This window comes from Pan troglodytes, chromosome 23 (genome assembly GCF_028858775.2).
Source record: "Pan troglodytes isolate AG18354 chromosome 23, NHGRI_mPanTro3-v2.0_pri, whole genome shotgun sequence".
NCBI lineage: Eukaryota > Metazoa > Chordata > Mammalia > Primates > Hominidae > Pan > Pan troglodytes.
In genome coordinates, this window is record NC_086016.1 from 23023538 (window position 1) to 23292848 (window position 269311).

Below are 269311 nucleotides of genomic sequence, written 5' to 3' on the forward strand. Positions count from 1 at the left end.
ATAAAATCACTGACAAATACATTTCTCTTGAATAGTGTGCATGGAATAACTATAGGCAATATTCTGAAAAGTTGGCCGGGCATGGTGGCTCATGCTTGTAATCCTAACACTTTGGGAGGCCAAGGACAGCGGACTGCTTGAGCCCAGGAATTCGAGACCAGCCTGGGCAACACAGTGGGCCCTCATCTCTAATAGACTTAACCTCTGCCAGGCACAGTGGCTCATGCCTGTAATCCAGCACTTTTGGAGGCTGACGCAGGCAGATCATCTGAGGTCAGGAGTTCGAGACCAGCCTGGCCAACAGGGTGAAACGCTGTCTCTACTACAAATGCAAAAATTAGCCGGACGTGTTGGCACACACCTGTCATTCCAGCTGCTCGGGAAGCTGAGGCATGAGAGTCGCTTGAGCCTGGGAGGCAGAGGTTGCACTGAGCCAAGATCATGCCACTGCACTCCAGCCTGGGTGACAGAGTGAGACTCTGTCTCAAAAATAAATAGGCCGGGTGTGGTGGCTCACACCTGTAATCCCAGCACTTTGGGAGGCCGAGGCAGGCGGATCACCTGAGGTCAGGAGTTCAAGACCAGCCTGCCCAACATGGTGAAACCCAGTGTCTACAAAAATACAAAAATTAGCCATGCATGTTGGCGCGCGCCTGTAATCCCAGCTACTCAGGAGGCTGAGGCAGGAAAATCACTTGAACCCAGGAGGCAGAGGTTGCAGTGAGCCGAGATCATGCCATTGCACTCTAGCCTGGGCGACAGAGCGAGACTCCGTCTCAAAAAAACAAACAAACAATAACAAAATAAATAAATAAAAGACTTGAACTCAGACCAGATGTGATGACCAGCTGAATTTAAGCATATTAGTCAGCAGAGGAAAAGAAACTAACCAGGATTCCCTCAGTAATGGCAAGTGAACAGGTAAGAGCCCAGCACCAAATGCCTGCCTTGCAGAGTTTTTACATATATATATGTGTGTGTGTGTGTGTGTATGCATTATACATATAGATATTCTTTTTAAGTTGAGAAAACAATAATTCAGTATAACCCAAAGTGGAATCTGCTAAAATGTGTAACAAGTGATGGTGGTAATCATGTATGAAGCAGAAAAGGGCTTAGTTGAGCAAATTTATAAAGCCCTGGAAAATATAAAGTGTTTAGAGCCTATGGTTATTTATGACATTATTCATCTGAAACTAATCCATGATAAAAATATATATATATTTTTGAGACAGAGTCTCTCTCAGTCACCCAGGCTGGCGTGCAGTGGCGCAATCTCAGTTCACTGCAACCTCTGCCTCCCAGGTTCAAGTGATTCTCCTGCCTCAGCCCCCTGAGTAGCTGGGACTACAGGCGCACGCCACAATGCCTCGCTAATTTTTCTATTTTTAGTAGAGACGGGGTTTCACCACGCTGGTCTCAAACTCCTGACCTCAGGTGAGCTGCCTGCCTTGGCCTCCCAAAGTGCTGGGATTACAGGTGTGAGCCACCACACCCAGCCTTTTTTTTTTTTTTTTTTGAGACACAGTCTCACTGTGTCACCCAGGCTGGAATACAGTGGCATGATCTGGGGCTCACTGCAGCTTCAACCTCCTAGGCTCAAGCACTCCTCCTGACTCAGACTTCCAAAGTGTTGTGTTTACAGGCATGAGCCACCACACGTGGCAACTGTAGCTATTATTTTTTGATACGGAGTCTCACTCTGTCACCAAGGCAGAGTCTCACTCTGTCACCAAGGCTGGAGTGCATTGGTGCGATCTCGGCTCACTGCAACCTCCACCTCCTGGGCTCAAGCGATTCTCCTGCCTCAGCCTTCCCAGTAGCTGGGACTACAGGCATGTGCCACCATGCCTGGTCTTTAGTAGAGACGGGGTTTCACCATGTTGGCCAGGCTGGTCTTGAACTCCTGACCTCAGCTGATCTGCCCATCTCGGCCTCCCAAAGTGTTGGGATTACAGGCATGAGCCACCGCAGCTGGTCTGGCGATTGTAATTATTTTAGAAGACAAGAGTTTAAGTATAATACCATCTAGAAACCCTGGGAATATGCAAGCTAAGGAAGAATCAAAATCTATATGTTACAGCTTTTTTTTTTTTTTTTTTTTTTTTTGAGATGGAGTCTGGCTCTATCGCCCAGGCTGGAGTGCAGTGGTGCAATCTCGGCTCACTGCAAGCTCCGCCTCCCGGGTTCAAGCCATTCTCCTGCCTCAGCCTCCCGAGTAGCTGTGACTACAGGCGCCTGCCACCATGCCCGGCTAATTTTTTGTATTTTTAGTAGAGATGGGGTGTCACCATGTTAGCCAGGATAGTCTTGATCTCCTTACATCGTGATCCACCCGCCTCGGCCTCCAAAAGTGCTGGGATTACAGGCATGAGCCACTGCGCCCGGCCTGTTACAGCTTTTTTAATGGTTTCTTTCTGTTTCTCTACTCATTGCTGTTTTGCTATCTCAGCATTTAGTAACTTTTTTTGGAATGTTTTTGACAGGGTCTTGCTCTGTTGCCTAGGCTGAGGTGCAGTGGCACAATCAAGGCTTACTGCAGCCTCGACCTCCTGGGCTCAGATGATCCCCCAACCTCAGCCTCCTGAGTAGCTGGGACTTGAACACCTGGGCTCAAGTGATCTACCCACCTTGGCCTCCCAAAGTGCTGGGATTACAGGCATGAGCCAACATGCCCAGCCTGGAAAGTTTATTTTATGCTTGTCTCAACTGTGCTAAGGAAAAATAAAGGAAAGTATCTTTTACAAAAATTTTATTATGACAAATTCCAAACATACATAAAAGTATTATAGAATATAATTAACCCTACCCTCGCATCATGTCACCTGGTTTCAATAATTATCAATCTCACATGGCCATTCTTGTTTCACTTTTATCTAACCCACACCTTATTCCCCTCTGGAGTATTTAGAAGCAAAATGAGAGATATTTGGTTTTTTTTTTTTTTTTTTTTTGAGATGGTGTCTCACTCTGTCTCCCAGGCTGGAGGGTAGTGGCACAATCTCGGCTCACTGCAACCTCCGCCTCCCAGGTTCAAGCTATTCTCCCAGCCTCCTAAGTAGCTGGGACTACAGGTGAGCGCCACCATGCTCAGCTAATTTTGGTATTTTTAGTAGAGACAGGGTTTCACTATGTTGGCCAGACTGGTCTTGAACTCCTCACCTCAAGTAATCTGCCCACCTCAGCCTTGCAAAGTGCTGGGATTACAGGTGTGAACCACTGTGCCCGGACTTTACTTTTTTCTAAAAAGAGAGTTTATTTAAGGAAAATAGAGAGCAGAGAGTTTATTTATTTTTACAATGTTTTTACATTGACTGGGTGCCGTGGCTCACTCCTGTAATCCCAGCACTTTGGGAGGCCAAGGTGGGCGGGTTGCGAGGTCAGGAGTTCAAGACCAGCCTGGCCAATATGTTGAAACCCGGTCTCTACTAAAAAATAAAAAATTAGCCAGGTGTTGTGGCATGCGCCTGTAGTCCCAGCTACTCAGGAGGCTGAGGCAGGAAGAATCACTTGAACCAGGGAGGCGGAGGTTGCAGTGAGCCGAGATCACGCCACTGCACTCTAGCCTGAGCAACAGAGTGAGACTCTGTCTCGAAAAAAAGAATGTTTTTACTTTTTTTAAAATAGAGATGGGGTTTTGCAATGTTGTCCAGGCTGGTCTCTAACTCCTGGCCTCAAAGGATCCACCTGCTTCGCCTTCCCAAAATGCTGGGATTACAGGTGTAAGCCACTGCACCTGGCCAAGAGCAGATAGTTTATATAGACAGATAGTACACCCTGAAAAGATGAGACAAAGAGGGCTGAGGCAAAGAGGGCTGCTGAAAAGGGAGTGAGCCAGCAGCTAATGTTCAATTATCATTTTTCTCTGGCTTCCTCCCATCTTTATCCATCTACATTCAAAAACCATACATTAAGTATGTATCGGCTGGGCGTGGTGGCTCACATCTGTAATCCGAGCACTTTGGGAGGCCAAGGCGGGCAGATCATGAGGTCAGGAGTTCGAGACCAGCCTGGCTAACATGGTGAAACCCTATCTCTACTAAAAATACAAAAATTAGTCAGGCATGGTGGCGCGTGCCTGTAATCCCAACTACTCAGGAGGCTGAAGCAGGAGAATCACTTGAATCCAGAAGGCAGAGGTTGCAGTGAGCCGAGATTGCACCACTACACTCCAGCCTGGGCAGCAGAATGAGACCCCATCTCAAAAAAAAAAAAAGTATGTATTATGTGCTAGGTACTGGGAATAGAAAAAATAATATATAGCAGGCTGCCCTCAAGATGCTCAGATTGGGATGAGAAAAATATTTATGAACAATTACAATAGAATGTGATAAAAATTAATTTAAGCTGTGCCCACAGTGTATACATAGTAATCAGAGAGTATGGTCAGTTTTGGTTCTGCTTTTAGAATATGTGTTTGGAGTGACCAGAGATGTGACCCCTAAATGCTTCATGCTGATTATTAGCCTACTAAAGGAAAAACTATGGAGAGGTGAAGGACGCTCTGCATTTAGAGGGCAGAGAGCGGGTTGCTGTGGCTCACATCTGTAATCCTAGCTACTTTGGAGGCTGAGGCAGGAGGACTACTTGAGCCTAGGAATTTGAGACGAGAGTCAGCAACAGAGAGACATGTCTTTAAAAACAAAACAAAACCCAAAAAGCCTAATTCAGTCAAAGCATGGGTAGAAGCCAGATTAAGAAGGTTGAGCAGCTGGGTGGGTGGCTCACGTCTGTAATCCCAACACTTTGGGAGGCCAAGCTGGGAGGATTACCTGAGCCCAGCAGTTCCAGATCAGCTTGGGCAATACAGTGAGACCTCATCTCTACAAAAAATTTAAAAATTAAAAAATCACCACTAGGATTACAGGCGGTGGCTCACGCCTGTAATCCCAGCACTTTGGGAGGCTGAGGCAGGAGGATCATGAGGTCAGGAGTTCAAGACCAGCCTGGCGAACATGGTGAAACCCTGTCTCTACTAAAAATACAAAAATTAGCTGGGCATGGTGGTGCATGCCTGTAATCAATCCCACCTACTTGGCAGGCTGAGGCAGGAGAATTGCTTGAACCTGGACCTGGGAGGCAGAGGTTGCAGTGAGCTGAGATCACGCCACTGCACTCCTCCAGCCTGGGCTACAGAGCTAGAGTCCGTATCAGAATAAAAAAAAAAAAAAAAAAGGGCTGGGCAAGGAGCACGTGATTATGAAGTGGTAAATCTGACAGTGAAAAGTAGTTAGAAAAAAAAGTGGAGATTTTTCTCTCCACCCTCACCCACCCACTGAGGGTGTATGCTCAGGGTTTTAGGGTATAGAGGTAGAGGCTCAGGGAATGACTGAATAATAATAATGGAAGACTCATATGATGCTTACTATGTGCCAGGTACTATTCTAAGCACTTTGCATATATTAACTTGTTTCATACATAGCTGGGCGGGGTGGCTCACATCTTGGCTGAGGGGGAGGATTGTTTGAGCTCAAAAGTCTGAGACGAGCCTGGGCAACATGGTGAGATTTCGTCTCTATTAAAAATCAAAAAAATTAGCTGGGCATGGCAGCGCGAGCCTGTAGTCCCAACTACTCGGAAGGCTGAGGTGGGAGGATCCCTTGAGATGGGGAAATCAAGGCTGCAGTGAGCCATGATAGTTCCACTGCACTCCAGCCTGGGTGACAGAAGGAGAACCTGTCGCAAAAACAAAACAAAATAAAACAAACAGGCTGGGCACGGTGGCTCACGCCTGTAATCCTAGCACTTTGGGAAGCTGAGGCAGGCAGATCACCTGAGGTCAGGAGTTTGAGACCAGCCTGGCCAACATGGTGAAACCCCGTTTCTATTAAAAATACAAAAATTAGCAGGGCATGGCGGCGGACAGCTGTAATCCCAGCTACTCGGGAGGCTGAGGCAGGAGAATCGCTTGAACCCGGGAGGCGGAGGTTGCAGTGAGCCGAGATCGCGCCCCTGCACTCCAACCTGGTGACAGAGCAAGACTCCGTCGAAAGAAGGAAAGGAAAGGGAAAGGGAAAGGAAAGGAAGAGAGAGAGAGAGAGAGAAAGAAAAGAAAGAAAGGAAGGAAGAAAGAAAAAACAAAAACAAATAGGGATTAATAAATAGGCAGAAGCAGGCATAATCCGGGGCAGGGGAAGCCTCGGGGCCACGCCCGAGAGGCATTTGTATTTTACTTTCAGCAGTTCAGAGCCCATGATGGCCAGGTTACCCACTTGTGGACTTCCTTGACCACTTAATTGAGTCAATCTAACCCTCACCTTCTCTCTCTTCTCACTCCATTTAGCGGGTCACGTAGCCACTAGGGCTTCCTTAGCCTATCAGGCCACCTGGGGACTGAGTCATTCAGTCAGTCACCTATCTGGTGGTCACATCTGCCCCTGGGGTCATCCTTTTACTGGGCCACCTCGGCCCGTCGGGACCTGTCAGTCCTTGACCTCCCTCAGGCCCCTAGGCTGGCCAGGTCGCCTCAGTGCCACGCCTCCCTGGCCCGCGATTCAGCCTGCACGTTACGCTTTGTTCCCAGAAGCAGGTTTTCGAAACGCCGTTCCCTCTCGGCTCCAGCTGTTTTCCTGCCAGCGCTGGGAGACCCGGCAGCCGCAGCGCCCCCAGCGGCGCGCAGCGGCCCAGGAAGAGAGTGCCTACCGCCGGCGCCTCTTCAGCCTCCTCCTGGAACGCGGGAGCGGGCGCGACCAGCGCCCACCCTGATCGTCGCGACGGTGCTCCTGATTGGCTGCGCTGTGTGACGTAACGGGAGGGCCCCGGCGGCCGCCGGGAGCCGGGGCCCCGCGCGTGCGCAGACGGAGCGCGCTGAGCGGAGGGGGAGGTGGCTGCCGCTTCTCCCGCGTCCGCCATTTTGTTGCTGTGGCTATTGGGAACAAGCTGGGCAAAAGCACCCCGGAGGCGCGACGCTCCTTCGAGTTCGGTGCCTCGTGTGACGGCGGGGGTCGGTGAAGACCCGTCGAGCTGCGGCGCCGGCGCGTTCCAGGCCGGGAGTCACTGGAGGCACCCCTGGGACGCCGAGCAGCCCGAGAACCCCGGGGTGGCCTCCGCTGCGGCTCGGGTTTGCCTGCCCCGACCCCCCGGCTCTGCCGTGCATTCCCGGGCGGCTCTCTCCGTGTGGCGGCCCCGGAGCAGGCGGGCGGCGTCGGAGGATGCTGCGGGCCCGGAGCCGAGAGGAAAGTGCTGGCCCAGCCCTCTGAGCGCTCCTCGAGGTGTGCGAGAGGCCCTTCCTCGGCCCCAAAGCCGTCTGCCGGGCTAAGGCGTGCAGAGCAGGCGAGGACAGCCGCCGCCCCTACCGCCGCAGAGTCCCCGGTCCAACACCATGTCCTCCGCCAGGTTCGACTCCTCGGACCGCTCCGCCTGGTACATGGGGCCGGTGTCTCGCCAGGAGGCGCAGACCCGGCTCCAGGGCCAGCGCCACGGTATGTTCCTCGTCCGCGATTCTTCCACCTGCCCTGGGGACTATGTGCTGTCGGTGTCCGAGAACTCGCGGGTCTCCCACTACATCATCAACTCGCTGCCCAACCGCCGTTTTAAGATCGGGGACCAGGAATTTGACCATTTGCCGGCCCTGCTGGAGTTTTACAAGATCCACTACCTGGACACCACCACCCTCATCGAGCCTGCGCCCAGGTACGCGAGAGCCCTCCCCGACCGCGGAGGAAGGTCGAGAACCGGGTCTGTCGAAGAGTGTTTGTATAGGGGGGTGGGGCGCGCTTGAACCCATATTCCCCGCATTCTGAACCAAATTATTTTCCAGAAGGCCTTCCTAACAGAAAGCTAGTGTCAGGATCTGGGTCACTGGATAAGAGGATGCGTTTTTTTTTCCCCCCCTCACGAGGCTGTTTCTCAATGTGAAGAGGATGCGTTTTGAATGTTTAACGGTGGTTGCATAGTTAAAATGCACGCTTTTTGCCTTTCGTGACTTTCTCTGGGTGTAATACTGATGCAGGGATTTGTTGGTTTTTCTAAAAACCTCTTTTTTTTTTTTTTTTTTTTGAGACGGAGTCTCGCTGTGTCGCCAGGCTGGAGTGCAGTGGTGCGATCTCGGCTCACTGCAACCTCCGCCTCCCGGGTTCAAGCGATTCTCCTGCCTTAGCCTCCCGAGTAGCTGGGACTACTGGCGCACGCCACCACACCCAGCTAATTTTTGTATTTTTAGTAGAGACGGTGTTTCACCATGTTGGCCTGGATGGTCTCGATCTCTTGCCCTCGTGATCCGCCTGCCTCGGTCTCCCAAAATGCTGGGATTACAGGCGTGAGCCACCGCACCCGGCCAAAAACCGTTTTTAAGCCATAGACTTCTTTGAGAATCTGAAGATAGCCGAGCACTCACCACCCCACCCCCACCCCCACCCCTCCCCGCCAAAGGCACGTACACACAAGTTTGCACACCATCCCAGGTTCTTGTACTCCCTCCAGATCTCTGAACTCCAGGTTAAGAACTCCAGGACTGCAGCCTTTGGAACAGTCAAAAAAATGAAAATGCTTTAGCGTTTAGAAACAAAAAAACCTTTAACCAAAATATCAGAACTATATATTGATACTGTGGTGCCAAGTTTGAAGCAGGCCAGACACCACCACTTTTATAGTACGTTAATTACAAAGATAAGAGAAGGTGCATTGGCTTCAGCGAGGATATTTTTTGGAAAATTTATTGCATATTTTCTCCCCGAGGACCATTAGTAGGCCAGAGATCAGTCTGGTTAATTTCCAAGGTGGAATTAGGCTAGAATGTTATTAACGAAAATTTTTGAATGACACTTAGTTGTATCCTAGTTCAATTTCAGACATGCTTTTTGTGTTAAGTCTAATGATTTTGTATTTCTTATTTTAAAAATAACGCAAAGTGACCAAGCATTCTCTTTTCCAAGTGAAATACGTTATTTTAATTGATTAGTTGCTTTAATTTGCCTTAAGCGTTTTAGCAGAGATTTGCTTTTATTGTTGTGTTTGCCCTGTAACACTGATTTTATCAGAGGTTTCTTTTTAAATTATCCCAAATTTGAGTTGAAAAGTTGCCTAGAATTTTTAAAGTAACAAACTGGCCAGTTCGTTTCTTAAACATCTATTTTAAAAGGACTGGGTGTTGATACAGTTTTTCCAGGGTTAGATGTTTATTACTTTATGGATTTGTCGACCGGCTATTACTCTAAACTTTAAACATTAAAAGCTATTATAATTGAGGACACCAACTGTTTGCATAGTGGGATAGAGATAGAAAAAAAAAAAGCCATGACAGTATAATGACTACAAGATTAACTACTGAACTAAATGGACTTTAAAAGTGGGGAGAAAGTGATTATAAATCAAATACTGTATAACAAAGACCAGGACACCAAGAATCTGATTGGTGAAACCTGCGGTTCCTGGCAGATGCTGGTAGTTGCAGTCAACTTTGAGCACAATATAATTCCAATTTAAGGAGTTGAGATTCTTAGAACCCACTGTAGTGAGATTTGTAATATGACTGAATAAATTATTCCTCTCGTTTGTGAGAGTGAATTATATAATTAATATCAGGCATTCATTAAGCCATGCATATGCTTATGTTGAGGTCATGAGTACTAATAATACAGCTGTTTCAAAAAGCGAGTTAATGGGCGGGTGTGGTAGCTCACGCCAGTAATCCCAGCACTTTGGGAAGCCAAGCCGGGCGAATCACGAGGTCAGGAGTTCGAGACCATCTTGGCCAACATGGTGAAACCCCGTCTCTGCTAAAAATTAGCTGGGCGTAGTGGCGGGCGCCTGTAATCCCAGCTACTCCGGAGGCTGAGGCAGGAGAATCGCTCGAACCCGGGAGGCGGAGGTTGCAGTGAGCCAAGATCGCGCCACTGCACAGCCCGGGTGACAGAGTGAGACTCTGTCTCAAAAAAAAAAAAGGAAAAAGTTAATGACTTGAGTCTCCTTCTAGAGGAAGGAAAAGAAGTATGCCGCTTCTCTCTATCCACAGAATCGCCTCCAGATTTTCCGTACATGCATGCATCTTCTTAGAGAGCAAGCATGTAATTCTGTCTTTGCCCTCTTTCGTCCTTCCTTTACTGCAGCTGTACTAGGCTGCTCACTTATTCCCTGGTAGCCATCCTTCCTTACTCATACTTTTGTACCTTTGCACCTTTGCTCCAGCTGTTGGCTCTTCACTGACTGCCTTAACTACACCTCACTCTCCATCTGTTGAAATCCTACCTGTTCCAGTCCCCTCACAGATTATAGGGCCTTTCTCTGACCCTCCCCCTCACGTTCAGCTTTGTTTCTCCTTCTCTGTGCCCTCTGCCTCAGGCCTGTTGCTTTAATTTAGTTTTTCATTTTCCTAGGTATCTCTGAAGGAGATCACCGTGCTGGTTGAATTAGATCCTGACTGAGTTTACTTTGTTATACTGAATCTTCGAATTGCCACTCCCAAGCCTGGTTTTCATGGCTTAGGTTTAACATGTTATTAGCCTTTTATAGAAAGCTAGTGACTACTAGAGCCTGGGCCAAACGGAAAACTCAGTGTAATGCTTCTTCGCATCCCAAACAGGATACATTTAGTGGCTTAACTTTGCAGGCATCAAAACTGAGCTTTTAAAGCCAGAGTTTCATGCCTCTTGGCTAATATTTTGGTTTATCTTGCATAGCTAAAATTTGTAACAATAATGTCCTACTCGAAATTTAAGGACTGGTGACTTGTATTGTTATAGTCTTATCCTTTTCATTAGACTGCTTCATAATTTTTAATTTTATATTTTTATTCAAATGTTTATAAGAGAATTATAACCCAGTGTAACCCAGTGTAGGTACTGGGAAAGATGTGTGACAGACATACTTTCTTCCTGTGGAACTCCTACTGTAGTGGAGAAGACAGACTGAAAAGTAGAAAAATAAAGTACTAGTAAGATCAATATACAGGAGGGACCTGTATAACAGGAGGGACCTACCTGGGGTGGCGTGGTCAGAGAAAGCATGAAGCTAAGACCTAAGGGTAAAGAAGAACCCAGCCTAGGCAAGGCTTGGCCTGAGAGGAGAAGAGCCTTCCAGGTTTAGGGAAAAGCTTATGTAGATGTCCTGAGGTGAGAAAGTCCATTGTGTTGGGAGTGTGTTTCTTTTCTTTCTTTCTTTTTCTTTTTTTTTTTTTCTTGAGACGGAGTCTCGCTCTGTCGCCCAGGCTGGAGTGCGCGATCTCGGCTCACTGCAAGCTCCGCCTCCTGGGTTCACGCCATTCTCCTGCCTCAGCCTCTTGAGTTAGCTGGGACTACAGGTGCCCGCCACCATGCCCGGGTAGCTTTTTGTATTTTTAGTAGAGACGGGGTTTCACCGTGTTAGCCAGGATGGTCTCGATCTCCTGACCTCGTGAACCGCCCGCCTGGGCCTCCCAAAGTGCTGGGATTACAGTTATGAGCCACCGCGCCCGGCATTTTTTTTTTTTTTTTTTTTTTTTTTTTGAGGCAGAGTCTTGCTCTGTTGCCAGGCTGGAGTGCGGTGGTGCGATCTTGGCTCACTGCAACCTCCACCTCCTAGGTTCAAGTGATTCTCCTGCCTCAGCCTCCCAAGTAGCTGGGACTACAGGCGCACGCACTACCACACCTGGCTAATTTGTGTATTTTTAGTAGAGATGGAGTTTCACCATGTTGAGCAGGATGGTTTTCTGTCTCTTGACCTCAGGGGATCTGCTCGCCTCGGCCTCCCAAAGTGCTGGGATTACAGGCGTGAGTCACCGCGCCTGGCTACTAAAAAAAAAAAAAAATTTAAAGGTTGGCTGTGCTCGGTGGCTCATGCCTGTAATCCCAGCACTTCGGGAGGTTAAGGCAGGAGGATCGCTAGATCCCAGGAGTTTGAGACCAGCCCTGGCAAGATAGTGAGACCCCATTCCCACAAAAAATTAAAAAATTAGCTGAGCATGGTGTCATGCGCCTTTAAGTCCCAGCTACTTGGGAGGCTGAAATGGAAAGATTGCTTGAGCATGGGAGGTCGAGGCTACAGTGAGTTATGATCATGCCACTGCACTTCAGCCTGGGCAACAGAGCCAGACCTTGTCTCAAAAAATGAATGAATGAATGAATGTAAGTTGTATATATTTAATATATTTAATCTCCATGCATGGTGAAACAGCTGTGGGAGAACTGAGAAAGGGTGCTTAGTCTAACCTGAGAGCCCAGAAGAGGAGCCTCACACACCTGTGAAGTAGAAGCCAATCCCTGAAGGGACAGGAGGAAACAAGAAGCATGGTTGTGCCTCCTCTTTACATCCCCTGTTCTAATTATTTAAGAACTCAAATCTAGACTTCCATAATTTGGAATGGGGAAAGGATTGCCAGTAATTTTAATCAGCATAGAATTCAACACTGTGAATAAACCCCTTTGCGTTTCTCCTGACCAGTAGTTAAAATCATGTGAATTTGATTCAGAGAAAATACAAGAACATGGCCGGGTGCAGTGGCTCACGCCTGTAATCCCAGCACTTTGGGAGGCCAAGGTGGGTGGATTGCCTGAGTGCAGGAGTTTGAGACCAGCCTGGGCAACACGGTGAAACCCCGTCTCTACTAAAATACAAAAAATTAGTTGGGCATGGCGGCGTGTGCCTAAGAGGCTAAAGGCAGGAGAATCACTTGAACCTGGGGGGTGGAAGTTAAAGTGAGTCGAGGTCGTGCAGATGGACTCCATCCTGGGCGACAGAGTGAGACTCTCTCCAAAAAAACAACAAGAACACTGTCATGCTGAGAATGGAATCTTGTCCAATTAAGAGTTGTGTTCCCAGCCGGACGTGGTGGCTCACGCCTGTAATCCCAGCACTGTGGGAGGCTTAGGCGGGTGGATCATGAGGTCAGGAGATCAAGACCATCCTGGCCAACATAGTGAAACCCCGTCTCTACTAAAAATACAAAAACTAGCTGGGCATGGTGGCATGCATCTGTAGTCCCAGCTACTCCGGAGGTTGAGACAGGAGAATCGCTTGAACCTGGGAGGCAGAGGTTGCACTGAGCCAAGATGACACCACTGCACTCCAGCCTGCCAACAGAGCGAGACTCCGTCTCAAAAAAAAAAAAAAAAAAAGAGTTGTGTTCCCATGGAAAGTACTAGTAGCCATTCGATTTGTGACTTTTAAAACTCAAATCCACAGAATTGTGACCTAAATTTTTCCTTTTGATCTAAATGATTAGACTAGATTTCTGAGGGTCTTCAAGATTAAAATATTTTAATTCTGGGCCGGGCGTGGTGGCTCACGACTGTAATCCCAGCACTTTGGGAGGTCTGGCAGGTCGGGAGTTTGAGACTGAACCTGGGAGGCAGAGATGGCAGTGAGCCGAGATTGCGCCAGCGCCACTGCACTCCAGTCTGGTCAACAGAGCGAGACTTCGTCTCGGAAAACAAAAAACAAACAAACAACATTATTTTAATTCTTTCAGATAAGTAAAAGGGGGCACAGCCTATTAGTTGGGAGTTCAGATTAACTTGAGTTGAATCTGAGCTAAAATCATAACAAGTTGGGTGGGGCCACCAGGCACATAGCAACTCACCTGGAATGAACGTGACAAGAACAGTGGAAGAGGATGAGAAGAGGCTTTGAAGGTGTACACTCAACGGTATTCGAATTCTGTCACACCAGTTTTGTGACAGTATTAAACCAGAGTTAGGTAATTTGAATACCTGAGCTTTTGTGCTTTCAGAAACAAAAAAGGAGGGAAATAGGAAAGGGAAGTTCTTTAATATATAGAGGCCTACTATATACCAAAGCTCACTGCTAGACTCTTGGCATCTAATGGAAGTAAACCATGTTTTTGTTTTTGATTTTTGTCTTTGAGAAGCTTTGGTCTATTGAAAAAATTAGAATGCCATGACAGCTTAAAAGCAAAGGCGATCAACTGTACCTAAGAGGTGGGGAGAGGCTTGAAAGAGGAGATGCTCTTCAACTGATTCTTTAAGGATGAGAACAAGTATACGAGGTAGAAGAGGTGGTGGTAGAAGAGGTGGTGGCAGTGCTTGCTGGTAAAGACACAGTAATAATTAATGTAGATGATGGGCAGGAACCTAGGAAGGAAAGATAAAGCCAACTTGTAAAGGGCCTCCTCAGCCTTGTAAATGAGCTTAACAATGGGAGCCATCTAAAGTTTTTAAGAAGAGAACTGTCAGATTTTAAAAGGAGAACTGATGAGTTTTACTTTTGAGAAACTGCTCTGGGTGGGGAAAGATCTGAAGGACTAATTCTCTGTTACTGGAGAGGGACCCTGAGAAGCTGAGCCAAGATCAAATGCCATAGGAATGTAAAGTGGCACATAGAAGGTGAGGGGAGAGGTATGATGACTTCAGAGAGGATTGAGTGGTGCCTTTGAGACAAGAGAAAGGGATTAGGGTGGGGGCGTGATTCTTTTCAACAGGAAGAATCTTTCTTTGAGGTACCTGCTGGAAGCCAGGTGGTATTTAGCAATCTGATGGGTTTGTTATTGAGAAGAGAGGTAAGGGCCGAATACATATAGATTTGGGAATCTCAGCTTAGATGGGATCACCCAGAATGAGGAGGCAGAACAGGAATAAGTAGAGAAAGAGAAGCTGCGGAAGGAGAGGCAGCCACAAGCATAGGAGGAGGAGCCATTAGTGATGGCCTGAAAGCCCAGGGACAGAAGGGAGGGGACCTGGGCGTTAAATGCTGGTCAGTGATAAAGAATGGTGGTTACTGGCTGGACATGGTGCCTCACGCCTGTAATCCTAGCACCTTGGGAGGCGGAGGCAGGTGGATTGCCTGAGCTCATGCATTCGAGACCAGCCTGGCCAACACAGTGAAACCCCATCTCTACTGAAATATAAAAAATTAGCCGGGCATGGTGACGTGCGCCTGTAGTCCCAGCTACTCGGGAGGCTGAGGCAGGAGAATTGCTTGAACCTGGGAGGCAGAGATTGCAGTGAGCCAAGATCGCACCACTGCACTCCAGCTTGGGTGACAGAGCAAGACTCCGTCTCAAAAAAAAAAAAAAAGAATGGTGGTTAAAGCAGTTTCACTAGAGCAGTACTTAGCTCATCTTGGAATTGAATTTTTTTTTTTTTTTGAGACAGTGTCACTCTGTCACCCAGGCTGAAGTGCAGTGGCATGATCTCGGCTCACTGCAGTCTCCACCTCCCGGGTTCAAGTGATTCTCCTGCCTCAGTCTCCTGAGTAGCTGCGATTACAGGCGCCCACCACCATGCCCGGCTAATTTTTGTATTTTTAGTAGAGATGGGGTTTCACCATATTGGACCAGGCTGGTCTCGAACTCCTGACCTCAGGTGATCCAATTGCCTCGGCCCCCTAATGTGCTGGGATTACAGGCATGAGCCAGTCACCACGCCCAGCTGGAATTAAGTTTTCTACCGTTTTTTTTTTTTTTTAACTGTGAAATATTTCATACATAGAAAAGAGTAAGGGTGCCGTGGCTCACACCTGTAATCGCAGCACATTGGGAAGCCAAGACAGGTGGATCACTTGAGGTCAGGAGTTCGAGACCAGCCTGGCCAACGTGGTGAAACCCTGTCTCTACTAAAAAGACAAAAATTAGCCGGGCGTGGTGGTAGATGCCTGTAATCCCAGCTACTTGGGACGCTGAGGCAGGATAATTGTTTGAACCCGGGAGGTGGAGGTTGCAATGAGTTGAGATCGCACTATTGCACTCCAGTCTGGGTAACAGAGCAAGACTCTGTCTCAAAAAAAAAAAAAAAAAAAAAAAAAAGAAAAAGAGTAAGCCTGGGCACGTAGGCTCATGCCTGTAATCCCAGCACTTTGGGAGGCCGAGGGAGGCAGATCACTTGAGGTCAGGAGTTTAAGACCAGCCTGGCCAACATGTGAAACCCATCTCTGTTAAAAATACAAAATTAGCCCGGCAGTAGTGGGGCCCTGTAATCCCAGCTACTGGGGAGGCTTAGGCACAAGAATAGCTTGAACCCAGGAGGCAGAGGTTTTGGTGAGCTGAGATCACACCACTACACTCCAGCCTGGGCAATAGAGTGAGACTCTGTCTCAAAAAAAAAGTATATGTAAGCTGAGTGTGGTGGCATGCACCTGTAGTCCCAACTAGTGGGGAGGCTGAGGTAGGAGGATTGCTTGAGCCCAGGAGTTCAAGACCAGCCTGGGCAACATAAACCCCCATCTCTGCAAAAAATTAAACAAGGATTGGCTGGGCATGGTGGCTCATGCCTGTAGTCCCAGCTACATGGGAGGCTGAGGTGGGAGGATCACTTGAGCCTGGGAGGTCAAGGCTGTAGTGAGCCATGATCGTACTGCTGCACTCCAGCCTGGGCAATAGAGCAAGACGCTATCTCAAAAAAATTTAAAAAACAAGCCAAAAAAAACTATCATCTGTGTGCTCTCTTTAAAAAATAAATAAATAAAACATTGGCCAGGCGTGGTAGCCCAGACTGTAATCCCAGGACTTTGGGAGGCTGAGGTGGGAAGATTGCTTGAGCTCAGGAGTTCAAGACCAGCTTAGACAACATGGCAAGACCCTGTTTCTACCAAAAATACAAAAATTAATTGGATGTGGTGGCATGCACCTGTAGTCCCAGCTACACAGAAGGCTGAGGTGGGAGGATCGCTTGAGCCTTGGAGGTTGAGGCTGCAATGAGCCATGATTGTGCCTCTGCACTCTAGCCCGGGCAACAGAACGAGATCCCATCTCAAAAAAAAAAAAAAGGAATATTACCAGCACCTTTGAAACTTCCTTTTTCTAGAAGTTGATTGTATTGGTTCTTAGCATGCATAAGGAGATTTTAAGCTTAGAACATATTAACACTTGGTTTAAAGATGTTTTGTGTATGGTTTATACATGTAGAAACTGAGAACGCTTTTAACCAAAAGAGCTGAGAGATTCGTTATCATCAGAAAAGAAAAGTCAGTTACGAATTAGTTGTTAGGGGCTTTGCTGCTCAAAGTGTGTAGTGGACAATAGGCAAAAAGTGAGAAGCATGGTCAAGGGTGTTTGGATGGGCTTGAAAACCCTGTGCATTTTATTTTATTTTATTTTATTTTATTTATTTTTGAGTCGGAGTCTCACTCTGTTGCCCAGACTGGAGTGCAGTGGCGCGATCTCGGCTCACTGCAAGCTCTGCCTCCCGGGTTCACACCATTCTCCTGCCTCAGCCTCCCGAGTAGCTGGGACTACAGGCACCCGCCACCACGCTCAGCTAATTTTTTTGTATTTTTAGTAGAGATGGGGTTTCACTGTGTTAGCCAGGATGGTCTCGATCTCCTGACCTCTTGATCCGCCCGCCTTGGCCTCCCAAAGTGCTGGGATTAGAGGCGTGAGCCACCGCACCTGCCTTATCTATTTAATTTTTTGAGACGGAATCTCTGTCTGTCGCCCAGGCTGGAGTGCAGTGGCATGATCTCGGCTCACTGCAACCTCCGCCTCCCGGGTTCAAGCAATTCTCTTGCCTCAGCCTCCCAAGTAGCTGGGCCTACAGGCACACGCCACCACACCTGGCTAATTTTTGTATTTTAATAGTGAGAGGGTTTTGTCATGTTGGCCAGGTTGGTCTCAAACTCCTGACCTCATGATCCACCTGCCTCGGCCTTCCAAAGTGCTAGGATTGCAGGCATGAGCCACTGCGCCTGGGCAACACTTTATATTTTAAAGGGAAGTTGGGGGAGGGTGCTATTTTCAACCTTGCTCAAAGAACAAATAATTGGGAAGCAATAAATTTTCTGATGAATATGCTTCATATTTCTTTAGACAGTGGGGTCTAATGGAAAGGCTAAGATATCTGACATGGAGCAACATGTATTTATCTCTTCAGTGGAACTAATGTGTAATTTTCAGGGGAGTTTGATGAATAAATGAGTTTGAGAATATAGGGCAGAGGACTTGGAATTTATGTCAGAGTTATGGCTGGTGAGATTGATTTGGTGTCAAATTTATGAATATCTCTGCAGATACTAACACAGAAAATGAGCCCCAAGGTCACTATAGCAGTATAGTAGTGGAGGGAAATAGAAACTATCTTTATCAAATTTCTACACAGACATACCCCTCACCAGGGAAGCAAGGAAGTTGAAAAGCACACTTTGCCTCCCTAACCCAGGAATTGAGATGGGGGATCAGCAAACTGTTGAGTAAAGGGTCAGATGTTAAATATTTTCAGCTTTTCCATAGAGTCTCTGTCCAACTACTCAACTATGCCTTTGTAGTGAAAAACAGTCATAGACAATACGTAAATGAATGGGCTTGGCTATCTTCTTTTTTTTGTTTGTTTTTAAGATGGAGTCTTGCTCTGTCACCCAGGCTGGAGTGCAGTGGTGTGATCTCAGCTTACTGCAACCTCTGCCTCCCAGGTTCAAGCAATTCTCTTCCCTGGGCCTCCCAAGTAGCTGGGCCTACAGGCGCACACCACCACACCTGGCTAACTTTTGTATTTTTAGTAGTGACAGGGTTTTGTCATGTTGGCCAGGTTGGTCTTGAACTCCTGACCTCAAGTGATCCTCCCGCCTCGGCCTCCCAGTGTTGGGATTACAGGCGTGAGCCACCACACGCCTGGCTTTTTTTTTTTTTTTTTTTTTTTTTTTGAGATAGAGTCTTAACTGTTTCAGGCAGTGACGTGATCTTGGCTCACTGCAAGCTCCGCCTCCCGGGTTCACACCATTCTTCTGCCTCAGCCTCCTGAGTAGCTGGGACTACAGGCGTGTGCCACCACACCTGGCTAATTTTTTGTATTTTTAGTAGAGAGACAGGGTTTCACCGTGTTAGCCAGGATGGTCTCAATCTCCTGACCTTGTGATCCGTCCGCCTCAGCCTCCCAAAGTGCTGGGATTACAGGCGTGAGCCACCACGCACTGGCTAACTGCTTTTAACTATACAAATAATAAAATACTCTTGGATGGAGTCTAAGGTGGAACTGACTGTGCTCTTAATAGTGTCTGAAATTTATATGGTACTTACTGAACTGTTCACAGGCTCTCTGTGGCTCTTGAAATAGCAGGGGCTGGGTGTGATGGCTCACACCTGTAATCCCAACACTTTGGGAGGCCAAGGCGAGACAATTGCTTGAGGCTAGAAGTTCAAGACAAGCCCTGAAAACATAGTGAGACCCCCATCTCTACAGAAAATTTAAAAATTGGCTGTGTGTGATGGCAACTGCCTGTAGTCCCAGCTACTCAGGACGCTGAAGTGGGAGGATCACTTGAGCTTGGGAAGTGGAGGCTACAGTGAGCTGTGGTTGTGCCACTCTGCACTCCAGCCAGGATGACAGCAAGACCCTGTCTCAAAAAAAAGAGAAAGAAATAGAAGCAGGGATGTACTTGAAGGGGTATGTGTGTGTTCATGTGGGTACATTGGATGCTTGGTGCTGGTCGGTAATTTTGAATGCCTCACATGCATTATGCCATTAATTCTCATACACCTGACAGATGCAGGGTTCGTCCCTAAGGCTGATTAGCTCATTATGAGTGAAGAGTTTAGAACCAGACTCCCTGAGTGCAAGTCTAACCTCTTCTTTGGCTCCTCATTTGTAAAATGGGGATAATAACAGCATCTACCTCACAGACTATTAAATAATCCAATCTCTTCAAAGATCGTAAACCATGCCTAGCATAGATAATGAGTATGAGCTCTTTATTATTACTCTTGCTCCTACTACTCTTGCTAGCTATTTATTTTTATTTTTATTTTTATTTTATTTTATTTTTTTGAGATGGAGTCTCGCTCTGTCACCCAGGCTGGAGTGCAGTGGTGCAATCTTGGCTCACTGCAAGCTCCGCCTCCCGGGCTCACACCATTCTCCTGCCTCAGCCTCCTGAGTAAGTGGGACTACAGGCGCCCACCACCATGCCCAGCTAATTTTTTGTATTTTTAGTAGAGACGGGGTTTCACTGTGTTAGCCAGGATGGTCTTGATCTCCTGACCTCATGATCCGCCCACCTCAGCCTCCCAAAGTGCTGGGATTACAGGCATGAGCCACTGCACCGGCCTCTTATTTATTTATGTTTTGAGACAGTCTTGTTCTGTTGCCCAGGCTGGAGTGTAATGATGCAGTCATAGCTCACTGCAGCTTCTAACTCCTGGGCTCAAGTAATGCTCCTGCCTCAGCCTCTTGAGTATCTGGGACCGCAGGTGTGTGCCACTATGCCTGGCTAATTTTTTGTCTGTTTAGTAGAGACAGGGTTTTCATATGTTGGACAGGCAGGTCTCCAAGTCATCTGCCTGCCTTGGCCTCCCAAGGTGCTGGGATTACAGGTCTGAGCCACCACGCCTGGTGGATTTATTATTTTTAATTTGGCAAGTCTGTAAGCCCTTTTTTGTTCCTTTTTTTTTCAAGGGGCCAGAGGCAGAGGCCTTTGTCATTTTCTGTGTGTCCAGGGAAGTGTGCAGGATGTAAGCCATAGATTAGGACTGGGAGGAAGAGTGTGTGGTGGTTGTGACAAGGGTCCAAAGGAAGGCAGCTTCCAAACTTACTTGAGATTATAAAAATAAATTTAAACCAGGTATCTCTGTGTAATCAAAAGGTTTCTGTAAAACAGAGATGGAGTGTATGTGTGTGTGTATACTTGTAATTTGAAAAGACATTCAGAATAGTAACTTTTGGGACAGTACAGACTACAAGAATTAGAACATGATAGAACCTTCTTAACTACTAAGAATATAGAAAGGAAAATAAGGCCAGGCGTGGTGGCTCACACCTGTAATGACAGCACTTTGGGAGGCTGAGGCGGGTGGATCACATGAGGCCAGCAGGAGTTTGAGACCAGCCTGGCCAACATGCCAAATCCTGTCTCTACTAAAAATACAAAATTTAGCTGGGTATGGTGTTGCACATCTGTAATCTCAGCTACTCGGGAGGCTGAGGCAGAAAAATCACTTGAACACGGGAGGTAGAGGTTGCAGTAAACTGAAATTGCGCTACTGCACTCCAGCCTGGGTGACAGAGCAAGATTCTGTCTCCAAAAAAAAGGCTGGGCTCAGTGGCTCACACCTGTAATCCCAGCACTTTGGGAGGCCGAGGCAGGCAGATCACGAGGTCAGGAGATCGAGACCATCCTGGCTAACAAGGTGAAATTCCGTCTCTACTAAAAATAGAAAAAATTAGCGGGGCGTGGTGGCATGTGCCTGTAGTCCCAGCTACTCAGGAGGCTGAGGCAGGAGAATTGCTTGAACTTGGGATGCAGAGGTTGCAGTGAGCTGAGATCCTGCCACTGCACTCCAGCCTGGGCAACAGAGCAAGACTCCATCTCCAAAAAAAATGTAGGGGCCGGGCATGGTGGCTCATGCTTGTAATCCCAGCACATTGGGAGGCCGAGGTGCGTGGATCACCCGAGGTCAGGAGTTCAAGACCAGCCTGGCCAACATGGTGAAACCCCTTCTCTACTAAAAATAAAAAAAGTTACCTGGGCGTGGTAGTGGGCGCCTGTAATCCCAGCTACTCAGGAGGCTGAGGCAGGAGAATCACTTGAATCTGGGAGGCAGAGTTTGCAGTGAGCTAAGATCGCGCTGTTGCACTCCAGCCTGGGCGACAAGAGCAAAACTTGTCTCATAAAAAAGGAAAATAATTTATTATAGAGGAGAGTGGTATATTAAGAAGTTTGACAGGCACTGGCTTAGAGTAAGATTTTTCTCTTAGAGTAATTTTCTTTCTCTCTTAAGGTATCCAAGCCCACCAATGGGATCTGTCTCAGCACCCAACCTGCCTACAGCAGAAGATAACCTGGAATATGTACGGACTCTGTATGATTTTCCTGGGAATGATGCCGAAGACCTGCCCTTTAAAAAGGGTGAGATCCTAGTGATAATAGAGAAGCCTGAAGAACAGTGGTGGAGTGCCCGGAACAAGGATGGCCGGGTTGGGATGATTCCTGTCCCTTATGTCGAAAAGCTTGTGAGATCCTCACCACACGGAAAGCATGGAAATAGGAATTCCAACAGTTATGGGATCCCAGAACCTGCTCATGCATACGCTCAACCTCAGACCACAACTCCTCTACCTGCAGTTTCCGGTTCTCCTGGGGCAGCAATCACCCCTTTGCCATCCACACAGAATGGACCTGTCTTTGCGAAAGCAATCCAGAAAAGAGTACCCTGTGCTTATGACAAGACTGCCTTGGCATTAGAGGTAAAATCTGTTTAGATTAGCTTTTTGGGTCCTTTGACATTTGGTTTTAATTTTTAGTTTTAGTTTAGTTTCTGCTCATTTAAGCTTATATTCATGGAATTAGAGCACTGGATGATTTTGGAAGATACGCACTGTTAGCGTTTCATTTTAAAATTTTTTTATAGAGACGAGGTCTCTAATTTTAAAAGAGTTGTTTGCCCAGGCTGATTTCGAGGTCCTGGCCTCAAGCAATCCTCCTACCTCGACCTCCCAAAGTACTGGGATTACAGATGTGAGCCACCATGCCTGGCCCATTATTAGTGTTTCACAGCTTGTTTTGTTCTGTTCTATTCCTTGTTTGCCCCAAATTCTCAGCCTTCTTGCTCTTTTTTATTCCCAAAGCCTAACAGATTTAGTTTTGCAGTTGTTGGTTTTTCTTCCAGTAAGGAAAGATAATAATTAAGGAAGACCCATGACCTAGAGGCAAAATCAACACATATGGTTCTGTATTTCTAACATTGGAATCAGTTGAGAAATATGAAAATGTCTTAGAATTTCTCTTGAGCTTGGTAGAGGAATGAATTTTTTTTTTTTTTTTTTTTTTGAGATGGAGTCTCACTCTGTCGCCCAGGCTGGAGTTCAGTGGCTCAATCTCCGCTCACTGCAAGCTCCACCTCCTGGGTTCACACCATTCTCCTACCTCAGCCTCCCAAGTAGCTGGAACGACAGGCACCCGCCACCATGCCTGGCTAATTTTTTTGTATTTTTAGTGGAGACAGGGTTTCACCGTATTAGCCAGGATGGTGTCGATCTCCTGACCTCGTGATCTGCCTGTCTTGGCCTCCCAAAGTGCTGGGATTACAGGTGTGAGCCTGGCCCAGGAATGATTTTTTTTGAGATGGAGTCTTACTTTGTCACCCAGGCTCCAGCACAGTGGCATGATCTTGCCTCATTGCAACGTCTGCCTCCTGGGTTCAAATGATTATCCTGCCTCAGCCTCCTTAGTAGCTGGGATTACAGGTGCCTGCCACCATGCCCGTCGAATTTTTGTATTTTTAGTATAGATGGGGTTTCACCATGTTGGCCAGGCTGGTTTTGAACTCCTGACCTCAGGCGATCTGCCTGCCTTGGCCTCCCAAAGTGCTGGGATTACAGACATGTGCGACCACGCCCAGCCATAGAGGAATGATTTTAAAATACATCAGCCCTTGCTTGTTATGGATTTTGTAAATTAGAATAGCATGAAATAGAACTTGAACATTTTAATTACCAAGTCATTTTCTTTTCTTTTTTTTTTTTTTTGAGACAGAGTCTCGCTCTATTGCCTTGTTGCCTAAGCTGGAGTGCAGTGGCGTGATCTTGGCTCACTGCATCCTCCGCCTCCTGAGTTCAAGTGATTCTCCTGCCTCAGCCTCCCGAGTAGTGGGGCTACAGGCATGCACCACCCTGCCCGGCTAATTTTTGTATTTTTAGTAGAGACGGGGTTTCACCATGTTGGCCAGGCTGGTCTCGAACTCCTGACCTCAGGTGACCCACCCACCTTAGCCCCCAAGTGCTGGGGTTACAGGCATGATCCACTGCACTTGGCCAAGTCATTTTCTTCTAACTAAATATTACTTTTTAAAAAGACTCTCAGCTGGGCACAGTGGCTCATGCCTGTAATCCCAGCACTTTGGGAGGGCGAGGCTGGTGGATAACTTGAGGTCTGGAGTTTGAGACGTCTGGTCAACATGGTGAAACCCCATCTCTACCAAAAAATACAAAAATGAGCCAGACGTGGTGGGCATACACCTGTAGCCTCAGCTACTCAGGAGACTGAGGTGGAACAATTGCTTGAACCAGGTAATTAGAGGTTGCAGTGAGCCGAGATCATGCCACTGCATTTAAGCCTGGGCAATAGGGTGAGACCCTATCTCAAAAAAAGGGGGGAGAATGTTGAGAGAGACCCTAAGTGCATTTCAGAAGGATGAAGTAAGGGACCCTCTTGCTTCAAAAAAACCAAATCCTGACTCACCAAACAGCCTGCCCACAGATAAAAGTTAGCTAGAATTGGTTTCATGGGTATTTTTCCATAGGTTGTCCTCAGTGTTTTTTTGTTTTTGTTTTTGTTTTGTTTTGAGACGGATTTTCGCTCTTGTTGCCCAGGCTGGAGTGCAATGGCACGATCTCGGTTCACTGCAACCTCCGCCTCCTGGATTCAAGCCATTCTCCTGCCTCAGCCTCCGGAGTAGCTGGGATTCCAAGCATGTGCCACCATGCCCGGCTAATTTTTTTGTATTTTTAGTAGAGACGGGGTTTCTCCATGTTGGTGAGGCTGGTCTCGAACTGCTGACCTCAGGTGATCTGCCCGCCTTGGCCTCCCAAAGTGCTGGGATTACAGGCGTGAGCTACCATGCCTGGCCCTCAAGTTTTTCTTTGGACCAGTAGTAGTATCTGAATGAACTGCACCTGAAGGTTTGTTTTCAATGTTTGATTTTTTGCCTCCCTTTCATGTTGGCCATAAGGAAAAGGAGCATTTGAGGCTGTGGTGGGGGTCAGGGACTGAGAGGCTCCAGGTCTCAGGAGGCTGCCTCCACAGATAGGAGTGCTGGCTGAGCAGGCCTTCCAGCTTTCTTTCCTTTTTTTTTTTTTCGAGATGGAGTCTCATTTGTTGCCCAAGCTGGAGTGCAGTTGATAGAATCTCAGCTCACTGCAACCTCTGCCTCCTGGGCTCAAACGATTCTTCTGCCTCAGCCTCTCAAGTAGCTGGGATTACAGGTGCCCGCCACCATACCCAACTGTTTTTAGTAGAGACAGGGTTTCACTATGTTGGCCAGGCTGGTCTTGAACTCCTAGCCTCTGATCATCTGCCCGCCTCAGCCTCCCAAAGGGCTCGGATTACAGGCGTGAGCCACTGCACCTGGCCAGGCCTTCCAGCTTTCTCACCCACACACAGACCTGCCTAGGCACAGGTGCATGCCTCTGGCCTGGTCTACGCCTCAGCACCTTGGTGCTCTGGGCTGTTAATACCCTGTAGCATGCATTGTGTTTTCAGCCTTTTGAGGCATTTTCACGTCCATCATAGCATAGGATTGGGGAGCTAGGAGTCAGAGTGGGTGTGACTCGTGTGTGTTTGGCAGCTGCTCGTTGAGAACCTTGAAGGTCGAGGCTCCCAGTCAGAATTTTAGGTACCTGCCTGTTGACCTCTGGCTCTAGGATGTGTGTTTTAGAAACCTGTATCTAGTGTGCGTGCGTGTGTGCTCACTGGAGCGAGTACTAGGAGGTTGTAGGGAGGAACACCAGGTATTACAGAAGGGATCACTTAGAGCTTGGTGAGTGGGTGGATAAGTAGGTGCCTGAGAGAGGTCAGGAGTAGGAGGAAGGAAGCCTGGTTAATGATTGTGTATTTTAAGATAACCTACATACTTGGCCATACATAGTTCCTAGTCTCTCTGGCCCCAGAGAGAGGTTCTCCACACCTGAGCCTCATGACACTAACCCAGCCAGCTGAGCTTCAGCCAAGGGTTTGTTTGGTGCTTGACTGAGAGAGAATGTAAATGGGACCTGAGAAATAGACCTTTACCAAATTCCATTTAGTGGTATTTTGCTTTCTGAATATTTAAATGAAACTTTAGGTTATAGCATAAGTAAATTTTTTTTTTTTTTCGAGACTGAGTCTCTGTCACTCAGGCTGGAGTGCAGTGGCATGATCTCCGCTCGCTGCAACCTCCACCTCACGGGTTTAAGCGATTCTCATGCCTCAGCCTCCTGAGTAGCTGGGGTAAATGTTTTTATGATTGTTATCTTCTAAAACTATTATTAGGATAGTGGTGCCTGTCTGATCTTGTTAAAAACAACTCTTGGGACTTTTGCAATTAGGTTACTAGGAAAAGTATTAAAATTAAAATGAGAAACAGACAAGTAGGACAAAATGTGCTGATAATTGAAGCTTCGTTATTCCCCTAGATAGTATTACAGAGAATGATGATAGCTTAGGTGACTTTATTCCTTAAATTATTTTACAATTTTTTTTAATCTTGATTTTCAAAAGAGGATTCCTGTAAGTAAAGAGATATTTTAAAACCAGTTTGTGTTTAGCTATTTTCTTTTCTTGCTGACTTTTCTGCAAGGAAAGAGTTGATCCTGAGGTTTGATTTGAAGGGGAATACTTGGTATCTGTAAGGTGAGTAGAGCTTGTGTGATGAGACTAACGTCACTGAATAGCTGTAGATAGGTGAGCATGCTGGGCAAAGGGCAAAAGTGGCAAAAGACAGCCAGGGCAGTGGGCTGTTGCCATATCACAAAGGGCTGAGCTGAGGAGATTAACAATTTTCTTGCATTGCCTTCATTTGAGTCATGAAACAACCAGTTTCTCACAACTGACAAGGTCAGGTTTACAGGCAATTTCTTTTTATATATTAATTTTTAAATTTAGAGCAAATGCTTGACTGTCATGTAATAATATCATTCTCATTCATTTGCATTCCAGTATGCTTTTCTGACTAAAAGGGAAGAAATAGCAACTTTAGAATTGTACTTAACCCTGGGTACACACACCCATGACTATTTGTATGAAAATTTGTATTTAAGTGTCTAAATGCAGCCTTACCTGTGCTTTTCCCCCATGGTATGGCATAAGAAAACAATTGGTGACACAAGCTGGGGATCTGTGGGAATTGAAGTCAGTGGAACAGATCGTGTGGAGGAAAAATAGTTTCCCAGGCTTACAAGTGAGACTTAAAGTGATTTGGGATGGAATTGATATAAATCAAGCAGAAAGGTTGTATTGATACCTTAGGTCATTTAGTTCAATCATTTTCCCTGTGCTTTTAGCCCTCTTCAGAGTCTAACTCCATGGCCCTCCAGTCTCAACTTGGACACCTCCAAAAAAACATTCACTTCAACAAAAGTTTATTGAGTGCCTATTATGTGACAGGCTAGGAACTTGGGATACAGTAGTGAACAAAACAAAGATGTATTTCCTGTGGCACATCTGGAACATAAGTTGCTTTTTTTTTTTTTTTTTTTGAGACAGAGTCTTGCTCTGTCTCCCAGGCTGGAGTGCAGTGGCGCCATCTTGGCTCACTGCAAGCTCCGCCTCCCGGGTTCACGCCATTCTCCTGCCTCAGCCTCCGGAGTAGCTGGGACTACAGGCACCTGCCACCACGCCTGGCTAATTTTTTTTTGTATTTTTTAGTAGAGACAGGGTTTCACTGTGTTAGCCAGGATGGTCTCCATCTCCTGACCTCGTGATCCACCTGCCTAGGCCTCCCAAAATGCTGGGATTACAGGCGTGAGCCACCGCGCCTGGCCCATAACAGTTTCATGAGGTGGTCTGTCTCATGTTGTATGGCTGTGGTAGCTGACAAGTCTTGTGTTCTGGCTCTCCACCAGGGAGAAAGAAGCCACAGCCAAGTCCCCTTCTTGTGTTTGCCTAGCCCAGTGTGTGGACTTAAGTGCATGGCCCCATAGTTGTCCCTCTTGAGTTTTGTAGTTTTGTTGTTGGTTTGGTTTTTATTGGTCTTGTCATACGATCTGCGTACATCTCTGAATCCTTTTTTTTTTTTTTTTTTTTTTTGAGTTGAAGTCTCGCTCTTGTCGCCCAGGCTGGAGTGCAATGGCGTGATCTCGGCTCACTGCACCCTCTACCTCCCAGGTTCAAGTGATTCTCCTGCCTCAGCCTCCTGAGTAGCTGGGATTACAGGCACCTGCCAACCACGCCTGGCTAATTTTTTTATTTTTAGTAGAGAAAGGGTTTCACCATGTTGGCCAGGCTGGTCTCAAACTCCTAACCTCAGGCAATCCGCCCGCCTCAGCCTCCCAAAGTGCTGGGATTATAGGCATGAGCCACCACGCCCAGCCTCTGAATCTTTTAAAATCCTGGTTATGTCATCTAGAATATTCATTACCCTCCAGTTTCCTAACTGCAGGTTTTGTAAAAGCACCAACAGATCTTTGTACCAAAGTCCTTCTATGCAGCCTCTCCAGATCTGCCTCTTATATCTATAAAAAGACAGTGAGGTTGATCTGGCGTGACTTGTTCTTGGTGGGCTCATGCTGCTTCCAGATGCTCCACTTCCCATTCTAAATTCTCACAAACCATCTGTTAGCTGATCGCATCCAGAATTTTGTCTGGGTTTCATTTCAAGCTCACTGTTTTACATTTTATGGAATTTGCCATCTTTTGACAAAAAACAAGAGACTTGACCCTTCCTAAGTCTTCCAGTGTCCTAGGATGTAATTTCTCTATGACAGGAGACTAGTCTTGGACTCTTACTGCTGTTTGCCAGTGTGTTTGGTCAGCTCTTAAGAACACCCTTTCCTCATCTTTGGTGCTCCTTTTTTTTTTTTTTTTTTTGGCATTTTTTTCTTAGTGACACTCAGCGTTCTTTGAGCTCACCAGCATCCTCAACATTCTTGCTCTTCATTCCCATAATTGCTCTGTGTCATCTGTGATTGCGTTTTTATAATTTCTTCTTGGATTGTCTTTGCCCCATTTCAAAACCTGTAGTAATTTGGATTACATCTGGTCTCTGTGTCTTTTGAATTGGCCTTCCCAAGGGCCCATGGTACAACTTCCTTTACTGACTGACCTGGAATTATCAGATTCCCACTTTACCAATTGGTTTTGCTTCATTGCTTAGAATTAAATTTGTATTAGCATTTTCTTCATTGCTGCATCTGCTTGCTGAGGTGAAGTAATCTGCAAAGTAAGTTTAGGTTTCAGTAATACTGATTGGACTTTGTATTGGACTCATGATGAATCCCTAAGAGATCATCATGAGTTCCTCCTGCTGGGTGGCCTGCAGTGCTGTTGGGGCTGTATGTGTTCATCATGAAGCATCTGACTCAGCCCTGGGGGTCCATGTGGCAAGCTTACAGCCTCCCAGTGTAATGGGGCTTCTGTCCCTCACCTCACGTCACATTCTAGCAACGTGAAGCCTTCTTACCAAGGCTTCCCAGAAAGGCCCACAAGTTAGCATTCACCTTAAGCAAGAATCTCAGGTGTGTCCTTCCCATGCCGTGGTGGTGTGTGGATGTCTGGTGCCCGAGGAATCATTTCCACTTGCCTCCTTGGACCTTTCATCAGGACTGACCAGGATCCTCCTCCACCCTTCTGTCTTTGACATTGTGTCAGTTGTCCTTCACAGCATCTCAGCTTTATTTCTTTAGTACCAAAAGTGCTTTTTTTCCTTGACTATAATACCATGCAAATGTAGGAATCTTTAGAAAGTCCTTTAGGATTTTAGAAGATTCTCGTATTTAAAAATATATACATATGTGTGTTTGTGTATGTGTATATATATATATTTTATGTGTGTGTGTATATATATATATATATATTTTTTTTTTTTTTTTTTTTTTTTTTTTTGAGATAGAGTCTTGCTCTGTCACCCAGGCTGGAGTGCAGTGGCGTGATATCAGCTCACTGCAACCTCTGCCTCCCGGGTTCAAGCAGTTCTCTGCCTCAGCCTCCCGAGTAGCTGGGATTACAGGTGCCCGCCACCAGGCTGGGCTAATTTTTGTATTTCTAGTAGAGATGGGGTTTCACCACCTTGGCTAGGCTGGTCTTGAACTCCTGACAACGTGAGCCACTGCACCCGGCCCAGAAAAAAATATTTTTAAAAGGTTTTTGTTCCTCTTTCCTAATGTGTAAATTAAGTCAGAATGCCATGGAATTGGGGCCCTGGTGTGGTTCAGGCAGGGCCTGTCCCATCCTGGTCATTAGGCTGACCTCTGTTTTCTGTGATAGCTGTTCTCTGGTGATAGCTCTTGAGTGAGAAGAACCATCAGCTAGGGGTTCACAGAGAGAAGTTTATTCTCATGACTGCTCCCACACTAAGAGCTTGAGGTTTATATAATTTGCCAACTATCTACCTTCTGTCTATGAATTTACCTATTCTACCTACCTGATATAAGTAAAATGATACAATATTTGTCCTTTGGGTCTGAATTATTTCATTGGGTACAATGTTTTCAGAGTTCATCCAGATTGTAGCATATATCAAAACTTCATTCCTTGTCCCAGCATGGGGTGACTCACACCTGTAATCCCAGTGCTTTGAAAGGCCAAGGTGGGAAGATCACTTGAGGCAAGGAGTTTGAGACCAGCCTGGGCAACATAGTGAGACTCCATCTGTACAGGAAATTACGATAAAGACTTCATTCCTTTAGGGCTGAATAATATTCCATTGTTATGTATATATCACGTTTTGTTAATCCATTTATCTCTTGATGGATACTTGAGTTGTTTTCGTTATTTTGGCTATAGTGAATAATGCTGCAGTGGACATTGACACACAAATGTTTGAGTCCTTGCTTTCAGTTATTTTGGTTATATATCTCGGAGTGGATTTCTGGGTCAAATGGGTAATTCTGTGTTTAGCTTTTTTTTTTTTGAAACGGAGTTTTGCTCTGTTGCCCAGGCTGGAGTGCAGTGGCACCATCTCGGCTCACTGCAACCTCCATCTCCTGGGTTCAAGCGATTTCTCCTGCCTCAGCCTCCTGAGTAGCTGGGATTATAGGCGCGTGCCACCACACCTGGCTAATTTTTGTATTTTTTAGTAGAGACAGGGTTTTGCCATGTTAGCCAGGCTTTGAACTCCTGACCTCAACTGATCGCTCACCTCAGCCTCCCAAAGTGCTGGGATTATAGGCATGAGCCTCCTATGTTTAGCTTTTTGAGGAACTGTCAAACTATTTTCCATAGCAGCTGTACCATATTCCATTCCAACCAGCAGTATATAAGGGCTCCCTTCTTCACCGCCAAAAAAAAATTCTTCCACATCCTCATCAACACTTGTTATTTTCCATATTTTTTATTATAGCCATCCTAGTAGGTGTGAAGTGGTATGTCATTGTGGTTTTGATTTGCATGTTCCTAGTGACTGATGTTGAGCATCTTTTCATATTGGCTTTTGGCAAATCTTTGGATAAATATTTTCAAGTTCTTTGCCCATTTTTTAATTGGGTTATTTGAGCGTTTTTGTTTTTTATTTTGTTTTATATTTTTTGAGACAGAGTCTCACTCTGTCGCCCTGGCTGGAGTACAGTGGCACTCACGATCTCGACTCACTGCAACTTCTGCCTTGCAGATTCAAGCAATTCTCCTGCCTCAGCCTCCCAAGTAGCCAGGATTACAGGCACTCACCACCATACCCCGGTAATTTTTTGTATTTTTAGTAGAGATGGGGTTTTACCATGTTGGCCAGGCTTTTCTGGACTCCTAAAGTGAGGTGATCCACCTGCCTTGGTCTCCCAAAGTGCCGGGATTACAGGCGTGCGCCACCATGCCTGACCTTAGTTATTGTATTTAGGCTGTTGATCCATTTTAAATGACTTTTTGTGTATAGTGTGAGGTAAGGTTTCAGAGTCTTTCTTTTGCATGTGGAAATTGGTGCAGTTGTCCCAGCAAGGTTATTCTTTCCCTGTCGAATAGACTTGGCGCCCTAGTCAAAAATCAGTTGGCCAAGCTGGGTGTGGTGGTGCACACCTGTAATCCCAGGTACCCTGGAGACTGAGGTGGGAAGATTGCTTGAGCCTAGGAGTTGAAGATCAGCCTGGGCTACATAGTGAGACTCCCACATGTTTAAAAAAAAAAAAAATCACTTGATCATAAATGTGTGGGTTTATTTTTGAACTCTGAGTTCTATTCCATTGTTCTATATGTCTCTCCATATGCCAGCACCACACTGTTGATTACTATAGCTTTTTGTAGTAATTTTGAAGTCAAGGAAGTGTAAGTCCTCTAACTTTGATGCTTTTCAAGGTTGTTTTGGCTATTCAGGTTCCTTGCAATTCTATATGAATTTGAGGATTGGTTTTCCCATTGCTGCAAAAAAAAGGCTGTTAGAATTTTGATAGGGATTGTGTTGTATTTGTAGATCACTTTGGGTAGTATTAGCTTTTTTTTTTTTTTTTTTTAATTTCTTTTATGAGACAGGGTCTCACTATGTTGCCCAGACTGGTCTCAAACTCCTGGGCTCAAGTGATCCTCCTGTCTCAGCCTCCCAAAGTGCTGGAATTACAGGTGTGAGCCACTACACCTAGCCAATATTAATATCTTAATCATAAGTCTTTCCATCCATTAACACAAATGTTTTTGCATTTATTTAGGTCTTTAATAATTTTTGGTATGCAAGTGTTTCACCATGGTTAAATTATTCTCGTTTTGTTTTGTTTTGTTTAGACAGAGTCTTGGCTTTGTCACCAGGCTGGAGTGCAGTGGTACAATCTCGGCTCACTGCAACCTCCGCCTCCCCGGTTCAAGCAATTCTCCTGCCTCAGCCTCCCAAGTAGCTGGGACTACAGACATGCGCCACCATGCCCAGCTAATTTTTGTATTTTTAGTAGAGATGGGGTTTCACTATGTTGGCCAGGATGGTCTCGATCTCTTGACCTCGTGATCCACCTGCCTCGGCCTCCCAAAGTGCTGGGATTACAGGCATGAGCCACCGCACAGCCTATTCTTGGATATTTTTATTTTAGATGCTATTGTAAATGGAATCACTTTTTTTTTTTTTTTTCTTCTTGGAGACAGAGCCTCACTCCCACTCCATTGCCCAGGCTAGAGTGCAGTGGCACAATTCTTGTGCCTCAGCCTCCTGAGTAGCTGGGACTACAGGTGCCTGCCACCACGCCCAGCTAACTTTTTTTTGTATTTTAGTAGAATTGGGGTTTTACCATGTTGCCCAGGATGATCTTGGCCTCCCAAAGTGCTAGGATTCAGGCATGAGCTACCGTGCCCTACCTGGAATTAATTTCTTTCTTTCTTTTTTTTTTTTTTTTTTGAGATGGAGTTTCGCTCTATCACCCGGGCTGGAGTGCAGTGGTGTGATCTTGGCTCACTGCAAGCGCCGCCTCCCGGGTGCACACCATTCTCCTGACTCAGCCTCCCAAGTAGCTGGGACTACAGGCGCCTGCTACCACACCTGGCTAATTTTTTGTATTTTTAGTAGAGATGGGGTTTCACGGTGTTAGCCAGGATGGTCTCGATCTCCTGACCTCCTGATCTGCCTGCCTCGGCCTCCCAAAGTGCTGGGATTACAGGCGTGAGCCACCGCACCCGGCTTGGAATTACTTTCTTAATTATTCATTACCAATATATAAGACGCAACTGATATCTATGTGTTGATCTCGTACCCTGCGACTTTGCTGAATTTGTATCTTTTCTTATGGAATCTGTGAAGTTTTCTATATATATGATCATGTCTTGACTTCTTCTTTTCCAAAAGCCCACATACTCTTGTACCACAGCATACTGGCCTGTGATACCTTTAGCCCCGCCCCCTACCTTTCCCAAATAAAATCTCTGTGTTAACCAGTAAACAGCCCTCTTGAATCAAGTTACTACTCTGAAGGATAGTGGTAATTTTAAGAAAGAGACCAAGTCTTCAGTATTAAAACCCTATTAGATAGCATTCAGTTGTGGGTTTGAGTGTATGAGATTACTTGACTGCTAGCCAGGGCACACAGACAGGGAGCCTAGCCCTCTTAAAGCCTCTATCTCTCCGGCTACTCGGATTCAGGTGCAGGTGCACAGAGAACACAGGGGCAGGCAGTGGACCCATGCAGCTCCGTGAGGGCCAGGGGTGTTTGTCTCCTTTGTGTCCTCTGTTGTATCTCTTCACGGCCTACACATTGAATGACTGGAGGAATAAAAGCCACAGAGAGCAGGATGATACCTGTCTGGTGATTATAGTACATGGGCTTTGTTTTGTTTTAGATATTTTGGGGGCTATAAGCCCCTTTGAGAATCCAGTGAAAGTTGTGCAGTCTTCAGAAAAACAGCATACATTCATGCATTTGCATACAACTTCGCAGCATGTTCTTTGATCACTGAGACCCATTCACATCACTCAAGTTAGAATTTATGATTCCAGTGTCACCAGTGTACTCCTGATCTTACTTTATGTCACCTGAAAGCATACAATCTCAGCCTATCAGTACAGGGAGCGGAGACTGATTATGGAACCAAAAAACTGCTGTGACGACCAGTGCTTGGGCCCTCCAGTGCGTTGACTGCTCTTTGAATCAAGTGCCAGATGCCAGTCAGTAGAGTCATTTCCTGGACAACACTCTGGACAAGTAGGGCTGTAGGAAACTATTGCCAGCAGCAGGAGGTACCCTCTTGCCATTTAACTTTTGGTAGACATAAAAGGGCTGACTAGTGTCCCTGGCATATGTGTTTTAGAGTTAATGTGTCCACTCCCCAGGTGCTAAGTGCGGCCAGCCACAAAGATAGTATTTGACAGTTCTAATAATGATTAGGATTGGCCTGTTCCATAGAGTGAAAATTAATAAGGATGATGCATTAGGTATGTGCTTCCTCTTAATCTGTTGATAAGGTCAGCCACATCTCCCAGGTGTAGTTTGCCCCGTGAACTGAGTTGGTATCTACCCACATCAAGATTGATCTGCCCTCTAAGACTATACTTTCAGGGATCATTTCTATAGTTCATTACTAGAGAAGTTTCTCTGAAGGTGTAGAGCACCCCCCCCCCCAAAAAAAAAAACAGATTGATCTGCCCTCCAAAGTGAGTGCTTCTTTGAGCTGGATCCGTGTACCATGAACCCAGAGGAAGAGCACCACACCAGAATAGGGAGTGATGAGGGAAACGGCAAGATGGCTGCCAAGCTACCAGCCATTTTAGGATCTGAGCACAAGCACTGTTTGGTAGAGCCATGGAAGAAGCTGGTCCATAGCCAGGCCTGTAACTGGACAGCAGGCTGCATAACACCCAGGATATCTTTACTGTGTTGAGATAGAAAACAGCATGAAGAATGATGATGGTGTTTTAGCATGTGGAAACTCCTGCAAGGCCACAATGAGGCACTAATGGTCAAGGGGCCACCAGAAGTCTCTCAGCCATTCTCTTCCTAGGCTGCTCTTTGACCTACTTCTGCTGGTCCAGGTTCCCTCTGTCTAAGCAGTAGCTCCTTGATCCTGTGCTCTGCAGCATTGAGTTAATAGTGTTTTTCTGCCACTTGCTGCTTTTATGTGTTTTCTGTCTCTCTCTCTTTTTTTTTTTTTTTTTCAATAGAAGCTAGGTCTCACTATGTCACCCAGGCTGGTCTTGAACATGTGGCCTCAAGTGATCCTCCCACCTTGGCTTCCCAAAGTGCTGGGATTACAGGTGTGAGCCACTGCGCCCAGCTACACCAAGTGCAGTGACACGATTTTGGCTCACTGCAACCTCCACCTCCCAGGTTCAAGTGATTCTCCTGCGTCAGCCTCCCGAGTAGTTGGAATTTGGGATTACAGGCGTCTGCCACCACGCCTGGTGATTTTTGTATTTTTCAGTAGAGATGAGGTTTTGCCGTGTTGGCCATGCTGGTCTCGAACTCCTGACCTCAGGTGATCCATCTGCCTTGGCCTCCCAAAGTGTTGGGATTACAGATGTGAGCCACTGCGCCTAGGCTTCTTTTCTTTTCTTTTCTTTTTTCTTTTTCTTTTCTTTTCTTTTTTCTTTTTCTTTTTCTTTTTTTTTTTTTTTTGAGACAAGGTCTTGCTCTGTCACCCAGGCTGGAGTGCAGTAGTGTGATCACAGCTTACTGCACCCCTGCAACCTGTGCCTCCTGCGCTTAAACGATCTTCTCACCTCATTCTCCCAAGTAGCTGGGACTGCAGGTGCATGCCACCACGCCTGGCTCATTTTTGTATTTTAGAGACAGGGTTTCACTGTGTTGCCCAGGCTGGTCTTGAACTCCTGGGCTCAAGTGATCCACCCACTTCAGCCTCCCAAAGTGCTGGGATTACAGGTGTGAGCCACTGTGCCTGGCCACTTTGTGCTTTTTACACTATGTTATTATCTGACAAAGATTCATTGTGTATCCCACTCAAAAGACAAGTTTTTTAAGGATATGAACTGACCTGCCCATTTTCCATGGAGTAGATGTTCAGTAAATTTATTTAATTGATTAGGTAGGATCATGTAGAAAGTATCCTGTTGAAGACCGCCAGACTCACAAGTTAATTGGAAGGCGTGAGGTGTGAGTGTTCTTGGCAGCTTTCAATCCTTAGCCTCATCTTTAATCTTCCCTCAGTCTTCTTTGGCTGCTTAGTATCCATCACAGTAATTTATTAGACCCCGTTTTCAGCCTGTTCCTCATTGTTTTTGAGAGGACCCTTGTTGGTGACAAGGTTGGAAATCCTCTGATATATACAGTGTTGTGCTTCTCAGTGCTAATTCCAGCTCTTCACTTCGTGCATCCAAAGGGTATGATCATTAGAGGGGGCGTGGGGTTGGGGTATGGGTTCTATTCAGGAATCTCTACTCAAGTAACAATCATTTAATTACTGCAAGAACCTTTCAAAGTTGGAAGGAAACTGAGACTTGGAGAACTTAAGCAGTTTGCTATAGTCATGTAGTTTCTAAAAGTGGCAGAACCAGGACATTTGTTTGGTGTCCTGCATGCTCCAAAGTTCATGGCATGGACCACTGGACTGTGCCATAAAAACCTTGTGCCTGTTTTTATTTTGAGATGTAGTCTTGCTGCGTTGCGCCGGCTGGTCTCAAATTCCTGGGCTCAAGCAGTCCTCCCACCTCAGCCTGCCAAGGACCTGGAACTAGAGGCATGTACCACGATGCCTGGTTCTATATGTGTTTAAGCAGACAAAGGCTTATTTCTTATTGTCTTAGATCTTAGGTGGGTCTTATATTCAAGTAGCGTTTTTATGGACCTAAGTACACAATACAGAACCTTAGATTAGTGCTCTGCTGAACAGAGTAACACCCTGTCTACAATGACTACCACCTGAAGGTCTTTTTTAAAAATACACCTTTTTGTGTAATTTGACTTTAACCATTCTCAGAATCATGTGTTCATTTCTATCCTGTTGGGGTTAGTGGCCAAAATAGAAGGTTGGGGTGGGGTGGGGAGCTGCTTTGTGCTCAAAAGCTGTTTCTGTGTGTGTGTGTTTTGATTTTTGTTTTTTTGAGACAGGGTCTCACTCGGTTGCCCAGTCTGGGGTGCCGTGGCACTAGCACGGCTCACTGCAGCCTCAGCCTCATGGGCTCAAGCCATCCTCTCACTTCAGCCTCCTGAGTAGTTGGGACTGCAGTCATGTACCACCACACCCGGCTAATTTTTCTATTTTTTAGAAGAGATGAGGTTTCACCATGTTGCCCAGGCTGGTCTCGAACTCCTGACCTCAAGTAATCCCAGGAGTTCAAGGTTACAATGAGCTGTAATCGTGCCACTGCATTCCAGCCTGGGCGACAGACCCCGTCTATAAAAAATTAAAAAATAATGTGCATGGTGGTGCACGCCTGTAGTCACAGCTATTCAAGAGGTGGAGGTGGAAGGATCACTTGAGCACAGGCGTTAGAGGTTACATTGAGCAGGGATCTCACCACTACACTCCAGCATGGCTAACAGAGTGAGACCCTGTGTCTAAATAATAATGTATGGGCCCTTTGGATAAGGTAGTGTTTGTGATTTAATGTAAACTGTCTTTTTCTTGTTGCAGAGAAATGCTAACTTTGTCTTCTTCATCCATACAGGTTGGTGACATCGTGAAAGTCACAAGGATGAATATAAATGGCCAGTGGGAAGGCGAGGTGAACGGGCGCAAAGGGCTTTTCCCCTTTACGCACGTCAAAATCTTTGACCCTCAAAACCCAGATGAAAACGAGTGATTGCTGTTGCCCTGTTTCCTGCTGCTTTGTTGTTCTGCCTGTCCTAGTCTCCTTTGAAGTGGGAAAGCATTTTCTCTCATAGGCAAGTCACACTGCATTGCCGAAGTCCAGCTTTCTGCAGACTGGCAGTCGCACACACATTTGGAATGCACACAGCGGCTGCCTCCTGACGTTTGTATCATAGTCGTATTGTCAAAGAGTAGCCGATTTTAGAGTTCTTTTGGATCATAAACTGGAAATACTGATGGAAGCACACAAGTGGAGAGAAGTTGACGTGGAAAGGGTCTTCCTTCTCATTGCTGCCCGTTTGTACATGGGACTGATTCTGTCATGTTCACCAGAGAAAGCTTGAGGCCATGGCGAGATACTGCATGTTTGCTGTTCCACAAAGCAGTGGCTTAGCTGCCATCTTGCTTTTCTTTGGACAACAGGAAGTGAACCTTAAGGAAGAGAGAATTCTGTCCTAAAACTCCAAAATCTGGCTTTTTTTTTCCTTTTGTTTTGGTTTGGTTTTGGAAAACTAATTAATTAGACTTGTGTGGGGTTTTTTTTTGTTTTGTTTTGTTTGTTTTGTTTTGTTTTTTTGAGACGGTGTCTCGCTGCATCACCCAGGCTGGAGTGCAGTGGCGCAATCTCACCTTCCTGCAGTCTCCGCCTCCTGAGTTCAAGCGATTCTCCTGCCTCAGCCTCCCGAGTAGCTGGGACTACAGGCGCGCACACCACGCCCAGCTAATTTTTGTATTTTTAGTAGAGACGGGGTTTCATCATGTTGACCAGGCTGGTCTCAAACTCCTGACTTCAGGTGATCCACCCGCCTCAGCCTCCCAACGTGCTGGGATTACAGCCGTGAGCCGCCACGCCTGGCCTAGACTTGTGTGTTCTAAACAGGTTAAGTAGCAGGTTGGGTTTTTATGATAGTGCAAGGAATGACTCATGCCTCTGAGCTTCTAAACTGAAGCTGCTGTAACTAAAGGAATCTGAAAAGAACAACCCTGAAGCAGAGGCCTTTATTGTCTTGGTTGCCAGTAGTACCTTGTTTTGCCATGTAGCAGACAACACACAAAATAATGCAGTTATGGTGTGCCATGCTATGTGCACAGCCCCTTGGATTACTTTGTTTTAAAAAGCATCAGAGTTGGGGGTACTTTAGGGAAACCTTTGCTTACCTTGTTTTGCCAGTGATAAGAGCAGTGGGTTGGAGGGCACTTGGCCAGTTTTCTGTTTAGCTTTTCAGTGAATGTACCCCTTTAAGGTTAAGACTTAAACTTCCTTAAAAAGTGGGGTTGTTCATAGAATCGTTGGACTCATTAATGAATCGTTCAACTCCACTCACTGAAGCCCAGACGTCTGTGCCCAGGCCCAATCTCGTCAGGCTGCCAGAGAAAGTTGGTGCTGCTCATACTGGTCTCACAGTCTAAGTAAGTGTCTGTGATGCTCCCAAGCAAAGGAAATGCAAGCTCTGGAAATTCGTTAATGTATTTGATGTCTTAGTGTTTTAGTGACTAGGGAGACCATTAACTAGTTTATCATTAACCACTTATCAGTGTATTGATGTTAAAGCATTTCCCTGTTAGCTAAAAGAGGCCTGTTCATACAAGCCAACTGGTATATACGTGTGGTTCATCCATCATCTGCTGCACATAGCAGACTAGAATTCTGGGAACCCTGTGCAATTCAGTCTGCTCTCCCTTGTGGACCCTGGTAAAGAAAAGCCTCAGCTCATAGTGAACACAGCAGACCTAGAAATGTAGCAACAGCCTAATGAGTAGCTTTCATTTACTGAGCATCTGCTGTGACTGTGGCCCTGTCTGGAGGTTCCTAGGTTTTGAGATTTAGAGCAATGCATTCTGGAGACAGAACCAGCAGAACAGCCATTTTTCAATTTTTCTTTAAATCAGTATTCCATCAGGCAGATAACTGCTGTATTCATGAATCTTGAGAGTGTTCCTGAGACAGAATTAATGGTCATTTGGGAAAACTATCACCATGGCTTCCCATCTGTGGTTTTCCTCTAAAAGCCTTGGAGATCAGCCCTTCCTTGCCAGTGAGAACGGAGACCGCCTCCTGCTCTGCACGGTCTGCGGCAGTTGCCGCTTCTGGTTAGGTGTGTCAGGTTGGCTTATTTTGGGTTCAGGCCTGGCGTAGCACCCACAAGTGGCAGACATATCACAGAGTCCCCAGACTCTGCCTAGAAACAGTGTTTGCCCTTTGGCCAGTGACGTGGTTCATCCCTGCCCATGTTGAGCCATGAGTGGAGTTTCCAACAGAGGGAGGAATGTGTGCCTTGTTCAAGGAGGGCACAGACCCTTAGGCCTTTTTCAACCAGATTTAGCTGAAGGGCTTGACACCTTTGAATTACAGCAGTTGACTCAGAGTGCAAGAAGTCTGTGGCCATTTTGGAAAGCAAGGTTTCCTTTCAGCCCTGTCTACTGACCAATACCCCGACTCACCTTGTGTGGCGCACTTCAGAATCAGATATACCTAGAGTATACCTGTGGTTTGGTTTTATAATTAATCAGCTCATTACTTCAGCCCATGAAAATGGCATCCAGGGCTGCCAGGAGATTCAGAGCTCAAAACAAGGCGAGCTTGAGTTCTGCACTCCAGATATGTGCCAAAACTAGTAAAACTTAACTGACTTACAACCTTGTCAGTTTTTTTAATGAGGCAGGGATACTCTGTTTTTCACACTAAACATATGAATGCAGCACTGCTGCCTCAGCTCAGCTTCGTGCCTGGGTTCCCCACTGGTCTGGGAAGACTGTTGTGCTCCATAGAGCAGTGCACATCTGACCCAGAGGGTGGGTGTTCATAACTGCTACTTGCTCTGCTCTACCATGTTTAAAGAAATATTTGGATGTTAAATTAACTCACTATGGTTTTTCACCTGGGAAGGAAACAAATTACGTACTAGAGGGCATTGACTGGTTAAAAACTTGTGTATCCCGGGAAGGACCTGCGGTACAGGAGTCAGCCATGTCTGTGCTGTGTGGAACCACCTGACGACATGGTTAACGAGGAAGACGATGTGTTGACCGGCTGCCGTTTGAGGACTTTGGTCACCCAGACTAGACACCTTCTGTGCTCATGTTTGGAAAGCTGAAAGGGAAGGACAGCTGTGCCCTCCTGGGAGCTCATGTGTCCCTGGCGCTGTGCTAGCTTTCCTTTACAGCTGTTTACAGACAAGGCAGGCCTGAGGCAGATGGCCACTGCTCTTGTGATGTTTGCTCAGAGGAATATGAACATTTTATTTTTGAAAAGGGATGATGTGGTTTTTTGCCAGGTGTTTATAATTTAATCCTTTAATATTATGGTTATTAACCTCTTAAACATGAATGAATTCTTGATTGTTTTAACACAGTACCTAAGACTAATGCTTTCTGTGGACACCACTGAGCTCTGCCTCAACTCCACCCTCTGCGACCGGAGGACTATGCCCCTAGTAACTGCTGTAGGTGTGGACACTGTGCTGGTTCTGTTTTCTAAAGGAGCAGAAGGACAGGTCTCTGAGACAGGATCGTTGTCCCTACAGGAGGAACAGTGGCCTTGCTTCTTAGACGGTCTTCACTGTGTGTTTTAAAACAAAAACAACAACAACAACATAAAACTCTTTTGACCTGTAACTTAAAGATCATAAACTTCAGGCAATAATATTTTCTGTGTAAGCTTTTAAAATTATTTTTGGGGATCATAGCTTGTTTTATTTTGTGCTATAAAATTAACAGTATTAAATGACTTATATTCTTAGAATACATCGAGTGTCTTTTCTTAACAGATTAGTGCCTTTTTATTTTTGTATTCCGTTTTACGTTACTGGTCCCAGCATCAAAACCCTTGTTTCCATGGCCTGTTTGTATATTGTCTCAATAAAACTTGCATCAGCCGGTGGTGGCGGCAGCTTCGGTGTTTCAGTGTCTCCTCAGTCCACCCCCACTAGCCTCCTGGCAGTTCATCAGTGGTGAAATCTCTGATGCTTCTCAGAGACCCCTTAGTGCTGCTGCTGACCAAGAGCTAGAATGAAGTCTTGGCATCCGCCCATTCCAACACTCGGGCACCCAGAGGAGAGCACCTGGGGTCTCCCTCCAAAAGAGAAAAAATCTGCCTCCCAGAGTGTCTGTCTTGTAGGTACTGTATGGGAGCCTAGTGCTTGGCCTTCTGAGCATGAGGCAATAGTTCCCACAGGTTGCACCACCACAGAGAACTTGGATCTTTTTCCTTCTAGGCACCCATATCTGAGGCTTCTAGTAAATATTTCTTCAGCATGAGCTAACCAGGGTTGAATGGTATCAAGCAGAAGTCATGGGAAGTGAGCAGCCTCATTGCAGGTCAGGGCATGATATCTGTGCGGCTTTCTTGAATCCTTTTCTGTTCTTGGCTGTAGGTGGTTCTCCTGATGAACTTTAGGAGACCTCCAAGTGGATTGGCTTGAGGTGTTGGGAGGCCCACTGACACCCCCTCAGCCAGGGCCTTGTCTCTCCTACTCCCAGCTCTCAGTACATTTTATCTTTCACTTCACCTGTACTCTATTCCCATGCCTATTTGTGTATTTTGAGGTGCGTATTTTCTTGTAAAACCTCAGGAAGCCATTTTTTAAAATTATGGCTGGATGTGGTGGCTCATGCCTGTAATCTCAGCACTTTGGGAGGCCGAGATGGGCAGATCTGGAGTTCAGGACCAGCCTGGCCAACACGGTGAAATCTCATCTCGGCAAAAAATATAAAAATTAGCCAGGCATGGTGATGCAGGCCTGTAGTCCCAACTACTGTGCAGGGAGGGCCAAGGTGGGAAGATCTTTTGAGCTTGGGAGGCAGAGGTTGCAGTGAGCTGACATACCACTGCACTCCAGCCTGGGTGACAGAGGAAGATCCTTCTCACCGCCCTCCCCGCCCCCACCCCCACTAAGACAGTCTTGCTCTGTTGCCCAGAGCTGGAATGCAGTGGTGTGACCTCAGCTCATTGCAACCTCCACTTCCCGGGTTCAAGCAATTCTTCTGCCTCAGCCTCCCCTGAGTAGCTGGGATTACAGGTGTGTGCCACCACGTCCAGCTAACTTTTGTATTTTTTAGTAGAGATGGGGTTTCACCATGTTGGCCAGGCTGGTCTCAAACTCCTGACCTCAGGTGAGCCACCCACCTCAGCCTTCCAAAGTGTTGAGATTACAGGCATGAGCCACTGCGCCCAGCTGAGACCCTGTCTTAAAAATAAATTTACCAGCACTTTGGGAGGCTGAGGCACTTTGGATCACAAGGTCAGGAGTTCAAGACCAGCCTGGCCAAGATGGTGAAACCCCGTCTCTACTAAAAATAAAAAAATTAGCTGGGCATGGTGGCGGGCGCCTGTAATCCCAGCTACTCGGGAGGCTGAGGCAGGAGAATTGCTTGAACCCGGGAGGCAGAGGTTGCAGTGAGCCAAGATCACACCACTGCACTCCAGCCCCATGGGTGACAGAGTGAGACTCCATCTCAAAAAAAAAAAAAGTTAAAAATTTATTTAAGACAGTGTCTTGCTCAGGCTGGAGTGCAGTGGTAAGATGATAGCTCACTGTAGCCTCCAACTTCTGGGCCCAGGCAATCCTCCCACCTTGGCCTCCTCAGACCTGGGATTACAGGCATGACCCTCTGTGCCTGGCCCAGGATATATATATGGAACTATGAGGCTAAAATGTCCCTGGTTCCTACTTTCAGGTTTCTGCTGAATTTGAGAGAAGTCTGTCTTGAAATATCAAAACTGTCACATCATTCTGGAAGAAACAATACTCCAGAGACATCTTTGAAAACTACCTTTAGAGCCTGGTGCGGTGGTGCGTTCTTATAGTCCCAGCTACTCTGGAGGCTGAGGCTGGAGGATTGCTTGAGCCTAGGAGTTCCAGACTGCAGTGAGTTATGACTGTGCCTGCGAATAGCCACTGCACTCCAGCACGGTCGACATAGTGACACCTATTGAGACATAGTAGGATCTCAATTTTTTTTTTTTTTTTTTTTTTTTTTTTGAGACAGTGTCTTCTGCAGTGGTGTATTCTCGGCTCACTGCAACCTCCACCTCCCAGGTTTAAGCGATTCTCCTGCCTCAGCCTCCCCAGTAGCTGGGACTACAGGCTTGCGCCACCATGCCTAGCTACTTCTTGTGTTTTTAGTAGAGAGCAGGTTTCACCATGTTGACCAGGCTGCTCTTGAACTCCTGACCTCAGGGGATCCGCCCACCTTGGCCTCCCAAAGTGCTGGGATTACAGGCATGAGCCACCACCTGGCCAGCATCTCAATTTTTAATAAATAACTAAAAAATAACTTGTTTGAACAGGTGTATCTTGGCCAGCAATGCTGGACTGGGTTCCTTTGAGGTGAGGGAAACTCTTGGACATGGGACCTAGTGGGGGCTACCCCTCTGCTTGCCTCCCTGCTGGGTTAACAGTACAGCTGGCCCAGCCAGTCTTGAAACCTTACCCTGCAACAAAAACTTGACACCTCCAGGCCAGTCATTCTGGAGGTGTCTTCTCTGCCAAGTCGGTGACTCCCCAACCCGCTATTATGGCTGGACTCTGCTCTTGCAGTCTTAGTGTACACCCTGGTTCTTCAAGGGCAGCAAGCAGGACTATTCCGGTAGCAACCAGAGCTGCAGCTCAGGGCCCCGCGCTGGAAAGCTGGGGCAGCTTAGGTGGTAACTAGTGTGCTGAGCATGAGGGGCGCTATGGAGCCCAGGCGGGTTTAGGAAGCATTCCTGGCTTCCTGGAGGAGGGGAAATATGGTAATTCAGGCTGAAGGAGCTGGATGGGGCCAGGGGCAGTGACTCACGCCTGTAATCCCAGAACTTTGGAAGGCCTGAGACGGGAGGGTCGCTTGAGCCCAGAAGTTCGAGACCAGCCTGGGAGACATGGCAAGACCTCGTCTCAAAAAAGCCACGCGTGGTATGCGCCTGTGCTCCCAGCTGCTTGGGAGGCTGAGGCTGGAGGATCGCTTGAGCCCTGGAGGTCGAGACTGCTGTGAGCCGTGATCGCACCACTGGACTCCAGCCTTGGTGGCAGTGAGACCCTGTCCCCAAAGAACTGGGTGATCTCGACCCTCCACATCGCTGGCTCTCCACGGGCGCTGCACAGTGGAGACCCAGGATCTGATTGCATAGGACTGGGCACTGGAGTTTAAGTTCTCCAGGGGGGTTTAATATGCAACGAAGTTGGGAACCACTACCAGTGAACCCCTTCATTCTGTGCGGCTCCAGCTCCCGGAAGCCCTCGGACAAGGAACTGCAGCCCATGTACCGCGTGACGTGAGAGCGGAGCCCGGGTCTGCCCGGGCGCGGGCCCGCGGCCACGGCGTTTGGATCCCAGATCCCAGCCCCCGCGCTCAGTCCGGGCTTCCTGACCGGCGCTCTCCGCGTCCCTTCTCGCGCGCCCTTACCTGGGGTTGGGGAGGTGGGGACAGAGCCGGGCGCAGTCCGGGGCACAGCCCTGAGGCGGGGCTGAGGGCCAGGCCGCCACGTCCCTGGACCCTGAAAACGGGCTCGGACCCCCGCTGCAGCGTGGACTCCGGTGTGGCCGCGGGGCGTGCAACCCGGACCCTGGCCAGCTCCGTGTCCTCCAGACCTTTACTCATGGCCCCGCATCGCCAGGCCGAGCTGCACCTTCGGTCCCCGCCCGCGGCAGCCGAGGTAGGGCATTTCCAGCGCCGACTCCGGGGAAGGTGGACATCGCACGGAAGGGGGTGAAGGGCAGGGAGGATCCCAGCTTGGGATGGGGGTAGAGGGTGGCGGACCTTGGGCGGGGCGGGTGTGGAGGGCGGCCCAACTCTTGTGGCCCCTGGTGCTTCCGGGAGCTCCGTCCTCGCTCTCGGATCCCAAGGAAGAACTTGACCTTTCCCTGACATTCTCCAGTGCCCATGGCTTCTGGCGTCCACGGATGGCGGGGAGGGGAGGGGGGCGCATTCCGCGACTGCAGAGACTGGGGGCTGTGGGCCGGGGCAGCTGCGGGGCGGAGGGTGGCGTGTGGTGGGGTTGGGTGGCGTGGGGTTGCAGAAGGCGGGGCATGGGGCCCAACGGCCGGCTGCGCCGCCCTTCGTATGGCTCTTCGGAGCCGTTGCATTTGCCCTCTCAGGGCTTCCTGGGCTCTCGGCCCTAAGTAACCTGTGTCCCAGAGTCCCTGAGGGAGGCGCAGGATCACTGAGCTCTGCCCTCCCTAAGATGGAAGCAGGACCGTGTGGAGGAGGGACGGCCGCATGGGATGGCCAGGGTGGGGGCCCCAAGAGGACAGCCTCCGCCCGCTCGCCCGCCCGCCAAGGAAAGCCCTGGGGGAACACACTTTCAGGCTAAGGGGTCTGAGGAAGAGAAGACTAAAAAGGGGGAAGCCCTCGAGATGCCCAACAGTCAAGTCCGGGAAGGACGGAGTAGATAACCAGTAACTGCCTAGAGGGTGGGAGCCAAGAAGAGGAGGGGCCTGGACAGGGCTGCAAGGAGGAAGACACAGGCCCCCATGCCAGCCTTCTGGAAACAGCGGTTTGCAGACCACCTGAGCTCACCAAGACAGCTCTGAAGAATTTAGGGAATTATGCTTTGGCTTCTGGGTTGAAGGAAAAAAATATCTATAGGATGCAGCATTCAAAAGACCCGTAGGCAGGGCGCGGTGGCTCACACCTCTAACCCCAGCAATTTGGGAAGCTGAGGCGGAGAGGATCATGTGAGCCCCAGGGTTCAAGACCAGCCTGGGCAATATAGTGAGTCTACAAAAAAATAAAAATGAAAAAATTAGCTGGGCTTGGTGGCATACCTATAGTCCCAGCTACTCCACAGGCTGAGGTGGGAGGATGGTTTGAACCTGGGAGTTGGCCCAGGTGTGGTGGCTCATGCCTGTAACCCCATCACTTTGGGAGGCTGAGGCAGGTGAATTACTTGAGGTTAGGAGTTTGAGACCAGCCTGGCTAATCATGGTGAAACCCCATCTCTACTAAAAATACAAAAATTAGCTGGGTGTGGTGGCCCACGCCTATAATCCCAGCTACTCAGGAGGCTGAGGCCGGAGAATTGCTTTAACCTGGGAGGCGGAGGTTGCAGTGAGCTGAGATCGCACCATTGCACTCCAGCCTGGGCAACAAAGCAAGACTCAGTCTCAAAAAAGAAAGAAAGAAAGGCCAGGTGCGGTGGCTCATGCCTGTATTCCCAGCACTTTGGGAGGCCGAGGTGAGCGAATTGCTTGAGTCCAGGAGTTCAAGACCAGCCTGGGTAGCATGGCGAAAACCCGCCTCTATGAAAAAATTTTTAAAATTAGCCAGCCATGGTGGCACACTCCTGTAGTCCCAGCTACTCAGGAGAATGAGGTGGGAGGATCACCTGAGCCCGGGAAGTGAAGGTTGCAGTAAGCCGTAATCGCACCACTGCACTCCAGCCTGGGCAACGGAGTGAGACCCTGTCTCAAAAGAAAAAAAAGAAGAAAATATTTAAAATATTTAGGCCCAGCACGGTGGCTCATGCTTGTAATCCCAGCACTTTGGGAGGCTGAGGTGAGCGAACTGCTTGAGTCCAGGAGTTCAAGACCAGCCTGGGCAGCATGGCGAAAATCTGCCTCTACGAAAAAATTTTTAAAATTAGCCAGCCATGGTGGCACACTCCTGTAGTCCCAGCTACTCAGGAGAATGAGGTGGGAGGATCACCTGAGCCCGGGAAGTGAAGGTTGCAGTGAGCCGTAATAGCACCACTGCACTCCAGCCTGGGCAACAGAGCGAGACCCTGTCTCAAAAGAAAAAAAAAAAAGAAAATATTTAAAATATTTAGGCCCAGCATGGTGGCTCATGCTTGTAATCCCAGCACTTTGGGAGGCCAAGGCAGGTGGATTGCTTGAGCTCAGGAGTTCGAGATCAGCCTGGGCAACATGGTGAAACCCTGTCTCTACCAAGAAAATACAAAAATTAGCTAGGCATGGTGACAAATGCCTGTAGTCCCAGCTACTCGGGAGGCTGAGGTGGGAGGATCCCCTGAGCCTAGGAGGTGGAGGCTGCAGTGAGCTGTCATCACGCCACTGCACTCCAGTCTGTGCCACAGAGCAGGACCCTGTATCAAAAAAAAATATGTATTTTTAACACAATTACAAAACACTGTTTATAATTAAAAATAATAAAATGTTTGTAATAAAAAAACTTTTTCACGGCAGAATAATATTCCACTGTGTGGACTGAGACAGCTGGTTTTGTTTGTTTGTTTGTTTTTGTTTTTGTTTCATTTTGTTTTTTGTTTTTTTTAGACAGAGTCCCGCTCCTTCGCCCAGGCTGGAATGCAGTGGCGCGATCTCAGCTCACTGCAACCTCCACCTCCTGGGTTCAAGCAATTCTCCTGCCTCAGCCTCCCAAGTAGGTGGGATTACAGGTGCCCGCCACCATGCCCAGCTAATTTTTTTTTTTTTGCATTTTTAGTAGAGACGGGGTTTCGCCATGTTGGCCAACCTGGTCTCGAACTCCTAACCTCAGATGATCCACCTGCCTCGGCCTACTAAAGTGCTGGGATTACAGGCATGAGCCATCGCGCCTGGCCTGAGACAGCTCATACTAGCTCATCGGTCACTGGGAGTGTGGAGATTGTTGTCAATCATGTGTGTGTGTGTGTGTGTGTGTGTGTGTGTGCACGCATGCGCGAGTGCGTGTGTTTAGAGAGGGGGTTTTGTCATGTTGCCCAGGCTGGTCTTGAACTCCAGGGCTCCAGCAATCCTCCTGCCTTGGCCTCCCAAAGAACTGGGATTACAGGTGTGAGCCACGCTCCTGGCCTGTTGCCAAATTGATGATAGAAATTCCTCATGGGGTCTAATTAAGTGCCGCAGGGACAGGGCTACCCTGCAGCCCTGTGGGCTAGCTCTTGCCCAGCCCTCACTGTAGGAGTCCTCTGACCTCTTCCGCCTACCTCTTGCCTCCTTCCAGTCCAACACCAGTCTTAGATTTCTTTCCTGAAGACACATGTAACCGGGCACAGTGGCATATGCCTGTAGTCCCATCTACATGGGAGAATGAGGCAGGAGAATCCCTTGAGCCTAGGAGTTCAAGGCTGCAGTGAGCTATGATCGTACTCCTGAACTCCAGCCTGGGTGACAGAGAGAAACCCCATTTCGAAAACAAAACACATGTGATGAAGACTCCTTACCCAGCTCCCCCTGTTCCTCCAGACCAGCCAACCTCCATGCCAGGCCCCTGCCCAGAACTTCATGGCAAGCTGGACTGGACTGGCATATTCTGAGTTCTCCAGAATTTACCATCTTACCTCCTTGCCCACACTGTTTCTTCTGTGTGAATGCCCTTTTCCTCTCCTATGAACACCTACGGGCATCTGCCCTCAGCTCCTGCCACCTCCCTCCATGAGAACAGGGATTAAGACTGGCTATCCCTCACCAGGCGCGGTGGCTCATGCCTGTAATCCCGGCACTTTGGGAGGCCAAGGCAGGCAGATCACCTGGGGTCAGGAGTTCAAGACCAGCCTGACCAACATGGAGAAACCCTATCTCTACTAAAAATACAAAATTAGCCGGGCATGGTGGCACACGCCTGTAATCCCAGCTACTCGGGAGGCTGAGGCAGGAAAATTGCTTGAACCTGGGAGGCGGAGGTTACGGTGACCCCAAATCATGCCATTGCACTCCAGCCTGGGCAAAAAGAGTGAAACTCCATCTCAAAAAAAAAAAAAAGTCCGGGCACGGTGGCTCACACCTGTAATCCCAGCACTTTGGGAGGCCAAGGTGGGTGGATCACAAGGTCAGGAGATCGAGACCATCCTGGCTCACACGGGGAAACCCTGTCTTTATGAAAAATACCAAAAAAACAGCCCGGCATGGTGGCAGGCGCCTGTAGTCCCAGCTACTCGGGAGGCTGAGGCAGGAGAATGGCGTGAACCCAGGAGGCGGAGCTTGCAGTGAGCCAAGATCGCGCCACTGCACTCCAGCCTGGGAGACAGAGCAAGAGTCCGTCTCAAAATAAATAAATAAATAAATAAATAAAGACTGGCTATCCCAGAGCCTGGGGACAGGAGAGTGTGCGCTGCAAAGCCAGCCATTTGAGGAGGGCCTAGTCTGAACTGAACAGGTCAATGGGCTGGAGCTGACTTTGGACAGAGTTGAACAACCCCAAAGAATCCAGCGGGTGCTGGGCATACAGTCGTCAGGCCTGTGTAGACAGACCTGGGCTGAGAAGAAGCTGGGCTGCAGTAGCCAGGGCAAGGCAGAGGGGCAGGAACAGGCATGGGCGATGGGGTTGGGCCCCAGTTCTTTGACCTGGGGAATCCCCCAACCTATGCTTCCATATGAATGAATCACTGTGCATCTGTGGGCACCACTGCATCAGCTTGCCCCTCCACACAGCTGCCCTTGGCTCATGTTGGCTGTGCTGTATCAGTCCTTCAACGTTTCCTGGGGATCAGTTAATTAAGTTGAGGTCTCTGCGTCTGGAAATCCGCCTCAGCCTGCAGGGAAAAGGCCCCTAGTCTTGTTTCTGCCTTCAGAACCCTGAGACAGAACAAGGAGAATCCTGCTGATTCTCAGATTGGGCTCCAGGGGGCGACAGTGTCAATCACAATGTTAGATACTGAAGTTGGCTCAGTTCTTTTTTTTTTTTTCCTTCCCCTTCTCCCCTCCCGTCCCCTCCTTTCCTCTCCCTTCCCTTCCCCTCCCCTCCCCTTCCTCCCTTTTCTTTCTCTTTCTCTTTTTTTTTTGGCAGAGTCTCACTCTGCCATCTCACTCTGCAGTGGCGCAACCTCGGCTCACTGCAACCTCTGCCTCCTGGGTTCAAGCGATTCTCCTGCGTCAGCCTCCTGAGTAGCTGGGATTACAGGTGTGCGCCACCACACCCAGCTAATTTTTGTATTTTTAGTAGAGATGGGGTTTCACCTTTTTGGCCAGGCTGGTCTTGAACCCCTGACCTCAAGTAATCCTCCTACCTTGGTCTCCCAAAATACTGGGATTACAGGTGTGAGCCACTGCACTCGGCCTTTTTTTTTTTTTTCTTTTTTTGAGACAGGGTCTCACTTTGTCGCCCAGGCTGGATGTAGTGGCAGAATCATGGCTCACTGTAGCCTTGACTGCCCAGGCCCAAGCCATCCTCCCACCTCAGCCTCCCAAGTGGCTGGGACTACAGGCTTGCACCACCACACCAAGCTGAAGTGTTGTTTTGTTTGTTTTTTGTAGAGACAGTTTTGCCATGTTGCCCAGGCAGCGATCCTCCTGCTTCAGCCCCCCAAAGTGTTGGGATCACAGGCGTGAGCCGCTACGCCCGGCCACTTTCTTACCTAAAATACCTGCACACCCTACTTGGAGACCCTAGGGTGAGGGGAGTGGGGAACAGGAGAACCTGACAGTAGAGGGTACATGTAAGGAGGAGAGGGACAAGCTTGCTGTGTGGTGGGGTGCTCCAGGGCTGGGGGTGCCTAGGGATCCACCTCTCTCCCAGGCTGTGGAATTATCCTCCCCGTACTCACTGCTTCTCTAACCTTGGCTATCTCCTGCTGCCTTTGGGGTGTCTGATGGGCTTGAGGGACCTCCCAGCTGCTCTAGGTCATCTCACCGCAGCCATGTGCCCCATTTGGTACTGTCAAAGCTGCTGGAATATTATCGTCTTTCCAGAACTATCCTTGGGGCAAGATCAGGACCTCAGGCTGCCTGGGGCTCAGAGCCCTCCTGGGTCTTCCTGGGGCCCCTGGTCCACATGCATCTCCACTAAGCCTGAGGGCCCTTCGGGAGAGGCAGCACTTTTAGCCTGCCCTTGGTTTTAGCTTTTGCTCTACGAAGATCTTGTGATTTCTGCCCCACCATGGGGCAGCAGGAACCTCAAGCACAGTGCCTGGGGCAAAGGGAGCCACAATGGACTTGCCCCAGGTCAGGCCTGCACTTGCCTTGTGTCAGGGTATCTCCCCAAGTTGCTGGCCTCAGTCCCTACACTGACCTGTTTCCCCAGCTTTATCTCTGGCACCCCAAACTCAGCAGCCCCAACCCCACTTCCCAAGCACCCCCTGTGCCTGGCTCTGTGCCTGTCATGGTGTCCTGGCAGCAGTCTGGGAGAGTATTTCAGTTACCTGCGGTGTCCTGGGAAGGCTGGAGCAGAGGGGTCCACTCACTGATTGCCAAGGTCACAGAACAGGACTTGCATTGTGCACTGGAGGCCCTGTGGTCTTGCATGAGCCTGGTAGGCCTCTCCCCTCCTGCTTCCAGCCCTCCATCTGGGAGGCCAGCCTGCCCAGGGCTGCTCTGCCACTTAGCAGCTGTGTGGCCCTGGAGAGTCCCTAACCTCACTGAACCTCAGTTTCTCCGTTTGTGAAATGGAGATAATACAAAGAGAACCTTCCTTCTCAGGCTGTTGTGATGGGTAAGGAAATAAATGCATGCGAAATCACAGCCGTAGTTACTATGAGGCACACTGTCTTCCTGGCTAGAGGAGATTCTGAAGGTGGGTGGGGCAGCAAGATCACCACGTGTATGAAATGGGGGCAGGCTGGTTGGAGACTGAGGGCACCAGCCCCAAGCACTGCCATCTGCCCTGTGATGGGACTCTCCTGTGGCAGTGGCAACGGTCCCACTGTGGAAGCAACACATGAGCTGAGAGGACTTGCCTGAACTGAGCCACATGTGCCCTCTGGGCCTGGTCACCCCACCACCTGCCCCCAGGGTGACCCATGCAGGGCCTGTTCCTGACCCTGAACAAGACCAGGACTCCCTGGGCTGCATTTCCTATCTGTAAAATTGTAGGAGGGTGGTGGTGGTGGGGGCTCGAACTTGCCCCCTGGGTGGGGTGGGGCATAAATAGTCCCAGAGGATGGCCTGGGAAGGCTGGCTGGGCCTGGCACAGGGGACTTTACTGCTGTCATTATTGTCCTCCTTACAGGAGAGGAGAGCAAGGCCCAGACAGGGGAGGAACCCACACAGCCTCTGTGCTCCAGCCTGCTTGAAAGACAAGGTCTACCTACAACGCAGAGATGCACACATTAAGGACAATGAAACACCCAAGTGTTAGGAACCAGAATAATCAGCCCTAATAGAGGGGAGGCTGATCAGGGAGGGCCTCCTGGAGGAGGAGGCACAACATCAGGGTGCACTGTGATTTCTGGAGACCCAAGGAGTTCTGGTAAATGACAGGTGAGAAAAAGAAAATGTAATAAAATATAATTGAAAACAGACCCTGGTATGTGTGGAGAGAGGGCCGGGAGGAACCTAGGACACCGGCGAACCTGAACTCCCCCAACCAGTGAAGGGAGCTGTGGGCAGCAAGGTTTGATTGGGGTTTTCTTTCTTGTGGAGGTTTCTCAGAGTGATTCAAGTTCCCCCACCCCGCCCACAGATGGTTCTGAGACTTTGGAAAGAAAGAAAAGGAAAAAAGACCCTGCCCGCGCCCCAGCTGGGCATCCCTGGGAGGTCGCGAGGATCCCCGGAGACCCAGACTCGGGACGGGGCGCCCCCGGCCAGAGCGGCCCCTGGCTGCCTCCCTACGCCCCGCGACTCCGGTCCGGACGCCGAGGGCCTCGGCCTGCCCCTGTCCCCCGGCCGCCCCCCACCTGCTCCGGCCCGGCGGGGCGGTGCTGGGCGCCGCGGGCTCCCCGGCCGCAGTGCAGCCGCAGCGCCAGCCCCGCCCCGCCCGCGCCTCCCCGCCCCCCCCGCGCCTCCCCGCCCCCCCCCCGCGCCCGCGGCCCCAAGCGGTTCCCGAGCCCAGGCCCGCGCCGAGCCCAGGTGAGCGCCCGCCCCGGGGACCCTGGTCCCCGGAACCCCGGTCCCCGCCCGCCGCCCCGCCTCTTCGCCCCGGCGCCGGGGGCCAGCGCTTGCGCTCGCAAGTCTCGGACCCCGGCCCGGCACGTTAGGGGTTGGGGGTTGGCAAGCGGGGCCAGAGTCACTGGCCGGGGTCCGAAGCGCACGTCGTCCTTCTCTCGTCCCACAACGGCCCCTTCCCGGCTCGCCGCGGGGCCCCACTGTGTGCCAGTCCCCCTTCTCGGGCTGCAAGGTCTGGCGGGGGCAACGGGACGGAGCCGGCGAGGCTGCTGGCATCGGCTTCCCAGAGAGAGGGAACTGCACGTGCAGAGGCGGGGAGAGTGGACAGAGGCTTGCCCTGAGCTCCGTGGGGGAGGGGAGAGCGCGGAGCCCCCACACTCGAAGGCAGGACTGGGATCAGATGCCACCCCTAGGACGCCTGGAAGCCACTGGGAGTCCGATCTGGGCAGGAGCCCTTGGGATGAGGCAGTGGGGGCAGGTGGGCGAGAGGTGGAGGAGTGGGGAGAGGACCCTGCCCAGCCTGCACCCTGGGGGCGCCAGGAGCCCTGGGAGGGTCAGGTGGAGCAGGGGCCGCTCTGTGAGATGGGAGTAATCCAGTCCCGCCTCACAGGTCCTGGGGTCCCTGGGACAGACACAGACTCCTGCTGGGTGGTTAGCACTGGGCTCTGCTAGAACTTTTCTGCAGTGGGCAGCTCATGGGCAAGGAATAGCACTCGGGCGCTCTGCACTCTGGGGGTCCCTCCTGCCCTGCCCCTGGCAAGGACCTTGGCCTTTGCCTTTGAGTGGGGTGACTGGGCTCCAAGCCGATCTAGCACACAGTAGGCCGAAGGCACAGGGGCCCCACCCGGTCTCCTTCCTGGCCCAGGCCCTGGGGGATTCAGGTCCCTGGGTACTCGGGAAGGGATGGCACAGCCTGGGCAGGTCCCCAGTGGCAAGACCAGGTCTGACCTTTTCTGGGATCTGTGGCCCATCAGGTGAGGCCTGAGGTCAGCCAGGAAGGAAGTGGGCAGGGCTGAACCAGGGCTGAAACCAGGACCCAGGAAGGGACTGCCTAGTGCCCAGGGAAGGGGCAGGTGGGGCAGGTGGCAGTTGAGTTTTACAGACCTTCTTTGATGACAAGTGGGGGAAAGAGCCAAGGCACGCCCCAGTGGCTGTGGGAGCCACCCCCTCCTCCCCTGTAATGGGCACCTCGAGGACCGACAGGCGCAGGGGCCAGGCACCAATGGTCCCTCTCCAACCTGGCCTTTTGTTTCCACCCCTTGCTCTCAGGCACCCACCCACGGCCCTTCCTGGTATCTGGACCAGACCAGGTGGGTCTCAGCCCCACCTCAAGTGAGACTTCAGGAAGAACTTCCAGAGGAAACTGGAGGATGGCAGTGGGATGGACTGTGGGGAGGTCATTTGCAAACAAGGCAGCTATGCCTGTGCCCTGGGCCTTCCAAAGTCCACCTGTAGGCTGCATCTTCCGGAAGGCCCACCCTGTAGCCTGGAAGGCACCTGGCTACAGTGATCTCTCTGCTGTGCAGGTGTCCCCTCCCCCAGGGCACCTTGCAGGGCCTAGGGTGATATGGGGGCTTTCTGGGCCCCTGCCCACCTTAAAACTGATCAAGGTGGGAGGGTGGGGTGGGAGGCCACAGGGATACCCCTGCTGCTTGACCTTGATGGGACCTTGACCCCTTGCTTTCCCCATATGCTGTTGGGCATGACTGCCCACAGGCCTGGTGGGCATTTGTGAAGGGCTGGAGTCGGGGGTAGGGGGAGCTTATGGCTGCTGGGCACAGGCGTGGCAGGGCTGTGTGCCTGGCTTCCCTTTCCCCTAACCCCATCAGGCCCGGGCTGGCCGCCCACTTCTGTTCACCACAGAGCAGGGTTTCCCTGGGGACCAGTGGACTGGCCCAGCCCCACACCGCCCCCCAGCCCCTCCTGGCCACAGCTTGAGCTGGGAGGAGGGTAGAGGCTGGGCCGCCTCCTGGACCCCTGCCCTCCCTGCCCGGCCTTCCAAGGCCTGGCAGCCTCAGTCCACTGCTGGGCCTGGAACACAGAGCAGTGGCTGCCCTGCGAGGAGGTGGGTGTCCGGAGTGCTAGCCAGGGTGGGGCTGGGCTAGGGGGAGCCTGATGTCACCCCCATTGTAGGAGGGAGAAGACCAAGGATGAGAAGGGCTTTGGCTTGCCCAAGGTGACCCCCTCTTTGAGCCTAGGCATAGTGGTCTCCCGGGAGAATGGAGGGTCCCAGAGCTCTCAGGCTGTGGGATTTGGAGAGGGGAAGGGGGGCACGAGGAGGCAGTAGAAATTAGGGAGGATTTCCTGGGCAAGGCAGCCGTGGGGCTGGACGATGGGTGGCCGAGGTTCGGGCAGAGGAACTCCACTGGAGGAGTGAGGGAGCTGAGCTTGGAGGGCTTCAAAGGGGAGGTGACCTCCAGGGCCCCATGCTCTGGGATCAGGCTCACGCCATGGTTCCCAGCTCAAATGTAAGACTCTTTCCGAAGCTCCCACTGTCTCTCCCCATCCCTCTGTGTCTCTACCTGCCCACACGACCCCGTCCTGATGGCTCCAGTCTCCCCTGCAGGTCCTACAGCAGCTCCAGCAGGATGGCGGCTCCAGCGTCTCTAAGGCCTGCAGGGGGTCCAGCCCCATGGGGGGCGCCCTAGGCCTCCGACAGCTCCCCATCTGTGCTCCTGCCTGCCGGCCATCCTCAGGCCACTCGCCATGGGCGGCTGCTTCTCCAAACCCAAACCAGGTACCTCCTGTCTTCTTGTCTCCATCCTTTCTCCTCCCTCCCCGCCTCCTCCTCCCCCCTCTCCCCCCCTCCCCCTCTGCACTCGGCAGGCCTCCGAAGTAGGTCAGGCTAGGCAGGAGCCCGCTCGGAATGTTAATACGCTGCAGCCAGGAGGGGGTAGGGGGCCTGGAGCAGTTCCCCCAGCTGGCCCCTGCTCCAGTGGGTGCCCCTTTTTCTTTGGGGCTTTGAGTGTTGGTGGTGGGAATAACAGCAGGACCCTTCTTGGAAAAGGAAAGTCAGGGTTCCTCCTGTTGCAGGGTTGGGGAAGGGGCTATGCCCCCAGGGCCAGGGAAGGGGGGAACTGGGGACACGCTCAGCCACTCTGTGACCTAGGGCATGCAAGTTACCCCTCTGAGCCTCTGTTTTTCTCTCTGCAAAAGAGAGGGCCTGGCCACCCTGACCTCTTAGAGTTGCTGTGAGGGTATAGTGGGCAGATCCTGGCTCTCTTTGCCTCCTCTGATCCCCTGTGTGGTCTCGGGCTGCCTTCTTGGCCTTTCTGGGCACACTTCCCCATTTATACAGGAAATCACCACCCAACCTAGCCTGAGCTACTCCAGCCAGAAGTGGGAGTGTCCTGGGGTGCTGGGGGAGGCCTGGGTCTTTTCTCCACTAAAGACTCATGTCTGCGGAGCTCTCCCTCTGGCCCCCCACTTTCCCTCTTCTCTCCTCACAACACCTGGGGAGGCAGGAGTGTGCAGCTTTGTCACAGATGGAGAAACTGAGGCTTAGAGAGACCTCAAGAGCGCAGCCAGTGCTCCACTCACCCCGCCAGGCCACGCTGCCCCAGCCAGCTCACCCCAGCCAGCTCACCCCAGCTCCCCTTACCTGATACCCATCAGCTCCGTTACCTTGGAACTTGTGAGGCTTTTCTCCCTTTCCTGGGTCTAAGGGAGAACTTGGGGGAGGGAGGAGGGCTGTGATGACCCACCAGGCAGAGGGACCCACTTGCCTCTGCTCCAAGAAGCCACTCTTCCTCCCCCGCTCCTGTGCTGTGGACACCTAGGCCTGGGCTGGATCCCTCTCTGCCTCAAAATGTGCCTTGGGCAGATGACGTCCATTGTCTCCCCCTAGCAGTGGGTGGGATGATGCCAGCTGGCCTCATACCAGGCATCTGTGGCACCGCTGGGCTGGCAGGAGGCCCTGGCAGAAGATGCCACCTGCAGGTTCTTTTAAAGGACCCCAAATGGCTGGCCTGCCTGGGACCCATGGCCCCAGGACTTCCAGTGTCGGGGGTGGCCACTCTCACCAAAGGCAGTCCTAAGAACTTAGGCAAATCCAGCCCTGCCCCTTCCTGGCTGTGTGGCCTTGGGCAGGTGATTTCACCTCTCTGAGCCTCTGCATCCTCATTGTAAAGTGGGGTTGTTGTGCCTAGCATGAGGGCCTGGCACACCAGAAGCACTTGCGGAATTTTTTTTTTTTGAGACAGAGTCTCACTCCTTCTCCCATGCTGGAGTGCAGTGGCGTGATCTCGGCTCACTGCAAGCTCCGCCTCCCAGGTTCATGCCATTCTCCTGCCTCAGCCTCTCGAGTAGCTGGGACTACCGGCGCCCGCCACCACGCCCGGCTATTTTTTTGTATTTTTAGTAGAGACGGGGTTTCACCGTGTTAGCCAGGATGGTCTCTATCTCCTGACCTTGTGATCTGCCTGTCTCGGGCTCCCAAGGAATATTATTTGTTATCCCTTCTCTGAGCTGGGCTCTGTGCTGCCAGGCCTCCCCTGTGGGGCTGTAACCAGAGGCTCAGGCCCCAGGTGCCCATGCTGGGCAGGTCAGGCATGAGGCTCAGGGAATTTCCAGATATGGGAGTGACAGCATTTGGGGCGTGAGGGTTCAGCTGGGGTCTTAAGGGGCCACAAAGAGACTAGAGCAAGCAGAAGACCTCTGTGCAAATCCCTCACTTTCTATCTTGCTCCACTCGATTCTGTGGCTCCGTGTGCATCAGCACCTGCTTCCTGGGTTCCCTCTGTGCTCCTGTGCGTCCTGTCTGAGTAGTTGATAAGAAGGTATCAGACCAGTCCCTCACCTAGCTCAGAGCTAGGAGGAAGTGCAGCTCTCTTAGCATCTGTTCACCTGCCTTTTATTAGGCCATAACTGATACCTAAAGGCTTTCCATCCTCACCATGGCTGCTAGGAGGCTCAGAGCTAACTGGTAAAACACTGCTGCCCAACTCCATCTATTGAGCTTCTACTCTGGGTTACATACATTATTTCCTTCAGCATTCACTATCACCAACGAGGTAGGCATTTGCTGTTCTCTCTGTTTTATTTTCATTTTTTGAGATGGGGTCTCATTCTGTTGCCCAGGTTGGAGTAAAGTCGCATAATCATAGCTCGCAGCAACCTAGAACTCCTGGGCTCAAGTGATCCTCCCACCTCCTGAGTAACAGGGACTACACGCCTGCACCACCATGACTGGCAATTTTATTTATTTTTTTAACTTTTTTATTTTTTGAGAGACAGTCTCACTCCCTCACCCAGGCTGGAGTGCAATGGCTTGATCTTGGCTCACTGCAACCTCTGCCTCCCAGGTTCAAGCGATTCTCCTGCCTCAGGCTCCCAAGTAGCTGGGATTATAAGCGCATGCCATCATGCCTGGCTAATTTTTATATTTTTAATAGAGACTGGGTTTTGCCATGTTGGCCAGGCTGGTCTCGAACTCCTGACCTCAAGTGATCTGCCTGCCTTGGCCTCTCAAAGTGCTGGGATTACAGGCGTGAGCCATCATTCCCGGCCAACTGGCAAATTTTTAAATTTTTTGTAGAGACTGCATCTCACCCTGTTGCCCAGGCTGGTCTTGAACTCCTGGACTCAAGCGATCCTCCTGCCTTGGCCTCCCAAAGTGTTGGGATTACAGGCATGAGCCACCACACCTGGCCTTCTCTCCATTTTATAATAAAGGCATCTTAAGGCCCAAAGCGGCTAAGGCAGGTCTTATGGGCAGCCAGAAGTCACGGAGCTGGGGCTGATCCAGTTTTGTGGGTGAGCAGAGACGCCTCTCCCCTCTACCTTTCCAAAGGGCCCCTGACTTAATGGCTTCCATTAGACTGCATCAGTGAGCGGGCTTGGAGCCTTCTGGGAGGAGGTGGAGGATGAGAGCAGCCTGGCTTGGCGTTATCTGGCCCCCCTGCCAGGCTATTTGTGAGCTCCCACAGCTTCCACAGCTGGTGTCAGCTAAGTCCAAAGTATTTCTCTTTTTAATTCTTCCAAAAACATTCTAACACCATTACATAAGGTATAGAAAATGGAATGAAAGCCCCACCCATAACCCCCCACCTGATACAACGGCCTCAGTGTGGCTCTGTGCTCTGCATCCTCCCTGCTGGGTTGGGGTCAAGGAACTGACCTTTTCTTTGCCCCTGTGCCCTGCTATGCCTGGGCCTGAGCTGAGGGCTGGGACTTGGGGCTGGGGAGGGGACCTGGCCAGGGTGGAGGATTTAGCAGAGCATGAGATGATGGATATGCAGGGGCTGGGCAGCCAGGAGAGGCAACTCCTGAGCCTTGTCTGGGTAGATAGGAAGGATGGCAGCCCCAGTCCAGGGGACAGCTCAGGCAAAGGCCTGGAGGTGCATCTCGGCAGCCTCTCTGGGTTCTTGGTTTCTGGAGTGTCAGTTCTGAGGTGGAAGGGATGAGAGGTAAAACCCAGAGGTGCTGGTGCCTTGGGAAGTGAGAGCGGTACCTCCTGCTCCAGCATCGGGCCCATGCTGTGCCAGGGGCTTAGTGTCCATCACTCAGCTTCCTCCCTGCAGCAGCAGCCTGGGAGGCCAGATTATTGCTGCTAAAAATTCTGTTTATTGTTCCCTTCTAATTAGAAAAATATCCCAGGCACATCACAGGGAATTTGGAAAATGTGGAAAAGTATAAAGAAGAAAATGGCAATCTCTGGCTCACTCCCCGCTAGAGCTGGCCCCGTGGGCACGCTGGGGAAGTGGCTCTGTACGGAGGCTGTGGGGGGGGGGGGGGCTGTGCCCCCTCTGTGCCATCCACATGCATTCCCATGCTCAGGTTCACCCCCAGGGCACACGAGGACACTGAAAACCCAGCACCTGGTTAGTGATGAAGGATTCTCAAATTGGTGAGAAGAGCTATTTTGAGAAGTTGAAATCGGGCTGGGAGTGGTGGCCCACGCCTGTAATCCCAGCATTTTGGGAGGCCGAAGCGGGTGGATCACCTGAGGTCAGGAGTTTGAGACCAGCCTGACCAACATGGAGCCCTGTCTCTACTAAAAATACAAAAATTAGTCAGGTGTGGTGGCGCACGCCTGTAATCCCAGCTGCTCAAGAGGTTGAGGCAGGAGAATCGCTTGAACCTGGGAGGGGGAAGTTGCAGTGAGCCAAGATCGCACCATTGCACTCCAGCCTGGGCAACAACAGCGAAACTCCATCTCAAAAAAAAAAAAAAAAAAAAAAAAAAAAAAAAAAAAAAAAAAGAAGAAGTTGAAATTATGCTGTGTACATTTTTTTAATTTTTGAAAAAAATTCAAATATATGGGAAAGTTGTAAGACTAGAACAATGAACCCTTGACTTCCTGTCACCCAGATTCACTGGCTGGGAACTGAGCTGCTGCCACTTTTGAATTCCTGTATGTACATGAGTCATACCCTGAGATGTCAGGGACATTGTCATTGTCCATCAGAAGATGCAGGACTGTAGGGCCTCAGGGTTCTTTCTGCCACAGAGGTTTCTGCAGCCAGGAGAACTGCAGGGTCGAAGGAACTCAGCTCTGTGTCCCCCTCACTAACACTGTAATTGAAAAAGGAGGGGGGGTGTGGTGGCTCAAGCCTGTAATCCCAGCACTTTGGGAGGCTGAGGCGGGCAGATCACTTGAGGTCAGGAGTTTGAGACCAGCCTGGCCAACATGGCAAAACCCTGTCTCTACCAACCCTGTCACGCCACATCTCTGGCGTGGTGGTATGCACATGAAGTCCCAGCTACTGGGGAGGCTGAGATGGGAGAATCGCTTGAACCCAGGAGGCAGAGGCTGCAGTGAGCCGAGATTGCATGACTGCACTACAGCCTGGGCGACAGAGTGAGACCCTGTCTCAAAAAAAAAAAAGAAAAAGAAAAAAGAAAAAAGAGACATGCAGAAACGAATTCAAGCAGACCCGGGTGCACCCCCACCCATCCATGCCCCTCCGCTGCTTCGTGCCAGGTTTAAGGCTATTTGCTGGGCTGGTGGTGCAGAGGGAATTCTGGGGAGGTTGCCAGGCAGGGCTGAGCCTCCTGGCACCCTGAGGAGCTGGCCTCTGCACCCAGCTTGAGGGATGGGGGAGGAAGTTGGCTGAGGTGGGGGGCTCAAGGCGCTGCCTTGCCCACAGTGGAGCTCAAGATCGAGGTGGTGCTGCCTGAGAAGGAGCGAGGCAAGGAGGAGCTGTCGGCCAGTGGGAAGGGCAGCCCCCGGGCCTACCAGGGCAACGGCACGGCCCGCCACTTCCACACGGAGGAGCGCCTGTCCACCCCTCACCCCTACCCCAGCCCTCAGGATTGCGTGGAGGCTGCTGTCTGCCACGTCAAGGACCTCGAGAATGGCCAGTGGGTTCTGGGCCTGCCTGGGAGGGGGGATCAGGGGTCCCAAGGTGGGAGGGTGAGGGGGCCATAGCCGGGGGTCGGGGTTGGCCTGAAGGGGCTATGACCAGCTGCTGCCCTGGTCACTGCCTTTGTGGCTTCTACCGGTCTGGGCCTGCTCCCCAGAAGGCTGGACACTGGGAGGAGCTGCCAGGAGGTTGTGCCTGGTGTCTGGCCTGACCTCTGAGTGCTGTGGTTCCCCAGGATGCGGGAAGTGGAGCTGGGCTGGGGGAAGGTGTTGCTGGTGAAGGACAATGGGGAGTTCCACGCCCTGGGCCATAAGTGTCCGCACTACGGCGCACCCCTGGTGAAAGGTGAGCTGTCAGGTGGGAGGCGTGAGGGGGACCTTCCAGGCCCCATGCCAGCTTGGCTCCTCCCTGGACCCCAGGATCTTCATCTATTAGTGAAGTCTCCTGGGCTGTGGGGAGGGGCCCGCAGTTGCCGGGGCACTGAGATTCTTGGGAAGCAACCCCTGCTGGTGGGCCCAGCCTAACACCTCCCCTTCCCAGGCGTTCTGTCCCGTGGTCGGGTGCGCTGCCCCTGGCACGGCGCCTGCTTCAACATCAGCACTGGGGACCTGGAGGACTTCCCCGGCCTGGACAGTCTACACAAGTTCCAGGTGGGGCCAGGAGTGCGGTGGGGTGGGAACCTGGGGGTGTGGGGTTCGGGGCTGGTCCTGAACAATGCAGCCCTTGCAGGTGAAGATTGAGAAGGAGAAGGTGTACGTCCGGGCCAGCAAGCAGGTGAGGGGATAGCTCGGGGCTCAGGCAGAAGGGAGGAGCCGGGAGGGCATCTTGGCCCAGAGAATGCCATGTGCAAAGCCCTGTGGTGGGAGGAGCTTGGCACGTGTCACTGGAGCAGAGTGAGGGGTTGCGGTAGGGATGAGGCTGGGCTGGAGCGCCAGGACCTGCCTGCCAGGATGATGGCATGCAGAGGATGGCAGTGACCCTCCACCCTCCTGGCACCCACAGGCCCTACAGCTGCAGCGAAGGACCAAGGTGATGGCCAAGTGTATCTCTCCAAGTGCTGGGTACAGCAGTAGCACCAATGTGCTCATTGTGGGTGCAGGTTGGTAGTGGGGTCATGAAGGGCAGGGTGGGAGATGGGATTGGTGAGAAGTGGTTCCCGGCCCACGGGCCCCTCCCCTCAGGTGCAGCTGGCCTGGTGTGTGCAGAGACACTGCGGCAGGAGGGCTTCTCCGACCGGATCGTCCTGTGCACGCTAGACCGGCACCTTCCCTACGACCGTCCCAAGCTCAGCAAGGTACAGGGGGTGGGGCAAGTAGGGACCCTATCCCTCTGGGTCCCAGTTAAGCCCACTTCAAGCCTTGCTTGTCACCCCATTGGGGTCTGGCCAGCTGCCCTCCCTGCTTATGCCAGGCCTGTCCGTGGTACCCCCAAAAGATCTAGATTTGTCGTTGTTTTGAGACAGGGTCTCACTCTGTCGCCCAGGCTGGAATGCAGTGGCGCCTTCTCGGCTCACTGCAACTTCCACCTCCTGGGTTCAAGCGATTCTCATGCTTCAGCCTTCCAAGTAGCTGGGATTACAGGTGTGCACCACCACCATGCCTGGCTAATTTTTTGTATTTTTAGTAGAGATGGGGTTTCACCATGTTGCCCAGACCAGTCTTGAACTCCTGAGCTCAGCCCATCCGCCCACCTCAGCCTCCCAAGGTGCTAGGATTACAGGTGTGAGCCACTGCACCTGGCTTTTCTTTTTTTGAGACAGGGTCTTGCTCTGTCACTCAGGCTGGAGAGCAGTGCCTGTCTCACGGCTCACTGCAGCGTCGACCTCCACCTCCCGGGCTCAAACGATCCTCCCACCTCAGCCTCCCGGGTAGCTAGGACTACAGGCGCGCACCACCATGCCTGGCTAATATTTTGTATTTTTTGTAGAAATGAGGTTTTGTCATGTTGCCCAGGCTGGTCTTGAACTCCTGGTTCAAGCGATCCTCCTGTCTCAGCCTCCCAAAGTGTTGGGATTACAGGCATGAGTCACTGCGCCTGGCCAGATCTGGGTTTGCTGAGTTCTGTCCTGCAGCCCCTATGTGACTGGGGCTGGCCCCACCTTCCCTGGGCCCCAGTGTCTTCTGCTGTAAACTGGCTCCTCTCAAGCTGGCTCTCCCCTGCAGTCCCTGGACACACAGCCTGAGCAGCTGGCCCTGAGGCCCAAGGAGTTTTTCCGAGCCTATGGCATCGAGGTGCTCACCGAGGCTCAGGTACAGGGTCAAGGGTGGGAAACAGGCCCGAGGAGGGAAGGTGGGAACCGTGAGGTTGTGTGGGCCCCTGGGGTGGGGTCTTGGTGCTCTACCTTCCTGGCCCCACGGCCCAGGCACCTGGGAGGTGCTCCAGGCTTGGGAGACAGCAAGGAGCTTTTTCCTGATGGGTCATAGGCACACACAGAGCCCCACGGTGTGCGGAGATGAACGATCAGGGCTGGATAGGAGATACTGGTGGGACTTGGGAGGGTAAGGAGAGGTTTGAGGGGAAGGTGATGTCTGAAGCTTAAAGAATGAAGCCCAGGTGGCAGGATCTGTTTTAATGGGAGCTTCTCAGAGGCTGTGGCTGGGCTGTGGGTGTACTGCAGGACCAGGGAGTGGGCGGCGAGGCCCAGCCCCATGCCCAAGCTCATGCTCTGCCTGGTGGGGATTGCAGGTGGTCACATTGGACGTGAGAAATAAGAAGGTCGTGTTCAAGGATGGCTTCAAGCTGGAGTACAGCAAGCTGCTGCTGGCACCAGGGAGCAGGTGGGAGGGTCTCCTTTTTACCCATCGGACACTAGGCAGGGCACTGGCCTGGACGGGGCTGGGGCTGCGGGGAGGCCCTCACTGACACGGCCATGTCTCAGCCCCAAGACTCTGAGCTGCAAAGGCAAAGAAGTGGAGAATGTGTTCACCATCCGGACGCCAGAGGATGCCAATCGCGTGGTGAGGCTGGCCCGAGGCCGCAATGTGGTCGTCGTGGGAGCCGGCTTCCTGGGTGAGAGGTAGTGGGCAGTGGGGATGGTGGTCAGGTCGTCATGGCCAGTCCCAGGGAAGTTCTGGTCAAGGAAGGTGCAGGTGCCAGCCTGCCACCCCCTGCCCATCACCAGGGATGGAGGTGGCCGCTTACCTGACGGAGAAGGCCCACTCTGTGTCTGTGGTGGAGCTGGAGGAGACGCCCTTCAGGAGGTTCCTGGGGGAGCGCGTGGGTCGTGCCCTCATGAAGGTGAGCCCACCCCACCACCCAGTGCCTTGGAGCCCTGGGGCCCAGCCTGGCCCCTGGCTGGGCTCTCATCCACCGCCCACCTGCCCACTTGCCCTGACAGATGTTTGAGAACAACCGGGTGAAGTTCTACATGCAGACGGAGGTGTCTGAGCTGCGGGGCCAGGAGGGAAAGGTGGGCCCTTCTCCCTTCTCCCTGCTGCTTTCTGTCCTCTGTCCCCTGAGCCTGGGAGCTGGGTCCACCTGTTTACCCACCCACTCCCCACAGCTGAAGGAGGTTGTGCTGAAGAGCAGCAAGGTCGTGCGGGCTGACGTCTGCGTGGTGGGCATTGGTGAGTTGGTGTGTGGGCAGGCAGGCACAAAGCAGCCCAGCCATCTGCACATGCTCACATGTGACCTTGGGCTAGTCCCTTCCCCTCCCAGAGCCTCAGTTTCCACCACATCTGTCATATGGGGACCCCCAACCGCCCCCACTTTACGGAGCTGTTGGGGAAGGTATGTACCGGGCTCAGCCCAGGCCTGGCACAGTGGATGCTCCCAGTGCCTGCTGCCCAGTAACACTCATCTCCATGCCCTGCGAGAGTTGACATAGACGAGACTCGAACTGGCTCCTGCTCCAGCTGAGGTGCCAATTTGGGTAGGGGCCAAGATGGGAGGTGGTAGCACCTGCAGGGGCTGAGGAGGTATGGCATGCTGTCCCTCCACTTAAGGGCCTCATGGAGCACTTCTTGGAGAAGGTGATATCTGAGGTCTTGCGGGAGGCACCGGGTCTGTGGAAGCCCGGGTAGTGGGGACCAGGGTGCATGAAGGCCTCAGGTAGACAGCCCCTGGAGGATCAGTCTGGGGCTGGCACATCAAGCGCATGGTGTGGGGTGTGGAGAGTGACTACGCAGAAGGGAGGGACAGGGGAGTGGACACAGGCTTCCGTCCTGTCAGGTGCAGTGCCCGCCACAGGCTTCCTGAGGCAAAGCGGCATCGGTTTGGATTCCCGAGGCTTCATCCCTGTCAACAAGGTGGGGTGGATGGCACCGGGTGGGGAGGACCCGGTGCTGGGCTGGGAGTGGCAGGAGGTTCAGGTCAGGGCCCCTGTCACACCCATGGAGCTCTGGGCCCTCTCTCTACAGATGATGCAGACCAATGTCCCAGGCGTATTTGCAGCTGGCGACGCTGTCACCTTCCCCCTTGCCTGGAGGAACAACCGGAAAGTGAACATTCCACATTGGCAGATGGCTCATGCTCAGGGTATGGCCAGTCCCGAGGCACATGGAGGGGTGGGAGGGAGTCTCAGGGTCTCAGTGTCCCCATGCCCATGCCTCAGTTGCTGACCTTGGGTCCCGGACACTGTGTTAGGCATCAAAGCTCTGATGTGGATTCTCTGGGCAGCCTCATCCCGGCGATCCAGCCAACACAGAGCACGACACCCCACTGAGCCAGCCATAGCTCCTCAGTCTCAGTTTTCCTTCTGGTGGTCTCTCCCTTTTTTGTCTTCAAGGACATATATTCTGCAGAATTCCTGATTAACCTGTGCAGTTACCCTGGGGAGGGAGGGAGGGATTTAGTGGATCACCTTCCTATTTATGCCTCTGTTTCCCCTGGGCTACTCAAGTATCTCTGTGAACTCAGTTCAGCCTCATGCAGGTCCCCGAGGTGCCATCTGAGCCCAGAGACGTGGGCTCAGTGGAGGCACTGTGCTTTCTGAGGAATAGCTTTCCCCTCCTGATGTTTGCTGGCCACCAAGTCCCCCAAGCCTCATCCACTGTGCACATCTGGTCTGGGCCCCTAAGCTGCAGGTGCCATCACATTAGTTGCCTCACTGCCTCCGAGAGAGGACTGCCAGACTCCCAGCCTGGGACAAGGGACTTCTCTGCACCCATCTCCCCTTCCCTCTGCCTTTACACCTGAGGGTCTGCTGCTTGAAACCCCACTTCTGGTACCAATTTCTATTCAAGTCCAAAGTCGAAAGTTGTTGCTAGGTTGTAAGTAACCAAGGCTACTTATCAGCCAAGTATAATTAGGATTTAACTGAGAGAGTTTAGGGGACTTTGAAGTACATCCAACTACAGGGGTCTACTGGGGCCTCATAGGAACTGGGGAGCCATCCACACTGGTCTCTTTGGGGCCTTGTGTGTGGCTGTCATCTGTGCTTCCCTGTGTACTTGTGCCCCATTTTCCTCCCTCTTCAGACCTGATACGTCTGATTAGGTGTCTGTGTGCACAGCTGAAATGGTGGCGTACTCCCCCAACCCCAAGAAGCAGACCTTCCAGAGTCAGGGCACTTTATTCAGATTCTCTAAGGAAGCAATCAAGTGGCTAGCTTTGAGGCAGGTGTTCCCCTGCACCAGTCAGCTGCAGGTGCAAGTGAGCAGTGGGCTGAACAATGATGTCTCTTGACCTCTGGGGAGACCAGGAGGAGTAGCCACACGTGTCAGGGGTCCCCAGGGCATCAGGAGCAGGTAGTGTGGGAGTGGTAAGAGCGAGAGTCAGGGTTCTCATGGCCCTGGGTCCCGCAGGGCGCGTGGCAGCCCAGAACATGTTGGCGCAGGAGGCGGAGATGAGCACTGTGCCCTACCTCTGGACCGCCATGTTTGGCAAGAGCCTGCGCTACGCGGGTAACCCCGGGGCCTCGGATGGGGGCGGGGCCGAGGGCGTTTAGGGGCGGGGCTTGGGTGTGGGGCGGGGCTGGGAGCCTAGGGGCAGGGCTATGACCGCACTAGGAAGAGGCCGGTAAGAACTCGCTGGCGGCGAGGCTAGGAGCTACCTAAAAGGACGTATGGAGCAGGGCCTGGGCGGGGTTAGGAGGGGATCCTGTGACGTCTCGTTCCCTCCCCCGGCTCACGTGGGTGCCACCCACCTGCCCGGCCCACAGGCTACGGAGAAGGCTTCGACGACGTCATCATCCAGGGGGATCTGGAGGAGCTGAAGTTTGTGGCTTTTTACACTAAGTGAGAGCACCGGGGTGCAGCTTGGCGCGAAGCAGCGGGAGCTCAGTCGGGAAGGGGGATTCATCCCAGGCAAAATCGCAGAACAAGAGCCCAGCCCTGAGCCCCGCTGAGGAGTGCTGGAGCTTCCTTAGGAAAGCCCGAAGCTTGTGCACGGTCAAGCCGCGATGTGCAAAGCAGGGAGGGCTGGGTGCTCAGGCTATTCTTGTTGCCCTGGGGTAGGTCCTTCCCTGGGCCCCAGATGGACAGCAGTGCATCAGGGTTTTCAAAAAGGGGCTGCTGCCTCGCAGTCCTCAGGCTTGGCCATCCTCTCCTTGCAGAGGCGACGAGGTAATCGCCGTGGCCAGCATGAACTACGATCCCATTGTGTCCAAGGTCGCTGAGGTGCTGGCCTCAGGCCGTGCCATCCGGAAGCGGGAGGTGGAGTGAGTGTGGGTGTGGGAAGCCTGGGGGTGGGAGTAGTTCCCTGGAGGACTGGCTAAGGTGCCTATGACAGCCAGCCGCCCCCACAACCCTCCAGGGCCTTTCCCCTCTTGGTTTGCATCGCGTGAGGCTTACAGGACTACAGGGAGGTGTGGGGCAAGGATCATGGTTTGAGAGCAGGCTGGTTATGTGTTCATGGTGGATGGAAGGGATAGAGATGTGTGTCCCCAGGCAGGGCCAGTGCTGTGGGGAGGGGTCAGGGCCCAATGCATGGGCAATCACCAGGCGTGGGACACCTAACTGGACATGGTTGTGCTGAGCCTGGCAGAAGCTAGGTGGGAAATGCAGCTACTGATGCCCTGGGTATGCCCTCCACATAGATGGTGGGGGTGGTTCTAGGTTTCACTCAACACCAGCCAGTTCCCTTATCCTGGTGTGGTGTCAAAGAGATTCACCCTCTGGGAGAGAGCTCCCAGGGACTGGGGACAGCCTGGAGGCCACTGGGAGGCTATGAGACAGGGGCAGGCTTCAGGCTGGAAACAATGGAGGACCAGAAGGGGACATGATAAATGACATGCTCTCTCCTTGGCCTTCTCTGTTTCTCTCTTGCCTTCGTGAAGGCTGTTTGTGCTGCACAGCAAGTACGTGTGTCCTTCATGTTGACCGTTCTGAGCCTTTCCCATGTCAGCCCAGACCCTCCACCCAATGGTCTATCTCCATCTGTCCAAGTACCTCCCTGCTGGGCACTAGGGTCTGGCACAGAACAGACCCCCTGCTGTCCTCAAGGGCCAGCTGTTCAGGGTGCCCAGAGTGGAGAGCCTGTTTTCTTCTGTCTTGACCCCTCCTCCCCTCACTCCTGCAGGACTGGCGACATGTCCTGGCTTACGGGGAAAGGATCCTGAGCTCACATGCAGTAGACTTGGGCAGGCAAAGGGGGCACCAAGGGCATAGGCCAAGCCTTGGGGGCAGGTGCCAATCTCCAGTCCCAGGATCCCCCAGGGCAGGACCTGAGCCCTCCCAGTGCTTGCCTTCAGCCACCTGGCTCCCCTCTTGGGAGGCCTCTGCTGGATCCAGAAGATGCTCAACCCTCAAGGCCTCTGCTGCCACTGACAGCTGGCACTGGAGGCAGGACAAGCCCTGCCTCTTCTCCCTCTATTGGGACTGGTCCCCTGAAGAACCCTGCAACATGTTAGACATTACCGTAAAATTAAAACGCACAAATTTGCAGATCTGTATGACTCCCAGTGTAATTGGGCCAATAGGCACAGGACCAGACCACAGGGAAACAGGCACAATCACAGAATGCCAGGTGCCACACCAAGGAAATTTGGCCTGTGAACGCCCAGAGGAGGTAGCAACTAATTCTGCGCCCCAAGCCCTCCCACATCCCTCTCCCCCTCTGCGATCAGCGAACGCTTTTTGCTTTTGGCTCTGAATTTTGAAGGAAGGGTATTCCAGGTAGAAGGGACAACATGCCCAAAGGTCTTGAGATAGTAAATGCTCCTTCAGAGGTGGCTCATGCTTGACACTTTGGGGCATTTGCCCACTTAGGGCTGTGGGAGCTGTGTCCTGAGACAGACCCCATGCTTTTCATAGCCGGAGCATTCTCAATCCCCATGTCGGAGGTGAAGGAGCTGAGGCCCTGCTAAGTAGGAATGAGAATCCCGAGGCTCCTCGCCGGGCTGCCTCTCAGTCAGTAAGAAAGCCAAGGGGAGAGGGGAGTTGCTGGGGGTCAGGGCTGAGGGCGCTAGCAGGAAAGGGAGCGTTGAGCCGCCTGCAGCGGCCGCTGCGATCCCGGAACCCTCCATGGGGGAACCCGGCAGCGGCAGACGATCCAGGCCGGAGCCACGCGCAGACCCAGGGCATGCCGGGAACTGCGAGCCGGCCGCGGGTCTTCGGGCTGCGTGGGCCTGGGAGGCGCCGGGAAGAGCAGTCGCGACGGGGCTAGGGACGACACACTGCATTCACTGGAAGGGACAACGCAGCGCCAGTACATAGCCTGAAACGCTCCCCAGAAGGTCCCACGCTCGCCGCGCGGTCGACAACCGCATCCTGCGCTCGCCCGCGGTGTCTCGGCAAGCGCTAGGCTTGTCGGGAAGAGCTGGAGGGCGCAAGTGCGGCGCTGGCCGGACGTGCCGCACCGTCAGCGCAGGGCTCGCCGGGAAATGTGGTTGCTCCAGCCGGCCCGGGGCGGTGGCCGCAAGTTGGGCTTACAGCGCGGCCGATCCGGCGTGGACCCGGGATGGCTGGACCGGGCAGCACGGGGGGGCAGATCGGGGCTGCGGCCCTGGCAGGCGGCGCGCGGTCCAAGGTAGCCCCGAGCGTGGACTTCGACCATAGCTGCTCGGACAGTGTCGAGTACCTGACGCTCAACTTCGGGCCCTTCGAAACAGTGCATCGCTGGCGGCGCCTCCCGCCCTGCGACGAGTTCGTGGGTGCCCGGTACGGTGGGCTTCATGGGGTCCTGAGGACAGGAAGGGCGATCTGCGAGGGTCCCAGGGCGGGTCCAGGGGCGAAGCCGGGGGGTGGTGTCCTGGGGTGGGATCTGGTAATGAGGTGGATGGTGCTGTACAGGACGCTGTTCAGGGCAGGGGAGAGGGTTCCGAGGGAGTCCCACAGCCCGATGTCCCGGGACAGGGTACTGGAACTAAGTTGTGTTTGTGGATATTGGGCTGGGGTCCCAGGTGCTCTGAGGTGGGGTGAGGAGTCCAGAGAATCCTGGAGCCGTGTCAGGGGTCCTCACTTGCAGGATGATTGGTGTTATCTTAGAAGATGATGGATCTTAGCAGTTGAGAGGTGATACCTAACTTCCGTGGCAGCTCTCCTGCTTAGTCCCATTCCTTGGGTGCCCTCCAGGAGGGTCCTGTCCTTATCGCCCTCCACTCCTTTCTTTCCAGGCGCAGCAAGCACACAGTGGTGGCCTATAAAGATGCCATTTATGTATTTGGTGGAGACAATGGGTGAGTGAGTCTCAGCATCAGTGTTTGGACCAGGTAGGGAGAAGTACTGTGGTCAGGGACTGGGCCTGTCCAGCTCCATTACTGTCCTTTCAGATGCTAGCTGGTGCCTCTAAGCTTCAGTTTCCCCATCTGTGAGATTCCTTGCACTCACCTCCCTGGTCGTGGTGAGGATTAAATGAGATCCTGCACTCATGGTCCTCAGCACAGCTTCCAGTGGGTGGCACATGCTCAGTATGTGGAAATGTCCCTCTTCTGAGTAGACGCAGCCTTGAAAGAAACACAACCACCCTTGCGGCCAGCCCTGCCAGGCACTTTTCTTTCCCTGTGCCTCATCGGTATGGAGGACACAGTTTTATTTATTTCATGCATTTTTCACTTTTTGTGAGGGTTTTCCCAAATTGCTCCAAACATCAGGCAACAACGTGATGTTTTGTTGGTGGGCACACCTCCTTTCACATAAACTGTCTCCAGTTAAGTTGTGGCTGGTTTCCTTATGCAGAGGGTGGAGTATTTGCACATGACTAGTTGTGTCCATGTGTCCTAGCCCTGCCTCTCAGCCCCAGGAACTAGCATGAAGCCCTGGAAGGTCTGGCCTCTTACTGGCTCTGCAGCCTTGGTCCTGTAGGCCTCCTTGGGGGGCGGGCTTGAGGATGGTGGGGTAGTCTGGACCCCACCAGGATCTGCATACTGGGCAGAAGAGCCTCCTTGGGCATGGTCCCCTGGCTTCAAGCCTGTCTTCCTCCCACTCTCTTTCCCCAGGAGTAGCCGGTGGGGCCCATTTACAAAAGCAAGTCAGAGTATGCTCCTCCTTGGCTCATCCTCCTGTAATGCCTCCCTGCCTCTCTGAGTAAAAGCCCAAGTCCTCATGAGAGTCTGCTGCTCCTCTGCCCTCAGTCCCTCACTGCACTGGGGCGGCACGGGCTGCCTTGCTATGTTTGGATTGTACCAAGTGCCCCCCTGCTCAGGCCCTTCCACTGCCCATTCTCTCCTCTCACCTTCCTGCCCGTCCTCTGATGTTTCTTGTGACTGAGGCCTTACTTGGCCATCTGGACCAACTGGAGACCATTGCTTCCCCTCCATACCTCTTACCATCTTCATTTGTTCCTGAGGCACACAGATGTTGGTTATTATCCATCTCTTCAGTCAAGGCAGGGCCTGTGCTCCTTTTACCATTGTATCCTGGCATCTAGAAAACTCCATAAATGTTTGTCAAATGAAGGAATGAAATGAAGAAGAGATGCCTACCCACAAGCGTTTACTGCAGCCTTAATGAGAACCCTCCAAACCAGAAAAGGCTTTGGTGTCCAGTACAAGGCAGCAAGTGGGAAATGGGGGACCTTCATCCTCAAGAGTATCCTTAGCAGGTAGTTTGTGTGACAACTGTGTAGCAATAAGCAGAAACATTTTTGCTGCAGTATGACAAAGAGATAGGATACGAATTTGTCTCACACTAGTCTTAACTTTATGAAGACTGTCTGAGTACAAAGAAAGATGGCCTCCTGCGGCACGTGGGGCAAGTAAGGGAGGGAGGGGCGGTATCACAATCACCACCAGCTTCTAGGCTCCTGGCTTCCTGGCTGCATGGCCTCAGACACAGCCTTTGAGCCACTAGGCTTTGTTGCCATCTGTGAAATGGAGGTGAGAGAGCACCCACTGGTGCAGACTGAGACCGTTCAGGGGGCACCCAGCACAGGCTGGGCGTGACGGGGCGCTGGGCTCCTGTCAGTTTGCTCTTCTTCCCAAGGGCTGGGTAGTGATATGCCAGCTGGTAGTGTTAGGTGGTGCAATGGCCAGTGAATTTGTTTTCTATTTGATTGTATCTTTAACATGATGATTACATTGGCTTTTGCAACAAAGAAATGGCAGGGGCCAGGTGCAGTGGCTCACACCTGTAATCCCAGCACTTTGGGAGGCTGAGGTGGGAAGATCACTTGAGGCCAGGCATTCAAGATGAGCCTGGGCAGGAAAGCAAGACTTCGTTTCTTTTTTTTTTTTTTTTTTTTTTTTTTGAGATGGGGTCTTGCTCTGTCACCCAGGCTAGTGTTCAGTGGCGCCATCTTGGCTCACCGCAACCTCTGCCTCCCGGGTTCAAGCGATTCTGCTGCAGCTTCCCGAGTAGCTGGGATTACAGGCGCCTGCCACCATGCCAGGCTAATTTTTTTGTATTTTTAGTAGAGATGGGGTTTCACCATGTTGGCCACGCTGGTCTCAAACTCCTGACCTCAAGTGATCCACCCGCCTAGGCCTCCCAAAGTGCTGGGATTACAGGCATGAGCCACCGAGCCCAGCTCATTGTCTCTCTTTTTTTTTTAAGAAGTGGCAGGAAGATCAGAGAGAAGCAAAGGGCCTCCCCTGAGGCACGGGCAAGCACTTGCATTGCAGGGTACAGCCGCAGAGGAAGGGGACGTGTGAATAGGGGTTCTGGAGGCTAGGGTGAGGTGTGAGGGTGACTCTGGCCTTTGGGCCATTTCATGCCTTCATGTCAGCTGCTGGTTGGGCTCCTGGTGGCCACATTCATGCTTTGGTCCTGACCCCAGGCAAGCTGGTGGCTGCCTGTGTGGCAGCCCTGGTGCCCATATCAGTTGGGGAGCCTCCTTTGTGGTCACCACTCTTGTTCTTGGGCATCAGCTGGTTGCCTGGCTGTGTTAGTGACCCAGCCCACAACAGCCCCCTACTCTACCCTGGCTACATGCAGTGCCCATCTCTGGGGTCCCTGCAGAGCAGACCTGGCTAATGCCACCCTCTCTTCCGGCTGCCTTTCAGGAAGACCATGCTCAATGACCTCCTGCGGTTCGATGTGAAAGACTGCTCCTGGTGCAGGTGGGTGGCCCCGTGCTCCAGGGCCCTGCCTTTCCTCCTAGAACACAGTGGCACAGTGCTGGCTCCCAGTTGCTAGCAGAGTCTCTCTCATCATGGGAAGCTAGAAAGAAGCTTCCAGGAGGAGATAACCACGGCCTCAGGGATGCCACATCCAGAGCCACCCTGTCAGGCTGAGGGGATCAAGTAACCACCCCGCACCTGCAGCTGCCAAGCTGGGCACACAGGGCGGCACCCTTCTGGGCTGTCCACCTCTACCTCGAGCCTGATGCTAGTATGGGTACAGAAGTTGCTATGTCATTTCTCTCACACTTGATTTTGTAAGATGGCTAGTAGTTACAAATTAATTTAAAAAATCATTCTGAAGGCTTCACAATTATTTGTCAAAAATTGCTTAAGTATAAAACTCAGAAAAAAGCTAGGAGTTCAAGACCAGCTGGGCAACAAAGTGAGACCCTGTCTAGGAAGATAGATAGACAGATGATAGATAGATAGATAGATAGATAGATAGAAAAAAAGATAGATAGAGAGATGATAGAAAGAAAGACAAAGAGAGATGATAGATAGATAGATAGATAGATAGATAGATGATAGGTAGATTAGACAGATAGATGACAGATAGATAGTGGATAGATGATAGATGACAGATCGATAGATGATAGGTAGATGATAGGTAGGTAGATTAGATAGATGATGGGTAGATAGATGACAGACAATAGATGATAGATGATAGGTAGATGATAGATGACAGATAGATGATGGATAGATTATATAGGTAGATGATAGGTGGATAGATGATGGATATATAGATTATATAGATTAGATGATTGATAGATGATAGGTAGATAGATAGATGATGGTTAGATAGATAGGTATTAAATGAAATTGATGGACCCCGTGCTGTAAGATGCTGCACTGCTGCTGAGAGCAGGAGTGTGGATGGTCCTGGAGTAGCATGAGGACCTGGTCACATTCTGTGAGTGGAATAAGCAATTTACAAAATATCTGCCACTTGATTCCATTTTTAAAAATTTCATGGAAGCCTAAGTATGCGTAGGAGAGGTGTGCAGGGAAGACCTCAAGGTGTTGCCAGAGGTTTTCTGGTAATGGGAATTTGCATGAGCTTTAGTGCCTATTTTGTTTTTTCCTTATTGGTGATTTTTTTTTTTTTAAGTTTCTATGATGAGACAGGTATCACCTTCAAAATACAAAAGTGAAACGTAGCTGGGCGCGGTGGCTCACGCCTGTAATCCCAGCACTTTGGGAGGCTGAGGTGGGTGGATCACCTGAGGTCAGAACTTCAAGACCAGCCTGGCCAACATGGTGAAACCCCGTCTCTACAAAAATACAAAAAATTAGCTGGGCATGATAGTGGGTGCCTGTAATCCCAGCTACTCAGGAGGCTGAGGTAGGACAATCGCTTGAACCCAGGAGGTGGAGGTTGAGCCGGGATCGCGCCACTGCACTGCAGCCGGGACGACAGAGTGAGACTCCGTCTCAAAAAAAAGAAAAAAGAAAGGCAGCACAGGGATGCAGGGCCACCCTGTGGGGGTGTGGACCTCATGGGTGACCCCCGCTGACTCTCACCACCCCTGTGCCCACCCCAGGGCCTTTACCACTGGGACCCCACCGGCCCCCCGTTACCACCACTCGGCCGTCGTCTATGGGAGCAGCATGTTTGTCTTTGGTAAGCAGCCTCTTGCCTCCCAGGGGCTGTGTCGCCCCGAGGCCCACAGATACCCTGCCCTTCTGCAGGCCTGGGGCATTTGTGTTCGTGCTGTGTACAGCAGGGGCTCTCTCTCCACCCGTGGCTTTGTCTGCCAGTCTTCTGAATTCTGCGCTGGATCTGGGACCCCTTGCCCTAACGGCCCTGAGCTCACAGGGTTGGGTGTCTTTCTGTGTTACTGGGCTGTGGCTGGGAACAGTGTCCTGCTCATCTCTGTGTCCCCAGAGCCCAGCACAGAGGCAGACAGGCAGTAGGTCCTTCCGGGGCTTGTGGAGGGAGTCCTGGCTTATGCATTTTCAGGGGGGCCAGATTCTGCTCCACCTTCCAGGGTTTGAAATCTTCAAGACTGCCCTTTGGGTTTGACAGTTTCTCACTCTCTTTACTCAGGGGGTTACACTGGGGACATTTATTCCAATTCTAACTTGAAGAATAAAAATGACCTCTTTGAATACAAGTTTGCAACTGGCCAGTGGACGGAGTGGAAAATTGAAGGACGGTGAGAAACTTTGCAGAAACATTTGGGACAGGCTGGGTCCTGGGTGGCATTGGACCTGGGATCTGCCCCCTTTTGCCTCCCAGATGAGGACCCTGAGGGCACGCAATAGCACGGAGCTTGGGATTGGTGGAATATCCCCCGGTGCAGCTATGCATGGCCTGCTCCCAGCCCTTAGATTCCCTCCTTTCAGAAGAGACCCAAATGGACCAGGCGTGGTGGCGCATGCCTGTAGTCCTAGTACTTTGGGAAGCCGAGGTGGGAAGATCACTTGAGCCCATGACTTCAAGGCTGCAGTGAACCATGTGTGCCCCACTGCACTCCAGCCTGGGAGACAGAACAAGACCTTGTCACAAAAAAATTTTCAATACGATCCAATGTACTGCTGATGGCGCTTCTGGGGTCCTGCTTTTTGAGCACCCCCTTTGATATTTTGGGGGCACCTAGGAGAAGGTTCTGTGCCTCTGTGGCTGTCTGAATTCCTCTTCAAGCCACTAGTCGGCCTCTGGGGCTGTTGTTATTCCTAGTGCCTTGTGGAGTCCCTGAAGCCCCAGTGTCGGGTGGATGTAGCCATGCAGCCTGGCTGTGGCCCCTGCACTGACCACATGGGGCTGGGTGGCTCAGGTCTGTGCTGGGCGGCCTCACTCCCTCCCCTCTTCCCTCACACTCCAGGTTGCCAGTCGCTAGGTCAGCCCATGGGGCCACGGTGTACAGTGACAAGCTGTGGATCTTTGCTGGCTATGACGGCAACGCCAGGTGGGTGGTGGTCCGGCCTGTGCACCCCACCTCTGACAGCACTGAGACCCGGAGCAGGCCGTCCTGGCATTTGAGGGCTTAGGCTGGGAGGATTTTGAGTGCCTGGTGGATTTTGAGTGCCACTCTGTCTGGGGGTTTCTTGGGAGGGGGATGGGGAAAGAGGAGGATGGGCAGATGGAGGTGAGGGCCACTGGGTGGAGCCCCGTGGCTACCAGAGTAGCTTGGATGAGGATCCTCAGCCAGGAGTTGCCCTGCGGAGCTGAGTTGGTGGGCGGGTGGGCGGTGCCCAGGCTCAGGCCCAGCCCTGGTTCTTGCCCAGGCCAAAGGCCTTTTCCTCCTTATTTTAGAAAGTTGGCTTTGCTCTCTTTTTCTCATCACAAAAGTAGCATATGCTGGTTTCCCAAAACTTCAGCATCATAGAAACTCCTAACGATGCAGTGATGGTGGCATCTGGGATATCTGTGTCCTCTCCCCACCCAGGAGGGACACTGAGTGAGGAGCTGGCACTGCCACACTGCCCTGATGTCATGCATGAGAGTACTTGTTCTGTCTGGGCCGGGCAGGGGGCCTGGCACAGCAGGGATTTGAGGCAGTGGCTGCCACCCCACACAGAAGTTCCCGCCTCATGGCCGCACAAGTCTCCTACCCTGTGTGGGGGTGGGGCTCCTCCCTGCAGCCATCCCTTCCAGCCAGGACTAGGCCCACCCTGACCACCAGACCCAAGGGGTCCTCACTGGTCTGTCCTAATACAGGTTGAATGACATGTGGACAATTGGCCTCCAGGACCGAGAGCTCACCTGCTGGGAGGAGGTGAGGGGCGTGGGGAGCCAGGGTGCAGGTGGAGGAGGTGAGGGGCACGGGGAGCCAGGGCTCAGGTGGAGGAGGTGAGGGGCATGGGGAGACAGGGTGCAGGTGGAGGGAGGTGGGAGGCAGGGGGAGCCAGGCTGGGGGTCGAGGCTGCTTTCTTCCCCTTGCAAAGCCCAGCCTCGACCTGAGCCTCGCTCTCCTCCCTGGTGACCTGCGGGCCTTCATGACCAGTTCCTCACTGTGGCTGCACAGTGATTCGAGGCTTGGTGCTTTGGATGGGCAGAGCGCCACGTGTGTGAGGATGTGGTTTTGCTTTAATGCACCCTTTATTTCAGTGCAGTGAGGGCCGTCTGCTATCCAGTGTCCTGCTCCCTGGAGCTCCCCCTGGGCTTGCTTTCCCCTTTAGAAACATGGAATTTATTTATTTATTCATTAAAAAAAATTTTTTTTCAGTCTTCTGGGCATGAAAAACATGAGTTTAGCCCCTGATGATTTAACCCTGACGATTTTAACCCAGCTGTTCACAACTGGGCCCCGTGAAGTGGATGAGACAGGGCTATGAGCTGTTCCAAGACAAATGAATCTGTGAATCCTCATCTGGGGAAGTTTCAAGAATAAAAGCAGTCCCATCTCAGCAGTCTTGAGTGTGGTGAAATGTGAGCGGGCCCTGTGAGGCCGGGGCTGAGCTGTCCTCTTCCCCTGCAGGTGGCCCAGAGTGGGGAGATCCCCCCATCTTGCTGCAACTTCCCCGTGGCTGTGTGCCGGGACAAGATGTTTGTATTCTCTGGGCAAAGCGGAGCCAAAATAACCAACAACCTCTTCCAGTTTGAATTCAAGGACAAGACGTGAGTACTCTGGCCAGTGGGGTGGAGGGAGGACGGTCAGTTCCCTCGAATCCTTCTGAATATGAAGAACGCCCCTTGCACCTGGTGGCCATGGTAACCATCCTTCTGAGCTCTGCAAACAGCAGGAGGTTACAGCCCGGAGCAGGGATGTGCGGTGCCCCTGGCAGGTCCCCAGGATATGGCTACAGCTTAGCAAGATAAGGCCTGGCGAGGAGGCCCCTGGCTAGGCCTTCCTCTGAATGTGAAGGACGTCCCCTTCCTCATGAATAGCTTGGTCAGTGCCACCAGTAACAGATGTGGCCTGCATAGATCTCAAATAATGGCAGAAGACCAGAGGGGCCTGCAGGTCCTGAGAGGTCTGGCCCATGCTGCCCCGGGCTGCTGGCCAGCCCTTGATCCCTGCAATGGGGCTTCAGGAGAGGGCACAAGGAGTGTGAGCTGCAGGTACAGGGGGTTTGGGAAGGGACTTGGGAGCCTTCCTGGAGGCCACGGGTGCATGGGAGGAAGGGCAGGGAGCCCCAGGATGAGGGAAACTGTCGAGGGCCTGGGGCTCAGCATGGAGCCAGATGGCATAGCCCTGCCAGGCCAGGATCTGTTCTGAAGTCTTCAGCTAACTTAGCAAAAGAGAGGACTTGCTGGGAGGTACTGGGAAGCCTGGGAGGTGGAAGGTACTGGAGCAGCATCAGGATGTGGGGTACAGGCAGCTCCCAGGATGGGGACTCAGCTGTGGGGATGCTCTGACTGGGCAGCGTGAACACAGTGACCTGCAATGGTCTCTGCACAACTTTACTCCCCAGAGAGCAGGACTGCCTGGGCGAGTCAGATGCCACCCTCCTGCCCATCACTGCTGCCTGCTCCATGGGGAGAGGGGGGAGCTCTGGCAGGACCCTGCGGTGGGCCACATGGAGCCAGGCAGGGCTGGTGCCCGTGCTGGATGGGGTGAGGGGTGCTCAGCGCAGGTGTCTAGGCCCTCCCTCTGGACCCTGGGCTAGTCACTGTAAGGGATGCAAGGGGACCTCCCAGTGAAGGCCTGCTGTGGGGAGGCCCCGAGGGTGAGCAGGAGCCCCTGTCCCAACATTGATTCACTGTTGTGTACCCCCAGGTGGACACGCATCCCAACTGAACACCTGCTCCGGGGCTCCCCACCACCCCCGCAGCGGCGCTACGGGCATACCATGGTGGCCTTTGACCGCCACCTCTATGTGTTTGGGGGTGCGGCCGACAACACGCTGCCCAACGAGCTGCACTGCTATGACGTGGACTTCCAGACCTGGGAGGTCGTCCAGCCCAGCTCCGACAGCGAGGTGAGGGTGCCCAGGGGTGTCCTGACCTGCCAGCTGGACACCAGTAGCTCCTACCCTGCTCCCACCCAGCTCCTCACAGCTTTGGGGCCCCCTGGGGTTCCAGACAGCTACCAGGAGCAAGGCCAGGACACCTGGGCCTCAGCCCTGGACACCTGCCCCGGCCTCCAGCCCCAGCTTCACCCCACAGCCTGCAGGTAGTTAACGCTTCACACCCCATCATGGCTGCATGGGGCTGCTGTGCCGCAGACCTTTCCTGGGAAGCCCACGGCCACGCAGCTCTTCCTTCTTTCAGAACCCACTCTGAAGGCCAGGATGGTGGGGGTCTCTGGGCACCTACCTGGCCCTTGCCAACTGGTCTCATGCCCATGTGTCTCCCCTCTTCAGGTTGGTGGGGCTGAAGTGCCCGAGCGAGCCTGTGCTTCCGAGGAGGTGCCCACCCTGACTTATGAGGAGCGGGTTGGCTTCAAGAAGTCCCGAGATGTGTTCGGCCTGGACTTTGGCACCACCTCAGCCAAGCAGCCCACCCAGCCTGCCTCAGAGGTACAGGCTGGGATCCTCATTAAGACTCCATCACCCCCTGAAGCAGGTCCTGTGATCAACCCCTCTCACACATAGGGAGACTGAGGTCCTGAGAAATACTTGCTTGGGGTCACACCACAAAGGAGGTACAGGGCCAAGGGCCCTCACCCTGCTGGCCAGGCTGCAGCTTTCTGGGGTGGGTGCCACACACTGGCCCAAGTGCCCTGCCCACTCTGAGGGTCGCCATGGCCCATCATGCCCCACTCGCCTACATGGGTACCAGGTCCCCCCTGTGTCTGTACCCAGGGGCCCTCATCCCTTGGGGACCCTGCCCCCTGGCCCTTCATGGCCATGAGGTGCTGCATCCTTGCCTTACCTGGCTGCACCAGCTGCACTGTGGAGGCTCTGCCCCCCGGCCATTCCACCCTGCCTTCTTGTCCCCCAGCTGCCCAGCGGGAGGCTCTTCCACGCAGCTGCTGTCATCTCGGACGCCATGTACATCTTCGGGGGCACGGTGGACAACAACATCCGCAGCGGGGAGATGTACAGGTTCCAGGTGTGGGGCCTGTGGGCCTGTAGAGCTGGCTGGGTGGACGGATCCCCCGTGATGAGAAACTGAGGCCAAGTGGGGGGGCAGAGCTTATCCAGGCCATTGCCAGGGCCACACCTGGCAGGATGGAAGCCTTGGGAGGAGCCCTGTGGGCTGAGGGTGGGCTGAGGTGGCACTAAAGTGGGCAGCCTTCGTGTAGTGGGGCAGGCAGATGGTGCTGGGGCTCACGGCAGAGTCAGTGGAGGGAGCCGGGCCAAGCTGGGCTCAGCACCAGAGCCTCACAGGCATCATAGCCTGGCCCAGGGCAGAGCCAGGGCTGACAGTGGCTTGTGTTGACAGCCCCTTCCCAGGCCTGGAGGAGCAGGTGGTCAGGGCAGGGACTCACAGCTACAGTGAGGTCAGGGCCGGCTTCCTGGAGGAGGTTGGGATGTGCTGGTGGGGGCCACTGTGAGGACGCAGGTCCAGGCAGAGTGGAGACGGCAGAGCTCTGCTGAGGCCTGGGGCCCAGCCGAAGGCAAGAGAGGCAGGGGAGCCCTTTCCTGCTGTGGAGCTGGCCGTGGACAGTTGCCGGTGCTGAGGCTGGAGCCACGCTGTATTTTCAGGGTGGGGTGGCGGCTGCTTCCTCTCCTCAGCCAGGCCCACCTGCCTCCTGGGCCCTGAGGGTCAGCATGGGCCAGGTGGGGACCTCAGGGTCGGCCTGCGCAGCCACACTGGGGCCACCCTGCTGTCTGCAACATCTAGTCTCACTGGGCCTCTCTTGCAGTTCTCCTGTTATCCTAAATGCACGCTGCACGAGGACTATGGGCGGCTGTGGGAGAGCCGCCAGTTCTGCGACGTGGAGTTCGTGCTGGGTGAGGTGGGTGCCTGTCCTCGCGCCCTGCTCTGCCTGCTGTGCCCGGGCAGTGGGAACTTCGCCCCTCAGAAAAACAGCTGCTGGCCTGGTGGTGCTGACCTTGGCTGGCTGGGTCTCTGTTCTCTGGGGCGAGGGTCCTGTGCCCTCTGCCAGTGCATCATTCTTTGTGCAGAAGGAGGAGTGCGTGCAGGGCCACGTAGCCATTGTCACAGCGCGGAGCCGCTGGCTTCGCAGGAAGATCACGCAGGCGCGGGAGAGGCTGGCCCAGGTGAGGTGCCTAACCGCCCTGCCCTGACCTGGCAGCCATGCCTGATGTCCACTGGGGTGCCCTTGAGCTCCCTTCTCCCCACAGAAGCTGGAGCAGGAGGCCGCCCCAGTTCCCAGGGAGGCCCCCGGCATGGCTGCTGGTGGGGCCCGGCCGCCCCTGCTGCATGTGGCCATCCGGGAGGCCGAGGCCCGGCCCTTCGAGGTGCTCATGCAGTTCCTCTACACCGACAAGATCAAATACCCACGGAAAGGTCCGCCTGGGTGGGGGTGGAGCAGGGTTGGTGTGGGCTGGGGTGCGGGCAGCAGAGCCAAAAGGTGGGTGCTGCCAGCCCTGCCTTACTGATGGGCCCCCTGAGGCTCAGAGGCTGCAGGTCACCCTCATTACCCATGATCACTGCAGCTGGACGCCATCTGAGTCCCCCGAGGCCTTGTTCCTACCTAGTGGCCCCAGCCCACACTCTTCCATGGGGGGAGCCCTGCGCCCTGTGCCCTGCCCTCCCCTCTCCGGCTCCCTGAGATTCGGGGGCTCTGGGGCGCAGGCCATGTGGAGGATGTGCTGCTCATCATGGATGTGTACAAATTGGCACTGAGCTTCCAGTTGTGCCGCCTGGAGCAGCTGTGCCGCCAGTACATCGAGGCCTCCGTGGACCTGCAGAACGTGCTGGTCGTGTGCGAGAGTGCCGCCCGGCTGCAGCTGAGCCAACTCAAGGTGTGGGGTGGGGTCAGCGCGATCAGGGTTGGGTGGGGTGTGCTCAGGCTTAGGCCCCCTCCCTGCCCACCACTGTGAGCCCCTTACCCAGCCTGGGGCCCTGGCTTGACTCTGCCTGCCTGCCTGTGCCTGTCTGCCCCAGGAGCACTGCCTGAACTTCGTGGTAAAGGAGTCCCACTTCAACCAGGTGATCATGATGAAGGAGTTCGAGCGCCTCTCCTCTCCACTGATAGTGGAGATTGTGCGGCGGAAGCAGCAGCCGCCCCCTCGCACTCCCTTGGACCAGCCAGTGGACATTGGTAGGGAGCCCCGTTCCCCTTCCCTGGGGGCTGGGAGGGATGGTGTTCATCTGCGGCAGGAGATTGGGAGCCATGGAGAGCACCTGCCAGGCCCTTGGGGTGGGGGTGGGTGCCATGGGACCCCAGAGTGCTCTCCTGGGTACAGGGAGGAAACAGATGAAGGCAGAAGCCCCCAACCCATGGGGCTTGCCACAGTGGGCTGTGTCCTGGTGACCTGGGATTTCCTGAGCCAATTTCTGGGGGTGGACATGGGGCACCTCTTTCGGGCTAGGATGTCAGGTCTGATGGCCCAGGGTCACAGTGATCAGTCTCTGGACTTCTCTTTGCTTGTAATGTCACAGGCCCCTTCATTCCCCCAGCTCTCCCTGGGGCTCGTGCTGACCCCGGTTGCTGGCTCTTGGTGATGTCTGCAGGCACCAGAGGCCATGCAGTGGGCCTGGAGGGGGCTTGATCATGAGGTCAGCGAGGGGGTACAGCAAGCTGGGTGGAAGATGAGACGCTGGGTGGTGGGCTGTGCGTGGGGCATAGTGCTTGAGTCGGCCAGGGCGCCGAGGGAGGACAGAATGTGGCTGATGGTGCCTCAGGGCAAGTGAAGCCTTCTGCCTGGGTGAAGTTTTGTTCAGGGCAGCAACATGGGCAGATATGCAGGAAGGTAGTGCCGTAGGGCCCCAAGGCCAGAATCCCAGGCTGTACCTGCTCAGGGATCCTCCTACCCCCAGGCACATCTCTGATCCAGGACATGAAGGCATACCTGGAGGGAGCGGGCGCGGAATTCTGTGACATCACTCTGTTGCTTGACGGGCACCCACGGCCAGCCCACAAGGCTATCCTGGCCGCCCGCTCCAGGTGGGTGGGGGCTGGACAGGAGGGGAGGGTGGGCCTGGATGGTGTCTTCGTTCTGCTGACGGCCAGGTGCCTACCACTTGTTGTCTGCAGCTACTTTGAAGCCATGTTCCGGTCCTTCATGCCCGAGGACGGGCAGGTGAACATCTCCATCGGGGAGATGGTGCCCAGCAGGCAGGCCTTCGAGTCCATGCTGCGCTACATCTACTACGGCGAGGTCAACATGCCGCCCGAGGACTCGCTGCATCCTTACTCCCCAAGCAACTCCCAGGTCCCCACCAAGGGGTCCTGGCACCCACCTCGGGTGGCTTTGAGGCCTGCTCTCCTGCCCCAGCTAGGCGATGTGGGCCCAGCGCCTCCCTCCAGAGGGTTTGCTGGTGCCTGGGGCTGGGCCTGGTGCTCTCTGAAGCAGTTGGCAGCTGGCAGGGAGGGGTTTGCAGCCAGGAGGAACCAGTGGGTTCCTGACCCTCACAACTGCCCAGAGGACGGGGTGGGTCATTGCTTTGTGTGACAGTTGAGCACAGACATGGAGCTACTCCTTATGTCACTTCAGTAGGGGTCTGAACATGGAGGGTCAGGATGCCTGTTAGGCCTGCAAGGCCATGGAACAGCGCTACAGATGTGCAGACACTATTTTTCTGGGGAGGGGATTCATGGTTTTCTTTGGATCCTGAATGGGGCCTTTGACCCACTAAGTAGTTCAGAATCCATTTGGAGAGCATGCTGGCGTGGGGGCTTGGGGCTCCAGCTGCGCCCTTCCCTGTCCTTCTCTGGGAGGGTGCAGGCGGACCAGCTTCCTTTAGTCAGCTCCTTAACCAGGCCCCAGCTACTTGTTTGCGGCCCCCTACTACTACGGCTTCTACAACAACCGGCTGCAGGCGTACTGCAAGCAGAACCTGGAGATGAACGTGACGGTGCAGAACGTGCTGCAGGTAGCCCCCCAGCCCCGTGCACACGGCTGCAGCTCCCACTGAGTGGGTGAAAGGGGCAGCGCCTCAAGGTCCCTGCCATTGCAGATCCTGGAGGCAGCTGACAAAACGCAGGCGCTGGACATGAAGCGGCACTGCCTGCACATCATCGTGCACCAGTTCACCAAGGTCAGGGCTCTGGCCTCCCCTTCAGGACTCGCTTCCCCTTGGCAGTGGCCATGCCCAGGCAGGGAGGGTGCCCAGGCTCTGTGATCCCCTGCAGTGGTGGGCCCTGGGGGTGAGAGAAGCAGAGCAGCCTATCACTGGCCGCACCTTGCTTCATCCTTGGGACCAGCCTGAGCCCTGAGCAGGGTGGGCCCCACAGGGCTCCACTGCCCACCATGGCCCTTAGGTGGATCTTGTCCCATCTCCTTCCGGCCTGCTTGCCTTACAGGTCTCCAAGTTGCCCACGCTGCGGTCGCTGAGCCAGCAGCTGCTGCTGGACATCATAGACTCCCTGGCCTCCCACATCTCAGACAAGCAGTGCGCAGAGCTGGGCGCCGACATCTGAGGCCCTGTGGCGCCCGCCCATTGTGAAGAATCGCCATGCCTGCCTGCCCTGCCTACTGAGAAGACTACCGGCTATGCGCATGCCTATGGCAGTGGGTGCACCTGCCAGGCCAAGGGTTAGGGTGCCCAGAGCCTCCAAAGAGAGCTGAGGGGATGTGGGGCCCCAAACTCCTTAATTCACTGAAGACACAGGTCCCACAGGGAGCGGATGATGAAGCAGACCCCCTCCCCTGTCATCACCCTCTCCTGGTGTAGTGTGGATGCGAGGCCACGGCTCAGTGATGGGCTCACCACCCAGAAGTGGGGAGAGACCTTGGGCCTCCCACCCAGTGGGGCTTGGCCTGGCTCCTGTGGCCTGGGCGTGTTGTGGACTCAGGCACTGGGGCCTGTCACCAAGGCTCCTCCAACATGCGGGAGGCGGCTTAGCAGACTTGCGCTGCACCAGCGAATCTGCCTGGGCTGCTCCTGTTCCACCCACCCTCACTGAGATCCATGTAAGGGGCTCCTCTTCCCACCTGGAACTTGTGAGTGGGGACCCATGATGTATGGGTCTCACCTGACTTGAGGTGAATTTTGGAGTGAAGGGCCCTGAGGTCAGCTCCCAGGTCGGTCATGCTGGGCCAGGCCTGGTTTTCACAGGGGCTGAAGGATCCCAGTCCACCTGTGTGCATGTCAGGGCTCGGCCGGGAAGAAGCCAGCAAAGTCCCCCGTGTCCCTTGCTGAGTATTCTGTCACAGACAAGCCTCCATTAAAGCCACAGCAGTGCTACCCACCACACACACCTTGCTGGCCCGGCCACCACTGCTGGCTTCAGCCCCTTGAGTAGCCCATGGCTTAGCAGACCCCCAGATGTAGGTCAGGTGGCCTTACCTGTCTCTATCCATGCTGTCAACTCCTGCCCCCACCTGGGGTCACCCAGTCACATTGGGAAGGCTGTGAAGGCCTCCAGGCTGGCCCCGCCCAGGGGAATCCTGGAGGCCTGGGGTGGGCTCCTGCCCCTTCTGCCGTGCCTTGCCCCTGCACTATGCTCTTGGCTCCTGTGGAAGGAGGGCTGCCCTCTTGCCCTAGTGAGGGCCCCATGTGGATCCACTCTGGTGCTGGGAGCCAGCGCTCCCTTACTGGGAACAGGATTCCAGGACCCCTTTCTTGTTGTGGTTGCCATGAAGCCACAGCTCCTTGGGGAAGTGACCTGCTCTCCTTTGGTTGTATGCAGGTGTGTGGGGGGCCCTGAGTGGCAAGTTGCTTAGCTAACAGGAGATCCATAGGCAGCCTGCAGGCTAGGAAGTGGCCTAGTGCAAGATGAGCTGGGAAAAAGGGAGGAGAGAGCAGGAGCTGGGGCAGAGGCTGAGCCGGGAGGCCCTTGAGGTGAGGACACAGCAGGCCCAGGACCATGGCTGGGGAGGATATGTCAGCACCTGGAAGTGGAGTGCAGGCTGCGGCGGCCAGCCATGTGGGCCAGGTGCATTCACTCAAGAGTGGGGCCACACACCCACCTACCCAGTTTCCACAAGATGTGGCTCCTGCCACACCCACAAGGCAGCCTCCTCCAAATCCCTCCTGGAGGGGCCTACCCAGAAGCCTCCTTGAACCAGTCTGCAACCCTGCTCTATGCTGACCCTTGTCACTGAACCCTGATCTAGACTTATATGAATAAATGAAATTACATGCCAAGGGCCCTAAAAAGCAAATTTTACAAAATTGTGTGGCAGTTTCTGGGACTAGAATGAATTTCATTTGTGCTCCTCGGCAGGGAGAGGCCATACTTGCAGTGAGTCACCCCACAGACGGAGCTGTTTGAGAACTGCAGCTGCAGCAAGGCCTTCCAGGTTCCTGGGAGCTGAAGGAAAAGGATGCTGAGGCCAGGACCTGAGTGCTTGTCTCCATGTTCTGGCCACCTCTTCCTAGATTTCCAGGGACTAGCTTGTTGGGGCTTTACTACCTGCTGACATGCCCCAGGAGGTTGATGATTGTCATCATCAGCCCCGTTTTTCAAATAGAGATGATAGTGAAGGGGGCGGGGAGAGGGTTGTCCAGCTTACCCACCAGGCTGATGGGGCCTGTGGACAGAAGCCTGTCATGCTCCTGCTTGAGAACTGGATCTAGACTGGGTTTTAGAAGTGTTCTCAAAGGGGCTGGCTGGTTTAAGTCAGGGCTGTTTCAGATCCTATGGAAAGGGCACCTGGAGCTGTCTTCCTGGCCCCTACTCACACCATCCTGCCCCTTCAGAGAACCCTGTGGGGCACGGAGCTGCGCTAGCAGGGCTGACTGCCACCTGTCTACCAGTAGCTCTGAGGGGTGAGAGCCAGGCTCCCTGTTCTTGGCAAAGAGCTTGGACTGAGTGAGCCCTCTAGGACCTGCAGCCACTGTCTGGGGCAGCAAGCTTAGTACTCAGAGGGGCTCCAGCCCCCAGCTGAGCCAGACAGCAGGCCCTCCATCTAGAATCCGTTTTATTATGGCACCTGGTGGGTCTGGTGGGATCTGAGGAAGAGGCTACAGTCTTGCTGGGCAGCCCCTCGGTCAGTCCAGCAGCCCCTCAGGCCATGCTGCTGCTCAGCTGCATGGCAAAGTCCTGCACATGCTCCTTCAGAGTCTGGCGGGCATCTGCCTGTGCCCGCTTCTCCCGTGCCCGCTCCTGCTGCAGCTTGGTCAGTCTCAACCGCAGCCGCTGCTCCCGCCGCTTGCAGGCCTGCAGCTGGCGCTGGGCCTTGTCAAGGGCATCAAGGGCTGCCTCGGCTCGCCGCTTCCAGAGTAAGGCGCTGCCCACCTGGTAGCTGTGTTCGTTCTGGATGTAGGCTCCGGCGGGTGGGGGCAGGCGCAGCATATACGCTGAGGGGGAGACTGGCCGTGGTTCGAGAGGGGAGGGCTGCCGCTCTGGTGAAGGCTGGGCGCTGCAGCCTGCTTCATCTGCCTGGGCACCCAGGGGGCCCAGTAGGTCTGAAAAGGGGCTGCTAAGGCCAGGCTCCAGCCTCCCAGCTGGGGAGGCCGGCAAAGTGGCAGGTGCTGAGGCCTCTTCCACAGGAAAGCAGGTGACATCAGCAGGTGGAGGTGGAGAAAATGGAATTGTGGGCCCTCGGCCCTCGGAGCAGCTGGTAAGGGGGAAGAGAGAGACTGATGGGCTAGGCTGAGGGCTTGCCAGACCCCACTCCACCAGCCCACCTGATCCACCCTTAACACCCAAACCCGATCCACAGGTTCTGTGCAGCAAGAACCCTGTCCAGCGAGACTGCTGGCAGACACCCCTAGGGCCCAGTCCCTCAGCCTAGGGGTGGGAGTGGGGCATCCCCCACCCATATCACATACCGCTTCCTGCATCGTCTGAGCCGGCTGACTTCAGGGGGGCCAGGTGGATAACTGTGTCCTTTGGTCTTGGTTGTCCGGCGCAACTTGGAGAAAGACTCAAATATGGTGGGGACTGCCCCCTCCTTTAGCCTGTGATATCCGCTGTGGGGAAAAGCAACCCAGATGAGCTGGAGAGCAAGTGCTGCCTCCCCAGGCCAATCTGCCCCCAGCACCAGCGCCGTGGGAGGCTGGAAGGCATCGTGCAAACAATACGTCTGGGGAACGCCAAGTTACAGCTACACCAATCGCTTCCCTGCAGGACTCCTCAAAGTCCAGGTGTGCGGAAAGCCGAGCTGGGCTGACCAGCCAGAAAGAATTCTTTGATTTGTGGACTTGCTGGCAAGACTGGGGCTCTGAAAGATACTCTCTGGAAAGGCTCCTGTTTTCCCCTTGTGTCACAGGCACAGTGATCCTGGGGGTGGGTTTCACTGCGCAGAGCTGGGAACAGGAAACAGCCCCCTTGGACGCAGGCTGCTCAAGGGACTTCCAGGACCTGCAGCTGTCCCAGTCCGCCGGGAGCCCCACATCCTACCCCAGCGTCGGCCGGCAGGGAGGCCCACCTGATTCCCACCAGCTCAAAGCAGTTCTCCTCAAAGTGTTTGGAGCAGAAGTAGATGTACTCGGATGCCGGGTCCCACAGGCCCTGGCCGCTGGGGTCCAGCCGCTGGCAGTTGGCCAGCCACAAGCCTCGCCTCGGGTTGTCCTTCTTGGGAAGTCTGTGGAGCCACAAACCCGTGAGCACCAGGCTGTCCACAGCCCTGGGCTCATGCTGCCCAAGCTCCCCAGAGGGGAAACGCAGACCCAACACGCGCCGCCACGAGACCTCCCTGCGACCCCGCCGGGTAAGCACCACCGCCCGGGCACAGACGAGGCAACGGAGGCCTCGAGAAGAAAAGCAGTTTCCTCAGCGTCATCTGGCAGGTAACAGAGTGGGGCGGGTCCAAGCCGGCTAGACTTCCCGTCCTCCCCTTCCCGACTGCCTTCAGTCCCGCCGGGACCGTTCCGCTTCACCTCCCACCCACAGGTTCAAGCCTCCTCAGTATCCGAGAAAGGCGCGAAGCCTCTACGCAGTTGCGACCCGAGGCGAGCAACAACTAGCGCATGCGCACGTGAGCCCGCGGCGCACGCGCGCTGACCTGTGGAAGGAGATGCCGCGGTTGCGCGTCTCGCGCGTGTCCCGTGTGCAGCAGCCGGCGGCGGAGCAGTGACGCGGCATCTGGGAAAGAGGCGGGAGTTAAGTCGCAAGCGGCTCTCCGGGCATCCGGAGGAGCCTCGCGCCTCCAGCCGCCGCTCCTCCCCAAGGGGCTCTGGCCTGTCGGGTCCCCCCCGGCCCGTTGTCGCCCCAACCCCGTCCCAGCCGATTCTCTTGACTTCTGTCAGCGGCACTCACGGTCTGGCCATTGCTGCGCCGCCGAAGTCTCGCGAGGGGTAGCGCGCGCCGGAAGTTGGTACCATAGAGACTGGAGAGCCGGAGGTGCCCCGCCACCGGGGCGGGGCGGGGCGGGGCGGGGCGAGGTCCTAGCTAGCTGGGTTAGTAAGCGGCGTGAGTGTGCGAGTCTCTGTCGCGCCCGCGTCGTCCCAGCTCCCTGGACTACCAGTATTGTCGCCCACGTGGGCTTCTCTTTCGTCAGCTCAGGCCTCACTTTTCTCCGTAAACACCCCGGCACGATGGAGCGGCCCGGGAGCGGAAAGCGGCAGTGTCCTGGGAGCCTCGAAAGCCGCAGGGGCGGCAGCTCGCCTCGGAATGACCTCTGACGGAAGAAATAAAACGGGGCCTGGGACGCTTGCACGAAAGAACCCGACAAAAACCAGAGCCCGCACTCACTCTCGTACTGGGGAGGTGGACTTCAGGGAGGGTTATCTGGAGGAGGAATCTCTCAAAGTACAACACAGGAGAAAGACAGTATCGCAATACAGAAATTTTATTTTTTATTTTATTATTATTTTTTTGAGACCGGAGTCTCGCTCTGTCGCCCAGGCTGGAGTGCAGTGGCGCGATCTCGGCTCACTGCAAGCTCTGCCTCCCGGGTTCACGCCATTCGGCTGCCTCACCCTCCGCAGTAGCTGGGACTACAAGCGCCCGCCACCACGCCCGGCTAATTTGCAATACAGAAATTTTAATAGGTAATTAGCTCTCCTAGCGTTATGGTGGGGAATACAGAGTGATGGTTGCCTGCCGCACCCTCCCCTCACTATTCTTCGCCTTCTTCAGCCTCAGCTTCCACGGAATCCATGCCCACATCTTCATAATCCTCCAGAGCTGCCAGATCCTCGCGGGCCTCGGAGAATTCCCCCACTGCCATGCCCTCCCCCACGTACCAGTGCACTAAGGCGCACTTGGCCGAACTTATGGTCCAGGCAGGCCCAGGCCTCCGTGATGGCCGTGGTGTTGCTCAGCATGCACACCGCCCGCTGCACTTTGGCCAGGTCTCCCACAGGGACCACCGTGGGGGGCTGGTAGTTAATGCCCACCTGTCAGAGATGGGCCCACCTGTCAGAGATGGGCAGCATAGAATGAAGTTTATATTGGCCTCAGAAATGGGGGCTCATTAAAAATTAGAGCTGTGGACCAGTTCCAACACTGTGTTTTAAGAATTGCTTCTATATTTTTTGGCATTATCTGTTATCTATCGACAATTAATATCCTTTGACGACTTTTTTTTTCTTTTCTTCTCCTTCTTCCTCCTTCTCCTTCTTCTTTGTTGTTGTTGTTGTTGAGACAGGGTCTAGCTCTGTTGCCCAGGCTGGAATGCAGTGGTGCAATCTCGGCTCACTGCAACCTCTGTCTCCCAGGTTCAAGCAATTCTCCTACCTCAGCGTCCTGAGTAGCTGGGATTATGGGCATGTAAAATGGAGCCCGGAAGACGGAGATTTCAGTGAGCTGAGATTTCGCCACTGCACTCCAGCCTGGGCTACAGAGCGAGACTCTGTCTCAGAAAAAAAAAAAAAAATATTACCCATATTACCCATACAGTAAAACACATGAAAAAGAATGAGAACCCTGTCTTGGGATATAAATACATCCAAGGTATATTGTATACTTTGTAAAAAGAAAAGTGAGTTGAAGTCTATGTATTTATGTGTAAAAAAATCTATGTAATAACATACACAGGCTAGAGCCTTGGGCAGCTAGGGTAGCATCATGCCGGAGGAGGACAAACGCCTGCTGAGGTGGTGACCCTGCCTTGCCCTGCCAAGCACGTAGCAGTTAGCACCAACTAGATACAGACAGACTCCACAGGAGTTGGAAGGGGCAGAGAGAAGGGTTCGTACCCTGATCAGGGAGTGTCCTCCCACAACTCTAAGGCCAAGCCTATCAGCCCTTCCAAGTGGGAGTGCTGCCAGCTTTCTGTTTACTGTGACCACCTGTGTGCAGCAATTGGGTCTGTCACCTACATGAAAGGGACATACATATCTGCTGGCCACTGTCAACATCACCTGTATAACAAGAGATTAATATGCCTTGAATATGTACAGAATGTTTTTCAAAGGACAGAAGCAGCTCTGGGGAAGAAGAGGACTTCAGCTTTTCAGTCTTCTGCACTCTTTTAGTATTTTGCCACATATCAGGTTTTGTTTTGTTTTTGAGACAGGGTCTCACTGTCACCCAGCCTTGAGTGCAGTGGTGTGATCTTGGCTCACTGCAACCTCTGCCTCCCGGGTTCAAGTGATTTTCCCGCTTCAAGTGATCCGCCTGCATCAGCCTCCCAAAGTATTGGGATTACAGGTGTGAGCCACCACGCCCGGCCCATATCAAGTTTTTTTTTTTTTTTTTTTTTTTTGAGATGGAGTCTTGCTCTGTCATTCAGGCTGGAGTGCAGTGGCACAATCTCGGCTCACTGCAACCTCCACCTCCTGGGTTCAAGCAATTCTCCTGCCTCAGCCTCCAGAGTAGCTGGAATTACAGGCAACCGCCACCATGCCTGACTATTTTTTGTATTTTTAGTAGAGATAGGGTTTCACCATGTTGGCCAGGCTGGTCTTGAACTCCTGACCTCTGGTGATCCCCCTACCTTGGCCTCCCAAAATGCTGGGATTATAGGCGTGAGCCACTGACCGCACCCACCTTTTTTTTTTTTTTTTTTTTTTGAGATGGGTTTTGCTCTGTCGCCCAGGTTAGAGTGAAGTACAATGGTGCCATCTTGGCTCACTGCAGCCTCAACCTCCCGGGCTTAAGCAGTCCTCCTGTCTCAGCCTCCTGAGTAGCTAGCACTACAGGAAATGTGCCACCATGCCCAGCTAATTTTTTATTTTTTGTAGAGACAGGGTTTTGCCACGTTGCCCAGGCTGGTCTCAAAGTCCTGGGCTCAAGCCATCCACCCAATGGATTACAGGTGTGAGACACTGTGCCTGGCCAACATAAGTACTTTTATAATAAAAAACCCAAATGTTCGTACTTTTTTTTCTAAGGGTCTTGTTCTGTCACCCAGGCTGGAGTGCAGTGGCGCAATCATAGCTCACTGCAACATCTGCCTCCCAGTCTCAGGTGATCCTCCTACCTCAGCCTCCCAAGTAGCTGGAACTATAGGTGTGTGCCATCACACCCGGCTAATTTTTTGTATTTTGTGTAGAGATGGGGTTTCACCATGTTCCCCCAATGGATCCTGAACTCCTGGACTCAAGCTTTTTTTTTTTTTTTTTTTTTTTTTTTTGGTGAGAGAAGGTCTCACTTGGTCACCCAGCCTGGAGTGCAGTGGTGCAATCTTGGCTCACTGCAACCTCCGCCTCCTAGGCTCAAGTGATCCTCCCACCTCAGCCTTCCAAGTAGCTATAAGTGCGTGGCATCATGCCCGGCTAATTTTTTGTATTTTTGGTAGAGATGAGGTTTCACCATGTTGCCTAGGCTGGTCTCGAACTCCTAAGCTCAGGCGATCCACCGACCTCAGCCTCCCAAAGTGTTGGGATTACAGGCATGAGCCACTCGGTCCAGCCCCCAAATGTTTTTAAGCATGGAAAAGACTCTTCGAAAATAGCATATCCGAAGCTGGGTGCAGTGACTCACGCCTGTGATTCCAGCACTTCGGGAGGCCAAGGCGGTTGGATCACTTGAGTTCAGGAGCTCGAGACCAGCTTAGCCAACAGTGAAACCCTGTGTCTACCAAAAATACAAAAATTAGCCAGGCGTGGTGGCGCATGCCTGTAATTCCAGCTGCTTGAGAGGCTGAGACAGGAGAATTGCTTGAACCTGGGAGGCGGAGGTTGCAGTGTGTTCCATTGTACTCCAGCCTGGGTGACAGGGCGAGACTCCATCTCAAACAAACAAACAAACAAACAGCAAATGGTTGTTAAAGAATGTATGGTTGGCTGGGTGCGGTGGCTCACACCTGTAATCCCAGCATTTTGGGAGGCCAAGGCGGGTGGATCACCTGAGGTCAGGAGTTCAAGACCAGCCTGCCCAACACGGTGAAACCTCATCTCTACTAAAAATACAAAAAATTGGTCAGGCGTGGTGGCTCATGCCTGTAATCCCAGCACTTTGGGAGGCCGAGGCGGGCGGATCACTAGGTCAGGAGATCAAGACCATCCTGGCTAACACGGTGAAACCCCGGCTCTACTAAAAAATTAAAAAAAAAAAAAAAACAACGTTAGCCAGGCGCGATGGTGGGCACCTGTAGTCCCAGCTACTCGGGAGGCTGAAGCAGGAGAATGGCATGAACCCCGGAGGCGGAGCTTGCAGTGAGCTGAGATCGTGCCACTGCACTCCAGCCTGGGCGACAGAGCAAGACTCTGTCTCAAAAAAAAAAAAAAAAAAATAGCCAGGCATGGTGGCGGGCGCCTGTAATCCTAGCTACTCAGGAGGCTGAGTCAGGAGAATTGCTTGAACCGGGGAGGCAGAGGCTGCAGTGAGCCGAGATCACATCACTGCACTCCAGCCTGAGTGACAAGAGTGAAACTCCGTCTCAAAACAAACAAACAAACAAACAAACAAGAATGTATGGTAAATCACACTAAGACTGACAAAAAGGAACTTAAGAGCAAAGAGAATTCAACAAGGTCCATCTGAGGCTGGACTATCTTCTGGGGGGAGGAGAGGCTGTGACTTTATCTCCCCACAGACTAGCCTCCCTACTGTCTCACAAGACTTAGTTACAACAGGAAACCTCTGCACAGCATAGCATCTCCCACAGTGCCTGCCAGCTAAGGATGTCTTCACCTTCCAAATGTAACACTAATTGAAAGAAAAACTCCTCTACTCAAGTTGAGAGGCTTAATAATTAGACACAGAATGGAGGGTTTCACCTCCTACCTGTAACATCTAACATCTAAGGTCTGTAATCCTCCTATGTAACGTGTAATGAACATTCCAGGTTGGTGTAACTGTTGTAGATTTTACCCTTCTTTTTCCTCTTTTTTTTTTTTTTTTTTTTTTGAGACAGTCACGCTCTGTTGCCCAGGTTGGAGTACAGTGGTGATCTTGGCTCACTGCAATCTCTGCCTCCCTGTCTCAAGCGATCCTCCCACCTCCGCCTCCCCATTAGCTATGACTGCAGGCATGCACAACCACACCCGGATAATTTTTATATCTTTTGTAGAGACAGGGTCGCACTATGTTGCCCAGGCTGGTCTTGAACTCCTGGGTCCTGAACTCCTGGGTTCAAGCAATCTTCTCACCTGGGCTTCTCAAAGTGCTGGGATTACAGGCATGTGTCACTGAGCCTGGCCAATTTTACCCTGTTCTATGAATCACTTTAAATCTGTCAACTTAAAGATGATTTGCATCAACGTGAGATGAAAAAGAGAGATGATCTGTGTCAAGGTGTTGTAAAGTGGCTGAGAGAGGGCCAGACAGATTCAAGAAGTTGTGTGCGTTCAGAGGCAAGTTAATGGCCATTCCACATGGGAAAAAGAAGACACATACCTGTGACTTTCTCATATCATTTCAATCTGGAATGATCCTGGAACTTGCAACTCCTCAAACACCTTCAGAACTCATTGAGACTTATAAATGTGGGATCTATAGCTTTGCCTAATGTGGGAAACCACTGTAGACAGGGGCTCTTAACTAACCATAGGGCACAAAGTTGACCAACACAGGTGTGGTGAGGCATTTAGCCTAGTCATCACAACAGATCTTCGAGCCTGACATTCTGTTATTTGGCTTCCAAATACATGGTACTTTTCTTTTGGTAGACAACTGACTGTAAGCATAGCTAAAGGAGCACCAAATCATCAGTCTGATTGTGTGTGAGGCAGAAGTCTCTGCTTGGTTTGGAGAAAGGGCAAAGACCTGCCTTTGGTCTTCACAGTAAACACTGCACAATATATTTAAAAATCTTTACAGAAATATTAGTGTTGCCCAAAATTCAGTGACAACAGGTGACCATGATGATGTGAAGTGTAAAAACCACTATTTATAACACAAAAAATGATAACATAGAACCTGACAAATTACTAAAGTGAGCAGTGGAGTAATGTGGAGGACAGACCAGGACCTGCAGTCAGATAATCTCTGATTTCTCTCCGCATCACTTGCTGCCTGTGAGGCTCCAGACACCTAAAGCTATCTCAGCCTTTGTTTTCTTTTCTTTTTTCTTTTTCTTTCTTTCTTTCTTTTTTTTTTTTGAGATGTAGTCTCGCTCTGTTGCCCAGGCTGGAGTGCAGTGGTGCAATCTCGACTCACTGCAAGCTCTGCCTCCCGGGTTCACGCCATCCTCCTGCCTCAGCCTCCCGAATAGCTGGGACCACAGGTGTCTGCCACCACACCCAGCTAATTTTTTGTATTTTTTAGTAGAGCCGGGGTTTCACCGTGTTAGCCAGGATGGTCTCAATCTCCTGACCTCGTGATCTGCCTGCCTTGGCCTCCCAAAGTGCTGGGATTACAGGCATGAGCCACCGCGCCCAGCCTCAGCCTCTGTTTTCTAAAGTGTAAGATGCTGGTAATATTGCCCCATGAACTTTAAAGGGTAGTGGTTAAGGTATGAGGGAACATAAAGTATTTGGTAAAGTATAAGGCGGTAGGAAATAAATTACTAAAATTATTATCCTTGCAACCTAGCTGATGTGAAAAGGGGTTGTCTCCATAAAGGATGCGGGCCTTCAGGGGCAGCATTATTCTGCAGGTCTGCTGCTTCCTGATGGCACAAGGACTCCACATCACCCAGTCCTACCTTAAATCCAATCAGACACCAGTCCACAAACTGGTTGGTGTGCTTGCTCTTGATGGTGGCGACAGCCGCACTGACATCTTTCAGGACCACATCCCCTCTGTACAACATGCAGCAGGCCATGTACTTGCCATGGTGAGGGTCACACTTGACCATCTGATTGGCTGGCTCGAAGCGGGCACTGGCGATCTTGGCCATGGACAGCTGCTCATGGTAGGCCTTCTTGGCTGAGATGACCAGGGCGTAGGTGGCCAGGGGGAGGTGGATGTGGGGGTATGGTACCAGGTTGGTTTGGAATTCTGTCAAGTACACATTCAGGGCCCCATCGAATCACAGGGAGGCCGTGATGGAGGACACGATCTGCCCAGACGACTGAGGTTGGTGTACGTGGGACACTCGATGTCCAGGTTGTGCCGACATGTCATAGGTGGCTTTGCTGTCGACTATGAAGGCACAGTCAGAATGTTCCAGGGTCGTGTAGGTGGTCAGGATGGAGTTGCAGGGCTCCGTCATGGCCATGGATACCTGGGGGGCTGGGCAAATGGCAAACTCCAGCTTGGACTTCTTCCCGTAGTCCACCGAGAGCCACTTCATAAGCAGAGACACGAACCCAGAGCCAGTGCCGTCCCCAAAGCTGTGGAAGATGAGGAAGCCCTGCAGTCCCATGCACAGATCTGCCTGAGAGAAACCAGAAAACGTAAGCCAATGCCCGTGGGAGCCACACCACCAACCTCCACCAAGCCGGGGCCACTTCTCTTTGCCTCTGAGAGTTGATACGGATTCAGACCATCCATAATGAACACGCATCACACTTTGAAGCAGAGAAAAACAGACAATACAGATCTATGCACAAATCACCACGCACACTTCACAGTAAGACGTTGCAGAGGTCTAGGAAGGCTGGTTTGAAGAAATACACAGAAGAAAAACGGATGGACTAACCAGAGCGCTCAGCCAGCCTGCTGGACTGGCACCCGTGGCTACAGACACTCTTGTTTAGCACCATGGAGAGCTCCCTGCACAGAAGCAAGGACTCAGGGCATTGCCCCCTCTCTACCTGAGAACTAGACTCAGCACCCAGCACTGGATTTGATAATACAGGTACTCAAATACATGTACTTTCCTCTTTACTCAGACACTTCTAGGGCTGGCAGGGTCAGACAGTAATCCCCCACTTTGTGGGGAGGCCCTGTTTTTGCTGAACAGCTCAAGGGCAGGAAGATTCTTTCTTCCACACACCCCTGCAACTGCCAATGCTTGTTCTGTGTGACCCTTGCAGCCATCCTATGCGGTAGGTGCTACCATTGCCATGGATCAAGTGGGGACGCACAGATCCAAGTTCCTTCACCTCTCAAGGGAGTCGGGCCCTCCCACAGATCTCTTGGAGAAAAAAAAATGGCCTTGCTGGGCCTGTTGATTTCCAGTCCCCACCCACCTCCCTCATGTACATGTGTCTGTTTGTGAAACCTTCATAGCACCTTAGCTTCCAGGCCCTCCATCCCGGCTGCCTCTCTGGCACTTGCCCTTTTACTGTGCAGGTCCAAAGAGACACCTATATTCAGTTTGTCAAAGTCTGAAATAAGCCTGTCTTTTAATTTCACTGACTCCCAGTAGTAATTTTTTTAGAAGACAAACTGCTTCTCTGGCAGTTACACTCCAGGGCCAATTCTCAAAGGCCAAGTCTGGTGCCACCCCACTCCCTCTAAGCTGCTTGAGCCAGATGAGAGCTTCTGAAACGCTGCAGAAAAGAGCTCTCCTGGGGCATCCATTAAAATGCAGATTCACCGGCATTCCCCTAAGAGTTTGGTTCAGCAGGTCCAGGGTCAACATCTGCATGCCTAACCCAGGGTCACAGGTGATTGTTACTATTATTGGACCATTTGAGGAGAGGCAGGTAGAAGTGCAAATTCCTGGCAAAGCAAACACTCAGGGGCATGAGAGTGATGAGACCAAGGAATCCCAACCATGTCTTCTACCTCACCTGGAACAAAATCTATACCCTTTTTGCCACGGCCTACAGCCCTGCAGCCCTCTGCCCTCTCCACCCCACAGCCTGGCCACGCTTCCCTGGCTCCCTAGCCTAGGCACACTGCTGTCCGCCAGTCTGGGAAACAGGCCCGCATGCTCACTGTTCCTCTGCTTGAAATGCTCTCCCTCTGATCTTGCTATGGCTGACTCCTTCCCACCCTGCACATTTCAGCTTAAATGTCACCTCACAGAGGCCTCCCCAGCCACCTCTTTAAAGCAGGGGGTCCCCATTCTTCTCTAGAAGCATAAACTATTTGTTTCTTTTGCAGTGCCAATAATTACTCAGAATGATGTTGTTAACATTGTCCCTTGAGGTCAGGAACTTGGTTTTGTTCAAGGTGGATCCCTGGTGGCTAAGTCAGTGCCCAGCACATACAGCAGCGCGCAATGAGATATTGGTGGAAGGAATGAAGAGTTCCGTGTGGCTGGAGTGGAAGAGGAGTGGGGCAAGGTGGGGTGTGGGGAGCAGGAACCAGAGCACATGCTCCCTGGCGATGTGCAGCGCGGTCCTGCCAACCCCCACCCACCCCTGCCCCAGGAAGCTGAGCTTTCATGGCCATGGTGCCCTGCGCAGGCGTTACCTGCTTGGTCATTCAGCTGGTTGTAGCTCAGGTCCAGGGACTTCAGGTCTGTGTGGGCCAGCAGGAGTTCATCAAGGTGCTGGGCCGCCTGCTCCTCCAGGCCATTCCCTGACAGCTGCATCTTCCGCATGGCCTGGTTCACTGTGAGGGCGGCACAGAGGGCCTGGGCTCCTGCCACTCCCAGCTGCTTCTCCGACAGGTCCACATCTGGGGGACGGAGCCACTCCTCAGCCAGTGGGATGCAAAGCCAGGTACCACCCCCCCTCCCCCCTCTTCTGCCATCCCCCAAACCTCCAGGTCTGAGGCAGAGGAAAAGGCCTTACAGGTTAACTGTCCTGGGGTTGCATGGTGGCTCTGGCTCCCAATGGCTGGGTCCCCTCTGCCCCGACCTCCCCCTCCCTGTGTGCCCACCAGCTTCTGTGTCAAGCGGTTAAAACCGCCTACCTCCTGGTACTGTAGAGACTGCTGTGGTGGGGGGCAGCCACCCCATCGATGATTATGTCTGGCAGTGATATCACCACCCACTTCAGAAGCCCTCACTGCCCCACTGCCAGGATTGGCAATAATAGCCCAGGTGACTGTGCATGGAGCACTTACATGGGTCACACACTCTGCTGATCACTTCAGGAGTGCATTTCACTTCATGCTCACCACAGCCCCAAGCCTATGAGGTCTTGTGGGGGCCATTTCACAGATTGGAAACTGAGCTGCTTTCATAGGTCACCCCGTTTTCTCAGTGGCAGAGCCAGCATTTGGATTCAGCTTCAATGAACTCCCACCTTGCCCACCCCTTTCTTGAACTTCCCCGCCCCCAACTCTCTGTGTTGCAGGACTTTCCACTCTGCATTCAGGCACTGGGAGTCTCCCATGTGCAGGGCAGGGCAGGAGAATGGGTGCCAGCCAACAAGGAAGGAGAGTGGTGGGGTAGGATGGATGAGGAAGGGACTTGTATCCAGCATCGGCTGCACAGCAGAGGGTCTAACTCCACCCCACATACCCCCTCCTGTGATGAGGCCCCTCCTCTATCCACCAGCAACACCAGCAGGACCCAGGTGACATGGCCCAGCTTTCAGGGGTGGAGGCACATCCCTGAGGAAAGGGAGGACTCACGCCTGCCCACCTGCCCCAGACCCAGCACCTACCGCAGATGCTGCTGCTTTTGCTCAGGGCACCTGCCAGGGCCTCTGTACCTGCCCCATAGAGCCTACCGTCCCAAAAGTTCAGCCACTTGACATATGGATTGGAGCTCAATGAGGAAGCCAGAGACCGGCGCCCTGGGACAGACAGAGCAAACACACTGGCCACTATCCTGGCTCATGCTCCAGGGCTCAGCCCGCTCCACGTCCCCCACCTGGAAAGTACCCCCCTTTCCACCTGCTTAAGGAACACATGCTTCTCCTTTTAGGCCCCACCTAGGTGTCCCCCACCCCCACCTCTCCCAGAGCCCCCAGCGGGTTAGAAGCCTGAAGGCTCCCCAACCCTTCATGCCATCTGTCATAGCATCAATCCCATCTGTCTCTCAGATGTCGAGGGTAGGGCATGCCTGGCACAGGCAGAAGCTGGGGAGTATAGGGGACAGACTCAGGGGCACTCCCATGGCTGTTGTCTCCCGGGGCCTCTCCCTGTAAGCCTGGACCCAGTGTCCTTCCAGTGGTACCTGGGGCCTCAGGCCCCCGTGCAGCAGGTTCAGCTCTGGGGCACTCCCTTGGCACAGAAAGCAGAAGATGGGCACAATGCTATGGATCCAGCAAGACCTCAGGTACAGGGTGTCCCCGACCAGTTCTCCAAGTCCATGGGTGCCTGGTAGGAGACAGGGGGATGAATGTGAACCCCTGCATGGCTATAGCCACCTGCCTCCTCCCCTGCCCTGCATCACTACCTGGCCTATTTTTTGCCTCTAGAAGCACTGCTTCCTACGCTCCTTAGGACCACTGCCCGCATATGACAGATAAGAACATCGAGGCTAAGGCAACGCAAATCTTTTCCTTAAAGTCATACAGCTGTCAAAAGAAAGCTGGACAACCTGGGCAACATAGCGAGATAAAAAATTATTTAAATTAGCCAGATGTGGTAGCCCCCTGTAGTCTCAGCGACTCAGGAGGCTGAGGCAGGAGGCTCACCAGAGTGCAGAGTTCAAGGATGCAGTGAGCTATGATCCTGCCACTGCACTGAAACCTGGGTGACAGAGCAAGACCCTGGCTCTAATAAATAAATACATAAAGTCTCACAGCTAGTGGTAGCTAATCCTGCCAGAGTCAGGCCTCTACCTGTCTGATGCCAAATGGCACACTATGTCTTTTAACCTGATTGCAGACCACAGATGTTTTGTGAATATTTTCCCCAGGGAAAAAACCGGAAGTAGTTCTAAATTCTATACATCCATTATATTAGTTTTACCTGTGGATTGGGAAAACCCAGCTCTGATTGCATTTCAGGGCGGGACAGCCTTTGGTGCACTGTCTGGCGGGATTTTCCATTTTAACCTCCTTCTAGAAGCGCCTTCTCATGGTAAAGTTCCTGATGCCGCCAGGAGCGCCGAGGAGAGGGCAGGGGGCTGGAGACGCCCCGCAGAGGGCTACGTGCCCTGCTGGACAGAGGTCTCCTGCCTCCTCGGCGGCGCCAGCCCACCTCCCACAACCCCTGCGGGAGAAGCCCCCTGCCCCGAGCACCTTCCGTCTCTAGGTCGGAGTCTGAATCGGCCTTGGGACCCTGCTTGGCCTCGGGGACCCCTGCAAGACGTCCACAGGCCGCCGTCGCCTCTTCCTCCTGCTTTTTATCCTCCCCAGACCTCTGGCAGGAACCACTCATCGTTACGCCCCTTTCGCAGCCTCAGACCCTGAGGCGGAGACCGCTTGGCGCCTCACTTAGAGCGCGACCCGGGGATGTGGGCGGAGTCTGCGGCTGCGCTGACCAATCGAGTGTGGCGTCCATCGACTGGCGTCTGCCACGGCAATTAGCGACGCGCTCCCCCGCGGCGGTCGCCCCGGCAACCCAGTGCTGTAGGTTGCCGTAGAAACCGTGGCTCTCCTCCGCTGAGGCTCCTCGCCTGAGAGGATAAACTGCACGCGCCACGGGCTATGCACTGGGCTGGGCGCCTTGTGGGCATCCTCCCTGCCTTCCTAGGGGGTTCCAGCATCGCCCCCCTTTCGTGGACTGGGAAACACGCCTGACTCCAGGACTTGTGTTGTCCTCACTGCACTGGGGATGGTGGCGGGGGCAGCTTTTCAGGAGGGCCTGGGGAACTTCGCAGAGCCAGGTCACCCTCTCACTCTGTGCCTCTTAGTTATCTTGCATGCTCTGGTCTTTGCATACGCTGCTCCCTGCACCAGGAACCTCCATCCCCATCTTTGTCTGCTTGTCGAACTTCAGAAATCTGCAAGGGTCAGCTTAGAGGTCACTTCTTCCGGAAGCTTTCCTCAACACCCTCCCCGCCCTGCTGCTGCTGCCCTCAGGCCCTCCTCTCACAGCACTGATAACAGCTGTCCGTCTCCACCCTCCCACCACATCCACTCCCACCCCAGGAATTGAGGCCAGAGGGCAGGGACAGAGCTGCTGCTGTTCTCTGTGTGCCAGGGCCCAGCAAAGGGAATGTAGGGAGGGTGGGAGGTGCAGGGCAGCTGGGATTAGGGGTTGAGGGCTGGGTGTTGGAGGCTGGATCCTGCTTTAGTGGAAGTGTCCCTTTAACAGCAGCTGGCCTGGCCTGGCTCGGGCCCTGCTTTGCCTCCTGTTCAGCTGTGGCTGCAGCTGCCATGCTGACTCATGTGCCCGCAGCTAGCAGGAGCTGGCAGCATGGGCTCCCCAGGGGCCACAGCAGGCTGGGGGCTTCTGGATTATAAAACGGAGAAGTATGTGATGACCAGGAACTGGCGGGTGGGCGCCCTGCAGAGGCTGCTGCAGTTTGGGATCGTGGTCTATGTGGTAGGGTAAGAGAGAAGAGCTTTTGGCCAGGCTGGAGGGGCAAGGGAAGAGGTGGGGGGTGGGGCTTGGTCCTGCTGGGTTGAAGTTGAGGGTTGGGCTGTTTAGGGGCTGGAGGGGAAGGGGGCAGATTGGGACGGGGTTGGGGAGAGCTAGGCGATACAAGACAGGAGAGCAAGAACAAGCTGTGTGTTTGTCCTGTGTGTCCACTTGCCTCCTTCCCAGGCCCCCACCCAGGCCCCACCCAGGGGGCACATGACATAGTCCTTAACATCTGTGAGAGCTGGAGCACTAGGCCCCCAGAGAGACCACCAGCTGTATCTCGGGTCAGGAGAGTCTGTAAGGGGGAAGCTGGATCTAGTCAGGCTGGGGGTGGGTGCTGGCTAGTGAAGGTGATTGTCTGAGGGCACTGGCTCTCTGATGCATGGCTGGAGCTTCTGTCTCATTCAGGGGGTCTGGAGTGGGAAGTGGGGCCAGAGAGGAGGTGGGGCCTTCGATGTTGGGCCGGGAGCCTGTAGGGTGTGGGGGGAGAACTGAGCATGTAGGGCTCAGCTCCGCCCCTGTCACTACACGCTGGGGACACACCACACTGCCCGACTTCTCCTCCCCAGGTGGGCTCTCCTCGCCAAAAAAGGCTACCAGGAGCGGGACCTGGAACCCCAGTTTTCCATCATCACCAAACTCAAAGGGGTTTCCGTGACTCAGATCAAGGAGCTTGGAAACCGGCTGTGGGATGTGGCCGACTTCGTGAAGCCACCTCAGGTGGGGGCCCTGATGTTGCTGACGGGGGCGCAAGTCCTTTCCCCACTGACAGCCTGAACACCCGCCATGCAGCCAGTGTGTGCGAGAGAGAAGCATGTGATGCCAGAGACGGCTGCGGGTTCTCAGGAAGGGCTTCACAGAGGAGTGGCGCCTGGACAGGACTTTCAGGGATGTGTAGGAGGTTTTGGGGTGGAAAAAGGGGCCACTCAAGAAGCCAGGCCAGGGTTGGACGTGCTGGCTGACGCCTGTAATCCCAGCACTTTGGGAGGCCGAGGCAGGTGGATCACGAGATTGAGAGTATCCTGGCTAACACGGTGAAACCCCATCTCTATTAAAAATACAAAAAATTAGCCGGGCATGGTGGTGGGCACCTGTAGTCCCAGCTACTCAGGAGGCTGGGGCAGGAGAATGGCGTGAACCCGGGAGGTGGAGCTTGCAGTGAGCCGAGATTGCACCACTGCACTCCAGCCTGGGTGGCAAAGCGAGACTCTGTCTCAAAAAAAAAAAAAAAAAAAAAAAAAAAAGCCAGGCCAGAGAAACTGCATTTCCAAAGACTGCCAACAGAAAAGAAGGGAGTGTCCGGGACTAATGGCTTGAGCTTGAGAGTGGTGTGAGGTGCTGGGGCATGGAACTTCCTGTAGCCCTGCTCCCTGACCTGGGGCACTACGGTCAGGTGCTGCTCCTCCCCTCTTCTCGGCTGCGTTTTCCTCCTCCCTCCACCCAGCTCATCCCCAGCCTCAACTGCCACTTCTGCTCCTCTGATGCCCAGGGTGTATTCCCAGTGATCAATCACCTGCCCAGAGCACAGCTGTCTTCTAGGTGCACACCCATATGTCCAAAGATCAATTATTTTCCTCTCCTGGCATGGCCTCTGTGACGCCCACTAGTCATGATGGCTGTGACATCCAGTAGTGCCTCAGCCAGACCCGTGACTCACCCTGGACCCCTTCCTGTCCCTTCCAAGATTTTTCACCACTACCCATGCCATGCCATGCATGAGACTATGGCCTCCTAGAGGGTCCCTAGATGCCCCTCTCGCCTCCTCCCTTACTGCTCGGTGCACACCACGCAGCAGCCAAGCTGAACTTTCACACCAGGCATCATGAGAGCCTGCAGCGCCTGCTTCTACCCTCAGGAATTCCCCCAACCCTGCCCATGACGGTGTCCACACTTTCCTCCCAATCCTAATGGCTGCCACTCCCAGCACCCTCTGGCCAGCCCTCACCTTCCCTTCCTGGGCATACATTCCCCAAATTCACAGTGCTCTCACGAGCAGCACTGGAGGGTCAGCCTTTCTTTCCAATGTCCTCGGCCACCCGTTGACCACAGACACAGCTTTCCCTCTTCTCCCTTGGCCCCTGCCATGCCAGTGCTGCTGTGTGTGAGATGGGAGACTCACCTCTTCTCCATCCTGAGCAGGTGCTGGGCCCAGCTCTCCCTTGGATCTTCAGTACTAGAAGCAGCAGGCTGTTGGAATATTCTGGTTGAAGCCAGGCACGGTAGCTGGAGCCTGTAGTCCCAGCTACTTGGGAGGCTGAGGCAGGAGGACCTCTTGAGTCCAGGAGTTAGAGGTTGCAGTGAGCACTGATCACAACACTACACTCCAGCCTGGGTGACGAAGTGTAATCCTGTCTCTAAATACACACATACACATGCACACACACACACAAATTTTGGTTGAGACAAGAAACTTGTCTCAAGAGATGGACATGGACACAAGGCTTCCTGGTCTCAAAATGGCCAGAACCGCTGCCAGCCTCCCATCTCTGCTTCAGTCTGCCTTACAGGGGGACAGGGCTAGTGACTTGATGGGGCCAACATCCCTTCCCTCATAGACCAGGCTGCCGGCTTCCGGCCTTTCCAGTCAACGCGAGCCCAGCCAGGCCAACCTTGAGACTTGCCTCCTAGGGAGAGAACGTGTTCTTCTTGGTGACCAACTTCCTTGTGACGCCAGCCCAAGTTCAGGGCAGATGCCCAGAGGTGAGTTTGCCCAGGATCCTCCCAGCGGGCCCCTTGTTCCTCTGCCAGCCCCAGGTGGCCACCCGTGTTTCCCTTTCCCCTTCCCAGGTGGCTGAAGGCTCAGCGTGTGCTCAGTGTCCCCCAGGCACTGGGCTACATCTTTTCCTGAATCATTATGTTCAGTCTTCACATATCCCCTGCCTTGTAGGAAGTCCTGTGATCCCCATTTCAGAGGAGAAGACTGAGGCTCAGTGAGGTTGAGTCACTTTCTTAAGGCCTCCAGGCCTGTGGGTGACAGGACCCCGAGCTCTGGGCAGCAGCAGTTCCCATGAGGTGTCCAGGCCCTCCCATCCTGGTCCTGCCTCTGGGTACTCTCCAGGTTGGTAGTGTGACACCCAGAGCTGCACACATGCTCAGGGAGGTTCTAATAGCAAGAGCCAAGCTGGAATATCACCTCCCCTTCTCTGTGCCCAGCCTCTATTAATATGTCCTGAGGCAGCTTTCATCTTTGTGGGCCAACACAGCACACTCTTGCTCATGGTGAATTCAGGATTGCTTATGATTTCTGGATAGCTTTTTTTGTTTTATTTTTGAGACAGAGTTTCACTCTGTCACCCACGCTGGAGTGCAGTGGCAGATATCGGCTCACTGCAAGCTCTGCCTCCCAGGTTCACGCCATTCTCCTGCCTCAGCCTCCGGAGTAGCTGGTACTACAGGCGCCTGCCACCACGCCCAGCTAATGTTTTTTTTTTTTTTTTTTTTTGTATTTTTAGTGGAGACGGGGTTTCACGGTGTTAGCCAGGATGGTCTCCATCTCCTGACCTCGTGATCCACCTGCCTCGGCCTCCCAAAGTGCTGGGATTACAGGTGTGAGCCACCACGCCCGGCCTGATTTCTGGATAGTTTTTACATCAACCGTGGTCAAGCCAGAGTCCCCCACCTTGTTCTTCTTCATTTCTGATCCAGAAATGCTGATTCTCCCCCTGACATTTCACCTTTTTCCCTTGCCTGGGGATGTCCCTGGGATCCTGCCTCTGTCACAGAGCACGCTCATTCTCTCCAGCTGTGAATTTTGTTTGAACTATTGGGACTCAGGACATAGTCCTGAAAGTTTACCTCCACAGTGACATCTTTAGGCAAGTCCAACATTTACGTGCCTCCTGGGCTGGAGGGTCATTGTGCAGACACCTGTCCCCTGAGCCCTGGTGGCTGGTCCTAGCACAGTTGCTGGAGACATCCCATGTCCGTAGTTGGAAATATGCACAAAGGATTGCTTACTCTTTTTGTTTGTTTGTTTTTTTGAGATGGAGTCTTGCTCTTGTCCCCCAGGCTGGAGTTCAATGGCATGATCTCGGCTCACTGCAACCTCCGCCTCCTGGGTTCAAGCAATTCTCCTGCTCAGCCCCTGAGTAGCTGGGATTACAGGTGCCCGCCACTGTGCCCAGCTAATTTTTGTATTTTAAGTAGGGACGGGGTTTCACCATGTTGGCCAGGCTGGTCTCGAACTCCTGGCCTCAGGTGATCCACCAGCCTCGGCCTCTCAAAGTGCTGGGATTACAGGTGTGAGCCTGCCGAGAGCTTGGTCGAGGAGACCTGAACCCAGCGGTGCTAAAGGAATTAAAGACAAACACACAGAAATATAGAGGTGTGGAGTGGGAAATCAGGGGTATCACAGCCTTCAGAGCTGACAGCCTCGAACAGATTTACCCACATATTTATTGACAGCAAGCCAGTGATAAGCATTGTTTCTATAGATTATAGATTAACTAAAAGTATTCCTTATGGGAAACAAAGGGATGGGCTCTGGCTGGTTATCTGCAGCAGGAGCATGTCCTTAAATCACAGATCGCTCATGCTATTGTTTGTGGTTTAAGAACGCCTTTAAGCGGTTTTCCGCCCTGGGTGGGCCAGGTTTTCCTTGCCCTCATTCCGGTAAACCCACAAACTTCCAGTGTGGGTGTCGTGGCTATCACAAACATGTCACAGTGCTGCAGAGATTTTGTTTATGGCCAGTTTTGGGGCCAGTTTATGGCCAGATTTTGGGGGCCTCTTCCCAACATGAGCCACTGTGCCTGAAAGGATGTGCTTACTCTTAGTGAACCCACACAATGTCCTTCTCTTTCTTAATGCTCAGATGTGTATTTAATGTTCAGTTTGTAGACCGTTCTGAAATTTGGCTGGATCTGTGGGTCTGTGTTTTTCAGAATCTGTGCAATTCCTCTTTGTCTGCAACCACACTTCTGGCTCTTCCCATGAAACGTCAGGGCTGGGTCGTAATTATCAGATCTGACAACCTGGCTTTCCTGGAAGACCAGAGTTCTGCCAGCTCCTCTAGGGATCCTGGTGCCTGATCCCTCCCTTACATGCACCATGCTCTTTATAGTGTCACCTCCCTCAGCAGACACCGCTGAGCCTCCCTGCTGGGCCAGGGGGCTAGCTATGCTAAATTCACAAAACTCCATCTCCCATACTTCAAAGACCACCCACATGGACAGCCCAGCCCAGGTGGCAGGTCCTATGATGGGACAGAGGCTGTAGGTGGGGGACCTAGGGCTGCACTTGAGCAGAATCTTTTTTTTTTTTCTTTTTTTTTTTTTTTTGAGACGGAGTCTCGCTCTGTCACCCAGGCTGGAGTGCAGTGGCGTGATCTCGGCTCACCGCACACCTCCACCTCCTTGGTTCAAGCGATTCTCCTGCCTCAGCCTCCCAAGTAGGTGGGACTACAGGCACACACCACCACACTCGGCTAATTTTTGTATTTTTAATAGAGACAGGGTTTTGCTATGTCGGCCAGGCTGGTCTCGAACTCCTGACCTCAGGTAATCCGCCCACCTCGGCTTCTCAAAGTGTTGGGATTACAGGTGTGCCAGGCCAAGCAGAATCTTAAAAAAAGGTGGGGAGAAGCTGGTGAGCAGATGGATTTGGTTGAAGCAGGATGTCCACACAGAGGGGGCTTGGTGGGTAAAGGCCCTGAGCTGTGTGAGGTGAGGTGCCTTTAGGGCTACCTGCCACTGGGTGGAGCTGAAGTGAAGATTTGGACTGGGGTGGGAAGAAGGTAGTTCAGGATTTCAGGGGCCCCTGTAAGCCCCACTAAGGAGCTAAACTGTTTTTGTTTGTTTTCTTTTTTTTTCCTGTAGCAATGAGGTCTTGCTTTGTTGCCCAGGCTGGTCTCGAACTCCTGAGCTCAGGCAATCCGCCTGCTTTGGACTCTCGAAGTGCTAGGATTACAGGCGTGAGCCACTGTGCCTGGCAGGAGCTAAACTTGATTAGAGGAACAGAAGAGAGCCACACGTGGGCTCAGAGGCAGGGTGCTCAGTTTCCTGCACATTGAGATGCACCACTTGGGCTGCTGGGCATAGGTGGATGAGGGTATGGGGAGACGTGGGGGCCCCACTGGTGGTCACTGTGGGGTCTAGTTGGAGGAGACGGTAGCCCAGCTGGGGTGAAGAGGAGAGGCAGACACAGGACATAGGTAGGGACAAAGAAGCAGAGCATGTGGCTCTGCTCCGACCTCCACCCAATCATGACGGCCCTGTCTTTCAGAAAGTCCCACCGCCTCATTCTGGCTTCTCAGAGGCCCTCAGCCTTCCTTGCGCCCATGGTGCTGGTGTTCTTCCTGCTGCCCCTGAGCTGAGTGCCCTGGGCAGCAGTGTCCATCCTCAGCTGGGGCAGGACCATGCCTGGGAGAGTGCCCGATGCTCAAGGGTGCCTTCGTCTCTGGGGTCTGGGACCCCAGAAAGCTCACCTATCCTCCCCTTCTGCCAGAGCCCCATAGTCCTATGCCTCTGTGCAGGCATTAATGTCCCCAGGTTACAGAAGAGCGAGCAGGAAGGAGTAGCCTGTGGTCCCTCAGCAAGGGTGTGGGGTCCTGCTTCAATACCCAAGCCCCTGACTCTTGGGCCCTGATCTTTGTCAGCTATGTCCCCATGCCGGGCATCAAAAACTCACCCTCCCAAGGTATCTTCACCTTCCCTGATCTGTCATCCAAATTGGACCAGAGGAGCTAGACCTGGAAGAATCACTTCCGCATCCACCAGGGACAGAACTGTCAGGAGGGAAGGGGCAGGGTGCCTTGTCTCACGCCTGTAATCCCAGCACTCTGGGAGGCTGAGACAGAAGGATTGCTTGAGGCCAGGAGTTAAAAACCAGCCTGGTCAACATAGCAAGACTCCATCTCTACAAAAAAAATATTAAAAAATCAGCCAGGCACAGTGGTGTGTGTCTGTAGTCCCAGCTACTGGGAATACTGAAGTGAGAGGATTGCTTAAGCCCGGGAGGGCGAGGCTGTAGTGAGCCATGATCATACCACTGCACTAGAGCCTGGACAACAGAGTGAGACCGAATCACTAAAAATAAATTTTTTGAAAAAGGAGGAAAGGGGTCTCCCTTTGTCTTTGAAATACAGTACTGTACCTTCATCTGGCCAGGGCATTGCTCCGCTCCCTCCTCTGACCACCTCCTTTTATTTGCACCCTCCAGCTTTCCTGTGTGGCCCCACACTCAGGGTGCTCTGGCGGCGGGGTGGTGAGGTTGTTTAAGGTGGGAAGGGGGCCTGTCCTTCCCACCTTGAACCTCCCTGCCTTTGAGACTGGGCTGTGGAGGGGAGACATCCCCTGTGCCATTGGTGACTGCTCTCTCTCCCACCTCAGCACCCGTCCGTCCCACTGGCTAACTGCTGGGTCGACGAGGACTGCCCCGAAGGGGAGGGAGGCACACACAGCCACGGTAACTGTGGGCTCTGTCTTCCAGTGCTCCCAGCAGGGTGGGGGCCGGGCTGGGATCCTGGGTGGCTCCTGAGTGCAGGCCCTGCTCGCCTCTGTCCCTGCATCTCTCTTTCTGCCAACAACCCCCTGGCTGAAGGCCTCCCCAGGCCTGCAGAGATTTGAAGGTCTGGAGTTCATCTTTTGTTTTCTAGGTGTAAAAACAGGCCAGTGTGTGGTGTTCAATGGGACCCACAGGACCTGTGAGATCTGGAGTTGGTGCCCAGTGGAGAGTGGCGTTGTGCCCTCGTAAGTGTCCCCACAATCCCCTACCCCAACTGGCGCAGGGCCCCAGGCCTGGCAGAGGCTGTCACCTCCCTTCCACCTGCAGGAGGCCCCTGCTGGCCCAGGCCCAGAACTTCACACTGTTCATCAAAAACACAGTCACCTTCAGCAAGTTCAACTTCTCTAAGTAAGCAGAGTGGGTCTCATCTGCCCCAAGACCCTCCTTGTCCCCTACCTCATCTGACCTTTCCCACTCCTCCCAGGTCCAATGCCTTGGAGACCTGGGACCCCACCTATTTTAAGCACTGCCGCTATGAACCACAATTCAGCCCCTACTGTCCCGTGTTCCGCATTGGGGACCTCGTGGCCAAGGCTGGAGGGACCTTCGAGGACCTGGCGTTGCTGGTGGGTCCCAAGTTGGGGGCAGGGTTCCTAGAGGGCTCTGGGAGAGGGTCCCGGGCCCACCCACCGGTGGAACAGCTATGTGCTATGTGCAGGGTGGCTCTGTGGGCATCAGAGTTCACTGGGATTGTGACCTGGACACCGGGGACTCTGGCTGCTGGCCTCACTACTCCTTCCAGCTGCAGGAGAAGAGCTACAACTTCAGGTGAGGCCCCACTGCTCCCAGTGCCCAGCTGCTGGGCCCATCGCCCTCTCCCTGTGGCGGCCAGGACAGACCACACCCAGGCCCAGGCCTCTAGATATTCCACTATGTGTGCAAGGGGGTCCCAGGAGCAGGAGAGAGCTGTTCTCAACCCTACATCCTCCAGCACAGGCTCCGTCCTGCTGCCCCAAGTCCTGAGCCCTCCACCCCATCTGTCCCAGGCCCCTGCCCAGCTCAGGCTCCTCACTGCCAGCCCTTCCTCCACCCCACCTCGCTTCTAGTATCTCCCCTCCACAGCAATGGGGTGTTTCGTTTTTACTTTCCCCTTCTCCCCTTCAGCTTTTTTTTTTTTTTTTTTTTTTTTTTAAGACAGAATCTCATTCTGTCACCCAGGCTGGAGTGCAGTGGCCCGACCTCGGCTCACTGTAACCTCTGCTTCCTGGGTTCAACCGATTCTCCTTCCTCAGCCTCCTGAATAGCTGGAATTACAGGTGCTCGCCACTACTCCCAGCTAATTTTTATATTTTGGTAGAGATGGGTTTTCACAATGTTGGCCAGGCTGGTCTCAAACCCCTGACCTCAGGTGATCCACCCACCTCAGCCTCCCGAAGGGCTAGGATTACAGACGTAAACCACCGTGTCTGGCCTCCCTTCCGCTTTTACCTAAACTTTTTTTTTTTTTTTTGAGATGGAGTCTCACTCTGTCGCCCAGGCTGGAGTACAGTGGTGGGATCTCAGCTCACTGCAAGTTCCGCTTCCCGGGTTCACGCCATTCTCCTGCCTCAGCCTCCCAAGTAGCTGGGACTACGGGTGTGCGCCTCCACGCCTGGCTAATTTTTGTATTTTTAGTAGAGACAGGGTTTCACCATGTTGGCCAGGATGGTCTCGATCTCTTGACCTCGTGATCCACCTGCCTCAGCCTCCCAAAGTGCTGGGATTACAGGCGTGAGCCACCACGCCCGACCTTTTTTTTTGAAACGGAGTTTTCACTTTCTTGTGGTCCAGGCTGGAATGCAATGGCGTGGTCTTGGCTCACTGCAACCTCTGCCTCCTGGGTTCAGGTGATTTTCCAGCCTCTGCCTCCAGAGTAGCTGGGATGACAGGTGTGCACCACCACACCCAACTAATTTTTGTATTTTTAGTAGAGATGGTGTTTTGCCATGTTGGCCAGGCTGGTCTCGAACTTCTGACCTCAGGTGATCTGCCCACTTCAGCCTCCCAAAGTGCTGGGATTACAGGCATGAGCCACCAAGCCTGTTTTTTTTGTGTTTTTTTTTTTTTTTTTTTTTTTTTTTTAGATGAAGTTTTGCTCTTGTTGCCCAGACTGGAGTGCAGTGGCCTGATCTCGGCTCACTGCAATCTTTGCCTCTCGGGTTCAAGCAATTCTCCTGCCTCAGCCTCCCGAGTAGCTGTGATTACAGGTGCACACCACCACACCCAGCTAATTTTTGTGTTTTTACTAGAGATGGGGTTTCACCATATTGGTCAGGCTGGTCTCGAACTCCTGACCTCAGGTGATCCACCTGCCTTGGCCTCCCAAAGTGCTGGGATTACAGGTGTGAGCCACTGTGCCTGGCCTCAAGTTTCATAAATTGCATTTATTATCATGTCTTTGAGTCTTCTAAGCAGATCTATTGGATCCTTCTGCCACCGAGCGTCACCTCGTCATGCAGGCAGGCACACACGACCACCAGGCCTGGGGATGATGCCCCTCAACATAGCTCACTGCACCCCGTCTGATCTGGCTTCCCCAACCTCCCCAGCCCTTCGAAACCACGTGGGGCTGGCTCCCACCCACATCCTGTTCCCCCGACCTCTGTGCTGGCAAACCACCTGTGTGCATGTTCCTCCAGGCCCAGCCTCATGTCCCCTCCAGGAAGTCTACCCCAGTTCCCAGGGAAGAGTGCGTTCCCATCTCTGGAATCCCTCAGCCCTGAGCCTGCCCCTTCACATCCCCCGCTGCTGGGTCTGTTTAGGGACTCCTCTGTCCCCCGTCCTCTCAGCAGGCAGGGAACTTCTGAGGGACAGGTCTTCGTTTGCTTTTTCTGTTTTCTCACCAATTACATAGGGCTGAGACCCAGGACTCAGGCTTGGGCTGGGGGTTTATAGAGTCAATTGACAAGTTGGACAGAGGCCTGGCAGGGCCAGCCCCACCTGGGGGTGGGCAAAGCAGGTCACCAGAGCCTTCTTTCCTGCCCACAGGACAGCCACTCACTGGTGGGAGCAACCGGGTGTGGAGGCCCGCACCCTGCTCAAGCTCTATGGAATCCGCTTTGACATCCTCGTCACCGGGCAGGTAGGCACAGGTAGGGGTCAGGCCGGGGATGGGATGGGGCAGGCAGACAGGGCTGGAGGAGGCATGAGGCTGACAGTCGTGGGCTGAGAGGTTCAGCTCAGATCTCTCTCAGGCAGGGAAGTTCGGGCTCATCCCCACGGCCGTCACACTGGGCACCGGGGCAGCTTGGCTGGGCGTGGTGAGTGCGAGCATTGTGGGCACCTGCAGGCTGCAGTGAGTGCTGCTGACCAGGGTGTGTCCAATGCATGCTGGAGCCTCCGGTGCCTGCACATTGAGTCTCGGGGTGCAGGCTGGGGAGGTGGCAGGAGAGCAGGCTCGGGGGCTGGAACATGGGTTGGCCCTGCCTCTCCCAGGTCACCTTTTTCTGTGACCTGCTACTGCTGTATGTGGATAGAGAAGCCCATTTCTACTGGAGGACAAAGTATGAGGAGGTGAGCTGAGGTCGCTCTGCTTGGACCCTGGGTTCTGCCACACTTAGGAAGATGTTGGCTGGATCCCTGACCTGCTGTCCTCATCTGCAGGCCAAGGCCCCGAAAGCAACCACCAACTCTGTGTGGAGGGAGCTGGCCCTTGCATCCCAAGCCCGACTGGCCGAGTGCCTCAGACAGAGCTCAGCACCTGCACCCATGGCCACTGCTGCTGGGAGTCAGACACAGACACCAGGATGGCCCTGTCCAAGTTCTGACACCCACTTGCCAACCCATTCCGGAAGCCTGTAGCCGTTCCCTGCTGGTTGAGAGTTGGGGGCTGGGAAGGGCGGGGCCCTGCCTGGGGATCTCAAGGATGAGGCCCCAGCATGGAGGATTGGGGGTAGAATTCCACCCTTGAACCCCAGCAGACAGTCCCTCCCCTGACTCCCACCTTGGTAGGGTGCTGCCTCAGGGAGCCATAGAAGTCGGCTGTGTTTTGAGACGGCGACAGAACCTGACCCGTGGAGACTGGGAGAGCCCAGCAGGCACCTGTATTGCAGGGCTCCGACTGCATGTGGCAGGGGCTCCTGCTGCGTCTGGGCCTGGAGGTCTCTCTCCCAGTGCTCTGTCCCCAGTGTTCCTAGCAGAGGTATGCTTACCAGCTGTCAGCACAGACCCTCCTGCTGCCTGGGTCCTGGCCCTCCTCCCCCATCTGCACCCCCATCATAGGTAGAGACCCCACCCTCCCATCGGTCCTACATGGGGCTGTGCAGCTGGAGCCAAAAAGGCAAGGTAGAAAGAGAAGTGATGGGGGAGGGGGATTGTTTCAGCTTCTCTGGTGCTGTGATGCCCCAGGAGAGTCCTAATCTAGGGAATGGGGTGGAGTAGGCAGATAATCCACCTCCCTATCCCCCAGGCAAGGGCGGAGCATGTGTCTTGGGCCCACACCTGCTCAGTTTATGAGGACCGGCTGCTTTCCAGTGGTAGCCCTTTTGCCATGGAGGTCTGGGAGAGAGCAGAGGGCGGCAGGGCTAAGTTGGTGATCATTGGGTTCTTCAGGACCTTCTATATCCCTCCTCGGTGACCCCCCAGCCCAACCCCTTGGAATCTTTCCTCCAGGCTTCCTGAGAGCCCTGGGGGTGGGAGGCTGTGGGAGGCTGTACATCTGAAATTCACTTCAGTCCAAGTCATACCTAGGAAGCTGTCTGGGCAGCTGCTCAAGGGAGGCCCTGGCTCTGATCCCAGGCTGGATGGAGTGGCTGGAAGGAATGGTTCCAAACAACACCACCGAGATCTCCCTCAGGCTGGCCAGGTTTTGCAGCTGGAATTCTCCTCTTGGTCCCAGGGTGGGGCAGGGAATTCTAAGTGTCCACCCCAGGGAGGCAAGGGGCTGCTTTCCACTGTGGGTACCTGGTGATCAGGGCAAGCTGTGGAGGGCCAGGGGTGGGGCTGAGACTGGGCTGACATCTAGAATCACCTGCCACCTGGAGCCTCAGTAAAATGCCTGGGGTCCCTGCTGCCTCTCAATCTCCAGAGCCATGTCCATGGGGAGGTGGGCTCTGAAGGGCAAAGGTGGGAGAGCATGGCCCCTGAGGACTGGGTATCCAAGGAGGGGCACGTGCACCTGATTCTCCTTGGGGCCCAGAGGAAGCTGATGTCATGGCTGGACAAAGTCACGGAGTAAAGCCAGCAAAGCCACCCTCTTCCTGTGTAGTCCTTACAGGCATGACTGGAAAGTTGGGGGGCATCTATGGTAGACATGGCACAGCCATGAAGAGACCAGTGGGGTGGTGCAGGGTGGACTTGGGGACCCTACCCCTGAAGACTGAGGCCCTGCAGCTACCAGGTGGGCTAGAAGGTAACTGGAACAGGCCTGGGCACTTGTGCACCCATGTAGGAGCATGAGGGCCACACTCTTTTCACCTCAAAGCCCTTGAAGAGTGGGCAAAGACAGCAAGAGAGCTGCAGCCTGGGCCCGAGCTCAGAAACAGCTGTCGCCTCAGTCTGCGCACAGGCATGCACCCCAGGGTAGTGCCTGCAGGGATGCATGTGTCCCCGTGGGGGTGCCTGTACCAGGCAGGCCTCAGGTGCATGCCATGCTCAGAACCCTGCTGCCCTTTCTAGGCAGCCTCCTTGGGGCCCAAGCTCTGCTCCCTGGATCTGCCACCTAGCAGACGTGGGGAGCCTGACCCCATGCCTGTCATGGAACCCTCCTTGCCTGGTGTGTGTGGCTCCCCTCTTCACTGGGCACCTGGATCCAGGCCCACCTGTGTCCCTGACTCAGGGTGGTCCCAGGACTGGCACCTACTCTTTAGAGAGCCCCAGCATCTTTGATGTGGATTGGAGACAATTGCCTGGTTCCCTGGGGCAGGTGAAGACTTGGTGCCACAAAGAATGCCACAGTGGATATGCCAGCACGCCACATGGCTGGCCAAGCAATTATTATTATGGATCCCTTGGGCTGTGGGCCTTCCCATCCACCCCACCACAACTGCCCAGGTAGCTGGAGCTGATCATAAACAAGAAGGCTCTGGGCAGAGTCCACGGCACCAGCACCAGCCAAGGCCCACTCCTGAAGACCTGAAGCTCAGCCCCTGGATGAAGGTCCTAAGGTCCTGAGGACTCCCCAGCCTGTGCAGGCCTGCAAACCCAGGCTGCCCACAACAGAAGGGGCTCTCGGCTTGTCTGGCCTCTCTGGCCTCCCAAGCAGGTGTGGGAGGGCGGAGCAAGTGTGGGCTGACCAGCTACTCCATATGGCCAGGGTCCTGTGCTGGTGCCTGGCTGGGGGGCTGCACAGCCTGCACTGTCTCCTCCAGGCTGCCCCTGGGGAATACCACGTAGTGTGTGGAGTTCAGACCTGGCAGCTCCCGCTGGTTCTCCTTGCTATGCCGGATGCCATAGCCGAAATACACTGCAAGTCCTAGACAGGGCAGGAGGCAGGGCATGAGCCTGAGGTACAGGTTCCAGCCCTTCCTGTCCTCTTTGCCCTCCTCCTGACCCCGGTCCCAGCCTGGCCCCCACTCACCCATCAGCAGCCAGATGGAGAAGCGCACCCAGGTCAGATAGCTAAGTTTCAGCATGAGGCAGATGTTGAGGACGATGCTCAGGGCTGGAATCAGGGGAACCATGGGGATCTGAGGAGGCAGAGGCAGGGCAGGGCTGGGCCGGGCTGCAGGAAAGATTTGCCAGCCCAGGGCTCACTTTCTCGGGAATCCATAGAGCCTTTGTTCCTCACGGGAGATTGTGGAGACATGTGCTCACTCACCGTGCAGAAAGGGGTGCGGGATGGGTGTGCGGTCCTCCCCAGCCCCGTGAGACTTGTTCATTCTGGGATGGTAGTGGGGGAAGGGGAGGCAGCTGCCTGGGCCGAGTGTGAGTGGGTGTTGGCTAGGGGAGGTACCTGAAATAAGTCTTCCCGATACTGTTGCTGGTGAGCCCCCAGGACAAGGAGGCTGAGCAGAAACATGACACTGGTGAGCAGGAGCAGCAGGATGTAACCCCAGTGTGGGAGGTGCAGGGTCGAGTTCCCAAAGACGAGCACGCAGCCTATGGTGATGGCTGAGGCCAACATAACGCCAAGCGCCCAAGTCACCACTGCTCCAGGGCTGTACCCATCCAAGAAGCCCAGGTAGGGCCTCAGGGCTGGCTTCAGCTCCCCTGGCTCAGGGACAGAGGCGTGCATGGTGCCCACCAGCTGTAGGTGGTCTGAGAAGGAGCTATGCTGCTTGGTCAGGGGGCCAGGGCTGGCTGGGCCTGGGGAGCTGGGCGGGGAAGACTTCTGGAAGCGCAGCACAATGATACTGGTGGCCACGAATGTGTAGGCCAGGAGTGTGCCAAGGGACAGGAACTGAACCAGCGACTCCAGGTCCAGCAGCAGCGCCAGGAAGGCCGTGAGGAGCCCGAACGCCAGGGTGCCCGCCACAGGCACCTGTGTCCGGGGGTGCACATGGGCAAACACCTGGAAGAAGAGCCCATCGGCGGCCATGGCATAGACAATGCGTGGCAGGGAGAAGAGGAGGCTGAGCAGGACGGTGTTCATGGCTGTAGCAGAGAGAGTGGGGAGGGTCAGCATGGCGGAGAAGCCCACCAGGGGCCTCTTCTGGGGGTCGGTGCATGGGTGGCTCCTTGGGAACAAGGGCATGAGCTTGTCTGGGCTCTCAGAGTAAGCATGAGTTTGTGTAGGAGTAATAGATTGTCAGCGCTTTGCCCAAGAACAGGACATCTGGGTTAGGTCACAGGCCCACTGGAGCATCGGATGAGGGCTGAGTCCCTCTGCCTAGGAAATAATCTATAAGGACATGCCCAGAACTAATATGCTATGGACCATGTGTGGGGCGGTCCCTTCCAAAGTTTCTGAAGAAACTTTTTTTGAAGTGAAGAGTTTCTAATAATTAGCACTTTCCTTGCCCCATTATGCAACTAGTAAAACAGCCCCAGTTGAAGGTGCATTCCCCAAGAATCTGAGGACAAGGCTCCCCTTGCTCTTTTCCCTGCCACCCTGCCCAGGAAGAGTCTCTCACCACAGATGGAGCCAGCTGCCACGATGAAGCCAGCCCACCTGTAGCCCCGCTGGTAGAAGGCATCTGCAAGCGCTGAGTCGGGGTCCAGGCTGTGCCAGGGCACCATGAGGGTTAGCACGGTGGAGACAAGGATGTAGGCACCAGCTGCAATGGCAAGCGAGATGGCGATGGCCAGAGGCACAGACCGCCGTGGGTTCTGGGCCTCTTCACTGGAGGCGGCAATGACGTCGAAGCCCACGAAAGCATAGAAGCAGGAGGCAGTGCCGGCCATGACGCCGGAGAAGCCGAAGGGTGCAAAGCCGCCTTCGTCAGCGCTCCAGTTGTGAGGCTGGGCCAGGATGAAGCCCAGGATGACAATGAAGAGAATGACAAGCAGGCTGATGGCCGAGAAGGTGTGATTGAGCCAGGAGGACACGCGGGCTCCACAGGAGACAAAGGCAGAGGCCAGGAGGATGATGCCAGCAGCCAGGAAGTCCGGGTAGTGGCCCAGGAGGGGCACCTGCCAGGAACCCACGTGGGTCTCAGTGAAGTTGCGGATGCCGTGGCTGAACATAGAGTCCAGGTAGCCACTCCAGGCACGGGCCACGGCGGCGCCACCGATGATGTATTCGAGGAGAACATTCCAGCCGATGAGGAAGGCCCACAGCTCGCCCATGGATACGTAGGTGAACAGGTAGGCAGAGCCCGTGCGTGGCACACGTGCCCCAAATTCTGCATAGCATAGGGCTGCCAGCAGGGAGGCCACAGCGGCCACACCGAAGGACAAGAGCACAGCAGGGCCAGCCACCTCCTTGGCCACGGCACCTGTGAGCACGTAGAGACCCGAGCCCACCATGCCACCCACGCCCAGAAGAGTCAGGTCCAGCGTGGACAGGCAGCGCCGCAGTGACGTCTCCATGGTGGAGTCCTCCAGCGGCTTCAGGCGGTTCAGCTTCTGGCATAAGCGTGCCAGGCTAGCAATGGTGGGCAGCCCCCGGGCCATGGCAGGTGGCCGAGAAGAGCACCGAGCCAGCTACTGGAACCTGCTAGGGCCAGAGGGGAATGACAGGATGCGCAGCCGGGGCCTGACCAGCCTTCCATCCCTCCTGGTCTGACCACCCCCAGTCCTCTCTCTGTCCCTGACCTGGGGACCTGGACACCCTCACCAGGGGCCTGCTGGAGAGCTGGAATGGGGCAGGTGTCAGAGCCTGTGGGCAGGAGGTCACAGGAAGCCTGGAGGCCCTGTCTGCATCCCAGGCAGCAAAGGAGGCCTGGTGAGGCCCCACCTGCTCACCAGCTCGGTGGCCCTGAGGGGTGGGGAGGGAGCAGCTCCAGGGGGAGCAGGGTGAGAGGCTGGGAACGGCTCAGTGGTGGGGTCCCAGAGCCAAGTGAAACCGAGGCTTCCCCAGAGTCGAGCCGGACCCGGAACAGGAGCCGCGGCTCTGCGTCGGGGCGGGTGTGGCCCAGGCAGCCACCTGGCCACAGACAGACAGTGGCGGCTACATACACCCCCGCCCCTGCACCCGTGGCCAGGCTGGGGTATCCGCGCGCCAGGCGGAATGCAGGGGCGCCCTGGGCCCGCACACCTCCCCATGTCCGACACGCCGCTGCTGCTAGAGCCTGCTCCGCCGCGCCCCCGTCCCCGGACACCTGCGCCTTCGCCTGTTCTTGGGCCTGAGCCCGTCCCAGTCCCCGTCCCCGCAGGATCTGCTGCAACCCACCTGCTGCTGCCGCAGCCGCTGCCTCCGCTCTGAGCACTGAGCCCGCCCAGTTCGCCGGCGCCGAGCGCAGGGCCCGCCCCCATCCCAGGCCCCCCGCGCGGCCCCACCCGCTGCCACACACCCAGATATTTCACCCTGCCCACTCTGCCCGACCTCGCAAGGTCGTTACCGGAGCTCACCGGGGTCTAGGGAAGCCCTGTGACTGTGACTCAGTCACAGATGGAGAAGGTCAGACCGCCGGCTAACTGACTAGCCTAGGTCAGTTCGGGGAGGTTAAGGGCCACGTCTGAAAGTCCGCAGCCCACCTTCTTTCTACTGCAGCGGACACCCTTCTTGATCCCTCACCCCAGTACATGAACCCCACCCAGCTGGGCCCCAGACAGGCCCCACAGCACCGTCATGTGAGCTTCAGGCACAGTGAGTTAGATGAAGACATGGGTCTGGCAGAGTGGCCTGGGGCGGTCCCTGACCTCTACTCTTACAATGGGGTGGCAGTCAGCCACCCTCACAGGTTGGCAAGAGACTGCAGCCTTTTGAGAGAGTTCTGCGAATTGAGGGAATGCATTCTGGCTGTTTTGAGCCTGCAGCTACCACGTCCTGCAAGGAAGCAAGCAGCTTCTGGGACCAGCCTGCAGCCCTCCTGTGGGGGACTAGAGCTCCTCAGACCCCAGTGGCAGCCCTTCCTAGCCTAGGCACCTCTGGCAGGCCGGGAGGGCCCTATGGGACCCCAATAGCAGATCCCCACTTGTGTTTATCAGCGACAGCCACTGTGTCCTGAGTACTGCATTCCAGTGCCCCATGCCCCAGGCAGGCAGCTATGCAACAATACACCTGGCTAATTTTTTAATTTTAATTTTTTTAGAGACTGGGTCTCACTATGCTGCCCGGGCTGGTCTCGAACTCTTGGCCTCCCAAAAGGCTGTGATTACATTCATGAACTTGGCTCCTGGCCTCCCCAGAACGCTATACTAGACATGTGTTCAGGCTTATATGTGGTTTGTGGAATGGAATCTTAGGAGCATCTGCAGCCTATCCAGCCTATTGGGCTGGTGACAGGACGATGGACTCCCAGACAAGATGGTGCCAATTTGGAACATTCTGCCTTGGCCAGAATGCCAATACCTTCTAATATTTGGCTGGTATTGTCTTGAGGAACTTCTCAGATGGCTCCCACTTCCGGTGGGATGGTAGCTTCCTTACCCCATCCCTGTGTTGCCTGAGCAGACGTCCCTTGTCCTGAAATGTCACCACAAAAGTCTAGGCACTTCAGGCCAGAGGGTTAGGCAGATTTGTAATGGGAGCTCCCCAAAGGCCTTACCAATGACTGCCTTATTGCTGGTGTCCAGTGTTTTGGAGTGTTGACTTTTTATCTACCTGGAGAAGGTGTGACACCACACCCTCTACCACAGGCACCAACATACAACGGATATGTGAGACTAAGCAGGGCTGATGCAGTAAATTGTACATTTCCAGGGATATTTCACTCACTACTGAGTGAGACAGTTACACAGAGCAACCCCACAGTGATGCAGTGAAGACAAACCACCAGGAAACAAAAACTTTCTAACTCATTCTACAAGGCCAGGATTACCCTGACACTAAACTCAACAAAGACATCACAAGAAAAGAAAACCACAGACCAAAATCCCTTATGAATATAGATGTAGAAATCCCCAGCAAAACACAGTGGACTCTTGAACAACACAGGTTTACTAATACATAGATATTTTTCAACCAAATATTGATCAAAAATACAGTATTTGTCTAGGCCCAGTGGCTCACACCGGTAATCCCATCACTTTGGGAGGCTGAGGCGAGAGGATCGCTTGAACCCAGGAGTCTGAGGCTGCAGTGAGCTATGATCCTGTCACTGCACTTCAGCCTAGGTGGCAAAGCAAGACCCTGTCTCCAAAACTAATAAATAAATAAATTAAAATAAGTGGTGGGTGCCTGTAATTGCAGCTACTTGGGAGGCTGAGGCAGGAGAATCGCTTGAACCCGGGAGGCAGAGGTTGCAATGAGCTGAGATGGCACCATTGCACTCCAGCGTGGGTGACAGAGCAAGACTCTGTCTCAAAAAAAAAATAAAAAACAAAAAACAAAAATTCATATGGAAATGCAAGGGATCCAGAATAGCCAAAATACTTGGGTATTTTGCCTGGGTAACATAGGGAGACCTCACCTCTACGGAAAGGTAAAAAAATTATCTGGGCATGGTGGCATGCACCTGTGGTCTCAGCTACTGGGAGTGGGGGGTGGTGTTGAGGTGGAAGGATTTCTTGAGCCTGGGAGGTTGAGGTTGCAGTGAGGCATGTTTGTGCCACTGCACTCCAGCTTGGGTGATAGTCAGACCCTGTCTCAAAAAAAAAAAAAAAAGTAAAGAAAGAAATTAAAGGCAACATAAATAAATGGAAAGACATCCCGTGTTCATAGACTGTAAGACTTTAAATATAAAATGGCAGTATTCCCCAAACTGGTCTACAGATTCAGGGGTTGCATAGATTGAGTGCAATTCCTATTGAAATCCCAACTACCTGTTTTGCAAAAATCATCAAAATTCATGTGGAAATGCAAGGGATCCAGAATAGTCAAAATACTTTTGAAAAAGTTTTGGAGGACTTACAATTCCTGATTTCTAAACTGATTGCAAAATGACTGTAATCAAGATTGTGGTGGTGACATAAGAGTAGACACATAGATGAACGGAATAGAATTGACAGTCCACAAATAAACAGTTACGTTTATGGTCAAGTGATTTTTTAAAAATAGACTTTATTAGCTGGGAATGGTGATACACGCCTGTAGTCCCAGTTACTCAGGAAGCTGAGTTGGGAGGATGGCTTGAGCCTAGGAGGCTCAAGGCTGTAGTGGGCTTGATCATACCTGTGAATAGCCTCTTCACTCTAGCCTGGGCAACATAGCAAGACCCTGTATCTAAAAAAAAAAAAAAGTTGAGTTTTCAGAGCAGTTTTAAGTTCACAGCAATATTGAGCAGAAAGTACAGTTCCCATATACTTCTGCTCCCACACACGTGTAGCCCCCTCTCCCACTACTGACATCCAGCACCAAAGGGGCATATTTGTTACAATCGATTAACCTACATTGACACATCATTATCACCCAAAGTCCATAGTTTACATTAGGGTTCACTCTTCCGGTTGTACATTCTATGGGTTTGGACAAATGTGTAATGACACATAGACACACCATTATTGTATCACACACAGTAGTTTCATTGCCCTAAAAACCCTCTGTGCTCTGCCTGTCCCTCCCTGCTAACACCTGGCAACCACCGATCTTTTTCCTGTCTCCATAGTCTAGTCTTACTTTTGCAGAATCTTATATAGTTGGGATTATAGAGTATATTGCCTTTTCAGGCTTCTTTCCCTTAATAATATGCATTTGAGATTCCTCTATGACTTTTCATGGCTGAATAGCTCGTTTTAATTTAATTTTTTATTTTTGAGACAGAGTCTCACTCTGTCGCCCAGGCTGGAGTGAAGTGGAGTGATCTTGGCTCACTGCAGCCTCTGCCTTCAGGGTTCAAACGATTCTCATGTCTCAGCCTCCCGAATGGCTGGGGACTGCAGACGTGCACTGTCACACCAGGCTAATTTTTGTATTTTTAGTAGAGACGGGGTTTTCCCATGTTGGCCAGGTTAGTCTCAAACTCATTTCCTCAAGTGATACACCTGCTTCAACCTCCCCAATGTGCTGGGATTACAAGCGTGAGCCACCCAACCCGGCCTGTGCTATTTCTAAAATGCAGGAGATGAAGTTGCCATGTGAAAGATGCAACATTCTTATCTTCAAGGATGAGAAGTTGAAATGAGAGAATTCTATACAGACCTTGTTAAAACACTGTTATCTTTTAAGTCTCCCCATATAATTTAGTTGCCTCTTCATAACTTATTATTCTTTGTCCAATTCAGTGTATAAGTAACAGACTCTAACTTCTTCTTTGGGTCTTCAAATGTCCTTATGAGGGTTCCCAACCCATGTAAAACTTGTACTCAATAAATTTGTGGGACTGTGTGGTGGCTCACTCCTGTGATCCCAGTGCTTTGGGAGGCCGAGGGGGGCTTGCTTGAGTCCAGGAGTTCAAGACCGGTCTGGGCAATATAGTGAGATCCCGGTTCAACACTTTTTTTTTTAATTAGACTGGTGTGGTGGGTGGCATGTGCCTGCAGTTCCAGCTACTCAGGAGGCTGAGGTGGGAGGATAGCTTGAGCCCAGGAGTTTGAGGCTGCAATGAGCTGTGATCTCACCACTGCACTCCAGCACCCCTTATTTATAAATAAATATAATGGCTAGCCTTAGGGACTCTGTTAGCAAGATTAAAGAACAGAAATCAGATGTAGAATAGCATATAAATAAATTTATGTGCTTTTCTCCTGTTAACCTGTCCTATGTCAATTTAATTCTTGGGCCCAGCTGAGACTCTAGGGATGGAAGTGGAGTTTTGCCACCCCTACAGTTTCTGGTGACAAGGATGGGATCCTCTCAAGCCTAAAGATGGGATCCTGGGAGAACAAATAAAAGCGGGCACAGGTAGGAATTCTTACCAAAGTGAACTCTTTTTTTTTTTTGAGACGGAGTCTCGCTCTGTAGCCCAGGCTGGAGTGCAGTGGCACGATCTCGGCTCACTGCAAGCTCTGCGTCCTGGGTTCACGCCATTCTCCTGCCTCAGCCTCCCACGTAGCTGGGACTATAGGCGCCCGCCACCACGCCCGGCTAATTTTTTTTTGTATTTTTGGTAGAGACGGGGTTTCACCGTGTTAGCCAGGATGGTCTCAATCTCCTGACCTCGTGATCCACCTGCCTCGGCCTCCCAAAGTGCTGGGATTACAGGCGTGAGCCACCACGCCCAGCCCAAAGTGAACTCTTCTGGATCTCTGTCTGTAATGCCTGGTTGAAAGAGGAGAGTAAAATTTTTCCTTGTCCCTTTCTAAATTCAAACTGGCAGGAGAAAAGCATAGTAAGAATTGATTCTTTGAGTTATGACTCTTATGTCAACCTTAAATAATGAGATTCAGAAAATATCAGCTAGGCACGTTGGTTTATGCTTGTAATCCCAGCACTTTGGGAGGCCAAGGTGGAAGGATCACTTGAACCCAGGAGTTGGAGGCTGCAGTGAGCTATAGTTACATCACTGCATTCCAGTCTGGGTGACACAGACCTAGTCTCCAAAAAACAAAAACCAAAAAAACCAAAGGAAATATGATTTTTATTCTAGTGCAAAGCTTGAGGATGGACACCCAGGAAACAGCTTCCAAAGGGTTGGGGTCATTGCTCCAAAGTGGGGAAGCTAAGGTTTCACTCATAGAGGCAGAAACAGTGTCAGCAGGATTGCAACATCTTCTGTACAAATCCAGTATGTTAGATTCCATTAGTACAGCTTGCTACATTCCAAGGAAAATTGTTTCAACATTCTGTGAGAAGAAGTCAAGCTCTGAGGGCATCTTATCTCTGATGCTGCTCAGACATTTCTAACCATTTACAGGGAAAAGCAGAAGTTGCAACTGCATGCTCCATGCCTCAGGCCACATGGCCACATTCCTCCTGAGGCTCATAATAATGTAAAGTTCCAACAGCTTGGTGGTGGCTCACGCCTGTAATCCCAGCACTTTGGGAAGCTGAGGTGGCTGGATAACTTAAGAAAGGAGTTTGAGACCAGCCTGGCCAACACAGCGAAACCCCGTCTCTACTAAGTATACAAAAATTAGCCCGGCATGGTGGCGGGCACCTGTAGTCCCAGCTACTCAGGAGGCTGAGGTGGGAGGATTGCATGATCCTGGGAGTTTGAGGCTGTAGTGAGCCATGATTGCAGCACTGCACTCCAGCCTGGGTGACAGAGGGAGACCTTGTCTCAAAAAAAAAAAAAAAAGAATTATTTGATTTCACACTTCCGAATTTGGTATTTGGCTCTGCATACATAGTGGCTATTGACCCACAGCCTCCCAGAAATAAGGCTTGTTTTCCATGTCTCTGTTGTGTGGTTTATCATATCTTGTTTTATGCCTTGAGAACATGGCTCTGTGACCAATTGAAATATTCTCTTTGGTTTCTGCCAGCTGCGGGGGTTGGGAGGACAAGTCCTTGTTAGGCTGCTAGCCAGCTGCCCAGGAATCAGAAACACAGTGTCTCTGTCCAACGGTTCCAGCTCTCAGAGGAGTTTGTCCTACTTGTCTCAGCTTTCATTGCCTTGATAACAATTAGGATATTTGCCTGCTTAGGCTATCTTGAAAAAGACTTTGGATCTTGAGGGGGATTGCATCTTTTCCAGCCTGTTTGGGATGCTCTTCTGTGTCTCCAGTTAAGCCAGAAAAGGCATACTGATTTTAAGCCATAAAAAGGCTTATTGGTTTTGAGTCACAATTAAAGTAGGTATAACATTGAAGATTTGGACTTTTGAATCTAAAAGCTTTTTTTTTTTTTTTCTTTAAGACAGAGTCCCGCTCTGTTGCCCAAGCTGGAGTGCAGTGGTGCAGTCTCGGCTCACTGCAACCTCTGTTTCGTGGATTCAAGTGATTCTCCTGCCTCAGCCTCCCGAGTAGCTGGTATTACAGGCATCTGCCACCATGCCTGGCTAATTTTTTGTATTTTTAGTAGAGACAGGGTTTCACCATGTTGGCCAGGCTGGTATCGAACTCCTGACCTCATGATCTGCCTGCCTCGGCTTCCCAAAGTGCTGGGATTACAGGCATGAGCCACTGTGCCCAGCCTAAAAGTATTTTTATTAAAGCGTGCTATTGGCCAGGTGTGGTGGCTCACACCTGTAATCTCAACCTTGTGGGAGACTGAGGTGGGAGGATCGCTTGAGCCCAGGAGGTTGAGCTGCAGTGAGCTATGATCTTGCCACTACTGCACTCCAGCCTGGGCAACACAGTGAGACCCCATCTGTAAACCGCCCCCCCCACACAAAAAAGGGTGCTTTCATCCCAAACAACCATCCTATTGGTAACTAGAGAAATATCAAATTAAAAAGAAGACACAAAGAAATATAGGCCAGGCACGGTGGCTCATGCCTGTAATTCCAGCACTTTGGGAGGCCAAGGTGGGTGGATCATGAGATCAAGAGATCGAAGCCATCCTGGCCAAAATGTTGAAACCCCATCTCTACTAAACATACAAAAATTAGCCGGGCATGGTGGCGTGCGCTTGTAGTCCCAACTACTCAGGAGGCTGAGGCAGGAGAATCACTTGAACCCAGGAGGCTGAGTTTGCAGTGAGCCAAGATCATGCCATTGCACTCCAGCCTGGGCGACAGAGCCAGACTCTATCTCAAAAAAAAAAAAAAAAAAAAAAAAAAAGAAATATGGTTAGCTTTAGGGACTTCCTTTAATCTTCCTCAATATTAAAGAACAGAAATCAGATGTAGAAAAAAAGTTGAAATCTGCACCCTCTGTAAATTATCCTCCTCCACCCACCTGTGCTCTGCTCAACCCCCAAGTCCCTGTCCCTGATCCCCCAGAAGGTCTTTCGGATATCTGGGCCCCTGACTTACACTTACCCTCCTCAAAACTTGGCCCTATTCTCCTCAGCAAATTTCTTTTAGACCTAAAACTTCTCCAAATATCCTTTCAATGCCCAGCTGCCTACTTTAACTTCTCTTTTCCTATAAAATTCACAGAAAGCACCCCAGCCTGTTTTCCAGGCCCAAGATATACAGGTGACATGTATATACTGATAGCCAGAAAATAGACCTAACACAGGCTCTGGGAATGAGCAGCCAGGCTTGCTTCACTGTACCTTACAATTCCTCCTACTTCCTGGGGCTCTGTAATCAAACCTCATCAGCTCCAGGCATTCCCATGTTTAGGCCGAAACCACAAAAAAATCTACTGGACTATCGTACTCTTAAGAAAAAGAAACCATAAAAATTACCCTAGATCTCTGATAACAAAAAATATGCTCTGAAACTCCTTCTTGGAGAAAATCTACATTCTTTCTCAGTTTTCTTGCTCTGTCGCCAGTCTTATCATATCTTTAAAACTTAAGGGCCAGGCACAGTGGCTCAAGCCTGTAATCCCAGCACTTTGGGAGGCTGAGGCAGGCGGATCACGAGGTCAGGAGATCGAGACCATCCTGGCTAACACGGTGAAACCCCGTCTCTACTAAAAATACAAAAAAATTAGCCAGGCGTGGCGGCGTGCGCCTGTAGTCCCATCTGCTGGGGAGGCTGAGACAGCAGAATGGCGTGAATCCGGGAGGCGGAGCTTGCAGTGAGCCGAGATCGCGCCACTGCACTCCAGCCTGGGTGACAGAGCAAGACTTTGTCTCAAAAAAAACAAAAAACAAAAAACACAAACTTAAGTATCTGAGGAACTGGGCTGGGCGCAGTGGCTCACGCCTGTAATCCTAGCACTTTGGGAGGTCAAGGTGCGCAGATCGCTTGAGGTCAGGAGTTTGAAACCAGCTTGGCCAACATGGTGAAACCCTGTCTCTACTAAAAATATATATATATAAAAATTATCCATCTGCTGGGGAGGCTGAGACAGCAGAATGGCGTGAACCCGGGAGGCGGAGCTTGCAGTGAGCCGAGATTGCACCACTGCACTCCAGCCTGGGTGACAGGACAAGACACCATCTCAAAACAAAAACAAAAACAAAAACAAAAAAAAACTTAAGTATCTGAGGAATTGGCTGGGTGCAGTGGCTCACGCCTGTAATCCTAGCACTTTGGGAGGTCAAGGTGGGCGGATCGCTTGAGGTCAGGAGTTCGAAACCAGCCTGGCCAACATGGTGAAACCCTGTCTCTACTAAAAATATATATTAAAAAAGTTAGCCAGGTGTGGTGGCATGCACCTGTAATCCCAGCTACTTGGGAGGCTGAGGCAGGAGAGAATTACTGGAACCACTCTGGAGGCGGAGGTTGCAGTGAGCCGAGATCATGCCATTGCACTCCGGCCTGTACAACAGAGCCAGGCTCCATCTCAAAAAAATAAAATAAAATAAAATAAAAGTGTCTGAGGAATTAACTAGAACAACCCCTAGTATGCTAGTCTGAGATTTAAAAAAGTGTTGAATGTTTAACATTTTAGGTACTTTACTTCAATAATGTTTGATATTTGCCTAATATGTATGTCATAAAATTGCCAGCAAAATAAAACTTAAGATAATAACTAGCTTTGTCTAATGTTTCATGAAGTTTTCACAATTCAAATATAATTGTTAAATAAACTAAACTTATATAAATGCAAGTGGGAAAAAATTTGTAAATAAATTATTATTATTATTTTTTGAGACTGGGTGTTGCTCCATTGCCCAGGCTAAAGTATAGTAGTGGGACTGTAGCTCACTGCAGCCTTGAACTCCTCTTGCCTCAGTATCCTGAGTAGCTGGGGCGATGCCTGGCAAATTTTTAGAAAAATTTTCTTGTAGAGTGGAGTCTTGCTATGTTGCCCAGGCTGGTCTCAAATTCTGGGCCTCAAGCAACCTCCTGTCCTGGCCTCCCAAAGTGCTGGGATTACAGACGGGAGCCACTGTGCCCAGCTATAAATAATTTTTTATTGTTTTAATTTTTATTTTTGACTGACTCATTGCTAGACATACTATTTAAATAATGATTATATTTTATAAAATATGTCTACTTAAAAATAATTTCCAGGAGTTTGAGGCTGCAGTGAGCCATGATTGTGCTACTGCACTCCAGCCAACTCCAACTATTATTGAGACCTTGTCTCAATAATAATAACAATAATAATAATAATTTCTGGCCGGGCATGGTGGCTGGCTCACGCCTGTAATCCCAGCACTTTGGGAGGTCGAGGAGGACGGATCACCTGAGGTCAGGAGTTTGAGAACAGCCTGGCCAACATGGCGAAACCCCGACTCTACTAAAAATACAAAAATTAGCCAGGCGTGGTGGCAGGCGCCTGTAATCCTAGTTACTGAGGAGGCTGAGGTGGGAGAATGGCTTGAACCCAGGAGGCAGAGGTTGTAGTGAGCCGAGATTGCACCATTGCACTCCAGCCTGGGTGAGAAAAGCATACTCTGTCTCAAAAAAAAAAAAAAAAAAAAAAAAAAAAAATCCAAAATCTTTTTGGTAACCTAAAACCTTAAAGTCAAACTAAGTTAAATTAAAAGATGGTTATTTGTTGAATATCTAAATCACTTCCACATAAGATATAATACAGAAACATTGATTACTGAACATAAGTATAAGCTTATCTAACTTTGGTTTCTTACTACACAGGAACAAAAGATATCTGTGTCTCTCAAGAAACATGTCCTGGGCTGGCCATGGTGGCTCATACCTATAATCCCAGCACTTTGGGAGGCTGAGGGAGGAGGAGCGATTGAGCCCAGGAGTTTGGGAGCAGCCTGGGTAACATAGTGAGACCCTACATAAAATACATAAAATAATACATCTCTACATAAAATAATACAATTATCTGGGTGTGGTGGCCCATGCTTGTTGTCCCAGCTATTCTGGAGGGTGAGGTAGGAAGCTCACTTGGGAGTTTGAGGCTGCAGAGAGCCATGATCATGCCACTGCTTGGCTCTTGCTATTGAAGCCTCCCTGAGCATGTGCCCAGCTCTTGGTGTCACACTCACAACCTGGAGAGTACCCAGAAGCAGGACCAGGATGGGAGGGGCCTGGGCACCTCACCGGAACTGCTGCTGCCCAGAGCTCGGGTTTCTGTCACCCACAGCCTGGGAGGCCTTAAGTAAGTGATTCAACCTCAATGAGCCTCACTCTTTGCCTCTGAAATGGGGATCACAGGAATTCCTGCCAGGCAGGGGATATGTGAAGACTGAACGAAATGATTCACACAAAGATGTAGCCCAGTGCCTGGGGGACACTAAGCACATGCTGAGCCTTCAGCCACCTGGGAAGGATAAAGGGAAACACGGGTGGCCAACTGGGGCTGATGGAGGAATGAGGGACCCGCTGGGAGGATCCTGGGTAAACTCACCTCTGGGCATCTGCCCTGAACTTGGGCTGGCGTCACAAGGAAGTTGGTCACCAAGAAGAACATGTTCTCTCCCTAGGAGGCAAGTCTCAAGGTTGGCCTGGCTGGGCTCGCGTTGACTGGAAAGGCCGGAAGCCGGCAGCCTGGTCTATGAGGGAAGGGATGTTGGCCCCATGAAATCATTAACCCTGTCCCCCCGTAAGGCAGATTGAAGCAGAGATGGGAGGCTGGCAGCGGTTCTGGCCATTTCTGAGACCATGAAGCCTCGTGCCCATATCCATCTCTTGAGACAAGTTTTTTTCTCATTTGTTCAACCAAAATATCTTTTATTTTCTTTCTTCTGTTTTTTTTTTTTTTTTTTTTTTTTTTTTTGAGACAGAGTCTCACTGTCACCCAGACTGGAGTGCAGTGGCATGATCTCGGTTCACTACAACCTCCGCCTCCTGGGTTCAAGGGATTCTCCTGCCTCAGCCTCCTGAGTAGCTGGGATTACAGGCGTACAGAGTTTCACTTTACTCGTCCAGGCTGGAGTGCAGTGGTGTCATCAACCCTTACTGCATCCTGTAACTCCTGGGCTCAAGAGATCTTCCTGCCTCAGCCTCCCAAGTAGCTGGGACTATAGGCTGCAACTACCATGCCTGGCGTCAACCAGAATATTACAACAGCCTGCTGCTTCTAGTACTGAAGATCTAGGGGAGAGCTGGGCCCCGCACCTGCCCAGGATGGAGAGGAGGTGAGTCTCCCATCCCACACGCAGCAGCACTGGCATGGCAGGGCACAGGTGAGAAGACAGAAAGCTCTGCCTGTGGTCAAAAGGTGGCCAAGGATGTTGGAAGGGGAGGCTGACCCTCCAGTGCTGCCCATGAGAACACCGAATTTGGGGAATGCATGCCCAGGAACGGAAGGTGAGGGCTGTGCAGAGGGTGCTGAGAGTGGCAGCCATTGGGATTAGGAGGGATGGGTGGCCACTATCATTGGCGGGGGGCCGCCTGAGGGTAGAAACAGGGGCTGCAGGTTCTCATGATGCCTGGTGTGAAAGTTCAGCTTGGCTGCTGCGTGGTGTGCACCAAGCAGTAGGGAGGAGGCGAGAGGGACATCTAAGGGCCCTCTAGGAGGCCATAGTCTCATGCAGGCATGGCATGGGCAGTAGTGAAAAATGTTGGAAGGGACAGGAAGGGGTTGAGGCTGAGTCATGGGTCTGGCTGAGGCACTAGTGGATGTCACAGCCATCATGACTAGTGGACGTCACAGAGGCCATGCCAGGAGAGGGAAATAATTGATCTTTGGACATATGAGTGTGCACCTGGAAGACAGCTGTGCTGTGGGCAGGTGTTCACTGGGGCTACATACACCCTGGGAATCAGAGGAGCAGAGGTGGGTGGAAGTTAAGGCTGTGGATAAGCTGGGTGGAGGGAAGAGGAAAATGCAGCTGAGAAGGGTGGAGGAGGAGCACCTGACCGAGGTGCCCCAGGTCAGGGAGCAGGGCTACAGGAAGTTCCAGGCCCTGGCCCCACCACACCCCTCCCACACCACTCTCAAGCTCAAGCCATTAGTCTCAAACACTCCCTTCTTTTCTGTTGGCAGCCTTCGGAAATGCAGTTTCTCTGGCCTGGTTTCTCAACCCATCCCTTTTTCTACCAGAAACCTCCTACACATCCCTGAAAGTCCTGTTCAGGTGCCACTCCTCTGTGAAGCCCTTCCTGAGAACCTGCAGCCGCCTTTGGCATCACATGCTTCTCTCTTGCACACACTGGCTGCATGGCGGGTGTTCAGGCTGTCAGTGGGGAAAGGACTTGCGCCCCCGTCAGCAACATCAGGGCCCCCACCTGAGGTGGCTTCACGAAGTCGGCCACATCCCACAGCCGGTTTCCAAGCTCCTTGATCTGAGTCACGGAAACCCCTTTGAGTTTGGCTGTGATGGAAATCTGGGGTTCCAGGTCCCGCTCCTGGTAGCCTTTTTTGGCGAGGAGAGCCCACCTGGGAAGGAGAAGATGGGCAGTGTGGTGTGTCCCCAGCGTGTAGTGACAGGGGCAGAGCTGGGCCCTACATGCTCAGTTCTCTCCCCACACCCTACAGGCTCCCAGTCCAGCATCCTCTTTGGCCCCACTTCCCACTCTAGACCCCCTGAACGAGACAGAAGCTCCAGCCATGCATCAGAGAGCCAGTGCCCTCAGACAATCACCTTCACCAGCCAGCACCCACCCCCAGCCTCAGTAGACCCAGCTCCCAGCTTATAGACTCCCCTGACCGGAGATATAGCTGGTGGTCTCTCTGGGGGCCTAGTGCTCCAGCTCTCACAGATGTTAAGGACGATGTCTTGTGCCCCCTGGGTGGGGCCGTGGGGAGGGACTGGGAAGCAGGCAGGTGGACACACAGGACAAACACACAGCTTGTTCTTGGTCTCCTGTCTTGTATTGCCTACCTCCCACCCCGTCCCATTATGGCCCCTTCCCCTCCAGCCCCTAAACAGCCCAACCCTCAACTTCAACCCAGCAGGACCAAGCCCCACCCCCCACCTCTTCCCTTGCCCCTCCAGCCTGGCCAAAAGCTCTTCTCTCTTACCCTACCACATAGACCACGATCCCAAACTGCAGCAACCTCTGCAGGGCGCCCACCCACCAGTTCCTGGTCATCACATACTTCTCCGTTTTATAATCCAGAAGCCCCCAGCCTGCTGTGGCCCCTGGGGAGCCCATGCTGCCAGCTCCTGCTAGCTGCGGGCACATGAGTCAGCATGGCAGCTGCAGCCACAGCTGAACAGGAGGCAAAGCAGGGCCCGAGCCAGGCCAGGCCAGCTGCTGTTAAAGGGACACTTCCACTAAAGCAGGATCCAGCCTCCAACACCCAGCCCTCAGCCCCTAACCCCAGCTGCCCTGCACCTCCCACCCTCCCTACATTCTCTTTGCTGGGCCCTGGTGGCACACAGAAAACAGCAGCGCTGTCCCTGCTCTCTGGCCTCACTTCCTCCGGTGGGAGTGGACGTGGTGAGAGGATGGGGAAGGACAGCTGTTATCAGTGCTGTGAGAAGACGGCCTGAGGGCAGCAACAGCCCCGGTGGGGCTCTGAGTAAAGCTTCAGGAATAAGTGACTTCTGAGCTGACGCTTGCAGATTCTGAAGTTCAACAAGCAGACAAAGATGGGGATGGAGGTTCCCAGGGGAGCGAACAGCGTATGCAAAGGCCAGCGCATGCAAGAGAACTGAGAGCCACAGAGTGAGAGGGTGACCTGGCTCTGCGAAGTTCCCCAGGCCCTCCTGAAAAGCCATTCCCAAGTGCAGTGAAGAAAACACAAGCTCTGGAGTCAGGCATGTTTCCCATTCCATGAAAGGGGGGCGATGCTGGAACCGCCTAGGGGAGGCAGGGGGATAAACGCAGCAAGGCGCCCAATCCTGTGCATGGTCTGTGGCGCATGCAGTGTGTCAGCCCGCGCGAGGAGCCTCAGCACAAGCCGGCCACAGTTTCTACGGCAACCGACAACACCGGGTTGCCGGGGCGACAGCCGCGGGAGAGCGCGTCGCTATTGGCTGTGGGGGGTGCCTGTTGCTGGACGCCACATTCGGTTGTTCAGCGCAGCCGCAGACTCCGCCCACAATCCCGGGCCGCGCTCTGGGCGCGGGGTCAAGCTGTCTCCAACTCAGTGTCTGAGACTGCGAGAGGGTCGTAACCATGAGGGGTTCCTGTGAGAGGTCTGGGGAGGATGAAGAGCAGAAAGAAGAGGCTATGGCGGCCTGTGGGCGTCTTTCAGGGGTCCCCGAGGCCGAGCAGGGTCCCGAGGCCAATTGGGACTCCGACCTGGAGACGGAAGGTGCTCGGGGGAGGGGGCAGGCCCGACTCCTCCCCTTTGAGGGTCTTCTCCCGCAGGGGTTGGGGGAGGCGGGCTGGGGCTAAGGCCAGCAGGGAACGTACCCGTCTGCGGGGCGCCTCCAGCCCCCTGCCTTCCCTTCATTGCTCCTAGAAGCATCAGGTTAAAATGCAAAATCCCGCCAGACAGTGCCCCAAGGGCTGTCCCACCCTGAAATGGAATCAGAGCCGGTTTTCCTGTGCCCTGAAATGGAATCAGAACCGGGTTTTCCCAATCCACAGGAAAAACTAAGCTAATGGATGTATGGAATTTAGAACTATCTCGGTTTTTTCTCCCGTGAAATGTTTACAAAACATTTGTGGCCTGCAATCCAGGTTAAAAGACACAGTATGCAATTTGGCATCAGACAGGCAGAGGCCTGACTCTGGCAGGATTAGCTACCACCTCTAGCTGTGGGATGCTCAGCGCAGGCCAGCCACGACTTCTACTACAAACAACATTGGGTTGCTTGGGCTCATATTTATTAATAAATAAATATATAAATAAATTATTTATTTATTAGAGCCAGGGTCTTGCTCTGTCACCCAGGCGTCAGTGCAGTGGCAGGATAATAGCTTACTGCAGCCTTGAACTCTGCACTCTAGTGAGCCTTCTGCCTCAGCCTCCTGAGTAGCTGGGACTACAGGAGACCACCACGTCTGGCTAATATAAAAATTTTTTGGCTGGGTGGGGTGGCTCACGCCTGTAATCACAGCACTTTGGGAGGCCCAGGCAGGCAGATCACCTGAGGTCAGGAGTTAGAGACCAGCCTGGCCAACATGGTGAAACCCCATCTCTACTGAAAATACAAAAAACTAGCCCAGTGTGGTGGTGGGCGCCTGTAATCCCAGCTACTCGGGAGGCTGAGGCAGGAGAATTGCTTGAACCTGGGAGGCAGAGGTTTCAGTGAGCCGAGATCGTGCCACTGCATTCCAGCCTGGGTGACAGAGCAAGAGTATGTCTCGAAAAAAAAAAAAAGAAAATTTGTCTAGCTATGTTGCCCAGGTTGTCCAGCTTTCTTTTGATAGCCGTATGACTTTAAGGAAAAGATTTGCGTTGCCTGAGGCTTGATGTCCTCATCTGTCATATGGGAGCAGTGGTCCCAAGAAGCACAGGAAGCAGTGCTTCTAGAGGCAAAACATAGGCGGGGTAGTGACACAGGGCAGGGAAGGACACAGGTGGCTGTAGCTGTGCAGGGTCCACATTCGTCCCCCTGTCTCCTGCCAGGCACTGATGGGCTTGGAGAACTGGTCAGGGACACACTGTACCTGAGGTCTTGCCGGGCCCATAGTGTTGTGCCCATCTCCTGCTTTCTGCGCCAAGGGAGCGCCCAAGAGCTGAACCTCCGGCACCGTGGCCTGGGGCCCCAGGTACCACTGGAGGGACACTGTATCCAGGCTTACGGGGAGAGGCCTCGGGAGACAGCAGCCATGGGAGTGCCCCTGTGTCTGTCCCCTACACTCCCCAGCTTCTGCCTGTGTCAGTCATGCCCTACCCTCCACATCTGGGAGACAGATGGGATTGAGGCTGTGACAGGTGGCGTTAAGGGTTGTGGATCCTGCAGGCTCCTAACCCGCTGGGGGGTCAGGGAGAGCTGGGGGTCGGGGGAGACCTTCACAGAGCCTAAAAGGAGAAGCAGGTGTCACTTCAAACAGGTGGGAAGGGGAGGGCTTTCCAGCTGGAGGATGTGGAGTGGGCTGAGCCCTGGAGCATGAGCCAGGATGGTGGCCAGTGTGTTTGCTCTGTCTGTCCCAGGGCGCCCGGGCTCTGGCTTCCTCATTGAGCTCCAATCCATATGTCAAGCGGCTGGACCTTCGAGACAATGGGCTCTGTGGGGCAGGTGCAGAGGCCCTGGCAGGTGCCCTGAGCAAAAGCAGCAGCATCCATGGTAGGTGCTGGGTCTGGGGCAGGTGGGCAGGCGTGTCCTCCTTTTCCTCAGGGATGTGCCTCCATCGTTGAAAGCTGGGCCGTGTCACCTGGGGCCTGCTGGTGTTGCTGGTGGATAGAAGAGGGGCCTCATCACAGGAGGGGGCATGTGGGGTGGAGTTAGACCCTCTGCTGTGCAGCCAATGCCGGATAGAAGCCGTTTCCTCACCCACCCCACACCATCACTCCCCTCCCTTGCTGGCCAGCATCCCCCTCTTCACCTAGCACATGGGAGACTCCCAGTACCTGAATGCAGGATGGGAGAGTCCTTCCACACAGAGAGGTGGGAGTTGGGCATTGTAAGAAGCAGGTAGGCAATGTGGGAGTTTGATGGGGCTGGATCCAAATGCCAGTTCTGCCACTGAAGAGCTGGATACCTGGGCAAGCAGCTTAACCTCTCTGAGCTTCAGTTTCTGATCTGTGAAATGGCCCCCACAATACCTTATGGGCTTGGGGCTGTGGTGAGCATGAAGTGAAATGCACTCCTGAAGTGGTCAGAAGAGTGTGTGACCCATGTAAGTGCTCCATGCATGGCCACTTGGGCTATTATTGCCAATCCTGGCAACGGGGCTGTGAGGGCTTCTGAAGTGGGTGGTGATATCACTGCCAGACGCAGCCATCGACGGTATGGCTGCCCCCCACCACAGCAGTCTCTACAGTACCAGGAGGTAGGCGGTTTTAACCGCTTGACACAGAAGCTGGTGGGCACACAGGGAGGGGGAGGTCAGGGGCAGAGGGGACCCAGCCATTGGGAGCCAGAGCCACCATGCAACCCCAGGACAGTTAACCTGTAAGGCCCCTTCCTCAGCCTCAGACCTGGAGGTTTGGGGGATGGCAGAAGTGGGGGGGTGCCTGGCTTTGCATCCCACTGGCCGAGGAGTGGTTCTGTCCCCCAGATGTGGACCTGTCGGAGAACCAGCTGGGAGTGGCAGGAGCCCAGGCCCTCTGTGCCGCCCTCACAGTGAACCAGGCCATGCGGAAGATGCAGCTGTCAGGGAATGGCCTGGAGGAGCAGGCGGCCCAGCACCTTGCCGAACTCCTGCTGGCCCACACAGACCTGAAGTCCCTGGACCTGAGCTACAACCAGCTGAATGACCAAGCAGGTAACGCCTGTGCAGGGCACCATGGCCATGAAAGCTCAGCTTCCTGGGGCAGGGGTGGGTGGGGATTGGCAGGACCGTGCTGCACATCGCCAGGGAGCATGTGCTCTGGTTCCTGCTCCCCACACCCCACCTTGCCCCACTCCTCTTCCACTCCAGCCACACGGAGCTCTTCATTCCTTCCACCAATATCTCATTGCGCGCTGCTGTATGTGCTGGGCACTGACTTAGCCACCAGGGATCCACCTTGAACAAAACCAAGTTCCTGACCTCAAGGGACAATGTTAACAACATCATTCTGAGTAATTATTGGTGCTACAAAAGAAACAAATAGTTTATGATTCTAGAGAAGAACAGGGATCCCCTACTTTAAAGAGGTGGCTGGGGAGGCCTCTGTGAGGTGACATTTAAGCTGAAATGTGCAGGGTGGGAAGGAGTCAGCCATGGCAAGATCAGAGGGAGAGCATTTCAAGCAGAGGAACAGTGAGCATGCAGGCCTGTTTCCCAGACTGGCGGACAGCAGTGTGACTAGGCTAGGGAGCCAGGGAAGTGTGGCCAGGCTGTGGGGTGGAGAGGGCAGAGGGGGCTGCAGGGCTGTAGGCTGTGGCAAAAACGGTGAAGATTTTGTTTCAAGTGAGGTAGCGGATGTGATTGGGATTCCTTGATCTCATCACTGTCATGCCCCTGAGCATATTCAGGAGCTGTCTGCTTTGCCAGGAATTTGCACTTCTACCTGCCTCTCCTCAAATGGTCCAATAATGGTAGGGATCACCTGAGACCCTGGGTTAGGCATGCAGATGCTGACCCTGGACCTGCTGAACCAAACTCTTAGGGGAATGCTGGTGAATCTGTATTTTAATGGTTGCCCCAGGAGAATCGTCTTTTTATTTTTATTTTTTTTGAGACAGAGTCTCACTCTGTCGCCCTGGCTGGAGTGCAATGGTGTGATCTCTGCTCACTGCAGCCTCTGCCTCCCAGGTCCAAGCAATTCTCCTGCCTCAGCCTCCTGAGTAGCTGGGATTACAGGTGCGTGCGACAAGGCCTGGCTAATTTTTCTATTTTTAGTAGAGATGGGGTTTCACCGTGTTGGTCAGGCTGGTCTCGAACTCCTGACCTTGTGATCCGCCCGCCTCGGCCTCCCAAAGTGCTGCGATTACAGGTGTGGGCCACCGCGCCTGGCCGAGAATTGTTTTTCAGAAGCACTCCTCTGTCTCCAGCTGCTTAGAGCAAGTGGGGTGACATCAGCCTTGGCCTGTGAGAATTGCCTCTGGCATGTAACTGCCAGAGAACCAGTTTGCCTTCTAAGAAAATTATTGCAAGAAGTCAGTGAAATTAAGTGAGGCGGCCGGGCCCAGTGGCTCACGCCCGTAATCCCAGCACTTTGGGAGGCCAAGGCAGGTGGATCATGAGGTCAGGAGATCGAGACCATCCTGGATAACACGGTGAAACGCCGTCTCTACTAAAAATACAAAAAATTAGCTGAGTGTGGTGGCAGGCGCCTGTAGTCCCAGCTGCATGGGAGGCTGAGGCAGGAGAATGGCATGAACCCAGGAGGCGGAGCTTGCAGTGAGCCGAGATAGCACCACTGCAGTCCGGCCTGGGCGAAAGAGTGAGACTCTGTCTCAAAAAAAAAAAAAAAAAGTGAGACATGGCAGGGCACTGTGCCTATCTGTAATGCCAACACCACTTCGGGAGGCTGAGGGACGAAGATTGCTTGAGGCCAGGAGTTAGAAACCAAACTGGGCAACATAGGGAGCCCCAGTGGTGACAACAAATGATTAAAAAAATTAGCCCTGGGCAACAGAGCGAGACTCCGTCTCAAAAAAAAAAAAAAAAAAAAAAAAAAAAAAAAAATTAGCCCCAAGTGGTGACATGTGCCTGTAGTCTCAGTCAGGAGGCTGAGGTGGGAGAATTGCTTGAGCCCAAGATGTCAAGGCTGCAGTGAGCCGTGATTGTCCCACTGCACTCCAGGTTGGGCAACAGGGTGAGACCGTGTCTTAACAACAACAAAAAATACTTTCTTTCCTCTTTAGTGCCTGTTTCCCTGTTATGATGTTAAAAGCAGGTACTGTGATGTGCAGCTGGTTTCTGGCTCTTCTGCAGGCGCTTTCTTGTGTGTATAAATGTTCGCTTTGGTGTTCCTGTGAGGGTTGTGGGATGACCGCTGGAGGGTTCTGTTCGGCCATGTTGCTCCACCTTCATCTCTAGGTCTCGCTATTTTGCCCAGGCTGGTCTTGAACCCCTGGCGCCAAGAAATCCTTCTGCCTCAGCCTCCTGAGTCGCTGGGACCACAGGCTCACACCACTGCCTGGCTTTCACCTTCCTTTCTCTACCACCCCCATCTCCTCTCTACCACAGCTGTGCCAGCCCTGTTGCCTCTTGCCTAGCCTATGGCACCAGCCTTCCATCTGGTCCCCCAGCCTCTTGCCTCTGCCCCCACCCAGCCCAGTCTATCCTGGACACCTGCCACTTGCTGAAATGCGAATCCAGCCTCATCACTTCCTAAGGCCCTCCCTGACTCCTTGCCACTTGTATGTGCTGCCTAAGCCCCTTGGCTTGGCACTCAAGGCCCCTCAGCATCTCTCAAGTGCCCATTACTCCTTCCTCACCTCACTGGCTTCCCCCTCCCCAGTCCCAGCTCCAAGCCTGCGTGCATTTCCACAGGTGCCTCTGCCATTTGCAGTTTCCTGTGTCTCCTCCCCACTGTGCATGCACACACCCCTGGGGAATTCCTCAGTCCTGAGTTATCTCCTCTGTCCTCTTTCCTGACTTCCCCCAAGACAGGCTGGCCACCACTCTGTTCTCACGCCTCCCCTTTTAGTCTAAATGAATAGCTCACATCCCATACATTTGCATTTGTATCTCCCCCATGAAATGTGAGTTCCTTAAGGGCACCGCAGGCCCACATTAGTTTCATGTCTGTGACCCTCCTGCCCAGCAGAGGCTCGGCACGCAGTGGGCATCAGTGTGATCTTTTGAAGGAGTGAAGAGAGTGAGTCAGAAGGTCTCTCTTGGTGTTTCTGAAGGGGAGACACTTGGACCAGCCCTGGCAGAAAACACAGGACTCACCGAGCTTAACGTGAGCTGGAATCACCTCCGGGGCCCAGGAGCTGTGGCATTTGCCAGGGGACTGGAGGTATGAAGCCCCCACCTAGTCGGCCCTACAGCCTGTCTGCTGGGGCCTGTCTCCCAGGGGCCACCTCCCTGTCTCTGCAGCTCCTCGGAAATGAACCTTGGATCTTTTAAGCACAGCTTAAAGACTGTTTCTTTAGGTGATTTTAATTTTCCTGGCTTCACTTAGTGACCACAATACACTGTGCTCACCGTCACATACTTTCCTGAAGGGTCACTGTTGAATATCTTGCACCTTCCCCAGACACCATAGACACCCAGCTGGGAAGGGACATCTGTGCAGTCCGGTGACACACGCTCACTGTTGGGCATACGCAGGTGGTTTCCTGAGATGACACCTTGCACCCTTGGATGCCAGCACAGCCTCTCAAACACCCACCTGTTCCCTTCCATGTTGTGGTTCATAGGGCTCGGGAATGGGTGGCTCAAGCTGGTGCTAGGGTGGTACAAGGTGTCTGCAATGTCCCCAGTGCCAGATACCCTGTGGGGCCCTCCTCAGGCCATGGCAGCTGCTGTCTTGCCCTGATACAGGGGCTGACCTTGGGGTCCTGCCCCACAAGATGGCATGTCACACTCTGTCTTGCCAGAGCACCTACCCTTCTCCCCATCACAGTACCCTGGACAGGTTTCATCCAACAGCTGTTCACTGGATCTTGGGATCCCTGCCCTCTAGAGCCATTAAGTGGGTGTGGAGTCTGATCAATGTTTCTGGGGCCTGCTGCTGCTCGGCACATGCCCCTCCCAGTCTCTCTGAGGGCCATTCACGTCTACACCGGTCCTTTCCTGTTGTGCTCTGGGCCACTGGGCTCTGTTGACCACCATCATCCAAGCTGCAGCCACCGGGGGGTCTGCATGGCACTTTCCTGACCCTTCCTTGGAGCCTCTCCCCTTCTGCCCTTTATCTCTTATCTTTGCACCTCAGGGCTCCTGGTCTCTGAGGCTGTGGCACCCTGGCTTGCTCCACTGTCAGATGGGGTCCCATGACTTCACTCTTTGGTATTCTAGGCAAACATCTTCCTTAAAGTTCTAGACATCTCATACAATGGCTTTGGGGATCCTGGAGCCTCTGCGGTGGGTGAGGCTCTGAAGGCCAACAACGTGTTGGAGGAACTCAACATGAGGTGAGGATCCCCGGGGGGACACCCCAGGAATCATGGGCTCCATGATCTTGCTGCTGAAGCACACAGTCTACCCGTGATGGGGATTCCCGTGATGGGGCTTGAGCCACAATCCCAGAGCAGCTCTGTCATCCTTATCACTGGAGTTTATAATTTTATTTATTTATTTAAAACAGCATCTTGCTTTATTGCCCAGGATAGAGTGCAGTGCTGTGATCATGGCCCACTGCAGCCTTGGCCTTCCCGGCTCAAGCACTCCCACCACCTCAGCCTCCCAAGTAGCTGGGACTGCAGGAGTATGTCACCAAGCCTGGCTAATTTTTTCTTTTTTGTAGAGACAGTCTCCTGCTGGCCTTGAACTCTTGGGCTGAAGCAGTCTTCCCACCTCAGCCTCCCAAAGTGCTGGAATTACAGTCATGGGGAGTTCATCGTTGTTACATAGAGACCTGTGATTCCTATAGCACAGGCGGATGGCTGCGAATTGCACACGGTGTATAAAGCATCTCCGGCAGAGCCTGGTGCATGGTGGGTGCTCCATGCAAGCTTTCCTCCCTTGCAGAAGACAAGCCAGGGCCAGGTTCTGTGGCTCACACCTGTAATCCTAGCACCTAGGAAGGCTGAGGCGGGAGGATCCATTAAGGACAGGATTTTGAGACCAGGCTAGGCAACATAGCATGACTCCATCTCTATGCGAAATCTAAAAATTGTCCATTTCCGGTGGCATACACCTATCATTCCTGGTACTTGGGAGGCTGAGGCAGGAAGATTGCTTGAGCCGAGGATTCAGGATTTCAGGCTGCATTGCAACAGAGCAAGTAAAACGAGCCTAGTCTGGGTGGGGCAAGGCAGGACCCTGACAAGTGGGCCCCAGTGCCTGTTTTGCTCAGCATGTGGCTACTGGAGCATGCCCTGTGTGAGGGGCTCCTCCAGGCCAGGCAGCGTCCCAGCCTAGCCAGGAGGCACAAGCCCAGAGGGAAGAAAAGAGGCGGATGCCAGGGAGGTCACGGGCGGATGCCAGGGAGGTTACGGGCCAGAGGCCAGGGAGGTCATGGGCTGCTGTGGCTGAGACCCTCCCCAGGGGCAGCTCCCTGTGGGCGAGAAGGCCCCACTTAATCCTGCCCAGCTTTCCTCCCCATGGGAGGAGCTAAGACTGGAGGCAGCCACGGAGGCTGAATACGGAGGTGCAGCCAGAGCTGGGGTCTGAGAAGTCAGAGAGAAGCGGGACTGACTCCGGAGTCTGAGAAGTCAGAGAGAAGCGGGACTGACTCCGGAGTCTGAGAAGTCAGAGAGAAGCGGGACTGACTCCGGAGTCTGAGAAGTCAGAGAGAAGCGGGACTGACTCCGGAGTCTGAGAAGTCAGAGAGAAGCGGGACTGACTCCGGAGTCTGAGAAGTCAGAGAGAAGCGGGACTGACTCCGGAGTCTGAGAAGTCAGAGAGAAGCGGGACTGACTCCGGAGTCTGAGAAGTCAGAGAGAAGCGGGACTGACTCCAGAGACAAAGTGGTCCGGGGCGGTGCTGAGGCCTGGAGTTTGGGAACGGCAGGAGGAGGAGAGGCCTTGAACATAAGCTAGGTGATTTTCTGGAACAGGCGTTGTAATGGTGATAGGCATGAGGTGTCAGCTGGGGCAGAATATGTGGGAGCACTTGCAGAGCTCAGAGGAGCGGCAGCTGGTGTCCACCAGGACAGGGACGCTTTAGGCGTGTTTGCCGCGTGATTCATCTGAACGGTGTCATCTCCACCTTTTACCTGTTGATCTGTCCAGGGTTCCTGGGGTGTGAGTGGAGAGAACAAGAGACCCAACCTGGTGGCTGCAATGGCAGCTCCAGTGGGCACCCTGGGGCAGTGGGCTCTGCACTGCTGCTTGGAAGGTTGCACAGTGCATGTGCCTGTTGTTTTTGTTGCAGCAACAACCGCATCTCTGCGATGGGAGCCCTGAGCCTGGGCCTGGGCCTCCGGGTCAACCAGACGCTGAGGATTCTTGTAGTGAGTGCTAGCCTGATGACTGAGACCCCAGCACAGATCTGCCCTGTAACAGTCCACACAGATCCCTCCCCCACAGCCCCCACCCAGGGGCAGCAGGCAGGTGCACACAGGCTGGCTTGCTCCCTTGCCGCTCACCCTGAATCTGGGGCCTGGCCCTCCTCTTCTCCCCTTCATCCCTCCCAGACTCTCTCCCACATCTTCTTGCTGCCCTTCCTCCTCTGTGGGCTGGGGTGCTGCTCTGCTGAAGGTGGCTGGGCACCCCTTGTGTCTCCCTCATCTTCTCCTCTGCCTTTCCTCTGGACTTGCTGGGACCCAGGCCCCACCCAGGTGTTCTGTTGGCCACTGCTTAGGCCCACCTGAGGCCTGGTGTTCCCAGCTGGGGTTCCTTCCCCTGGGTTTGCAGGTGGGGAGGGAGTGCTGAGCAGGACAGGGAGCAGAAGACAGACACAGGAGGGAGGCAAGCTGGGAGCAGGTCCCCAGGGGACCACTGTGCCCACAGCAGGTACGTGCTGGGGGACAGTATTGCCAGCTGGGAATGGACACCCAGCTCTGTCGGCCCTCAGCTCCCCACCCTAGCCTTACTGGGCTTCTCCCATAGCTCTCCTCCCCTGCTCCCTGCCTCACAGGAACCTGGACCTCTCTGAAGCATAGGCCTGCATTTCGAGTCACCTCGTAGACAGTCCTCTAAATGTCCCAAAGACACGTGGGAATGTGAGAGTCCAACCTGAACGCATACCCCCCTCTAAGGGCCACCTCCTGGTGGGGGGCTCCTTCTTCCTTCTTCCCAAGTCACCAGCTGGGGCCCAGAGCCTGCCTGCCCCTCCCTTTTCCACACCCTCCCTCCCACCTTCTGCAGGGGCTCACCCTGCTGATTCCTCCCTCTTCTGACTTCCTCTCTTAGCTTCTGTGAACTTACGGGATTCCTGGCTGCGGTTCTTTCTTCCCAGCTGCTACCCAGGACCAGAAACATGCCCTGCTTTAAAACTGTTGGAGTTTTATCCCCTCTGGATAAACCCAAGCTTCGAGTGCATCATGTCATGCGGAGCTAGGTGTGGTGGCTCACGCCAATAATCCCAGCACTTCGGGAGGCTGAGGCAGGCAGATCACTTGAGGTCAGGAGTTTGAGCCCAGACTGACCAACATGGTGAAACCCTGTCTCTACTGAAAACAAAAAAATGAGCCAGATGTGGTGATGCACACCTATAATCCCAGCTACTCTGGAGGCTGAGGCAGGAGGATCCTTTGAACCCAGGAGGTGAAGGTTGCAGTGAGCTGAGATCTCACCACTGCACTCCAGTCTGGATGACAGAGCAAGACTCTGTCTCAAAAAAAAAAAAAAAAGTAACATAGCATGTCATGGGGGATCTGGGCTCTGCCAGCCCCTCTCTTCCAAGTTCAGTGCTCTCACCCCAAGCTTGGAGTACACACACACACACACACACACACACACATGCACATACGGTACTATTTTTCACCCCTGCCTTTGTTCCTCTGCTGTTCTTGCTGAAGTGTCCAGCTCCGGCCACCTCACCTGGGAAGCTCCGCTGAGCCCTGCCCAGATACACCTCCCCTCCCAGCCTTTCCCTCCCAGGGGATCTGGTGCACACTTACTCACTGCGCTGATCACACCACATTTCATGATGCTTCCTTTCCCTTCCCTCTCCCCAGCAGGCAAGTTCTTAAAGGTAAGGGTGTGTCTTGTGTGTCTATATCAATCGGAGGCCTCTCCCTTCCTTTCTTCCCTGACCCAGCAGCCTCACCAGAGCATTCTGTCTGACTATCTGATGGAGACACCTTCTGAGCCGAGACAGTGTGGCCATAGTGGCTGTGTCCTCAGAGATGAGGAGCCCCTCCTTCCCTTTCACATTGCTCTCTGGCCTTCCCGGACCTGGCTTCTCGCAGCTTTGTGTGCGTGTTTCTCAGGTGTCCAGGAATCCCATGCGAAGTGAAGGCTGCTTTGGTCTCCTCAAGTCTGTCCAGGACAATCCAGCCTCTGCCCTGGAACTGCTGGATTTCTCAGTAAGAGCGTTTTATAAACCTCGTTTCTGATCCTCCCAGCAGCCCTGTGAGGTATCATAATTTTAGAAGAAGAAAGTGAGGGTTACAGAAATCAAGAGCCCTGCCCAGCTACATGGCGTGGCAGAAGCAGAGTTGCAACGGGACTTGAATGCAGGCATGGGGCCACTCAGCTCTGCCCGCTCCAGACTGCTGGTTCCATGGGATCTCACCTGGGGCACCTGCCTGGGTTCTTCATTGGCTGAGAGAGGATAAGTGGAGGTCTGGGCATGATGCTCCCTATCCACTGAGGTTTCGATCTGCAGGCGCAGCACCTGCAAGGCTGCCCTCTGCCCCTCCCCTGACTGTCTGCAGGTGGACTGTGGTGCTGGAAGCTTCACTTGAGTGGCTGTGAGAGAGATTAGGATCCCTTTTCATTCAATTTTGCCACTTTTTTTTTGAGTCAGGGTCTCACTCTGTCACCCAGTTGCAGTGCAGTGGTGTGATCGTAGCTCACTGCAGTCTCAAATTCCTTGGCTCAAGTGGTTCTCCTGTCTAAGCTCCCCAAGCAGCTGGAAGTACAGGTACAGGTCACCATACCTGGCTAAAGTTTTTAGAGATGGGGGCTTGCTATGTTGCCCAGGCTGGTTGCAAACTTCTGACCTCAAGTGATCTGGTGCCATGGTCTCTCATGTCTTGGGTCAATTTTGATTTTTTTTTTTTTTTTTTTTTTTTTTGAGACAGAGTCTCACTCTGTCGCCCAGGCTGGAGTGCAGTGGTGCTATCTTGGCTCTCTGCAACTTCCGGCTCCCAGATTCAGGCAATTCTTCTACCTCAGCCTCCTGAGTAGCCAGGATTACAGGTGTGTGCCACCACGCCTGGCTGATTATTATTATTATTTTTTTTTTTGGTATTTTTTTTTAGTAGAGATGGGGTTTCACCAGGTTGGCCAGGCTGGTCTCGAACTCCTGACCTCAGGTGATCCACCCACCTCGGCCTTCCAAGTGCTGGGATTACAGGCATGATCCATTGCGCCTGGCGAATTTTGATTTTTTAATGTAGAAAAAGTGCCAGGTGAGATGGCTCACACCTATAATCTTAGCATGTTGGGAGGCTGAGGTGGGAGGATCCCTTGAAGCCTACAGTTCAAGACCATCCTGGGCAACACAGCAAGATCCCCATCTCTACAAAAAGCTTTTTAAAAAATTAGCCAGGCATGTGGCACATACCCGTAGTTTCGGGTACTCAGAAGACTGAAGCAGGAGGATCACCTGATCCCAGGAGTTTGTGGCTTCAGTGAGCTATGATTGTGCCACTGCACTCCAACCTGGGGAACAGGGCCAGATTCTGTCTCAAAAAAAAAAGGGAAGGAAACAAAAAAATTGAGTTACAAATCAGTGCTGATTCTAACCCTGATTTTTTTCAACCCAGACTTGAGTCAAAGCCTTTCCAGAAATGTGTCTGTGTAGTTTCAATTCTTCAGGTTTGGGACAACCGATGTCAAACGTCCTTACCATTTCCTTCTAATGGCCTGTTCTTGCCTTAACCATGTGCCTGCTGCTCTGAGAATTCCTGTCAGCACTGGATCTATCATTCTAAAAGAAATAGAATGTCATATGGCATTATCCTGCCCAAATATACACTTACTTGTCACAATGTATGGTCATTATCAGAAGCCCCTAGTCTCGTGGGAATGCCATGGGCTTTGGAATCAGTTCAGGGTTGGGACCAAATCCTGTCTATCAGTGTGAGATCCTGGACAAGATTCTGAGTCAAAGAATCATAAACGATCAATCAATAACTAGCCTGGGATGGGCATGATGGTTCACGCCTATAATCCCAGGACCTCGGGAGGCCAAGGCAGGTGGATCACCTGAGGTCAGGAGTTCAAGACCACCCTGGCCAACATGGCAAAACCTGTCTTTACTAATAATACAAAAATTTGGCTGGAGTTGGTGGCTCATGCCTGTAATCCCAGAACTTTGGGAGGCCGAGGCAGGCAGATCACCTGAGGTCAGGAGTTCGAGATCAGTCTGGCCAACATGGTGAAACCCTGTCTCTACTAAAAATACAAAAATTAGCCGGGCATAGTGGTATGCACTTGTAATCCCAGCTACTCAGGAGGCTGAGGCAGGAGAATCACCTCCAGGAGAACCCAGAGGCAGAGGTTGCAGTGAGCTGAGATCGTGCCATTGCACTCCAGCCTGAGCAACAAGAGTGAAACTCTGTGTTGTAAAAGATAGAAGAAAAATTAGCTGGATGTGGTGGTGCTCACCTGTAACCTCAGCTACTCGGGAGGCTGAGGCAGGAGAATCGCTTGAACCAGAAAGCGGAGGTTTCAGTGAGCCGAGACCATGCCAATGCATTCCAGCCTGGGTGACAGAGCGAGACTCTACCTCAAAAAAACCCAAAAAACAAAAAAACACAGAAAAACAATTAGCCTGAATTGAATATTCTATCTTCTATTCCTTAACTGTTGTTATCTGTTATCACTAGTATAATCTGACTAGCCCAGATTTTATTCTGAGCTTTGAGGGAAATAGTTTTGAAGACTTACAGTTCAAGGAAAATCTTTCCCTGGGCTCAGACTTGTGTTTTTGTGAAAAGGGGCTAACGTCTACCCCGTAAGGCCATCATGAACATAAGCTGAGATGACAGACCTAAGGGAAAGGCCTTGCACAGAGAAGGACTCAATCAGTGCCAGTTCTGTTCTTCACAACCCCTTGGTTTTTTGTTTTTGATTGAGGAACAACATCTATGCTGAAAAATGCACAAAGATTAAGCACAGAGCTTGGAGAATTTTCACAAACAGCATAGGTGTCTATGTAACCAGCCCCCAGATCTGGAAATACAGCATAGCCGGGCATGGTGGTGGGCACCTGTAGTCCCTGCTATTCTGGAGGCTTAAGCAAGAGGATAGATAGCTTGAGTCCAGGAGCTCAGGGATGAAGAGAGATATGATTGAGCCACTGCACTCCAGCCTGGTGACACAGTACGATCCCATTTCTAAATAAATAAATACAGCAGGCCTCTAAACATCCTCCATTGTCCCCTTCTCTCCTGGATCTTACTAGTTTGCGGGTATGAGACTGTCATCCACAGGGGAGAAGCCGCCCGAAGGAGCTTCTCTGAGACCTTGCGTGTGTGAGTGAAAAATGGTGAAGTTCTCAGATAGTAACAAAGTTCATCCTTGTAATGGGTGTCTCCTTAGGATATCCAGGTGAACGCAGAGTTTGATGGCCTTGCTAGCTCAGTGAAGGGAATTCTTCCAGAACTCTGCATAAAGACTGGCGCTTGCAGAGTGGAGTATAAAAAGGAGTTGCTGCCAGTCTTCAGATCAGCCCTGCCAGCGTCTGTCCCTAAGTGACCTTGGAGTGTGGCTTCCTCATCTCCAATCAGCTGCTTCGACCTCCAGGGTGAGGAGCTCTTTGACTCACGAGGCTTTGTTACCACTTGTGTCTGCACTGAGTCCCCACGTCAGCCGTGTGCTAAGTCCACACGGTGCTCACACACCTGTACCCTCCTCTGTGCCCCACGGACCCTGCACTCATCTGGGCCTTCATGTGCTCTCACTCATTCCTGTCACACAAACCCCTACTAAGTACTGCACATTGAACTGGGCATGGTATCCAAGATGCCCAAGCAAGTCCCTGCCCTCCCCATGTTCATGTTCTGGTGACCTCAGGAAACTATTAAAATGTAAGGAGGGGTGCACACTCTACTTTTGAGAATGCAAACGGGCACAGCCTTTTTGGAAGGCAATATATCATCATGCACTGAGAGCCTCAAAACTGCCTGTGCCCTTTGATACAATCATTTGACTAATGTGCTCTAGAGAAATAACCAGAGATGCATAAAAGATTGATGCCTAAAGATGCTCATGGGGCCGGACGCGGTGGCTCACACCTGTAATCCCAGCCCTTTTGGAGGCCTAGGTGGGTGGATCCCTTGAGGTCAGGAGTTTGAGACCAGCTTGATGAACATGGTGAAACCCCAGCTGTACTAAAAATACAAAATTAGCCAGGCATGATGGTGCACACCTGTAATCCCCGCTACTCAGGAGGCTGAGGCAGGAGAATTGCTTGAATCCTGGAGGTGGAGGCTGCAGTTCTCACCATTGCACTCTAGCCTGGGCAACAAGAGCAAAACTCTGTCTCAAAAAAAAAAAAAAGATGCCCATGGAAATGCTGTTTATCATAATGAAAATTAGAAGTGTCCCCAATAACAGGGGATTGGCCAACTAAAATTTGGATATGTTAAATGTTAAAAGCAAATGTTAAAAGCCACATGCTCAAAGAACACTTAACCATTCATGAAAATACACATGATTACTGTTAAGTGAGAAAATTGGGAAGAAAAAAATCACATGGCAGCTGGGTGCAGTGGCACGTGCCTGTAGCCCCAGCCATTCAGAGGCTGAGGTAGGAGGATTGCTTGAGCTCAGGAGTTGGAGACCAGCTGGGGCAATACAATAAGACCCTGTCTTTAAAAATCAATCAATCAATCACATGGCTTATCTGACAGTTCCTCAAAAGGTTAATCATAGAATTACCATATAACCCATTAATTCCATTCCTAGGTATATACTTAAAAGAAATGAAAACATATGTCCCCACAAGAACTCGTGCACGAATATCCATAGCAACATTATTTATAATATTCTAAGAGTGAAAATGCCCACCAGTGGATAAATGCAATGTGGTATATCCATACAGTGGAATATTATTTGGCAATAAAAAGGAATTTGAGGTGATAACAATGTTCTAAAATGTATTGTGGTGATGGCTACATAACTGTGCATATTCTAAAGGCAATTGAATTATAGATACTTTAAATGAATGAACAGTATGGTATGTGAATGACATCTCAATAAAACTGTTTCGAAAAGAAGGAAAAGTACTGACACATGCTAAAAATGGATGAAACTAGAAAACATGATGCTAAGTGAAAGAAGCCAGTCACAAGATCACGTGTTGCATGATTGCATTTATAGGAAACATCCGGAGTACACAAATCTATACAGACAGAAAGTAGATTATAAATTGCCTAGGCGTAGAGAAATAGAAGGATTGGAGGTTGACAGCTAAAGGATGTGGATTTCTTTGGGGGGGTGACACAAATGTTCTAAAATTGATTGTGGTGATGTGCAACTCTATGAATATGCTAAAAACCACTTGGTTGTACATTTTAAATGGGTGATTTATGTGGTATGTGAATTACATCTCAAGAAAGCTGTTGCAAAAAATATACGGGTTGAGCCTGGTGGTATTAAAAAAGTATAAACATGGCCAGGCGCGGTGGCTCACGCCCATAATCCCAGCACTTTGGGAGGCCAAGGCGGGCGGATCACGAGGTCAGGAGATCGAGACCATCCTGGCTAACACGGTGAAACCCCGTCTCTACCAAAAATACAAAAAAAAATTAGCCAGGTGTGGTGGCGGGTGCCTGTAGTCCCAGCTATGTGGGAGGCTGAGGCGGGAGAATGGCGTGAACCCAGGAGGCGGAGGTTGCAGTGAGCCGAGATCGTGCCGCTGCACTCCAGTCTGGGCCACAGAGCGAGACTCCGTCTCAAAAAAAAAAAAAAAAGATTATAATACCATATTTTCCCCATAGTTTTTCTGTGTTTAGATATGCAAATCCTTACTGTACAGGTTGGTAGCGGAGGGACAATATGCTGTACCATATGGCCCAGGTGTGCAGTAGGCTGCACCATCTAGGCTGGTCTGAGCACACTCTATGATGTTCTCACATCAACGAAATCGCCTGATGATGCATTTCTGAGAACGTATCCTAGTCATTGAGCAATGCATGCCCCTACTGAAGAGCACTGTGTGATGCGGGCTACAGCTGAGTTCTGTGCACGATGTGTTGCTAGAGCCATGAGGAAGGGGAGGGCTATGGACTGAAAGGTGTCTCCCTCTATTAGACGCTGAAACTCTAGTCCCCATTGTGACTGTATTTGGGGCCAGGGCCTATAAGAAGATGGTGAAGGTTAAGTGAGGGCATAAGGGTGGGCCTTGATCCAATAGGATTAGTGTCCTTATAAGAGACCAGAGAGCTTGGGTGCTACCTCCCCCGACCCCGTGGGAGGACGTGGTGAGAAGGTGGCTGTGTGCAAGCCAGGAAGAGAGGCCTCTGGGACTTTTAGCCTCCAGAACTGTGAGAAAGTAAATGTCTGTTGTTTAAGCCGCTCAGTCGATGGTATTTTTTTACGGCACCTGGAGCTGACTTAATACAGAAGGATTCACCCTCCTGGGAAGAAGGGGCAGTGGGGGCAGTGGCCTCCTCTGGTTTCCCTGATCCTCTGCAGAACTGCCTGCCTGCCCCTTCTCCTTGCGCCAAAGCATCCTTCTAAGGGCAGACCTGATCGCACTGTTCAGAGGCCCCCAAAGCCCACAGAAAAGTCCCAACTCCTGGACCTCATGTGTTCTATCCCACTGGGGGAGCTTCTTCTCAGGAGGGAAAGTTAAGGGTCTGCTTGACCACCCTCTAGGGAGATGCCAGAATGGGGTGCTGCATTCCAGTGATGAGCTGGGGGTAAGCCTGCATGTCTCCTCCTGTACTTTTCCCAGAAGCGAATACACAGTGGATATTCAAGAAAGTGAAGACTATCTTTTAAGAATGAATGAATCAGGCTGGGCATGGTGACTCACACCTGTAATCCCAGCACTCTGGGAGGCTGAGGTGGGCAGATCACTTGAGGTCAGGAGTTTAAGACCAGTCTGGCCAACATGGTGAAACCCTGTCTCTACTAAAAATACAAAAATTAGCCAGGTGTGGTGGTGGGCGCCTATAATCCCAACCACTCGGGGGGCTGAGGCAGAAGAGTTGCTTGAACACAGAAGGTGGAGGTTGCAGTGAGCCAAGCTCACTCCACTGCACTCCAGTCTGGGTGACAGAGCAAGACTCGGTCTCAAAAAAAAAAAAAAAAAAAAAGGAAGAATCAGGCTCAGCGCACTGGCACATGCTTGTAATCCCAGAAATTTGGGAGGCCAAGATGGGAGGATCACTTGAAGCCAGGAGTTCCAGACCAGCCTGGGCAGCATAGTGAGACCCCCGTTGCTATAAAAAACATTTAAAAATTAGCTGGGCATTGTGGCATGTGCCTGTCGTTCCCGCTACCTGGGATGCTGAGGTGGGAGGATCACTCAAACCTGGGAGTTTGAAGCTGCAGTGAGCCGTGATTGCACCACTGCACTCCAGCCTGGTTGAGAGAGTGAGAACCTGTCTCAAAAAAAAAAAAAAAAAAAGAATGGAAGGATCAAACTGGGCATGGTGATGCATGCTTGCCTGTAGGCCCAGCCTAGAAGGGACGCTGAGGCGGGAGGATCATTTGAGCCTGGGAATTTGAGCCCAGCCTGAGCAACATAGTGAGATCCTGTCTAAAAAAGAAAAAAAGGAAGAATCAAATAATTGTTCCAAAGTCTTTCAAAAGGAGTATTGAGTCCCAGCTTGGCACTTTCCTGAGCAGGGATATGTCTCCTCTCCTTCTCACTAAGGAGCCAGAAACTCACCCCTTCTCACTAAAAAAGTGAGAAAAATAAAAATAGCTCAGAGCACTTTGAGCTATGTGAAGTACGCAGAATTTATCAGGCCCGGAGACATGAATATGGGACTTCAGGCAGGGCATGATGGCTCACGCCTGTAGACTCAGGAGGCCAAGGTGAGCCCAAGGTGGGAGGATCACTTTAGTCCAGGAGTTTTGAGACCAGCCTGGGCAACATCAGGAGATCCTTGTCTCCTCAAAAACTTAAAAAAAAAAAAAAAAAAAAAGCTGAGCATGGTGGCACACACCTGTAGTCCTGAGTCAGGAGGTTGAGGCTGCAGTGAGCTATGACCATACCAGTGCATTCCAGCCTGGGTACACAGCGAGACCCTGTCTCAAAATAATAATAATAATGTGCTGGGTGCAGAGGCTCATTCCTGTAATCCCAGCTCTTTGGGAGGCTGAAGTGGGTGAATCACTTGAGGTCAGGAGTTCGAGACTAGCCTGGCCAACATGGTAAAACCCTGTCTTTTCTAAAAATACAAAAATTAGCCAGGTATGGTGGTGCATGCCTGTAATCCCAGCTACTTGGGAGGCTGAGGCAGGAGAATCGCTGGAGCCCAGGAGGTGGAGGTTGCAGTGAGCCGAGATCATGCCACTGCACTCCAGCCTGGATGACAGAGCAAGACTCTGTCTCAAAACAAAACAAAACAAAACAAAAAAATAATAATTATAATAATGAAAAGAAAAAGAAATGAATATGGGACTTCAGTAACATATTTCTTATCCATGCCCGGGGGCAATTGTTTAAAGGCATTTTGTTCCTGACTAGCTTAACCCATTATCTTCTTGTTTCTGGAATTTAGATACAAAGAATAATGTATAGACAACCAATAGCTTATGTTGTTTTAATATAAATTCTTGTGGCCAGGGAAGCTGAAGTGATAGGATTGTTTGAGGCCAGGAGTTGAAGACCAGCCTCAGCGAGACCCATCTCAATTTTTTAAAAAAGAGCAATTCTTGGTAAACCACTTAGGAACTGCCTCTTCTTTTCTCTTAAAAACAGCGTCTCTGGCCAGGTGCAGTGGTTCACACCTGTAATCCCGGCACTTTGGGAGGCTGAAGCAGGCAGGTCGCCTGAGCCCAGGGGTTTGAGACCAACCCTGACAACATGGTGAAACCGTGTATCTACAAAAAATACAAAAAATTAGCTGGGCATGGTGGCACATGCCTGTAGTCCCAGCTATTCGGGAGGCTGAGGTGGGAGGATCACCTGAGCCTGAGGAGGTTCAAGGCTGCAGTGAGCCATGATCTCACCACTGCACTCCAGCCTGGGCAACAGAATGAGACGTTGTCTCAAAAAATAACATAGGCTGGGCACGACGGCTCACGCCTATAATCCCAACACTTTGGGAGGCCGAGGCAGGTGGATCACGAGGTCAGGAGCTCGAGACCAGCCTGACCAACATGGTGAAATGCCGTCTTTACTAAAAATATAAAAATTAGCCAGGCATGGTGGCACGTGCCTTTCCCAGCTACTCAGGAGCCTGAGGCAGGAGAATCGCTTGAACCTGGGAGGCGGAGGTTGCAGTCAGTCGAGATCCTGCCACTGCACTCCAGCCTGAGCTACAGAGTGAGACTCCGTCTCAAAAAAAAAAAAAAAAAAAAAAGAGAAAAAAAAGAAAAACAAAATAAATAAAATAAAATAAAATAAAAACAGCATTTTGTAACTGCTGCTAATTAAGAGTGTATATTCAAAGCAACTTGAATCTCCGCTCCAGGGCTGAAGGTCTTAAATGTGGCAATAATAAACTTTTTTCTTTTTTAAGAGCTCTGTCACTCAGGCTGGAATGCAGTGGCACAATCACAGCTCACTGTAGCTTTGAACTCCTGGGCTCCAGCAATCCTCCCACCTTGGCTTTCCAAAGGAAAAGGGATTACCGGTGTCAGCCACTTCACTCAGCCTTCTCCCTTCTATTTACCTTCTCCCTTCTATTTTAGTTTGTTATTCTCCCCTTTTAAGAGCTTCTTCCTTATAGGTTTAACCCTGATAGGCAGACACACTTTGTTCTCATTCTCTTTTTTTTTTTTTTTCTGTCACCACAGAATATTTTCCATGCCATAGAGTTTCAAACTGTCTTGAAATGAACGGGTTCACATTTATGTGCTGGTTCACAGAGTGAGTATCTCTATCCATGTGGGGCAGGCGGGTGTCCAGATAGGCAACGCCCGCTGGGAACTGTACTGCCTTGAACGTGCAATTCAGCCTGATGGTCAAATGCCAAGTGACAAAACCATCGGTGGTGGGGATGACTCCTTCAACATGTTCTTCAGTGAGATTGGGGCTGGCAGGCACGTGCCCAGAGCAGTGCTTGTGGACCTGGAGCCCACTGTGGTTGATAGGTCCTCGGGCACTGGATGGCAGCTTTCCTGGGAGGGTGGGAGAGCATTGGTAAAACCCTACGTGGGCTCCTGTGAATCCCCCTGCAGAATGGATGGGATAGACAAGCATATGCCCATGGCATCGTTAGGGCAGAAACTGAAAGTTTCATGTTTAGTGTATGTGAGACTCAGCTCCTAATTTAGGATGTATGGGAAAAGCTGCTTTGCCAGCAGTAAGATGGGCTGTGGAGAGATTCCCTTGTGGCTGCCTCAGCCCTGCACAGGTGGCCCTGCCTGCAGGGTGTGGGGCATTGATTCCCTCCTGAATGCTGTGCACTGTCTCATGCTGGTGCATGAAGAGTCTTGATGTGCATCTTAGGCATAGAAGGTAAGTACAGAACATCCATTTCCTTCATCCAGATTAGAAGTCCCAGGTAGTTTCCAAGGAGAGCTGCAAAGAGATAGTACCTTTCAGTGTCCCCCAGGAGGTGACAATGTCACATGAAAGCACGTGGGACCCAGGCCACACAGGTTGATGGGACTGCCCTTCAGAAGTCACACTGATCTGGTGACTGTCCAGTTTGTAAGAGATTTTTAACTTATAGCCTTTGATGTAGTAGCTAAGGGTAGGAAAGATGTATGTACCAGTAGAATTACCAGTGCTGGGGGACAATGCGAGAGCTTATTTCCCTTCACTGGGAACTGTTTATGCTGACATTTATTTATTTATTTATTTATTTATTTAGAGAAAGATTCTTGCTCTGTTGCCCAGGCTGGAGTGCAGTGGGACGATCTCGGCTCACTGCAACCTCTGCCTCCTGGGTTCACGCCGTTCTCCTGCCTTAGCCTCCCAAGTAGCTGGGACTACAGGTGCCCGCCACCACGCCCAGCTAATTTTGTTTTTGTATTTTTAGTAGAGATGGGTTTTCACCGTGTTAGCCAGGATGGTCTCGATCTCCTGACCTCATGATCCGCCCGCCTTGGCCTCCCAAAGTGCTGGGATTACAGGCGTGAGCCACCGCGCCCGGCCTGTGCTGACATTTATACAAGAACTGACTTTAACTTCCTAGAGCCTTAAATTGCATTTGTGGTTGGTTATCACAGAGACATTTTCTACCAGACACCACCACTGTTGACCTACAACATGTAGCTCATGTACTTTGAACAGCATGTACTTTGTAGAAGTGAACAGTCCTGGAACGTGTTCACCTTGGTGTACAGTAGGCCTTAAAGACTCACAGCACATGTGGTCTCTTTGTAGGTGAAGTGCACACAGGGACCTACAGGCAGCTCTTCCACCTGGAGCAGCTGATCAGTGGGAAGGAAGATGCAGCCAATAATTACTCCAGAGGCCATTATACCATCGGCAAGGAGACCTTGTCCTGGACCGGATCCACAAACTGGTAAGAAGAGAAGGCTTCATGTGGACGTTGTCCTGCACAGGAGAATAGGCCTTGGATGGTGAAAGGAAGGTTATTTTCGCAGCACTTAGAGCAGCATCTTCAGTCCGACTAAGTCTGCAATGTCTTACTATGAAGTGTGCGTGTTGATTTGTGCATAGATCTGTATTGTCTGCTTTTCTCTGCTTCAAAGTGGGATGAGTGTTCATTATGGATAGTCTGAATCTGTAGCAACTCTCAGAGGCAAAGAGAAGTGGCCCCGGCTTGGTGGAGGTTGGTGGTGTGGCTCCCACGGGCATTGGCTCACGTTGTCTGGTTTCTCTCAGGCGGATCTGTGCATGGGACTGCAGGGCTTCCTCATCTTCCACAGCTTTGGGGGTGGCACCGTCTGTGGGTTCATGTCTCTGCTCATGGAGCGGCTCTCGGTGGACTACAGGAAGAAGTCCAAGCTGGAGTTTGCCATTTACCCAGCCCCCCAGGTCTCCATGGCTGTGATGGAGCCCTGCAACTCCATCCTGACCACCTACACGACCCTGGAACATTCTGACTGTGCCTTCATGGTCGACATGTCAGCGCAACCTGGACATCGAGTGTCCCACGTACACCATCCTCAGTCGTCTGATTGGGCAGATCGTGTCCTCCATCACGGCCTCCCTGTGATTCGTTGGGGCCCTGAATGTGTACTTGAAAGAATTCCAAACCAACCTGGTGCCGTACCCCCACATCCACCTCCCCCTGGCCACCTATGCCCTGATCATCTCAGCCGAGAAGGCCTACCACGAGCAGCTGTCCGTGGCCGAGATCGCCAGTGCCCACTTCGAGCCAGCCAATCAGATGGTCAAGTGTGACCCTCACCATGGCAAGTACATGGCCTGCTGCATGTTGTACCGAGGGGATGTGGTCCCGAAAGATGTCAGTGGGGCCATCACCACCATCAAGAGCAAGCGCACCATCTAGTTTGCAGGTTGGTGCCCGACTGGATTGAAGGGAGGACTGGGTGATGTGGAGTCCTTGTGCCATCAGGAAGCAGCAGATCTGCAGAATAATGCTGCCCCCAAAGGCCCGCATCCTTTGCAGTTGCTTGTCTGGAACCGTCACCCTGCCCCTGTTCCATGGGCTAGGCTCATGGGCATAAATCAATGAACCAGAGTGATAATTAATTCAGTGGTGTCTTTTGAACTTCCTTTGTGAGTCATCACACTATATATCTGTGGTGAGGTTTTTGTGTTTTTTTAAGAAAAAGGTATTTTTTGGAGGATTTTGGTGCCCCTTGCTTGGACAGCAGAATTTGTGTGGAAAAGATAGGTTGAACTTAGTAGAAATTTTATGGGCATTTTGGGGAATCATGTGGGTGGTGTATATATTTTAACTTGGGCATTATTATAAACTGCTCTCACTAAGTCTTGCTTCATCTAAGTATGTCCAGGTTGTGCCAACATATGTCATAGGTGGCTTCGTTATCAACTATGAAGGCACAGTCAGAATGTTCATCTGTAGAAATTATATCCAATTTAAATGTCTTTTGGAGTGTTTGATTTAAAGAAAGACTATCAAGAATCTTTTTGTGACGAAAACAGCACCATCTTTATTTCTCTTTTGGGAAGCCTAGTAATGTTGGCCTGTGTTTGCCTCAGACAGAAAATCTGTCCCCATCTTCCACTGACACATGAAAGAAACCTTGCTGTCCCCTTTCAGCTTTTCCAGGAGTTGGTGACTAAATCCTGTCGCTTCTCCCTCTGCTGGACCTCTGCGTCCTCTGCTTTGCTTTGCTTTCCCTCCCTCCTCTGGCTCAGACATCCACTGCCTCTGGGGAGACCACTGCAGTCAGCTCTAAGTGGGAATTCCTACTCTGGGCTTCTCTTTCTCTCCTTCAGGGGTGAGCATGGCTGCTGGACTAGCCGCCCAATTTTGTAAGTAAGGTTTTGTCTGAACACAGCCACCACTCCCCTTCATTGCAGATCAATTTTGCTGTCCAGCCTCAGAGTGGCGTAGGTGTGACAGAGTCCATGTGCCTGTAAGGCCTAGAATTTGTATGATCTTGTCACTTATAGAACAGGCTTGCTGACCCCTGCTCTAGTTGACCCCATGCACTACTCAGGATGTGTTATTCTCAAGTTCTGAAACTTGGAATGCTTCCCTTTTGGTTCCCACCTTGGAATGTCACTTCCTACTCAAGCAAGCACATGGACTACTCTTGCTGCTGTGGTAGCTTCATTCAAGTGATCTTTGACCTGTCACCTTTGCATATTTCACAGTGGCTTGTTTGGTGGGACAGCAGGGGGTATGACCTTCCCCGTGGTATCACAGTTGTGTACTCACAATCTATCTGGGTGGAAAAAGTTTAGCTACAGAATTTCATTACTATCTTGTAAAACCCTTTGGAGTAAATAATCTATAAAGAAGACAAGTAGTGTACATTTTCAGAGGGAAGAGAGTCTTTACCTGGGCACCTATCACATGTCACAGTTGCTAGGACACAGCCCTTTGGGCAGCTTGGGATCCTGCCAGGGTGGCCACCTCCAAGGCTCTTTTCTCTTTATTCCTTGTCTGGAACTGTCACCCTGCCTGCCACAGAGAAGGGCTTAGTGAGGTTTGTGGGGGTGAATTGAGCATTCTCCTGGTCACCTACAGGGGGTCTTCTGTTTGAGGAAAGGTAGCCACCATTTCTAGGTTTGATACAAGCTTCACGGACCGCTTTCTTCCCCTTCTCCGGCAGGTGGGCATTAACTACCAGCCCCTGACGGTGGTCCCTGGGGGAAACCTGACCAAGTTGCAATGGACCATGTGGATGCTAAGCAACATCACAGCCATCACCAAGGCCTGGGCCTGCCTGGACCATAAGTTTGATCTCATGTATGCCAAGCAGGCCTTTGTGCAGTGGTACATGGGGGAAGGCATGGAGGAGGGGGAGTCCTCTGAGGCTCGCAAGGACCTGGCAGCTCTGGAGAAGGATTATGAAGAGGTGGGCATGGATTCTGTGGAAGCGGAGGCTGAAGAAGGCAAAGAATACTGAGGGGAGGGTGTGGTGGGCTCTCCTGCCACCCCCAGCATGGCTGCTTTCAAGTTGTTTGCAATTAAAGTTTCTCTATAAAACCAAGACCTCTGTGTGTCGTGCTGCTTGGCTCTGCCTACAGGAGCAGGTGGGACCCCAGAGCCTGCATGGACAGTCAGTGGGGTCCCAGCCTGCCCTGCTGGCATGGGGTTGGGGTGCAACAGGAGTGTATGTACTTAAGGAGCGGCCATGGAAGTGACTTGACCCAGGAGAAACAAGCCAAGCGTTGAGTGGATAGGTTTCCTAAATTCTAGGAAAGCTAAGTCAGGGTTTCAACTGAATTTGCAATTTTTGGGGCTTTTCTATTGATGGGATGTACTGGCTAAAAAGAAGAGCCTAGAAGCAGAGTGTTTAAATCTGAGGTCTGTGAATGGGACGTGTCCATGAAATCCCTAAAGCTGTAGGTCAAATGTGTAAGGTCAGGACATTTTAGAAGGGGGAAAGTGTTACTGAGTTCTCCACGGTATTTGTGACCCACAGAAGGTCACAACACACCCATCCTGACCCCCCACTGCTCCATGGTAACCTGGAAGGTAGCATTTATCCTCCACACACACACACGGTCACCTTGCCCCTCAGCACTGTCAACTGTCTTGGTAGAAAACCTTGCACCTTTCACTTCAAGTGAAGTGTGTTAACGTCTGTTTGTAAAAGACCTGGGAATCCAGATATCTTTTCTCAGAACCAAAGTCAGCTCCAGGAAGTTGACTCAAGGTGAAGTGACCTGGTTAGTTCAGCTGTGGCACAACCAGGACCTGCATAAAAACCTCATTCTAAGTTTGTGCCATAATATCATCAAAAAACAGTAGAGAACATATGACCTGGACCCTCTGCATCTCAGAAAGACTTATTATCAACTGAAGGAGACAACACGTAGCCTTTGCTGGGGACAGTGGTGCGACAAGTCTCTGGCCCATCCTAGGTGCTGCCCCGCACCTGCTGCCTTCTTCCAGGCCCACCCCACTCAGGCAGCCTGGTAGCGCTGGGCTGGCGGGGTGTCCTCTGGCTGGATCCTTTGCGGCCGCTGCATTCCAACAGGGCTGGCACTCTCCCGAGGGAGGTGCTGTCTTTGTTTCTCCCTGAGGAGACACAAAGCACAGCCAATAGGAATGGACGAGCCCCATAACTGCAGCACCTACTGAAGTGTGCTCCTTGAGCAACATTTGTGTCTGCACATTTCCCTCAAAGCCACTTCAAGCTGAAAGCCCTGTATCAGTCCCGAGTCCTGAGGCTCAGAACTGCCAAAGGCAGGTCATGCCCCAGAAGCCCTTGGCCACGGGTCCATTTAGGGAAGGGTAAGCATGGCTGGTCCATACTTGGCCTGGACAAGGAACCTGGTCTGCCCTGATGGCGCCAAGCAGCAGCAGCAGCAGCAGGGACTTGCCACTTCATCCTCCAGGTGTGTTCACGCTGAACTGTACATCTGAGCTGCCTTAGATGGTGACAGGCAGGAAACACTCCAGTCACCAAGTACTGGAATTGGGTTTCTGATTTTGATTTTGGAAGCTCTCACATTGTTTCCTACCTACCCGAGTATTCTGCAAACAGTGGTCAAGCCTTGTAGGGAGACACCCTGAAACTATTGCTATGGAATAAAAGATGAAATGCTCCTGATTATTGTAAATACAAAATTGCATGCAGGATTGTGTAAAGACAATGCCAGCTTGGACTGCCAGAACGAGCCAACAGCGCGTGATGTCCTTCCACCTGCAGAGAGCCTATGAATGGACGTGCAGTCAGGGAGGTTTCACATCACCAAGATTCCTATCCCAGAAAAGCAGATATTCATAGCTCTGGGAATGGAATGCGACCCTTGTGGAGAGCCTATAAACGGATGCATGGGGGGCGCCTGTCCATATGGATAAAATAGGGCTATAAACGCCCTCATCTTGCCACGGCTCTTCTAGGCCTCTTTAGGGTGAAGGCATACTCCCTTCTGAGAATTTCTGGTCTAACCAGTTGTCTAGCTTCATGTCCTGTTTCCATGGATTGTTTGTAACCAGCTTTTGTTGCAATTGTTACTGCTGATTAATATCTTGCTAATCATAGGTTATGGAAAGACTGTGTTTCTGTTCTAAGACTCTGTTAGAAATTACTGATGCACACACTATATTGTAAATTCTTATCTTTGTATACTGTACTTCTACATACAAATGTACTGTACTTCTACATACAAATGTTATGTTAAAGAATTACTTCATCCCCATGTGACCATCTCACCTCATAATCAAATGACCCTAAATCCCTCACTAACCTACCCCCGCCCTCACTAAACTTAATAGTAAATGCTGGTATATCCAGTGCATTGTTGGCACCACGGGACCAGAAGGCAGTGACCCCCCGGACCCAGCTTTCACTATCTTGTGTGTGTCTATTATTTCTCAACCTGCCAATCCACCTAGGAGCAAAGAGAGAGCCCCGTTGCATTGCGGGCTGCTGGCCAGATCCCTCAATAAAGCCTCTCGCTCTGGAGTTTAGCTACTGGATTCCATGACTGGGTTCCTCCCGTGGTCTGAATGCTTGAGACTTTCCTTCTAACCACCAGAGAATCCCAGATGAAGACCACTGGTTCAGATTTCCCTCGATTTGTAATTTGCTTACTCCTTTTTGTGAAGATAGAAAGATCTACAACCACACTTGGGCCAGAGCTTTATTTTAACGGGATGGATTTCCCTGGACTTGGTGTTGTCAGCATCAGCAAGACCGAGAGGACCCTCCAGAGGACAAATGTGCTTGGGTAGAAGGCTTGCCCATGGGGTCACAGCCCCCCATGTGGAGTACCTTGGCCAGGGCTCTCCTTTGCTCTGGCCTGGTAGAGTCTGCCCCATGGGCTCTAACCAGGGCATGTGTCCCCTGCTTGACTCACAGTGTTGGGTCCCCCATTTTGTCCCCCCAGCTTTGTCCTGACCAAGAGTGTGCCTTGACTGCTCTGTGACCTGGTCAGCTGTATGTTCCCCCTGCAGGCTCAAACCCTAGCTGGGGCCTTGCTTCTTACCAGACACTGATAAACATGTTGTTTGTTGCCTGAAACAGTAAAAGATCTGACATGTTGCTAAGCATGTGGAAACTGGCCCCGCCCCAGCCAAATTCCTTGCACCCTTATATAAACTCCACACTCCACCCCCTCACTGCAGCATGCCTAGGCAGAACCTCCTTCCTTGCCGTCCTTCGTGAGGCCATACTGCAGCCTTGTGTGTATGGAAGTTCCCCTAACACATGCTTTGGACTGACCACCCTCACATTAAGTGCTTCTTCCTTTGGAATTCCAACTGGCTCTCATCCCAACTGGCTCTCAGTCACCCAAGTGGAAGGTCTGGGGCAGTCCCTTGCGGGAGCTCTCCTGCCACCACTTTTGGGGTGAGACCAGATGACGGTTCAGCCAACAGAACACTCAGCCTCAATCCTGGTTCTTCCCTGGCCTCTTACCAAGTTTAGTCAAATCGCCTGCAATTGGAAACTGCGCTCTTGAAGAAAAGATGCAACCAGGTGTTTTAGGGATCCATGAGGACATTTCCGTTTCACCATTTGTCATCTTGAACAAGTGGAGGCTCCTGTGTCTGAGACGCCATGGATCTTGGCTACTCCAGAGGCCACTCCAGCTCCCTTTCCACGCCAATACTGAAAAGAAAATTCTCCCCAAATCCCTGCAGGGATAGGATGGCCCTCCTTGTGAGAGTTTCTGGGGAGTTCTTCCTCAGAGAATGAGATCTTTGCTGCTCGGTGGGTGGTGAAGGTTATGGTGGTGTCACGCTTGGAACTCTGTCAGCTTGGCACACTCAACTCAAGAAAGACGGAGTCAGGGTTGCCCAGAACCAAGGAGGGGTGCAGCCAGAAGCATGTGGTGGGTGAAGTTTGGCCACCTCAGTCTACCAGTGACTCGTGGAAAAGGCACAAAGCAGAGAATGGCCACCTCGCATTTCCTTTGGTACAAACTGCCATTATTTTAGTCTCCACTGACTGGTCGGGGGAAGGACCCCGTCTCCCATGAGCAGATGAGCCCCACCACCCTGCAGCAGCTCCCACAATGGGCCAGCATCCTCCTCTGACGCCACAGTCCCTCTGCGGGCCAGGCCAGACAGAGTCAGAGCGTCTGTAGCCGCAGTGTTTAGGTGTCCCCGTGCTCTCAGGGTGACTAATGTCCAGCTCCCCACAGCACACGGCAGGGCAGTCTGCAGACCTGGGCCTGACTCAGAGCTGGCTTCCCTTCAGCTTGGCACCATCTGAGCTTCCTCTCTTCCCCTCAGTAATGACTCGGTCCCTTCTGGAAACAAGGATGAGAGGGAAGCAGAAAGGAGGAAGTAAGGGTTTTGAAATTTTTTTAAAATTTTTTTGGTTTTTAGAGACTGAGTCTTGCTCTGTCACCTGAGCTGGAGTGCAGTGATGCAATCACAGCTCAGTGCAGCCTTGAACTCATGGCCTCAAGCAATCCTCCTGCCTCAGCCTCCAGAGTAGTGGGACTACAAGCATGTGGCCACACCTGACTAATAATGCTTACCTTTAAATCTGACAGGGCTGACAAACCCTTAACATAACTTTAAGCCATAATGGATATTAAGAAAACAATTCTGGAACCCTTCAGGAATCATGTGCTCTTGGGGTTAGTGAGGAGCCCTGTTCAGGCCTCCTCACTTTATGAAGGACGAGGAGGCCCAGAAGAGAACGACCTGCAGCATCTTGCAGTGGGAAAACCAGCTTTTGTTTTTAGCTCTGCTCCCTTGGGAGGGGCTACTGAGTCAGATGGGTTGGACAGTGGGGTTGAACCAAGTGTTACTGCAAGTTGGGGTGGGAGGGTGGGGTGACTGATGTCCCCAGGCCTGGTCCCTGGAGGGTCCTCCTATGCACCAAAAATAGTCAATGACCAGTGAATGTTAAAACAGACTTCATGCTATAATCCCAGTGCTTTGGGAGGCTGAGGCAGGAGGATCCCTTGAGGCCAAGAGTTCGAGACCAGTCTGGGCAAAAAAGTGAGACCCTATCTCTAAAAAAAAACAAACCCAAAAAACAAACAAAAGCTGGGTGTGGTGGCCTGCACTTGTAGTCCCAGCTACTCAGGAGGCTGAGGTGGGAGGATCACTTGAGCCCAGGAGTCTAAGGCTGCAGTGAGCCATGATTGCCCCACTGCACTCCAGCTTGGGTGGCAGAGGGAGGCTACCTCTAAAAAAAAAAAAATTAGATTAGCAAAACTTAAAAATACAAAAATAAAACAACAACAAAACCAAAAACAGCCTGGCTCATTCTCTTCAAGGTCAGTGCTCCTGCTACTCTGAAACCAGCTGGTGACCACTCGGCATTTTGTGAGCCCCTAACGAAGCAAATCTCAAAATGCAGCAGCCTGTCAGCCTCTCATGATCTGGGGAATCCCTGAAGCTGCGGAGTGGGCCAGACCAAGCTGGGACGCCCTCTGCCATTTACCTTTGGTGCGGCCTATGTGAGCCCAACTCCCCACCATTTCCCATCTGGGCAGAGCTGGTTGGGGAATGAAGATGTGTCCCTTCTGCTGGTCCCCAAGGGTGGCCTTTCTTGTTTCGTAGTGGCAGCGCGAACTTGCGGCAACATGGGCTGACCAACATTTGTGTTAGGAAGGAAAACGGGCAGAGGTGACGTGAGAGAACTGAGAGGGAAGGAAACCACCACTGGCCCTGCTTGAGAAGTAGCCGCAGCCAGGGCAGGTGGCATCAGCAGTGGTGTCTCACTGGCAGGGGCAGGGGCAGCACAGCAGGCTCTTTAGTCTGTGGCTCGCCTAATACTCCTGTCGGACAGTGCTGCTCCAACACATTCATGACATGCCTTCAGCAAACCCAAGTCAGGGGCATGAGCCACACATGCAATTTTTTTTTTGAGATGGACTTTCGCTTTTGTTGTCCAGGCTGGAGTGCAATGGTGCAATCTCTACTCACTGCAACCTCCACCTCCCAGGCTCAAGCGATTCTCCTACTTCACCTTCCCAAGTAGCTGGGACTACAGGCATGTGCCACCATGCCCGGCTAATTTTGTATTTTTAGTAGAGATGGGGTTTCGCCATGTTAGTAAGGCTAGTCTCGAACTTCCAATCTCAGGTGATCCACCCGCCTCAGCCTCCCAAAGTGCTGGGATTACAGGAATGAGCCACCGCACCCAGCCACAATTTTAAATTTTCTGGTAACCACTAAAGTAAAAGAAAATGTGGAATTAGAATTCAAATAATATATTTTAATTAACCCAAAATATCCAACATATTATCATTTCAACATGTAATCAGTGCATAAGTTTTTCATGAAATGTTGCAATCACTTTTTTTTTCCTTTTTATTTAAATAGAGATGGGATCTCACCATATTGCCTAGGCCGGTCTCAAACTCCTGGACTCAAGTGATCCACCCACCTTAGCCTCCCAAAGTGCTGAAATTACAGGTATGAGCCTCTGTGCCTGGCCTTGCATTCACTTCTGTTCTTTTGTTTGTAGACACTGGATCTCGCTATGTTGCCCAGGCTGGTCTCGAACTCCTGGCCTCAAGTGATCCTCCTGCCTCTGCCTCCCAGTGTTGGGATTATAGCCGTGAGCTACCACGCCCTGCATTCACTTTTGTACCAGTCCTTTGGCACCTGCTGTGCATAACACACGCAGTGCAGTGACCATACCAGCCATACGTAGCTCGCGGTTCCCGTATCAGGCAGCACAGCTCATGTGAGACTCATGGCTTCCACATACCAAATGTCATCTTACATGCTCTGGACAACTTTAAAAAATGTGTAGTTTCCCTAAACTTAGAGACCACTTGACTGAATTTAGTTTTCCCTCAATGACTCCAGACCCTCACCACAACAAGCATTGTCCGTCTGTTCTGGGGTCTTCTGTTTCCCCTCCCTGTGGGTATGAGTGAGCCTGGTGGTGGTGGTCCCCGCAGGCCGTCTGGATGGCTGGGGGACAGGCATCCAGAGAGGCTGGGGCGCCTGCTGCAGTTCACAGAGGCAGGCTCGAGTGGGCCTGGCCCGCGGCCTGGAGAACTCCACACCCAAGTCCTGTGTGAAATCTATGGCCTCCATGCCCACCAGCTGGATCACTCTGACAACCCCCCCTTATGTTCTCCACCCCAGATTCTGCCATTACTGGGGCAGCTGGAGCTCCGTGTGTTTGGATGCTGCAACACGCGGGCCTCAGAGAGCTCTCGGTATCCCATCTGCGGGCTCTGCCTCTCACTCCGCAGCACACTCCTGGTGTGGACCCACCTCTGCCCCACTCCCCTCCACCTTCTCCCCAGGTTTCCCTCTATCCCCACGGGGCATCCCCCCAGGGCCTCTGTGCCCTCATATCCTGGCCTTCTGCCGCCCAGCCTACAGGACAGAGCCCTCGAAGAGCAAAGACCCTGAGGGGCCCAGCATGCCAGGCCGCTCCAGTCCTCGTGTTTTGGGTATCCTCTCACTTCTCTCGGAGCCCCCGTTCACCCACATGGCACCCCTGATCCTCCTGGCCCCTTTATGCCCGTGTTCCCAGCACCACGACCCCCGCATACATCTTTTTTTTTTTTTCTTGAGATGGAGTCTCACTCTGTCTCCCAGGCTGGAGTGCAGTGGCATGATCTCACCTCACTGCAACCTCTGCCTCCCAGGTTCAAGTGATTCTCATGCCTCAGCCTCCTGAGTGGCTGGGATTATAGGCATATGCCACAACACCTGGCTAATTTTTTTTTTTTTTGTAGAGATGGGGTTTTGCCATGTTGGCGAGGCTGGTCTCTAATTCTGGATCTCAGGCCATCCGCTCGCCTTGGTCTCCCAAATTGCTGGGATTACAGGCATGAGCCACTGCGCCTGGCCCCCGAATACATCTTGACTATGTCCTGCCACCTCCCTCCTCCTGCCCTGGGCCCACCAGCGCCTGGACGGCACTCTGCCTCGCCCACCCCCTCCCACCACACCAGCTCACACCTTCGGGGCCCTGCTGACCCCTCCTGTCCCGCCCTGTGTAACCCTTACTGCTCTCCTGCTCAGAAGCCTCCTCCTACCTCCATCACTGGCGGTTTTTCTCGCCACCTCTCATTGGAACGAGTGGGACCATCTCACTTCACTGCCACACCCTCTGCACTGACAGCCGGGCCCGGCACCTAGAATCCCTGGGTGAGTGGCAACATCCCTTAGAATGACAAGGACTCTGTTCCCAGTTTCTTCCTCCCTGTGGAAACCTGCCCTTCAATTGCTCATCTCAGCCTGCAGTCCGTGCACCCTACCCCAGCCTGTCCCTCAGCCCCTCCTCACCCTCCCTTGGGCCTGAGCTCTGGTTGGCAGTGAGGTGGGCGCTGTGGGGAGGAGCGTACAGGAGGTGCAACCAGAGCCCCTTGGGCTCTCACAGGCCCCTGGCTCTGGGCCCCTGGTTTCATCACACCTGGTGACACCTGGAAGGTGGCCCCAACTCAGGAGTGAGGCGGGCAAAGGGGCTGAGTGCTGGAGTGTGGCCACGGGACCAGCACACGGCATCTGTGTGGTGCTGCCCAGGAGGCTCGGAGAAGGTGGGAGCCTCTGTTTCAGCCTCCAGACTTCCTGTCCGGGTAGGGGACAGCTTCTAAGAGGCGAGGTGTTTGTCACGCCTGGGGCTGTGCTCTCCAGCACAGCACATCACCCCTCAGCCTGCTGTCCTCCCTTGGGGTGGGTGGAATTCTTTACAGGCCACAAGTCTCACTCACCACAGTTCGCCTCTGGGGTGTGGGATGTTGATCCTGTCCCCAGATGCCAGCCCAACTGTGGGCCATACCATGTCTCTAATAAACAGAGCCAGAAATCGTGCCCTGTCGCTAAGCCACAGGGCAGCGTTGGCCTACATGGTCCTGCCCTTGCAGCTTACAGGTTTTCCTGCCTCCTGGGGCCGGGCACTTTCCATGGAAACAAGGGAGAGCACCAACCACCAGAGATAAGCCAATAACCACGACCTGAGAAAGAACAGGCAGCAAGAGAGGCGGAGGGAATGGGGTGGGGTAGGGGCTGGAGAGAAAGGTGAGTGTGTGGCAGCCAGGCTGTGGGGCAGAACCGGAGAGGCCGCAGGCCAAGGGCCCAAGGAAAAGAGGGGTTCGCAGTGGGGTTATTGTTCCTGGCAGAGAGAAAGGAGGCCTCTGGAGGTCAGAGAGAGATGCAAAGAGAGCAGACAGAGTGCGGGGTCAGTGAGGCCTCTGCGCAGGTGCCTGGGGCCTCTCAGGGCAGGGGGACTGGGTGCCCAGGCCCTGCCCCCATGGGGGCAGCCGGCTCTCCGCCCCTTCTCAGGATGCCTGTGTGGGTGTCCTCATGCTTCCAGGTGGGGAGCCAGCTCTGGGCCTCCTTCCAGTGGCCTGGGAGGTTTTGCTGCATTTCAGAGGGAGCCATCAGGAGCAGAAGCAACATGTGGGGAGGAAAGCAGGGACTGAGGCTCCACCATGACACACTCTCAGCCTCAGCATCTGCTCAGCCCCAGTCACCATGCTGGAGAGAGGAGGCCCTTCAGGCCCCGCAGGCCTCTGTACCCTGGGAGTTCTGCCTCTGACTCCTGTCCTGCAATCCTCAGAGGGAAGCTGGCCAGGGCTGGCCAAGCCCCTGCATAGGACCTGGGCCCAAGTGGGGTACAGGCAGGGGGTGGCAGGAAGACTTCTGCCTGCCCTGCTCCCTCGGCACTTTCCTGGAGGCTGTAATGCCACAAGACAGGATCAAAACTGTGCTGTTGTTTTTTTTCGAGAGGAGTCTCACTGTCACCCAGGCTGGAGTGTAATGGTGTGATCTTAGCTCACTGCAACCTCCGCCTCCTGGATTCAACTGATTCTCTTGCCTCAGCCTCCAGAGTAGCTGGGATTATAGGCGTGTGCCACCACACCCAGCTAATTTTTGTATTTTTAGTAAAGATAGGGTTTTACCATTTTGGCCAGGCCAGTCTCAAACTCTTGACTTGAAATGATACGCCTGCCTCAGCCTCCCAAAGTACTGGGATTACAGGTGTGAGCCACTGCTCCTGGCCCAAAACTGTCTTTTAAAAATATTTTTGGGGGTGCTGGGTGTGGTGGCTCACACCTGTAATCCCAGCACTTTGGGAGGCCGAGGTGAGCAGATCATGAGGTCAAGATATCGAGACCATCCTGGCCAACATCATGAAACCCCGTCGCTGCTAAAAGTACAAAAAAATTAGCTGGGCTTGGTGGCGCATGCCTGTAGTCCCAGCTACTTGGGAGGCTGAGGCAGGAGAATCACTTGAACTCGGGAGGCGGAGGTTGCAGTGAGCCGAGATAGCACCACTGCACTCCAGCCTGGCGACAAAGCGAGACTCCGTTTCAAAAAAAAAAAAATCTTTTTTTTTTTTTTTTTTTTTTACAGACAGGGTCTCACTCTGTCATCCAGACTGGTCTCAAACTCATGGCCTCAAACGACCTTCCCCCCTTGGCCTCCCAAAGTGCTTGGATTAGAGGCATGAGCCCCTGCGCCTAGCCCAAAGTCGTCTTGATTCCTGACTTTGTGGAATGGAGGCATGAGTGAAGAGGTGGGGAGAGGCTGAGGAGGAGGAGCCCTAGCCCACCTGGAGCACCGTGGGGCACGCACTCTGCGTCCACCTGGCCTGGACATGCCTCCTAAGGATAACAGCGAAGCCAGGGAGCAGAGCCCACGGATGGGCCCTGCAGCTGCTGGGCTGAGACCGACAGACAGGCGTGGTCACTCCGGGCCATGCTGCCGCTGTGCTGCGCCTGCCCCTCTCCACCCCGCCCCCCGACCACTGGGGCAGGGACAACGGGCCCGGCTCTGACTTCGGGCACGCTCGTCGTGTGCAGAGACACAGCCGCAGAGTCCTGGGGCTCGCTCGCCATCCTCTGCCCGGCACACATCGACTTGAGCATCTGGAAGACGGCCACGGGGGCCACGTTCAACTTCACTTGGCTCTGAAGCTGGCCGCTGTGGGCTGCATGAGAATGGTGTTTCTATAAAACATGGGAATTGCTAGTCAGACACAGTGACTCATGTCTGCAATCCTAGCATTTTGGGAGGCTGAGGCGGGAGGATCGCTTGAGCCTAGGAGTTTGAGACCAGCCTAGGGAACACAGCAACACCTCATCTCTACACACACACACACACACACACACACACACACAATTAGCTGGGCATGACGGCATGCACTTGTAGTCTCAGCTACTAAGGAGGCTGAGGTGGGAGGATCACTTCAGCCCAGATTGAGGCTGCAGTGAGCCATGATCATGCCATTGCATTGCAGCTACTTGGGAGGCTGAGGCAGGAAGATCACGTGAGCCCAGGAGTTTCAGGTTGCAGTGAGCTGTGCCTCTAATCCCAGCACTTTGGGAGGCTGAGGTGGGCGGATCACGAGGTCAGGAGTTCGAGACCAGCCTGACCAACATGGTGAAACCCCGTCTCTACTAAAAATATTTTAAAAATTAACCTGGTGTGGTGGCGGGCGCCTGTAGTCCCAGTTACTCAAGAGGCTGAGGCAAGAGAATCGCTTGAACCCAGGAGGCGGAGGTTGCAGTGAGCCGAGATCATGCCATTGCACTCTAGCCTGGGTGACAGAGCAAGACTCCATCTCAAAAAAAAAAAAAAAAAAGATTATGCTGAAATTTACCACTATTGGTATGAATGATCAGTATTCACCAAGCATATCTGAACATGCAAATGTTTAAGAAATAAGCATAATAAGGATATAGCTTGGGTTAATAGGATTCTCGTAGTTTTTTTTCCCCTATGAAACATAAGTAATAATTTTAGCATATTTATTATGGAATATACTCATTTAAAAAGGACTTTAAGAAGTTGTGCTTTGGGAGGCAGAGGCAGGTGGATCACAAGGTCATGAGTTCAAGACTAGCCTGGCCAAGATGGTGAAACCCCATTTCTACAAAAAATACAAAAATTAGCCAGTCGCAGTGGCGGGCACCTGTAATCCTAGCTACTCTGGAGGCTGAGGCAGGAGAATCGGTTGAACCCAGGAGGCGGAGGTTGCAGTGAACTGAGATCGTGCCACTGCACTCTAGCCTGGGTGACAGAGCAAGACTCCATCTCAAAAAATAAAAAAAAGAAGTTGTGGATGTGAATAATACATTTCTCTAATAAAAATTTAAATTGTATAATAGTTTAATAAAGTATTTACATTCATTGATTTTTTTTTTTTTTTCTAAGACAGAGTTCCGCTCTGTCACCCAGGCTGGATTTCAATGGCATGCGATCTTGGCTTACTGCAACCTCTCCCTCCTGGTTTCAAGCAGTCCTCCCACCTCAGACTCCCAACTAGCTGGGACCACAGGCGCGTGGGTTACCATGCTGGGATAATTTTTGTAATTTTTTTGTAGAGATAGGGTTTCACCATTGTTACCCAGGCTCTGTGCTCAAGCAACCAGCCTGCGTCAGCCTCCCAAAGTGCTGGGATTACAGGCATGAGTCACTGCACCTGGCCTCAGTTATCCTTTCTATTACATCCTATGATGTTTTCATAGCCTACAAGGCATCAATTTCTTCTTAATAATTGTCAATCTGGCCAGGCGCAGTGGCTCATGCCTGTGATCCCAGCACTTTCGGAGGCCAGGGCAGGCACATCACCTAAGGTCAGGGGTTTGAGACCAGCCTGGCCAACGTGGCAAAACCCCCTCTCTACTAAAAATACAAAAATTAGCCAGGTGTGGTGGCGTGTGCCTGTGATTACATGCTACTTGAGAGGCTGAGGCAGGAGAATCACTTGAACCCAGGAGTCAGAGATTGCAGTGAGCCGAGATCGTGCCACTGCACTCCAGCCTGGGCAACAGAGTGAGACTCTGTCTCAAAATAATAATAATAATAATAGTCAATCTGGTTAAAGAGGTAACAATGATCTATTAATGCTTTGGGAAAACAATTTGGGTTGCCTTTGAAGGCCAGGGTTCTTAGTTCATTCAAAAATATTTATTTAATTTATAGCATGTGCCAAGCATTTTTTAGCTTCCCAGTATACAGTTGTGAACCAATCAGATAAGGCCCTAACCATTTTTGGCATTCTGTCTAGTTGGGGTGGGATGGGGGCTTAATTAAGGTAGAGATATAGAAAAATGCGCATCTATATAACGTAAGTATGGAGTTGAGAGGAAGCAACTAACAATATGTTAGAGATGTTAGAAGTAATATTTTGCAGGTTTGTAACCTCTATTTGACTTTTAAGTTTGGGTAGTATTAATAGCTGAAGATAGTGTAAAAAAGCCTTAATTTTCACTTTCCTTGCTGGTAAAGGTATGTTTATTTAGACTGTTCATTTATTTATTTCTCACTCTGTCACCCAGGCTGGAGTGCAGTGCTGCAATCTCGGCTCACTGCAAGCTCCACCTCCTGGGTTCACGACATTCTCCTGCCTTAGCCTCCTGAGTAGCTGGGACCACAGGCTCCCGCCAGCACGCCCGGGCAATTTTTTTTTTTTTTTTTTTTTTTGTATTTTTAGTAGAGAGGGGGTTTCAACGTGTTAGCCAGGATGGTCTCCATCTCCTGACCTCGTGATCCACCCGCCTCGGCCTCCCAAAGTGCTGGGATTGCAGGCTTGAGCCACCGTGCCTGGCCTAGACTATCCATTTAAAGTAGTGTTTAACACGACTGGGTGTGGTGGCTCCCTGTAATCCCAGGAGACTGAGGTGGGCAGATCACTTGAGGTCAGGAGTTCGAGACCAGCCTGGCCAACATGGTGAAACTCAGTCTCTGCCAAAAATACAAAAGTTAGCTGGGTGTGGTGGCAGGCACCTGTAGTCCCAGCTACTCAGGAGGCTGAGGTAGGAGAATCACTTGAACTCAGGAGGCAGAGGTTGCAGTGAGCCGAGATCGTGCCACTGCACTCTAGCCTGGGCAACAGAGTGAGACTCCGTCTCAAATAAATAATAAATACATACATACATAAATAAAAAAAGTAGCATTTAACACAACAATCCTGTGAAAGCGATTATATTACATATTCACAAGCTAATTAGCTGCACACTCTTTCCTGTATTTTACAATTTAGCACGATTTTAGGCCCCAGTCTTCTCTTCAAATCACTGGTGTTTTAAATTTGGCAAAGAATAGGAAGTTACTTTTGATTTATGGAGTGATTATATTATTACTTTAAAAATGTGTTAATATTTTAGGACAGTTTGGAGCCTCTATCTTTTTTTGAGTTAATATTTCAATTCTCATTACTTATTCTAACAGCTTCTAAGTGGAAATAGTATTTAGGCAATTAAATCGGCATATGTTTTCAGGAATTTTCTTTCATTTTTAAGCTTTGTCATCATTGAGGTTAATTTTTTAACCTGGTGTTCAGTTATGATATATATAAACAGTTTGTGAAGTGAAATAGTCTTAAGTATGGTGTGTGATGCACCTACAAATAAATGAAAATGGCGTGCACCATGTCTCTTTACTGTGGGAACTGTACTGGAAGATTTATGAAAGCATGTGAAATTGCACCTAAAGTTGTGTTATTAGTGACTATAAGCAGCAGTGCTAAATTTTTCTATTGTACTTGATGAATGAATGCATTTAGTCTAGTCACAGTTACTTTGGTTTAAATGCATTTGTCTTTAGGGTTTGTATTAGTTTTCACATTGCTATAAAGACCCCAGACTGGGTAATTTATAAAGAAAAGCAATTTAATTGACTCACAGTTCCACAAGGCTGGGGAGGCCTTAGGAAACTTACAGTCATGGTGGAAGAAGAGGCACATCTTACATGGTGGCAGACGAGAGAGAATGAATGAGCTAAGGGAGAAGAGCCCCTTATAAAATCATCAGATCTTGTGAGCACTCACTCACTATTATGAGAACAGTATGGGGGAAACACCCCTATAATCTAATCACCTCCCACCAGGTCCCGCTCTCAACACATGGGGATTATATGGATTACAACTGGAGATGAGATGTGGGTGAGGATAGAGCCAAACCATATCAGGGTTTTATTTTTTAAAATATTTTATTTTATTTTATTTTTTGAGACAGAGTCTCGCCGGAGTACAGTGGTGCAATCTGGGCTCACTGCAAGCTCCGCCTCCTGGGTTCACACCATTCTCCTGCCTCAGCCTCCCAAGTAGCTGGGACTACAGGCACCCGCCACCACCACCGGCTAATTTTTTATATTTTTAGTGGAGACGGGGTTTCACCGTGTTAGCTAGGATGGTCCCGATCTCCTGAACTCGTGATCTGCCCACCTCGGCCTCCCGAAGTGCTGGGCCCATATCAGAGTTTTAAAAAATGTGTTTGTAATTTGTACTCTTGGCAGGGTATTCTTGGGCTGCAGGGGTTGTTGTCAATGTGTGATTTGTGTTTTTATTTTATAGAATAATGTGATGTACCGATTTTTATAAGTGATAGATAATTCGAATAACTGTATATTTGACAACCTATTAAAATATTTTGCATTGGAACTTCTTTCATTAATTGTAACATGCTAACAAACTGATAGTGGTTTAAAAATAACTCATTCATTGAACAACAACAACAAAAGAAAAAAGGTTAAAAGTAAACATTTTTATGGGAAATCTCTTATCCAAAATTCTTTCAAGATTTTTCCTTATTTACTGACTAGTTCTGTATTTTTGTATGAGGAATAAATATGTCTCTGGAAGGAAAAAAACTATTGCTATTAATAGTTATATGAACCTTCTAGAACCTAATCCAATACCAGACAACTGAGGCTAAAGAAATGCTGGATTGCAGCCCCAGTGGCCAGACATGAATATAAGAAGGAAAACAGGCTGGGTGTGGTGGCTCACGCCTGTAATCCCAACATATATATGTATATATTGCGGTGGCTCACGCATGTAATCCCAGAACTTTGGGAGGCCGAGGTGGGCGGATCACGAGGTCAGGAGATTGAGACCATCCTGGCTAACACGGTGAAACCCCGTCTCTACTAAAAATACAAAAAAATTAGCCTGGCGTGGCAGCGGGCGCCTGTAGTCCCAGTTACTCAGGAGGCTGAGGCAGGAGAATGGCGTGAACCCGAGAGGTGGAGCTTGCAGTGAGCTGAGATCGCGCCACTGCCCTCCAGCCTGTGCAACAGAGCAAGACTTCATCTCAAAAAATAAAAATAAAAAATAAGAGTTTAGTCCTCACATACCTATGTTTTACATCAATCCCTAAATCGTTTTTTCCCACAAAGCATACTGGACCAATAGCACAGAAACGATTTGTCAACTTCCAACTTTGTCCAGCTAGAAAAACACTAGAAGCCAGTTAAAATGTTTGAGCAAGACAGGACAAATGCTCTGTTTCTTCCACAAACAAATTGCAAATAGGAAAAAAGGAGGGAGAAAGAGCCTATAGATTAAAAGAGATTTATGAAGTGTGCTATCCAAATGCCAGGTGCAGACTTTGTTTTGGCTTCTATGAAACAAGTCAACTTTTTTTTTTTTTTTTTTGAGACGAAGTCTTGCTCTGTTGCCTAGGCTGGAGTGCAATAGTGTGACCTCGGCTCACTGCAACCTCTGCCTCCTGGGCTCAAGCGATTCTTCTCCTTCATCCTCCTGGGCAGCTGGAATTATAGGCACCCACCACCACGCCTGGGTAATTTTTGTATTTTTAGTAGAGATGGGGCTTTACCACGTTGGCCAGGCTGGTCTCGAGCTCCCGACCTCGTGATCCACCCGCCTCGGCCTCCCAAAGTGCTGGGACTACAGGCATGAGCCACTGCGCCCACCCAAAACAAGTCAACTTTTTAAATGAAGAAATTTAAACAAACACTGCATATTTGATGATTTTGAAAAATTACTGTTATTTATTTTTTCAATGTCATATTACTATGGCTATGTTTTTAAAGAAAGCCCTTATCTTCTTGAGATATACTGAAATATTTAAAAATGAGATAACAGATGTCTGGCATTTCCAAAATAATCCTTTTTGGGAAAAGGGATAAGAGTGAAATATGACTGATTATGAGTTGGTAATTGTTGGAACTTGGGGTTCATTTTTCTAGACTCTACTTTTTAATGTATTTGAAACTTTATTACTAATTGCTATCACTTTCATTAATACTGATTACAGAAATAAAAAATCAACAAATGAAAAATTCAAGACACCCCCAAAAAGGAACAATGACATTTTCATACATGATATCATCTACTATTTCAATAATATCTAAATAGAGGACAGTTGAGGGTGTGACATGGAATACTGGGGTAGAATTTTTTTTTGAAACGGAGTCTTGCTCTGTTGGCCAGGCTGGAGTGCAGTGGTGCGATCTTGGCTTACTGCAAGCTCCGCCTCCCGGGCTCAAGAGGCTGAGACAGGCAAATTACTTGAGGCCAGGAGTTCAAGACCAGCCTGGCCAACATGGCAAAATCTCGTCTCTACTAAAAATAAAAAAAATAAGTCAGTCATGGTAGCACATACCTGTAGTCCCAGCTACTTCGGAGGCTGAGGCGTGAAGATTGCTTGAGCCTGGGAGGCAGAGGCTGCAGTAAGCCGAGATTGTGCCACTGCACTCCAGCCTGGGTGACAGAGCGAGACTCTGTCCCCTGCCCCAAAAAAAAGTCCATTGTGATTCTTGTCGTTGTCTTACTGTTGAAATGTTTACCTAAGTCTTTCTTTCAAATGGGGTGCTCGAGAACACTTCAGGAAAAATGAGAAACAATTAAAATTCTCCATGCCAAACTTATTTATTTATTTATTTGAGACGGAGTTTCTCTCCTGTTTCCAAGGCTGGAGTGCAACGGCGAGATCTTGGCTCACTGCAACCTCCACCTACCAGGTTCAAGCGATTCTCCTGCCTCAGCCTCCCGAGTAGCTGGGATTACAGGCACCCGCCACCACGCCCAGCCAATTTTTTTTTTTTTTTTTTTGAGACGGAGTCTCGCTCTGTCGCCAAGCTGGAGTGCAGTGGTGTGATCTTGGCTCACTGCAACCTCCGCCTCCCGGGTTCCAGCGATTCTCCTGCCTCAGCCTCCAGAGTAGCTGGGACTTCAGGCGCACGCCACCACGCCCAGCTAATTTTTTTGTATTTTTTAGCAGAGATGGGGTTTCACTGTGTTAGCCAGGTTGGTCTCGATCCCCTGACCTCGTGATCCACCCGCCTCAGCCTCCCAATGTGCTGGGATTACAGGTGTGAGCCACCGTGCCTGACCCTGTAACATATTCTTGAACACAAGACTGGACGCTTTATAGTTTTTCCTAAAACTTGATCATAACTCTGATACTACAGTATTCCAAGGGTAATATACAAAAGTTAAGACCACAGACTACAGACTACTCCTCATTTGGGAATATCGTTTAAAAAAATAATAAAACATGAATACAAAAGGCTCAACTGTGCAGGTAGGGAATAAAATGCCATGGCTAAGTGTTTTATTCTGGGACTGCTTGAATGATTCGATAGTATTAGGCATATTAATCTAAACAAGAAAAATAGTCAAAGACGAAAATCACGATGGTCTTGAATAGCCATATTTCAATATTAATTTCTCATTAAAAGTCTTAGACTTTTAGAGTAATAAGAGTTTTTTTAATGTTTAAAAAAATCTGACTGGGCGCGGTGGCTCATGCCTGTAATCCCAGTACTTTGGGAGGCCAAGGCGGGTGGATCACGTGAGGTCGGGAGTTCGAGACCAGCCTGACCAGCATGGAGAAACCCCACCTCTACTAAAAATACAAAATTTAGCTGGGCGTGGTGGTGCATGCCTGTAATCCCAATTACTCAGGAGGCTGAGGCAGGAGAATCGCTTGAACCCAGGAGACGTGAGTTGTGGTGAGCCGAGATCGCGCCATTGCACTCCAGCCTGGGCGACAAGAGTGAAACTCTGTCTCAAAAAAAAAAAAAAAAAAAAAAACTTTCAAATTAACATTCAATTTTAATGGAAAAAGTCTAGACTATACCTTAAAATAAAAAACAAGCAAAATATTTATAGTAACTAGGAGGAAGGAGGCTTTCACTTTTCATGGCATACCCTCCTGTAATGTTTCAATTTATTAGTTTTGAGCATCCTTTTTTTTTTTTTGAGACAAGGTCTTGCTCTGTCGCCCAGGCTGGAGTGCAGTGACGTGAACGTGGCTCACCGCAGCCTTGACCTCGTGGGCTGGGAGCACAGGCACACCACAGCCATGCCTGGTTAATTTTTTAGTTCCTATTTTTAGTAGAAATGGGCTCTCATTATGTTGCCCAGGCTGGTCTTGACCTCCTGGGCTCAAGTGATCCTCCCACCTTGGCCTTCCAAAATGCTGGGATTACAGGTGTGAGCCACCTCACCCAGCAATAACTGTCTTGTGACACAAACAGGTGGATTGGTGCTGTCATCAATAATAATTGTGACTAATTAGCTCATCAGGTCCTAGGATGGCTTTGGGGCAGCAGTTGGTGCAACTTCTGGTAACTTCTGTCATCAAACTCTGGTTATGTGGATGTCTCTGAGTCATATCAATGTAGTAGCCTCTTCTGAGTAGGAATGGTATTTGTGTGTCTCTGGGTCTGAATCCCTCGTGAAACTATAAGCTCCTTGAGGGCAGGTATTATTTCTCATTGCTCTTAGCAAGTCACCTGTTGTTTGGCATACCCAGCTGTCTTCTGGAGACTGTCCTTTACTTTCTGCATCCACATAGCTATAGTAGGAGCCACTATATTTGTGCAACATGGCCCTACCAATGGCTGCTGTTGACTGGACTAGAGATAGAGCGCATCTTAAGCCAAGCCACTGAAAACCTCATGGCCCCACTCATGGATGTTGTTGATTGGACTGTGGGTAGGGTCCAACCCAAGCTGGACCAATGGAGCTCTTCCTCAAGATTTTGGAATTAAGTTTAAGAGAAGGGATCCTACTGACCCAGCTTGAGTATTTAGAGGAGCTGTTGACACCATTATTTTTCCTGTGAACAGGAAACTAGTTAACGAAGGGAAGTGGTGCTCATAGAGGAGAAAAAAGAATGAGAGACACAGAAAAAATACATCTTAGATTTCCTGGCATGTCTCAGTTCCTGTTTCCAGGCCTGTAGGGAAAAGAAAGAGAGATCAGACTGTTACTGTGTCTATGTATCTATGTGTCTATGTCCTCTTTGCAGAAATATCTGTTCTGGGCCTCTGCCCAGTTTGGGGTGGATTATTTTTTGTTGTTGTTTTAAATTGCTATTTAGTACTGTTAATGTGTTGTATATTTTCGGTAAGAACCCCTTAGCAGATATATGATTCCTCAAAACTTTCGTCCAAACTTTGGGCTCATTTTTTCCGTTGTGGCACAGAAGCTTTTCAGTTTCTTGTAGCCTCACATGGTTGTTCTTGCTTTCCTTGCTTGTGATTTTGGTCCCCAATTTAAAAAAATCATTCACAAACCATTCCATTCTCCATGAGGTTTTTACCCCTTGTGTATTCCTCTTTTTCTTTTTGAAACTCTTTCCAACTGATGAGCATGGATTCAAGTCGTCCTGAAAGTAAGCTCCCCCTATCTTTTCTTACAGGAATTTTATAATGTTTTGTGGTTTCAGGTTTTGTGTTGAAATCTTTAATCCATTTTGAGTTGATTTTTGTGTATCGTGTAACAGAAGGGTTCTATTTCTTTCTTTTCTTTTCTTTTCTTTTTTGCATATGGATATCAGTTTCCTCAAAATAATTTCATGAAGAAACTCTCCTGTCCCCATTGTGTCTTTCTGATCTCTGGTGCCGATTTCATTTGCTCTGGAGTTATACCCAGTAGTGGGATTGCTAGATCTTACAGTATTTGCATTTTCTGTCATTTTCTTTGAGACGGGGTTTCTTCTGTCACCCAGGCTGGAGTGCAGTGGTGCAATCACAGCTCACTGTGGCCTCTACCTCCACAGCCCAAGCAGCCCTCCCACCTCAGTCTATGGTAGCTGAGACCACAGGCACACACCACCATGCCTGACTAAGTTTTTAAATTTTTTGCAGAGACAGGGTTTTGCCATGTTGCCCAGGCTGGTCTCGAACTCCTGAGCTCAAGCAATCTGCCCACATTGACCTTCTGGTAATTGTATTTTCAGTTTTTTGAAAATGGCAACTTCCAACTTTTTACCATAGAATATGTACTAATTTATCTTCCCATCAACAGGGTATAAGAGTTCCCTTTTCTCCAAATCCATACCAGCATTCTTTTTAAAATTTTGTGGCCAGGAACAGTGGCTCATGCCTGTAATCCCAGCACTTTGGGAGGATGAGGCATGGTGGTGTGCACCTGTAGTCCCAGATACTTGAGAGGCTGAAGTGGGATGATCACTTGAGCTAGGGAGGTCAAAGCTGCAGTGAGCTGGGATCACGACACTGCACTTCAGCCTGGGTGACAAAGTCTGAGTCCCTGTCTCAAAAAATTAAAAAAACACTTTTTAGTAACATTTATTTCAATAAAAGTGAAATGGCATCTGAATGTGGTTTTGAGGTACATTTTTTTTCTGATGAGAGACGTTGAGGACCGTTTCTCTTACATGTTGGTCAATTTTGTGTCATCTTTGCAGAGATGTCTACTCAAGTTCTTTGTATTGGTTTGGATATGCATTTTGCTACATTGTATTTTTTTTCTGTGTATATGTTTGATAACAACCAGTTATTGAGTTATCGCTTACATGATTCCCTTTCTTTTCTTTTTTTTTTTTGAGACAGAGTCTCATTCTCTCACCCAGGCTGGAGAGCACAGTAGCACATCACAGGACCATGTATATTGGCTACCTACAGCTTTGCAATGTAATTTGCTATCAGGGATTGTGAGTCCCCCAACTTTGTTTGTATTTCTCAGGATTCCTTAGAGGTTCAGGGCCATTAGTGGTTCTATGTGAATATTAGCATTTTATATTCATATTTCTTAAATTTTTGCCATGTATAATAACATACACAATTAGAGGTTATGCTGGGACATGTTTTTTTCTTTGGGGACATTTTGATACGTGTATATTTTGAGTAATGATCAAATCAGGGTACTCATCATAACTATTCCCTCATTCAGGTATTATTTCTTTGTTGTGAGTACATTCAAATTGCTCCCTTCTAGTTTTTTGAAAAATACAATATTGTGTTAACCAGAGTTACCCAGCTGTGGCATAGAAAACCAAAATGTGTTTCTCCAAACTCACTGTAACTTTGTTTCCATAACCGATCCCTCCCATCCCCCTCCTATCCCCCTCCTTCCCCTCTCCTCAGGAAACCGCTACTGTACCTTCTGCTTGAAGGTAAAGTTTTCTGGATTCCATATAAGTGAGATCACGTAGTGTTTGCCTTTCTCTACCTAGTCGATTTCATTTAATGTAATGTCTTCCAGGTTCATCTGTGTTTTTGCAAATGACATGTTGTCATGAATTTTTATGCATGAGGCATATTTCATCATGTCTGTATACTGAAGTCCCTTCATCCTTTCATTGGTTGGTGGACAGGTAGGTTGATTTCATACCTTGGTTACTCATTGTTAGTGAGTAGTAGGTCACTAAACCTCAGAAGGCAGCTGTTGCTTCAACAGACCGATCTCATTTTCTTTAAGCGCATAACCACGGTTAGAATTACTAGATGAAACAGTTCTTGCATTTTTAATTTCTGACGATGCTCCAAGTGGTTTTCTCAGTGCGTTTCATCATTGAAATTTCTCCCAATAGTGTATAAGAGGATCTCTATATCTAACAGCACCCTGAACTTTTATTTTTAAATTATTTCTGTTTTGGTATTATTCATTTTACTTAGCGTTAGATAGTATCTGAGTGTGGTCTTTATTTACAGTTTTGTGATGACCAGTGATGTTGAGAAACACCTTTTTTACCTTTTAATCAATATCATACCTTCTTTTCAGAAATGTCTGTTATTCAGGTTTTTTTTGCCCAGTTTTTTTGGGGGTATTGGGTCTTGTATGTTTTGCCCCTCTGTAGTGTTAGTTTCTGCTATTGTCAGATAACACTCCCCTTCAGATATATGATTCCTCATAATTTCCTTTTTTTGATGTGTAAAAAGATAAACCTATTGTGGCAACAGCCAAAAACGGTAATAATCAAATGCAGGAATTAGGTGCCATTTATATTTCCCCACTCAGAGTATAAGACTTCCTGCCTCACAGAAGTAAATGAGATTTTTCCGTGCATATAGTAAAATTTTACTTTTCATATTTTAATTTTTCGTGTCCTAAAAAGTTAACACAATTTAATTAAAAATTAAAGCCACTAAAACATTTATGTAACAATTTCTTTTTAAATTTTACTTTAACTCCTGGGATACATGTGCAGAATGTGCAGGTTTGTTACATAGGTATACATGTGCCATGGTGGTTTGCTGCACCTATCAACCCATCATCTAGGTTTCAAGCCCGGTATGCATTAGGTATGTGCCCTAATGCTCTCCCTCCCCTTGCCCCCAACCCCCTGACATGCCATGGTGTGTGATGTTCCCCTCTCTGTGTCCATGTGTTCTCATTGTAACAATTTCTTTAATTACCACATAAGGTACTATGTTATCTGACAAATCTATGTTTTACAGAGAAATTGTAGAAAAGTCATTCACAAGTTTCTTCTTGATTTCAAACTGTAACACAATGTTGTAAGTAATGCAACTAGACAGAATTCGGCTGGATATTGAAATTCAACATAATAAAAAATATATATGCTGGTTTATCCATACTACTCACACTGTTAGTATGAATGCTCTATCCTAAAGACAGAAACAAGTGTCTTAGTGAATCTATATCATTACAAAGTAGATTAGCTTTTCTCCTTTTGAATTTTAGAAAAATACAAAAATTCAATTGCCTAATTATTGTACACAGTGTTTCAATATATGCATGACTAAAGCAATTATAGGATTTTTTTTTTTTTTTTTTGAGACAGAATCTTGCTCTGTCGCCCAGGCCTGAGTGCAGGGGCGTGATCTTGACTCACTGCAACCTCCACCTCCTGGCTTTAAGCGATTCTCCTGCCTCAGCCTCCGGAGTAGCTGGGACTACAGGCACACACACCACGCCCAGCTTATTTTCGTATTTTTAGTAGAGACAGGGTTTCACCATGTTGCCCAGGCTGGTCTCGAACTCCTGACCTCAGATGATCCACCCACCTCGGCCTCCCAAAGTGCTGGGATTACAGGTGTGAGCCACCATGCCTGGCCACAATTATAGTTTTCATATAGGAGTAAGAAAAGTCTTAAATGGAAAGATTAAAAAGGATTGCAAATCACATGGCAGCAGAAGGGAGCTATAATTATAACGTGTCAGCAAGAGAACCAAAAATCACCTTTCAAATCTAGAGGATTATGGAAAGATATCTGAAAAAATTGTACACTTCTGATAAAGGCAGTTTATTTTACACAAAATGCTTACCAATAATGTGCATGAGGAAAAAGTGAACTCAGAAGTTGACAAGGGAATTCAAAGAGGGAAGAAGAATTTTTGTACCAAATGCTGCTTGAATAACAAAATATAAATATTTGCATCCCATTCTCACTCCATACGGAAAACAAATGGGTACTTCTTTCTAACCTTGGAACAGGTAGAACTTTCTTGTAAGGACACAGAAAGCTCTAACCCTACATAAAGACATTTATAGGTTAAACTTCAGTGAAAATTAAAGGTTATCAAAAGACACTATAAACATGAATATGCAAGCCACAGACTTGGGGAAATATATGTAATACATGCATTTGTCAAATAATTCATCTCATATAAAGAACTTTTACAAGTTAACAATACAGAGGCAAACAGGCCAATTAAAAAGTAGAAAAACTTGAACAGACAGTTTGCAAAGCAAGACATACAAATAGCCAGTGGGTATATTAAACAATGGTCAACATCACTAACAGTCAGGAAAATGCAAGTTAAAATCTCAAGATACAATTTCATTTGATTTCACATTTTAGCCACTGTAATGGCAAAATCAAAACGACTGATAATACTAAATGTTGATGAAAATAAGAATTAACCAACACTCTCATAAAACTGGTGGAATTGTAAAACAACTACTTTGGAAATGGTTTAGCAATTTCTTATAATATTAAATATACACTTAACCTATGACTCAGCACTTTTACTCCAAGCTGTTGATCCAAGAAAAATAAAAATGTACATTTTTAGTACATTTTTTAGTACATTTAGTACATTTTTTCTAGTACAAGTCTATGTGTGTATGTATATGTATGTATGTGTATGTATACACACGTACACCTACGTAGACTTGTACTAGAATCTAACATAGCAGTCTTATTTACGTTAACCCAAACTTGGAAATGAGCCAATGTCCTTTGACAGTGAATAAATAAATAAACCATGGTGTATCACACAACAGTATATATTCAGTGATTAAAATAGAACTATAGAATCGCACAACAGCATGGGTGAATCTCAAAACAGAAAAATGTATTTAGAGAAGGAAGCCAGACATTGAAAAGTGTGGATGTGTGATTCCATTTATTTGAAATGCAGCCATAAGAAAAATTTATCTTTGGTGACAGAGCTCAGAAGGTAGTTGTTTTCGACCCATGAAGGTACTGACTGGAAAGAGATGTGAGAGGATTTTCTGGAAATGTTCTATATTTTGACTGGGATAGTAACATGAGGGTCTATAACTGTCACAGCTCACAGAAGTGAACATTTAAAACTTGTGCATTTTACAAAGTATAAATTGTTCCATAATTTAAAACAATAAACAGTCTCATATCATTCATTCCTTCAACAAGTAATTATACAGGCCTTGCCTTTTAGTAGTTCTGCAGCCTTGTGAAGATTTGAAGATTTCTTAACCTCTCTGAGATCATCTAGCTCAGGCCAAATGGGATAATCATAAAAACCACCTCACCAGGGTATTGAAACAAGTAGTTATAAAATGTTTAGGTCAGTGTGAGGCACATACTAGATCCTCAGTAAACATTAACTGATTCTATATTTACCATTCAGCACCCAGACTTGAGAAAGGGGCAAGACAAAGAGGAAGCTCAGCCAATATGGTTTAAAGAACACTAAACTGTGTAACAAAACTATTTTACATTTCATAGACTTTATTTTTATTATTTTGGTTGACAAGTCAATTGTATAGATGTCTTGAGTACAATGTGATGTTTTGATATGTGTACACAATGTGGAATGATTAAATAAAGCTAATTAACATATCCATCATCCAGCTCACCTTTGTGGTGGGACATTCGAAATTTACTTTTAGCAATTTTGAAATATATGATAGATTATTATTTACTATAGCCACCATACTGTGCAATAGATCTCAAAACTTTATTCCTCCTAATGAAAACTTTGTACCCTTTGAACAGCATCTCCCTGTCTGCTGTACCCCCCAACACACCCCAGCCTCTCATAACCCTTTTCTACCTGTTATTTCTATAAATTTGGCTTTTTTAGATTCCACATATACATGAGATCATGTACTTATCTGTCCTGTCTGGCTTCTTTCACTTAGTGTAATGTTCTCCAGGTTTATTCATTTTGTTGCAAATGACATAATTTCCTTCTTTTAAAAAAATGCCCAGCAGCACTAATCATTAGGGAAATGCAAATTAAAACCACAACAATATCACTTTACATCTGTTAGAATGATTAATATTAAAAAAAGAAAGGTAACAAGTGTTGAAGAGGATGTGGAGAAAATGGAACCCTAGTACATGTTGGAGTGAATGTAAATCAGTACAGGCATTATGATAAACGGCACAAAAATTAATCAAATAACTAAAAATACAATTACCACATGAGGTCAGGTGCAGTGGCTCACACTGTAATCCCAGCACTTCGGGAGGCTGAGGTGGGAGGACTGCTTGAGCCCGTGAGGTGGAGGCTGCAGTGAGCCGAGATCATGCCACTGCACTCCAGCCTGGGCAACAGAGCAAGACTTTGTCTCAAAAAAAAAAAAAAAAAAATTACCACATGACCCAGCAATCCTACTTCTGGCTATATATCCAAGGAAATTGAAATCAGTATGTCAGAGAGGTACCTGCACCCCCATATTTATGGCACATTATTCACAACAGCCAAGATAGGGAACAACCTAAGTGTCTATCAACAGATGCATGGATAAAGTGTATGTGTGTATGTATATATATATTATTATCCTTTTAAGTTCTAGGGTACATGTGCACAACGTGCAGATTTGTTACATATGTATACATGTGCTGTGTTGGTTTGCTGCACCCATTAACTCATCATTTACATTAGGTATTTATTCTAATGCTATCCCTCCCCTATCCCCCCACCCCACGACAGGCCCCGGTGTGTGATGTTCCCCACCCTGTGTCCACGTGTTCTTATTGTTTAATTACCACCTATGAGTGAGAACATGCGCTGTTTGGTTTTCTGTCCTTGCGATAGTTTGCTCAGAATGATGGTTTCCAGCTTCATCCATGTCGCTACAAAGGACATGAACTAAACTGGCTAGCCATATTTAGAAAGCTGAAACTGGATCCCTTCCTTATACCTTATACAAAAATTAATTCAAGATGGATTAAAGACTTAAATGTTAGACCTAAAACCATAAAAACCCTAGAAGAAAACCCAGGCAATACCACTTAGGACATAGGCACGGGCAAGGACTTCATGACTCAAACACTGAAGTATGTATTTTTTTAAAGAAAATCCTCTTCAGTGATTTTCTAGTTTTTCTAGATTTTCTAGTTTTTCCATGCCTATTTTCAGCAGGTTGCATTAACATGTACGTGGTGACTTAGCTTTCTGAAAAGAGCTATGGTATAATGAATATATGCCACTTGCCAGAAACCATGGTCAACACCATACATACCTCATTCCTAAGTGACCTATAAACATAGCAAGGCTGGCATTACCATGCCCATTTTATAGATGAAAAGATCAAGGCTTGGTGATGCTAAGAGACAGGTCTAAAGCTACAAGTTTACAAAGTAACAAAGTCAATTTAATCATAAGCACATTTATTTCTTTGTTCACTTTTCAGATACAATGTTTAAAAATATGTCAAATGATAAGCATTTCCTATTTGTTTTACTCTGAAATATAGTGATGTCCTTTGCCAGCTACTTAAAAATGTTTTGTCCTTACTCTGAAATATGAATAACTGATGTGTTTGTTTTTGAGACAGGGTCTTACTCTGTCACTCAGGCTGAAGTGCAGTGGCATCATGTCGGCTCACTGCAACCTCTGCCTTCCAGGCTCAAGTGATCCTCCTACCTCAGCCTCCCAAGTAGCTGGAATTACAAGCGTACACCACCAGGCCTGGCCGATTTTTTGTAGAGATGGGGTTTTGCCATGTTGTCCAGGCTGGTCTTGAACTCCTGAGTGCAAGCAATTTGCCCACCTTGGCTTCCCAAAATGCTAGGATTATAAGCATGAGCCATAGTGCCCTGCCTACTGTTGTTTTTTGATAACTTGTTTGCCCTCTTCCTCCCTTTCTTACCCTCCCTCCCCTGATGGTCTCCCTCTCCTTTATAGATACAGGGCCAGTGGCCTCAAGCCAGTACCTTGGATGTTTACCTCTACTGTATTTTGGGCTAGGACATTATAATTAAATTTAATAACTATTGAAACAAACGTCAAGTTAAGATTTTGCTACAAGAAAGGTGGGTGGACATATATTAATAGTTTGGGAGTAACTGTCAATCTTTACGTTCCTGAGACCTTATATTTTATTTATTTATTTATTTTGAGATGGAGTCTCGCTCTGTTGCCCAGGCTGGAGCGCAGTGGCATGATCTCGGCTCACTGCAAGCTCCACATCCCGGGGTTCACGCCATTCTCCTGTCTCAACCTCCCCAGTAGCTGGGACCACAGGCGCCCACCACCACGCCCGGCTAATTTTTTTTTTTTTTTTGTATTTTTAGTAGAGACGGGGTTTTACCGTGTTAGCCAGGATGGTCTCGATCTCCTGACCTTGTGATTCACCCGCCTCAGCCTCCCCAAGTTCTGGGATTACAGGCGTAGTAAGCCACTGCGCCCAGTCTCTTTTTTTTTTTCCTGGCAGTTACTTTCTAAATTACATGTGTTTTTTTCCTTTAAAACCTTTATTGTTGACAGGTTTTTCCACTTACATTATTTATCTTGCCTGGGCCATGCTCTTCCCTAAAAATTCCACTAGAGAGAAACTAGCTTCCAAGCTTTTTCAGGTTGTTAGCAGAAGTAACTTCCTTGAGGCTGTAGCTCCGAGGAGCTCAGCTTTTTGCTGCCTGTTGGCTGAAGGCTGCCCACAATTCCTTGCCATGTGGGCTTCCTCAACTTAGCAGTTTACTTCATCAAGCCAGCAAAGTGGATATGTGTCCCAGTCTCCTACGACGCAGTCCTAAATAATGTGGTGAAGGGAAGTCGTAATCAATGTCATCAATGGACTCAGATAAATCACATCATTTTTGCTGTGTTCTCTGGGTTAGAAGAAAGTCACAGGTCCCATTCACATGGAAGAGGAAGGGATTTCACAAAAGCATGGACACCAGGCACTTTATATCTATCCATGCCCACATTTTACAGAACAAGAGAAAGACCATAAAATGAAACTCTTGAGAAATGATCATTCAACATATGACTTTAGTTGCCAACCTCTCAGGCTACTTTAAAAAATATAAACATATGTTCCAGTTTAGATATATGAATATTTGAACACTTTCCTGGAGTCCTTCTTTTAAGATCACAAATAGGGAATATAACTTTATAGCTTAGATGATATATAAAAAATAAAGATCAGATGTAACCAGAAACTGAGTTTCTTTTTTTTTTTTTTTGAGATGGAGTCTCACTCTGTTGCCCAGGCTGGAGTGCAGGGGCATGATCTCAGTTCACCACAACCTCTGCCTCCCAGGTTCAAGTGATTCTCCTGCCTGAGCCTCCCAAGTAGCTGGGACTACAGGTGCCTGCCACCATGCCGGGCTAATTTTTGTATTTTTAGCAAAGATAGGGTTTCACTATGTCAGCCAGGCTGGTCTTGAACTCCCGACCTTGTGATCTGCTTGCCTTGGCCTCCCAAAGTTCTGGGATTACAGGCATGAGACACTACGCCTGGCCCAGAAACTGAGTTTCTACTCTGGCAAGTTAAACATAAAAAATTAGTACATATCAGGCTGGGTGGCTCTAGGCCACATGCAAGCAAGCTGCAAACTGAATTGCCTCTGCAGCTGCAGAAGGCTAATTTCTATATTGATATTTGGAAAAACTAACAGCTAGAAAACACCACTCTACTCATTTTTAAAAATAAGATCATATTAAGTGATGTTACATGCATCATTTATATATTGCTCGCAGTGCCAGCATCCTCAAATATGGTTTTAATTTTGGTAGATATCTTGCTAGGGGGAGCACATTTCCAAGTTATCCACATATAGGGCCCTCTTTCCTTCTCTTTCTGTCCACATGCAACCAGATGCTTTGTGGAGTTAAAGTTGACATTTATTTAAATGCCACTTGGTGTCTGGTTTTTTCACCTTTAATTTAGGGTTTTCTGGCTGGGATGTAAAAGAATCACTTGGAGGGATTTTTCAAAATACCAATGGCCAGGCCACTAGCCAGTCAATCAGCAGCAAAATCTCCTTGGATGGGACCTGGAAGTCTTTACAGTTTTCCAGCATTTTAATGAACATCCCTGATTAAGAACCACCGGGTCTTAAGAGTGTGGCATATGTATTTTTCAAGTTCCTAGAAGCTCTCCAGAACAACAACAAAAAAATCTGCTTTATTCTCTGCCTGGTGTTGATGCATCAGTCTCTTTAGCCGTTAGTCTGATCCTGGAAATTTATGGTCATAATTTGATGAGCAATGTTGGGAATGACTTCTTCTTTTTTTTTTTTTTTTTTGTTTTGAGACAGAGTCTCACTCTGTTGACCAGGCTGGAGTGTAGTGGGGCGATCTCCGCTCACTGCAACCTCCACCCCAATACTTTCATTTTTAAATATTATTTATGGCATCCAGATTTGCATAAGATGGACTGGGTCAATGGCCATGCCCTTTATAAATCAATATTCTTAAGTTCTGCAAATTCAGTTTCCTAAAGAGCCAAATCACATCCTACTCATCAGCAAGGCGGGTAGACATCATTTTCACAATCACTTCTAATTTTCCACCATTGTAAAAAAAAATAAAATATGTAATCACTTTCTTATTGTAAAATAAAGAATTTACTTTTCCAGGACCTACTGCCTCCCTGTTCCCCCCCCCCTTTTTTTTTTCAAACAATCTTGAACCCTTTGTCACGAGTCAGTTGCCAAGAAAAGCCTATTTGTTGGTTTGAGAGCAGTTCATGCAGACACAGACCACTTCCTCTGAGAATTCATTTGCTTCCCCAGGATGGAATCTGGCTGGGCCTCTGACCTTGCTGGTCACGTGGGCCGGGGCCTCCATCAGTCATACCGTGGACTCCTATCTGTGTCTAAATACCACGCCCCACCCCTAACTGCACGGCAGCCACTCGCATAGCACTCTGGGAGGGCTGTGGGCATGAGCAGCGAGGACTCCATCAGCAGCTCCCCCAGATAAGCCCTGCTAATGAGGGGGCTTGCAAAGCAGCTTTGATGTGCTGGTAAATCCAGGTGCAAAACAGAACTCAAGTTAAGGCCTCCGCACAGCACTGCGTTCTAACTGTGAAGGATTCTTACTCTAGTGTCCTGTGTGGAGGTATTGGAATTGTCCATTGCTAAGACTCAGAGGAGAAAAGCACTTAGCATCGCAGGACTTGGAGCACCGGTGCTGAGGCAACCCTTCATTCATTCGTCGGATGTGTGTTAAGGCCCAGGGCAGGGGTCAGGGATTCTCCTCTCACACAGCACGTGGGTGGCAGGACCAACACCGGGTCTGATCTCCCAGCTGGGGGCACAGGCAGCTAACCCCAGGCCTGGAATCTGTCAGATGCCCTTCCTGTGCTGACTTGACTTAGACAGGCCTCCTGACCTTCCCGCAAAGATCATGCGTGATTCGCAGGGGTTCTGGCCACTTGAAAGGTTCCTGAGAAAGTACATGCAATGAGGACAGAGCTTGCAGAGGGAGGACAGGCATGCAGAAGGCTCTGTGTGCAGCCCCAGACCTGGGTACCTTCGTCACCGTCCTCACCCCACCTCCGGGTGTGCAGATAGGGAGCAGGTCTCCTGTGTTATGGCCCCAGCAGGGCTGTTAGGACACTGAGAGCATTCCCTCCTCCCGCAGGAGAGAGAGGTCCAAGGTGCCCTACATCGTGCGCCAGTGCGTGGAGGAGATCGAGCGCCGAGGCATGGAGGAGGTGGGCATCTACCGCGTGTCCGGCCGGTGTGGCCGCAGACATCCAGGCACTGAAGGCAGCCTTCGACGCCAGTGAGTGTCGGCCTGCGCAGGACGGGATGGAGGTGTGGGCAGTGGTGTCCACGATGAGATCTCAGAGTGCTCCATGGCCCAGGCATGTCACATCCTTCTCTGTGTCTTTTCTTCATTTACTGTTTTATTATTTTTAAAAAAGAGAAAACAAGAGTTGTACAAACAGCTTCTATAGAAGCCAGTTTTTACACCATCGTACCCACTCGTGGCACTTGGTGCGGTGGACCAGGGGCTTCTGTGGGGACTTGGCCTTCCTGCCTTGGGGGTGGACAGGAGGTGGAAGCCCAGGACTCAGTGCGGTCTGTCCACTGCCCTGTATGAGGATGTGGTGGGCAGAGGGCACTGATGAAATTCAGTGCAGGCCGGGGCTGCAGCCTCTCCGCCTCCATCTCACCAACCCTCACAGGCTTTGAAGGACCCGGACCTGCCTCAAATGCCAGGGGAGGGCACTGAGACCCCAGAGGGTCCTTCCCAGCATCTTCAAAGCAACAGGATTTTGTGCCTGCAGACCCTTCTTTGCAGCACACACCACCCACCCTGACCAGGACCCTTAGAATGCCCAGCATCCCTGGGAGGGCCCCGTGGTAGTTTCAGCTCCCTCTGAGGGCCCAGAATGGACCTGGCCTGTGGTGAGGATGTAAGCACCAGTGGCCAATTGGGTCCAAAGGAAGACACCAGTTCAAACACTGAAACCAATCAGATTCTCCCACGGCCTTCCTGCTATCAGAAGACACTGGTGCAGGGGTGGTTGCTATGTACAGGGCAGAGCCACCCAATCCCCACGCAGGCGCTGTGTCCTGCCATGCTGGCCTCCTCCTGGCCATCACATCAGGCCAAGCAGGGGAGAGGAATGGGAATGCCCATGCACCCCTATCAACTCTGCAGACACAGAACCATGCACAGCTCTTGGGAGGAGTCAGATGAGCTGCTCAAAGCCCAGGAGGGATCCGCACAGTGGTCAGCATGGCAGGGACGGTGCTTTAGCCAAGGCAGGGATGGTGGGTGACTCACTCAGGATCTTTAAGGAGGCCGCTGCATTTCCGTGCTCTTTCCAGATAACAAGGACGTGTCAGTGATGATGAGCGAGATGGACGTGAACGCCATTGCAGGCACGCTGAAGCTGTACTTCCGTGAGCTGCCCGAGCCCCTCTTCACTGATGAGTTCTATCCCAACTTCACAGAGGGCATCGGTGAGCACTGGAGGCCTTGGCCTCGTGGGAGACGTCTCCTCCACGTGCACTGCTGCCCTCAGAGGCTGTGAAAAGTGAGGTGTGGGAACCTGAGCTGTGCTTCCTCTGCCATGGTCGGAATTTTAACCCAACCTCAAAAAGCAGGGGACCAAAACTGAGCCTATCCTGGAAGGCCTTGCCCATCCCCAGAGGGCTCCCCATCCATATTTCTCAAGGAGGCCAAGTGGGTGAAATGGTCAGCACTGCCGTGCTGTGGGGTCCTAAAGTCTGCTGTCCTCCTTCCTGCAGACCAGGGCTAAACACTGGTGCCCAGGTGCTCTTGCCATGGGTCCTGGTCCAGCCAAGCATGGTTTCAAACATGACCTGACCCTTAGTCAACCTGGAGGCTGATGTCTAGAGTGGGCGCTGGAGCGTGCAGCACCTGTAGCCTGTTCATCACCCTTAGGGCAGGTCTGCCTCCCGGGCCCATGCACAGAGGACCTGGTCTCCCAGCCTGCAGGTGCCCCTGTGGTGTCCAGGACAACGAGGGGGTCTCTGCGTACTTGGTGGGGCTGGGACCCTCCCACTTCCCACCTCCTTGTGTCCCTCACTCCCCTGTTTCATTCCATGCTGAGCCTCCCCTGTCTTGAGCTCCCTGGGGAGGGGGTGGTGGCAGGAGTTGCCCAAGGGCAGCTCTGCCCATCAGCAGCTGCTCTAGCGGCTCCTCCTGCTGCTGTTCACCGGGTGCTGCTGACCCCTGTGAGGTAGAGAAAAGGCGTTCAGGTGGTTCACACCCCACACAGGTGCCCCTCACAGGGTCCTCACTGGTGGCCAGCGCTGTGGGTGTGACAATGATGACAAGCCTAAACTGTGCAAGGACTCGTGTCCCAGGCACTCCATGTGACCACCTCGGGAGAGGTCTCTGGCTTGTCGTAACCCAGAGGAGTAACCCACTGCCTCCTGCAGCTCTTTCAGACCCAGTTGCAAAGAAGAGCTGCATGCTCAACCTGCTGTCGTCCCTGCCGGAGGCCAACCTGCTCACCTTCCTTTTCCTTCTAGACCACCTGGAAAGGTAGCCCAGCTCTCTTGTGGCTGCCCAGGACTCCAGGTCTCCAGGCCGTGGGGTGCCCCTCTGCTCCCACCAGACCCCCAGCACCAAGGACCTTTTCCCCTGACCCCTGTCTACAGTAACTCACTGCTTCTAAGGACTAGCACCACTGCCACCCCCGCCCCTGCCTCTCCTCTTTGCCACCCTCCTCCCTCTGCACTGTGGCCTTAACAAAGAGCTCAGAGCTTTGGCCGTGGCCAGCAGTGCACTTGGACCCACCTCTTCCCTCCCAAGCACATCATGAAGACCTCCCCATCAGCCCAGAGCTGGCCCCTTGTCCTGGGCCACTGAGACCCAGAAGTACCAAGGCTGGAGTCAGCTTGCAGCACAGCCAGGGTCGAGGTCACTCCCTCCCTGAGGACTCTAGCACGGCACAGCCCCTCTGCCTCTCTCCTGGTGGTGGTGTTGAAACAGCACCCTCTGCTTCGGTCCTCTACAGGGTGGCAGAGAAGGAGGCGGTCAATAAGATGTCCCTGCACAACCTCGGCACGGTCTTTGGCCCCATGCTGCTCTGGCCCTCCGAGAAGGAGAGCAAGCTCCCTGCCAACCCCAGCCAGCCCATCGCCATGACTGACAGCTGGTCCTTGGAGGTCATGCCCCAAGTATGGGAAGACAGCCTCCAGCCCATGCAACCCCAGCCTGACAGAGGTGGCCTCTGCCTGCCCCACCCCCAGTCCTGCCCATCTTCCGACTTGCATTGTATGTGGTGGTGGCTGAGATTCAGAGACAGGGACTTGCCTAGGTTTGCATGGATGGGAGTGATAGGGGGAGCCTAGGCCACCTCCTGGTCCTGCTGGTGCACCTTGCTGGGGGCTTAAAACCACCCCAAGTGTTCGGGTGTGGTGGCTCACGCCTGTAATCCCAGCACTTTGGGAGGCCGAGGCAGGACAACTGAACCCAGGTGTTTGAGACCAGTCTGGGCAATGTAGCAAACCCCATCTCCAGAAAAAATACAAAGAAAAATTAGGCAGGCATTGTGGCACACATCTGTAATCCTAGGTATCTGGGAGGCTGACACAGGAGGATTGCTTGAGCCCAGGAGTTAGAGGCTGCAGTGATCCATGATGGAGCCACTGTACTCCAGCCTGGGGGACAGAGCAAGGCCCTGTGCATCTCTAAAATAAATAACCACCCCCCACCCAACAAGTCATGCCTTGTCAGGACCCCACCCCACCCCCGTCTCACTGTAAGGGGTTCATGACACCAGCAGGGGTTTCTAGCACCTGAGGTGGACTTGGGGGCTTGGGCCCCAAAGACCTCCCCACCAGCAGCTGTGAGCCCCCCTCTGAGCCACTCTCCTCTTCCCCACTCTGCGAGGGCAGGTCGAGGTGCTGCTGTACTTCTTGCGGCTGGAGGCCATCCCTGCCCTGGACAGCAAGGGACAGAGCATCCTGTTGTCCACCGATGTCTAAAGGTCCCAGTCCATCTCCTGGAGGCGGACAGACGGCCTGGAAACCTCTGGCTAATCCGGCCATCTGTAGAGTGGGAATCAAGATTTTCTGAGGCATCCTTGGACCACCCCCAGGTGTCAGGCCATCTGCCAAGAGACAGCGGCCCAAAGCAGAAGGACAGGTGGCCTGGGCAGATCCCGCCCAGGTCTGAAAGCCCCAGGCTGGCCTCAGACTGTGGGTTTTTTTTTTATTTTTTTTTATTTTTTTTATTTTTTTATTTTTTATTTTCTTTTTTATTGATCATTCTTGGGTGTTTCTCGCAGAGGGGGATTTGGCAGGGTCACAGGACAATAGTGGAGGGAAGGTCAGCAGATAAACAAGTGAACAAAGTTCTCTGGTTTTCCTAGGCAGAGGACCCTGCGGCCTTCCGCAGTGTTTGTGTCCCTGGGTACTTGAGATTAGGGAGTGGTGATGACTCTTAACGAACATGCTGCCTTCAAGCATCTGTTTAACAAAGCACATCTTGCACCGCCCTTAATCCATTCAACCCTGAGTGGATACAGCACATGTTTCAGAGAGCACAGGGTTAGGGGTAAGGTCACAGATCAACAGGATCCCAAGGCAGAAGAATTTTTCTTAGTACAGAACAAAATGAAAAGTCTCCCATGTCTACCTCTTTCTACACAGACACGGCAACCATCCGATTTCTCAATCTTTTCCCCACCTTTCCCCGCTTTCTATTCCACAAAACCGCCATTGTCTTCATGGCCCGTTCTCAATGAGCTGTTGAGTACACCTCCCAGATGGGGTGGTGGCCAGGCAGAGGAGCTCCTCACTTCCCAGTAGGGGCGGCCAGGCAGAAGCGCCCCTCACCTCCCGGACGGGGCGGCTAGACTGTGGGTTTTTTATGTGGCCACCCGAGGGCGCCCCAAACCAGTTCATCTCGGAGTCCAGGCCTGGCCCTGGGAGACAGGGTGAAAGCAGTGGTTTTTATGAACTTAACTTATAGAGTCTAAAAGATTTCTACTGAATCACTTGTCAAGAAGCGCCCTCTCTGGGGAGAAGGGAACGTGACTGGATTCCCTCACTGTTGTATCTTGAATAAACGCTGCTGCTTCATCCTGTGGGGGCCATGGCCCTGTCCCTGTGTGGGTGGGGCCTCTTCCATTTCCCTGACTTAGAAACCACACTCCACTTAGAACAGGGTTTGAGAGGCTTAGTCAGCACTGGGTAGCGTTTTGACTCCATTCTTGGCTTTCTTCTTTTTCTTTCCAGAAGTATTTTTGTGCAGAAATGGGTCTTTTGTTGCCGTGTTAGTCCTCCTTGGAAGGCAGCTCAGAAGGCCCGTGAAATGTCGGGGGACAGGACCCTCAGGGAGGGAATCCCAGGCTACGCACTTTAGGGTTCGTTCTCCAGGGAGAGCGACCTCGTCCCCCGATCCTGACCGCCCTTCCGGCCCACGCTCTCCTGTTTGGCTTCCACAGGCCTGGACTTCTCTGGCTTCTCTGCCCACACACTCCCTGCCCCCAGTGTCCCTGCCCCTGCCCCAGCACAGGTGACGTCATTTCTGTCCTCTCAGCTCAGTGGACTCGCTCAACTTTTGTATAAGTCTCCACTTGGTGGTAGCAGCTTGCTGATGACTTGTTTTAAAACTTTCATCCTAAATAACCTTTTGATACTTGAATATTTTTAAGTTTTATACATAGTTTCTAATTTTTTCCCCAACAGATCCAGATACCTAATAAGATGCTGGAATGTAATCCCTGGACACTCCGTGTCCTGGCAGCATTTGGTCTTCCTCTAAGCGCCTGGCTCCGCTGTTCTCAGGAGTGGGTTCTGAAGTCTCTGGAGAACAGAATACGTGGAGGGTTAGGAAGGGGCCAGGCCTAGAGACGGGAGACTCCCTCCCGGAGCAGGTGGAGGCACAGGACCATTCGCTACCCCATCTGCCGACACCTGTGGGGGAGCCCAGGCATTCTTTGTAAGCCCTCCTGACCACCTGGCTCAAAGAAAACAGAAGCATGGAGGCCGCCAAGTATTTTCAAGAAATAACCCCATGAACATGGCATCACTTTTTTAGAAAGAGGGGCTTGGGGCAGGCAGAGGAGAGAAGGGAGAGCAAACTGAGAGCCAAGTTTCCAGACAGTCCTGCAAGAGGAGAGGATGCAGCTGCCCAGAGGGAAGCAGGATCACATTTAAGGAAGTGTGTGGGGTCCCTGGATGACACCAGCACCCAGTGCGGCTCTGTCTGGCAACTGCTCCCAAGGCGGCAGGAGTGGGTGTCCCCTGTGTGTCAGTGGGCAGCTCCTGCTGAGCCCGCAGCTCACTGGTGAGCCTGACAGCGGGGCCATGTGCCTGACACTCCTCTCTGCTTGTGGACCTGATGAGGCAGGGAGCAGAAAACAGCCACTTGAAGGCTTTCTGTCTGCGTCTTTGTGCAGTGTGGATTTAGTTGTGCTTTTTTCTTGCTGGGAGAGCACAGCCACCATTTACAAGCAGTGTCACCCTCATGGGTGGCGAGGACAGAACAGGAGCCTCTGCTCTCTGTACCTATCTGGGCCCGGTGGGCTCCCCTGTCCTGGCTTCCATCTCTGTCTCAGCGACCATTCAGCCCTGCACAGGAACACATGTTGCTTAGAAAAGCCAAATCCAGCCCTTGTCTCTGCCTCCTCTGGTCTCATGATGTGCATCTGTTACCATGAAACTGGAAACCAGTCTATCAATGTCTGTGCCAATTTTTTATTCCCTCCCCGACCTCCTTCCCCATATGACTTTTTATTTATGTAGGATGTGTGCTGTCTAATGATGGGATGACCACACTTTTCCATGTTCTAAAAGTGCTCCTCTCCCGCAGGGTCCCAGGGCTGGTGGTTGCTTTGGGTCTACAGCTATGTCTTACCCACCTCCTGCCTCAAAAGCCTGTGTGGTGGCAAAGCCGGTGTGGGGCTGGGGAACGCAGCGTTCTCCAGGAGGGGGACCCGGCTCTCCTTCTGCAACGCAGGCGAAGGCCTAGATGCCAGTGTGACCTCCCACAAGGCATGGCTTCCAGACTCCCCGACCAGAAGTGATGCTTTTTTGCCTCGGGCCCTGGGTTTGAAGCAGCCTGGCTTTCTCTTGGTAAGTGGCTGGTGTCTTAGCAGCTGCAATCTGAGCTCAGCCACCTACACACCACCGTGGCCAACACTTTCATTAAAAAGTTTCCTGAGACGACTTGTGTGCATGTTGATTTCATGATCAGCACCGCTGGGAAGAACCCCTGAGCCGGTGGGGTGGGGCTGGAAGCAGCAGGTGCAGTGATGGGGCTGGGTGCCTAGGAGGCCTCAGTGCTCAATCAGGCCAAGGTGGCCAAGCCCAGGCTGCAGGGAAGGCCAGCCTGGGGGGTGTGGGTGAGCACAGGCAGGCACCAGCTGGGCAGTGTTAGGATGCTGGAGCAGCATCCGTAACTCCACTGAGTGGGTTAGTCTGGTTGGGGCAGGGACCGCTGTTGCTTTGGCAGAGAGAGATGATCCCCACTGGGGAGAGGCTGTTCTGACTCTGCAGGTGGGACAGGGACAGATGGCCACCAGGGTGACCCGGCTGGTCTTCCTTTGCTATGCTAAGCCCTGGGACATGGAGGATTCCTGCCACACAGCCTGGGCCCAGGTTCTTACCTGTGGCCACCGCTCTGGCACGAGCCCCTCAGTCTTGGGTGGTTTCTGCCTGGTCCGGGATTTGGTGTTGCTGCTGAGTCCAGCCTTTCCACCAGCTCTGCATGGGCCGTGGGTGTTGTCAGCTGCCTCCCGCCTTGGCTTCAGTAGCTCACCCAGCTTACAGGGGAGCTGCCCTGGGCTGGAGATGGGCACGCACCCTGGGTCCTACTTGAATGAATGCAGCTTGAGGAGACCCAGCCATATCCACTGGGCCACAGGTTACCCTCGGCAATGCCCACATCAGCCGTCAGCCTGAGCCTCCCCAGGAGAGCAAGGCTCACACGACAAAGGCTGCCCCTGGCCAGTGAGGTGGCTGAGCCCAGCCAGGACCTTTCTCGGACTCCCGGGTTGTGGCTCTGCTCATGAGCTGCCTGGTCAGCTCTCTCAGGGTGAGAGGGGCTTGTCACACGGGCCTCTGCCTGCAGTGTGACCCTTCTCAGCTTCTCTCCGCAGCCCTGCCTGCGGAGTGTCACCGCCACCATGATCATTTCCCTGACACTGCGAGGGTGTGGGGACGTCCTGGGTAGAGACAGGGCCCGTGGCAGCAGCAGGCTCAGGGGCGCCCTGCACTGGTGGGCTGGGGACCTGGTGGAGACCATGCCAAGGGCTGGACAAGGGGACGAGCCTCCACCCTGGCCTCTCCGCAGGCCTCAGCAGCCCCTCCCACAGGCAGAAGGGTTGACACTGGGTTCTGCCCTCACTGCAAGAGCTGCAAGTGCCACGTGCTGTTCTGCCCAATCTGGTGTCTGCAGGTGAGGAAAGGGCTGCCGCTGGCCCATTTCTGAGTGTTCAGCACCTAAGGGTGACAGCACTGTCTGTCCCTACCCACTGGGTCCTGTTTGAAAATCAAACCCATGCTCACAGGCCAATTTTTTTTTCTTTTAGAGACAGGGTCTCACTTTGTCACCCAAGCTGGAGTGCAGTGGTGCGATTATAGCTCAATGCAGCCTCCAATTCCTGGACTCAAGGGACCTTCCTGCCTCAGCCTGCTAAGTAGCTTGGACTATAGCTGTATGTTTTATTATTATTTTGTAGACATGGTGTCTGGCTATGTTGTCCAGGCTATTCTCAAAATTCCCAGCCTCAAGCAATCCTCCTGCCTCGGCCTCTCAAAGGTTGGGATTACAGGTGTGAGGCAAGGCACCCAGCTCAGCCACAGAGCCCTGTTGCATCTCTCTTAATAGGAGCAAGAGCTGACTGCTCCCTCATCCCCATTCCAGAGTGTTGGGGCTGTGTTCAGCCGAGGCCGGGCCACTGGCATGGCCCAGGAAGCGGGATCATTCACTGCTGCCCCAAATCTGAGATCATTCCACCTTGACAAGACTTCCTCATCCAATCCCTTTACTTGACAGCTGGGGAAACCAATGCGCACAGAGCACCCCCAGCTCACTCGGGGTCTCAGAGCTGATCCATGAGCAGAGGCCGAGATCCTGGGATATTGTCCCCCAGCCGCCCTGTAAGCTTACTCCCTTTCTGCTGGGAGAGATGGGGCCGGACCTCGACCAGCAGCCCTGGCCTGGACATGACTGTGCTCACGCAGGTATTGAGGCCGAGATGCCCCGGCATCATATTTTTTTCTCTTTTTTTTTCTTTTTTTTTTTTGAGACAGTGTCTCACTCTGTCACCCAAGCTGGAGTGCAGTGGCATGATATTGGCTCACTGCAACCTCTGCCTCCCAGTTAAAGTGATTCTCCTGCCTCAGTCTTCCAAGTAGCTGGGCCTACAGGCTTGTACCACCACACGTGACTAATTTTTGTATTTTTACTAGAGACGGGGTTTCCCCATGTTGGCCAGGCTCGTGTCGAACTCCTGACCTCAGGTGATCCACCTGCCTTGGCCTCCCAAAGTGCTAGGATTACAGGCACGAGCCATGGCGTCACTTAAATGTAGTGAGAGGCCGGGCAAGGGGCTCATGCCTGTAATCCCAGTACTTAGAGAGGACGAGGCTGTCAGATCACCTAAGGTCAGGAGTTCGAGACCAGCCTGGCCAACATGGTGAAACTATGTCTCTACAAAAAAATAGAAAAAAAAATCCCTGCGTGGTGGCGAGTATCTGTAGTCCTAGTTACTCAGGAGGCTGAGGCATGAGAATCGCTTAAACCTCAGAGGCGGAGGCTGCAGTGAGCTGAGATGGCGCCACTGCACTCCAGCCTGGGTGACAGAGCAAGACTTTGTCTCTAAATAATTAAATAAATAAATATGGCCGAGCATGGTGCCTTAGGCCTGTAATCCCAACACTTTGGGAGGCTGAGGCAGGTGGTTCATGAGGTCAGGAGCCCGAGACCAGCCTGGCCAAGATGGTGAAACACTGTCTCTACTAAAAATACAAAAATTAGCCAGCTGTGGTGGCAGGCACCTGTAATCCCAGCTACTTGGGACACTGAGGCAGGAGAATCGCTTGAACCTGGAAGGCAGAGGTTGCAATGAGCCGAGATTGCACCACTGCACTCTAGCCTGGGCGATGGAGCAAGACTCCATCTCAAATAAATAAATTAATAAATACAGAGCAAGATTCCATCTCAAATAAATAAATAAATGTACACCTGTAATCCTAGCACTTTGGGAGGCTAAGACAGGTCGATCACCTGAGGTCAGGAGTTCGAGACCAGCCTGACCAATATGGCAAAACTCCATCTCTACTAAAAATACAAAAATTAGCCGGGCGTTTTGACGTGTGCCTGTAGTCCCAGCTACTTGGGAGGCTGAGACAAGAGAATTGCTTGAACCCAGGAGGTGGAGGTTGCAGTGAGCCGAGATCTCGGCTGCACTTCAGCCTGGGTGACAGAGTGAGACTCTGTCTCAAAAGGAATAAATAAAATATAAAGTAAAAAAAAAATGTAGTAAGATTGCAGAGTCGTGCCGCGGAAGTGTGCTGGTCCTATCCATGTAGTGAAGGCTGATTTCATACACAAATGTCACAAGAACTTTTCTTTTCTTTTTCTTTTTTTTTTTTTTTGAGACGGAGTCTCGCTCTGTCACCCAGGCTGGAGTGCAGTGGTGTGATCTGGGCTCACTGCAAGCTCTGCCTCCCAGGTTTATGCCATTCTCCTGCCTCAGCCTCCTGAGTAGCTGGGACTACAGGCGCCTGCCACCTAGCCCAGCTAATTTTTTTGTACTTTTAGAGGAGATGGGGTTTCTCCGCGTTAGCCAGGATAGTCTCGATCTCCTGACCTCGTGATCCGCCCGTCTCGGCCTCCCAAAGTGCTGGGATTACAGGCATGAGCCACCACACCCGGCCTTCTTATATGCTTTTATTGCATTTGAGCGTAGCTCTTTTACAGCGAAGATCTTTGTTTTAAATTTTATTTTATTTTTAGAGATGGAGTCTTGCTTTGTTGCCCAGGCTGGAGCACTGTGGTGTGATCATAGCTCACTGCAGCCTTGAACTCCCGGGCACAGGTGATCCTCCCACCTCAGCCTCCCGAATAGCTGGGACTACGGCATGCACCACCATGCCTGGCATATTTTAAAAATGTTTGTAGAGATGAGGTCTCGCTATGTTGCCAGGCTTGTCTCAAACTACTGGGCTCAAGCCATCCATCCATTTCAGCCTCCCAAAGTGCTTGGATTATAGGCATGAGCACCACGCCTGGCCATCACACTGTTTTTTTGTTTGTTTGTTGGTTTGTTTTGAGATGGAGTCTTGCTCTGTCGCCCAGGCTGGAGTGCAGTAGTGGGATCTCACCTCATTGCAAGCTCTGCCTTGTGGGTTCACGCCATTCTCCTGCCTCAGCCTCCCGAGTAGCTGGGATTACAGGCTCCCGCCAACACGCCTGGCTAATTTTTTGTATTTTTAGTAGAGACGGATTTCACCGTGTTAGCCAGGATGGTCTCGATCTCCTGACCTCGTGATCTGCCCGCCTCAAAGTGCTGGGATTACAGGCATGAGCCAATAAATATTTTTATAATCATTAACTACCGAGGAGAAGCTGGAGAGAAAAAAGGTGGATGAAGTTAAGGCAGAGAGACTTTGTAAGTTTCTTGGCTGAGCTTTGAGACTGTATATCAGAGATCCTATTTGAGGTGATTTTCAGCTACAGAGATAGGCCTGGTCATTTGAAAAATAACGGATTAGGTGAAGCTTGCGCTTGAAATCCTCCTTCTACTTTTCATCTTTCTCTCTTGTTTATTCTGACCATCCATCTTAGACACCCAATCTTTGTCACTTTGTGGTTGTCATTGATTTCCCTGTTATTGAGATTAGAGGTTGGCAGACTTTCTCTGTAAAGGGCTGGAGAGAAAGTACTTCAGACTTTGTGGTCTGTGCAGTGTCTGTTGCAACCACTTAACTCTGCCCTATAGAGCAAAAGCAGCCGTAGACAGTACATGGGCAGATGAGCATGGCTGGGGTCCAGTTACATTTACTTGCAAAAAGAGGGTTGGAGACTGGGTGTGATCTCACACCTTTAATCCCAGCACTTTGGGAGGCCGAGGCAGGAGGATCACTTTAAGCCAGGAGTTCAAGACCAGCCTGGGCAACAAAGCAAGACTCCATCTCTACAAAAAAATAAAAATTATTATAGCTAGGCATGGTGGTACACACCCGTAGTCCTAGCTACTCAGGAAGCTAAAACTGAGGCAGGAGGGTCAGTTGAGCCCAGGAGCACGAGGCTGTGGTGAGCTATTACTGTGCCAGTGCACTCCAGCCTGGTGACAGAGCAAGAACGGTCTCGTCAAAAAATAAACAAAAGGCTGGGCACGGTGGCTCATGCCTGTAATCCCTGCACTTTGGGAGACTGAGGTGGGCAGATCATGAGGTCAGGAGATTGAGACCATCCTGGCTAACACGGTGAAACCCTTTCTCTACTAAAAATACAAAAAGTTAGCTGGGCGTGGTGGCGGGCACCTGTAGTCCCAGCTACTCCGGAGGCTGAGGAGGGAGAATTGTTTGAACCTGGGAGGCGGAGGTTGCAGTGAGCCAAGATTGTGCCACTTCACTCTAGCCTGGGCTACAGGGCAAGACTCCATTAAAAAAAAAAAAAACCCAGCAAAAACCAAACAAAACATAATGCATATTCTCTCTTATAAATGGGAGCTAAACATGGGGACTCATTGACTTAAAGATGGCAACAACTGGGAACTACTGGATGGGGAGGGAGGGGAGGGGTGAAAGGCCAACTGTTGGGGAGTATGCTCATATCCACGTGACAAACCTGCACATGTGCCCGCTGAATCTAAAATAAAAGTTGAAAGTAGATTTAAAAAACCCCAAGAGGGCTGGGTTTGGCTTGTGTGTCCATAGCTTGTTAACCTCCGCTTTAGATATTAACTAATAGAAACATAGTGCTTATCTTCCCAGGCCACCTATTTTGTTCCTCTCCAAGGTGATGGATAGATGAAGGCTTAATCCAGTGGCCTGGAAGTTTGCTGACGCTTGTCCTGTCAGGGATTAATGAAGCATTGTTTTCTGATGAAGGTTTCATGCCGCTGTGCTGATGTGTCTTCTCTTCTCTCTAGGCAGGAAACTGCATATCTTCTGGTTTACATGAAGATGGAGTGCTAATGGAAATGCCCAAAACCTTCAGAGATTGACACGCTGTCATTTTCCATTTCCGTTCCTGGATCTACGGAGTCTTCTAAGAGATTTTGCAATGAGGAGAAGCATTGTTTTCAAACTATATAACTGAGCCTTATTTATAATTAGGGATATTATCAAAATATGTAACCATGAGGCCCCTCAGGTCCTGATCAGTCAGAATGGATGCTTTCACCAGCAGACCCGGCCATGTGGCTGCTCGGTCCTGGGTGCTCGCTGCTGTGCAAGACATTAGCCCTTTAGTTATGAGCCTGTGGGAACTTCAGGGGTTCCCAGTGGGGAGAGCAGTGGCAGTGGGAGGCATCTGGGGGCCAAAGGTCAGTGGCAGGGGGTATTTCAGTATTATACAACTGCTGTGACCAGACTTGTATACTGGCTGAATATCAGTGCTGTTTGTAATTTTTCACTTTGAGAACCAACATTAATTCCATATGAATCAAGTGTTTTGTAACTGCTATTCATTTATTCAGCAAATATTTATTGATCATCTCTTCTCCATAAGATAGTGTGATAAACACAGTCATGAATAAAGTTATTTTCCACAAAAGGACTTTGCAGTTTTAACGGGGGGCAGTAGGGATTGTGCTATAGAAATTCAAAGGCAAGGGAAGTCACTTCTGTTGTGGGGCCCTGGGAGGAGCCTCCAGGCCGGAAAGGGTTAAGGTGGAGGTCTCTGATAGGGGCAGCGTCCACAGTGGACTGGCTGCAAAAGGCCGTGCTCAGCATTCAGACAGCATCACACACTCTGCTTTTCTCTACCAGGGAGGCAGGTGGGGAAGGATAGCGATGGGAAGGCAGGCAGAGCTCAGAATGTGGAAGGGGATCCAGTAAGGCTTGGAAGTTTGCACCTGATCTGGTGGGTGGTGAGGAGCCCTTGAAGGGGCTAGGAGGCGAGGAGCACTCAGCTGTGTTCTTACACTGATCTGCCACTGGGGTTAGAGACAAACGTGGTGGGAATGGAAAGCCACGCACAGTCACTAGCGCCCTTGGGGGGAGAATGGATGTGGCTGGTGAGAGAACAGGGGGGCCCAGGGAGAGTCCGGCACCAACCTGTGGGGGGAGCCCAGTGGGTGTGAGCACCCCCACTTTAGAGATGAAGTGATGGAGACATTCAGATGTTTAACCCCTTGTTCAAGATTCCATACTTGATAAATGGCAGATCAAACTCCCAACATAAAATGTGGGTCATTTCTTTATTATTTTATTTGTATTGGTTAACAATGATCAGCCATGCAAGAATAAATGATTATTGTAAAATCTGCAAACAATGTAGATATGTAGAGAATCCCTTCCTTGGAGCTTGACCTGGTCAGACAGGTATAGATGAGTGTTCGGGGGCAGCCGTAAAAACTGCCAGAGACTGGGCTGCTTATAACAGAAACGCATGGTCTCCCAGAAGCCCACATTCAAGGTGTCCAAAGGCCTGGCTCCTGGAGGCTCTGGAGGAGAGCCTGTTCCCTGTCTCTCAGCTTCTGCCGGTTGCCAGCAAGTGTTGCCGTTCATTCACTCCAGCCACTGCCTCCATCTGCACACAGCAAAACAGCATATCCTGAAGTGCTCAACCTTATAGCCATTATTTTAAAATATCCGGAACACACAGGACCGTGGGAGTGGCTGTTGGAGAAATTTTCATGAAGGAAGAAAGATTACAGCTAAGTTTTAAAATGCTAGTTTTGTTTGTTTTGTCTTGGAGAGGAGGTAAAAGTGGGAGTAAAAATAGGGAGTTTGGTGTAAGGTGGGAAAAGCAAAGGAACCCCGCATGGATGGGCTGAAGGGTGTGATGGGAGAACAGTGAGAAGTATGTTTGGGGAAGCAATTGGAAATAGCAGCTAAGCTTAATCACAATCTATCAAAAGGGGCTTGTTGAAGAATTAATGTGTGACTAGGAACAGGGAGGTTATGGGCTTGTCAGCTCGACAGTGGGCACTCAGTTCCACTAACAAATGATGCCTGTGTGGACAGACAGAATGATGGACAGACAGAATGATGGGCAGGCAGATGAATGCGTGGGCTTTACGTGAAACAGGTCCACTTGGTTGCTGACAAGATACTGTTTTAAAGTTCCATTTTGCCATACTTCGAACAGCTTGTCATTAGCTCAATTTAGCCACATGTAAAATCACTAAGGCAGACTTCCAGAGTTCCCACATGAAAATCAAATGTAAACCAGCAGTGACCTGCTTCGACACCATCATCGGAAGTCAGAAGTTGAACTCTTTTTTGATGTTTAAAGCCTGCATAATATTCGCTGTATTATTATTCAGCATATTACTATTTCCTTCGTGATGGAAATTTGGTTTATCCCATTTTTCTATTCTATCAAAACACCGCTACATAGAAAATCCCCATGCACATATTTCTCCTAATTGTGGAAATATTTTACATAGAAGACTCTAGACATGGGATGAAATTCCCAGGTTATTGGAATTTTAAAATAGATAGGTACTTCCAAATTGTCCTCTTACAAATTATATGAATTCGTAAGCTTCCAACTGTTATGGAGTTACCCATTTTGAGAAATCTGTGCTAAAAGGACCCAAACAATGCTGATGACAATGATCAGGATAATAAGTATGCTGGGAAGACAACAAAATGATTTAGATCTTAGACAAGTCATTCTAGGTGTCTCCACCGTTTCAGTTCTTGCGTTCGTTCATTCTTGTGCTTTTTCGTTTTACCAAATAAAATAGCTCCTTGATGTCATATGAATCCACGCTATGCTTAATGAGTATTGGTTAGTAAAATGCCTATAACTAGTAATCTTCATCTATGCAATTAAATATTAATTCATAAAACACTTCAAATGTAAATAATAATTAGTAAATGAAAAGTACATAATACCTCAATTAGAAAAAAATCACTCCATTAAAAAGACATTATTTGTGTGATAAAAGAGATTGCCATTTTTGTATTTTTCTACAAGGTTAAAGAAAACTAAGTCAACTTATACAAGTGAACTTTAAAAGACTTTAAGGCGGGCATGGTGGCTCACACCTGTAATCCCAGCACTTTAAGAGGCCGAGGAGGGCAGATCACCTGAGGTCAGGAGTTCGAAACCAGCCTGACCAACATGGTGAAATCTCATTTCTACTAAAAATACAAAAAAATTAGCCCAGTGTGGTGGCACGTGCCTATAATCTCAGCTACTTGGGAGGCTGAGACAGGAGAATAGTTTGAACCTGGGAGGCGGAGGTTGCAGTGAACCAGGATCGCACCATTGCACTCCAGCTTGGGCAACAAGAGTGAAACTCCATCTCAAAAATAAATTAAATAAATAAATAAATAAATAAAAGCCTTTAACCCAGAATGCTGAGTAAATTGGCCAAAAATGCTAACCTATGCATTTCAATACTATAGGAGTCGCATGGGTAGAAATAACTAGATGAAATACTTCTGGTATTTCACCTTCCCAACCCACACGAGCCAGTGTTTTTCTGTGAATAACAAAAACAGCAGAATTTACTTGCCTCTCCATAAGAGGTTACCACTTCTGTGTGTTCCCCTGAAACAGGTGGTGGCTGGGTGAGAAGGTGGACGGCACTAGGGCAGGAGATGGGGGCTCCGGTATCGTGGGTGAGCTTCCTAAACCTCTGCAACTTTCAGCCCCTAAATGGGATGAGCCACGTTTAGCACAATGCCCAAAACAAAGTAAGGATTTGACAAATGACGCCTCTCTCCACATTGTTCTGTCATCAGCCACCGCATCCTGTACCTCCAAGCCCACTGGGCTCCGGCTGTTTCCATCACATGGAGAATGACTCAGAGCCTGGCTTCCAGCCACCCTCCTGGCCTTTCTGCTTCTCACTCTGCCACTGGCTCCTCATGGACCACCAGCCTGGGTGTCCTCAGACATACCACACACTTCACTGTGGGAGTCACGCAGCCCTCACTGCTCCTTCGCCAGGGAGCCACGGGGCTTTCCTCCTCAGGAGGACTCTGCAAGCAGCTGGATGAAGGGCCCTCCCGTCCGTCTCTCATCCTTCCTTAATTTTTGTCACAGTTCTCCTTCCTTCCACTCAGTGCAGCGCACACTGATTGATCCTCCATCTTCCCCAAAAGACAGGAACAGCACGAGCAGTGGAGAGTAGATTCCAAGGATAGAAAAAATAGTCAGTGATTTCTCATTTCCATTGATCATCAATGAAGAAAATGTACCCTGAAGGTCACGTACCTCCTATGGGATTGCTGCATCCTCAGCCTCCTGAATTTCAGCCCAGCACCTTCCTCCCCAGCACAGCAACAGGTCAGCCCTTACCAGCATCCCTCTCTTATTGCCTTTGTGCAGAGCCAGCACCAGGGCCAGGGGAGGCCTTGGGATTGTCCCTCCCCAACAATCTGTGAAACAATCCTTTATGTCACCAACAAAGCACAGCCTTATGCACTGGTGGTCAGTCCCTCCCAACACCTCTGTCACTGTAAAGCTGGCAGGCAACCCTCCAAGGTTGGCCTTCCCAAGCACTGCACCTCTAGGTGACAGAGCACGTCCTTACCTTGAGGCCTGGGCTCCCAGTCTATCCTGTCCAATGAGCGAGCTGTGGAGAAGGGGGGATTCCGGGTTAAGGGGAGACTAGCAGGGCTCCTGCTTTTATGTTGCCCTGTTGGGAAGGCTATTAAAGAAACACAAAGTGCTAAGCAGTGAGGATAGAACATGTTTTCATTATTTAAACCAATACATTCCACAGATGGAATAATAAGAAATGCTACAACCAAGCTAGCTGAATCCAACAGCATATCAAAAAGATAATCCACCATGATTCAAGTGGGTTTCATACTAGGGATGCAGGGATGGTTTAACATACGCAAGTCAATAAATGTGATACATCACATAAATAAAACTAAAAACAAAAATCACATGATAATCTGAATAGATGCAGAAAAAGCCTTTGACAAAATCCAGCATTTCTTTATGATTAAAACCGTTCATCAAAATCAGCATAGAACGGATATACCTTAAGGTAATAAAAGCTATCTATGACAAACCCACAGCCAACATTTTCCTGAATGGGGGAGAGTTGAAAGCATTCCCCCTGAGGAAGGGAACAAGACAAAGATGCCCACGTTCACCACTTCTCAACACAGTGCTGTTCACTACAGCATTGGTTATAAGAGCAAGACTGGAAACAGAACAAATGCATACCCATAGCGGGGTGCTTAAGTAATTTTGGGAATAGTCATGGGGTGCAGTACTTTATAGCTCTGAAACAATACAATGGATTTACATTTGAAATGTGGAATGATAACTAAGGTGCATTGCCCAGTGATACATGCAGAGGTGCAGAGGACTTTGTGTAAACACGATCACACATCAGCCTGCATTCCAGGTGCATGCTTCTATTTGCACATAGATTGCAGGGATGATATGCAAACAAAAATGTTGACTTGGTGTTTGGAAGTTCAGAGTGGAAGGGAAACTTCCTTGCTAACCTTTTATGATATTTAGAGTTTCTAAATGTGAATACATAATACATTTAGAAATCTTAGTTAATAAGAAAAGCCTCTGTTCCTGGCCTCTTGCTGGCACATGTCAGGTGGAAATGGGGCTGTCATGCTAATGTGTGCAAACTGAGAAAAATCCAAGAATGGGAGTCTGCTTTTTTCATCATACAAATAATTGTTAATAGAAACAGTATGATAATTGCTCATTGATATACCATGCATATTCTATTAGATAATAATAAATTTCTGAAATTTGAACTATACTTACACATGGAAATTGAAATATATGGATGAAACATTGTGGCTTCTATAGGCAATTGTTTTATTGGCATTTTACAAACTGATCATCATTCCTCATGGCACGGGTCTATGTGATATTAAGTAGCTTGTTATGCTTGGGAAAGGCAGTGATGACCACAAGAATGACTTCAACTACTAAAGTACAATGGAGATTTCAACAATGTTTTGTTTAATATTTAAATATTTCATTGTGCTCCCAGGCTTTTTCTCACCCTAATAGCGCTCATCCATATCATGTGGGTCCCATTAATACAGATACCTCCGAATGCACCACTCTTCCATTATATCCAGTCAATTGCTGGTTACCTTGGGCCTACAACTGGGGGAGGGCAGGGGCTGCTGGCCACCTCCTCATCTACAGTAAGAGTCAATGAGCAGTTAAATGGATACTGAAAACCATTTATCCTGCTGGAGTGAGAAATAAATGGTTTCTTTCAATAGCGTAGTAAAATGCATCTTTTCCAAACTATTTATATGACTCAAGGCCCATCTCAATTTCAGATGTGGTTAGCCTCAATTGCTGATTCTCACCAAGGTGTGTAATGTCATCCACGGCCCAGTGCAGAGGAACACAGGTGCTGCCGATAGACTGCCAGGGTCCGATCCCGCCTCCTCACTCACCCCAGGAGCTCCCTTTAAGCCAGGAGTCAACAGTGAGGATGGAAACATGAGTGCTTTTTAAAGTCCTGAAAGTTCAGAGGCAGACTGTCAATTTCTCCTGCACCCCTGGGCACACACCAGGAGAACTCTGTCTCCAGGTTGAAGGAAGTGCCTGTGAGAGAGTTGTGTCCCTCAGATTCTGTTCACCACAGGTGACACTCGATGCAACCCCAAACCTCTTCTGCACAATCCCAAGGGGTGCTGACTAATCCAACCCAAAGGCTGTGATGTTTGGCAGAGGCAGAAAAGAAAAGGCCAGGTGTTCTGGGAAAGACCACCTTTAAATAACACAGCACCCTCATAGCCCAGAGAGACAGTTCTAACTATTATGCCAATAAACCCGGAAAAGACCAAATCCAATATGACACATATTTCCTGTTTCGTTTTGATTTCATGCCCCCTCCCTTAACCTCCCAAGCAGCATGGATACCCCGAAGGCCCCTGGGAACTCTCTCCAATTGGATCTTACGTGGAAAGTAGTTACCTACCTACAAATCCCCATCATCAGATATGCTCTCCACAATCAAATCTTTAGAAACACAAACACCAGGATAAGTCATTAGAGAGAGGCCCACCCACTCCTCCCACCCTAGCTGAAGCCATGGTGCTTCGCACAGGATCCCCTGGTGTTTCCTCTGGGCTCACAGATATCCCTACAGCCTCTCTGGACATTGTTTTATACTTGCAAAATCATTTGCTCTCACCAGACCCCAAATCCTCCTTCCCAAAAGGAGCCCAGAATCAGGTTTCTGTACCCTGGAGATGGCGCTTTTTCCTCAGGAAGTGAGTTATTTCAGGGTACGTATCATTCTCCAATGTCAATGGCTCCTGCAATTATAGAAAAGAAAACATTAGGAGGGTGAAATGATGCCATACACGTCACACAGATCTGATAGTCTCTCGACAACTTGAGAGAGAAAATAAGAAGGGGTATAGTGATTGAGTCAAAGGTCGAAGTCCCCCAAAACTGGCACGGAAGACACCTGTGGAAAAGACAAGACCTTTTCCCACAGAATTTATCTTTAAAGTGTATCTAGATTGGCAGTTTCACAACTCTTAATCCATGGGGGAAAACTGCTGTGGAGGGAAACACCTCTGCATTGCAGTGGATCGTGGATGCTGCCATCTACCACACCCCAGTGTGCCTGGCATGGGTTGGTGAGAGGCTGCCAATCAATAGCACCACACCAAGGGAATTGCAGATGTCATAAATAGTCCACATTGGCAGACGTTCATGTCTACATTTGATTAAACTGCAGATGACATCGATAATGCACACTGGCAGATGTTCATGTCTACATCTGATTGGAAAGAAGCCAGGAAAGTAACATTTCTGTTCAAGACAAAGAAAAGTGTCTTACATTGGCAGCATCTTCTTTTTTACAGATGTCTTGTACAGTGTCCTCATTAGCAATGTCATATACAGCGTCCTTATTAGTGAATTCGTATACAGCATCCTCATTAGCGATGCCATATACAGCGTCCTCATTAGTGATGTTGTATACAGTGTCCTCATTAGTGATGTCGTATAGAGCGTCCTCATTAGCGATGTCATATACAATGTCCTCATTAGCGATGTCATATACAGCAACCTCATTATCTATGTCTTGTAAAGCATCCTCATTAGCGATGTCATATACAACGTCCTCATTAGCGATGTCGTATACAGCGTCCTGGTTAGCGATGTCTTGTACGGTGTCCTTATAAGCAATGTCGTCTACAGCGTCCTCGTTAGCATGCCTTGTGGGTGTCATTAGCGATGTCATATACAGCATCCTCATTGGTGATGTCTTATATGGTGTCCTCATTAGCGATGTTGTGTACAGTGTCCTCGTTAGCAATGCCTTGTACAGTGTCCTCGTTAGCGATGTCATATACAGTGTCCTCATTAGCGATGGCTTGTACACTGTCCTCATTAGTGATGTCGTGTACAGCATCCTCGTTAGCGTGCCTTGTACGGTGTCATTAGCAATGTCGTATACAGCGTCATAATTAGCGATGTCTTATACGGTGTCATCATTAGCGATGTTGTGTACAGCGTCATCGTTAGCGATGCCTTGTATGGTGTCCTCATTAGTGATGTCGTATACAATGTCCTCATCAGCGATGTCATATATAGTGTCCTCATTAGCGATGTCGTATACAGCGTGCTCACTAGCGATGTCTTTTTTTTATATATATACTTTAAGTTTTAGGGTACATGTGCACATTGTGCAGGTTAGTTACATATGTATACATGTGCCATGCTGGTGCGCTGCACCCACTAACTCATCATCTAGCATTAGGTATATCTCCCGATGCTATCCCTCCCCCCCCCACCCCACAACAGTCCCCAGAGTGTGATATTCCCCTTCCTGTGTCCATGTGATCTCATTGTTCAATTCCCACCTATGAGTGAGAATATGCGGTGTTTGGTTTTTTGTTCTTGCGATAGTTACTAGCGATGTCTTATACGGTGTCCTCATTAGCAATGTCGTGTACAGCGTCCACGTTAGCGTGCCTTGTCGGTGCCATTAGCAATGTCGTATAAAGCGTCCTCATTGGTGATGTCTTGTACAGTGCCCTCATTAGCAATGTTGTGTACAGTGTACTTGTTAGCGACGGCTTGTACGATGTCCTCGTTAGCATGCCTTGTACGGTGTCATTAGCGATGTCATATATGGCATCCTCATTAGCGATGGCGATGCCCTGGGCGGCGTCCTCGTTGGCGATGCCCTGGGCGGCGACCACGTTGGCGATGCCGTGGACGGCGACCACGTTGGCGATGCCCTGGGCGGCGTCCTCGTTGGCGATTCCGTGGGCGGCATCCTCGTTGGCGATGCCCTGGGCGGCGTCCTCGTTGGCGATGCCCTGGGCGGCGTCCTCGTTGGCGATTCCGTGGGCGGCGTCCTCGCTGGCGATTCCGTGGGCGGCGTCCTCGCTGGCGATGCCCTGGGCGGCGTCCTCGTTTGCGATGCCCTGGGCGGCGACCACGTTGGCGATGCCCTGGGCAGCGTCCTCGCTGGCGATGCCCTTGTCGGCGGCCTCGTTAGCGGTGTCATGTACAGTGTCCTCGTTGGCGATGTCGTGTGTGGCGTCCTCGTTAGTGATGTCGTGTACGGTGTCTTCATGGGGAGCTAGAAGAACACACAGTTAAGGTCAGTGCCCTGGTGGTGGAGACTGTGAATCACCCAGGGGCTTGCTTGGTGTGGTGCATGGAGGTGGCTGATCACAGCATGGGCCAAGCTGATGCTGGGACATCCTCCCAGGTGGACCTGCACTAGTGAAGCTAAGGGATGTGGCTCAGAACACTTTCTGCAGTGGGAATCAGTTTCCAGGTTCAGGTATGCATTATCCGGTGAAGTGGGGAAATATAAAAAATAAAAATTGACAAATTCATGAAAAGCCTTCCATGAGTGCAAGTGTGAGTTTTTTATCCACTTTACATTCAGTATGCATTCACACATACAAAATATTTTTACAAGAAATCAGAAATTTTAATTTTTGTCAGTTATGTTAAATCTAACTTAGCTGCCAACATAAAGATTCTATCTCATTTACTTGGTCTCGAGAAAATCTAGCACATAGTAAGTAGACCAAAATGTTTATTAAATGAAAACACAGAGCAGAGATAGGGGGGCTGCTAGGCAGACTGGGTTGCACATGATTACCTGGATGATAATAAACTGCACAAAACCTCGGTCAAATTAATATTGAAACTGCCTTTTGCTTGGGCTCGTTTCCCTTGCGGAAGAAGGATGACCAAGAAGATGAACAGGAAAGAAATGAGAAACAGAGGCCTTTGCTTAGTAGCTAAAGGCCACCTTCTGTAACATGAAATAGTCTGCAAGTGGCCTTGAACTCTGCCGTGATTCAGTGACAGAGTTCCCTCATGTCTTCTACCCAGGTTGAAGTCCAGCAAAATTGCGACTGTCCTCTTTACAACTTGCGAGACCACACTGCTTCTGCATTTGCCTGTTGTATGTATGAGATTTACACTTGTTTTAAAGCAACATTTTGTTTCAGTTGGGCTGGTGGCCATACCCGGCACTAGCCAGTCAATAGTGAGATGGCTCCTCATGGAGGAGGCTTGGCTTGAGGCTGAGGGTCTTTAACCCACATATACAAGAGACTTGCCACTAAGGGATGGAAGCCAGGCTAATAACCAAGTGCCACACAGAGTTCCTATCTGTCCCTCCTCACCATTTTTGGCTGGCAGGATTTGAGCATTTTAGGGCTTGGGAAGATAGTATTACTAAATCTACTAAAATACATCACCCATCCTTATAGACTTTGGCCAGTTGCTGAGCAGATTAACTTCACAACTGAAGTGGGCCACACTGGCCTTTGTGGTCCCCCACTCCTCTTAGAATTTGTGAGCGTGGGGCCTACTGGAGGGTGGGAGGTGGGAGGAGGGGGTGGATCAGGAAAAATAACTGATATTAGCCTCAATATATGGGTGATGCAATAATCTGTACAACAAACTCTCATGACACACATTTATATATGTAGCAAACCTGCACATCCTGCACATGTACCCCTGAACTTAAAAGTTAAAAAAAAAAAAAAAAAAGGATCGGTGAGCTGAGCCAAACACCTGGGGATCTTTGTGCTTTTGACACACTGATGACTATGCCGGTCCGTGGGGAGATGAGCCTATAACTGCCCTGGGTTGTGTGACCACGGAGGCCACTTTATGATGATGGGCAGTGTCTGGGGCCTTTTGGGCTCGTTGCTTTAGGGCTTATACATGAATGCTGGACTCCCTGTGTGGTGGTGAACACCCCATGACTAAGTGCATGTCAGCGTCAGCACTGGCCCACACTCCTGGCTTCGTGTTTTCACTTTTTCATTCAGGAACTCGGGAGCTGGGGCCACTCCCTTGGCCCTTCAGGTTCTCCACCTGAGCAGTGGGGATAATAAGGCAGACCCGGGGATGGCTCTGGTGAGGGTGGAGGAGTCACTGTACAGAGAGAGTAGAGCGGGGGTGGATTTTATTGTTAGAAGTGGACACTGGTGATTGGGTTGTATAAGTGGGAAATCTCTCCTGAGAAAACACACAGCCTCACCTGTACAGAAACACACACATTCACACCACACGATGCAGCCTCACACAAGACACCACCAATCCTCAAGCACCCAACTCAGCACCACCCAAAAGGGAGCACAGCTGCTTCCTCAAAATTTGGCCATAATTTTTCCCTGGGGAATTCAGGTTTAAAAAAAACACTTCTCCTATACTTATTCCTATCACAATCCCAGGATCAGGGAGGCTCTTCACATTGAAACCAGGCAAGGATGCCACACCTTTCTTGGCATCCAGATTGTTTTCTTGGCAAGTGATTCCAGAATACTTACTAGATTCACACCTCAGAGGGGCCACCTGCACCACCTGCAATACAGAAACAAAGCTTTTTGAGGGGTATGTCATGTTGTGGATTGTTTGCACAAGGCTCTGTTTCTCTCAATGAATACTGAAAACTTGATCAGAAAGTGTAGTCAACTTCAAGGCCTCCAAAACAAGGGTAGGCTACACACTGGAAAAGACATCAGCTTCTGGATGGTGGATCTCTCAGGTCCACGTAGGTTGGCAAGTGCAAAATACTGAATCCAATGAGAAGACATTGCTTCCAAGGACAAGGACCCCAAGGATACAGTCCACAACCTGAAGCCGTCATAGCTAAATGCCATTTTGGATTACATATCAGTTGCTAAGAGTCACTTCTTCCTCCCCCTCAGAAAACTGCATTTAATACCTGTCATGGACATTGTCATTTTTTCACATGTAAAGTCAGTTGAAAAAGAAAGACACCAAGAAAGGAACATTTCTATTTCAGAGAAAGCAAGGCAACCTTACCCTCGCGTTGACTGGCCTCTCTCCATCTCCTCTGTCCTTGTGAACTAGAGACTCCTCAGAGGCTAGGAGGACACAGAGCAACAGTTAGTCATAGATGCTTTTGTTCATGAGTTATTCAGGGAGCTCTGCTTAATGTGGACAACAGGACAGTGTGTGTGGATGTGTTTCATTAAAAGCACAGCTTGAGCTCCTGCTAGAAAATCTTCCCTCGTGGAAAGACAGGCAAGAACGAGGAGCTAAGGAGCAAGAAATAGAGTCCCTGGCATTTTGCTGATGGCAACTTAAGAAAATGGGAATGAGTCAGTCTACAAATGGTACTGAAGCACATGCTATAGTTTGATGAGAGTCCCACTGCTCACACTGTGAGGTTTGAAACCCAGCTAAATGGTTTTCTGAACCTGTAAAAACAATATTAGCTTGCAGGATTTATGTCCCAAGACTACTTTTACCTCTGAGGATCCACAGTGGCTGTCACTGCAGTTATGTGTTTTAGCATTTTGCACTTGAATAAAAGCAAAGTTTAATAGATAGATTGGATTCAATTCTAGGCAAAACAGTCTATGGTATTTATTCACTAATCCTTTGTTATAACTGCTGATGGGAGAATTAGAAGTACTGAAATTATATCCTTTAAAATTAATTAAAGCATAATTATTAATCACACAATATTTTTTCATCCAGGCTTCCTTTTCTTTGTCATGCATGCATATTAATTGAGGATGGAGAATACCTACGCTTGTTCAGGCCAGCCACCATACGACAGTTTACTTCAAGAGAGGAGACATGGGTTGAATGCTGGTGTGTTTTAACTCTGCAGCGCAAACAGTTGCAACAAGTGTGGTGAACTAATCACCAGATGGCCCTTTGCTGCCTTATTTGTCATTGTGCCTTACATGTAGCTTGCAGGATTTGATTACGCTTATGTTTTGTGGTGATCATACTTTCAACTATTCCTAAAATACTGCTTCAGTCTTATCTGTTTGGGGTCAACTGCTGAGGATTTCATACAAATTAATGAAGTTTGTGAATCTAAAGTTCTACACAAAGGGGGAAATATTTGCAAATCATTTATCTTGTAAGAGACTAAAATTTAGAATCTATTTTAAATATATTTAAGATATATTCAAAAATCTACAACAACAAACTAACTAAATAAAAATCAGACAACTCTTTAGAAATGGGCAAAAGACTTCAACATATATTTCCCTAAAGAAGATACAGCCACAGATAGTAGCACAGGAAAAGCTGCTCAGGATCATTAGTCATTAGGGAAATGCAAATGAAAAACACAAGCAGCCACCAATATACACCTACTAGGATGATTTAAAGGAAAATAAGTGTGAAGAAGGACGTAAAGAAATTGTAACCCTGATACATTGATGGTAGAAATGGATAAATTTGCAGCCACTGTGAAAAACAGTCTGCAGTGGCTCAGAAGGTTAAATATAGAACCCCTGTTGGACCCAGGAACTCTACTCTTAGGCACCCCAAAGAATAGAGAACAGAAATCAAACAGATGTTTGTATACTAATGTTTGTAGCATCACTTTTCACAGGAGCCAAAAGGTGGAAATAATCCAACCATCAGTGAACAAATGAATGTAATAAAAGCAAGGTGGTCTGCATGCAATGCTATATCATCCATCTGTAAAAAACGAACATAATTTTGATAGATGATACAACATGAGTGGACATTGAGAACACTATGCTTAGTGAAATAAGCCAGACACAAAAGGAATATATTGTATAATTGTAATTACATGAAGTGCCTAGAATAGTCAAATTCATACAAGAGAAAGTGGGATAGGAATCACCATGGGCTGGAAATAGGGGGAAGGTGCTATATTGCTTATTGTGGACAAGGTTTTGTAAGAAATCATCAAAATTGTGGGTGTAGATAGTGGTGTTGGTTATGCAACCCTGTGAATATATTGAATGCCATGGAGTGCACACTTTGGTTAAAAGGTTCAAATGATAAATATTGTGTTATATATATTTCCCCACGATAGAAAACACGCACAGCCAAGCCCAGATGCCAGTCTTGTTAGCTGCCTTCCTTTACCTTCAAGAGTGGGCTGAAGCTTGTCCAATCTTTCAAGGTTGCTGAAGACTGTATGATGGAAGTCATCTGCATTGGGAAAGAAATTAATGGAGAGAGGAGAAAACTTGAGAATCCACACTACTCACCCTGCAGGGCCAAGAACTCTGTCTCCCATGCATTGCTGTCCTGTCTCAGTATTTCCTGTGACCACCTCCTTTTTCAACTGAAGACTTTGTACCTGAAAGGGTTCCCAGGTTTTTCACCTCAGCCCTTGTCAGCACTGATCCTCTCAACTGCTGACCATTTCACCTCCATTCATGTCCATGCCACATCAGGCTGTGTTGTCTAGATGGAATGAATCTACCCCAAATGTCCCTTTCTGGAGGAAGCCACCATTATGCTGTACCTCCAAGCATAATGGTACGTCCACACACACCAAGGCACCTCGCTCATGCAAGGTGTGTGTCCTCTAACAAAGTTTCACGCTCTAAACCCAGATAACTTTTCAAACCGAAGTTCTGTTGATTCCCCTACTTTGGGTGCTCCATAGATGCTCATTTGTCTACTAAACACTGCCCCAGGCAATTAAATATTCCAAAGTGACCAGCAGAATTTTTATGTGAATTCTGACATTGCGTTGTTAGTACAAGTGTTTTTCCCCCTTCAAATTTATGTCTTTGTTACTGATAAATGTAACTGATAATGCGTTTTTCAGCTATGTTGCCAAGCATATTTATATAAAAATAGACTCAGATTGTTTTCAGAATTTGACAAAGATGATAGCAACAATGATAATCTTATTTGTTTTATACTAATCTTTATGTGTTACTTTCATCATTTCTTACATATTGGGGCCTACCATACATTGTACGGTGAAATTAGTGCTATGCATCATGGTAGAAATATAAATTGGCAAAAGTAATTTAGAAAATAGTTCCCTTGTTTCTTAAAAAAATTAGGCTGGGTGTGGTGGCTCATGCCTATAATCCCAGCACTTTGGGAGGCAGAGGTGGGTGGATCACCTGAGGCTGGGAGTTTGAGACCAGCCTGACCAACACAGCAAAATCCTGTCTCTACTGAAAATACAAAAATTATCCAGGCGTGGTGGTGTGTGCCAGTTGTCCCAGCTACTCGGGAGGTTGAGGCATGAGAATTGCTTAAACCTGGGAGGTGGAGGTTCCAGTGAGCCAAGATTGTGCCACTGCACTCCAGCCTGGGTCTCAGAAAAAAAAAAATTTTTTTGACCAAAATGTCATTATGCATTACGTGACTGTATATGAATGCTCAAAGCTACGTTACTCATCAAAGAAAATAACAAAACAATTAAATGTCCATTAACTGATAAATGAATAAACACTATCTGTATGAGTAAACACAGCAGACTATGAAGGAAAACACATGACCAGCACGTGCTAACACGTCAATTAACTTCAAACATAGTATGCTAAATGAAGGAAGTCAGATTCCAAATATATATATATGTCCATTTCTATTAAGCAAGTGGGAAATTTATGGAGATGGAATGTCACAGCAGTATTGCTTAGGGCTGGAGATGGGGGTGGGGATTAACTGCCAGTGCGCAAGAGAGAATTTGGGTGAGGGAAACATATTTAAATTAGATTGTGGTGATGGGTGCACACAGTATCAATTTAATAAAGCATCAAATTGTAGACCTTTTCAGTGGGCAAACTTTATGGTGGGTTCACACCCAATATAGGTGTTAAAAATAAATTAATGTTACGGAAATTCTTGTCGGGTTTTTAACAAGCCAAGAGATATGCTGTGAAAGCAGCATTAATTCAAATGGTTGTCACAGGTCACTTAAAGTTAATCAGATAGTTGTCCTACAAATATAGGGTGAATGTTATTCATGAATTTCCTGCATCTATTGCAATAAGCACATGTTTTTCCATTAAACTCTTGAGGTAGCTAATTTTATTTATTGCATTTTCAATGTTAATCTACTATTTCATATATTGAGATTAACTCACATTAGTCAGAATTTACAGTATTTTAAAATATCACAGAATTTAATTTACCTTATCTGGTTTTGGTTTCAAGACTATAATAGCCATTTCATTTAATTGTACATGTAGGGTATTCTAATTTATGGAAAACTATTACATCTTCCTTGATTTTTTTTTTTTTTTAGAAATTACTTCTAGAGATCTATATGGTAGAATCCATGGAGAATTGTTTTAATTCTTCATTCATGTCTTCAGTGGGTATAGGATTGGTCATATTGGTCATAGTTTTCTGCTCGGATTTCAATAAGAAACTTGTGGAAGAACCTGAAGGGTGGGATCTTTGAGGGAGCCTAAGACAGAGCAAGACAAGCTAAGAAGGAGGGCAGTGCCACAGCAGAACTGCCATTGATGCCCCCTCACCTAGATTGCGGAAGAGACATCCAGCTGTAGACACTGAGATGCAGGAAAACAATGGAGCACCATCAGAGAAAGCAGTGCCCAGGAACAAGGAGGCACTGATGGTGGCAAGGGGCAAAGACAGCTGCCACGAGGCTGTTCACATGAGGGTCTCAGGCTGCATAGACACCCACACCAGCTGAGGGGTCCTGGTTTTCATAAAGTGTGTGGCTCAGCCAGGCCACCAACAAGCAGTTCACAAACAGTAGTAATACGACACTTTCCAAAGACCTTACTTGAGTAACACGGTGATCCTCACAAATTTCCAATCAGGATGGTCGCACAGTTCCTCCTGCTTTAGGACTCAGAGCCTGCCCGTGGTCACAGTGGGTAGGTGCAGACTCTGAAGATGCACTTTGGTCAGAGACCCCGCTGAACTCTGTCTAATGAGGACCTCTGTCCTGTCTGCTGACCACCGGTCAGAGGTGCAGGCTGCAGTGGGGAGTAAGAATGCCACCTTCTCAATGTTGGGAAAACTCCCTGCCAGAACTGAGAATGGCCCTTTCTAAGCAGAAGGGAAGCTCAGACTAAAGAAGGAGGCCGAACACATCAGGTTGGCAGATTGCCAAAGATTCACTCAGGGAGAGCCCACATCCTGGGCCATCTTGGGTGGTGGCAAGATGAGGTAGACGACTGCTTTTGCAACACATACCTGACAACAAAAAACCAACAACTGTAAAAGAGCCACAAAATCCCCAAATATTTGCAAATTAGCAATGCACTTTTAAATAACTCATGGGTTAAAGAAGAAGTCTCAATAGAAAATTAAAAATACTTTTAACTACATTAAAAGAAAATGTGACTTGGCAAGATTTCTGGATGTAGCAAAAGCAGTCCTTAGAGGGAAATCTATAGCATTGGATGCAATATACTAAAAATCACAAGACCTAAAATCAGTAATATCATGTTTCAATTAGGGAACTATAGAAAATAGAGGAATGCAATGGAAAGCAAGTAAAAGTAATAAACAACATCCCAGAAATCAATAAAATTAAAACACTGAAATCATCAGAAAATCAATAAAACCAAAAGCTGGTTCTTTGATATGCTCATTACAATGAATGAATTGATATGCAGGCTAACCAAGAAAAAGAAGATAACACAAATGACCAATTTCAGAAATAAAAGAGGAGCCATCTCTACTGAACTGTTAGGCATTAAAAGGAATATCATGAACAGTTCTATGACCGCAGTTTGATAACCTCAGTGAAATGTATCAATTCCTTGAAAGGCAATCTTCCCAAGGTCATGCTAGGATCCTAATTTGAATAAACTTATATCTATTAAATAAGTTGAATTCACATTAAGAGCATTTCGAAAAAGAAAGCACCAGGCCCAGATGGTTTCTCTCATGAAATCTACCGAATTCTTCAACAGGTGAATAAAAAGACAAAAATTCATTTAATGCAATATTATTTGGTGATTTAATGTGCCATTTTTTGCCATTAAGGCATAAAAAAGACATGAAAGCAGCTAAAGCATACATCAATTTAGTGCAATAAATTCATCTGAAAAAACTACATAATATATGATTCCAACTATATGACATTCTGGAAAAGGCAAAGCTGAAGCGATAGTAAAAATATTAATAGTTGCCAAGGTTTCTGGAGAAAGAGGACAGAGATTAATGAGAAGAGAGGATTTTTAGGGAAGTGAACATTTTCTTTATGAGACCATAAGGGTGAACATAATGTTTTAAATATTTCAAAATTCATATATATGTATAACAGAAAGAATGAACATTATGCAAATGTAGACTTCAGATAATAATGTGTCAATATTTTCTCATTATTCTAGCAAATGCACCACAGTAATGTAAGATGTTATTAATAGGTGAAATTAGGAAGTGAGGGTGAGGAGACAGAATAATATGGGAACTTCGTGTATTATATACTCAATTTTTATTTATTTATTTATTTATTTATTTTGAGATGGAGTTTCACTCTTGTCACCCAGGCTGGAGTGCAATGGCATGATCTTGGCTCACTGCAACCTCTGCCTCCTGGGTTCAAGCAATTCTCCTGCCTCAGCCTCCTGAGTAGCTGGGATTACAGGCACCTGCCACCACACCCGGCTAATTTTTTTGTATTTTTAGTAGAGATGGGGTTTCACCATGTTGGCCAGGCTGGTCTCCAACTCCTGACCTCAGATGCTCCGCGTGCCTTGGCCTCCTAAAGTGCTGGGATTATAAGTGTGAGCCACCACGCCCGGCCATATGCTCAGTTTTTATGTCAATTTAAAACTCTCTAAAGAAATATATTAATTGAAAAATAATAATATAGCACCACTCTTTCAGGGAGATCTATGCTTATGTTTAACAACCAGGTAAGTTCTAGACATTAGCTTGAAACATTGTCTATCATTCAACATGAACCAAAATTGACTTTTAAGTAGATATTTACTTTTGTGGTGGTAGCAATATTTACTGACCAGGCAAATTAGAATCCTGACACATTAAAAAATACGGCTTAGTCTCTTCATAGTTTCCTCTTACATATGGGACACTGAATACTCCCCGCAATTGCAATTCTTGAATTAACTTAATTAATGAACTTCCACAGTACCTTCTTGTGGGTACCTCTTCTTCTTTACCCGGGAGCCATGAGGTCTCCTACACTGGTTGGTGTGCACAGCATATCTTCTTGTATTCTCTATCAGAGAAGATGCTGGTTAATGCATTTACAATAGATAGGGCTGTTGACATCTTGCTGACAGAAGACCAGAGGGAAAATAGTGATAATCTGTTCTAAGTTTAAACTTATGATCCTTTTCTTTACAGGCTTCCAAGCAGAGCCCACTGAATCAAAGTTGGGTTTCAGGAAGATCACGGAGTTCAGTGAGCACTCAACACCTCTATCAGACAGACTGCGTGGGCAGTGCCTTCCTGGAGAGGAGAATACAGCAGGATGACTGTGAGTGCAGGGCTGGTGCAGAGTGGGGGCCCGGATTCAAATTCCACTAAGCCATGTGGACCTGGCAAGCTCATGTCCTCCCTCTGCCCTCAGTTCTCTGCACTGTCATAATGTAATTTTAGCAATACTTTTTAGGCCCTATTTAGGCCCTACTTCTTAGTATCACAGTACAGGGCTAAAAAATCACTAAATACAGGAAAACCTTAGAGAGGACTGGTACTTCAGTAATGTTCTCTAAGTGTTTACTACATGCCAGGAGGAATAAGCTGGACACTTAGCAGTGGCGGAATATGGAGGGGGAACTTGGATGGCTCTGGGGCAGTGGAGCATGCTTTCCTGTTCGGCTTTTCCGTGGGCATGATGCCTTAAGGTTTATGGAGAACATCAGCCCTGCAGGGGGTGCAGAGGAGGGGCTGTGGCTGAGATTTTACACTTGAGGGTGCTGACATTCAGAGATGATAAGTGACGAGCAGAACCTCAACCCCGCTGAGTGAAGGACCTGAGATGGGAAATGTATTTGGTTCCCTAGAGAGAGAGATTCCTGAAAAACTGCCACCTCTTCATCACGCCCTGTGCCAGAGACCCAAGAGACCCCTCACTGTCTTTCTCCAGTCCTCCTAGCCCAAGGTGTGTGGGTGGACAAAAGTGATGCTCTGGAGGAAATGCCTGAGATAAGGACAGGTCCTTAATGATAAAGAATTCTCCTTCCTCTTTCAGATCCTTGACCTCCCAGTATGACAGCTTAAAGGCTGTCATCTCTGTGGCCTGCCTCCCCTTTCCCTTCACCCTGCCAGCTGCCTCTCAGTGACTGTCTCCTCCAGTGACTACACTGAGGGACCAGGGACTGCTTGCCTGCCGAGGCTGCTCAGACCTTCCGACACTGCAAAATGATTGTCAAAAGATGGGTCTGCAAAGAGTAACTTCCCTTCCACTGATCAAACCTGAATATGCAAGCTACTGTGAATTAACTGGAAAAGTGGCCGTGTGGGCTGGTGCTTTGGTGATTTAATGAATTAAGTCTGCAACCCCCACTGCCTCCTTGACTATTGATCAGAGCTGCCTGCAATAAGGTCTGGCTAAGAATGGGCAGTGGCTGCACCAGCTCTGGGTAAAATTTGACCTAAAATGACCAATCTCATTCACTAACCTCACCATAGTCTTATGGGTTCAATGGACCCGTCCAATCCTTTGCTCTGTTCTCTCCATCACCTTCCTGTGTAATTTTCCTCCACCATGCACATAATAGACACATGGCACAGGGGAGCAGCTAATCACCTCTTTTATCCCCCACTTCAGGCTCACACATAAGTTTATAGTAAAAGCCTTTTCAAATGACTGCTTTAACTGCTGCTACACCATGTGTCATCAGTTGAATGGAATCTGTCATGTGACTTTAAGCAACCCTTTGTTGAGAGACAAGATTCAATACTAGGGACAGTATTCTAGTGTACTACGTCATTGATTTTATGTTATGAAGATCATCATTTATTGAAAATGTATAAATAATGAAGCCCAGCCTTACTCTTCAATGCTGTGTGTGTAAATCCACTGAGTGTGCTGACCCCCATGCTTGTACCCACCTGCTAACACAGAAAGGGTCCATTCAGAAGGCAGGCACAGCTCCAGCACTGAGGCTGTCCACACCAGCTTCACAAGAGAGTTGCCACAAGGACGACGGATACCCAGATAACAACCAAATGGTAATTTGAGTACTTAATGGTCATGATCCCTAAAGTGTGTAGCTCAGAGGGCTTGTGGTGATAACTCCATCAAGACTCTAAAGCATCTCCCCTATTCTTATTGGACTTGATCCACGTCTTAAGGAGACCCAGCTGTGACATGCAGGCACCACATTGTCCTACTTAGTGCCTCCCTTAGTGTTTCAGAACCTGTGATTTGATCAGAAACATGGGCTTTCTATGTTGGTTTCACACTAAGGACTATGTGACAGCTGCAGGAAGATGTCTACATAGCTACCTGGATTATGAGATCATGAGGCTCTCTTATGTGAGGGATGGTGTTTGGGATCTCTGCAGGCGTGGGTAATTCCAGGCATAGAGGGTGCTGGAACTCCCTTGCATGGTGAATAGTGATCTCTTCACTGGCTGATAAATAGAGGTTGTAGTTCAGGCCTTCAACATTAGCACCGTATGAGTAAACATTTTGACTCTTCACTATGCAGCAAGTGAACCAGGGCACATTTATTTATGTGGCTTAGTTTCTCCATCTGGCATGTGGGCTCAATAAACAAGCTCACAACATATGGGCATGATGATGATGAGGTGTGAACTAATGTAAGTAAAGTATGTGGTCTGATTTGTTAAATTAAGAAAAATGGCACTGAGAGTTGTGCTGGGTAAACACAACATTTTTTTCCTGGGGGAAACACACATAGACACACATTCACAAGCAAATCATGCAGACGTGCACACAGACCACCTCACCCCACCCCCGCCCTAATACACACATACCCACACACAACCTAATGTGAACACATTCCCAGAAACTATACATAGATAAAAAGAGTATGTCACCTGGAAAACCAGTTTCCTTTACTATACCCCACATCCTCATTCCCACCAGATGTCTTGGATCATGGAGGCTCTCCAGACAAAAGCCAGCAGTTAAGCTCCAGATTTCCTATAGAATCCTTTTCTAACAACCAGTGAGTGATTCCAGAATACGTACCATTGAATGTGCTCCCTGAAGTCACCTGTAGTTAGAGAAGGAAAACACTCTGAGAATCAGGCTATGCTATGGATGGCTCACACAGGTCTTTTGTTCACTTGGAAACTCTGGGTAACCAAGATTGGAAATAAGGTTCAAGTCAAAAGCCCCAACTCTAGAGTAGAGTTCCCTTAGGAAAGCACAGGAGCTTTTCTTGAAGAATGTTTCTGTCTAGGTAATTTTTGAGTAGCAATTGCAGAATTCTTATCTAAAGTGGAAAGCTTGTTCCTGAAGAAAACATCCCTTAACACGCAGTGTACTATCTGACACTGCCAATTTTGCACATCCTCTGGAATCAGGTGTCAGTTGGTAAAATACACCTCCTCCATCCCCAAGGAAATATTATCTAACATCTATAATGTAGTGGATAATTTTCCCATAGCTGATATCAACTGAAAAATAAAGGATCCAAGAAAACAACATTTACATCTTAGGCAAAGACAGGCTACTTTACCTTGGTAGTAGAGGAGGGCTCCCTTTTCACATGCTTTTTGGAAGGCTTCTTCGAGTCACCTAGGGGATGTGGAGGGACACAGCATGGCTGTCAGTTCATTGGCAGTGCTACTCATGAATGACTCAGGGACTGGAACTTAGGGGTGTGCCTGGTTAACAAGCATGGAATGAGCTTCTCCTGGACCATCTTCTTCATGGACCAAGGAAGGCAAAGAAAGAGCAGCAAGGAAATGAGAGTAGAGCCCTTGGCTTTCCAGGTAATGGCAAATGAAAGCAACGTGAAATAATCAAACTCCAAATGAACAAATGCTAAAATACATGCTAGGATTCAACCACAGCATCCTGTCACTTCTTCAGACCCTTTAAAAGCCCAGCAGGACTGCCACTACCTTCTTGACATCTACCAAGTCCCTTTCAACCTCCACAGACCCACATACACTGCTACTGCATTTATCATGGAGGGTATAGGGTTCTGCCTGGTTTATGTGTGAATTTTTTAAAAACTAGATTTAATACCATGCACCAGCATTAATTATATTTATTTCTTTTCTTGGTTATGAAAATAATCAGCCAGGCATAGTGGCTCACACCTGTAATCCCAGCAGTTTGGAAGGTGGAGGTGGGCGGATCATTTGAGGTCGGGAGTTCGAGACCAGCCTGACCAACATGGTAAAACCCCATCTCAACTAAAAAAAAAAAAAAAAAAAAAAACCCAGCTACTCAGGAGGCTGAGGCAGGACAATCCCTTGAACCTGGAGGCAGAGATTGCAGTGAGCTGAGATTGCACCACTGCACTCCAGCCTGGGTGACAGAGACTTCATCTCAAAAAATAAAAAAATAAAAAATCAGGCCAGGTGTGGTGGCTCACACCTGTAATCCCAGCACTTTGGGAGGCCGAGGCGGGTGGATCATGAGGTCAGAAGATTGAGACCATCCTGGCTAACAGAGTGAAACCCCGTCTCTACTAAAAACACAAAAACTTTGCCAGGTGTGGTGGCACGTGCCTGTAGTCCCAGCTACTCGGGAGGCTGAGGCAGGAGAATCGCTTGAACACAGGAGGCAGAGGTTGCAGTGAGCTGAGATCATGCCACTGCACTCCAGCCTGGGCAACAGCGCAAGACTGTCTCAAAAAAAAAAAAAAACCTCCCCTAAAAATAATCAATTATTGAAGATTAGAAAATACTGAAATACTTATATTTTAAAATAACCACTATAACCATACATTTTCCGTTCAGTCTTCCTTTGCCCTGTGTTTGCAGTCATCGCGTGAGGGGCTGCCTATGTTCAGCCCAGGCAACCCACAGCCAGAGAGGGCAGAGCGGGGAGATGGCCCCTGGTGAGCACTGAGGCTCTTCAAACCAGCTGCCGAAGGAGTTGCAAGCAGGGTGACACATGAGGCTCATTATTTAGTGGTATTTTGTGTTCTTACTTGTCTTGTCCCCAGGTTGTGTAGCTCACAGACTTTTTTTTTTTTTTTTTAACATTTCTATAGGGGTCATTTGAAGTTCATAACACCATCAAACATCAGTACAGGGTCTTCCCATTATTTACCGGCTTTGGGATATGTGCTGAGGAGTGGCCGCGCACTGAAGGAATGTGACCGGTTGTCCCAAGTGTTGTCCTCCAACTCAAAATCCACAACCAGTTCAAAAGCATTTGGGCTTTTATGTGCCTTTCACATAAAGACTATGACACAGCTAAGCTATTCATGTACTAATACCTGCCCTGAGCTGTGTGACCACAGACACCACCCTATAATGTGGCCAGTGTGTAGGAACTCTACAGGCTCAGATCATTCCAGACATACATGCAGATGTTGGAACTCCCTTGCACAGTGACTCATGATCCCAAGGCTGAGTGCTGAGGGCAGCTCAGTAGTTCAGAGCCTCAGCATTGGGGCTGTATGCTTGGGTTCCCATCTTGGCTCTTTTGCTGAGGGGCTCATAAGCTTGGGCACATTCATCTCTGTCTTTTGCTACCCAGCGAAAGGTGATAGTAAATCAATCATGCCATTTGTCTGTGGTGATGGCCGAATGATTTCATGTAGGTAAAGTGTATAGTATAAGTGCTCATGAGGCTTAATTATCAGTGAAATGTCTTGCTTTAGATTTCACAGCTTAATAAGGCTCAGAGGCTTATTCACGCCCAGGATTCTGAACTCCCAAGTCATTGTTCTATGACATACACCTGCTTGGCCTAAAACCGACCACTTTATCATAATGCAGACCCAGTTTTGAAAGAAGCAGATAAAGTTGTCAAAAGTACTGTGTCTGCCTCAGCGCACACTCAGCGCACTCCACACAAAGGGCATCACCATCTGCCACAATGGCCCAGTGGCCTGGCTGGCACAGACGTGGCAGAGCAAAGGGCAAGAGATCCCTAATGCCATCACTATGGTCGATAAGGCAACATAGACATTCCAGGGTGAAGGCACAATCCACATTGTGAGGTCCAACTGCTGCCATGTAGACAGGTGTGTTTTTACATGTACAGGAAGATCATTGAAGATAAGTGTTTTATATCCATGGTTAACAGATGAGATGACCATGAAATGAACACCAGTGTACTGGGTGGAGCAGCTTCTCTATTCAGTCTTCTGCACTAAAGCCTGTGAAACAATATCATCTTGCCTTATTTACTAACAAATACAAGTGCCTCTAAACTTAGACAGTTTCCAAGTCATGGAACTGATGAGCACTTAGCTCCAGCAGAGAGCTCTGGATGCTGGGTCGGGAGAACAAAGACACACAATACATCAAAACAGCATTAACAAGTAAACAGGTTTTCAAAGCTCTCCACATGCAAATTTACACAATTATCCTTTTAATTTTTATCTTCATATATATATACATAATCTACTTGCTTCTGAGCATAAATAAAACTGTATATTCTTAGTTAATAGTCTCTACCAATTCATTCTATTTATCTTTCTGAGTTGAAATACTGCATCTCATTGGATAACAAAAAAAAAATTTGACTAAGATTACACTGGACAGGCCGGGCAGAGGGGCTCCTCACTTCCCAGTAGGGGCAGCCGGGCAGAGGCGCCCCTCACCTCCTGGACGGGGCGGCTGGCCGGGCGGGGGGCTGACCACCCCACCCCCCTCCCAGACGGGGCGGCTCGTTAAGAGTCATCACCACTCCCTAATCTCAAGTAACCAGGGACACAAACACTGCGGAAGGCCGCAGGGTCCTCTGCCTAGGAAAACCAGAGACCTTTGTTCATTTGTTTATCTGCTGACCTTCCCTCCACTATTGTCCCATGACCCTGCCAAATCCCCCTCTGTGAGAAACACCCAAGAATTATCAATAAAAAAAAAAATTAAAAAAAAAAAAAGATTACACTGGAAAGGTGAGTAGGTTGGGTGATTGACTGTGATTGACAATGCCATGATTCTGGATAACTTCCAAAGCATAAAAATAAATGTGTGTTTTATTTCACACGTAGACAATACACATACTTATTACTTTAAAAAATTAATATGTGAATGGAAGTGACTTACTACAAATTTATTAAAGTAAATACACATTTCACAAAGAAAGAAGAGAGGAAGGGAAAAACATGTTAAAAACAAAGAGAGGTACATTTTATTGTGTGAAAAGCCTCCAACCCATGCATACTACTGTAGCTTTGTTCCAAAGATTTGGAAAGTAATGATTTCATAATTTTCAATTAGGCTAAAAACTGCATTAAAATAGACTTTGCCATATTCTCCCCTGGGGAATAACTTAATCTGTGGGGTGGGGGATGGAACGTTGAAGGATGCAGGATGTAAAAGGAAATTATATATATTATATATAATATAACATATTATATAATATAATATATTATATATTATATATACATTATATATTAAATATATATTATATATATGTATATTATATCATATATAATATAATACATATATTTTATCTTATATTATATATCAAATATATAATATATAATATTATAAATATTATAAATATCTAATATATATTATATATTCTAAACATAAAATATTATAAATATATAATATATAAAATATTTTATATATTACATTATATATAATAGTATATATGATATATACTATTATATATAATATGTATAAAATATAATATATATCATATATTTTATATATACAATATATAAAATATATCATATATTATATATAATATATCAAATATATATGATATATTCTATATAATATATAAAATATATAGGATATATTCTATATAATATATAAAATATATAGGATATATTCTATATATAATATATAAAATATATAGGATATATTCTATATATAATATATAAAATATATATAATATATTCTATATATAATATACAAAATATATATAATATATTCTATATATAATATATAAAATATATATAATATATTATATATAATATATAAAATATATATAATATATAATATATAAAATATATGTAATATATTATATATATAATATATAAAATATATATAACATATATTTTATATAATTTTATATACATTTATATATTTTATAATATATAAATATATATTATAAAATATATATTTTTATATAAATATATATTTATATATAAATAAATATATATTTTATAATATAATATATAAAATATATAATACAGAAAATATTATATATACAAATATATAACATAAATATATAATATATATAATATATTTTTATATAAAATATATTTTATATATTTTAATATATATTCATATATATTAAATATATATTATATATTATATATTATATATAATATATACATTATATATTAAATATATTATATATAATATATACATTATATGTTATATATAAATAATATCTATTATAAACTATAATATATAATACATTATAATATATAATATATTATATATATTATGTATTATATATAATATATTATACATATTATGTATTATATATAATATATTATATATATTATGTATTATATAATATGTATAATATATTACATATACTATATATTATATATTATACTATATATTATATATACTATATAATATATATTATATATACCGTATATATAATATATATTGTATATACTATATATAATATATAATATATAGTGTATATATAATATATGTTATATTATATATTATATATACAGTATATAATATTATACAGTATATATAATATATATTATATATACAGTATATATAATATATATTATATATACAGTATATATAATATATATTATATATACAGTATACTATATATTATATATATTATATATATAATTTGGGAATTTGGGAATAAACTGAATCCCAATTCCCACTGGGACTACACCAGCTGCCACCATGCCAGGCTAATTTTTTGTATTTTTCGTAGAGACAGGGTTTCACTGTATTGGCCAGGATGGTCTTGATCTCCTCACCTTGTGATCCTCTTGCCTTGGCCTCCCAAAGTGCTGGGATTACAGGCCTGAGCCAAGATACATATTTTTTAAATGAAGAAAAATTTCAAAGGTACTCTGCTTGGTACAATAATCAAATATATAAATTGAGGAATAAAACATAACCATGAAACATATTTATAACTGCATATGGAAAATACAGAGGATAATTTTTTAAATAACATATTTTGAAAGCATTAACTAGTAATTTGAAAAGATCACATTTGACAGGCCAGTATGAACATACCTTCAATGCAGCCACACAGGTTCCCCATAAGAAAAATCAAAATCAGGGAAAATGAAACCACAAAGGTTCAATCTGCTCTGATCTTTGAAAAACTCAGCAGAGATAGTGGCACTTAGGACTAAGGGCAGGAGATCCCTAATCCCATCACCATGGCGATAGGGCATAAACATTCCAGGGTGAAGGCACAATCCACACTGTGAGGTCCAACTGCTGCCATGCAGACAGCTGTGCTTTTACATATACAGGAAGGTCATTGAAGGCTCAGTGTTTTGTTTCAAAAACTGAATCCCAAGCCCACACATTATTATGCTGTGCTTCTTAAAACAAGTTATGAGATGGGAAATAGGGCACCCCCCTATATATATATATAATTATACATAATATAATATATATAATTATATATAATATATATTATATATAATTTCTTTTTACATCCTGCATCCTTATATCACATATAATATATCATATATAATATAATAATTATATAATTATTATAGACAATATAATAATATATAATTATTATAGACAATATAATAATATATAATTATTATAGACAATATAATAATATATAATTATTATAGACAATATAATAATATATAATTATTATAGACAATATAATAATATATAATTATTATAGACAATATAATAATATATAATTATTATAGACAATATAATAATATATAATTATTATAGACAATATAATAATATATAATTATTATAGACAATATAATAATATATAATTATTATAGACAATATAATAATATATAATTATTACAGACAATATAATAATATATAACTATTATATATTATATATAATTATATGTATATTATATATAATATATGATATACAATGTATATTATATATAATATAATGATATATAATGTATATTATATATTATATAATATATGATATAATACATAATATATATATCATATATTACATATAATATTATGTATAATATATCATATATATTATATATAATATATCATAACATAATATATATTATAAGATAATATAATATATAGTATATTAGATGTATATAATATCATATATAATATGTAATACATTATTTTTATATAATATCATATATAATATGTAATACATTTTATTTATATAATATCATATATAATATTATATTATAATATAATATCATATATATTATGATATATAATATAATATAATTATATATAATATAATATATAATATACATCTTATATGATATATAATATATATCTTATATGACATATAATATATCATATATTATATATTATGTATCATAGATAATATATTATACATCATAGATTATATATAATATATATCATAGATTACATATAATATATATCATAGATTATATATAATATATATCATAGATTATATAGATTATAAATGATATATATTATATATAATCAATGATATGTAACATATAATCTATGATACATATTAGATCATATAGAATATAATATTTTATATATTATATCATATATATTTTATTATATATTATATATTATGTATTATTATATAACATATTATATATATTATTATAGAATATATATTATATATTATATAATACATTATATGTCATATAATATAATATATATTATCAGTCATATTATATATTATATATAATATATATTATCAGTCATATTATATATTATATATAATATATATTATAAGTCATATTATATATTATATATAATATATATTATAAGTCATATTATATATTATATATATCAAATACAAGTCATATAATATACTATATATAATACATATTATAAGTCATTATATATTATATACATAATATAAATATATATAATTTGTTTTTAGACAGAGTCTTGTTCTGTTGCACAGGGTGGGGTGCAATGGCGCCATCTTGGCTCACTGCAACCTCTGCCTCACGGGTTCAAGCGATTGTCCTGCCTCAGCCTCCCAGGTAGCTGGGACTCCAGCACACTGGGACTACACCAGCTGCCACCATGCCTGGCTAATTTTTTGTATTTTTGGTAGAGACAGGGTTTCACTGTATTGGGCAGGATGGTCTTGATCTCCTTACCTTGTGATCCTCTTGCCTTCGCCTCCCAAAGTGCTGGGATTGCAGGTCTGAGCTAAGATACATATTTTTTAAATGAAGAAAAATTTCAAAGGTACTCTGCTTGGTACAATAATCAAATATATAAATTGAGGAATAAAACATAACCATGAAACATATTTATAACTGCATATGGAAAATACAGAGGATAATTTTTTAAATAACATATTTTGAAAGCATTAACTTGTAATTTGAAAAGATCACATTTGACAGGCCAGTATGAACATACCTTGAATGCAGCCACACAGGTTCCCCATGAGAAAAATCAAAATCAGGGAAAATGAAACCACAGAGGTTCAATCTGCTCTGACCTTTGAAAAACTCAGCACAGATAGTGGCACTTAGGACCAAAGGCAGGAGATCCCTAATCCCATCACCATGGCGATAGGGCATAAACATTCCAGGGTGAAGGCACAATCCACACTGTGAGGTCCAACTGCTACCATGCAGACAGCTGTGCTTTTACATGTACAGGAAGGTCATTGAAGGCTCAGTGTTTTGTTTCAAAAACTGAATCCCAAGCCCACACATTATTATGCTGTGCTTCTTAAAATAAGTTATGAGATGGGAAATAGGGCACCCCCAAATATATACATATATATAATATAATGTATATAATATATATAACATATATATAATTTCCTTTTACATCCTGCATCCTTATATTATATATAATTATTATATATAATTATGTATAATAATTATATATAATACATATTACATATATTATATACTATATGATATATAGTATAATATATATGATATATATAATATATGATACATATTATCTAATATATGATACATATTATATGTAATATATGATATATATTATATGTAATATATGATATATATTATATAATGTATATGTAATATATGATATATATTATATAATGTATATATTATATATAATATATATTATATAATATGTATTATATATAAAATATATAATATATTTTATATATTATACATATTATATATGTAATACATTATATATAATATATTATAATATAATATGTAAGATATATTATATATGTCATATAATATATATTATATGTCATATAAGATATATTATATACCTAATATATTTATGATATATTATATATTATATATGTTACACATTATGTATATAATATATAATATATAATGTGACATATAATATATATGATATATAATTGTATATCATATATTATATATTATATATTGTATATCATATATTATATAATATATGATATACATTGTATATATATAATTTTTTTTTTTAAACAGAGTCTTGTTCTGTTGCACAGGCTGGAGTGCAATGGCGCCATCTTGGCTCACTGCAACCTCTGCTTCACGGGTTCAAGCAATTGTCCTGCCTCAGCCTCCCAGGTACCTGGGACTACACCCCACTGTGACTACACCAGCTGCCACCATGCCAGGCTAATTTTTTGTATTTTTCGTAGAGACAGGGTTTTACTGTATTGGCCAGGATGGTCTTGATCTCCTCACCTTGTGATCCTCTTGCCTTGGCCTCCCAAAGTGCTGGGATTACAGGCCTGAGCCAAGATACATATTTTTTAAATGAAGAAAAATTTCAAAGGTACTCTGCTTGGTACAATAATCAAATATATAAATTGAGGAATAAAACATAACCATGAAACATATTTATAACTGCATATGGAAAATACAGAGGATAATTTTTTAAATAACATATTTTGAAAGCATTAACTAGTAATTTGAAAAGATCGCATTTGACAGGCCAGTATGAACATACCTTGAATGCAGCTACACAGGTTCCCCATAAGAAAAATCAAAATCAGGGAAAATGAAACCACAGAGGTTCAATCTGCTCTGACCTTTGAAAAACTCAGCACAGACAGTGGCACTTAGGACCAAGGGCAGGAGATCCCTAATCCCATCACCATGGCGATAGGGCATAAACATTCCAGGGTGAAGGCACAATCCACACTGTGAGGTCCAACTGCTGCCATGCAGACAGGTGTGCTTTTACATGTACAGGAAGGTCATTGAAGGCTCAGTGTTTTGTTTCAAAAACTGAATCCCAAGCCCACACATTATTATGCTGTGCTTCTTAAAATAAGTTATGAGATGGGAAATAGGGCACCCCCAAATATATATATATATAATATAATATATATAATATATATAACATATATATAATTTCCTTTTACATCCTGCATCCTTATATTATATATAATACATCATATATAATATAATATATAATACATCATATATAATATAATATATATAATACATTATATATAATATAATATATATAATACATTATATATAATATAATATATATAATACATTATATATAATATAATATATATAATACATTATATATAATATAATATATATAATACATTATATATAATATAATATATATAATTATATATAATGATTATATATAATATAATGTATAATTATATATAATTATAATTATGTATATTATTATATGTGTAATATAAGAATATATAATTATATATGTAATATAATAATATATATTATATAATATATTTACATTATTATATATAATATAGTATATAATATATATTATATATGTTATATTATATAATATAACATATATAATATATAAGATATCATAATATATTACATATTATAATATAATATATATAATATATATCATATATAATATTATATAAAACTATTGAATATATAATGTAATATATGATATATTATGATATATTATATATAATATAATATAATTATATATAATATAATATAATTATATATAATATAATATAATTATATATAATATAATATAATTATATATATCATATATCATATATAATATATATCATTTATTATATATTATATATCATTTAGTATATAATATATATCATATAATATATATGATATATGTTATATACATTATATATGATATATAGTATATATATTATATATGATATATAGTATATATCATATATATCATATATATAATCGTATATCATATATATTATATATGCTATATATCGTATATTAAGTTTGGGGATAGCCCAGAATTATATATGGATTTTCAACTGCACAGGAGCTGGTCCCCTAACCCTTGCACTGTTCAAGGATCAACAGTATTTACAATACTATACATTTTATTCATATTTTAGAGTGTAGTACTTCTACTCATTAAAAAAAATTAACTATAAAACAGCCTCAGGAAGGTCTTTCAGGAGTTCTTCCAGAAGAAAGCCTTGTTATCATAGAAAATGACAGCTGCATGTATGTTACTGCCTCTGAAGACCCTGAAGACCTTTCACTGGGAGAAGATTTGGAGATGGAAGACAGTGATATTGATTATCCTGACCCTTACAGGGCTAAGCTAGTGTGTGTGTTTGTATCTTAGTTTTTAACAAAAAAGTTTAAAACATAAAAAATAAAAATAAATAAAGCTTATCAAATAAGGATATAAAGTATTTCTGTACAGCTGTTCAATGTGTTTTTGTTTTAAGATGTGTTATTATGAAAGAATCAAAAAATTAAAAAAATTAAAAGTTTATAAAGTTATGATAAGCTAAGACGAACTTGTTAAAGAAAGAAAAAATTTAAATACATTTAGTGTAGCCTAAGTGTACAGTGCATATAAAGTCTATAGTTATGTACAGTAATATCCTAGGCCTTTTCATTCACTCACCAAGTACTCACTGACTCATGAGAGCAACTGCCAGTCCTGCAACCTCTGTTCATGCTAAGTGTCCTATACTGGTGTACCACTCTCTTAACTTTTGTAATATATATATATTTTTTAAATTCTTTTTTTGGAGAAGGAGTTTTATTTTGTTGCCCAGGCTGGAGTGCAATGGCACGATCTTGGCTCACTGCAACCTCTGCCTCCGGGGTTCAAGTGATTCTCCTGCCTCAGCCTCACGAGTAGCTGGGATTACAGGCGCACGCCAGCACTCCCAGCTAATTTTGTATTTTTAGTACAGACGGAGTTTCTCCATGTTGGTCAGGCTGGTCTCGAACTTCTGACCTCAGGTGATCCGCCCGCCTCGGTCTCCCAATGTACTATGTTTTTACTGTATCTTTTCCATGTTTAGATATTACTATTGTGATATAACTGCCTACAGTAGCGGTCCCCAAAGTTTTGACACCAGGGACTGGTTTTGTGAAAGATAATTTTTCCACGGACTGGGGATGGCTTTGGGCTGAAACTGTTCCACCTCAGATCATCAGGCATTAGTTAGATTCTTTTTTTTTTTTTTTTTTAGACTGAGTCTCCCACTGTTGCCAGGCTGAAGTGCAGTGGCACAATCTCGGCTCACTGCAACCTCTGCCTCCCGGGTTCAAGTGATTCTCCTGTCTCAGTCCCCCGAGTAGCTGGGACTACAGGCATGCGCCACCACACCCAGCTAATTTTTGTATTTTTAGTAGAGACGGGGTTTCCATGTTGGCCAGGATTGTCTTGACCTTGTGATCCACCTGCCTCGGCCTCCCAGAGTGTTGGGATTACAGGCGTGAGCCACAGCACCCAGCCTAGTTAGATTCTCATAAGGAGCACATAACCTAGATCCCTTATATGTGCAGTTCACAATAGGGTTTGTGCTCCTGTGAAGACCTAATGCTGCTGCTGATCTGACAGGAGGCGGAGCTCAGGCAGTAATGCTCGGCTGGCCAGCCACTCATCTCCTGCTTTGTGCCCAGTTCCTAAAAGGACATGAACCGGTGCTGATCCATGGCTTGGGTGTTGGGGACCACTGGCCTACTGTATTCAGCACAGTGACATGCTGCACAGGTGTGTAGTCCAGGAGCAATAGGCTGTACGATATAGCCTAGGTATGTAGTAGGCTACACTGTCTAGGTTTGTATAAAGTACACTCTTTGGTGTCTGCACAGCCACAAAATCACCTAATGATGCATTTCTTGGAATATATTACCATTAAATGAGATTTACCTGTATTAGTGTCATCTCAGGTTTATTGTCTAGTAATTTTAAAAGTATTTGTATATTCTTTCCCGGACACATCATCATACTCTGGTGCATATCTCTATTTTATTCCCTAGACCCACTCTTAATTTTTCTGCATTCTGCTTTGTTCCTTAGGAGGCTCACCTGAATTGGATACTTCAGAGATCTCCCTTACCCTCATGCTTTTATTGGGGTTCAGCTAATGGAGGGGGTGGCAGAAGATAGGTGAGAGAAGAGTGTGTTTATCCCCCACCTCTGCCCCTGCAGGGTCAGCACAGGCAGACTGTGTCCCTTTGCTGAAGATCACAGCTTCTGTCTGGTGCCTTCTTGGCAAGCTGGCACTGTCTCTAGTCAGGTGACTGCTTGGCCCCTTACTACTTACACTCTTCTGTCTGGTTTCTTTGTGTCTTTCCTGCTGTGCTGTAACTAGTCCCTTTATTAGAATCCATCCACATTACCCAGTTATATAAAGACAAATAGTTGGTCACTGATCTAGTTCACTCCCTGAGAATCAGCCTTCATCAAAGATCCCTAACAGTCAGATATTCTGTTGGCCGCTCCATTCCTGCTCCCCATTATTCTAGTTGTGTCTTCCTTGTCTCTAGTGCAGTCACAAAGCATAAGCGCCTCCACTGTCACTTGTTCTTTGCAACTCTAGGATCACATCATTCCCCTTGAAATCAGAGAACCTGCAATCTCCCCAAGCCCACAAAATTCAGCCGTCACAGTACTTTTCAAGCATGCCAGCAGCCCTCCCCAACAAACAAATCCTTAATTTCTTGGAGAAACATCTTCTGGGGCTTCCTGTGGGACACAGTGGGGGTCGGCTTGGCATGTGGATCACACCTGATATTTTTACCCCCACCTCCTACTATTCCTGTTCCTTTGTATGCACCTCTCTTTATTATGCTAGGAAAGCTCTGGCAACACAACCTCAAAATAAGCAGGCCAGTGTGGATTCACAGTTTCTGTCAGACAAACAAACTTGAGCACCCCTTCCAACTTCTTGGGCTAAGACTTTAACTTCAGAATCTCTATGTATTTATGTTGATAAACTTAGCCTATGTCAAGATTATATTCTGCATGCCTTAGTCAAACACCATGTAAATCTATGCCTCATATATTCTCTAGGCTTTAGCTGATAGGGATTAGCAAAGTAGTGTGGTTGTTTTGGTCTTTAAACAATGTCCATTTTCTACCAGCTTTCCATTGCACTCTTTTTTTTTTTTTTTGAGATGGAGTCTTGCTCTGTCGCCCAGGCTGGAGTGCAGTGGCCCCATCTCGGCTCACTGCAAGCTCTGCCTCCTGGGTTCATGCCATTCTCCTGCCTCAGCCTCCCGAGTAGCTGGGACTACAGGCGTGTGCCACCACACACGGCTAATTTTTTGTGTTTTTAGTAGAGATGGGGTCTCACTGTGTTCGCCAGGTTGGTCTCGATCTCCTGACCTCGTGATCAGCCCACCTTGGCCTCCCAAAGTATTGGGATTACAGGCGTGAGCCACCATACCGGGCCGACTCCATTGCACTCTTACAGACCATGTTGACAAAATTATAACTGCAACAGTCAACTACAATAGCAATTTTACCTCTCATGTACCACTTTAAAAAACACATCATTCCCAATAACCACATTTGATGATTTAAGTAATCATGATACCACCGTACACTACAGATGATCAGGTTTCTGTCTCCTCCCGACAAGAAGGTCAGGAATTCATTCAGACTGAAACAGGTCAGCAAACCACTTCCAGATTCTCATCTATAAAGATCTATTTCTAGAACCATTTCTAGACCTATACAATATTAGAATCAAGTCAGGAAGCAGAAAACATTCTAGATATTTTAAACAGAAAACAATTCATGGAGAGATCAATTACAAGAGTATGTGTAGCAAAAGATGAAAGGGTCAGGTTGTTTAAGTAACTTGATAAATCTCTGCTTCTTTTGTGTTGGGTGATAAAAATGTTGACCAGAGATCAGTGGCAGATGATCCAAGGCGTCAGCTGTCCAAGCTCAGCATCTGGAGCCGGTGCTGAGGAAATGTGCATTTCTAGGTCTGGGCGCCATTGGACCATCACTACTGTCCTTGAAGCTGCCACCGTGAGAACTCACATCTCAGCTGCTATAGCCACAGCTGATATTGTCATTGCTTCCAGAATTATTTCCCTTGCTCCATCGTGGGGATCCCGCAATACTGCTGCTGCTGAAATCACTGTTGTTGCTCCTTCCAGAACTGTCGGCACTGCAGCATTATTATCACTGCAGCTACCACTGGAGATGGCTACAGACACCAGAAACAGAAGAGCACCTCTCCCCTCCTCCGGCAGTGTGACTTTCAGTCGGCTCCTCTCGTAGCCAGATGGTATAGAAATGACACACCAATGTCCTTCAGAACATACATGCAAAATATTTTAAATATATTAGAAATTCTATTCCCCTTAGAAAACTAAGTCCACCTACATATTTTTCAAAAATCCATCAGCAATACAGAATAAAGGCATTGGTTCTATACAGCGTTGCAAGAATATTTTAACAATAGAAGGTATTTTAATGTCATTCACCACATTAGGAGATTGAAAAAGGGAAAACACAGGATTACCTTAGCAGATGTAGGAAAAAAATAAGATGGTAAAATACGACATTCATTTATATTAAAATCTTTATACCAAACTAGGAAAAGCAGACAAATTTCTTAACCTGATAAGTTTATCTATAACAAAACCATCGACACCACCATATGTAATGTTGAAGCATAATTGTTATTTTTTATAAAAGCTAGGAAAGGGAATGAGATGTCTGTTGACACTGCTCGTATTTATCATTGTCCTGGGGTTTCTGGCCAGTTCAGTTAAGATAGGACAAAGAAATATTATAGAAAGAGGAAGAAAAAAAGAAAACACATACGTTGTCATTGTGTGGAGTTTCTGTTTGTTTGTTTATGTGTTTTTGTGAGATGGTGTCTCACTCTGTCGCCCAGGCTGGAGTACAGTGGTGTGATCTTGGCTCACTGCAACCTCATTGTGTGGAGATTTGTAATTACCCATAGAAAATCCAAGAAAATTTGTGGATGCACTAATCAAATCAGCAAGGTTTTCAGATATGAAGGCAAAGTAAACAGAAAATGAAATTCTTATAAACAGTGGCAACCAATTAAAAATATTATATTATAATAGCACATTCATGGTAACATAAAACATTAATGTATCTAAGAATTAATTCAGAAAACAAATACATGATCTTTCATTTAATTTTATTAAAGTTATTTCAATAAATATACCACCAGTATTTTTTTAGAACTTGATTGGAAAAGTCATATTAAAGTAATCAATGGAAAGGAAGAACCAAAGTGATTTTGAACAATAATAGCCTATCAATATTTGAATGTGTTTTAATTATAATAATTAAAATGGTTTGCTTTGGCTCAGTGATACACCGTTAAACAATGGGAAAAAATGGAAGCACCAAGAAATAGATCCATAGGTATGCTGAATACATTGGACTTGTAATAAAAGATATGATACTAAAAGTCAGTAGAAAAATTATACTATGCAATAAATGATGTCAGAAAAAACATATAAATTTTTATCCATATATAAATAAAAATCTGTAATTACAGCATATCACAAAATCCTGTATCTATTTAGGTTAAAGACTCAAATCTTAAACTACTTGTGAAATTACTTATGAATAGTACATGTTTAAGATATTTAAAAGTATATACAGAGAACTAATGACATTGGACAACAAATGGCTTATTAATCAAATGCCAGAATGCATGAAGAAGAAAAGAAAAGAAAAATAAATTAGACTGTATTAAAATGAAAAATCCTAGGCATCCTAAATAAAGGTTAAATGCAAGCCAGAAAATTGGGTAAAATATTTACAAAATATATAATTGAAAAGTATAATATCCATTATATAAAGAGGATTTCTACAAATTAATGATATAAAATAAATAGTTTAGTAGAAAAAATGATTAAGAACTACTCCACAATATTCACAACAGATGATAAATAGTGAATTATTGTGAAAAGACAATTGAAAAGAGCAAGGTACAGTTCAACAGCAATAAGACTTTATGCCCTTGTCTATAAAAACACAAAACTATGCTAAGGGCTTTAGGAACCGTGAATTTATATACGGCGAAGGGGAGTTTAAATCTGCCACTTTGAAGAGTTTTTTGGAAATATACAGTAAAGTTGAAAATATATACATATGTGTATATATATATACCCACACACATACACATACACACTAGAAATTCCACAAGGTAAACCTTCTCCAAGAGAATACACACACATTTGCAGAAGAGATGTCCAAAGGTGTTTGTTGAAACATTATTGGTAATAGCTAAAAATTGGAAATAATCTTAAAGCTCATTACTAGGAAAACGGAAAAGTGAATCGTGGTATGTGCATATAATGTAAAACTATACATCAGTTAAAATTAATTGTCTGAATTTATATGGATCAATTTTTATATATTGAAACATCGTTGCATTCCAGGAATAAATCCCACTTGGTCATGGTGTATAATCCTTTTAATATGATGCTGAATTCAGTACGATAGTTTTTTTTTTAGACAAAGTTTTGCTCTTGTTGCCTAGGCTGAAGTGCAATGGCATGATCTCGGCTCACCACAACCTCCACCTCCCGGGTTCAAGTGATTCTCTTGTCTCAGCCTCCCGAGTAGCTGAGGTTACAGGCATGCACCACCACACATGGCTAATTTTGTATTTTTAGTAGAGACGGAGTTTCTCCATGTTGGTCAGGCTGGTCTTGAACTCCTGACCTCAGGTGATCCACCCACCTCAGCCTCCCAAAGTGCTGGAATTACAGGCATGAGCCACCATGCCCCACCCAGTATGCTAGTATTTTTAGAGTTTTTGCATCAATGATCAGAGGCATATTGATCTGTTGTTTTATTTTCTTATAGTGTTTTTGGCTTTGGTATCAGGGTAATGCTGGCCTCATAGAAAGAGTTAAGAGGTATTCACTCCTCTTCCACTCTTTGGAAATGCTTGAAAAGAATCAGTGTTAGTTCTTCTTTAAACGTTTGGCAGAACTCACCAGTAAAGCTATCAGGTCCAGGACTTTTCTTTGTCATGAGATTGTCTTATTACTGACTCAATTCCCTTACTAGGTTAGGTCTATTCTGACTTTCTGTTTCTTTATAATTGAGTCTTGGTAGGTTTTGTGTGTCTAGGAATTCATCTATTTCATCTGGGTTATCCAATTTATGAGCACACAATTATTTATAGTAATCTTTTATAATCCTTTCTAGGCTGGGAATGGTGGGTCATGCCTGTAATTCCAATAATTTGGGAGGCCGAGGTGGGAAAATTCCTTGAGGCCAGGAGTTCAAGATCAGCCTGGATAACATGGCAAGATCCTGTCTCTTAAAAAAAAAAAAGAGCTGGCATAGTGGCGAGCCCAGGAATTCAAGGCTGCAGTGAGCCGATTGTGCCACTGATTGTGGTTGCATCTGATTGTTGCCAGGGCAATGGAGCTACACCTTGTCTCTAAAACATAGACAGACACTTGTCTCTCAAACATAGACAGGCAGATAGACAGACAGACAGACAGACAGAAATATATAAAGATATTCTCAAATACATTTCTGTTTTAAGTAATTTAGATTGTTTCCCTTTTCCTTAGTCTTGTCAGTTTTATTAATCTTTTTGAAGAACCAACTTTTGGTTTTGTTTTTTATTGTTTTTCTATTCTCTTTTCCATTTATCTCTGCCCTGATCTCTATTGTTTCCTTCCTTCTGCTAACTTTGGGTTTAGTTTTATTCTTCTTTTTCTAGTTTCTTAATGTGTAAACTTATGTTGTTGAATTGAGGTGTTTCTTTTTTTAATGTGTTTATAGCTATAAATTTCCTCCTTAGCACTCCTTTCACCACAACTCATAAGTTGTGTTTTTTTGTTGTTTCTTTGTTTTTTGAGACAGAGTCTCATTCTGTCACCCAGGCTGGAGTGCAGTTGTGTTAGCTCAGTGGTGCAACCTCTGCCTCCTGGGTTCAAGAAATTCTCATGCCTCAGCCTCCTGGGTAGCTGGGACTACAGGCACGTACCACCACTCCCAGCTAATTTTTGTGTTTTTAGTAGAGACGGGGTTTCACCATGTTGGCCTGGCTGATCTTGAACTCCTGACCTCTAGCTATCCACCTCCCTCAGTCTCCCAAAGTGCTGGGATTACAGGTGTGAGCCACCACAACTGGCCACAACCCATAAGTTTGGATATAGTGTGCTTTCATTTTCATTTGTCTTTAAGAATTTTATAATTTCTTTGTGATTTCTTTGATCCATTGGTTGTTTGAGAGTGTGTTGTTTAAATTCTACTAATTTGTGAACTTTTTAAAATCTTCTGTTATTGATTTCTAACTTTATCCTGTTGTGGTCAGAGAAGACACTTTGTATGATGTCTATCGTTTTAAATCTACTGAGCTTTTTTCCTTTTTTGGGACAGGGTCTCGTTCTGTCAGTGGTACAATGGTACATTTTCTTTGTCATGAAGTACAGGCTGGAGTACAGTGGTACAATCTCTGCTCACTGCAGCTTCAACCTCCTGGGCTCCTAAGCAATTCTCACGCTTCAGCCTCCCAAGAAGCTGGGGTCACAGGCACGCACCACCACGCCCAGCTAATTTTTGTATTTTTAGTAGAGATGGGGTTTCACCATGTTGGCCAGGCTGATGTCAAGCTCCTGGCTTCAAGTAATCCACCCGCCTCAGCCTCCCAAATTACTCTGGGATTACAGATGTGAGCCACTGCACCCAGCCCCTATTGAGAATTAATTTGTGATGTGTTATATGGTCTATCCTGAAAATGTCCCATGTATACTTGAGAAGTATGTGTATTATGTTGTTGGGTAGAATATCCTGTGTATGTCTGTTAGGTCTAGCTGTTTTTTCAGGTGTTGTTCAAGTGCTGTATTTCCTTACTTATGTCTGGTCTGGTTGTTTTATTCATTTGTGAAATGAAGACAAGGGACAAAATCCTAAGACATCCCCCTTAAAAGGGAAGGACCACCCACAGAAAAGGACTGAGAGACCCCCAGAATCTATAGCTTAGCTAATTGATGGTCTTTCTCTCCTGAAGTTAGTAAAGAGTGGAAAAGATGACTCCTTCTTCAAACATGAAGAAAGCAATCTAAGTCTTCAAAGAACAGGAAGCATGAGAAAATATGACACCACCAAAGAAACAAAATGAAACTCCAGTGGCTGACTCCAAAGACATGAAGATCTACAAATTGCCTGACAAAGAATTCAAATAATCATCTTAGGGTGACATCAGCAAGATGGAAGAACAGGAGGCCCTCCACTCACCTCTCCCCACACAAACAATGATCTGGCAGCCATTCATGGACAAAACTGCCTTTGCAAGAGTTTTAATATCCAGGCAGGAGGTGGCAAAACTCTAGCAAAGCCCAAAACCAAGGAGAGCTGCTTTGAGAAGGCAGGTCCACACACCAGTGACAGGTTCCCAGTTGCAGACTGAAAGCAGCTTTGTCCTCCTATGGACTTGGGTCCAGCTCCATTAGATCATGGTCTTGCAACTAGCCCCATCCGCTAAGCACCTAGGAGGAACCATGACCATTTATGCCCCCAGTAACAGGCCTTCTAACCATGGTCCTGACTGCAGAAACTAAAGCAGCCCTGACCTGGCTTCAGCCCCACTCTACCACAGTCAGTCTTGCCTGCCCAGGAATTCAGTGATGCCTTTACATGCCCTTGGTAACAGGCCTGCTGATCTCAGTCTCAGCTATGGACACTAAAGTAGCCCGGTGACTCCATTCCAGTCTTGCTTTGCCACAGTCTGGGCACAGTCCAGCCCATCCTGGGACCTGGTGAAAGACATACCATCCATTCTCCTAATAAGAGGACCACCAATCTTGAACCCAAATGTGGTCACCAAAGCTGTCCTGTGACTTGGCTCTAGCCCTGCTCTACTGTGGTCTGGAGGCAGTCCTGTCTTCCCATGGACCTACCTAGTAAACCAGCAGGAGCTCAATCTGGGACCCACAGGGAGCTATACCAGTCCATGCCCTTGGTAATAGGCCTGATATCTGAAGACTTGACTGTAGAACTAGAAGTGGCCCCATGACCTGGCTCCAGTCCTGTTCGATCAGGGTATCAGAGGCAGTCCAGTTCTCCTGAGGATCCAGCAGAAACTGCATCACCAACCTATGCCTTGATAGCAGGCCTGCCAATCAGAGATTCAGCTGCAGACCAGGCAGCAGCCATGTGATATGGCTCCAGGCCCACTTGACTGTGATCCAGTCAAGGGATCCAGCAGGAAAAGGTTTGCACCTGCTGAAACCACTCTATAAAGACAGAAAGAGATTGGGCATGGTGGCTCACACCTGTAATCCCAGCACTTTGGGAGGCCAAGGCGGGCAGACCACTTGAGGCCAGGAGTTTGAGACCAGCCTGGACAACACGGTGAAACTCTGTCTCTACAAAAAATACAAAAAAATTAGCCAGGCATGGTGGCACATGCCTGTGATCCCAGCTGCTTGGGAGGCTGAGGCAGGAGAATCATTTGAACCTGGGAGGTGGAGGTTACAGTGAGCTGAGATCACGCCACTGCACTCCAGCTGGGTGACAGAGCAAGACTCTGTCTCAAAAAAAAAAAAGAAGAGGTATTTGCTTCTTCATAGACATTAATGAAAGTCTGTAGATCATGAAGAATCAGCAAATATGACACTACCAAAATAAACTCATAAATCTCCAGTAATCAACCCCCCAAAAATAGAGATCTACAAATTGCCTGACAATTCAAAATAATTGATTTAAGATAGCTCAGTGAAATTTACTAGAATGTATATATCAACTCAATAATATCAAGAAAACAGTAGATGAACAAAACTAAAAGTTCAATAAAGATACAGAAATAATAAGAATCAAACAGAAATTCTAGAACTGAAGAATACAATGAATAAAATGAAAATGCAAGCTGGGTGCCGTGGCGGACGCGTGTAATCCCAGCACTTTGGGAGGCCGAGGCAGGCGGATCACTTGAGGTCAAGAGTTCAAGACCAGCCTGGCCAACATGCCAAAACCCCATCTGTATTAAAAATACAAAAATTAGCCAGGCGTGGTGGCATATGCCTGTAATCCTAGCTACTAGGGAGGCTGAGGCAGGAGAATCGCTTGAACCGGGAGGTGGAAGTTGGAGTGAGCCAAGATGGCACCACTGCATTCAAGCCTGGGTGACACAGACTCTGTCTCAAAAATATATAAAAATAAATAAATGAATGAAATGAAAATGCAATAGAGAATTTCAATTGCAGACTTGATCAAACAGAAGAAAGAATCTGTGAAATTAAAGACAGGACATTTGAAATATCCTGTCAGAAGACCAGAAAGAAAAAAAAGTTTATAAAGTAAAAACCTTGGGGATTTATAGGACACCACCATGAAGTGGGTCAAACATATTATGGATTTCCTAGAAGTAAAAAAGATAGAAAAGGCCTGAAAGTATATTTGAAGAAATAATGGGTAAAAACTTTCCAAATTCTTAGAGCCAAGTGGGCTTCCAGACACATGAAGTTCAGAGGCCCCAAAAAAGGCCAGCCCAAAGACCATAATACCAACATGTATTATAATTAAAATATCAAAAGTCAAAGACAGAGACTTTCAAAAGCAGCAAGAAGAAAGGAATTCATCACATACAAGGAAACTTCAATAAGGCTATCAGTGGATTTCTCAGCAGAAACCTTATAAGCCAGGAGAGAATAGGATGCTATATTCAATGTATTGGAAGAAAAAAACTGCCAATCAGGAAGACCACAACTTGTAAAGCTGTCCTTCAGAAATGAAAAAGAGATGATAAGGTCTTTCCCAGACTCCCACCAAAAAAATTCTAAGGGAGTTCATCACCACTGCACCTGCCTTATAAGGCAGTTTTTCAAGTTGAAATAAAAGGATTCTGATTAGCAACATTAAAACATTAAGATATTAAGTTCACAGGTAGGCCGGGCGCGGTGGCTCACGCCTGTAATCCCAGCACTTTGGGAGGCCAAGGCGGGTGGATCACAAGGTCAGGAGAGGGAGATCATGCTGGCTAACACGGTGAAACCCCGTCTCTACTAAAAATACAAAAAATTAGCCAGGCGTGGTGGCGGGCGCCTGTAGTCCCAGTTACTCGGGAGGCCGAGGCAGGAGAATGACTTGAACCCGGGAGGCAGAGCTTGCAGTGAGCCGAGATCATGGACACTGCCCTCCAGCCTGGGCGACAGAGCGAGACTCTGTCTCAAAAAAAAAAAGTTCATAGGGAAAGGTAAGTATATAGTCACATTCATAACACTGTAATATTGCAGTGGTGGTGTATAAATCACTTTTCACTGTAGTATAAAAGTTAAAATGTAAAAGGATTAGGCGGCCCGGGCGCGGGGCAGCGGCTGTGGGGAGGCGGGGAGGCGGGGAGGCGGGGGGCCTGGCCGGACACCCCTGCGCCCCCTCCCCGCACCCGGGCGGAGGGCGGCCTCTTCCCCCTCCCCCTCCCCCGCCACCCCCGGCAGCCGCCTCCCCCAGGACGCAGGAGGCGGGCGGAGGCCGGGTCCGCGCAGCGGGCGACTTGCAGCGTGGGCCGGGTCGAGGTCGGGGGGGCGGTTTCGGGGGCTGGGAAGCTGGGGGGCCGGGGACAGGAGGGTGGGGGGGCCGGGGAAAGGAGGGCTGGGGGGCCGGGGACAGGAGGGCCATGCAGGCAGTGGCAAGCGGGCGGCGAGGGCTCCGTGGGGCAGGTGGACGGGGATCAGCGCCTGGGGCTGCTCCGTTCCCCAGGCGGGTGTCGTGGCTCTGGCCTCCATGCAACTCCAGGTCTGCGCGCCCAGCGCTGCTGGAGCCCCAGTCAAAAGTCTATTTCAAAAGCAGAGAGAGGATGCTTCCGTCTAAGTGGAGTGATGAAGACCTGATCCCTGGGCCATTTGGGAACACTAGCTGCCTTTCATCACAGTCAACCCGGACTCAGAGAATGTCAAGAGCTTGTTGGTTGGGTCAAGAATGAATCTAGGCATGACGTCATAGTTTATAGTCATCCTTTTAAACCTGCAAAGAAGCATTTGCAGGTTTAAAGTTATTTCACGGGTACTGCTTGCCAATCTTTGGAGGATGTGAAGCCTGCAGAGAAATAAAGTGTCGCCCCTCTGCGCGTCGCTCCCCATCTGCTAGAATGTTTCTCATGAATGCTCCTCCAGTGGTTGCTCTCCAGCCCAAATGGGAGGCCTCTGTCCCGCCAGGGAGCTTTAGGTTCCCCGGGTGCTTCTCGGAGGCTGACAAGGGCGTGGAGAGCATGTCGGTGAGCACCCGGGTGCAGATGCTCATCAGCACGCCGCAGAGCGACAGGGCTGCTAGGGGCACCAGCGATGAGCGCGCTGCGCAGAGGGGGCAGAGGGATGCCACGACGCCAGGCCTGCTGCCAAGCCCACCATGCACAAGGAGCTGCCAGCGTTGGCTGCCTGTGGTCTTGTTGCTGACTTTGACCCCATGGGAGAGGAGGAAACTGCAGACTTTGGCCCATTGGTGCTAGATTCAGACAGTGACGATTCCGTGGACCGGGACATTGAGGAGGCCATCCAGGAGTACCTGAAGGTAAAGAGTGGAGCCGCACAGCCCGGGGCCAGCGGGGCCCAGCCATGCGCAGCCTTCCAGGGCTGCAGGCGGAGGCAGTAGATGTAAGCCGGAACTGGCTCACAGCAGTGCCCAACTGCCCTGTGTTCCCCAAAACTTGTACCTGGCTCAGATGGTGTGGCCCTGGCAGCCAGGTGGGATCCAGCAAGGACCAGGGCTCTGCCTCCCCAGTCAGCATGAGCAGAGATGACTCCTTTGAGCAGAGCATCAGGGCAGAAATAGAACAGTTTCTGAATGAGAAAAGACAGCATGAGACCCAAAAATGTGATGGGTCAATGGAGAAGAAACCAGACACACATGAAAATTCGGCCAAGTCACTCTCGAAATCCCACCAAGAGCCGGCTACAAAGGTGGTGCACTGGCAGGACCTGATGGGCGTCCAGGAGTTCGCCTTCTGCAGACCTCCCCCGGTTAGCAAAGACAAACGTGCAGCCCAGAAGCCTCAGGTCCAAGGTCACGACCACGCAGGAGAACTAGGGCAGCACAAAGCCAGCAACCCCCGCCGCCCTTCAGAAGCAGGACAGAATAAAAGTGGGATTAAAAGGAGCGCCAGCACCGCAAGGAGGGGAAAGCGAGTCACGAGCGCCGTACAGGCGCCCGAGGCGTCCGACTCCAGCAGCGACGACGGCATTGAGGAGGCCATCCAGCTGTACCAGGTGCAGAAAACACGCAAGGAGGCCGACGGGGACCCGCCCCAGAGGGCCCAGCTCCAAGAGGAAAGAGCACCTGCCCCTCCCGCACACAGCACAAGCAGCGCCACAAAAAGTGCCTTGCCAGAGACCCACAGGAAAACACCCAGCAAGAAGAAGCCAGTGCCCACCAAGACCATGGACCCTGGTCCAGGGGATCTGGACGCTGACCATTCCCCCAAGATCCCAAAGGAAACCAAAGCTCCACCTCCAACGAGCCCGGCTTCCAGGAGCAAGTTTGTGGAATGGTCCTCTTGCCAGGCAGACACCTCCGCTGAGCTGATGTGTGTAGAAGCAGTCCTGGACATTTTCAAGACGGTCCTGCCGGCCCTATGGAGGGCAGCGATGGGTCCCTGTCCGCAAGCCCACTCTTCTACTCCCCCAACGTGCCTTCCCGCTCTGACGGTGACAGTAGCTCCGTGGACAGCGACGACAGCATTGAGCAGAAAATCTGGACGTTTTTGGCCCTCAAGGTGCAGTCTGGAAGTTTGCTGGCCAGAGGTGAGAGCTTCCCGCAGGCTGCCCAGGGCCCACTTTCACCACCTGGCCTCAGCAGCCAGACCGGCAGCCCCAAGGCCCCTCTCTCTAAAACACTGGACCCACTCCTGGCTGCAAAAGGAAGCATAGAGGCGGCGGCCAAGTGAGGCCATCCACTCCCAAGAACATGCGGGAGGTGGGGAAAGAGGGTGGCCAGGATGCGGACCACAGCCAGGGGAGAGCCGGGCCCGGCCATGAGGGGCGGGACCTTCCCATCCAGGGCACAGCCAGCGAGGCCTCGGGATGGGAGGGCGCCGCTAGGGTGGGACCTTTCCATCCAGGGCACAGCCAGCGAGGCCCCGGGAGGAGAGGGCGCCGCTAGGGTGCCTGGTGACACTCACATGTCACAGGGCCAGGGTAAGACAGACGAGGCAAGGCACCTAGACAAGAAGAAGAGCTCCGAAGACAAAAGCAGTTCCCTGGACAGTGACAAGGACCTGGACACAGCCATCAAGGACTTGTTAAGGTCCAAGTGAAAGCTCAAGAAGAGGTCCAAGGAGCCCAGGGCTGTGTGCAGGAAGATGGTCAGGTTCAGCACCTCCCAGACGCACTTCCAGAAGCAGATGGGCAGGCTCCTGAGAGAGTGGAAAAACAGGCACCTGCAGGTGCTGAAGAGCTGCCTAAGTCCAAGAGAGACAGCTGCGAGGGCTCCAGAAAGAAACCCCCCAGTGTCTTTGGCAGCAGGGCAGAGAGGACGAGCCCCAGCCTTCCTGGTGAGGAGACCCGCTTCTGCCTCCGCCTCCGAAGAGAATCTATTCCCCAGAGAGTCCCAGGGCCCAGCTCCCAGCCCTGGCTCCTTGTCTGACAACAGCAGTTCAGTGGACAGCGACGATAGCATCGAACCGGAGATTAGGAAGTTTTTGGTGGAAAAGGCCAAGGAGTCGGTGAGCAGTTCAGAAGTTCAGGCAGAGGGCCCCACCGCTCTCGGGACAGGGGGCCCAGCCAGGCCAGAGGTACCTTGCAGGAAGGAGCCGGCCCCACTGCCTGGCATGTGCACACGGAGCCAGAGGGCCGGGGGGGGTCCCACATTTGGCTGAAGGGCATCGAGGCTCAGGGAGCACAGGGCGCAGCGTGCCTGCTCAGCCAGGGTGGGAAGGGGCTCCCCACTGATCCGGCGGAGGGGATCATGCGCCACCCAGGAGGACCAGCGGCAGTGTCTCCGCCAAGGTCTCTCAGTGAGCAGGAGAAATGTTTACGTTTACAAAGACCAGAGCCCACGAGGGGCTGAGCCTGCTGCCAAAAGTGCTTTTGGTCAGCGGCCCAGCTGTGCCACAGCGGGCACCGAGGCAGGAGGCGCCAGGGGGACCTTTCACGTGGGCTGCAGGAACCGGAGCTTCCTGACCCCCAGCCCGGGAGCTGAGAGGGACGCTGGAGCCCAGGCCAACCGCGCCCCGCCCTGGAGTGACTTTGCCCACCATAATCGGCTGCCCAGCCCATGGGCACTTCGCTCCAAAGGTAGAGATGCGGCGTGGAGGGGGCGGCATTGGGAGAGAGAGACAAGGGGTCCGAGGGCCCCGCCCGGGGCCTGCCCAGCCTGCCCCTTGCGGGCTTCTCCCCGCTGCTGTCCACCCAGCTCTTCCACTTTGGAAAGGGTGTCTCCTGGGGGGGCAGGGAGACCGGCCTCTTCAGCCCCTACCCGGGACTGCCTCTGCAGGGCCTGTCCTTCTCGGCCTTCAGGGAGTCCCAGGCCGGGCCCAGCCCTGTCTTTGGAAGCCCACACTTGCTGGCGAAGAAGGACTGCGGTCACCGGCCAAGCAGGAAGGTACAGACAGGGCTGAGTTTGCACAACAGGAAGAGCTCTGGCTCGGAGGAAAGGATTTTAGACCTGAGGTATCCACGAAGGGTCAATCAGTAGAGATGACCAGGACCAGGACACCTTGGGCAGTGACGCCAGTGACTTCAGCAACACCTCTGCAGAGGTGTTGCTGCTGCAGTGGCGGCAGCTCAGTAGTGAAGGTATAAGACCTCGAGCTGTGGGTTCGCGTCCTGGGTTCCATGCATTCGTGGAAAGCGGCGTAGCCGACGTGTATCTGTGCCTGTGTGTGATGGTTCTGTGGTTGCAGGGAGGGGAAACAGTCTGTTATATATAGCCTTGTATATATGTATACCAACATGAAACAATGCTTTTATTTAACAGATGTGTCCTGGCAAATATGATTTTTGTAGCTTTTTGTACATTATTTAAAGTGATGTAAAAATGTTTTTGGAAAATACTGTTGGTCAATTTTGTAGGGTGTTCCTTAACTGCAGTTTTCTGTGTTCTGCATACAAGTCTTAGATTAGAAAACATTTGGTTTTTATCATCACAACCAGGTTTACAGGGACTCTGATGTTTTTTGGTTGATTGCTGGTGAGAATGGCCGGCGCTGGCTGCAGTGGTAGCTTTAGGAAGGCCGAGGTGCCCTCCCCAGGAATCGCTCACATGCCCCAAAGTGTCCGTCAGGAAGTTCCTGGGACAGCACTTTTTATACAGAGGACACCCCCCCCCCACCGCCTGGCTTCATGGTCCTTGGAGGCCAGAGCACATCTGAAAACTACAGGAACGGAAAACCAAACTCCGCATGTTCTCACTTATAAGTGGGAGTTGAACAATGAGAACACTTGGACACAGGGCAGGGAATATCACACACTGAGGCCTGTTGGGGGATGGGGGCAAGGGGAGAGATAGTATTAGGAGAAGTACCTAATGTAAATGATGGGTTGATGGGTGCAGCAAACCACCATGGCACATGTATACCTAAGTAATAAACCTGCACTTTCTGCACGGCTACCCCAGAACTTAAAGTACAATTTTAAAAAACAAAAAAACAGAAAAAATAAGTAGAGATTAAACCAGTAATGAAAATCTCCCAACAAAGAAAATCCCAGGACCAAATGGTTTTACTGGTCAATTTCAACAAACATTTAAAGAATTAATAACAATCCTTCTCAAACTCTTCCAAAAAAATTGAAGAAAAGGGAACACGTTGAAACTCATTCTAAGAGGCCAGCATTATCCTGATATCAACTCCAGATAAGAACACTACAAAATAAGAAAACTATAGGTCAATATCCCTGGTTAACATAGATGCAAAAGTCCTCAATGAAATACTAGTAAACCAAATTCAACAGTGCATTAAAAGAATTATTCACCATGAATCCAGTCTCTACCAAAAGTCCAAAAAAAAAAAAAAAAATTAGCTGAGCGTGCTGGCGGGTGCCTGTGGTCCCAGCTACTAGGGAGGCTGAGGCAGGAGAATGGCATGAACTTGGGAGGCGGAGCTTGTAGTGAGCCGAGATCGCGCCACTGCACTCAGGCCTGGATGACAGAGCGAGACTCCATCTCAAAAAAATAAATAAATAATAAATAAATAAAAAACAAAAAAAGAATTATTCACCAGGATCAAGTGGGATTTATCTCTGGCATGCAAGGATGCTTTAACATACAAGAGTCACTAAATGTGATACACCACATCAACACAATAAAGGATAAAAATCCTTTATTTTTATTATTAAAAAGCACTTGATAAAATTCAACATCCTTTCATGATTTAAAAAAACAAACTGAACAAATTAGGTACAGAAGGACTGTACCTCAGCATAATGAAGACCACATGTAACACGACCACAGCTAACATCATACTCAACAGTGAAAGACTGAACGTTTTTCCTCGAAGATGAAGAACAAGACAAGAATTCCTACTCTCACCATTTCTCCTCAAAATAGGATTGGAAGTCCTAGCCAGAACAATTAAGCAAGTAAAGAAATAAGAATGGAAGTAAAATGGTCTCCATAGATGACATATTTTTATGTATAGAAAACTGTAAAGACTTCACTAAAAGACTGTTAGAAGTAATAAATTCAATAAAGTAGCAAGATACAGAGTCAACATCCAAAAATCAGTTGCATTTCTATGCATCGATGGACTGGAGGGCATTATGTTAAGTAAAATAAGCCAGACACAGAAAGTGAAATATTGTACAATCTCACTTATGTGTGGAACCTAAAGACGTCAAACTCAGAAGAAGAGAACAGAATGGTTGTTGCTGGGAGCTGGGGAAGAGAAGGAAATGGGAAGTTGATGGTTAAAGTGTACAAATTTCAGTTATGCAAGGTAAGTAAGTTCTGGAGAGCTATACAGCATAGTACCCACAGAAAATAATACTATATTCTTAAATTGTTTAATTAAAAACTTTTATTATTATTTTTTTTTAGACAGAGTTTCACTCTTGTTGCTCAGGCTGGAGTGCAATGGTGCTGTCTCGGCTCACTGCAACCTCCGCCTCCCAGGTTCAAGAGATTCTCCCACCTCAGCCTCCCAGTACTTTGCTCAGACTATAGGTACCCGCCACCATGCCCAGCTAATTTTTGTATTTATAGTAGAGATGGGGTTTTGCCATCTTAGCCAGGCTGCTCTCCAACTCCTGATCTCAGGTGATCCGCCTGCCTCAGCCTCCCAAAGTGCTGGGATTACAGGCGTGAGCCACCGCACCTGGCCATTAAAAACATTTTTTTAAACAATAATAATAATAAAGAGGCAGAAGGAAATTTTAAAAGGTGATGGATATGTTTATGGGCTTGATGATAATGGTTTTATGGTGTAAATTTATCAAGATGCGTACGTTAAATATGTACAGTTTTTATGTAAATCATTCCTCAACAAAATGGTTTAAAAAGTAATAAAGTAATTACTGATAAGGGGGGACTTACTTCTGGCATTTTGCTATTCATTTTCTATATGCCTTACAGCATTTTTGTCCATTTCCTGCATGATCTCATTTGTATTTAGTTGATTTTTTGTAGCGAAGTGTTTTAATTCCCTTCTCATTTACTTTTTTATGTTATATAATGTTTTATTTGTGGTTACCATAGGGATTACACTTAACATTCTAAAGTTATAGCACTCTAACTTGAATTTATGCCAGCTATATTTCAACAATATGCAAAAACTCTCCTCACAGTTTTGCTACTCCTCTTTCAGTTATCAGTGTCACACAAAATTACATTTTTGTACATTGTGTGTCCATAAACATAAACTAATAATTGTTTTTAATGCATTTGTCTATTAAATTATATAGAAAGCAAAACATGGAGTTTTAAACCAAAGTTACGATAATACTAGATTTAATATTTTCCCATATATTTACTTTTACTGGCATCTTTATTTCTTCATATGGCTTTGAGTTACTATCTAGTGTTCTTTCTTTTCACCCTGCATGATTCTCTTTAAGATTTCTTGCAGGGCAGGTCTAATGGTAGCAAACTTCTCAACTTTGGTTTATTTGGGGATTTCCCGATTTCTTCCTCACTTTTGAAGGACAGTTTTGCTGGATATAGGATTCTTGGTTGAGAGGTAGTGGTTGTTTTTCTTTTAGCCCTTTACATATGTCATCCCATTGTCTTCTGTTCTCCAAAGTGTCTGATGAGAAATCTACTTATAATCCTATTATATATCCCTAGCATGTGACTAGTTGCTTCTCTCTTGGTGCTTTCAAGAGGCCCTACTGGCTAATTATAATGTCTCAGTATGAGTCTTTTTTTTTTCATCCTACTTGGAGTCCACTGAGTTTTCTGGATATTTATTTTCATGTCTTTCATCAAATTTGGGAAGTGTTCAGCTTTTTTTTTTCTTTTTTGAGACAGAGTCTCGCTCTGTTGCCCAGGCTAGAGTACAGTGGTGTGATCTTGGCTCACTGCAACCTCTGCCTCCTGGATTCAAGCGATTCTTCTGCCTCAGCCTCCTGAGTAGCTGGGACTACAGGTATGTGCCACCACGCCCAGCTAATTTTTTTTTTCTTTTAAACGGACTTTCACTCTTGTTGCCCAGGCTGGAGGGCAATGGCACAATCTCGGCTCACTGCAACATCTGCCTCCTGGGTTCAAGCGATTCTCTTGCCTCATCCTCCCAAGTAGCTGGGATTACAGGCATGCACCACCACACCTGGCTAATTTTGTGTTTTTAGTAGAGATGGGGTTTCACCATATTGGCCAAGCTGGTCTCGAACTCCTAACCTTGTGATCCACCCACCTTGGCCTCCCAAAGTGCTGGGATTACAGGTGTGAGTCACCGTGTTCAGCCTCAGCCATTATTTCTTCAAATGATCTCTCTGCCCCTTTCCCTCTCTTCTTTTGGGACTTCCACAATGTCTGCTTGCTATTCAACAACCGTCTTTATTTCTGTTCCTCTGACTTGATCATTTCAAGTGTCCCATCTTCAAATTCACTGAATCTTTCTTCTGTTGCTCAAATCTGCTTTTGAATCCCTCTGGTGAACTTTTATTTCAATCACTACACTTTTAGTTCCAGAATTTATTTTTTTTTCTTTTTAGGTTTTCTATCTCTTTATTGATATTCCCATTTTGTTTACACATAATTTTACTGACTTTCTCCACATCTTCCTTCAGTTCTTTGACCATCTTTAAGAAAGTTGTTTTAAAGTATTTGTGTAGTAGGTTACCATCTGGTCTTTCTCTGGAACAGTTTCTGTTGTTGTTTTTCCTTTGAAATACCATATTTTCTTGTTTTTTGTATGCCTTGTGTTTTGTATTGAAAACTGGACATTTGAATATAATAATGCAGTAACTCTGGAGATGAGACTCTCCTCTTCCTCAGGGTTTGCTGTTTTGGGGTTTTGTTATGTTTTACATTGTTGTAGGTTGTCTCCATGCTGAGGATCAACCTGAGTTGTAAACTTAAGGTCTTCTCAGGTCTGAAGCTGCTCCTTTCCCTGGGCACACACTCCTCTCTCCAAGGATGTGTGGTAACTTTAATTTCCTCTGTGTATGCCATTGCTTTTGAGTGTCCTAGTCTTTAATGTTTGGCTCCCAAAAAAGGAAAAAAGAACAATGAAGGGGAAGGGAAATGGGGTTCTGGCCTTTTCTATCTCCTAGAAGTTGCTTCAGTCTGGGAAGGGCTTGCAACAATGGAGTGGGGAGTTGTGAGCAATAATGGCTGCCGGCCTCTGTGTTTGCCCTTCCATAATCAAAAGTAGCAATCAACAACGAGAACACAGATCCTAACACTTGGAGGACAGAGTGCTTATTGCCCATGATTGTTCCCACAAGCTTGGTACAAGCTGCTTCAGGAACACATGCAAAGCTTCTTGCCGTGAAGCTGGGGCATGGGGATTGGGTAGCCACTGCTGAGCTAAGAGCTGAAATTGACCAAAATTAAGTAAAAATTATAGTTTAAACCTTCATTTGGAGGTTACAAGCCTCCTTTGATAGAGTCTAGAGTTCCAAAATAGTTATATCAGGCAGATTCTGCCAGTGTGATTATTTTCTAGGTGGGGAGATGAATTCCCAGTGCTTCCTACTCCACTTTCTTCCCAGAACCCTCTCTTGTAATAGTTTTTTACTTAAAATCTATTTTGTCTATACTTTTTTTTCCATATATTTACTTTTTATTGAATTTGTTAATGTTACAGAGTTCTTGCACTGCCAAACCATGCCTGAGAATTCAAACAAATGGTACAAGGGACAGCCTCATCCACCCATCATACAGTATATTAAAACTTGATTCATCTATATTTTGATATTTTCACAATCTTTTAAAAAGTTATAATAAGAGCTGGAATTTAAATCTGCTGCAGGTCTTCAGATTTTGAGTACAGTATGCCTTTACATAACACCTCCACTTACTCATCTCTGTTCATTCTTCAGTAACATAACCCCCAACAACTTGTACAGCCATAACTTGTACAGCCATTCCTGATCTGTTTTGGTTACTTTTTGCATGGAATATTCTCCATTCTCTCATTTTTCAACCCATTTGTATTGGATTTCCAATGAGTCTCTTGTAGACAGCATATATAGTTGGATCCCGTTTTTTTAAATCCAATCAGCCGATTTATGTCTTTTTATTGGGAGTTTAACCTATGTACATTTAATGAAATTATTGATTAGGAAAGACTTACTACCACCATTTTGGTCATTGTTTTCTGTATGTTTAGAGCCTTTTTGTCCTTCTTTCCTCCCTTATTGTCTTCCTTTGTGTTATAGTTGATTTTTTGTAGTGCTATGCTCTGATTTCCTTCTCATTTCCTTTGGCATATATTCTGTAGGTATTTTCTTTGTGGTTACTATGGGAATTACATGGAACATCTTAAAGTTACCTTATTATTTTAAACAGATAACTTCAATCACATACAAAACTCTACTCTTTACATCTTTGCCCCACTATTAAGTTACTGATGTCACAAATTAAACTTTATATACTTTGTATCCATTAACATAGATTTATAATTATTATGCTTTTGTCCTTTAAATTCCATTAAAGTATTAAAAATTGAGTTATTAGCAAAAATTACAATAATACAGGTTTTAATCTTTATGTATTTACCTTTATATTTTCATCAGGCTGAGCAACTGTCTAGTATCCCTTCATATCAACTTGAAGGACTCCCTTTATTGTTTCTTTTTTTTTTTGAGATGAAGTCTCGCTCCGTTGCCCAGACTGGAGTGCAGTGGTGTGATCTCAGCTCACTGCAACCTCTACCTCCCGGGTACAAGTGATTCTCCTGCCTCAGCCTCCTGAGTAGCTAGGATTACAGGTGCGTGCCACCACACCCAGCTAATTTTTGTATTTTTATTAGAGATGGGGTTTCGCCATGTTGGTCAAGCTGGTCTTGAACACCTGACCTCAGGTGATCCACCTGCCTTGGCCCCCAAAAGTGCTGGGATTACAGACATGAGCCACGGTGCCCGGCCCCTTTATTATTTCTTATTGGTCAGGTCTAGTGGTAATAAACTCCTTCAGGTTTTATTTATCTGGGAATGTCTTAATTTCTCCTTCACTTTTGAAGGACAGTTTTGTCAAATATAGTATTCTCAGTTGGCAGGCTTTACTCTTTCAGTACTTTCAATGTATCATCCCACCACCTTCTGGCCTGCAGGGTGTCTGCTGAAATATCCACTGATAATCTTCTAGAGGCTCCCTTGCACATGAGAAGTCACTTTTCTCTTGCTGCTTTTAAGATTCTCTCTATACTTACTACCACTAAGTTCTACACTTAAAAATGGTATAATCTGTTATGTATATTTTGCCACAATAAAAAAATTGGAAAGAGGTACCATAGAAGAGTATATTACATGCACCATAGGCTGGAAAACATTTTCAGAGATTAGGCTATTCTCAGTAACTCACATATCTAGTTCTGGTAAACACTGATTGATTTAAATAAATATCAATGAACAAAGTATTACATGCACTGCGTGCAGCTAAACAGTGTTTCGCTGACATAACACTAGTACCTAGATCTGATAAACTATCTAAACAGGCATCACTGAAACTATACTACAGAAAACACAGAATGCTAACCACAGTATTTCCAAGAGTCTACGCTACACCTAGGCAATCTTGCACCTATCTCTGTTAAACACAGGGTTTGAACTTGGAACAACAAAGAATGTAGTACCTGCACCACACACTTCTTAAAACAGGGTTTTGGCTGGGTGTGGTGGCTCACGCCTGTAATTCCAGCACTTTGGGAGGCTGAGGCAGGCGGATCACCTGAGGTCAGGAGCTCGAGACCAGCCTGGCCAACATGGTGAAACCCCGTCTCTACTAAAAATACAAAAATTAGCTGGGTGTGGTGGCAGACGCCTGTAATCCCAGCTACTCAGGAGGCTGAGGCAGGAGAATCGCTTGAACCTGGGAGGCAGAGGTTGCAGTGATCTGAGACCACACCATTGCACTCCAGCCTGGGTTGCAAGAGCAAAACTCCATCTCAAAAAAATAAATAAATAAATAAACAGGGTTTCATAGGGAAAACACTATGCTAAGTCATTCACAAACCTATTTTATAAACACAGATAGTGAACATGCATTAAAGAAGGCTATCTTAGATGAGCCACACCCTGCTAAACACATCAATTCTCAAAGATAATGCAAGGCTCATTCACTCATGGTAGACCTAACTGTTAAACTTAACATTTAAATATGTATCACAGAAGATGGTAGTACCTGAACCTCATGCTTCTAAATGGAATGCTTCACCAAGGTAGCATTATTCTCAATCACTCATGCATCTGCCTCACTTCAGTACGGAGCAAATATGTATCAGTGAACAATGTGCCACGTGCGCTATACACGGCCAAACACAGTGGCTCATACAGTTAACACAAGGTGTGGTCAATCACTGACAGAATGGGAATGAGGAATGTGTCCCACTCTCTCAGCTGTTGTATTATATCATACAAGGTGCAGTGACTAAGTTCATTCATGAACCCAGCTCTCTTAAACACAGAAATTAAACACATATATGGGATACAGCACACAGTGTGATTTGTGTCTGCATCTCCCTCATGCATGTTGTATATTTCATATAATGTAGGTACAAAATGTAACTTTGGTCTTCACCCGCATCAGCTATCATCTATCACAGGTTACATAGCGACATAATACAACTCAGTTCTGCATCCCCCTCTGCTATCATATGGTATCATGTGTGACAATGTGACCCGAGGTGAGTAATGACTATCCCCTCTCACCTGCTGTATGGTGTCATAAGTGACATTTGTGACTCACATACACTGTGAATCAGGCCTGCAACCCTTCTGTCAGTTGTTGTATGATACTGCATGTGCCATAGTGACATAATGCAACTGAGGTCTGGGCTCCTTGATGTCATATAATATCATAAGTGACATGGTGTGAACAAGGCTGCCTCCCCCTCTTGGGTTATCATTGGCTATCATATAGGACATAGTGATACAAAGTGACAAGTGTGTGTCCCCCTCAAGTGTTATATATCACATGTGACATAGAGTAAGGTGAGCCTGAGTCCCTCTCTTGGTTGTCCTAGATTATTTTATTTTATTTTTTTGAGATACAGTCTCACTCTGTCCCCAAGGCTGGAGTGCAGTGGTGCAATCTCAGCTCACTGCAACCTCTACCTCCTGGGTTCAAGCAATTCTCCTGCCTCAGGCGCCTGAGCAGTGGGGACCACAGGCGTGTACCACCTCACCCAGCTAATTTTGTATTTTTAGTTACACAGTAACAAATGTGACTGAGGTCTACCTGCGCTCTCAGCTGATGCTGGCACCTTTATTGCCTAGGTGTTTAATGCTTCTCAGGTCTGCATCCTATCTCCTGTCACACACTCTCATATGCTATGTAGGATGAGGACACAGCTGACACACTTAGTCACTGCACCTTGTATGATATAATACAACAGCTGAGAGAGTGGGACACATTCTTCATTCCCATTCTGTCGGTGTAACATAGCATATAGCAGCTGAGAACGGGGTACATCCCTGACTCACATGATGTCACAATGTCACATATGATATCATAAGTCATCCAGTGGGCTAGGCATGGTGGCTGACACCTATAATCCCCACACTTTGAGCCTGCCAAAGTGCCTTTTATGTGCCTTTCACATAAAGACTATGACACAGCTAAGCTATTCATGTACTAATACCTGCCGTGAGCTGTGTGACCACGGACACCACCCTATAATGTAGCCAGTGTGTAGGAACTCTGCAGGCTCAGATCATTCCAGACATACATGCAGATGTTGGAACTCCCTTGCACAGTGACTCATGATCCCAAGGCTGAGTGCTGAGGGCAGGTCAGTAGTTCAGAGCCTCAGCATTGGGGCCGTATGCTTGGGTTCCCATCTTGGCTCCCACACTTTGGGAGCCCGAGGTGGGTAGATCGCTTGAGCTCAGGCGTTCGAGACCAGCCTGGGCAACATGGTGAAACCCTGTTTCTACTAAAAATACAAAAATTAGCCAGGCGTGGTGGTGTGTGTCTGCATTCCCAGCTACTCAGGAGGCTGAGGTGGGAGGATGGCTTGAGCTGAGGAAGCAGAGGCTGCAGTGAACTGCCTTGCTGAGAGTGGAGCTCCTGCTCAGCTCCTAGGAAGGCGAGAGCCAGTGAGGCCACTGCCCAGGCCCCCGAGGGTTCTAGGGGGTCCCATCCCTGGGAAGGTAGAATCTGGGAGGTGAGGGGGACCTAGGACCCCATTGTGTACACAGCTTGGGCTAAGGCATGAGATAAGACCAGGGTGACAGTACAGGAGTATCCAAGAACTGACTTCACCTAACTTCTGCATTTGACTTCCCATCCCCAATGTGGGTAGGGCCCTGCCCTCTGGCGATTGGAAAGAGGCGCAGGGTGCAAAGAAGTCCCCTCCTCTGACCTCCTGCAGGGCTCTGTCTTGGCCTGGATCCGCAGGGGGGCCTGGGTAGGAGGGAGGCTGTGGTCTTGGGATGGGGTGGCAGTTCCAGGCCCACAGCGGGGCAAGAGACATCCTACACCTTCCTCCCATCCTTGCCCCGAAAGTCATGGGCGCTGGGGTCCAAGGTGCCCTCACTATTTGACCTTTCTTGCTGGTGGCTTTGGTGTGTCATTCTGGTCCCCAGCCTCTGTTTCCTGGACTGTAAGTGGGGATAATAATAGGTCACCCCTCCCCTGCAGGATTAACCTCAGCGATTGTTGCTGGCATCAGTGCAGCCCTGGGACCAGAGCACACCTGGGTGAGTTTGGAGCGCTCGAGCTCTTCCTGGTGGCCCTGCCTGGGCACTGACCCCTCCCATCCTCTCCTCAATAGCCACGCCCCTAGCCCAGCTAGCTAATGAATAAATATGTAGTAGCCAGGCCAGCATCCTGGCTCCGCGGTTTAGCCATTTTCTAGTCCTTCCTAGCTGCGGCTGCCACTAAGCCACGCACGCCCCTGGCATCATGCTCGCCTTGCGGTGCAGCTGGTGTGGCGCAGACTCTGAGAGTGAGCACCAGGACTCTTCCCATCTGGCCTCCAATCTACCCTCTTGCCATGCTCCACCACCCCTTAGGTCTTGCCACTGGGAGTGGGGAGGGACTGGGGAGAGAAAATACTGGGGTAGGGGTGACAGGAGAGAAGGGTCTTCACTGGCCTCCCCTGGCCTAAGCCCCTGGCCTACTTCATTCTTGGACCCCAGCTGATGGGATGGGGCTTGGAGAGGACCCAGATGACTGGCCTCTCAGCTCAGCCTCCTGCCCACTGTCTCTATAGGTGCCTGGTGCTACGACTCCCAGGACCCCAAGTGTGGTGAGGACAGAGTGTCATGTGAGGCTGAGATCAGTCTGTGTCCTGGGACCACCAGAGCATGTGCCAGTGGTGCAAGAGTGGCCAAGAGACAGTCTGCACCCTGCACTCTGTGGCCCTTGCAGGTTTCTGTCTGTAGTCGTCTGCCCCAGTAGACTGACTGGGCATCAGGTGCAAGTGCGTGACTGTCCCCCTGTGTGAGTCTGGGCCTGCTGTGATCGCCGGTCCCGAGTCAGTCAAGGCTGTTGTGCCCGTTACTGTGGCCAGCCCAAGTGTGTGCAGGTGATAGAGGTCCCAGTGTGGGTGTGCAACTGTGTGCCGGAGACTCTTCTGCCTTCATCTCACCATGGGGCAGCCAACCGGGAGACTAGATGGATAGGTCAGATGCAGGGTACAAGAGAAGGGGGGTGCTGTGACCTGTTCAGGTGTGGGGGAAGCAGGGAGCTGGGTTTCCTGAGGCTGGGCTATCCTCTGGGTGTATGGGGGCCACTCTCTGCTGCACCCCCAGGCTGCCTCCCTGACCCCCCCCACCCCAAAGGCCCCAGTCCTTGTTCCAGCAGTCCCCACCCACTGGAAGAAGCTGGCCCCTGCCTGTGGGGGCCCAGGCCAGTCCCTCATCGACATTGACTTTCACAGGGTCCGGCGGAACTCTACCCTAGGGCCCTTCATCTTCCGAGGCTATGACTCAGCACCTCCAGGCCCTTGGACCCTGGAGAATGACAGCCACACAGGTCAGCACCCTGTGGTCAGGACCCCTCCTAGGCAGAGGCAGGAGCCCCACACAGGGCATGAGAGCTCCTGCGTGTACACAGGGACCAGGACCCCCTACACACGGGAGCTGAGACACCCTACAGGGCCAAAAACCCTCCACACGGGCTAGCTTCACAGGAAAGGAGCATCCTCACACAGCAGTCCAGATGCGCCCTCTGTGTAGGTGCCAGGTCCCACCCTACAAATCACAACCAGCCATGGCCCCTGAGGACCAGGAGTCAGGGTCTCTGGCAGGGCCAGGATCCCTGACCACACACAGCTGGGCTCAGAGCCCCACCCCAGGAGGGCTGCCCTCTGCCTTCTTCCATGCCATGCTGGGTGTGTGAGGGAGGGTTTCCCCTGCAGTCTGTGGAGCTCTGCTCTGCTGACCAGCAGGAGCCATGGACACCATGGGTTCCATTCCATGGAGGCAATGGGGCCCCACTGGGGAGCAGCCTGGCCTGAGGAAGGGCCTCTGCTCATACCCTGTGCCCTAATGGCACAAGGTGGGCAGGTGGTGAGGTAGAGAGGGTGTCGTGTGCCTCCTCCCCTTCATTGCTACTCTGAATGGACACTGATCCTCAGAACCACCTGGAGATTTGGGAGGCTGGGCTGCTGTTGCCTGTCTACCGCGCACTGCGGCTGCACTTCAACTGGGGGTGGGGGGGCCCGAGGCGAGCAGACTCACAGCACAGCCTGGACAGGCAGCGCCAGGCTATGGAGGTAGACTTGGGCACAAGGTGGGGTGGCCGGAGTGCTCCCACGGAGATGAGAGAGAGCAAGGTGGGGGCAGCTGGGTATCTCCCACATCTGTGCCTCCCCCCAGATGCACGTGGTCCACAGTAACACAAAGTACCAGAGCATGGAGGAGGCACCACACCACGGTGATGGGCTCGAGTGCTGGCCCTGCTGCTGGAGGTGCTGCTGGCGGTGAAGGCAGGGCTGTGATTCTATGTATGTTTCCAAAAAAGGGGTCCATGGGGATCCTGGAAGTGGACAGGCCAGGCCTGTGGAGTCCGTGGGGGGATCTCTAGGGTCTATAGGATCTGTGGGAGGATGGGGCGGTGGGAATGCCTGAATTGGCAGGGCCAGTGGCGGCGAGAACCCTCCACCCCATTTCCCAGATGCCAGATGCCTCCTGCCACTGGGAGCCTCCTGCTTAGAGTACCCCAGCCGAGTTCCCTCTTCAGAGACTCCCCCACTCAGAACCCCTCGCACTTGGAGCCCCTCCCAGGAGCAGGACTGTAGCAACACCAACTTCTGCGCCATA

At 49.2% G+C, this 269311-nt stretch overlaps 12 protein-coding genes, 1 non-coding gene and 5 pseudogenes across 55 annotated transcripts; 9 read left to right on the forward strand and 9 right to left on the reverse strand.

Annotated features, from left to right (window-relative positions):
• Positions 1–6128: 6128 nt before the first annotated feature.
• On the forward strand, positions 6129–41533 carry CRKL (CRK like proto-oncogene, adaptor protein). Its single transcript, XM_016939744.4, has 3 exons — positions 6129–7632; positions 21572–22037; positions 37502–41533. Exons 1-3 carry the CDS (start codon positions 7322–7324, stop codon positions 37634–37636), a joined length of 912 nt encoding a protein of 303 aa, XP_016795233.1. The 5' UTR covers positions 6129–7321; the 3' UTR covers positions 37637–41533.
• On the forward strand, positions 34421–34494 carry LOC112206784 (small nucleolar RNA U3; annotated as a pseudogene).
• A 2813-nt stretch (positions 41534–44346) lies between the features above and the next one.
• Positions 44347–69469, forward strand: AIFM3 (apoptosis inducing factor mitochondria associated 3). Of its 19 annotated transcripts, XM_063807793.1 has the most exons (23): positions 53283–53814; positions 54606–54646; positions 55200–55401; positions 55903–56073; positions 61427–61640; positions 61878–61987; positions 62183–62292; positions 62372–62416; positions 62645–62741; positions 62824–62936; positions 63805–63891; positions 64328–64419; positions 64521–64651; positions 64764–64879; positions 64980–65051; positions 65145–65208; positions 65813–65889; positions 66001–66118; positions 67387–67485; positions 67743–67818; positions 68136–68240; positions 68859–68879; positions 69101–69469. In XM_063807793.1, exons 4-23 carry the CDS (start codon positions 56043–56045, stop codon positions 69138–69140), a joined length of 1818 nt encoding a protein of 605 aa, XP_063663863.1. In that variant the 5' UTR covers positions 53283–53814; positions 54606–54646; positions 55200–55401; positions 55903–56042; the 3' UTR covers positions 69141–69469. The 19 variants fall into 19 exon arrangements, 17 of the variants coding, with proteins under 17 accessions (XP_063663859.1, XP_063663862.1, XP_063663861.1 ...); XM_063807789.1 differs by lacking the exons at positions 54606–54646; positions 55200–55401; positions 61878–61987 and adding exons at positions 44347–45277; positions 52462–52712 and having other exon boundaries at positions 52915–53300; positions 69101–69277; XM_063807792.1 differs by lacking the exons at positions 54606–54646; positions 55200–55401; positions 61878–61987 and adding exons at positions 44347–45277; positions 52462–52712 and having other exon boundaries at positions 52915–53300; positions 62848–62936; positions 69101–69277.
• Positions 69470–70097: 628 nt separating this feature from the next.
• LZTR1 (leucine zipper like post translational regulator 1) lies at positions 70098–87152 on the forward strand. 2 transcript variants are annotated; one of them, XM_016939745.4, is made up of 21 exons: positions 70098–70680; positions 71136–71198; positions 73962–74018; positions 75623–75702; positions 76129–76237; positions 76907–76990; positions 77743–77800; positions 78503–78642; positions 79745–79946; positions 80331–80486; positions 80911–81021; positions 81779–81871; positions 82041–82136; positions 82221–82386; positions 82675–82844; positions 82987–83143; positions 83863–83989; positions 84080–84229; positions 84813–84918; positions 85003–85083; positions 85349–87152. In XM_016939745.4, exons 1-21 carry the CDS (start codon positions 70481–70483, stop codon positions 85463–85465), a joined length of 2523 nt encoding a protein of 840 aa, XP_016795234.1. In that variant the 5' UTR covers positions 70098–70480; the 3' UTR covers positions 85466–87152. The 2 variants fall into 2 exon arrangements, with proteins under 2 accessions (XP_016795234.1, XP_063663858.1); XM_063807788.1 differs by having other exon boundaries at positions 70103–70680; positions 71136–72562.
• A 742-nt stretch (positions 87153–87894) lies between these two features.
• Positions 87895–97346, reverse strand: THAP7 (THAP domain containing 7). The gene is made up of 6 exons (XM_016939763.3): positions 96912–97346; positions 90194–90554; positions 89940–90019; positions 89364–89519; positions 88765–88905; positions 87895–88550 (listed from the first exon to the last, which is right to left on the reverse strand). The coding sequence occupies exons 3-6, from the start codon at positions 90017–90019 to the stop codon at positions 87998–88000; spliced, it is 930 nt and encodes a 309-aa protein (XP_016795252.2). The 5' UTR covers positions 90194–90554; positions 96912–97346; the 3' UTR covers positions 87895–87997.
• On the reverse strand, positions 90898–99724 carry LOC129138574 (tubulin alpha-8 chain-like; annotated as a pseudogene).
• A 951-nt stretch (positions 99725–100675) lies between these two features.
• On the reverse strand, positions 100676–102398 carry LOC107972600 (leucine-rich repeat-containing protein 74B-like). The gene is made up of 3 exons (XM_063807801.1): positions 102187–102398; positions 101175–101317; positions 100676–100791 (listed from the first exon to the last, which is right to left on the reverse strand). Exons 1-3 carry the CDS (start codon positions 102323–102325, stop codon positions 100765–100767), a joined length of 309 nt encoding a protein of 102 aa, XP_063663871.1. The 5' UTR covers positions 102326–102398; the 3' UTR covers positions 100676–100764.
• Positions 102399–102510: 112 nt separating this feature from the next.
• Positions 102511–116151, forward strand: P2RX6 (purinergic receptor P2X 6). 8 transcript variants are annotated; one of them, XR_001712914.3, is made up of 13 exons: positions 102991–103440; positions 104044–104194; positions 106103–106174; positions 110803–110878; positions 111069–111162; positions 111245–111325; positions 111402–111543; positions 111636–111745; positions 113945–114038; positions 114151–114216; positions 114392–114469; positions 114560–115097; positions 115646–116150. XR_001712914.3 is itself a non-coding variant. In XM_001168351.7 (12 exons), exons 1-12 carry the CDS (start codon positions 103277–103279, stop codon positions 114755–114757), a joined length of 1326 nt encoding a protein of 441 aa, XP_001168351.1. In that variant the 5' UTR covers positions 102511–103276; the 3' UTR covers positions 114758–116150. The 8 variants fall into 8 exon arrangements, 7 of the variants coding, with proteins under 7 accessions (XP_001168351.1, XP_009436126.1, XP_001168323.2 ...); XM_001168351.7 differs by having other exon boundaries at positions 102511–103440; positions 114560–116150; XM_001168323.7 differs by having other exon boundaries at positions 103178–103362; positions 114560–116150.
• Positions 116152–116851: 700 nt separating this feature from the next.
• On the reverse strand, positions 116852–120721 carry SLC7A4 (solute carrier family 7 member 4). Its single transcript, XM_054676014.2, has 5 exons — positions 120669–120721; positions 118969–119990; positions 117849–118489; positions 117474–117582; positions 116852–117368 (listed from the first exon to the last, which is right to left on the reverse strand). The coding sequence occupies exons 2-5, from the start codon at positions 119948–119950 to the stop codon at positions 117193–117195; spliced, it is 1908 nt and encodes a 635-aa protein (XP_054531989.1). The 5' UTR covers positions 119951–119990; positions 120669–120721; the 3' UTR covers positions 116852–117192.
• Positions 120722–122343: 1622 nt separating this feature from the next.
• MIR649 (microRNA mir-649) lies at positions 122344–122439 on the reverse strand. Its single transcript, NR_035967.1, has one exon. It is a non-coding gene; the product is annotated as a microRNA mir-649 (primary transcript).
• A 990-nt stretch (positions 122440–123429) lies between these two features.
• On the reverse strand, positions 123430–134389 carry LOC107966511 (P2X purinoceptor 6). 2 transcript variants are annotated; one of them, XM_016939764.4, is made up of 4 exons: positions 134228–134389; positions 133414–133564; positions 131591–131735; positions 123430–123602 (listed from the first exon to the last, which is right to left on the reverse strand). In XM_016939764.4, exons 1-4 carry the CDS (start codon positions 134311–134313, stop codon positions 123484–123486), a joined length of 501 nt encoding a protein of 166 aa, XP_016795253.1. In that variant the 5' UTR covers positions 134314–134389; the 3' UTR covers positions 123430–123483. The 2 variants fall into 2 exon arrangements, with proteins under 2 accessions (XP_016795253.1, XP_016795254.1); XM_016939765.4 differs by having other exon boundaries at positions 123475–123602; positions 131591–131662.
• Positions 134390–135162: 773 nt separating this feature from the next.
• LRRC74B (leucine rich repeat containing 74B) lies at positions 135163–157905 on the forward strand. 8 transcript variants are annotated; one of them, XR_001712915.4, is made up of 11 exons: positions 135163–135391; positions 136655–136797; positions 137183–137315; positions 138250–138456; positions 141480–141589; positions 142591–142706; positions 144610–144688; positions 146612–146707; positions 149895–150099; positions 156276–156348; positions 157813–157905. XR_001712915.4 is itself a non-coding variant. In XM_016939766.3 (10 exons), exons 1-9 carry the CDS (start codon positions 135253–135255, stop codon positions 150048–150050), a joined length of 1179 nt encoding a protein of 392 aa, XP_016795255.1. In that variant the 5' UTR covers positions 135163–135252; the 3' UTR covers positions 150051–150099; positions 157813–157900. The 8 variants fall into 8 exon arrangements, 5 of the variants coding, with proteins under 5 accessions (XP_016795255.1, XP_009436130.1, XP_024208380.1 ...); XR_010156011.1 differs by lacking the exon at positions 146612–146707; XM_016939766.3 differs by lacking the exon at positions 156276–156348 and having other exon boundaries at positions 157813–157900.
• Positions 156361–161029, forward strand: LOC458671 (tubulin alpha-3 chain-like; annotated as a pseudogene).
• Positions 161030–161921: 892 nt separating this feature from the next.
• Positions 161922–180530, reverse strand: LOC107970323 (uncharacterized; annotated as a pseudogene).
• Positions 180531–186334: 5804 nt separating this feature from the next.
• LOC107973274 (breakpoint cluster region protein) lies at positions 186335–196777 on the forward strand. The gene is given in 7 exon segments (XM_054676157.1): positions 186335–186340; positions 192916–193038; positions 193040–193088; positions 194144–194278; positions 195224–195329; positions 195805–195967; positions 196688–196777. Coding segments are annotated over 7 exon segments (672 nt in total).
• A 10378-nt stretch (positions 196778–207155) lies between these two features.
• Positions 207156–214314, reverse strand: LOC134809735 (uncharacterized). 7 transcript variants are annotated; one of them, XM_063808279.1, is made up of 9 exons: positions 213739–214314; positions 213133–213205; positions 212866–212906; positions 212249–212350; positions 210472–210513; positions 210153–210316; positions 209694–210028; positions 209449–209587; positions 207156–207506 (listed from the first exon to the last, which is right to left on the reverse strand). In XM_063808279.1, the coding sequence occupies exons 1-3, from the start codon at positions 214312–214314 to the stop codon at positions 212866–212868; spliced, it is 690 nt and encodes a 229-aa protein (XP_063664349.1). In that variant the 3' UTR covers positions 207156–207506; positions 209449–209587; positions 209694–210028; positions 210153–210316; positions 210472–210513; positions 212249–212350. The 7 variants fall into 7 exon arrangements, 6 of the variants coding, with proteins under 6 accessions (XP_063664349.1, XP_063664348.1, XP_063664347.1 ...); XM_063808278.1 differs by having other exon boundaries at positions 209694–210316; XM_063808277.1 differs by having other exon boundaries at positions 209449–210513.
• On the reverse strand, positions 213378–238376 carry LOC748799 (uncharacterized). Of its 3 annotated transcripts, none has more exons than XM_054676031.2 (8): positions 236724–236872; positions 228770–228828; positions 228277–228301; positions 225241–225327; positions 220275–220340; positions 218214–218275; positions 217715–217748; positions 213378–215493 (listed from the first exon to the last, which is right to left on the reverse strand). In XM_054676031.2, the coding sequence occupies exons 1-8, from the start codon at positions 236749–236751 to the stop codon at positions 214826–214828; spliced, it is 1029 nt and encodes a 342-aa protein (XP_054532006.1). In that variant the 5' UTR covers positions 236752–236872; the 3' UTR covers positions 213378–214825. The 3 variants fall into 3 exon arrangements, with proteins under 3 accessions (XP_054532006.1, XP_054532005.1, XP_054532008.1); XM_054676030.2 differs by lacking the exon at positions 236724–236872 and adding an exon at positions 238248–238376 and having other exon boundaries at positions 214791–215493; XM_054676033.2 differs by lacking the exon at positions 236724–236872 and adding an exon at positions 234408–234556 and having other exon boundaries at positions 214791–215493.
• A 14221-nt stretch (positions 238377–252597) lies between these two features.
• Positions 252598–256243, forward strand: LOC112206766 (protein phosphatase 1 regulatory subunit 26-like; annotated as a pseudogene).
• The last annotated feature ends 13068 nt before the right edge of the window (positions 256244–269311 follow it).

Bases quoted from the DNA above. Each gene is read 5' to 3' on its own strand.
- CRKL (XM_016939744.4), top strand. From the start codon at position 7,322: ATGTCCTCCGCCAGGTTCGACTCCTCGGACCGCTCCGCCTGGTACATG. The intron at 7,633-21,571 runs GTACGCGAGAGC...TTCTCTCTTAAG, and splicing joins CTCATCGAGCCTGCGCCCAG to GTATCCAAGCCCACCAATGG. The intron at 22,038-37,501 runs GTAAAATCTGTT...TCATCCATACAG, and splicing joins AGACTGCCTTGGCATTAGAG to GTTGGTGACATCGTGAAAGT.
- AIFM3 (XM_063807789.1), top strand. The intron at 64,652-64,763 runs GTGAGAGGTAGT...GCCCATCACCAG, and splicing joins CGTGGGAGCCGGCTTCCTGG to GGATGGAGGTGGCCGCTTAC. The intron at 68,880-69,100 runs GTACGTGTGTCC...TCACTCCTGCAG, and splicing joins CTGTTTGTGCTGCACAGCAA to GACTGGCGACATGTCCTGGC.
- SLC7A4 (XM_054676014.2), bottom strand. From the start codon at position 119,950: ATGGCCCGGGGGCTGCCCACCATTGCTAGCCTGGCACGCTTATGCCAG. The intron at 117,583-117,848 runs GTACCTCCCCTA...CTGCCTCCTCAG, and splicing joins ATCGGGAAGACTTATTTCAG to ATCCCCATGGTTCCCCTGAT. The intron at 117,369-117,473 runs GTGAGTGGGGGC...TGCCCTGTCTAG, and splicing joins CTCCATCTGGCTGCTGATGG to GACTTGCAGTGTATTTCGGC.
- LZTR1 (XM_016939745.4), top strand. From the start codon at position 70,481: ATGGCTGGACCGGGCAGCACGGGGGGGCAGATCGGGGCTGCGGCCCTG. The intron at 75,703-76,128 runs GTAAGCAGCCTC...CTCTTTACTCAG, and splicing joins GAGCAGCATGTTTGTCTTTG to GGGGTTACACTGGGGACATT. The intron at 84,919-85,002 runs GTAGCCCCCCAG...CTGCCATTGCAG, and splicing joins CGGTGCAGAACGTGCTGCAG to ATCCTGGAGGCAGCTGACAA.
- LOC107966511 (XM_016939764.4), bottom strand. From the start codon at position 134,313: ATGTGCCCGCAGCTAGCAGGAGCTGGCAGCATGGGCTCCCCAGGGGCC. The intron at 133,565-134,227 runs GTATGTGATGAC...TCTCCTTCCCAG, and splicing joins CTGGATTATAAAACGGAGAA to GTGGGCTCTCCTCGCCAAAA. The intron at 131,736-133,413 runs GTGGGGGCCCTG...CTTCCCTCATAG, and splicing joins ACTTCGTGAAGCCACCTCAG to ACCAGGCTGCCGGCTTCCGG.
- LRRC74B (XM_016939766.3), top strand. From the start codon at position 135,253: ATGAGGGGTTCCTGTGAGAGGTCTGGGGAGGATGAAGAGCAGAAAGAA. The intron at 136,798-137,182 runs GTACCACTGGAG...TGTCTGTCCCAG, and splicing joins ACCGTGGCCTGGGGCCCCAG to GGCGCCCGGGCTCTGGCTTC. The intron at 137,316-138,249 runs GTAGGTGCTGGG...TCTGTCCCCCAG, and splicing joins CAAAAGCAGCAGCATCCATG to ATGTGGACCTGTCGGAGAAC.
- THAP7 (XM_016939763.3), bottom strand. From the start codon at position 90,019: ATGCCGCGTCACTGCTCCGCCGCCGGCTGCTGCACACGGGACACGCGC. The intron at 89,520-89,939 runs GTCAGCGCGCGT...GTGGCTCCACAG, and splicing joins CGCGGCATCTCCTTCCACAG to ACTTCCCAAGAAGGACAACC. The intron at 88,551-88,764 runs GTATGTGATATG...CCCCCTTACCAG, and splicing joins CTCAGACGATGCAGGAAGCG to CTGCTCCGAGGGCCGAGGGC.
- LOC748799 (XM_054676031.2), bottom strand. From the start codon at position 236,751: ATGGGGAACCTGTGTGGCTGCATTCAAG. The intron at 217,749-218,213 runs GTAAGGTTGCCT...TCTGTATTGCAG, and splicing joins AGAGGCCAGTCAACGCGAGG to GTGGTGCAGGTGGCCCCTCT. The intron at 215,494-217,714 runs GTAAGTATTCTG...GTGTTCTTCTAG, and splicing joins CCCTCTGAGGTGTGAATCTA to CTCCCCATGAAGACACCGTA.
- LOC134809735 (XM_063808279.1), bottom strand. From the start codon at position 214,314: ATGCTGTACACGACATCACTAATGAGGACAGTGTACAAGCCATCGCTA. The intron at 213,206-213,738 runs GTAAGACACTTT...CTATAATTGCAG, and splicing joins AAAAAGAAGATGCTGCCAAT to GAGCCATTGACATTGGAGAA. The intron at 212,907-213,132 runs GTACAGAAACCT...GTGTTTCTAAAG, and splicing joins GAAAAAGCGCCATCTCCAGG to ATTTGATTGTGGAGAGCATA.
- P2RX6 (XM_054676027.2), top strand. From the start codon at position 103,277: ATGTGCCCGCAGCTAGCAGGAGCTGGCAGCATGGGCTCCCCAGGGGCC. The intron at 111,555-111,635 runs GTTGGGGGCAGG...TGCTATGTGCAG, and splicing joins GCGTTGCTGGTGGGTCCCAA to GGTGGCTCTGTGGGCATCAG. The intron at 114,039-114,150 runs GTAGGCACAGGT...GATCTCTCTCAG, and splicing joins ACATCCTCGTCACCGGGCAG to GCAGGGAAGTTCGGGCTCAT.
- LOC107972600 (XM_063807801.1), bottom strand. From the start codon at position 102,325: ATGAGTGGTTCCTGCCAGAGGTCTGGGGAGGATAAAAAGCAGGAGGAA. The intron at 101,318-102,186 runs GTGCTCGGGGCA...GTCTCCTACCAG, and splicing joins CTCCGACCTAGAGACGGAAG to GCACCCATGGACTTGGAGAA. The intron at 100,792-101,174 runs GTACCACTGGAA...TGTCTGTCCCAG, and splicing joins ACGGGGGCCTGAGGCCCCAG to GGCGCCGGTCTCTGGCTTCC.